General features: G+C 38.3%; 2 protein-coding genes across 2 annotated transcripts; one reads left to right on the top strand and one right to left on the bottom strand.

Moving 5' to 3' along the window:
- The first annotated feature begins 23,887 nt into the window (after positions 1 to 23,887).
- Positions 23,888 to 25,135, top strand: LOC145988400 (transcription factor SOX-14-like). The gene has a single exon (XM_083123283.1). It carries the CDS (start codon positions 24,145 to 24,147, stop codon positions 24,889 to 24,891), a length of 747 nt encoding a protein of 248 aa, XP_082979409.1. The 5' UTR covers positions 23,888 to 24,144; the 3' UTR covers positions 24,892 to 25,135.
- Positions 25,136 to 137,831: 112,696 nt separating this feature from the next.
- LOC145988399 (juvenile hormone esterase-like) lies at positions 137,832 to 283,275 on the bottom strand. The gene is made up of 11 exons (XM_083123282.1): positions 282,962 to 283,275; positions 270,572 to 270,736; positions 263,005 to 263,149; positions 253,357 to 253,542; positions 252,434 to 252,624; positions 239,263 to 239,428; positions 236,232 to 236,315; positions 162,020 to 162,123; positions 158,287 to 158,440; positions 156,316 to 156,442; positions 137,832 to 138,306 (listed from the first exon to the last, which is right to left on the bottom strand). Exons 1-11 carry the CDS (start codon positions 283,247 to 283,249, stop codon positions 138,063 to 138,065), a joined length of 1,854 nt encoding a protein of 617 aa, XP_082979408.1. The 5' UTR covers positions 283,250 to 283,275; the 3' UTR covers positions 137,832 to 138,062.
- Positions 283,276 to 288,358: the final 5,083 nt, after the last annotated feature.

Here is a 288,358-nt window from a genome sequence, read left to right as displayed (position 1 = left end):
GTTGTTCGCACAATTAGGAGAAACCACTTGCTAATAGACTAAAGGCACCATGTCGCTTGTCACTTAGTTGGGAACTCACCCTGTGGCGTGTCGCTTCGGTCTGAGCACCCTTCCTTTAAGGAGCTTTCCGACCGAAGTAACAAGTAGCACGCGAATACGACATATGAACGTGTCGTTTGCTGTTTGGACCCTCGTGTCCTCCCGTTTCGCCTTATCGCATTTTGCCTTATTTCGTTTTCACCTCCCCCAATACAATTTCAAATGATTTATGTGACACGAAACGGGACATCCGATTTCGCCTTACACACAAAAAATTTCTCACCTGGGAATATTATCGACTTGAAGGGTAATTCATAATGGGAGCGCAGAGCTTGGCTTCCCACCACGACCTCCTGGAGCACCGACCTCGGCCAATCTCCCTGCTTGTGGTTCGGTTAGGTTATGTTAGGTTAGGTTAGATTACGTTAGGGTTAGGTTAGGTTAGGAAGAAAACGAGAGTCATATGGTGATGCTGGAAGTAGGACATGCACCACCTCCACACAAGATGAAGTGGAAGCGTCTCAACCAGACTTCAGCGTTTGAAAGAATTGTTTACGAGAGGAGACATGCACCTAATGTCATATTTAGATGCTGCATCATACTGCATCCACCTAGAAAATTGAAATAAATTATCATTGTAGTATGAGTCCAAGAAACACGCGATAAATTCACGTTATATCTATGTAGCATGGTGTTTTATTATATTAATAATAATGAACCTTCATGTCGATAATATTCCATGGTGGGAAATTTTTTGCGTGCAACGCGAAATAGGATAAGGCGAAATAGGATGTCCCGTTTCGCCTTAGAAAGTTCGTGTCACATAAATCACGCGTATTAGGGGGGGGGGGGGTGAAAACGCAATAACGGGATAAGGCGAAACGGACCGTAATCTTGGACCCTCATGCGCAATGAATGCTATTTTACAGTTTGGAAGTGTCTGTGTCACTAGTCACATCAGTGTGAACATCCCGTGTCGCTTGTCCCATTGGTCTGAAAGTTTCCATACACTCAGGTCGATGGCTTAAAGGAAGTTTTGTGGGTTTCCCCTTGTCGTTTCATGCAATCATCATTATCATCATCGCCGCGATTAGTTTCAAGCGGAAGAAAAGAGACAGTAAATATAAAAAATACAAATGTTTCAGTGTGTATATCTTTAAAAAAATGGTGATTTTGATAATAATACAATAATGAACCTAATTCATACACAAAAATTTAGTTACCAAGAGCATTCCACGCGTATATTTTCTCTCGTATTATTAATGAAAGTCACGATAACAGGACGTGGTCGACTGTCTAGAATGTTCGTTAATATCTTCAAGACCACTGTACCAAATATCATAGCAATTATCACATTCATAGAAATGCTTGATGTAAAAGGATCAGACGTTGCAGTGAAAACTCAATTTACAGAATACTTCCATTATAAGCAGACGAATACCATGCAGCGGGACCGACACCAGCGCCTCTAGCGGTATCATATCTGAATAGAAGCCGCCAGAGAGCCCAGAACAGTGCCGTTTTCCACACTATGTATTCAAGGCGCTGTAGCCTAAGTTTCATAGCAAGTGAACGTTGTACAGAATATTATAATAAACTAGTCCCAAATATCAGTCGCTTTTGGTTTTTATTGAACATACCTAGGTATGTAAATGTTAAATGCTATCTCTTGCACATTACAACATACCGTGAAGGCATTTTGGGGGTATGTGGAGGGAAGGCCCCACACATTCACAATCTTAGCTATTTGTGGAGGTAATGTGATCAGCACCACGCTCCGACCCCAGAACGACTCCATGCAGGGGGAAAATTCCCACCTGAGAATCGAACCCGGTTTTAATCAACATAATAGCGATTTAATTACAGTAAAATCACCAGTCGGAGGCAATGTGGTAGAGGGCCTAAATATGGTGTTGGTGATGAAGATTCCTTTAATTTATCAAGGTTTTGTCTATTGAGCGGGGGGGCGGTCAAACGGGTCCGTTGAACACCCCTGGGCATTGGCATCGTTCATTTCAAGTTACAAAAATCAGAAAGCTTGTTATTTTTATTGTTAATAACAGATATAAAGTTCATTTGGTTAGTATTCGAAAAAAATAACCAAATTAAAATCTGCATTAGATAGAAAAAATTGAATTAAAAATACAGGAACCGAGTTGTATTTTCATATATTCTACCATTAATAAAATAACAAAACAAAAGAAAAACAGATGATTTCACAGTTTTAAATAATTATAGTTTTAGGTGACCGCTTATACTACGTAAACCTTAAGATTAAAATTTCCCCCTAACTTATACAGCCTTTCCTTGAATGAGGTATGCACAAGTTAAAAACAAAATACATTTACTGTGAATTCCAGTACACCAACTGTATGAAATGTAGAAAAAAATATATGAAATAAGAGTTTTGCTGGATATTCACTCATTCTTGAATCGAGTAGTAAAGTCTGCTTGTTTGTATAATAATAATAACATTAATACTTATTATTATTATTTGAAAAAATGGTTTATTTTATTAGTTTATAATACTTATTGCTGTTGTATAATAAGAATTACGTTATTATTAATTTTATCTACTTTTATTACTGTTTTTATTTCTACTATTGAAATAGGGCCTTCCCGATGGCGTAGTGGTAACGTAATCACCTTGTAATCAAGGGACCCGGGTTCGATACCCGGCGGAGGCTAATTGCACAGTAGTTCGGACCCCACTTTAAACTATAGGTCCAGTCCCGATTAGCCTATCTGTGCATAAAGTGGACTTAAAACAACAATTCAAACAAATTCTACTATTGAAATAGTAGACACCTATATGTTGAGGGAGAGGTCCATTCTGGTGTCGTCAATGCCATCGCATGAAAACGTAATAGTGCCCCCAAACGAGAATTTTCCTACCCCTGATTACGACTCGAGAACTCAATGTCATAATTAGACGGTGCGTATTTCTACAGCTTATAGAGGAACGCGTTGAGACAGTATTTGCTAATTTAGCTTGTAATAGAACGATTAAAATAGCATGGTTCAGTGCTAGAAATTCCGCGAGTCATGTCGTTCCATGGCCTCTTTGAATGAAGAAATCGTCGAATTCGACCAACAAATCCTCGAATGGCAGAGGATATAATTTCGAACAGTAAATAGAGTCGCACAATTCATCAAAAGTTCCGGCGCGGTGCGGTTTAATTTGAACTTGCAGCAGGCATTTCTGTGGAGTGACATCTGTCAACAGAACGTGAGAGAAACGAGACGTCAATGTAAACGTGGTCCCCCGCCGTTAGTAATGTCATTTTCGAAAGGAAAGCAACGAACTTATGAGAGGGAAGGGGGTAGGGGGTGCTGAAGTCAAGAAAGTCCACGTTTAGGGCTAGGGAGGAGGTAAAAAAACCAACTGAAAAGTCATAGCCGAGAAGGGAGAAAACCAATTTGTTGCGTCAAGGTGTACGGTTCTGAATAACTCGTTTAATTTTGTTTCTTCTTTTTCTTCTTCTTGGGATTGCATTACCGGAGTCAAATTGCCTATTAATTCCAGCATGTAATTGGAAAATCCGATTACATTAGCAAGTAGTTTTCCTTTTCAAATTGGGATATTGATATTTGGGCAACATAAGCTTTATCGTGAGTCGATTTCTCTATTCACAGCGCGTTCCTGTTTGCTCTGGGTGCGTTCACGGTGTATATAAAAAAACTACGCCATTGTCGCTGGTGACGACTAAAGTTCCGCGGTTATAACACCGCCGGGGAATATCTTGGCTCGCGAAGAATGCCCAGTCTGTTAAATTTCAACTTTGCACGACGGTTTCAAGCTATGACACAAAAGGTAAATGCTGTTTCCAATTTGGGTACTCTCTTTTCTATGCTATTTCGATTCCCTGTGGGGTGGAAAAAAACCGCACAGAAATGCGTCATAATTTTCAATTGCTCCCGGTGTTCCGCTGGGACTGGTAGGGGGCGTGAAAGTGCTTTTTCTTCGTTCTTAACTTCTTCTGTTCAGCTCCGAGAAAGTAACGATTACACCGAGATTAAATTCCAGGCTCTTCCATTCAGACGCCACCTCTCTTGTTGTGCTGAGGACTTCATCCACAAGCCACCCTCCTTCCCGATAGCAAATGGAAGAAAATTTATTCCATAATTAAAGAAATCCTACAAGTCTCAGTCGAGGACTTTTCCTCATCCAAATAGATTGAAGTCATTTACTCCCGGCTAAAAAACTACTGGTCCATTAACAGGGCTTCAGGGTTTTGCTACCAGCATTGTTCAAGAAAACGAGGTTTCATTCTTTCACGAACAACCCAAGGAAAAATCTACAAGGCTCTTGGGGGAATGCGGGATCAAACACTACGGTTTATATGTGTGTGTGTGTTTCTTAAACTCGACGCTAGGAGGAGCCACTGTCAACACGAACGATGTTGAAAAGTGAGTTAAAAACCATTAATATAACTTCTGTTACCTTAAACCTAGCATGGATGTTTTTTTCTCTGTATTTTTCAAGGCCTTCGTTGACTTGTTCGATATATATCGAATCAGCTTGACATTCCTACAAGACACAAAACAGTGTAAGCAACACCCTCCCCAAATAATATTCAAATCTACCCCTTTACTCTAAAAATAGATTTCTCAAGAACAGTGTAATTATTTTCAATATGAATGCAACAGCTTGTTGCATTGTCGATATTTATTTGTAAATATTTAAAACAAATAACCATAATTTGGAACAGAATAGCAAGTTGTTACAAAATAGATGAAATATCAGTAATAATGCAGATTCAATATATTATGCTCTTTTTAAGTGTTTGCCAAGACTTAGCTACATGCTTAAGTCTGGTACATTTTTGAGGAGAAGAACAAGAACATAAAATCGAAACGGGTAAATACTGCTTCTATCTTAAATACATATAAAATAAAGACAATTTGAATAATTTATCTTTCGATTCTTCTCTGTTTCATTGTTTATTTCATTACAATGAAGTTATACCAATGTGATAATAGGTATTCTTATAACCTTAGCTGAGATCATCTAATTCAAAGAAAAAGACTGGACTGAAAGTAAAGATTGGGTATGTTCTAATTATCATCATTTTTAGATTTTTCAAAGGCTTGAAAGAAATAACACTTTTATTGTAACTACTGATAGTAAAGCTAATTGAATATAAACTGAAATAGGCCTACTTCTTGCATGCAAATAAATAGAAAAAAGTGTTTTTTCCCCCTGCATGGACGCCATCAATTTGAAGTAGACTCTACGATCTGATGATCATCATTCATCCACGTAATTACGACTGACCTAGAAAGAAACAAGTACAATGAGAAAATTCCCTTCTTAAATTACCGATGAGCTGACCATGAAATATACTAGACAGTTTCAAGGGTCTCCCGATGGCATAGTGGTAACGATATCACCTTGTCACTTGAGCGGTTCTGGGTTATTTATTTATTTATTTATTTATTAACGCCTTGTTTTAAATGGCGGAGTTAAGGCCGTACAAAGCATTTTCTTTCACTCAACCATATACATTAAATTTTACATTATTATATTAAATACAAAGTACAATAAGTCATTTCATATATGTCCACACACACACACACACACATTATACTCATACACACAAGTCTTAACGCACTGAATATAGCACATATAATACAAAATATATATAATACACAAATGCGAAATATGGAATACAAAATTTAAAATTGTATTTAAGTAACTGCTAGGTATTTTAAGACTTCATTCACTTGCACATGCCCTTTAGTCTGCTTGACAGGGGAAAATCTAACGATTGCTCTGAAGAGAGTGGTGAACACGTCTGCTAAAGGTAGCGACGGAGCTTACTGCTCTAGTGCTTTCGGGCAACTGGTTCCACAGCCTTACAGCGGATGCGGAGAAAGAGTTGGAGAAGAAGTTTGATCTGTGGACGGGGATAGAGAGGGCTGAGGAGCTGCGTGATCTGGTGTCGCGATCGTGAAATTAGTCAAGAAATTGGAAGCGAGAGAGGAGATAGGAAGGTGACTTGAGGTTGAGAACTTTGTAAAGTAAAATCACAGACGGTGGACGCACATAGTGATTCAGATCCTACTTTAAACTGTAGGTCCAGTCCAAATTAGCCTGTCCGTAAAGTGGATATAAAACCAGAAGCTTTCTTGCTTTGGAGTTAGTGACTGCGTATGGTTTTAGAGATCAAGTAACTCTATTTCTTGTATAAGATTCATTAAGTTGCGAAATCATCTCTATCCTTCTCTGGAATGATTTATATGTTAATTAGATACAGTTACTATGTTTTGACTAACGAACTTCATACACAATTTCCACACATGAATATCATATTCAAACAAAGAGGTAGAAGTCGATTGTATAGAACCTCATAACGTTTGTTAAAAGAAATTAAGCGAAAAGAGAGGAACGACATTTAAATAATAAAGCACCGTTTATTAGATTTGTTAGGTCTGTCCTACGGCAATAAATGAACTTTATTCTCCCATTCAGCTTCTTTATTAGACCTTTCTGTACAAGAGCTGTATGAAAGCTTATTCAAATATCAATCAAAGGCTTCTTTTATAATGTCGGATCCACCGCAACATTCATATCTCTGTTCCACTATTATGTTAATGAGAGAGTAGCCTGTGCCCATAGAGATTCGTCTTTTGTTTCGCACAAAGGAAGCAAATGGCTGGTAGGTGTCGCTGGCAATCGTTGCCCATAGACTAAAATTTACAAGAGTCGCGCGGTTCCAGAAAGCCGTTTTTCTCACAGAATGGACCCCATTCGATTCTTCACAATGCAACAGCATGGTATCATGTCAGTGAGTGAAACGGGGCTTCAGATAATATTCACAAAACACACAGCGGAAAAAGTCTTTCTTCTATTTTTTTTTTGTCACTGTGGATTTCTCGATGTGTCCTCTTGCTTTGAATTCATCTCTTTGTTGGCGACCTCAGTGGGGCAAAGAAATGGTACCTGGGTTACTGTTCGCATGTAAATCATGAAAAATGTTGCCAACTGTATGGACATATCCCTAAACTATCCCATTAGGTGCGAAAGTTGTTGAACAATGTCGGTAACAAATCATTGGGTTTCAGCTTAGCTTTTGCGGCAAAGAAATATCCTTGCTTCTGAAAATAGACGACAGGTGACGGATGTGCCTGTACTGTTGGTAATTAATATTAAAAAAAGGGACCACATTACAGGCTCGACTTCCAATCTCGACATGAGTGTTCCTATGTGTGTGTTATTTCATCACTTCCTCTCAGGATTTTTAGGGGGGTTAGATCCAAAGTGTTGTTGGAGTATTAGATGTGATCACCAACGCTATGGTAGTATTGCAACTAGATATTAGATATACAATTGAGGACTAAAAGTGGTAAACATTGTAAGTGCCAAAAGCGAAAGTGTTGGAAAATCGCATCGTTCCCCACATCAGCCCGTAAGATTGATTGGATTGATTTGTTGTTTTAAGTCCACTTTATGCACAGTAAGGCTAATCGGGACTGGAACTATAATGTAAAGTGGGATCCGAACCACTATGTGCCTCCACAGGGAATTGAACCCGGGACCCCTTGATTACAAGGCGACGACGCTACCACTGCGCCATCGGGGAGGTCATCAGCCCGTAAGAACGTGCACACTAGTGACCTCTTTACACACGCTTTGAACTACTTAGAGGGCTACCAGCCACATTTCACGTTTACCACATTATAATGCATGGCACATTTCACAGTTTAACGTGGAAAACCGTGTTTGAATTATTGTTGCACTTACAGCGTTTACCAATTTTAGTCTTCAATTGTAGAGTTGCAATATTAGGGTTCAAAGAAACGGAAAAAAATTCAACTCACCCCTCGCCCCAACAATCAGCAAGACAATAGCTTAAAAAGCTGTCACACGACGTACTGCTTGGTTCGTATTGTTTACATTTCTTATGAGAAGTATTCGAATAGTACTCCACAAATTATCAATGATGTCAAATTTCCTTAAATATTCTTACACCAACACACGTATTAGTAATGATTCTCATAACGAACAACCTGTCTGAATTTCACTTAACCCCACAATAAAACGAAAAAACGTGACATTCTCGCATTACGACTGCACTTTGATAAAAGTCGGGATAGTGATTAAAAAGGAAGAATGGTAGAGTTGCATAAATGGTCATAAAACAAAAATGACCAAATATTGCAGACTGCAGACTTCCAGAGCCTACCTCTCTCCCCCAAACAACCCATCCATTTATGCAAGTGGAACTTCGAAATTGGGGTTTAAGGGGTGACACTTTCCAAAGACACCCTAATGTCAGCCTCCCTTCCACATAGTACACCCTGGACTGCATTTTGCAGGCTAGTGAGGCTCATGGTCAGTATAATTCTCCATGGGGCTCGTGTTGCTTGCTGCCCTTATGTGTTTATAATTGTCCCTTCATCCATCTCATCTTAGCACAATTCATACTTATCCTCCCGATTAGCCCAAAGTGGCAGAAAAGGGAAGAAAAATAAACTAAATCATCAAAATTGTTGCAAAATCGCAAGAATCGTCAATTTTATTTTCGTAGGTTCTATAGGTTCACATTAAAATATTTCATAGATTGAGGATGGGCTATAGCCCCCATGCCCCCCTCTTGGGTGCGGGCCCTGCTTACCTCATACCTCATATATACGGGTGGTGCAAAATTCCGTTTACAACGCTTGGGAGGTGATTCGACAAGTAAAAATAAGGAAAAAATGCCATGTGAAAAAATGTCGAAATCGGCACCGTTTTCGAGTGACAGGCGTGCGAAAATCGCCTCACACCATGTTTAAAGCACAATAACTCAAGAAGGAAGAAATATAGCAATGTCGGATTAAAATAATACAAAGAAAATCGTACCTGGCGAATACAATGGTGCAGCAATTGAGGCCCAGTGTAAATTGCGCAAGGGGACTCACAAAGAAAGTGGGGAATCCCCTGATGGAAAATACAGGAAATTTACTACTATTTTCTACATATTGGTGAGATCGGAATGTAGCCAGTAAAAAATGACGACGTATGTCCACATGTCCCACTACTGCTGGGACACCCACACTCGGGAAATAGGAAAATAACTGCAAATCTCCTGTTGCACATTGTTCACATTGCGGTACGAAGAAGAAAAGAAACCAATTTGTCGAATGTCCCACTACTGCTGGGACACCATCCCAAATGGAAAAATATGGGAAAACCAAGAAAAAAGTATTCAATTCCCTAATGTTGACACACTACTTTGCAGTACGAAAAACAAAAGTTAAACAATGACCACATGTCGTCAGGCTGTACATACTACAAGAGAGCTCCCCAAAGAAAGTGGGTAATCCTCGAAAGAATGAAGACGGAGAATGGCGAGAAAACGCACACAATTGCATGTAAAATTTCCAGGCACAGCACATCTTGAAGGGATTATCCTGAGAAGCGCACAACATCCGCACATGCAGATCGACGGTATGTACTACAGCGATCTCCAGCATCTTCACTCGCACCTTTCACTAAAGGACACTATGCGGTGCTGATAGGGGCTCACAAACACTGGCATACTCAGAGACGTTGTTGAAAATGTCCGCCATTGACTTTAAGACAAAGATGGCATCGGCGAAGCATTGATTGTCTGGTACGCGCAAATACCTCTGGCATGTCACCAAATGTCCCAGCAGCGGCACTAACACGAGCAACGAGGTCTTCGGCACTTTCCTCAGGGGTTTCATGCACAAGCCTTTTCATTTCTCCCCCCACACAGAAATCCAGTGGAATGAGGTCGGGGGAGCGAGGTGGCCACGGTAAAGGTCTACCCCTGCCAATCCAACGATAGCCGAAAAAGCGTTGAGTAAGGCCCTGGTTCCCCGGTCAAAGTGCGTTAGGGCGCCGTCGTGTTGAAACCAGATACCTTGTGTACCTGCCAGTGACACGTTTTCCAAAAGTTGAGGTAATACGTCATGTAGAAACACCCGATAATTCCCACCACACAAAGTAGAGGGCAAAATTTACGGGTATATCATGTGGTCACCTACTACGCCACACCACACATTCACTGCGAACCTATGTTGATGATGGAGCACAATGATTGCATGCGGATTGTCCATATTCCAGACGTGGCTGTTGTGGCTATTGAACATGTCGTCCATGGTGAACATTGCCTCATCGGTTAACAAAACTCTTGTTGGGAAATCTGGAATGGCAAGAGTTAGTTGCACGTACTATTGGCAGAAATTCATGCGTAGGGGAAAGTCCGTGGGCAGTATGTAGTGCACCTTATGCAATTTGTATGGGTGCAATCCCTTCTCCTGAAGATCGCAGAACACATTGCTATGGTGGGTTTGTCGCGTACGAGCAATGACACGTGTGCCGGTGCCAGGAAGGTCTCATCGCGTCCAAAACGTCCTCTTCAAATTGCAGAGTACGGGGTCTTCCACAATCCCACCTACGGGATAGTAGAGATACAGTTTCACGCAGTCGATCATCAGGTCTTTGAAAGAATGCATGTGCTGCCAACCGCCTATTGGCAAAACGTTCGTGAAACGAACGCCGTGCTTCACGGTTGTTTCGGTTTGCATCTCCATAAACGAGATGCATATCAGCAAGCTCGTGGGTAGAGTACTCCGCCATTGTCCTGTTCGAGAACCGACCAACAACGGGGGGCACTTTCCCTCCGAGTGACGGATCACAACTACCGTGATTAGCACCCACGTAATGTTACACATGTGTCCACGCAGTTGTTGCAAACCGAGAAAGAACACTGGAATACGTACTCTACGTACAATATTCCTTGGAGCAATACAACCACACACACACGCCAGACTAAACTCCACGCTGCGACACGCAGAACATGCAGGAAGAACAACGGTCGACTACACTCTCTACGTAGTATCCACCAATGCTAATACGTAACAGGTGACCTACACTCCCAGCGCCTCTAGTGGGGCTTTCTGTATCAACCTCAGCGTAATCTGACGACATAGCGTTATTTTCGGGTGAATTTCCTATTTCCCGAGTGTGGGACGGTGTCCCAGCAGTAGTGGGACATGTGGACATACGTCGTCATTTTTTACTGGCTACATTCCGATCTCACCATTATGTAGAAAATAGTAGTAAATTTCCTGCATTTTCCATCAGGGGATTCCCCACTTTCTTTGTGAGTCCCCTTGTGCAATTTACACTGGACCTCAATTGCTGCACCATTGTATTCGTCAGGTACGACTTTCTTTGTATTATTTTAATCCGACATTGCTATATTTCTTCCTTCTTGAGTTATTGTGCTTTAAACATTGTGTGAGGCGATTTTCGCACGCCTGTCACTCGAAAACGGTGCCGATTTCGACATTTTTTCACATGGCATTTTTTCCTTATTTTTACTTGTCGAATCACCTCCCAAGCGTTGTAAACGGAATTTTGCACCACCCTGTATATCTGTCCTATGATGAAAGATGAGGAGCCGTGGGGTTGTCTTCCAGTTTCCGCTAACTTCTCTTTGGAAGGTAGTGTTCGTCACTAGGAGCTTTTGCTTGTAGATACATTTGATTCCGTTGAACTGCAAAGACTGTAAAATGTGGTATAGGCAGCTCTCGGGAAAAAAGCCCCGCAACGGCGTCAACGTGGCCACCAATTAATTCATATGTTTTGTACAAGAACAATAAGCAGGGCATATTGAAGGTAAAAACCAAGAATTATGTGACTATAAAAGTTTCTAAATTAGTGTTTCACTTCACATGAAAGTGGTGAAACTATTATTTTATGTACCAATGTAGTAATTTTTAATCATATACAATAACATTCACTATCATAATTCTCTTTTGCTTACGTTTCATTGAATTTTGACGCTATAGTGAATTTTACATGTACATTGATTCATACGTATAAAATAACATTTTCCCTTAATAATTTCATTCCATAATTAAACAAATACTGCATACTACTTTCGATTGAAATATTTCAACACGATTTTTATATAGTATTTTGTTTAAAACATGATTCAGTAATTTTGGATATTTTTAAGTATGTTAAAACAATCCATGAAGTCAGGAAAAATCAGAAGCAGTACACAAACAATTAATATTATCTTGCGCGAATCCCCTGAATCGGGGGGGATAAAATTAATTGTGATATGATCTGCACCGCGTTCCAGTCTGATTTACCTCCAAGGTACCCATTCATTAGAGGCTAGATGGATCTCAGAGCCGTTCCAATTCCATGGAGAGACATTGCTGACGAAAATTCCCCATGTGATCTCACCCTGGCACCCACCCCGGGAATCAAACCCGGGTTTCCCATCTGGCAGTCAGACGCCCTATCGAGTGGAGCACCGCGGTTCCAAAAAGACAAGAAAACTACGTAAAATAAAAAAAACTACAAATACAGTTTTTACATTAATAGTTATGCTCTTACACGGAATTTTTTTCTTTATTGTTCCAAAACTGGTGAAGACCAACTATTAATTTGTCTTATTGTTCACTTAAAACATGCCATGAGTTCTGTTCACTCACAAAATATGAGCAATTTTTTACCGAATGGGAAAATTTTCTTGGTAATTTCAGTTGATATCAAATATTTAGGGAAAATTTTCGCAAATGGTTGGCAACCTTGTCGTAAAGAATACCTATAAAGGGTGCACTATACAGGTGCAACTTTTCTCTCCCTCTCTCCTATTTCAAAAGGTATATAAGTTTATGACTAGCACTGGCAAGGGACATTTCCCCCTTTGCCGAAGCTTTGATATTATAATCCGCCCTTGTACATCTAAAGAATATACTAAGGGGGGTTACGGTCGGCATTATTCGGGACCAGGAGCCCATCATTTTAATACGTCGCGATCTTACAGCTAACTGTGGTAAAGCCCTTTTACCTTCGTCATCATCTTGGGCCCCATTATACCCATGAACCAGCGGACATAAATGCCCGCATTTGAGCCAATTGCAGTGAAAGGAACGCTAGCAAAAGGGCTTTCTCGTTCACGGGGTTCTTTCTTCCTCTGTATTAGACATGAGAGTTGACACTGCCTCTTCTTTTCTTCGCAAAATAAGCCACCACTTCTGGTTTCCTGTAGTCTCCAACAAAAGTGGAAAGACGTTCTCAACAATGGGCGCAGAATGGCTGCTAGTGTTGGGTATAGTACACTAATGGAAAAGTGGAGGTTTTCCTGACTGCAAGAAGGTGGAAAAAGTACGTATAAAACTTTTCGTCCATTCACTGAAATCCAATGTGTTCAACCTTAACAACATAAAGAGATGTGCATGAATCGAATGCTCAAGAGTAGAACCTTTCTTAAGAAGCAGGATCTAGCTTTCCTTTCTTGCAAGGTTGATTCGTGAGTCCAGAGATTATGGCAAATTGTCCATGTTCATGAAGCGTATTCTCGCACTGGGCTGCAGCAAAATGTCCATTTGTGAACATAAAAGATGTATTTATTGTATGCAGGGGTGGTTTTGATTTCATTCTGGTAACGTTTAAGGTGTCGTTTGAACTTTAAACTGCGCCAACGTAAAAAAAAGTCATTCTGAACAATTACGTTTGTTTAGTTTGGTTTGGAAGTTAGCAAAGAGAAAACTAAATATATGCTTACAGGCCGAAACCAAGTGTTAGGTAATAATCAACATCTAATTATTTATAACAACTCGTTTGAACCAGTTTCAAAATTCAAGTACTTAGGAGTAATACTAACAAATGAAAATGATATTAATGAAGAAATAAAAAGCAAGCTTAATTCAGGAAATGCATGTTATTTTTATCTTCATAAACTTTTGTCTTCTCGTTTAATATCTAAGAAACTAAAAGTTAAAATATACAAAACAGTAATTTTGCCTGTAGTATTATATGGATGCAAAACTTGGTCCCTACATTGAAAGAGGAACATAAATTTAGAGTGTTTGAAAATAAGATTCTTAGGAATATATTTGGACCTAAAAGGGATGAGAAGACAGGTGAGTGGAGAAGGTTACATAACTTAGAAGTCCATAATTTGTATTCATGTCCAGATATTATTAGAATGGTCAAATCAAGAAGACTTAGGTGGGCAGACCATGTGACACGAATGGGGAAGGAAAGAAGAGTTTACAGGATTCTTGTTGGGAAACCTGATGGTGAGAGTCCTGTAGGAAGGCCAAGACGAAGATGGAGGGATAATGTTCAGATGGACCTAAAGGAAATCGGTAGGGATGGAAAAGAGTATATAGATCTTGCTCAGGATAAGGACAGATGGAAGGCCTGTGTTGCTGCAGCCATGAATTTTAGGGGTTTGAGATGGCTATAGAGTTAGTTAGTTAGTTAGTATTACTTCTGAGTGTATCCCAAAATAATTATCGGGGTTTCGAGGTAGTTGGTATATTGCAACAGACGAAGGTGAATGTTTATATCGTACATGTACGATAAGAATGCTGTAGAAGTTTGCTACCCTGAGCGCGTATCATTTCTTTCACATCAGTCACAGTGGCGTAGGTGTATTACAAAATGGCAACTCCCGTGCAGAAGTCCTTTTGTGTTATTAAATTTACTAGGTGTGGTGCTGATGTTTCAGTTTAGCGACCTTTTGGACGGCGATTTGGAAGTGATCTTCCGTCCAATAACAACATTCGTCGATGGTTTAATTAATAAGTTTCAAACAACTTTTTGAAGTTTCAATCTATAATCTATCGTAGCGTATCCGTTCGGTTTAAGAAATAATGACCCTGGCAGACCTTGCCAGAGCCTGCTTAGAAATGTGTAGCATAAGACTTTTACAGGAAATGGTAAGAACACTGACCTCAACTAGAGGTGACGAGGGGCCAAGCGGGGGGGATTAAAAGGTGCACATGAGAGCGACACGGGATCTTTTTGCCTGGAATCGTCGCAGAGGCAGGAGCTATTGGTCTGTTTTCTAAACCGATCAGGGTAAGCTATCCTTCGCCCTTATCTGCCATTCGTATTGCTCAGATCAGTACAAAACCTAATCATGAGTTTATATTAATGCTAATTTAGATATTTTTACCTGCCCTTTCAGGGCTGTCTTTAACATAAATAGTATTAATCGGGAGGGGCAAGTTACATTCCTATTTAAGATCCCCACGTTCATGTTGGAACGCTACGTGGTGAGATGCGTGGGCTTTTCATCCATTTTTACGAAAATGTGATGAAAATTAGAGCTACGTGGATTGAGATGCGGAATTTCCACATATTTCACCTCGAAATAAATTAAAATTAAAATTTGTTAGTGACATGTCAGAATTGTTTTCCCGCGATTTCTTTTTTATTTATGTTATTTGGCGGGCTTTATTACGCAAAGTGCGTCACTATTGCTAATGATGTTCCATGTCGATTTTCGGCTTTAATTCAGAGTCCCCACCCCACTAATAGGTTAATTGACCTCAAGTCAGGGTCGATCACCCGCATAATTAAAAAATGCGGAGGGGAGGAAAATAGTATGTTTTCTTGGTAGCCACGGGCGACCATGGAATGGCCCTGAGCCATAGCTCCGTCGCGGTTATCCGCAGCGGGTTGGCACTTTGGTGCAAGGAGCGTCCGTCCGTCTCTTCACGAGCCCCTGTTTTTCCGCTCCTGGTAGCGCCGTGGTTCGCTCGAACCCGGTACCCTGGTCAGGCTTCGATGGCTATGACAGAACTACCACCTGGAAAATTTTCAGCATTCCCAGGATTTTAAATAATTTAGAAAGTGGCATTTAATTCTGATGGCCTTTGTCCTTGAAATAAAATTTCACATTTTATTTAATTCATTAATTTCTAATCAAGGGCTCAAAGTGAATTTCAAGGTAATCGCGATGGAAGATAATAATTTAGTGTTAATTGATCAGACTCAGTCACACCATGGTGTACTTAGTGAGTCACAGCAATGAGTATGCTGTGTCCATTGTATTTTTTCTATTAATTAAAGTTATTTAAAGTTTCAATTTTATTTTCATTAAAAACAGACCATAACTTGTGAATGATTCGAAAAGTAACACCATTTTGTGTTGTGTTTTAAGCTGTAAACTGTGAAGATTATTGCAAGGAGGATATTTGATTTCATTACGTATAGTTTTGAAATGTACAAGGTTCAGTGGTCGACTCATTCGTAGTTCAAATGACTGAAATCTAATCGCCCCTGAAGATGGGAGTAGTGTTGCCCACGGGACGAGACGGGACAGGATTTTAAAAATTCGAGACGAGACAAGGTTGATCATGTCTCCCGGGAAAAACGAATATTTTCACAGCATTTTCACGAGACGAGACAGGCCAAAGTCTCGTCTCGTGGGAAACACTAGATGGGAGCCTTGAGACTAATAATTGTAGCGCAAATTGACAAGGAGATAGTCTAGAAAATACATGAGTCAGTCGCATTGCATTTTTTATTTTACCTTATTTAAGGAATATTTTTTTACTAATGTAAAGGTAGTATGTGAAAAAACGAGACGCTAATTATATTTCTAGGAATAGAGTAGCAATTATATGTCCGCTACTATACGCTGGCGTAAGTAGTCAGAGTGACGCTACCTTTCGGTTAGAGTATAACCCGCTCGATAATGAAATATTCTAGCTAAGAAATAATAATAGGTGTTTTTAGTTGTACGCACAGAAATACCGGTAGTGAAATATAAAAAAGTGCGCAAGTGTTTATATATATGTTTTAAGGAATATAGGAGCAATGATGTCCGCTACTAAAGATAGTAAGTGTGACGCTCCCTTCCATTAGTTTTAAGGTTAATTATATCTTCCCCTACGAATTAATTGTGTACACACAGGTACCCCTTAGCAAGAGGAATGGCACTGCCATTGTAGCGCAATGACATAAGAATGACTTAGTCTGCATTACTTTTAGTTTGTTAAAACACCATAGTTAGGCGTAAGCCAACTTTTAATGAAACGTAAGCGGTATTCAAGGCGTTTAGTATTTCACATATTAACAAGATTTTTTGTTAATATATATATATATATATATATATATATATATATATATTAATTGATAGCTTAATATTCCTCCTTTTACATTTTCTAGCTTCGAATTTTAAATACCTTAAACTTTATGTGTACTTTTATATAGCCTATATTCTCTAAATTTTAAAATATGAATATTATAATTTCGCTTCAAGTTACGGCATTCCTTAATATTAAAAAAACACTCTTTCGCGTTAATTAACAGATTTCGTGTGGTCACTTAATCGCATCGCAAATCAGTAAATCACTAAATAACGATAGAAGTTAAAAAGGTTGTTTAAATTAAGGTAAAACTGATTGTCATTTTTCATTAAATAAGGATGAAGTTTTGCGAATAGTATAATCAATCAAGCAGAATCTTGTTAGCCCTCCCCTTTAGGAAATAATCACGTTTCTTTCAGTCAGATTCCAATAAGTTTAAACGTGCAAGTTTTATCTCAGCATAGAAAGCACGATTGCAAAATTTAGTCTAGTTTTATTTATCGGTTTTCAAACTCAGGACATGAGCCGTCACACGATTCACGTCAACGTTTTTTTTCCTTTCTTTCTTTCTCCTTTTCCCGAGTAAGGGAACAAAAGAGGAAAGATAGTGTAGCCAGTTGCTCAGATTTGCACGAAGCGCTGGAATCTGTCCGTCTAAATTCAGCTGAGCTGAAAGTTCAACGTATCATATTACGCAGTCACGAGCGTCCGGTATTGAATTGTCACATTCCTACCTTTGGCTCCCTGCAAGAATTTGCTGACTTAGATTGAACCCTCTCAACCCCCCCCCCCCGCCTCTCTTGAAATACTCGGACTACACTTTTCTATCGGCGGGAATTCTGCTGGCTACATCTGAACTTCGATATCATGTCATGAACCTCATGTAGCCTCGACCCAGGTGTTACAATTAATCTCCCTCAAGGGTCCTAACTCACGTGACTCTGCGTCATCGTTCCATCAAAATCTTAAATCGCTTCAAGAATGAAAGTAGTTACTTCTTACAAGTTAATTTAGTGTTAACTTTATTAAAGTATGTAATGAAGAGTAATTGTAATTATATTTTAGCTTTCCCACACGTCATGAAATCTAATTGAAAGTCTCCCGTGAGCAAGGACACATTTAAAAGGTTCATTTAGGAAGCCACATTCCCGATAGCCTCACAGATTAAAACAGCAATCTCTTGGCTTTAATCCACAATATTACTAGCCTGCCTTTGGCGGTTCAAATTTTAATAATATTTTCTTATTTTATCCTTGTTTGACTTTTCCTTTCATTTATTTTATTTCAATTCTAAAATATTATATTAACGGTTTATTTATGTCACACGTCGAGATTTTGCTGTCGTAACACGTCAGAAAATTCAGAGTACTACTGTTTATATTTTATCACATGGTTATATGCCGTAACGTCGGAAGGACATTGTTATTTTATCTTGTATTATATTTTAATGCTACAGTGATATGCTGTTTTTTTCTTGAACAACACTAACAATAGCGACGTGCAATTTGGGTTAATTTATTTATTTATCTTTATTTTACTTACGACGTTCTGGCATGTCATATTAAATGGATTTGGTTAGTTACTTGATGTGACACAAAAGGCTACTTATTTTATGACATAGGACATATTTATCTATCAATATTTAATCACATATATTTTATTGCTTTCGTTATTTTTGTCCAATATAGTATACCTGGGAGATATCAGGGTATTGTGCAGTTTATATATTATATTTTAAAGGGTTAAGCTATTTAATTCTTACTTATTCAAGGTTGTATGCCAACAATGGAAAAACACCATTTTATATTATGTGCTATATCAGTTATTGGAAATTCTATTTACTCATTTTTGTTTCATGATTTTAACTTGTACAAATATCGATTATTTTATACCCTCTTTACGTAAGTATTTCTGACTGCCTAAGTAATGCATTTTAACGCTTCCCTACCTATGTTTCCTTCACCCTGTTCGGAAGTCTACGTCAGTTATGGCAGCATCGCACCAAGTGCTCCAGAAAGTTGGCTACACAAGGAACAGTCTCCTTTTATACTGGATCTGGAAGCACCCACCCTCAACATGGATGTCAGTTACGCTAGACGGTGGTTCTCTAGTCCAAGGAATCCGGAAACCCAGGATCTGTCCCTACATCGCTTTGAGGCTAGTCCAGAATCCACCTCACAAGGGCAACGAACGACCTAGCCCTGTGGTCGTCTCCGCCCCTGTTAGCAATTAGTTACCTCTCATCAATTGGGATAGCAGCTACAAACATCTTACCTCACGTGCCAACCCAGAAACGGAGCATACTAAACATCAGACGACAAGTAGATTTACAGAGCAACCCTCCCCCCCCATAACCTATAACCCCCTTAAGAAGAAACGTAAGCATCTTTCATGTACATCCTCCCTTTTTGCTCTGTCCTGCCAGGCAGTGTATCTTAACGACATATTGGAACTTTCCGGGTACAGTCAACAACCCAAATGTGTTGAGCCCCACCCTTGTGGATATGCAACCTGCCAGGCCACCTCTGCACAGTTTCACCCGAGCAGTGGCCATGTTAGTGTTCCCCCTTCTTGGAATGGCTGAGGCGTCGCAACCCCTGGACACCTTGCATACCGCATGCAACGGCAACGTACAGTTCCGCTCTCGTATGAAACCAGCAGCATTTTCTCTCTCCACAGTGTCGGCATAAGATGTGTGCCGTAAATATGGAATGGCGTGTGCTTTGAACTTTCGGGAGCCTGTCATAAACTCCCCCCACCCCAGTAACCGCCATTGGACATCGCATATTTTGGGGCCTGCTAACACTACTTGAACTGGCTCTTCCTGGATTGCCCTGTGTTCGCCAACGTGCTTTTCATCTACTGAACTGTATTCCTGAACTTTCACACCGGGATGCGAATTCCATCTATTGAAAAGTGGACTGTCGTCCCTGTGCTGTGGTGTGATAGTGAAGTGCCTTATGGAATAAAATGAGTGTGATTGTGAGGTGGGGTGAAGAACGTGTTGAAGACGCTGTTGTCCAACAAGAATTTTGCTGCCAAGAAGAAACGTGTGAATGTAGGTATACTGCAGAAGGTTTAACCTGGCATAGTTCGCGCCAAACCGTAGATTTCCTTCTGCTAGTCGACTTTCCCGGGCGTCACGTGAGTGTTTTCAACCATTGGCAGAAGTCTTGGAGACAGAACGTGCTTTGTCCTCTGCCTACCAGGGGTCGCCGCTTCCTTCGCGTGTCCTTTGTTGCCACGTTGTCAAGGACGTAAATGTTCTGGTGGTGGAGACATCTGTGCTTCCACCCGCAAATGACCGCTCGCAGTCCGGCCTGTCACCATGTTTGCTAGCTTGCGCCGAAATCAGTGGCAACAACGTCCTGCAGACGACAGAGAAGGTTTTGGCGGGAGCCGTGACAGGTTAAACCTTTTGCAGTATAGGCCCATCCCTTCCATCTCTAGCAGGCATGGTAACAGAAAAACGAAAAATAAAGTGAACCGATTTTGTGATTCATGGTACAAAGTTGATACTTGGTTATGCGGTTGTAAAAAGTATTCAGCACTTTTCTGTTTCCTTCTATTTTCGTTTCTTTATTATTATTATTATTATTATTATTATTAATCATTTTATCTAACTTTGCATATTTTTTATCGTTACGTTACTCATTGTGATAGGAATAAGACTGACTTAATTATCAGTTGAAATGTAGGAGATACACAGCCTAGCAAAGAAAACACCAATCCCAGGGATTTATCCAGAATTTTTAATTTGGTGAAAAATTCCAGAGAAGTGTTCTGAAAAAATGAGAGGGGGGTCGATGTGTGTGGATAAATTAAGACTAAAATTGGTAAACGCTGTAAGTACCACAATAATTCAAACACCGTTTTCCACGTTAAACTGTGAAATGTGCCATGCTTTATAAAGTGGTTAACGTGAAATGTAGCTGGTAGCCCTCTAAGTAGTTCAAAGGGCGTGTAAAGAGGTCACTAGTGTGCAAGTTCTTACGGGCTGATGTGCTGAACGATGCGATTTCCCAACACTTTCGCTTTTGGCACTTACAATGTTTACCACTTTTAGTCCTCAAATCACTAACCATGTCAGCCCAAAAATAAGCACAACGGGAAATAGCCTTCATCATGATAGGCTTACACTGTTGGACAGGTCACGCTCTGCCACTGGAATTGTTATAACCCAGAAGTGTCCGTGACTACCAACAGAGTACACAAAGTAACTCCACTGTGGGTCACTAGCGTACGCAAGAATTTTTTCGGAGGGGGCTGGAATTGTAATATTACATAGCTGCGTTTTATCTGGCGGGCAGGATACACAATTCCATTTTTAACTCTTTTTGAAAGCTGTTCAAAGACAAAATGGAAATCCGAGCTATTTAAGGACGTTGCATTTACATTTACCCCCCGCCCCGACTTCCTTACTCCTTTTATTTGAAAAGATTTTTTTAAATTCTTTTTATTATTTTTTATTCTTTTTAAGTTTCGGGAAAGGCTATAGCCCCATCAGCTCCCCGTGCATACGTCAGTGATGAAGCTAGTCGTCTGTTTGCGAAAAGACCACGGGTGGCGACACTGAGTTACTCCATGTGAAGATAAACATTTCTACCAATCTGTTTGAAGTGTTGAACGAATATTCTTTTAGTGCCATCGTATTTAGCGTTGTTTTCTACAATGGAATAGATACAGAAACTTGATTAAAGTTATGGCCGTTCTGGGAGATATTCAAGAATGAAAGCAACTCTTACCAAACAAAAACAAAAACATATTCAGGCCTATAGCGAGTGGTATAGAGCGACCGACCAAAAACAAAGGAACCTTTGGCTAAAATTCTACGCTCCACTCTCCCCCTCCCCTCCTCGCAGGAGTACGGTTCACTGTAGTCGTGGGTCTGCGCAGGTTTTTTGCTGTTGGTTCCGCTATACACAAGGGGGACGGGGGGGGGGGGGAAGGGGGGCGTCATGCTTGGAGTCAGAATATGCCGTCGTATCTCCCTCCTTTCTGGCAGTGACCCTCTGTTGCCGCGTTTACCTACGAAGGAACTTGCGGTCAAACAGCTAATTAGTACCCACTGCTGCCACCTCTCTTTGGGCAACAAGCGGCAACCTTTGGAAACTTCCTTCCCGAAGCAGCCAGCAGCGAAAAGAGGATTTTGATAGCGCGGCGGTACTGTAAGAACACTTTTTCGTTTGATGTCCTCTACACAGTGTGAAAGGTGTCGGTATTGTACGGCGACACACCATGTGTGTGCGTGTCGGTTGATATTATAGAAAAAAACCCTTATGTTTATGGTATTAATTAAATACATATTAACTGATTAGTGTTTTAGAAGAATATCTCCAGAAAATATTACTCAGTTGAAAAAACAATGTAAAATACACGGAAACCCGGTCAAAGTTTGATGTTTTCATATATCTTGTCACTTAACGAAATAAATGAATATTTTCAGAGGAGAGTACTTATACCAGATTATAAAAAAAATATTTTTAATGTCAAAGGTAACACAACATAAATTTTGTGGCTAAGTTTCCCTTTCAAAGATTTCCCTTAATTGAAAATTGAAGTGACTAAAAGTTCTAACAAAATACGAGTTTTACAGTTTTCCATTGATATAATAATAATAGTAATATTTATTTAAGCGATGACGGTTTGACAACCAGGTATATCACTATGTCAAAATTAGTCATACAAAATTACAGAATTGAATACATAATTATAAAATAATACAGTGAATCTTACTATCTTATACATCACCATAAATCATCATAAATTCAAATTGTAGGTTTCAACAAGATCAGCTACTAAACCACTGGCCTTATTTACACATGTAAGAATTGAGATATACCTATGGGAATATCTGGGAATTTCATAAGATATATTATTAAAAAAATATTCACTGTCAATTTTCATATTTCTTCTCTCTTCGACTGTGTTAACCATTCGAGTAATGTTAGTCATAGTAATTTTTTTAAAATTGTGCATAATAACCTGATAGATAGTTTTTGAAATGATTCAACTTTTTGAAGGTGACTGGTGGCTATCAAAAAACATAATTCATTAGCATATTCAAGAATAGGACGAACTATCGTTTTATACAGGTATATTCTTTTTGAAAAACTTTCCATGATAAAAATATATAACCAAGCATTTTTTTGCTCTATTCCAAATTTCTGAAATGTGCTAATCACATATGAGAAAGGAATCTATTAATATTCCTAAGTCTTTATGACTGTCGCGCACTTGAATTTTATTTTGATAAATATAGTAGTTGGAGACTATGTAATGAACTTTCTTAGTACGTACGTCTTAAAACTTTACACTTGTTCAAGTTAATTTCCATATTACAATTTAATAATAATAATACTGTTATTATTTATAAAAATTATTAGTGCGTAATCAATTTTGTTATCATCAACCTGATTTCTCTTACAAAAATTCCTTGCCATGTTCATGGCTCTCGAAACCGTATTCTTCCTCTGGTTTCAAAATTTTTGTCGTTGGGCACGATATTTTATATATAAAAACATTGATGCTTCGATAGAAATTACTACCCTCCCCTCCCCTCCGCTGTGAAATTTTTGAACACTGCACTACATTGGTGATGTGTAAATAACCCCTGTAGATGTAAAAAGTTTAACTGGCCGTGTGGCGGAAACGCCTTGGCGGTCCTGTTAGTTGTGAAAAACTCCCACAGATGTCAGCACCATTCAGCGTGATCGTAGGCAGCTTGCACGATTTTTGAGAACAGTCGGATGAAGGGCATTTCTCCCCCCTTTTGCCTCTTAGCGTGATTGGATGCAGGGTTGTGTGACATCATTAACGTTTCAATGCCAACAACAATGCCATTTCCATGTATTGCTGAAATATATTGTTCTCTCCCCTCGCGCTGGGTTTTAATACAGCTTTTATATAATTCTCATTCACTGCTGGTTTGGGCGTGTGGAAAAGGGCAAAAATTAATAGTCTCTCTGGTGGAAGAGTTTTCGCTCCAAACAAGAATTAATTTAGAATCGGCGTGAGTGTTAATGGGCGATTGATTGATTGTTGGTTTGTCAATTGTTGCGTTGGAGCGAACTGAAGAAAAGGAGAGGCGAGGAAGCAAGGATGGACGTCATCGGACTTCCGCTTGGATGTTATCGAATCGGCCTTGGATGTGTTTCCTAGGGTAACAGCCCATTGTTGGAAACTGTTACAGTTCTAACGCGGTCGTGTCAGTGGTTTGTTTGTTTACGTTGTTCGGCCATGGACGTTTCGTGCTTGCCCAAATCCCTCGACGACCATATCAAGAGGCCCATGAACGCCTTCATGGTCTGGTCCAGGATCCAGAGGCGGAAGATCGCGCTTCAGAACCCCAAGATGCACAACTCCGAGATCTCAAAGAGGCTAGGGGCGGAGTGGAAGCAGTTGTCGGAGATGGACAAGAGGCCTTTCATCGACGAGGCCAAGCGTCTCAGGGCCCAACACATGAAGGACTACCCTGATTACAAGTACAGACCACGACGGAAGCCGAAAACTGCGAAGAAGGAGTCGACGTACCCGTATACGTCCTTCCCATACTTTCCGCCTCCTCTAGACCCCCTGGCGGCCTTATCCAGGGGCTTATACGGCGCCGCAAGCCTCGCGGGGCCTCTACCGCCTACGACCACTTCGGGGCCGCTGTCAGGACCTTTGCTGGAAGCTGAAAAGCTAAGATCTCTCTTCCCGCAGACGACCATCACAGCTAACGGACCTTACTCTGCAAATTCCAAGAACCACCACTCCATCTCGTCCATTGTGGATGCACCGTTGAAGTCGGCAGTGACGTCGGTGTCCACCGTCTACGCGCCAGGCTTGTCGTCGCTGTACACATCGGCAGCAGGTGGAGCTCCCGGCGCGGTCTTCGGTTCGAATCATCTGCCGCGTCCTCCCTACCTCCCACCGTTTGCAGCAAGTTACCCAGAGGTGACGACACAGGACGTTCGAATGCCGCAGTCGGTCATTCTTTCGTGAGTGCTCAGTGAACCTGGACAATTGTTTGTGTACATATTTACAAATTCGCCTTTCAACAATTTGTGATTGTTCCTGTGTATAGTGTTGTGTGAGAACTAATATATCGCTCATGAGTGCCAGATGAATTTGCTCGTATGTTTTTGCCTATTCATTACATTAGATGTAAGAAACTATATTACCGACCCACAGAGCAGGAACGCCATTCGGGGGTGGGAGGGAACTGCCCCCCCGAATATCCCACTTAGCTCTTAATTATACACACACACACATAGAAAGTACAGCCGCGGTTATCTAAGACGGTAGAGTGTCTGACTGCCATAGGTAGATCCAGCCTCGATTCCCGTAGTGGGTGAACTAAAGTAGGAATTTTTCCGGCCTTGTCCCCACATAAAGTGGCTCTGGGGTTCACCCAGACTCAAATAAATGGGTACCTGGGGTCACACTTTCTACTTAAACTCACGTCACCTCCAAAAATGGTCGAGATCTAGAATGTGTGGTGTCCTACCTCGACATTTCTCCATGTGTCTTAATGGCACAGTACAATGTGCAGGAGAAACTTTACCTACCTACCTATATATTAATAAAACTTAATATGACACATAACAATTGCATCTACGTTGCGTAATGAATAGTATTAGCACAGAAAAGGTATTATAATACCCTGTCTGTGGTATTAGTAGCGTATTTCACCGCATAATCGTCGCACGCTGGTTTTTTAGTCCAAAAATTGGTTTACATTCTTTCTTTGCGTAATCGTCGCATCGACGCGGCAGATAAGGAAGCTAATGGGTAGCGGCGCAGAATCTTCAGACACAGAAGATTATATTCTATAAGTCCGTAGTTAACAACACTGTATTAAATTTTCTGAAATGTAACATTTCGACTATAATGCACAAATCAATAACAATTAATGCGCTTTTATTTCAGACAGGAAAAATGTTCGTTAAACTGTCTGGAAGAAAGGCGAGTCAATTTGGAATATTCAATTTTAACGTATGTTCAACACACACCCACACACACATATGTACTACATTTCTATTAAATTCCTTCCTTGCCTTATTTTTTTACTTTTACTTTAGTTAAGTAACATTTGGCCTGTAAAGTAACAGCCTCGTGAGCCGCCGACCTCCGTGGCAGAGTGGTTATCTCAGCGCGCTACGACGCCAGGGATTCCGAGTTCGAATCCCGGCCTGGGCATGAGTGTTCTTTCATCACTTTCATTATTTCATCTTCATCTTCGCGATTAGCCAAACGTGTCACAAAAACGAAGTAAAATAAACCAAATGAATTAATCAAAGCGTCGTGAGCAGGACGCTCATTACATGATCGTATTGCAAACGGTTCACTTAACAACGAGCCAGGGGCGTAGCCAAAATTCTTTTTCAGGTGGGGCCCATGCCCATCCTTAAATAAAATGCCTTGGGAAAATTTTTGGGAGTAACCGACACTGAAATGACAACTTACAATGTATCTGTCATGATTTCATTCTGATTACTGCATTCAAAAATAAAATCTTTGCCAGAATGTTTTCTAATACATTAAGCTCGTATCACAGAAATTTTTCGATTTTTGTGGTGTATTGCTCAGATTATGTGTAAAATGTGGTAAAACGTAAAAGATTCACGTAAAATGATAAGTTTGCATTATAAATTTTGTTTAGCACGTAATTTGATCCACTTAAATGCAATTTCGGACAACTACAAATGTTTTTCGGTATTGTAAAAATATAATTCATACATATTATACAGCATACGACACAACATGTAGGGGTGAGGAGATCGGTTGATTGGTTTACTTTACTTCGCCTTTCTCCCCTTTTGGTTAATCGCGAAGATGAGAATGAGTTGTGATACGATTTAAATGATGAAGTGGCATAAAGAATACCCATGCCCAAGCCTGGATTCGAACCCGTGACACCTGGCGTCATAAAGCTCTGTGCTAACCATCAGCCACGGATGTCGGCTGGAGGAGATCGGCTCGCGAGTGTAAAACAAGGGTCAGAAACCTATCCTTCGTTCGCTCTGCTCCACAGACAAAATCAACCTTCCTGGTGAACATTCGAAATTCCCCTGCAATCAAAATGTGCTACGGTCGCCATATTGAAAAATGGCCGCCAATTTTAGGATTTCAAAGAATATTTTATTAACTGTTATAGATAAGGGGAAAGCTTTTTTAAAAAATATTCTGTTTGATGTGATGTTTTTTTTTTGTTCCTTTATGTTTGTCATAGGGTACTACGAAGTATGTAATATCCCCTGTCTTGTGCCCCATTCCCAAATTGGCAACTAAAAAATTGAATATGAATAAAAATCTACGGGTAACCAGTGTAGGGTCAGTAGCACAGTTTGAATTTTAGGGAACTTTTGACATGTTATCAGTAATATAAGTACTACATTTACATTACATGTCTTGCTTGCCTTATTCTTCTACATTTACTTTATTTAGCTGAGTAACGTTTGGCGTAATTCCTACACTAAAGGGACCTGCATTTTTTTCGTTTTTTCATGTTTGTCAAAATCTCACTTTCCTCGTCGTCGTCGTCGCCTGATAATCAAAGGATTCCGCGTTCGATGTCGTGTGGAGGCACATATTCCTCAGAAGGTTTACTGCAGTGGAACCACGGGGAAAAGAGCTTCCGCAGAACCGCATCGCGCTCGCGGGTATGTGGGGGAGGGCGGGGGGACGAGCCTTCAGCGCGGTCCGAGCCAGTGTTGCCAGGCCTATTGATTTCTCGGAAGATCTCTTTAATAAACTGTTCCTTTGGAACCATCAAGAGCCTGCTTGAAAACACGTTTCCTGTTCATCTTACTTGGGCATGGAAGGGAGAGGTAGAGGAAGCACGTGGAGTTATGTCAAACGCTACTCAATTGTGCCATGACATTTTTACTATTACTATTATTATTATTATATTTTATTACTATTATTACATTACTATTTTCTCTATTTTTGTGGTTATTTTACGTCGCTTTTGTGCCTCTACGGGTAAGTAGGACAATAGGGATGAATGAGGAACTGATGAAATGGACGAGATGATAATAACACAATGGCACTTCCATGCCTTAATAGGTACGTACAACCTCTGACTTCGTACCGTGGGCAATATATTTTACATAAGCATTTTTTTCTAGCAGTTGGGGAAGGGAGGTGATACCCCAGCATAAGCGTTGTTACCTTCAATTATTGAGGAAGGTGTGCTGTATAATTCACCAATATGTTTTTTGAGGGGTCAACAGTATTACGGGGTAATATGCCTTGTTTACCCCCCTGAAGAAAATATCTTGCTTGCACCTCCCTGGAAATAGTCTGCAGACGTCCAAGCAATTGCCCACCAGTGTGCACGCTTATGCTTCCCGAGAACGTCGTTCATCTATTAGATAATCAGATTTTTTATCAGATCTTCTGGTTTCCCAAAGAACAATCTCGAGATTTTCTCAAGTGTGACCTGGCAATACTGCCCCAAGCAGCGAGAACGGTAGGGAAGATGCGCGAACGCTTTTGACCGAAGGTTCTTTTCCTTATGGTAGATCTATAGGTACCGCTCCCGCCACTCGGTGGTCTGTCGTCTGCTGGAAGCCATCACGTGAGCGCTTCCACCCACTAAGAGGAACGCTGGAGACACCACGTGGTTTGTTTCTCTGCCAGCCAGAGCTCGTCGTTTCACTTGGGAGGGAAATTTGAACTCTTGTTTGCCACATTCGGAGAAGAAGAGAAGGCAACCGACAAAGGGAGCATGTATTCCGGATGGGACTGGAAACGAAATTTCCCAATAACGGCTGAAATAGCTCGTTGATGTTATTTGCTTGCTCCTTCGAAGTACTCGGATGCACAGACATCATCTTTTTGCACGAAATGCAAGTTTGGCAACAACAGCCCGCAGGCGACAGACCACTCAGTGGCGGGAAGTGTACTAGATAAACCTCTGGCCTATAATGGTTCGATTAACTGATGTCCACTCTCGATTAGTGTATCTGAGAATAAAGCGGACTAAAAACCAAACTTTAACTCGGAAACTTTGCCTTAATGTATGACAAAAATTTGAGAACTGTCTCGAGAACCTGTCCACATAGATTTTACCTTATCACTGAGAAAGTGTGTGTCTAGAGAATCACTTTTTGAAATTTTATTTCATTGCAACATCGTCTCGAAAATTAATTATTTAATTTTACTCCTGATATATCGTATTAAGACGTGTTTGGTCAGCGAATCTGGACACCTCACTGCTGATCAGACCCGTACTCAGGATAGGGGCCATGGGGGGCATGGCTCCCCTTCGAAAAATGAAATATTTAAATGTAAACCTATAAAAAGCTACAAAAATAACATCGACGATTTTGTAAGGCTACCACTTATGTAAGGCTACCAAATGTCCGATTTACCGATTTAGTCGGGACAGTCCATTAGTTTTAATCCCTGTCCCGACTTTTTTTCTAACTGCAGTCGTGATACGGAAATGTATCTTTTTCTAAAACTCACATTTTTACATGTTCTTTACTATAATAATAATTGCTATTACGCAACATTTAATTTATAAATATATTATTTCTAAACATAGAATTATCATGACTCTTCAATGAAAAGAAAAAATATAAGAAAATTAAAAGAAATTTGAAAACATTGTTAATATGCTGAACACAGAACTATTCAAATAATTCGGAGAATTGAATGTAAACAAAGTGTGACACATTTGTCTGTAAGCGACTGTGTGGATAAATGTTGGGGTGAGAGGAGGGGAGGGGGCGTATCGGTGAATTGAATTTTTTCTGTTACTTTGAACCATAATGTTGCAACTCTACACTTATACGTTTCTTTCTAGCTGTAATATAGCCATAAAATTGGTGTTTACAACTGATACTCCGACAGCATTTCTACGACCCTGTGGCGGGGTGCTTAGCAAAGCCCGCTACGACTCAAGGGGTTCCTGGTTCGAATCTCAGACTGGGTATTGGTGTTCTTTGAGTGTGTTCCTTCATCAATTTCATCATATCACCGCTCATCCTCGTCGTCACGATTAGACAAACTTGGCATAAAAGCAACAGAAAATACCCTAGTTCAATTAACCTCACAGCATTTCAGATCTTCTCTTTGTTCCACATATTCAGATCTACCCCCTCTCCCTTAAAGAAATCCTGAGTATGGGCCTTAGCAACAGTGACGGCGCCAGCCTGAAATAAGCGGGGGTGGGGGCTAAAGATTTCGAAGTCAAATTCTCGGGGGGGCTAACTTATACCAGGTAAAAGGTATTTACGTAAAACTTTTCTACGGTATATTTTAATTTTAACCAGTGACATATTTTACAGTTAGATCCAAAGATAAGTCACTGCATTTTGTTCCATCACACACAAAAGTACTTTTAGGCACGGATCTTTCATGTCAAGTAAAATTCAATAATTCTATTGTTGTCTCTTCCAAAGCCATTTTCGAGAGGAATAATGCCACAGACTTACTAATTACTATTCATATAAACAGTACAAGATACGTCATAAAAGCTACGGATAAACGTATATAAACATCACACTATTTCTATGTAAAGAGTTTGAGTACTTTTTTTTCTTTCTAAAATGAGAAAATGAACCACATCAAGAAGTGCGATAAGATACGTATATTTTCATGAGCAGCTAAAACCTTGTTTAAATCCGAAGATTTTGCAAGCTCTTTCTCAAAGAGAGAATGGATGGAGCACTCAACCTCTCGTTGCCAATTCGATTACGAAGATAACACCTGATTTGCTGCAAACAGCCGTTGCTGCACATTTCAATAATACAAAGCTTGTAAAGTTCGTAAAATGCAGTTTTTAATGTTTCAACCATTGCAAGGAGGTGCTGAAGGGTCTTTATTTTTAGTTCCTTTCTACCTCACTATATACCTCACGCTATAGTGTGCCATAACTCTAAATTGTCCAAATCAGAACAAAAGGGAGCGGCAAAAGATTGTAGCTTTTCGCGCTTCAGAAAAGTGGCACTAACTTAATAAAGTAGGCATGAAATCAACAACACCACCCTTGACTAGAAAATGTGTTAATGATACCATTTTCTCTTCCATGATGAAATGTCTTACTTTTTCTTGTTCAACGACTGAAATTCAGAACTTAGGGCTAAAAATGGGGAGGATACGAGAAATACCGTCAACATAGGTGGTGCCACTCTCAAGGAACAAACATATTTTCACTACAAATTCACCTCCATTAGGAGACACATATAAAAGCAATTAATAGAGTTGCAACCCTTGGACTGAACATTTTGATTAGTGTAAATAACTGCTGAAGATTATAATTTTATTTCAGAATATATTATGCATAAATACTGATCCAAATTGGGTCAAAGATTGATTCTCCCGCACGGATACCACTATGACGGTACTGCAGAAATTGCTTTCTAACCTCACAAATGATAATTAATTAAGATGTAGGACTAAGACTGCGTGCAAGAAAATTGCCCAAGCATGATGATTTTCTCACCGTATTGCAATGATTAGTTGATTGGATTTGTATTAAGGTTCACAATATTCACAGAGAGCTACAGTATGGATGAGAGCTTCAGTATCTAGTGAAATCCGAACCACTTAATGAAATGTTACCTCCACTGGAGATGGAACCCGGGACACCTTGATATCAGGTTTATCGCTAGAACTTCGGGGCTGGGAGCCCAATTTTATTGTTAGCATTTAAGAATCAGGTAGTTTGTGTACTCTTTGATTCTTTATCATCATATTTGTCCCTCTCGAACATCTGCAGCGAAAAAATAGATATAATGACGAAACCAATGAGAGAACATCGCTAACACTCATGCAATTGTCGGTACTGCAATGAGGAACTAACAAACAGAAAAGAAACATAACGCTTCTTTAGATTTTGAACGTCGTCCTACTTATTCGTAAAATGCATTTGTCACACCTGCTAGACCTATTCAGAAACTGTATATGGAAACAAACAAAGAATAATCTCACAGTCACTGAATACGTTCACCTACCAGACAGGCACCAGATTTCGTAGCAAGTTTGGAGACTCGATTGGCCAATTACTTAGTATCAAATAAATGATCAGTGGCCACTGTTATTCAGGCATATCTGCAGCTGTTCTCTCCCTATTTAATTTTACAACATATCATAAATAAGGTAACTTTGCAATCTAACCGAACTAGAAAATGTATTTGAACATTGTACTTGTCCCAATGGAAGTTTTATAATGAAAAATGTAAACGTCTACTTTTTCACTTTTCGATCGAAATGCATTTACAGTATTACAAAAATGTAGGGGGGCTACGGGGGGGGGCTGAGACCAGTTTTGGGGGGCTTCAGCTCCCCCCCCCTAGTCCACCTATAGCGCCGTCTCTGCTTAGCAACACATAGAAAATAAAGATAAAACAGGAATGCAAGACTGACATAAGTATGAAATCTTATTGCTAATTATTAACAGAAAATAAGAATTAAATAAAATCTAACATTTAAAGAACATTTAAACGTGTCAACTATTTTGTAATATCTCCCGTTCTCTCCCCCTCTCTCTCATATATATAAAAATGTGTGTGTGTGCGGGGGGGACACATTTCCGGGTCTGACCCCTCCCTAAAAAAAACAAAAAAAACTGGGTATAGGCCTGCTGCTGATATCTGACTTTCTAAACCGAAATCTTCTACTATTCCATTCTGCAATGTTCGACTTTTCAACTGGCGCGTGGAAAGTAACCAATCAGCGATAGGTTCATTTTTGTTCGGCTCTTGTCGTGCACTTTCGTGTCGCAAGGTGCGATGCCGAACACTAGCGGCACCAACCAAATTAGAATCGGAGAAACTCCTTCTTGCCACACTTATTCTAAGGACGGTTGTAGATGCGTAGGTTGCTAAACATCCCTGTTATGAGCAGACCCTATTGGGCACGGAGGAAAAAGCCGCTCGAAGGATCTTGGCTCATTAAACTTCATTTTAAAGCGCAAACACGAAAACAAGCAACTTTTAGCATCGTTTCCTTCGAGCAGTCGATTTTGTTCCAAAATGTTCACGTCCCAACTGATATTGCCACCCGAAAAAAATACGCACATCCTCCAAGACAATTGGCAGATAAAAATAGCTCACAAGGTCAGCGGCCAATTGGGTTAGTGGCCAGTATACTACCTTACCAATTGCTCTCGTCTAGCACCGATCTCCTACATTCAATCTTTGTGGTTAACTTAGAAGAGAAAAACAATGTTAAATAAGCACAAAAGGTTCTCCGCCCTTCCGAATAAACAATAAAAGGTAAAAGAAAAAGTCTAATAAAACATTTGAAGAACCTTCCTTGAAGGTACTCACAGATGGCAGCAGGCGGACTTCTAATGATATTTCTTCACCGTCAGCAATAAGACACATATTAAAAGCATTTGCTTGAAAGTAAGAGAGAAGTACAAAATATTAAAAAAAGATGTATCAATAACTGTAAGATAAGTAGTAATAGAAGTGAAACTTTTGCGTGAAGAGAAGAAATTTATTTTTTTAGGAATAGAACAATATACTCGTGGAATAGAAATTAAGACAATGGATAAAATATGATCGTTCGCTAGAAATTTTTGAATCGTTTCACTGCAGTCTGTTGAAATCCATATCATAGCCTATTCATCTGGATAACTAATTCCAACAAAAATGAAATTGTAGTTACTACCTTGGTAGTTTAAATGCGAGCAATCCGATTCTGAAGAATATGTCAATTTCTGATCTGAAGGTTTCCCGCCATCTTAAAAAAAACAGTCAAAATAATATCTTGAAAACGGTAAAATGTACACTGAAAGTGAATATAACAAAGTGAAACAGAACAAAATTTATAAAAATATTTATTACAATAGATTTATCATAAATACTTATTGAATTACAAAACTTTGGCAATTTTTGTATATTTTAATTTTGTCGAGATAATGTAGAAATTTCTGAGACGAATAATTGCAAATATACTGTATACATTACGTCCTAAAGTTACTAAAACAAATTTATAGCTCACGATTTTCTCTACAGAACGTTTTCATTTCATGTATATAGTGTATGTGTAGATATGTAATTTGAAACCGAAATAGTGTTCCATTGTCATTAACGTATAGTTGGATCTGTTAGGGAGAAATTCTTTACACACCTGATAAAAGCACCAATCTTTACACGCTGAATCACATGTTCACCTGATGTACCGATGCCCGACATGACCAGCCGCCATCTTAAAATATGACGCCATTTTGCTTGTACTCAAAGCTAAAAATTCCGAGAGCCAGAAGGCCGATTTTAATAGATTTTCGTTTGGAGTGAAGATGATAAAAATAAAGATGTGAAATATTTCATAATATTATAAAAGAGGGTTTAAGTAAGTATATCAGTAGCGTATTCTGGATTGGAAACCTTAGCAATCTCAACAAAACAGAACGTTCGAATGAGCTCGGGGTCTTTCTTGTTCACTTTTTGTGATTTTGAAATGACGTGACAGAAATATTGCGAAATAATTATGTATGGCCGCATGCGATTATTAACTATAAAATAAACCTGTTACCTTGAATTCTCCATGTGAACAGAAACTCCGTTCTTCTCTCCTGCTGTGTAAATATCAGAATTACGTATTGATAAAACGTTTCCTTTGAACCACCCTTTTCATTTTCAGAAGAATGTTTTTCTCGATAGATAGAACAGCCGAATTGCTCAACCTTACTTGCCCTTGTGTGGCTCTGAGATATGATTTCATCCTCTTAGAAACTTCATTCAAACGTAGCAAGAAAAATCTAATTCACTCACTCATTACACCGCACACACACACACACACACACACACAAACACAACCTCCAATCACGCAACAAGGAAACGAATTCCCTTAGACCATCCTCCAATGCAATTTTGGTTCCAAGACCTGTTCTTTGTCACTTTTTTTATTTATAGCTGCAGTCAAAAATAATCATGTGTCTTCCATTTGTCCTTCAAATCATATATTTCTCCTCACCTACTGTGGTTGTTTGAAGGGGTAAACGGCCTCTTTCTTTAATATAGCTCTTGTCTAGTCTTACGGCGGGCGGCCCACATGCTTGCAAGGGAAGTGGGGAGCGGGGAAACGACAATCCAGCGCGATGAGAAACACAGCAACTTGTAGAACGAGATGCGCGCACCACCTCCTCCTGTGACGTCGTAACTCTCGGCGCCACTGCTGTTTTCTGGTTGCTCTGCGGCTTGTTCCGCTCTCCGCACTTCCCTTTCCAGCATGTAGGCAGCCCGCCGTAAGACCACACAAGGCCCATAGTCTACAAATGAAGACTAGAATTGGTAAACGCTTTAAGTGCCACAAGAATTCAAACACCGTTTTCCACGTTAATATGTGAAATGTGCCATGCTTGTTAATGTGGTAAAAGTGAAAAGTGGCTGGTAGCCCTCTATGTATTTCAAAGGGCGTGTAAACAGGCACTAGTGTGAATGTTCGTACCGGCTGAGGTGCTGAACGATGCGATTTACAAACACTTTCTCTTTTGGCACTTACAACGTTTACCACTTTTAGTCCTCAGATATTTATTGGAACAATGATGCTCTTGCCCAAGATGGGAATTTCTATGTCATATGCCACCCTTTTTCCCATTCATGTAATTTTGTATGAAAATTTCATGCTGGGGAACAATGTGTTCGCAACACTGATAAGGAATTTTGCGCGATGACTGACGGAGATCTACGCGTACGCAGCCTCTTCTGTGCCTCCCGTGAATTCATCAACGAAGGCAGGTAAGCTTGCTAACTCATAAGAATAATTGTTGCCAACTCCTGAAGCACCATAATCTTCTTATTGAAATGAACAATTTTATGCATATTTTCCAATCGTGTTTTCTTAGATTGGCCTATATTACCTGTAATATATATTTATTCGTGTTTTTTTTTTTTAATATCTGAAGGATGATATTATATCATAGTAGTTGCATTTATTCAAAATTGCATTGAAGCTAGGAGTCCCGGGTTGGAATGTCATGGCTGTTAATTGTGAATTTCCTTTCATCAATTTCATCATGTCATCACTCAATCTCATTTTCGCGATTAGACGAAAGTGGCAGAAAAGCGAAGTGAAATAAATCAATCCATCAATCGATCAAATCAATCAATCAAAATTGAATTGGAGTATCGAAAAAAACGTGTTTAGTCACACTGTAACATCATAAAGAGCAGATACGTGCAATGCATTTTTCTATATCGTATTAAGCATTGTGTAATCAGGGAAAGCCTTCATTCGGAAAAAAGTCCCTATTATACAGTAGGCTCGTTACTTCGTACACCGAATAGAAAAACTTCATATCAAAGTCTAATGACTTAAAAATTAATACTGACTGCTTCACTTTTTAACACTTTCTTCACATTAACCTTACAATTAATGTTTACGTCCTCACTTTATAAAACTTTCTTCACACTAACTTCACAATTATCACTGTATGCTGCTTCACAAAGAGACATTACTAGCATCTGGGGGGAGGAGGACAAAATCCCACAGGTTTTATTCATCCTAAGAAAATAACTTCGTGGTAAAATTTGTAATTAGTTTTGTTGATATGTTCTATATTTTCAAAAAAAATCCCGAGAAGAAAATAAGTTAGAAATATCGTATTTCTCCTGTGGGTTCTTTTATTCCAAGCCTTTGGAGTGTAAGTGGTATGTTTTCTGAGGTATACGACCATATAAAAAAGAACATTTAACCTTTAAGTGGGTATGTGGGGTAGCCACAACACCCCAGGTCTAAAAATTGTTATAAAATATAGTTTTATAAGTAGGCAACACTGTTCATCTTTCCGTTACCTTCATGTTGTTTACTCCTTGAGAGGTAGATCTTTTAGTCGCCTGATTGTTGTGCGCCGGTCCACAATAACAAGAGAGCTCCACGTTCTGGGGTGTTATCAGCACCCCACCAACCTACTTGCGTATTGTTTTCAACTTTATTTTGCTCGAGTGTTGCAATACTTGTGGCTTTTCTTTTCTTAAAAATGGAATTCAAGAAAGAACAGGAACGTGTCAAAAAGTAAAAAAATATAATAAAATAAGGAATTGTCCCTAAAAAATAGGAGGAAAAAGAAAAATTATAAAAATGTCCTTAAAAAGTTTCAATTTTTTTTCATTATTTGCAATCTTACAACCGTACAAATAATGTAAAAATACATATATTACAATTATAATTGTTAGAATATAACTATAAACTTACCTTGAAAAGTACGTATAGATGGCAGCCTGCAGAGTTTACATTTTATTTCCTCACTACACTAAATAAATGACCAGCAATAAGACTTTATATTAAACACATTTACTTTTAACTAAAGGAATCAAAAGTAAAAGGGCTTATCAATAATTCTCGGAGAACTGTTGGTGGAAAGAACATATTCTGGAAGTTCTTGCAGGAAGATAAGGAATTAAACTCTTTGAAAGAGACTCGATATGAAACTTTTGGTTTGAATTTCTGTATGATGATCTTTGCTATGCTCGTGTGTGATAACATACTTATAACAACATGTTAAGCGAACATGAAGTATTACAATGTAATATCACTCTTGCGTAGGGTGACCATAATGTTTTGACCCAAAAACGGGACATCCCAAGAAGATCAATTCCCTCTCCCCCGCCCTCACCTCCTGAAAATCTGTTGAGCCTATTTATAAAATTAATATTGTTATTGTTTAATAAAGAATGGATCGCATAAGTGATACAACATAAACAATAAATAAAATATGAGCTCCCGTTGTCAAAAGATATTAATTATTGTAATCTCGGTATTATTTACATAGCATTTCTCGTCCTTTCTAAGGGCATCCCCGATGGTGCAGTGGTAGGTAGCGTTGCCGCCTTGTAATCAAGGGGTCCCGGTGGAGGTACATAGTGGTTCAGATTACGCTTTAAACTGTAGGTCCAGTCCCGATTAGCCTTTCTGTGCATAAAGGGGACTTAAAACAACAATTCAATCGTTCTTTCTGATCAACATTTGATATGCTGAAGTTAAGTAATACCAGAAGTATTTAGCAGAAGAACCACTCTTGTTGAGAGCAGTCTTCATCAATCGATTATAAATCTCCCCGAAAACCTTACCCCACATATCGAACACACAACTCTAGATTTTTCTTTTGAGTTTGTGACAAGACGCAGGAACTTTAAATTCTTGATGCAATTCCGTAAAGAAACTGCATATTTATTCCTCAAATAACGGTTTTCAAGTTAACTCCTAGACTTTTATAAAACGGGACAAATAGCGGCTTTTTAACAATATGGACGGGACGACCGGGAACGCCTATAGAACGGGATTGTCCCTTTTAGAACAGGACGTATGGTCACCCTTTTGCATTACTTTCCATACCGATGTTTATAATCTGAGTTCCCATGGACATTCTTAAAAATTCACGAAAACACACTTTGCAACATAAATTAACATTAAGCTTGTACAATTAAAGCAAAATAAGTATGTAAGTCACAATACAATATCATAATAATTCGAAGAAAGGATCTACTATCGAAAATTTTCAAGCATTATAGACATATAAGTAAGGGGTACATCGAGTCCTCCCGCCCTTTGTTAAACTACGTTGTTGATAATAGCATGGAAATAGGGTCTCCACATTTGTGTAGTGGTAACATCGCTAGCGTACGATAGGGAGGAGATTGATGGGGCTACAGCCCCTCCAGAAAAATTGAAAAAATCTAAATTTTTCAACGAAAATCCGTTAAGAACGCATCTTCCACTTATATTGACCGCTCATTATCATTTTTGTCTACTAGTACAATTTAAATAGAGTGAAAAGCTCGATGTTTTGTTGTGTATTCCGCCACTCTAGAACGAAACTGATCTACTATCTACCTTCACAGTGGCAGCCCCTCCCAAAAAATAATCCTTCTAGCGCCAGTGAGTAAACTCGTCGTTTTGTAATCAAGGCGTCTCGGGTTCGATACTGGTGGAGGCACATAGTGGTTCGAATTCCACTTTAAACTGTAATCCCAGTCCTGATTAGCCTATCTGTGTATAAAGTGGACCTAAATTCAAACACATTCATTCAGTAGCACGGGAATTCTAGGGCCAATATAGCATACAAGTATCTAATTAATGTATTGTGAACTTGTGAGCTACGACAATATGATTTCTATAAATACGAGGCAGTATAACTCTTATCTTTTATTATTTTACGTCGCTTTTCTTCCACTTTTGTCAATGGCGATGATGATTAGATAAAACTGATAGAGGGACAAAGACCAGACCGGGATTCGAACCTGGGAACTTCGGTGGTGAGATCGAAAATCGACTTAACGTGCTCGGCTAAGAAGCAAGCTTGAGACAATATACGTAAGTCATATACCCACTCCCAGCTTTCTCTGGAGCAAGGCCGCACATACCGTCAGAGAAGGGTAGGAAATCGAGTGGCAGAGCGAAGCAGTACACACTGCTGCGAAGACTGGTAACTGCAGTCGCTTCCCCCTCCACACAATCCCGTTTCCTCTCAGTCTCAGAGACTTGTTTTCGTTCACCTGCTCCACAAATAGATGGGACAGGTAGCATGTAAAGAACTATTCTGTATCTGTTCTTGTGAACGGTTCCCTGTAGGGAACTAGTTCCGCTACTAATATATTTCCTATTTTGGTTATTTTCTTTCTTTTCCCATGGGGTTAGTCGCGACGATGAGCATGAAAGACCAACTTTTGAAACTGGTAATGTGGAAAAGCTTGCTTCATCCCGCAAAGGACGCCAGCTCGTTGTCACTAATGAACCAGTTCATGACGAACGAGTCTCCGTTGAACGGTTACTTTGAAACAGTTCCTCACGAAGATGTCGAAAATAAACCCAGCTTTATTCGTACCGCTTTTGAAGTCCCCTTTTAAGTGTGGGAAACAAATTCGCCTTCTCCAAGTCGAACGCGGTCCCACAACGTACACGTATTGTTTCTGGCGATTGAAACCGGGGGAAGGGGGGATGGCCAAGCGAGAGAGGTAGGGGTGTGTGGAGTGGACGTGAAGTGATTTGCTCTGTCCCTGATGGAACCTTCAACAAAAGCCAGGAACAAAGCTCTAAATTAGATGCAGGAAACATTGTGGAACACAGACAATGGCGGGCCCTGGTCTGCTTCCGGTTCACACACACCCATACTTCGCATTGTGAGCTGTATCACAGCGTGCCTGTGTGGACACAATGACTGCTGAAAATGTAGTCAATGGGCAGGCGACAGAATGGAAGAATTATATATCTGTCTACATCAGTTGTCCCCACCTCCTCCCCCCGCGGAAAGAGGAAAAAGTCACGTTGGCAGCGCCCCCTAGCTTCCCCCGAATCTCACGAGAACTAACTCATCACAACAACAATTGTTTGCCGAGAGATTGATTTTAATCAAATTGCCGGTTCATCGATTATTGGCGCCATTGTTGGAAGTTTGAAAGGTTGTGAAAGAAAGCCTACGGGTCCAGAAACGTTTTACATTATTAACGTATTTTTGGCACAGGTTGAAGGGGAGGGGGATCTTGTAACTAGATTTTTTAATTATAACGCATGTGAATGCTCAATTTCGCACCGTTTATTAGTTGCGTGCGCCCCCTTCCAGCAGTCATTATCCTTCCTTAATTAATTGTTGCAGTAGTCAATTGTTAATCTTGTTGCAATTGTTAATGTGAAAAAAAGTATAAACAAAAACATTAAAAATCATGTTTTGAGGGATGGTACAGAGCAGGTACAGGAGGATAGACCCAGAGCCATAGTTACGGGGTTGCTATGGACACTAAAAGGACGAAATAAAGTTCGGAAGTGTAATCGTTTCTACTAAACGAACGGCCATGAAATTAGGCGGTGGCGGAAGTTCGCGCTGTTGCCAAGTCTGAGCACACAACCCCGTGAGGTTTAAGAGATGAAAGATCTCGTTGTATAGTTGGTCTTCGTAATCCTTGTGGTAACAAACTGACAGTATTTGCTTGAAAGGTCAGAGATGACACAAGGATGCGAAATCATTGAAGACTGCTGGGGAGGAAGAAGATCTTAATCTACACCCCCATATACGTATATCTATATATGTATACACACATATACATACATAAATATTTATGATATGGATATTTATAATGTTATTAAATATAAAAGTCAATTAATTACTAAATATTTAATAAAAACATTATTATTAAATACACAAAGTAATTAACTAGTTACTTTCATATGTATCAGATATGTGTAAAATAGCAAATTAATTCCTTTACTAACTTGTTAAAGATGTCAATAAATTACGAAATATGGAGGCACATAGTGGTTCGGATTCCACTTTAAACTGTAGGTTCAGTCCCGATTACTCTTACTGTGCATAGTGTTGTCCACGGGACGAGACGGGACAGGCTTTTAAAAATTCGAGACGAGACGAGATTGACCATGTGTCATGAGACAAACGAATATTTTCGAGACGAGACAGCATTTCCACGAGACTTCCACGAGACGAGACAGGCCAAATTCTCGTCTCGTGGGCAACACTAACTGTGCATAAAGTGGACTCATGCACAGCAAAGTAGACTTATAAATTCAATTAAAAAAAAATTCGAAATAGTTTTGTTATGTACAAGCTTTTGTTTAGTTTTTGTATTAATAGAAATTTGTATTTCCATGAAATTTGGCATGTGTATAGAGAGGCCCTATGCCCCCTGTTTCTTCGTATGTCATATTTACGTGGTCAGATCCCCACTTCAATTTCTCCTCATCTTGACATTGAGTGGGGGGCCTCTATATACCTGCCAAGTTTCATGGAGGGGAGACTTAGACCTCCGTTGTAAGTGTATTAATTAATTACAAATCGCGCACGCGCGCGCACACACTATATATATATATATATGTGTGTGTGTGTGTATGTATGTATATATATATATATATATATATATATATATATATATATATATATATATGTATATTAGCAGGTAACCTGAGGAAATTGGATTTTGTAAAGATAAGGAGTGCGATAAACTGGTTTGTTTGGGCACACCGAATGCTGCGGGTGAGTCACGAGAATGTATGTCTACCAGTACTGTGCGGTGGACTTGGCCTAACGCACGTCGAGTTAAAGAGCCAAGCGCTCCGCGTACAAGCAGATATGTCAATGTTAGTAAACTTCCCAGACAGTCTAACGGGTGTAATACTTAAGCAGATTTTGGACACCATACCATTGCAGTAGTAGCTCTGGTGTCTAGTGTGTTTGTGTTTGTCTTGTGTAGTAGCTGTGGTGTGCTTGTATGTGGGTTTGTCTTGTGTAGTAGGTGTGCTGTCTAGTGTGGATGGGATTGTCTTGTGTAGTAGTTGTGCTGTCTAGTGTGTTTGAGTTTATCTTGTGTAGTAGTTATGCTGCCTAATGTGTTTCTGTTTGTCTTGTGTAGTATCGGTGGTGTGTATGTATATGTCTTGTGTTGTAGTTGTGCTGTCTAGTATGTTTGTGTAGTAGTTGTGCTGTCTAGTATGTTTGTGTAGTAGTTGTGCTGTCTAGTATGTTTGTTTTGTCTTGCGTAGTAGTTGTGCTGTCTAATTTGTTTGTGTTTGTCTTGTGTAGTAGTTGTGGTGTGTAGTTTGTTTATGTTTATATTGTGTAGTAGTTGTGGTGTGTTTGTGTTTATATTGTGTTACAGTTGCGATGTGTTTGTGTGTGTCTTGTGTAGTAGTTGTGCTGTCTAATGTGTTTGTGTTCGTCTTTTGTAGTAATTGTGCTGTCTAATGTGTTTGTGTTTATCTTGTGTCGTAGTTCCTCCATTCATATTGGGGGTTAGGCGTAGAGCTGACAACTCTGCACTGTAAAAAAATGTCAAGAAACAGCAATATAAGGCCATGGATGTTCCCAAGGTAAAATATTCCGGAGGTAAAATAGTCCCCCGTTCGGATCTCCGGGTGGGGACTACTTTGGGAGGTCCCTGGATTAAGGATAAGATCTACGTTAGGAATAAGGATATTAAATTATGCACCTGGAATTTTCTGAGCCTTTTACCGGCCTGGGGCATTTCAGTGTACAGTTAATGAGATAGTTAAGTATAAATTAGATGTAGTAGCTGTCCAGGAAGTTAGGTGGCCAGGAGAAGGGAATTGTAAAACTAAAAATTATACATTTTCCTATGGTGGTACTGAAAATCATAATTTTGGAACAGGCTTTTTCATAAATAATAGAATTATCTCGGCTCTTAAAACAGTAGAATTTATTAATGATAGGATATCATATGCAGTTTTACAGGGTAGGTGGTGTAAAATTATTTTAATAAACATACATGCACCAACGGAAGATAAAGATGATAATACTAAAGATGATTTTTATACAGAGTTAGAACAGGTCTTTGATAAATTTTCTCAGTATGATATGAAAATTCTGTTAGGTGACTGTAATGCACAGATTGGCAAAGAAGAGACATTTAAACCCACGATTGGTAAAGAAAGTCTTCATGAATAAAGTAATGATAATGGTATAAGATTGATTACTTTTGCAACCTCAAAGAATTTAATTGTGAAAAGTACCACTTTTAAACATAAAGATATCCATAAATATATCTGGTCTTCTCCAGATGGTAAAACTCATAATCAGATAGATCATATTCTCATTGATAAGAGAAGGCATACTAGCATAATTGACGTTCGTACACATAGAGGTGCTGACTGTGCCAGTGACCATTATTTAGTAATTGCTAAATTAAGAGAAAGACTCTCAGTGATAAATCATAAGCAACAAAATCTAAAAGTTCTAAAATTTGATACAGGACAGTTTACTGATGAAAGAATTAAGAAAGATTACCAAATTAAACTGTCAAATAGATTTGATGTTTTGCAGGATTTAAATGATGATGAAAATATAAATGAAACAGACGTAAATAAGAATTGGGAGCACATACGTAATGCAATAGAATCAGCAGCTAAAGAAAGTATAGGATACCATAAACTGAGAAAAAGTAAGCCATGGTTTGATAATGAATGTCATAATCTAATAGAAATAAGAAATCAGGCTAGACTTAGGTGGTTAAATAACTCTGATGATACAAAGCTAAACAATTATAATAGAATAAAGCGAGAAGTTAACCGCACGTTTAGAAGTAAAAAAAGAGATTACCTGAAAAGCAAAATTAACGAAATTGAAACAAACAGCAAAAATAAAAATATCAGAGATTTATACAAAGGTGTAAATGAGTTTAGAAAGGGATGGCAACCTAAAGTAAATTTGATAAAAGATAAGACGGTGATTTTCTAGCTGACCCAAGCGATATACTAAATAGATGGAAGAACTACTTTAATGACCTTTTAAATGCTCATGTAGGAGATAAATCAGAATTAAATGAAGTCCACACAGCAGAACCTTTAGTTCCAGAACCTAACTTGACTGAAGTTAAAGATGCTATTAAAAGGCTAAAGAATAACAAAGCACCTGGCATTGATTTAATACCAGCTGAGTTAATTAAATATGATGGAAATTCATTAATATGTCAAATTCATAAATTAATTTGTTTAATATGGTATAAAGAAGAAATCCCTCAACAGTGGAAAGAATCCATAATTGTTCCTGTGTTTAAAAAAGGTGATAAAATGAACTGCAATAATTACCGTGGAATTTCTCTACTCTCAACAACATATAAAATATTATCTAACATTCTTTTAACAAGACTAACCCCATATGCTAATGAAATTATAGGTGATTATCAATGTGGATTTAAACGTAACAGATCAACTACAGATCAAATTTTTCACATCAGACAGACACTTGAAAAAAAGTGGGAATATAATCAAAATGTCCATCAGCTATTCATTGATTTCAAAAAAGCATATGATTCGGTCAAAAGAGATAAATTATATAATATATTAGTAGAGTTTGGAATACCTAAGAAGCTTGTTAGTATGATAAAAATATGCACCAGTGAAACAGAAAGTAAAATTCGTGTGGGTATTAATATGTCTGACAAATTTACAATTCATGATGGGTTAAAACAAGGAGATGCATTATCTCCATTGCTCTTTAATTTTGCCTTAGAATGTGCTGTTAGAAAGGTAAAAGAAACTAAAGAAGGACTAAAATTAAATGGTGTGACTAAGTTGTTAGCATATGCAGATGATGTAGACTTACTGGGGGATGATGTGAATACAATTAAGAATAATGCTAAAATATTTTTCAAAACTGCTAAAGAGATAGGTTTGGAAGTTAACAAAGAGAAAACTAAATATATGCTTACAGGCCGAAACCAAGTGTTAGGTAATAATCAAAATCTAATTATTTATAACAACTCGTTTGAACCAGTTTCCAAATTCAAATACTTAGGAGTAATATTAACAAATGAAAATTATATTAAAGAGGAAATAAAAAGTAGGCTTAATTCAGGAAATGCATGTTACTTCTCTCTTCATAAACTTTTGTCTTCTCGTTTAATATCTAAGAAACTAAAAGTTAAAATATACAAAACAGTAATTTTGCCTGTAGTATTATATGGATGTGAAACTTGGTCCCTTACATTGAAAGAGGAACACAAATTGAGAGTATTTGAAAATAAGATCCTTAGGAAAATCTTTGGACCTAACTGGGATGAGGAGACAGGTGAGTGGAGAAGGTTACATAATTTAGAACTACATAATTTGTATTCATGTCCAGATATTATCAGAATAATTAAATCAAGAAGACTTAGGTGGACACGAATGGGAGAGGAAAGAGGAGTTTACAGGATTCTTGTTGGAAAACCTGATGGTAAGAGACCTGTAGGAAGGCCAAGACGAAGATGGAGGGACAACGTTGAGATGGACCTAAGGGAAATCGGTAGGGATGGAAAAGAGTATATAGAACTTGCTCAAGATAGGGAAAGATGGAAGGCCTGTGTTGCTGCAGCCATGAACCTTCGGGTTTAAGAAGGCTAGGGAGTTAGTTAGTTAGTTAGTTAGAAAACTATTATAATTTATAATTATGTTTGACTTGCATTCTTCTTTTATTGCACGCATATTGATATTTGTGTGGACAGAGTAATAATCTCTTGAAAAAGAGAGAAAGCATTCTGCACTAACTATTTTGTGTGTTTTCGATATTATCCTTAGTAAAGTACATAAGGAATAAATACTAATTGCTTATATTTTGTTGTTACAAGAAAAACTCTCCCCCCCACCGAGAAATTTTTGGGGTCAAGATTGTTGGTGGGGGAAATACCCCCTGTCCCCCCAGGATTTTGCACCCTGGATGACACAAAAGTGCGCCGGAGAGAGGTCTGTCTAACGCTCGAACTAGGCCCTTGACGTTGCCACACAGTTCGCGGGAACCAGTGACTTTTGTCCCGCTCTCGCTTTCCATTTCCCATATGTGGAACCAGCGCAATTCTGTTCAAGCCGCCTGTTTTCATGGCAGTGCGTTTACACCCTGTCCCATGTATCTCTGGAGTAGACGAACGAAAACAAGTGTATGCGGAAGTAGTGACGCGAGACGGCTCCAGCAATGAACACGTGAGAGAAACGGAATTGCGTGCAGGCGGGAAAGCGACTGCCTTCCCAGCAGGGTATACTGCTTCGCTCTGCCCACGTGATTCGCCCTTTTCTCTGCAATTATGCTCGACCTTGCTCCAGAGCTTTGACAGGGTATATGATAGTACGCTCATTCTAATCAAGGGCTCCTGGAAGGTGGGCAGTGCCTCCTACCCCCACCCACCCAAAAGAAAATGAACGTCAACCAAAAATTATATAATTATTTCACACATAAAAAATCCTTTTTTCTTTAGGCTTAAAATTTGATCAGAATTTCCATGGAAAATGGGAAATTAACCTTCTAATGGCCACACTGCCAGTATTATCACAATCTTAGAGCAAAATGTTCCTTTTCCAGGTGGGCCGCGGTTGTTCAGTCGGTAACGCGTCTGACTACCATGCTAAAGGTCCCCGGTTCGATCCCCGGCCGGTTCAAATCCGGGAACTTTTCTAACGATGGAAGCGGCCCCGGCGCCCACCCAGCGTCGAATAACATGGGTACCTGGGGGAAACCCTGGGGGGTAAAGGCGGTCAGGGGCGTGATGCTGATCACATCACCTCCACTCACGACCGGAGCAAGAAAGTGTGGGGCGTTAGTAGTAGAGGACCGCGCCAGTGGATGTTGCTATTTAATATTCGCAATTAATTTGTACGTACTTATAACTAATTTGCACGGTTTTAATTAATTTGCACGTACTTAGAATTCATTTGCAAGTACTTAGAATACTTTACATTTATGTATTTGCATGTTTATAACTTTTTATGAATATATATTTATTTATTTTATGAAAAATATGTATATAAAAGGTAATTAGAGGTACTAAACGCTATGCATATGGTTTTATATTCATTACTGCAAAGTATGCAATGTATAAAATGTTAATATTAATGTTTATAATATTGAAAATAAGAGTTTATGGTTTATGAACCGCTATGAAAGGTGGTAATGGGTGTAGGTACAGGTTCAATTACGAAAAGAAGACGGTCCCGGTATTTGAACCCGCGATATGTAATATTATTAATTAGTACTATGCAATAATTGCATTATATTATGAAACACGTTGGTTTCACACGCTAGACAGAATACTGTCTCCGAATCTCGATTCCGCTCTGATGCCAGACAGAGAGAATGAATTAATATTCCGCCCAGGTAGACGAGAAAGGAATTTGGGGAGTGTGCGTTCAAGGTCAAATGACGTCAGAACGCCAGGACAAAGAAGGAACCCGATTGACCAATCAGAGAACGCGTCGGTAGATTTTCAGAACCGGTTTTTCCAAGGTTAACTAGTACGCAAGAACAGGGGAAAGATACGCAATACTGTAGGGCAGGGGAGGGATTGAACCAGACAACAAAGGATGTCTGGAAATGTGCAGCAAGGGTCAAATTTTTTGAAACTGTGCGTCGCTTGCATGCTACGACATGTTTCTGTCAAAGTATGCCAAGGTTACCGAGAACACCAGAACAAAGGATGATGGGAAGGAGTTCAAGGTGAACTAGAACGCAAGAACAAAGAAAGCGTCGATTTTATTTCCACCAATCAGAAAACGCGTCGGTTTTATTTCAGCCAACCAGAAAACGCGTCGGTTTTATTTCAACCAATCAGAGAAGGCGTCAGTTTTGTTTATGAAGTATAAAAAAACGCGTAAAAGCGAGAAGATGTTAGTTTGAGAAGAATTTCTGAACCATTGTGTCAGAAAAGATATCAACTTGTGATTATTGTCTGAGATTTGAAGACAAAGAACTCAAAAGAAGCTATAATTAAGGTAAGTGATTTTTATTATGTATTGTGTTTTAAATAATATGTAATTCAAATAATGAACCGAAGCACGAAACAAATATGCGTAATGTGAACAAGTACTACAACTATTTTTTCTATTTTTTACAGGTGATTCTAATTTTGTACGTGTGACTGGAAGGAACTGTTACTGAAAGATGGCGTCTACAAGCTCCACAAACGAGGCTAACCACACTGCGGTGAGTACTTCGAACGAAATTATATGTAATTTTCATTCTGGAAAGTATACTTCCCCACTAGAACTCGTTAATGCATACTACGATATGTGTGACAGAGTTATTTTCCACGACGATATCCCTTCATGTGATCCGACTTTTTTCTGCGAGACAGTGCAAACAGCAATGTGTCAGTTAGGGGTGGGGGCAAGTCAGTTTTCAATTGTGGATGAAAGAGAAAGATATTTTAGACGATTTGGAATGCTAGGACGGGAGGTATCCATTGAAATACCTAATCAGGTTGTGGGGGACCCTGAATATTTGGTTGGGTCCATGTTTCAATTTCTAATGAAAAAGATTTTCTTTGATGTGGCACCGGACAGTCAGGTTGGTTTGATTATTTTCGGCAATGAAACCAATAAGGATATTTATATCCCTTGGCGCCGCCTTTCGGCATTAAATCCTAAAATTATTCAACACTATGTGACCAAAGTGCTGAACAGCAATGAATCCTTCTTTGTAGATAACTCTTTGAAATGCATGGCTCATATTGTCGAACCCAAGCGCGGTAGAGGAAGGAACAAGTACCCCCTTTACAGAAAATACGCCCCTTTACTATCAATAAACAATCCCAATCAGAGACAGACTGCTTTTACTATTATGACTAACGATGACAATTTGTGCTTGCCACGCGCTATTGTATTTGCCCAAGCTAAAGTCGACAAGAATACTAAGAAAGTCGACTCGTTCCGAAAGTATGACAATAAGCTGAAAGAAGCGGCTATGCGGTTATGCCATGAAGCACGCGTTGATCTAACCAATGGATGCACTGTAGAGGACATTGTTAAATTTCAGAACAATTTGGGACCAGAGTACCAAATTGTTGTGTTTTCAATGAAAGAGGGAGAAAGGGAGTATGAAGTTATTCGATCAACTCCGTTCGCCCCTAAACAGATTAATTTACTGTATCACGATCAACATTTTGATATAGTCAACTCTGTCCCTACACTTATTGTGAAGAAGTACTACTGCCCCAAATGCCAAGTTGGATTCTCTAAAAAACCTCAACATACTGAATGCACTAGGTATTGTTCATTATGTGAATACACTCATGATGGCAATGAAGCCACTAACACTATCCCCAGAAAATGCAATGCATGTAACAGGAAGTTTCTGTCCCCGAAATGCTATGAAAATCATTTGCGTACAGAAGGGCGGAAATCCAGTGTTTGCCAATCTATTCACCAATGTAACGTTTGTTACAAAGTAGTGAACAAGAGATTGCGCAAAACACCACACAAATGCGATGAATTCTTTTGTAAAAGCTGTAATGCTTTTGTAGAACCAGCACACAAATGCTATATTCAGCCTGTTAAGCCCGAACCAAGTGCAAAGTTTCTTTATATTTTCTATGATTTTGAGTGTATGCTGGTAGAAAGAGAAAATGACCAGAAACACGAAGTCAATCTGGCTGTTGCTAAGCAAGCCTGTCATGTCTGTAAAGACACTGATGCTGATTTCTGCGAGACGTGCGGTCCCCGTGTCCATATTTTCCCCAATATTCAACAATTTATGCAATATATACAAACTCCGAGGGAAGGGTTTGATAAAATTGTGTGTATTGCACATAATGCAGGACGATACGATTCACATTTTGTTTTAAATTACCTGATTACTAAAGAGAATATTACCCCATCTGTAATTATGCAGGGCAGGAAAATAATAGAGATGTCTATTACCAAGAAAATAGTGTTTAGGGACTCCTTGAATTTCATGCTTATGAAATTGAAAGATCTGCCTGCAAGTCTGGGACTAGCGGAAGATTTGCAGAAAGGCGATTTTCCGTATTTGTTTTCAACCCCTGCAAATCAGAATTATGTAGGTCCATTCCCTGATATTCAATATTATGATATAGATTCCAAGTCCCCCAAAGAAAGAGAAGAGATGCTAAAATGGCACGAGGAAACTGTCCAAGCAGGGAAAATTTTTGATTTTCAAAAAGAGTTGCGCGAATACTGTATTAAAGATGTGGAAATTCTTGCTGCTGCATGTATTAAATTTTCTAATCTGATCGAAGATCTGACTGGAATACAGTGCTTTGTTCGCTGCGCGACTCTTGCGTCGTTAGCGTCTTTGATATTTAGAAGTAAATATCTTAAAGAAAACACTCTTATTAAAGTCCCCCCATTTGGATTTCGGGAACAAGACCAACAGTCTCTAATTGCATTAAAGTGGTTAAAGTGGGTAGAAAATACTGAAAAGATCACTCTAAGACACGCAGGGAATCTCGGGGAGGCTAAAATAGGACGTTATAAGTTGGATGGACTCCATGAAGAAAGCAAAACTGTTTATAGTTTCCAAGGGTGCTACTACCATGCTTGCCCGATTTGTCTTCCTGACAACAGGGATAAGCCTCTTAACGAGACTGGCGAGACCCTAGACCATAGGTACGAACGTACTGTTACCCGTAAAGAAATATTAGAGAAAATGGGGTACAAGGTTGTAGAAAAATGGGAATGTGAATTCAATGAGGAAATTAAAAAAGATCCAGAATTACGCAAATTTATTGCTGAGAATTGTTATTCCCTGAATAACCCACTTATCCCAAAAGAAGCTTTTAATGGGGGACGCACTGAACTTTTCAGGGCAGTTTATGAAAAACAAGAGAATGAAAATACGAGCATGAAACTGCTAGATGTAGTTTCCCTTTACCCTGCAATGATGAAGCAAAGAAAAATGCCTACAGGGAAACCAGTGATTTACACGTCAGAGTTTCCTACCTTGGATAATGTGTTTGGGGTTGTAAAATGTGATATTCTCCCCCCTAAAGATTTATATTTACCAGTACTGGGCATGTCGTGCAATAACAAATTAATGTTTGCTTTATGCAGAACTTGTGCACAAAGCGAGAATCAAGAACAATGTACACACGCAGATAAAGAAAGATACTTACATGGCACCTGGGTATCAGAAGAACTGAAACTGGCTGTAAAAAAAGGGTACAAAATTCTCAAAATATATGAAATTTGGGATTTTCCTTCGGCTGATCAGAATGATAATGTGTTCAAAGACTATGTAGACACGTTTCTTAGACTGAAACAACAGTCTTCAGGATATCCTTCCGGCTGCAGTTCAGAAAATGACAAAGACAAGTATATTCAAGATTATTTCGATCATGAGGGAATTCAACTTGTAAAAGATGAAATTGCACCTAACCCTGGACTTCGTTTTATTTCCAAAATTCTGCTAAATTCAATCTTTGGGAAATTCGCGCAAAATCATTTAAAAACTAAGTCTATTTTTGTAAATACAGAACAGAAATTCCATGATATAGTGTTTAATCCACAGTACGAAATCAGTAATGTTGTCCCTATTTCTGAATCTTGTTTATTAGTGAATTATATTGATCTGGAAAGCAAAAATGAACCGTTAGTACTCTCAAATGTACTTGTCTCTGCGTTTATTACTGCTTATGGAAGAATGCACTTATATTCTTTTATGGACAAAGTCAAAGAAAGTATTCACTACGTGGATACGGACTCTGTGTTCTATGTAGAAAGAGAACATGAAAAACTTATTCCTACAGGCTCATTTCTTGGTGAAATGACGGATGAGATTAAAGAGCCCTACCAAATTACATGCTTTTTGGGTGGTGGTCCCAAAAACTATGCATATAAAATGGTGAACAAACATGATCCTCAGGATGAGAAACATGTTATTAAAGTAAGAGGCATTACCATGAATTACAGAACTCGACTCCAGATTAATTTTGATTATTTTAAGCAACTGGTCAAAGGGGAAATTGAAAAGCGAGTTGTTGAAAACCCACGTAAAATTAAACGAAAAGCCAATTTTGAAATTGTTTCTGAATCTGAGCAGAAAACACACCAAGCAGTCCACACGAAACGAAGAAAAATTGAAAATTTTGAGACGGTTCCATATGGAATCTAAATAAAAAACGAGTGTTTTGTTTTATTTTTTATTGTTTCTTAAAGCCCCAAGATTGTCTGCAAAATTTCAATTTGGGTCCTTATCCAGGGGCACTCCCCCTCGATTCTCCGTCTTCTGCAGACACTACATCTCCCCTCTCTTCTTCGCCTCTGGCGCGACGAGGGAGGGGACACCGGGCGCAGGCGGTGAGCGGTCCGGAGGTGGAATATGAGGGCCTTTTTGCCCCTAAATCCCACCTCCCAGCATATAGGGCATTCCCTCTTGATTTCATCCTGAAAAGAAAAGATAAAATTAATTTGTGGTATATAAATGGGCCATTGTGTGTCTGCGCTTCAAGCAGAGAACGTGTGTTGTTCAACATGGAATTGCGTTTTACACACCCGTTTGCAATGATGGTTTGTGGGCCCTCACAAAGTGGAAAAACCACTTTTGTGGATAAGCTTCTATTTTATAAACATAAAATGTTTACACAAGTTCCAAAAACAGTAATATGGGCGTATGGTGCGGTTCCTCCCAGATTAAAATTAAGCCAAAATACAAATATTCAGTTTATTGAAGGAATCCCTGATGTAGCAAATATGGATATTGAAACTCCTGGATTAATAGTCATTGATGATCTAATGAATGAAAGCAGCAAAGATTCCGCTGTTGCAGATATATTTACGAAATATTCTCATCACAAAAATATAAGTGTTATTTTTATAGTACAAAATTTATTTCACAAAGGTGCTAAAATGAGAGACATAAGCCTCAACTCACACTATCTTGTGATATTCAAAAATCCACGTGACAAACACCAAATATACCATTTAGCACGACAATTCAAACCTGACAATAGTAAAAGTGTTTTGGAAGCTTTTCAAGATGCAACTGAAACACCACACAGTTATTTAATGTTCGATTTAACACAAAATACACCTGAAATTTTACGTATGAGGGCGCATATTTTCCCCGATGAACAAATGGCTATTTATGCCACTGGAAAGCATGTAAATAAACCATTTCTTGTGCGAACGTCAGAATGACATCACAACTAAAAAAACATGCTCCGGCACTTAAATTATTGTGTAAATTAAAACCTATTCAACGGAAACGCCTTTTGCAACGAGCAACACCAGGACTAGTTCGTGTACTAGGACAATGTGCAGCCAATACAGTACGCGGTAATATTCCGCTTTCAGGGGTACAAAAAACCAAGCTTCAAAAGTATAAGGCCAGTTTGCGTAAACTAGCGGCGAAGGGCACTTCGCTCAAAAAGAAAAAGAAAATATTAATTCAAAAAGGCGCCGGCTTTTTGCCATTTTTAATCGGTCCGATTATATCAGCGTTAGGTAGTGCATTGTTTTCACAATGAGCGTGAGAAAAATGATTCTTGTTCCCGAGGACTTTGCCACTAATATGCATGCCTCCGTTGAGAAAGCTCAGAGACACGAATCAAGATTAGATTCTAATATTCGTACAATATTAGCACGTGAAGATATAGGGGAAAGTGAAAAATGGAAACTTTACCAACAGGCACTTCGACTATTTGTTAATTTTACTAAGCCTATTCCCACACACCTACCATTGATCGAAGAAGAAAATAAGCTGCCACAAATAAGTGAACCAGTGCAACAAGACGACCCCCCTCCTAGTGTTACTCTCAGGGAAGAAATTCTTGCTTCAGTACCGAAAACTGTTCAGAAGAAAACAGAACTTTTACTTAAAAGACTATTCTCTTCTCAATATGTAAATTGGGACGCATATGGAACAGTGTACATAAATGGAAAAAGAATTCAGGGTTCAAATATCATAGATCTGATTAATGATTCTGTTCGCCCCCGTAAGAAAAGTAGAGATCCTGTCGGGAGAGATCAGTTCCAATCTATCCTTCATTCTCTAAACATACCCAAAGAATATATAGTTACACGCACGCCCCCACCCCCTTCAAGAAATAGGAAAGCTGAGTTTATATGGGAAGATATATAAAGTATGGATCTTAAAACATTGTATTATACACATGAACTACCGACTTCATTTTCCAATACTGAAAAATTATCCAAACATTCTACGCAATCACGAAAGAATATTTCTGAGTGGCTATCAAAACAAGATGCATATACTTTACATGTTCCAGTTAGAAAAAAATTCCCACGTAAACGCTACGAAACCACTTTTCCCCTGGAACTTATGCAAATGGATTTGGCAGATATGCAGAATATCGCCAAGTACAATGACGGTATGCGCTATATACTTTGTGCAATTGACGTGTTTTCAAGGCAAGCGTTCTGTATACCAGTGAAAAGCAAAACGGGTGAAATTATGTCAAAAGCAATCACTAAGATTATAAACATGTTAGAATATCCTCCTGTTTACTGCCAGACAGATCAAGGAAAAGAGTTTTATAACGCCCAAGTGAAAAAAGTGTTTGACAAGTACAATATTACTCATTATAGCGTTTATTCAGAACTAAAGGCAGCAGTAGTAGAACGATTTATTCGTACTTTAAAATCAAAATTGTATAAACACTTCTCAGCCAATAATACATATCGTTATGTAGATATTCTCCCCCTTGTAGTAAAATCATATAATCACTCGTATCACCGTTCTATAAAAATGGCTCCTGTTGAAGTGAGCGAAAATAATGCGCTGCAGGTCTGGTCTCAGTCTAGAAACAATACAAGTCAAAAAACCAATAATGTCAAATTTAAATTTAATATCGGTAACTACGTAAGGATAAGTAAAGCCAAAATGAAATTCGAGAAAGGATATCTACCTAGTTGGACAGAGGAAATTTTTATAATTAGCGATCGTATGAGTACTGATCCCCCTACATATCGTATAAAAGACTGGAGTAACGATCCTGTCAAGGGCATTTTCTATGAACCAGAATTACAAAAAATTACACTTGATCCAGACAAGCCATTTACTATCGAGAAAATTCTAAAACGAAAGGGAGACTTTGTCCTAGTAAAATGGAAAAACTACCCCCTCGCATGTGCAAGTTACGTACATAAATCAGATATTAAGCGTGTTTAGGTTAGTTGCCATTATGCCGCTGGACGAATTCTACGTTACATTACCTTCCAATGTAAACTTGAACTTGTTTCCTGATAATAAAATAGCACATTATCGTACTAAGCTGAGCGAACCAATAGAATTAAATGAACAATGGGTGGTGGCGGCCACAGAGCTTCATTTAACTTGGAGTTTTTATAATATTGTTTCCGATACAAATAGCATTTCATATCAATTTAAACCGAAAAAGAAGGACCAGATTTTTTATAGTGAAAGTATAGTTCCTAAAGGTTACTACTCCAATATTCAATTATTATTAAACAATATTCCCCCTTCAAAAAGAAAACTGCTTGCTCAACATGTCCGATTTGGCTATACTTTGTCCACGCATAGTATGTATACACAAACAACACTAGAGGAAGATGAAATTATGAAATTGTATATATCTCCACAATTAGCTCCAGTGTTTGGTTTTTCGTTGGATACTCCTAAGTCAGAAATATCTATACATTCGGTTATTGGTCCAGGTACTGCAAGATCAAGTTCTATTTATCCTTGTAATTTAGATTATCATATCCCCCGTGAAATCAACATATGCACAGATATTGTCAAATATCAAGCAAATATAGGTCCCGTAATACGAACGGTTAGTGTGGTTGATTATGAATATGGAGCAATAAAAAGTTATATATTTGAGCCCAGGCAGTATCTAAAAGTAGAGAAGCGTTACTTTGAAACAATTGAAATTATATTAAAAACAGAGCATGGAACTTTGCTTCCATTTGAGTTTGGAGCGTCAAGCGTTACATTACATTTTAAAAAAGTGGAATAATGATTTCTGAAGGCAGTGATTATGATTACTATGTAACTTTGGTTTCAAATGCATCCAAAAATATTTTTCCGACTAATACACCTTCTCATTTTTTAACTAAACTTTCTAATGCTGTTAAGCTCGAGTCTGGAGGCTGGTTAGTGGGTCTGTCTGAAATTCATTTCACAAACAGTCTGTTTAATATTCAAAAAGGACAAAATGAAATTATGTGGACTTATTATAACCAAGACTCGGATCAGTCAAGTAAACAGAGCGGTAAAACAATCGTTCCCCCTGGATATTATTCAAGTGTGGAGTCTGTTTTACAAGTTTTAAATCAAGATCATATTGGAGAAGGGCTATTTCGATTCGGTTATAACTCGTCCAGCAATATTGTTGAGGGAAAATACAATGCACAATTATCTACACTGAACTTCTCTGATATTTTGGCTCTGCAGTTAGGATTCGAACCAAATAGAAATCTTGTTAAACAACAGCATAGTTCGAAACAAACCAACCTAAATATTGGTTATCCCCAGCAGGTTTTAGTATACACTAATGTACTCAGTTACCAGTTTGTAGGAGATACAAAGGCACCTCTTTTAAGAATGTTTACATTTTCTTCGGTACCTTATGGACGGTCACAATCTATAATATTTAACCCCGTTCATTATATGCCTGTATCGAAATATTTATTTGATACAATAGAAATAGTTTTAAGAGACAACACAGGTCGTAAACTCTCATTTGCCTTCGGAGATCTGAGTGTTAAACTACATTTCAAGCGACAATGAGATACGATAGACGTCAGTTGTATCGAGATTATTATCTCAACCAGGCGGGATCAGGTTTACCTTATTTTTCCGGTCATCCCTATCAAAAAGGCCACGGAGCCCTCGGTTCAATATTTAAAAGCTTGTTTCGTTTTGCGGCCCCTTTATTAAAACAGGGTGCTAAAGCAATTGGCCAGCAAGCATTACATTCGGGAATGGAATTTGTTGGGGATGTTCTACAAAATAGGCCTCTCAAACAATCTTTCAAAGATCGTGTAAATCAGGCGGGACAAGCTCTTCGTGAAAAAGGTGAGAGAAAAATTTCTCAGATTCTTTCAGGTAAAGGCAGACAGAAACGAAAGGCTAAAAGTATAAAATTCGAACCTCCTTTTATTACCTGCCAGTCACGCAAAAAGAGGCGAAGGGTACACAGAGATATATTCGCTAATTAACTACCATGTCGTTAGTAAACTGTAACTCATCGGAATGCACAAATACAGAATTGGATTTGTTTTCTCTGCCATTAACTCAAACTAGCATTGAAAATTCTTGTTTAGTGGAGTATCGTCCCATTTCATCTTTAACTAGTAACAGTCCAGTCGAGTTCGCCATTACTGGAGACAGTGGGGAATACATTGATCCAGCACACATTTATCTGTACCTAAAATGTAAAATAACTAAACCAGATGGTACGGCCTTAGCTGCCGATAACCTGGTTGCCCCCGGAAACAATTTTCTACATACAGCATTCAGTCAGGTCGACGTTTCGTTAAATGACAAATTGATTTCGTCCTCTGCAGGGTGTTACGCTTACAGGGCATACATTGAAACTTTACTCAACTATTCTAATGAGGCTAAAAAATCTCATCTCACTGCTGCTCTCTGGTATCGCGATACGCCTGGGAAATTAGAAAATCTAACTGAAAATAAAGGAATTGAAAAACGAATGAGTCTTGCTGCGCAAAGTCGGTCATTCGACATGTACGGGCGACTGTATTCTGATTTTATGTGCCAACCTCGTCTTCTCTTGAACAATGTGTCCATGAGAATTAAATTACATAGATCAAACGATGCATTTTCATTGATGGCCGCCGAAAATTCTTCTTATCGTGTAGAAATACAGGACATTTCTCTTTATGTAAAAAGAGTTACTGTATCTCCAGATATAGGTCTTGCTCATGCAAATGCTCTTGAAACTACTACAGCTAAATACCCAATTACACGCGTGGAAGTAAAATCAATAACTATCCCTCAAAATATTACTTCTTATAATCTAGATAATATATTTTTAGGCACTGTTCCTAAACGTGTAATATTAGGTTTTGTTGAAAATTCAGCTTTCAATGGTCAAATACATAAAAACCCCTTTAATTTCCATCATTTCGGATTGAATAAAATTCAACTCCAAGTTGGAACTAGAACTATTCCAAACCAACCTCTCTGCCCCAGCTTCACAGACAAAAATATTATCCAAGCATATTACAATTTATTCTCTGGAACGGGAATACATTACCAGGATACAGGAAATAGTCTCTCCCGAGAAGATTTTGATAATGGATTTGCTTTGTATCCCTTTATTCTTTCACCCACAATGGAAATTGACTCTACTTGGGACATATTACGCGATGGGAGTGTAAGTGCTAAACTGTCATTCTCTGCGCCGTTGCCTACGGCGGTCACATGCATTATTTATGGAGAGTTCGACTCTCTTCTCCAAATCGACAAACATAGAGCTATTTTCCCAGATAATACAAAATAATAATCAGTTGAGTACCAGCCAGGAAGGAGTACGGATCACAATATGAGGGCTGTCGTTGATTTTCAAGGATTCCGAGACAATTCTGGCAACTTTATTCCTAAAGAACTAGCTATAGTCGATGCAGACTCAGATAGTATGCAATCATGGATATTTCTACCACCTTACGAATGGGATACTTTAGATATTGGAGCAAAAAACGAAAATATGTGGCAAACACAAAACAAGCATTCTCTCGAATGGCCTAACGGCGAACTTTGCTATTCGAAATTGGTTTCTGTACTTTCCCAGTACACCGGAAACGCATCAGTTATTTATTCTTTTGGAGCTGACAAATGCAAGTTTCTGATTAAAGTACTTCACCGCACTGTGGTTAACCTCGAGGACCTAGGATGCCCTAAAGCGTCACTGTTAGCCTTCCCTGCACAAAATTGCTGTCGCAATTATCACAGATTAAGGACAATCAAATGTGCTCTTAGAGACGCACATTTATACGCATCTTATCTCCGTAGCTTCATGCTTCAACAACATATTATAGGAGAAGCCACAAGGACTGCACCTAAACAGAACACCTCAACATCGGACAGTAGATATTCTTCATTAGCTTCGTTTTACAACGACGCTTCAAGTGTGTATTACTTATCCGAGCAAAGTTGCTCTTCCAAAAATAGTGCATTTTCGGATAGTGAACAATGAATAACATTGAAATTGAAAAAAATGTTCAATCAGACAAATGTCTGTCTTTTATTTTTCGAGGTGTTTTTGCTAATAATACATTGCCAAAAAGTGTGCAATTGCCTGCTGCATTGATTATTAACACCGACAATGAATCTGGACCAGGGATACACTGGACAAGTTTGTTTATAAACAGTGATAAAGAGGCCATGTACTTTGATAGTTTTGGTCAGCCTCCTAGTGCAAATGTACTAAAATTTATAAAAAAGAACTGTATTTCATGGTGCATCAGTGAAACGGTGGTTCAAAACCCGAACTCATCCATGTGTGGAATTTATTGTATTATGTTTTTACATTATATGTGCCGTGAGTTACCCCTAACCTATTTTCTGTCATTGTTTGGAACAAACTTAAAAAGAAATGACAGAATTGTGTGGACAAAATTCTCAAGTGCCTTTAATTAATTTACAGTGTGCCTGCAGTGAATACTGCATCGAAGACCAGTGTCTTATTTTCTCTATTGCATAAGCAATAGTAGAAAATTATCCCAAACATACATGTTCTGAATGTGAACTTGGCGAACCAAAAGAAGAACTTCACAAATGTCTAAATCTTGAGTGCATAGAAAAAGAGAAAATGGAACAGTTGATCAAAACTTACAAGGGTGTTATTTGCTGCTACTTCCAGCAGGCTCATAAAAGAATATTTATACGTGACAGAAAGGCGTTCGATGCAAAAGTGGACAGTGTAGATATCGAACTAGTTATGAAACTGTATACTAAATTTCTGCATAGTACATTTTTCTACAATAATCATCATATTGCATATACATGCAATGATTTGTGGGCTCCAAACAAATCAAAAACAGACCAAAAAGGTGTAATGTATATAAATGAATATATTACCTGTAATAATAATAAAGTGTACTTTTCTGGGGCGCCAGTACAGACATTACGCAGAAGAGAATTGTACGGTAATCCCGTACGTCACTGTTTGTTTAAATATAATGAAAAGCCAACAAAAAAGTTTCACTTTTGTGGGCAGGGATATATCTTTATACCTGATTGTATATGTGCGTTGGATTCGCACCGGTTTCACTCATATGATTTTTCTTTGGAGAACGAGTTCTGGGAAGCTATTTGTTCCACAAAGTAACAACTTAAAAGCATTGTAATTTAGAGTAATTATAATGTATAAATATAGCAACGTAGTGTTAAAGCTGTATGAGTTATGTAAAACTCATTATATATAAATGTATATGTACAATTTTGCTTGAGAAAATTGAAAAAGCATTGTGTGAACGCTATGTATTACAACATGTGTACAAAATGACTTATAAAAAACTGTAAAGCGTTGTGTAAACGCTATGTATTCTGTATATGTATAACCTGACTTATAAAAAACTGTAAAGCGTTGTGTAAACGCTATGTATAAATAATTTGTAAAATTAATTTGACTCTGTATTTATTTTGTAGTAGATTAGTTTTAGAACAATAAACTTGTATGTAGTAGACTTGTGCGTTTTATTTCTTTTTAAAAAATAAAAGGTTTATAGTTATATGTAGAGTAAAAAAAAAAAAATGTTGGTGCAAACGGTCGTAGGTTCGATCCTTGTTAGGGATCTTGCACAAATCTCAAATACATTAATCGCGACTGTAACTACAATTCACTTTTATTCCGTCTCGCCACGCTAAACACTTTGCCGCTAAACAAAAAAAACACAACCGAGATAGAACTTGACAAGTTAGTTTGTATTTACAATAAAACACTAGTCAAATTCCATTCTCGTATAACACTTGTACTTAGATAAAAAATGCAATACTTACAATATGGATCATCATGGTGAAGAAAAGCTCAGAAAACAAACACACCAGCAAACTCAATAGAAAAAATAACAAAAATGTGCGGACAAATTCGGATTCCCAAGTTTAAATACCCCAAAGGATCACGGCCTTTTCCAACCACCCCTATTTTCCATACTGGAAACTAACATTCCCTTTAAATTCACGCTGCCTTGTTAACTCTAGACGTCCAAATTTAAAACCCACAGCCTCTCTTTCCATTAGATAAATTCCTTACATCCACCCGCCTTGAATTATATCACCTTCCACTCATGTCCTTTTAACTTAAAATCCTTTTTTCGTCCAAATTCTGTACCTGCCTTGGCGATTACTATTTTAAAGTCCGTATCGCCCCACCACACCCACACAGAGAGGGAGTTTCCGCTTACCGGGAGACTTTTAAAAAATTAGCATTTTACAATCTTTTGTCTTTTTCAAGGGACACAATCACCCCGTGATACATTTTCTTTTTCCACCTGAAATCGAAGCGGTTCGTATCTCTAACCAATTTATTTTCTCCAAAATGACTTGTCGTGTATTTGTCCCGTCACAACAACAACATCCCGTCTCGTCCACAACCCTTTTCGCCTTGACCTACGTTAACAGAGGCTTCATTCTTGATACCTGGGCGGAATATTAATTCATTCTCTCTGTCTGGCATCACCGCACTTCCCCAAATTCCTTTCTCGTCTACCTGGGCGGAATATTAATTCATTCTCTCTGTCTGGCATCAGAGCGGAATCGAGATTCGGAGACAGTATTCTGTCTAGCGTGTGAAACCAACGTGTTTCATAATATAATGCAATTATTGCATAGTACTAATTAATAATATTACATATCGCGGGTTCAAATACCGGGACCGTCTTCTTTTCGTAATTGAACCTGTACCTACACCCATTACCACCTTTCATAGCGGTTCATAAACCATAAACTCTTATTTTCAATATTATAAACATTAATATTAACATTTTATACATTGCATACTTTGCAGTAATGAATATAAAACCATATGCATAGCGTTTAGTACCTCTAATTACCTTTTATATACATATTTTTCATAAAATAAATAAATATATATTCATAAAAAGTTATAAACATGCAAATACATAAATGTAAAGTATTCTAAGTACTTGCAAATGAATTCTAAGTACGTGCAAATTAATTAAAACCGTGCAAATTAGTTATAAGTACGTACAAATTAATTGCGAATATTAAATAGCAACATCCACTGGCGCGGTCCTCTACTACTGGCGTTACCCCCACACCCCCTATACGCCTTCATGGCGTGGTGTTATGCACAGGGGAGCACTTTACTTTTAATTTTTTACTTTAAATTTTCCCTTTTCCGTCCAATTTCCCCTTCGTTTGAGAAAAATCGAAATCAGGAACGCTTAACTTACCATCCAATACTCCATTAAAAATAATACATCCATCCCAAAATGCTATACCTTGTCCCGTCTATTACTGGAGCAAGCGAGTGAAGAAAAGAATATCTGCGCAAGTAGTTACTGCAGTTACCAACCTTCGCAGTAGCGTGTACTGCTTCACTATGCCCACTCGATTCCCATCCCCTTTCTCTGCCGCTATGGGGACAGAGTATTCAATATGCAAATTTCATTTTTAAAGTTCAACATTTTAGTTTTAGAAGGATAAACCTCGGATGAACGACGAGGTAAAAAGCACACCCCATCGGTTCCTACCCTTAACGAAGGAAGCATTGGGAATGGAATGGAAGGAATATTACGGAATTTGCCTGAAGGACTGTCTCAAAACTTGTGACCGAAAAATGACCAAAACTGTATTAAAACATACTTCTTCCACTACACCTTTTTTACTTTTGTTAATATCCACATATTACCTGTGTAATTCCATTGCATTTATTCCCGATCGTCATTTATTTTAGCGTTAATGGATTTCGGGTTGTGCACTACCATCTCTTGTATCTTGTTACAACATTACTAGGGGGCAGGGCCTCTCCGATGGCGTTACGTCGTCACCTTGTAATCACAGAGTCCCTGGTTCGATACCCGGAGGAGGCACATTGCACAGTGGTTCGGATCCTACTCTAAGCCGTATCGCCGATTAGCCTATCTGTGCATAAAATGAACTTGAAACAACAATTCAAGCAATCAAATTCAGATTCAAACCATACTTAGAAATGGCAAATTTTCACAATATTGATAAATTTGAAATGTGATAATTTACAAAATATGAAATGTATGTACGTGTCTCCACGAAATAATAGGAAAATTATGTTTCTATGAGATATGTTCCTGTATTAAGAAGAAATATCTATGATGCACCAAAATTGATGTTTGCACTGTCAATGCATTTGAAGTTAGAAGGCCAGAAGCATGAAAGTTGCAATCAATCCTTGCAAAATTCTTTCCAAATATCAAGATCTCTCAGTGTATTTTAAATGGGAAAGTTTGTACATGTGGCATCACTGTGCAGCTGAAGTCTTTCCATAGGGGTGCGCAGCGAGAGTTTGAACATCAGATCTGCACTCACCCCCAAGGGTAGACAGAAGAAACACACTCCAAAAGTGAGAATTCCCAGTACTTTGACCTTCGGAGCCTCGGAAGAGCGAAGCTCACCCCAAACACACTTTTTTTTTCAGTGTACACGGACTCTTACAATTTCACTTAAGTTTTACATATTATTTTACTTATTTTCAAGGATTGAACCGAAAAAGCTAGAAAATCCACCAGTTGAAACATTATTATTTACGATCCAATTCTCCATTAAAAAAATTACTTTCATCCCAAAATGCTACGAACTGGTAAATTTCATTTTTCAAGTGCAACTATTTAATTTTAGAATGCAAAAATTGAAAAATCTCTAGCAATATCTTGCCAGACAATAATACCAAGTATATAATGCCTTAATATGGAATAGGAGTGTTTTAGCGTATTTTTCGGTGTATTTAATATGTGTTGCATAAAACTCGTATTACATATAATAGATACTGGTACTTCATAGAAACTGCAAATTGAACTCGTAGGTTTTTTTGGGTCGAGTGGGTGCATGGTTGGATCATAGGCAGCGAAAGTCATTCAAAAATAACACGTCAAATATAGAGAAACACATGACTTCATATCTTCTCAACACCTGACTCTAACGGCACGAAATCTAGAGGAAATCACGAGCTATGAATTTAGCCGGGTGTTTTTGCTGTTATTTATGTCAGAAACCAACTCTATCTAAAACTAGCTCTATCAAACAAAAAACATAATTTAGCAAATTTTTTGCTCTTTCATTTTGGTTATCTTCACTATTTATGTACAATGTGCCGTTTTCGAGCTATTATTATTATTATTTTTTTAATTTTCAAGGTGATTTTTTTTGCACCATTTTTTTAAGATGGATAGTGATAAACTTTTCAAAATCAGATTCGTGACATTCTCTTACTACAGAGGTACTTGTTCATTTCTGTTTAAATTAGTTCCTTAGATGGGCAAGAAATTGCATAACTTGATTGTTACAACCTAGAATTAAGTGTCCGTGACTTTACACCACTGAAAGAAATTACCCTTTTTGATCCTACAACAATGAAAAACAAACTCAGATTAGCTACAATGAGCTTTTTCATGTTATCGTAATAACAAAATACGAAAGGGCTTGTATACGGTCTTTTCTTTTGATTAAGTTATTTAAGAGATTATTTAAGTTATTATCTGAGAAGAGAAAGAAGTCCTCAGTTAGAGGGAGATCATTTCCGTAACATCCTTCGCTGTTATGCATTTGAAGCATCGGAACGAGTCACAACTCTCGAAGCAGCCAATTAACAAAGCGAGCCGCTGACGTCAACTCAACCCAGAACCTATCGCTAAGCCCCTTGATCAGGTTCTACACGCACACTAGGCTCGCTAGACAGACTCGCGCAGTCCGCTGGAGATGTTTCGAAAGTAATTCGACTATACCATCTGCGTTGCTCTTTCGTCATCTCCTTCTAGTCAATGTGTTCCTAGTTCGAATGGAGGCTCATATTGGTTAGGAATCGGATCCCACTTTATACTGTCCTGATTAGCCGCTATGTGTGCATAAAATGGATTTAAACCAAACTCAAGCGTCGATATTTATACATTTTTTTTCCAATGATGCCAGCTGACTCGTTGACCTGAAGACTGTCGGGACGTGTACAATAATTTCTAGTTGGCATGGCATTGCTAGATTGATATCTCCAGTTGGCCCATACACTTGCTCTATCGAGTTGTGTGACGTCACGGATGAGAAATTATGACGCAATTGAAAACTGAATCCGAAATGGTTTAAACCAGTGGTTCTAAAACTTTTGTCTCATTGTACCCTTTAGTCGTAACTTAACATCCAATGTACGTGCCCCCGCATAGGTTTTCTCCGAATGGTTTTGGGTAAATATTTTTGGCTGCCTGATTGGTGGGGCTTTCTTGATATGTTGGAGACGTAATATAATTAAGCCTTGTTTCCATATTAAAAAAAAACAACTAAGTTGCAGACCAAGGCAGTTTATTAAGATGATACAGGATTGAAACGTTACATGTTAAGTGTTTTACATCTTAATAAACTGCCTTGGTCAGCAACTTAGTGTTTTTTTAATGTTGGAGACGTGTATCTGCAATAGAGCAAAATGGCATTCGGGCTGTATGTGGAAATATAGTAAACAAATAAACATTATAATTCTATATTTATTAATTTATTGGGTGTTCCTACGTTTATAATCTTTATGATTAATTACAAGAATTAAAACGTGTAACGCATATATGCTAGGAACAATTTAAAAAACTTATTTTTCATATATTTTTACAGAGATGTTGAAAAAAAAAAGTAAAGATCAAAAATAAGTTTGTAAACAAACTGTCAAGCACAATTTTGGAGTTTTTATTGTAAATCCTCAGAGTTGTAGTGAGAAGGATGTGCCTGCATAGCATAGTATCTTGCTGTCTCGATGTGCACTTGAAACTATCAAGCGGAGATTCGGCTCCAAATTTAGTCTATTATAGATTTCGAACGAGTATTTTATTTCAAAACATATGAAACAAACATGAGAGTGTCAGTGACAAAATCAGCCTTATTTTCCTGTTCAGTGGTAAAGCTATGAAGCCTGAAACAATGAAGTCTGCTCTACACACCTGCAGCAAAAATGTTGTCGTGTGAGAATTCTCGACAGTTCTCTTCCGAGCTGATCTTGTACCCCCTTCAAGTCGTTCATGTACCCCTGGGGGTACGCGTACCACAGTTTGACAACCACTAGTTTACACATTTGCTCTTGCTTCTTAATAAGAATAACTATCATAAATTAACATTCGATGAAATAATAAACATCGAATCAAGTTAAACTATCAAGTATATGAAACTTTAAACTAATGCCCAAAGGTATTACAAGTTTACATAGGCTTCTTTTCTTGCCTTCCAAAGTTTGGTCAGATTTTCTTGTAGCACCCTGTTCCAATCTCCAAAATGTAATAAAGTTGTGTTTAGTAATGTGGCATTTCCATTCATAGTCTATATCTTCTGGAGATTCTGTGTTTCTGCTCTTGCTTTATTTTGTATGCTACTGCGAATCGATACTTTAAATCCAGTCAATTATATTTAGAATTGATAAACCTGTTCTTGCGAGCTACGTCCGTCGTGCACTTTACAAACAGCCATTGAAAACGTCATTTTTTATTCAGCCCCATCTGTGAGTCCCCATAGAGAAGATGCAAAGCGTATTTCCATGAATAGGCCCAGGCAGGTGTGTGATAATCGACTAAATTAAATTGCATTTGAGCGATTGCGAATATTCCCCTCTTTCCCATTATATTCCCCCCACCCTCTCTCTCTCTTCCCGTTTTCAAACCCCTCTCCCTTCCCTCTCCTCCCTTATTCCAAGTATTTTCTGCTTTCCTCAAATTCTATTCCTATTCCGGATTGGCGGATTAATTGTACGTCGACAATGAAGTTTTTCAAACTGCAATGAGAAGGAAAAAAAGAGGGATTGTTGGAGAATGAACGAGTGAAAATGTAGACGGGAGTCATATTGTAGCTACACGGAAAAAAGAAGATAGTGTGAAGGTGTAGGACAATGTTTCAGCAACTTCCTTCGTTTCGGAATCCCCATGCGCGCGGCGGCCATGTTTGTTTCGCGCGCGCGGGAGAACTAAAGTGGCGGGATTGTTCAGTTTGCTTGAAGTGTTATTTTGTCGTTCTCCCGAAAGAGGCGCTGCTATAGCTTCCGCTCAGAGACAATAGGAGGTGGATGCTTTTCATCCCTGTCAATGTTCATCTCCCAGCCCTGCGACACACTGAAGATTGCTTTTCGATATCAGACTCCCCGTTACATCTCCTGCTTGTACATGCAAAGAGAAGTTAACAATGGGACGCTACGCATTCTCGTCTCTCTCTCTCTCTCTCCCTTTCACTACTATTAACTCCCTCCCCCTTTCTCTCTCTATGCGATAGCTCTGCTCCTTTGATATTGGCTAGAGACAATGGGACAAGAGTATTCCATTTCTGACGCCTGTAGATCCTCTGAAACGACGGAGTCCATATTGTTGTCGCACAAAGCCTTGTTCCTGCGGCGCGAGTGGGAACTACCAGAGCTCACATTAATGCCTCATTGTAGCCAACCATGCGCATAAAGAGAGTCCACATTGCTGTGTTCTGACCATGGGAAGTGTAGTGTTCCGTTCACCTTCAGTACTCCCTCTAGATTTTCGTTCTTCAGTTTCCTCCATCTATTTTTGCTTTTCGGTGCCATAATTCGTAGTTTTAGAAACGATATAATCCCAAGCGTTATTAAAGTATACTTCAGTCGCGCAGCAGGTAACTTCTCCCTGCAAGAGACTTACTTTTCTGTAGGCGCTTCAAGTAAAAGAGAGCTGCATTTTTAAGAGCACCGTACTGTAAAAACTCACAGAGAATTAAGGGTATTAATTATCATAAGGACATTCTTGAATTCTGCTACAATGAAGTAAAGCAATGATTCCAAATTTACATTTCAATTACACTTAATCTTCATAGACGATGACATGGTTAATCGTGTATGGGCAACCGCTCATTTGCACACCCGAATAATCAATCAATAACTTTTAATGTCGCCATCGAACCACGTGTGCATTGCTTTTCTACATGAGAGATCAGAAAGCGAATTGGAACTTAGCAAATATTTGCTTCAATTTTTAATTTCAGATTTTCAATGTTAATTGTTTACTCCCTCTGTCCCATAAATATTGTCCGGTATGCCAAAATGGTAACTTTTTATTTAGGTTCTTTTGGATACTTGATCGGCCAATTTGTACTGATCCTTGAGTAATAACGTTGTATGACACATTCCCGTGTTTCATTTACTTCTTCTGTATACACCAATGTCACAGTTTGAATATCGTACAATTATTATGGGACAACAAACAAAAGTGTACCGGACAATAATTATGGGACAGAGGGAGTATTACGTTTCGGTGATATATTGAAAAAATCCCCTTTTTTTAACCTAGTAAAATTTTATGCAGAAGGAACAAATAAGTGATTGTTCCATATGTACTTAAAAACTTTCCTAATGGGACTTTAATTTTAATACAAACATTAGTAAGTTATGAAAACAGTGATACCCAAGAAAACTGTTACTTTTCATCAACCAGTAAACATTACTTCTATAATAATAATAATAATAATAATAATAATAAATATAATAATAATTGCTTTATTTTGGATTGCGAGCTATAAAGTCCTAATATAATAATATATCTAAGTGCATTCAATTGAATTACGAAAAAATAACTTAATTCTTTGTCATTGTCTGTTACCCATTACTTTCTATCAATGTGTTCAAAATAAAAGCCTTGTTGTTCTTGAAGGACAAAATGTGCTGGCTGCAACAGAAACTTAAACCCAATTCACATTTATTTCACTGTTTAATGCTGTGTCGGATCTACATACAACACGCAAAACCCCGCAATGGGGGAGGGGGGGCGGGAGCGGAGACACGTAAGCCTTTAGGGGGGCCCTCAGCCATTGACATAGTAGAGGGTTCGTATATGCCCATATAAGAAATAAACGTAGTTACTCAGAGGTACAGAAACGAATAAAATATCACAGGTAAAGTTAAAGTTCCCTGAGCATGTAGCCCCGTGCCATGAAGGCACATTTAGGATATGTGGGGGCAGGGCCCCCACATATTTTCGATGCCGGAAATGTTGGAGGTGATGTGATCAGCACCAAGCTCCGGTCGCATTTACCCCCCCCCCCCCCCCCCGCCCAACGGGTACCATTTGATTTGATGCTGGGTGGACCCTGGATCAGCTTTTCGCGGGGACAAAGCCGGAAAAATTCCGACCTTAGATCAAATCAGGCTACAATTTCATGAGAAACTATGTATATCACATCACCACCGGTGTCGAAAGAGGAGGGACAGAGGGGCCCGGGCCCATCCAGTTCTCGTTTGAACCCCTTATATGAGGCCCAATGCATATCTTCCAACATATTAGTACATAACTTTTGCACACAGAAACTTCACACACAACAGGTGGGAAATTACGCAGGATTCTGCTCTGAAATGGGCAGAATCATTAATGCGGGACTACCACTCACTTTGAGGGTGTTTCTTGTGCTTGTGCGTTTACTATTTCAGTATTTCCTTTTTCAAACTGACAATGAATTAAGGAAAACGCATGGTATATTATTAATGAATATGTGCGAGAATAGAGGAAGAAGCATGGGAATACTGCAGTCTTCATGCTCTTGAATGAGCCAGTCCATTGCAAAATAGGCTCCTTTGTTTCCCTTCGGAAATGTCAAAAATTTTCTCGCCCAGATGAAAATTTTATCTTGGGCCTTCATTTTTTATGTAAATATGTGTGAAGATATTAAACTCCTATAAAGGATTGTAAGAATAACTATTATAAACAGAATATGATAAAAAATTCTCAGTCAAATTTTACATGTAAAGTATTATGTTGTTTTATTACATAATCACAGTAGTGCAGTGAATTTTTTGTCCAGCTAATAAAGTTCGATGTACCCTAATATACGTATATGTTTCGTCATCAATTACAGTTATTGCAATTAAAATTTTCCAAGGGTTAATTCAAGTGTATTAGGTTCCACCTTAAGGGGAAAAAAATCCCCTATTCCCACAAACAGAAAGAAATCAGTATTTATGCTTTACCCCCCCCCCAAATCTCTTAACAAGTCGGCGCCTATGCACATCACCCGTTCCCATTAAAAAAAATTGAGTTGAATTCAATATGGCGGCCACTAATATGGTAGACATCCGCTTGTAACACACCAACGTAGTTCCCCCTAAGCATAACCTGTTTTTATCAATTGTACCCAGCGTAACTCCTTTACTTTTTATAGGCGGTGTTAACGGACTTTTGAATCACCCTGTAGGCCCTCGTATGTGAGTTTGTCAACATGAGATCAAGAATTACACACACAGATATTATGTATGTGTAATATACATACAGCGTGTCCGTAAAGTCATGGTGCACTTTTCACATGAGATCAAGAATTACACACACAGATATTATGTATATGTATTATGTATATTATTGTGTGTGAGTGTGTGAAGGTACGTAGGTAGAAGGGACCTTTGGTAATATTTTGCGGGGTGGGGCAAGATTTGTAGATCCGGCACTGGTTGAATGCATGGAAGAGCGTGATTAGACTGCATCGTCGCAAATCCATATGGCTACACTGCAAATAATGTCCATCGGAAACAAAGCGAAAGGAAGTGAAACATAGATGCGATATAGATTAGGGAAGAAAAAATGATAGAGTAATAAAGATAAATGAAGACTAAAATTGGTAAACGCTGTAAGTGCCACAAGAATTCAAACACCGTTTTCCACCTTAAACTGTGAAATGTGCCATGCTTTATAATGTGATAAACGTGAAATGTGGCCGGTAGCCCTCTAAGTAGTTCAAAGAGCGTGTAAAGAGGTCACTAGTGTTCACGTTCTTACGGGCTGATGTTCGGAACGATGCGATTTCCCAACACTTTCGCTTTTGACACTTACAACGTTTACCACTTTTAGTCCTCAAATATGGATGAGAAAAGATTTCAAGAATAAGTCGAGACAGACAGAGGCAGATAGAGAAAAAGCGCTAGAGAGGGAGAGGGAGAGAGAGAGAGAGAGAGAGAGAGAGAGAGAGAGAGCTAACACAAGCCTAGGAAGAGAGATGGATACAAATAGGAAAACATAAAACAGTAAAAAGGGCAAAGATGGGAAAGGCGAAAGATGTGACATGAAAATCAAGAGTGAAAGAAAGAGAGGAAGAGGTAGGAAATAATACCTGCTGCATATGTAAAACTCATGTAATACGAGGGTATGTCAAAAATTATCCGCACTGCCACCATAACTTTTTTTAGGTTGGTCACACTACCTTCAGCGCTCGCGGTGTGAAAGATGATACTAATGTTGTTACGTGTCCGAGGTTTCATATCAATCGCTCCATTTTTCTTTCTTTTGTTATGGAGTAAGTATGGCCGCTCTGCTGGCAGTGTGCACCAAAGGAAGAACAGAGATCAGTGATCCGTTCTGTGCTCTGAAGGTCTGTAGTTTTGAAATTGTTAACCAGTCACGGATAATAGTCAGAGAGAATAATGTTTTTGAGTACCTTCTTACTGTCCCTCTTAAAAGATTTCTGCTTGATTTTTATATAATTTTTTTATTTCGTTAGAATAAAAATTAGATATAAAAGTCCCTCAAACTCTTTTCTGTTGAACTAGTGTTATCTGCCAAATACACCTGGAACCTTCAGTGAATGCTCTTAACACCCGAACCCTGAGAGTAACAGATTCTCGTGCCGCCGCTGAAGTGAAAGTTATGATTATGGGTAAAACTTGCAACAAGAGTTATCTGTGGTTGATATTCATTGTAATATAATTAACGTATTGGTTTTGATATTCATGTTTGCCCAACATGTTGCATAATTTAAATGGCGTCCTAAGTGCGGCACTTTTAGGCAGAAGGTCAGTAACCAGCTCTAAGTTCTCTACGAAAACGTTGCAAGTTATTTGGCGCCCAACGTGGGGCCCGATAGAGCTATATAATGGCACGTAAATTGTGGTGCTCGACCGTTCCAGAGTTATAGCCTGACAAGTTAAGTCCCGATATGCGCAGATCGCTGCGGAGCACTTCGTATTACGTCATCCTCCCCACCACTCTTCTACTCACTGGTCTGGCGTTGAGAGTACCAGTGGTGCCAACTCAGCAAAATTAAGCTAAAACAAATATAACAAACAATTTTCACTGTTTAGCGTGACGGTGCATGCAGGCTCCAATTATATCAGTGGTTCATTTTATTTAATCCGGCCTTTGAAAATGCGTGCGGTGCGCCGATCGTAAACTGTAGTATTACGCACGTGCGTTAAGGTTTATAACGAAGAGAAACTACAGGGCGAATGACTTCATTTTCTGAATGCGACATCGAGCAGCGTCCAGTTTTTTTTAAAATTTTATTTTAGTTGTTTTTTTTAAACCGAGTGGGGTGGTGGTTCTTTTGTTTATCGTACAACAATCACCACGAGAAGGCAATCTGATAACACGCTTGCCTGTGTTCTTTTCTAAAGCATTGAAATGTTCATGCTCTTTACTCTTGGCTGCAAGATTCTTACTTTGGAAGAGATGGACTTATGGACGAGCGTGTAGATGAACTGATAATTAGACTTGGTGAAGCCGATTCAGACACGGACACAGATTCATCGGTAGACACAGACTCGCATGAGTGGGAGAGTGAAACTGATGAAGGAGAACTGGAAAACATTTAGAAGGTGAGCTCAGTTCGATCGTTTATATATTTTTCATTTTTCTATCGTTTTATTTCATACATTTCTTATGCTGGTAAGAAATATCCCTAATATAACTTAATTCATTTAAGGTTTAAAGGGAAAATATCAAAATGTATTTAGAATTTAGCGCAATCAATAGGTAGCGTAGGTGACGGGATACTAATTCATGCCTTTCACATTCAAATGTCGTTGAAAATTCTCAGAGGATTCAGCTCCCTCCAGTTTGCAACACTTCGAATGAACGTCGCCGCAGACAATGGAGTGGGGAAATGTGATGTGAGGTGCGCAAACAATGGATTGCAGCGTCTTGTTTTTAAACTTGTCAAGTTATAGTTGTAGGAGTACGAGAATGCAAGCAACAAGATTTAGAGAGAGAAATATGAAATAATGAAATTTTCATGAACACTAAGGGTAAGAAATAAATGTAACCGAGTAGAAAACAAGTGGTGTGTAGTGAAACTTACTTGTCGCTACTGGGTTAATCCATATGAAGTGGTACGTACAACATGGATTTTGACCATTTTTAAAAAAGTATATTTTTTGTGAGGTGTTAGCCTCATATGTTAACAGTTCAGAACCACTGTTTTTTTTAATTTTCGCTATCACAGATTTGAAGATGGCGGGCATTTGTTTCATCATGGCGCGCATCATTTTCTCCATTCGTAAGCATCAGCGGCACACAGCTCTGGTATGTCCTACGAAAATGAGACAAAATCTATGATGTTAAGCATATTATGGGCTACAATTATATTTGCGTATAATATCCTCAATATTATTCCTTCATAATTCATTTTAAGGTCAAAGTTGTGTATCCTAATTGCTCAAAATGTCATTTTGTTTTACATTTTTTTTAGGGGGAAAGCAGTTTGTTTAACACTTGACTTTTTTGTGCAAGTACCTGTGTACCAATAGTGTGTGTCAAAATTATTTGAAGCTTGAGAGTTTAATCCTTCTTTTTCAACAGGGTCATAAACATGTACTTTTTTGTTTAAAAAAATCCAAGTTCAGGGTTAAATATCTCTGGTGGGCAGTTGTTTAAAAATCTGAAATTTGTACACAATACAGTACTCCATGATAAGTAACTTCAGTAAAAATTTTGAGTTTGAGACTCAATTAGTTTAAGGGATACAAAACTCGTGAAAAATTCAATATTTTGCATTAAACATGGTATGCCTAATTTAATTTCTTATTAACATTTTGTGCTAAAATTCTGCAAACTGTAATTTGGAATGTCAATCAACAACATTACAATCCTGAAATAGATCTGCAATAAAGTATATATACGAGGGCGTTCTGAAAAGTAAAACTTTCTATGTTTTTATTTTTCTTGTTACCTTGTAAACGCATTTTGGATTTTGAGCAACCATACATTGCACTTATAAGACTTTCCTGCTTCTCCATTGAAGGTTTCAAACTTCTATCACGAGGGGTGCTGAACTATAGCGAGTAAAATGCAACATGTAACCATGCAATGTCGTGGAGAGAATGAAGTAGCGTGCCGTGATCGAGTTTCTAGGCGCAGAAAATGTGCTGCAAATTGACATTCATCTGAGACTGAAGGCATTTTATGGGGATGAATGCGTAGACATGAATACTGTGCGATCTTTGACTTTTCATGCTCGTAAAGAAAACCCCAGCTAAAGAAGTCTCAGCGTATGTGAGAGAATGCAGTGGAAGGCCGCATACTGCAACTGGTGAAAGTCATCAGAATCGTGTTCAGCTCAAACTCAAAATTTTTACTGAAGTTACTTATCACGGAGTACTGTATTGTGTACAAATTTCAGATTTTTAAACAACTGCCCACCAGAGTTATTTAACCCTGAACTTGGATTTTTTAAACAAAAAAGTACATGTTTATGACCCTGTAGAAAAAGAAGGATTAAAGTCTCAAGCTTCAAATAATTTTGACACACACTATTGGTACACAGGTACTTGCACAAGAAAAGTCAAGTGTTAAACAAACTGCTTTCCTTAAAAAAATGTCAAAAAATGACATTTTGAGCTGTAACGAGTGCACTCACGGTCCCCGAAATGACGTGTCAATCATACCCCGGCACGGGGCCAAACGTCGTTATGTGTACGGGAAACCGGTCGTGACTCACGGTCTAGTTATCAAGTTCGGTACTGAGACGGTCGTTTATTGTCATACTATTGCGAGGCGGAGATTAATACCTTGAAATGTTACACTGTTTTGTTTACCTTTGATATGTAGATTCGAACAATCATAAAAACACTAATAGCATAATGTCTGGTACCTGAAAAACGTCAAATAACAACACTGACGAACGGTAAAAAAGTGAATATATATTGTAACATCGAAAAAATATTGCAATCAACAACTGTTTACAAAGCCTCCTCACTCTCACAACATTCACTCTATCTCTCTTTCACACACGTGAGGTATTTTTACATGTGAAGTATGGATACAAATCATGGATCTCATTAACATACCATTCCTTTTAATTTTTAAACCTTTATGTGAATTTAGGGCATTTGTCTGCCAGCTCCTGTGCTCTTTTAAATTAACTTAAGTGCCAGCCCTCGGAAAGCGGTTGACTAAGACAATTGGGTCGGCGTGGTTAAATCTTTCGTTCGAATGAACGTATGCATCGAGTCGTAAGCTCGACATTACACAAGTTTCTCGGACGGGGGTTTTACACACAAGCCTCTCTCGTCCAATGAGAACAACTGCTCAATTACATAGTGATGCAAAAACTTAATTGGCTCCAGCTGCCGGAATACACTAATCAATCGTCGGCGCGAGCAAAAATTACCTTAAAAACCACTATGCAACAAATAATACTATTTCACGCACACGACCTTGCAATAAAAACAACTACGCTTTCCACAATTAAAAAGGACTCATCCGTCAACTATTGACAAATTAAATGGCGCGACGGGGCGGTCGGTTACACAAGAAATGGAGCACACTTTGACAATTTATACTAAATATTAAAGAAATGAAATGGAGCTTCTAACCCTGAATGCAGACAATTAAATTAGAACATCTGAACATGAAATAACCCTTTTTTACTACAATACCAAAAATTGTCAAACGCGGGGGTTAGGTTTGGGGTTTCCTGAGTGACTTTGCTAATAAGGGAGACTTCGGCGTTAACTGTACGGTGTTGATACTGACGACGCACGTTTACATGGACATGAGACCCTCTGAAGTATACTGTACCAGACTCTGCTACATGGCGTGGTCATTCATCTCTCCTGGACGCGGGACTTGCACACGGTTCCTTTGTGGCGAAATTGTCCTCCAAGGTCGATCGCGACGAAGAATAATTGCGACGATCTGTTGTACTTGCACCTCCTTAGTACTTCGGGCTTTCCTCTTGTCACTAGCGTCGGGTGTACGTGGTCACGCGCCGGTCGGGATATCTCTAGTGTCGGGCATCAATTGGACGTCGATCTGCAATCATCTCTCTCTGGTAGCGGGCTTCAGTTGGAACGTCGAGCTGGAAAACGTCCTTCTCTCTCTCTCTCTGGTAACGGGCTTTGGGCAGTGTTTGGTTTTGGCGTCGTCTGGCTGGCTTCTGCGTCGTTGCAGGCGTCAGGGGGAGCGACGGCCCCCTTCTCTATCTTCTTTAGCCCTCCATCATTATGTAGTCCACGCTTGGCAAAAACAAATCACCGCGTAATCTTCACCAAAATAAGGCGCACACTGGTAACTCTATCTGCAATTCGCTCACGGTACGTAAGGGAACAAAGTTCACGGACACAAAGCAATGATCACGCGAGAGTGTAGCGCGGAGATGCTCTCTCTGTGAAATCCGGATAAAAACTGTGTCTGGAATCATAGTACTGCCTATATATAAGAGATTCGAATTCTTCCGTTGAAAAGGACGCTCTAGTGGCTTGGCTTCTGTTTCAGAGGGATGGAAATGACCTCTCTCCATTGTCTTGAAACGCGGTCAAGTGCGCGTCGTCGATCCTTGCAAGCTTGAGCTCCAGCTGGTTTTCCTGGTCATCCGTGAACATGGGTTCGAACGCCTGCTGCGACTCAAGCCCGGTAGCGGCGAAAATAATCCTTCCTTATCTTCGCGTTGGTGCAAATATGTCATGTTCCAAGCGGCGGCTGTCACTCAAGAAAAACCCCATCTCTCAACTCCCGACGTCTGGGTCGGATACAAGTTTATTCACAAAAATAAACAACCTCACACTTTCAAGTTGGTGCCTATAATGAATCAATAAACAAAAAATAATTTTTATCGAACTGCGTTTTACATGTCACTAGGTACCGTGACAGAGCAATTAGGATACACAACTTTGACCTTAAAATGAATTATGAAGGAATAATAGTAGACCCAGTGCACCGGTTCTGCAACAGAAAATGAGGCTCGGTGAGGCTCGCCTTAATGGATTTCTCTCGTAAGGCATGAGCCTCATTTTCTTGCAGTGTTGCCAACTCCTCACTCGAAAAAATCACCAAGGTTTTTTCTTGGTCTAACCTAACCTAAAGCAAAGAGTTGGCAACACTGCAAAGCAAGCCTCAAACGTTGCCAACTTGTTCTTGACCTATTTTTTTATTTTACGACGTTTTATGCACTAAACTAACCTACAATGAGAGTAGAGCAGTGTCCCCGGTTCTAAGCCCGAAAATGGCGCTCGGTGGCGCTCGCAGTGTTACCAACTCCTTACTTGAAAAAATCACCAAGGTTTTTGTTTTTGGGTATAACCTAACCTCAAGCAAGGAGCTGGCAACACTGCTTGAGGCTTTTCTCGCAGTGTGGCCAACTCCTCACTTGAAAAAATTACCAAGGTTTGTTTTTGGGTCTAACCTAACCTCAAGCAAGGAGCTGGCAATACTGCTTGAGGCTTGTCTTGGAGTATTGCCAACATCTTACTTGAAAAGTCACTATGGTTTTTATTTGGTCTAACCTAACCTAAAGCAAGGAGCTGGCAATACTGCTTGAGGCTTGTCTTGGAGTATTGCCAACATCTTACTTGAAAAGTCACCAAGGTTTTTTGTTTTTGGGTCTAACCTAACCTAAAGCAAGGAGCTGGCAATACTGCTTGTGGCTTTACAGTGCATAAAGCAATTTGCCAACCTACTGGTACTTTTGCCATAGCTTTTTACAAAAAAAAAAAGAGAGAAGAGAGAGAGGGAAGAGTTAAACAACCGATAGTGTTGCTAATATTTACCTACAGCTTTTTTTTACTTGGCAAGGGCTTAGCCAAATTTATATACTGGCGTAACATACACTGGGCAAGAGAGCCGGCAACAAATATATACTGCCGTAAAAGAGAGAGAGGGATGGATGGATGGTAGCACAGTATGTGTGTGCGTGTATAATATGTAGCATTATTAACTAGAGTGTGTTGGCAACTTGCTTATAACTAAAAAAATAGAGATGCCAATGTTGCTGTAAGATAAAGAGAGAGACTAAGCTGGCAACAGTGGTGATCGAATACGTATTATTTCCAAGTCCCGAGCGTTAATGTATATCGTGATTTTTGCAAACCTCTCTCGCGGCAACGATGCGCCACACATACACGTACGTACTTTTTTTATTTCAGTATTGTGGCGCAAACAAACAAATAATAATTGTTGTTTTTAGGATGCCTGGCCCCTAACCCCGCCAGGGTGCGTGGTGCCCAACCCAAAAAGGTTCTAATGGCTGCGGCTCTAGATAACCACACCTCTGTAGAGTTTCACGTGTTTTTTTTTTTTCCCCCAAACTTCCATGAAACCCTACAGAGGACCTCCGTAATGCATGCAACGTGTACTAACGACTCTAGTGTTATTATGATGTTGTAATATTTTTGGATATAGAGTTTTGTGAGATATAGATAATAATAATTATGTTTATTATAATATTTTTTGATGAAGATGGAGAATGTATGTGTGTGTTACAAATAAAGTTGCATGTTTTTTTTTTCTAGTGTGTGTGTATGTGTATGTGTTTTTTGATGTTCGACAGCATCTGAAACGATAAAAAAGAATTTTATTGTTAATTTTCTCATGTAAAAACAACAACAACAAAATTTTTGTGCAAAAATTCTGATTGTCTTGTGCTATAGTGCAAAAACTGATGATATTGTAATTCATAACTGATGAAATTAATATTGTAACTGATTTTGAACTAGTGAAATTTTCGTATTGTGCTATTGAATCTGATTGTGCTAGTACAGAAATTTCTTATTGTGCGAGAAAAGAGGTTAAAAACTTGTTAAAACTGCTCTGTGACCCTCTCGTTCTTCACGTCGTGGACGAAGGACTTCTCAGCGACCAGGATAACACTGCATACGGTATCCTCGGGCAACGGACTGTTGAACTCGCAGACGATCTTGATGTTGGTTCGATCGTTGACCACCACCTGCTTTCTCTTAGATGTGTTGATGACGAACATGGGTCTGCGGGTTTTGAATTCGCTGGGCGTGTAGTACATGTCCATGCTTCCCTCGGTCACGCGCTTGTAAGCCGTGTAAGCTTCGTAAAGTTTGAGGTAATCGTCTTTGGTCATGTCGAGGTTGTAATTCTCGCGCGGGAAAACTTCGTTGCGTCCATTTTTCAGATAAACATTCTTGATCTTGCAGTTGTCGAACTTGCTGGAATCTTTTTCCTGGTTGTTATCGCGCCCGGTCTGAAAAAGCACTACGACGAAATCTGGCATGTCGAACTGTATGTTGTTGAACTGTGTCGTCACGTCGAATTCCATGTGACTTCCCGACGCTATCTTCTGCACACACTGGTAACCGTGAAAGTGAATCGACACCTGCGGACTTTTCAAGATCTCTGCTTTGTACTTGAGGGCGTAGTTTGTTTCGTATTCCACGATCGGCATTCTCAACTCCATGCTCCGGATGACGCACTTGGCTGCTTCGGGTAATGTGTTGGCTATCGGCGTGCCGTCGGCGTTCAAGTTGGTGTATCGCATCAGTGCGTTGTTGTCGTTGGCTGCTCTTCGAAAAGTAACGCGCAATCCTCCCTTCCACATGATCTCCTTGTAGTCCGAGAAGAATCCCGGCAGCAGACGCATGGGAAAGAGCGCCGTGTGACTTGTCGTCGATATTTTGGTCCCTGCTTCGAATCCCCCCGCCTGGTAGTATGCTGCGTCTGTTTTGGATAATTTCAATGTTCCCACTGCCGTCGACGTGATGCCTGGATAGTCTATTCTGTCTATGACGGTGTTGTGTTTCCTCACCTCCACCTGCGAGAACAGGTGAGGCACGAAGTTGTCAACGAGTATCAAATTTGCATTTGGCGGAAACGCGTCTCCGCTTTCCTTCTTCACCACGTCGAATTGAAGGTAGAGGTCCGCTCTGTGAGGATGAACGAACCCATCCCCTACGTCCACGTCGTATTCGATCTCCCTGTTCGCTTCGTTCAAATTGGCGAACGTGCGACGGTTGGGAGGAAAAGATTGCAATTCGTAACTTTCGATTTGCTCCATTTTCACTATGCGTGTTATTTATTATACGTTGATCTCCACGATGGCAGTGGTTGTTGCACCTGCGAAATCCACCACGTCTCCTTTCTCGTTCGTCACCACCAACTCTATGTCGTCTATGCGGTTGCGGCATACTGGAAAATAGATCGGCGAAGAGGGTGTGTAGATGATCGGTTCCATGAATTCGGAACTGGGTTTGAACGTGGCTATGATTCCCGTCTGCTTGTGACTTCCTAACAATCCATTCGAGGATTTCGTGATCATGCCTTCCGCCACGTTGCAGTGAACGTTTAGAGTTTCTATGGCTAGAAATTTAGGAATGTTGGTTGCCGTGTGTTTGATGCCAGCTTCGAGTTTGGTGTTGTTCTCGAAACCTAAAAGTTCTCCCATGGTACCCAGGTTTATGGTTTCCGTCGCCGATAGGATTTCCACTCTGTGCGTGACCGAATTTTGAGAAAGGTACGTGCCTTTGGGTAATTGAGCTTGCAAAGTGGAAAGATTGTATTGGCCTGGCGTGACGACGATGTGCTCGCTTCCGACGCTAATTTTGTTGTTGTGCTGCGTGACGTTAGGTATGAGGTACATGCTGTAGAATGCACGCAGAGCTACGGATTTAGGATAGACGATGTCGTCGTGCAGCGTGAGTTTCAGGATCGAAGATTCGCTCGTGAGATGGAACACGCCCATCGTGTTTTAGGTTCCACAATGCTTTCTGGAAATCTTCCACCGACGGGTTATTTATTTTAGACATGTATGCGAGAACGGAAAGGCATAGGTGGCCGCAGTTAACATCGGTGAAACCCTGGATGCGTTTGTCATTGTAGTAGAGGTTGGCAACACTGAGATACTTCACCAACCTGGCAGGTGGTGTGCCACCGAACGAATCGAAAACAAATGCATTGTTATCGTCAATTTTGAGGTAGCATATCCAATGTGTACCAGGATTTTTGTAACTGTCCAGGTTGACCACGCCATACTCTTTTTTCTTCACAGCAGAGGGTAGAGAATCGGACATGAAAACACCCCTGAAGTTTTTTATTCCCAACAGTTCGATCAGAGATTCAATATCGAAGTTGGACAGGGCTTCTTCTTTTTTTTATATTTTTTCAAAGCATCGAGGTTGCTTTTTTGTTTTTTGGTTATACCTTTCCCCTTCTTCTCCATAGCCAGGTTGTGACGTTTCTGTTCTTCCAATTCTGCCTTGTTCTTCTTCGAGTCGATGACGGTTTTTGCGATGGCGGCGCTACCGCCGGCCAAACTTCCAACGGCCCCCAATGCTGCCAGGATGGCTGGGATGCTGAATATGAAACCTCCAATCTTTTGCTGTTTCCGCGAACGCTGCAAGCGTTTCAATTGAGGTGTGCTGAGAAGTAATTTCATTCCGTGTCCTTTCGTCAAGCAAGAACGTTTCTTCTCGCGTTGTTTCTTGGTGAGTAAACCATCGAGGGCACCTAGATTTTTCAGATTGGAGTATGGTATCTGGTACACGACACCCTTGGGCTTCATGTTGATGCTCTATATGTTATCTTCACGGTATGTTATTTATATATATGTTCTGAGATTTTTTTTTGTTTTGTGTAATTTTTTTGGTATGTTATTTATATATAAATGTTCTGAAATTTTTTTTGTTCCGTGTAATTTTTTTTTTCAAGAATATACTCCGCGCAGAGCCGTTACACAAATTCTATTACATGCTTTGTTTTCTTACCAAGAAGTTCCTTTGTACCCTTGTACACGATTTGAGTTTTGTTCTCGATTAAAATAGCTAGCTTCTCGTCGGATAACATGTTAGCGTATCGATCTGGTAAAAATAGACTGTATTGTGCGTTGAGCAACAGACGCGCCTTGGGGCCATACTGGGTAGAAACAATTGAACCGGAAGTTATCGTGTAAGGTTTGTCCACTTCTAATTCCTGAATTTTTACATATTCGACTGATGAATTTAGCATTTGTTTTAATGCTTGGGCGTCTAGTGATTGTTTACTCATTTTATAAATGGCAAACACAACTGGAGTTTTTTTTTTTTTTTACGTAGTGTTATTTATATACCGAAGAAATTTTTTTACGGTTCGAGAATTCTTTTATTTCTACACACCCCATCCAAGTTTTTGTTTCGTGTTCATGGCGATGGTGGTGCCCAGTGCTGCAACTCTTTCTCCCAGCGAAGCGTCTCTGCTAACGAATCTTTCGAAAGCTGCGTGCTCTAACTTTCTGTCTGCTTCGTGACGTGCATCCAGATCGGAGCGAGTGGTGTTGTAAGCGATGTCGTGATCTTTGCATGCGGCGTCCAACAGATTCACACCCTTGTCTCCTCTCTCCAATCTTTTCTCGAGTTTGGTACCTGGTCCGCAGTACTGGTAGCGAGGTAAATGCATCTCGAAAGGTAACTTGTTGATGATGTCGTTCACGAGTCCTTTTCCTTCGGCAACGTTCCAGAATCTCGGAGGCAGCGTGTTGATAATTTTGATGAGGTAACCTATGCCCTTGTCGTCGTTCACGATGAAGTTGGAAAGTTTCGTGCTGATCATGTCCACGATGCCAACCTTCTCGTTGTAGAAATTACGATTGCCTGCATTCTCCTCTCCTGCAATAACCAACAACCTGTCTATGAGCTTGCGCACGTCGTCCACCCACACAAACTCTTTGGGCAGGGTGTTGTAGAGTTTGACGCCGCTGCCTGTTTTCACCTGGTTCCATATCGGCTTGATGAGATTCCTGTACTTCTCGCCGCTGCTTGATTTCACCCTATTCTGCGTAGCGTCGTTGTTTTGGTATAAGGCATCCGTCATGATCAAAATTTCCTTGTAACTCTGGTAATCTTCGTCGGTGTAATCCTTCGGCTGCTTTTTGGCAACGAGTTCCCACAGTCCCACCGTACCCGGATACCTGTTCCAACTATTCTTGTCGCCTAAATTGACTTTAATGTCGTTACCTTCGAAGGTAACTTTCGATTTTCCAATCTTCCAAACCACACCACCACCTTCGTTACTCTCCATGCTCGGATACAATCCGAACACTTCATCCTTGTCGAACTTGCCCGTGCTCAGGTAGTCTCGTGCCAAAGGTCCCAACTCGATTTTATCCAAAGACGACGGCGTGCTGCTTATGGCTCGACGTCGTGCCGGTACGTCCTTCAGTTCGAACGGCGTTGAAGGAATGCTCGAAATGGGCGTGGGTACGGTGTAACTTTTAGCTGCAAGTGGTACAAGTTCGTTGATCAAATTTTTATTTTGTTCTGTGACGCCTTTAATTTCTTTACCTAGATCGCTGATGGCATCGATCACAGGTTGATCTTGACGTTTCTTCTCTTCGTAGAATCCGCGATTCTCGGATTTCCAACCTTTGAAGCGTTTCGCGAGGTAGTTTCGCAACTTGAGATTTTCGTCTTCGATTTTTCGTTTCGCCATAACGTTATTTATACATGTCGTTTCTCACAACGTTGCAACGTTTAGAAAGTCGTTGATTTTGTTTCTGTATTTTCCGTCGTTGGGTTTTCTCGTCATGTCGATCGTCGCGAATCCGAAATCGTCACTGTTCCAACAGTGGGAGCAGCAGCGTTCCGAAAATTGATTGTAGTTCGTGTCTCCGCCTACGTAGTCATCGTACGCGTGCTTGAGGTTGGTGTGATCTTGACGAAACAAACATATGAAATTAGCGTTGTCGCGTACTAACTGTTTTGGAATTTTGGAAAACGTTTGAGCTAGGAAGAAGCAATCCATTCCTTTGTGACGACCTTGCGTGAAAAAGTTGCGAATTTCATTTTGATTTTCCAAGATGACATCGTCGAACACAACGACTGAATTTTCACGACAATCGTCGAGTGGTTTTATTTCAGATGCGAAAGTTGCAATGTCCAGACCATCGTACAGTTTTATCAGTTGCTGGTATTTCGCTTGTTCGAGACTTTTCGAAAATACGTAGAGGTGCCGGTTCTTCCAATCTAACCAATTCGGTGCGAGGAGAAAATTGTCCACGAGCAGTGTCGTTTTCCCACACCCTGAAGGGCCTACGATTAGACAACGGATGCTGTCGGGAAGCAACTCGCCGTTTCTTTTCTTCGTTTGATTTTCCGAATCAGGTAGACGTTTCACGACATTCCACGCACTCATAGAATCACTTCGTTCGCGTCGATCCAACTCTTTTCCGGAAGCCCCAGCCATTTCACCAATAGTTTGTCACCTTTTCTACGCAATACTTTCTCGATGAGGTACGTGTTGGGATGTTTTGTTTTAGAGAGTTCCTCTTCGTAAAATCTTCCTTTCAAAATCTCGCCGCTACTATCTTTTATTATATATGTGTGTCGGTTTCCGGGTAAAACTCGAACCACCGTAAAAAGTTCCGTACTCCAATTTTTTGTGAACCCCTTCTCGAAGGTGCGTTTGAATTTGCTGATCCTCACCTGGTCTCCAATTTTGAATTTTGACTTCTTGGTAGTCGCGGGAGTGTACTTTGGACAGTAAACTGTAGAAATTAAACGCTGCTCGTCGGATTTCGTAACGTCAGCTGGCTTCATGCCTATGGTTCTGTGTACTGTATTATTATAAGTGTCGACGAGTTTCGGCAGTATGTCGACCCATTTGTAATTTCCCCGAAGCGTGAATCGTTTCCACATGTGTGTTTTCAAGGTTCGATTAAATCTTTCCACGATGCTGGCTTTGATGTGACTGAAGGTTGAATAATGCCGAATGTCATGTTTTTGAATAAACTTTTGGAATACGGCGTTGTAAAATTCTTTACCGTTGTCTGTTTGCAAAAACCGTGGCCGTCTGCCGCTTTCGCGAAAAATTGTCTTGAATGCTTCCGTTACGCACGTTCCTGTTTTGGCTTTCAAAGGTAGAGCCCATGCGAATTTCGAAAACGTGTCTATGACGGTGAGGAGATACTTGTTGCCTTTGTTCAATTTATGAACGTTTTTTAGATTACCGCTGCTCATCTCCACGAGGTCACTTTGCCAGAGGTCATCGATTCCCTTGGTTACCACCGCCAAACGTTCGTAGTTGCGGCGTGCAGGTTTATGCAATTCTTCGACGATGGCTTGCCTAGACATTTTTTAGAGATTACGTTTGAAGAGAAGCACCAGCGTGATGGGATTCAAAGAGGGTGGCACTTCGCTCGTGTTTTGAATGATCAGCTTATCGCCGGCACTTACGTCAAAAACGGTGAGATCTTCGTCTTCGTGTATTTCATATATGTTGCGCGTTTCGTTCCAACGTGCCAGAGGAATGTTTCCTGCTTTCTGGACACCACGATTCGATATCAAGGTCATGGTGGGAACGCTAGCTTTTCTACCGTGAGACCAGTACGAAAATTCATTTATCTGAATCGTGCCATCGAGGAGAAACTTGTAGTACGGATGATAAGGATGTAACATGTACAGTTTGTTACCTTCGACGAACGTGGAGATTCTCTGTTGATTGGGTACGCTGTTGATTTCGATGGCTTGCAGAGAATGCAGTTTAGCGAATTTAGTATCGACGCTAACGAGGTTGCTGTGAAGCTGTCCCAGTGTATTTTGTACGGGCAACAAATGTTCGACGATGGTATCCGTTACTGTAGAAAATGACGGTTTGATTTTCACTTCCACGTTCAACTGCTTGAAGTTTTCGTTGAGTTCTTGTAATTTGGCACCGAAAGAGGCCAGCGTCGATTCCTGCGTGGATTCCAGCACCCCAACTTGATCTCTGATGTTGACGACGATGTTCTGAAGGTTCTCGACTTGATTCAATTTCGAGCTCTTCTCGGTAAGATCGTTCACGATGCTTCGCATTTCGGTAAACTGGGTGTGAAGGTCAGCGACGCTCTGCGAAGTGGGCAGCGTCGACACCAGCGAAGCAAGTTCGTCTCGAATCTGTTCCACGTTCGCTGTTTCCGTTTCCAGTCGTTTCAGCATACGTGATATGTTTCTTTTCAAAGCGTGCAATTCTTTGGAGGTGGGGAGATTGGCCACCCTACTCTCGAGATCGCTCAACGAACTTTTGATGTCGCTCGATTCGGATAGTGCCGTCACGGCTGTTTTCAATTTTTCCAAATCTTCGCTCGAAGGTACGCTCGTCCGTAACGATTCGAAGTCAGCCTGTATGTTGTCCAGTACGTGATGAAAATGAGCAAGATTCGTTTCGACGTTCAAATTTTCTAAATATTCGATCTTTTGCTGAACCGTGCTCAACGTGTCCTGAATGCTCGTCAACGCACTGGCTTCAGCGTGAATATTTTTAATTTCTTCGTTGATCAACTCCAGAGACGCCTGAAGCGTAGCGATGGTGGTTTGAATGTGTTCGAAATCTTGATAAGCCTCCAATTGAATTTTTATGTTCGCGACGCTTTTGCTGATGACCTGCAGTTCGTCTGACGATGGTAGGTTCGTCATGGTATCTTCCAAAGTCTGTAACTTGGATTTAATTTCTTCCAACGTGCCGGCGAATTCTTCTTGTAATTTGGAAACAACAACATGCAAGCGTTCTACATCAATATCCTTCACGACGATTTGAAGTTCAGAGAAATTCTTTTCTATTGCTGAAGTTCGTTCTTCGATTTCGAGTTTCAATTTTTCCAAATCTTCATTTTTCGATTGAAATTGCTGTAATTTGAGCAAATCATTTTGAAGCTTATCCACGCTCAACTGTATATTTTGAACGTTGTCGTAAGAAGGTACGTCGACATAATTTTTTATGAGCGTTTTCAGTTCGGAATCGATTTTCAGAATGGGGTCGAGACATTGCGTTTGGAGCGTAGCGATCTCCGACTCTAAACTTTTGTTTAAGGTCTCCTGCAAAGCGATCAAATCGCTCCTCAACTTTTTAATTCGGACGTCCAACATGAGAATCTCTTCTGCATGGTCTACACGCTTAGTGTTGCCGAAAATGTCGTTAGGCATTTTGGTCAACGGTTATTTATAATAGGATAGACGATTCGTAATTCTACGAAGAGAGGAATGAGTTTGTCGTAATCTCCTAGGAGTTCGACGTACAGGTAATCTCCTGCGGAAACATTGTACGTAATGTTAGAAAGCATCTTGTCGTGCTTGATTCGAAAAATGTTCTTGCCGGTAGATATTTTGATTTCGCCTACGTTTTCCGGATTCACGGTGATTTGAAGTTTTCCATCGATCGGAATTTTGTAAAAATGTAACTTGTTGTTGAAGACGTAAAACATTTTGCCCACATCGTCATCCAATTTCGTCCAAATGCTGTTAAGGTGAACAATCAGTAGACCGTTGAGTTTAGTTAACATGGAAGGTAGAAATTCATGATCTGTCGTCGTGTGGTGTACAGCCTCCATGTTGGCTTGTTTTCGGAAACCAAAAAGATTCATATTATGCTGGTTATTTAAAATACGGTCAAAGTTTTTGTAATGACTGTCAGTGTTTTTTTTTTGTTTTTTTTTTGTTTTGTTTTTTTTTTGTTTGTTTTTTTGTTTTTATGAATCTTCTGTTGAAGATGGGCATATGTTGCAGGTTTTGCTTTCTGCTAAGCGATAGTGTCCCCACGGCAGTGTGTGGATTCCACATTGGAGGACGCACCTCTTGTCGTCGTTGGGATTCAGGGCAATCTTCCTCACCTTGTTGGTGGTTAACACATGGTCGACGCTCTGGATGCGCTGTTCCGCTCTTAGAACCGACGACCTGGTCTTGAGGCAATCGACGAAGTCCTCAAATGTGAGATGCTCCCGAACCACCTGTCTGCCGACACCCTTGGCCTTCTTGGTAACACTGTTTTCGGCTTTGATGGTATAGGCCTTGGGGCGAAGACCTGCAAACTCGAGAATCACGTCTCCCTCCTTCTCATCTTTGAGTTTGCCGGGCTCTTTTTTGTTGCGAGCCGGGATTTTGTATCGGTTTGGCTGGGGATAGCCCGAGGTGTCGAAGAGGTTGACCAAAGATAGATCTGTGGCTATATCCCCGTATGCGTTGGCTGTGCGAACGTGGTACACCAAGCTGTCCGTGTCCGTGTAGAGAAGTGAGATGTTGTGCTTGTAGTGTGGGCGTAATGTGTCGTAGTACGTCTCGAACATGTGGAGCTTGCTCAGATCCAGAACAGCAGCTCCAACGTAGATGGGTTTGTTGAGCTTCACCTCACGTTGCTTCATGTGAATCAGAGCCAGCTGCTCGTTGTAGATTGTTCGAGACTTGAATAATGGACTTGCAACAAGCTGACGACATCTCTCTTTCCTCGTCACCAATTTTATGTCCACGTAATTCCGTACATTCTCCATGGTCTTGCCAAACACCGCATTATTCATGAGCTTGAAAAAATCCTTATCAAACTCGGACGTGGCTGTGGTGCGGCGTTCAGTGTTGACTTCGATATATGGACGCAACCATGGAGAATGTTCGAACTTGAGGATGCGGTGAACTGTGTGGACTGTGACCCCTTGCCGCATCAACCACCGGAGATTCTGGTAGTGAAGAACGTATTTCTTCTTGGGTTCGAAATCCATGACAAGCTTCTTCTGGTAGGAATCGGGTGGACACTTGAACTCGGGTGCAGGGGGGAGATCGCAGAACAAATCCTGCAGCTCCTCGGAGAACTCAAGGTCCACCTCGGCGAAGAACCCATGTTCCGAATCGTCGAAGTTTTTGATGTCGAATTCGGAAGGATCAGCCCACTTGAACCCTCTAAAGGGGAGTGGCTGCATCATGGAGTGCCCGTACAAGTTATTCACGTCCGTGTACATGATGTAGCTCGACGGTTGGGTGGAGTCGTAGCCAGTAGCCATGTGATGGTTGTTGGCGCGCGCGTGCCGTTGCGACACCTGGACCATTCCACCCCGCACGGCACGTTCTACAAACAGCATCATGTCCACGTCCGAAAGAAGCTCAAGCTCGATCTTCGTCACCAGAAACATGGCTGACCACGCCAGTCCGGGGAGGCTATAGAAGTAGGCGGGGTCCAGTTTGTAGATGCTCTTCGCAGTTGCACGAAACGCCTGGAACACGTCGGCGAGGAGCGTCACATCAAGTTTGAGGTACGCGTCGTGGTAGTCCCCGAGAGTTCGACAACCCAGCTCGCGCCACATGGACTGGGCGTGGTGGTATTCTTCGTCGGTGATGTTCGAGCCTCGTAGCTGACTGTAGAACTTCGCCTGGGGAGGTAGTGACGTCTCTGCGAACTTGGTAGAGTCGGTGACGTATTCGTAGGGGTAGACCCCTTTACGCCTGAAGAGACTGGCGTCCAAGTTTGAAAAATTCGCAGTGGTAATGAGCATTTGCCCGTCGCTGAGCTTTTTCGCCAGGGCATCGAGGCTAGCCGAGAGGAACCTCAGGGAGTCGAGGAAGCGAAGCTCGACGGTAGAGCGTAATTCTGGGATTTGAACCCATTTGCTCACACTGATGTAACGCTCCTCGTTCTCGGCGAGAACGTTGATTCGCATGTCGTCGTACCCAAGATGCTTGATCAGGTGGTGAAAGTCGTACCCCGAGCCATTGTGGAAGAAGATCGGAATAAAGCGCGGGTCCTGGGCCATGCGGTTACAGTCGTTGCACCAAGGACCAACGTACCTACCGTTAAAGTGATCGTGGTGTCGGACTTTATGGTTTTTGGCAGTGTACTCCTCAACGCAGACAGGGCAAGCGATGGCCTCGTCGTGTCTACGTTGATCGTTGGGGGACAGTGGGAGCATAGACTTGGGGGTCGACAATACCTTCCCTATCTCGTTGGCTTCCACAACCATCCTTTTGAGGAAGTGTTTGGCTGCGTCGGGACCACGGTACACGTAGGGCTTGGGGGCGATGTGCTGGTCTCGTCGCACCACAACGTAGGCGTAACTCGAGGCCTCGTGGAGTTGGTAAGGGGTGGTGGAGGAAACTTCGGGATCGGGATCGCAAGTGGACAGGGGTTTGAGGAAGGCCTCAAAATCCGCGATGATGATGGCGGGGTGCTCTACCATGGCACCGTGCATTTTGAAACGCATCATGGTGCCAGGTTCGGGCAAGACTGTCGTCCCAGGCTTGTTGGCATTGCAGGAGAGCTTGTGGTTAGCGAGCTTCTCGGCAGCGATGTTGCGACCTCTGATGCGCTGGTAATCCTGCTGTTCCTGATTACGAAATATAGACAAGCACCTGCAACAAACTTCTATGTGGTGACTGTCTTCGCTCCGTTGGCTCGAAACAAGTCGAGAGAGGGAACGGATGAGGGTGTAATGGTGGTGGGTCTCGTCCTTGATGAGCAGAAGGTGAATTTCCTGCACACCATCGTCGTCTACGTCGCTCACCCGGATAGGGTACACCACATTTTTGTCGGTGAGGCCATAAACATTGATAGCCAACCGAGGGTTGTGTGTACGGGCTTCGAACTTTCGAATGTCTGAGACCTTCACCGGGTAGTCGATCCCAGCCATCGCATCTTCCAGCTCTGGCTCTTAGGGTAGGTAGTGGTTAACTCGGTGTGGTTGGTTTTTCCGGTGGACAGGGTGCAACGCTGCAAGCACCGACCAGAGAAAGCACTTGGCGTCACTGTTCTGAATGTTCACGACAGCCTTTTTATCCACAATCGTAGGTGGTAAGGGGACGTAGCTGGAGGCGGAGAGAGGCACAAACTTGCAAAGTTTGACGCACAGTTCGTGAGGCTCGCCACACAGCGAACCCCCCGAGCCCTTAGCTTCATGTTCTTCTTGTTTAACCAGCAGCTCCTCGACAAACTTGTTGTAAATAACCTCTAGGTTGTCGACATCCGCCAGATGCAGCGTCTTCGCCTTGGTGTTGTGGCAGAAGCTGTAAATTTCACCAGACGGCTTCTTGTACTGGCAACGTAGCGAAGCATAGAATTTGGTGGAGTGCGTTGCAAGCGCATCGCCGAGGATAGAAATAATTTGCGCTTGCACGTTCTCCAAAAAGCTACGCACGTCGCATGAGCCCTCCGAAGTAAGGGGAAAGTCCTCTAACAACCGCTCGAAAGCAGACTGGTCTGCTTTCGCCACAGTCTTGATGCGTTTGGCAGATAGTGGCGAGTCGGCTTCCGCTTTCCTCTTGGTGGAGGTCGACGGTTGAGCCCCAGATGTACTTTTGCTTAAACAAGTAAGCTTATGCTTCTTGGCATACGCAATTGTAATGTGTTTATTGCATCCAGAACATAGTTCGGTGGCAGCCAAATGCTTGCCTGGCACGCAGGTGCGACAATGTCTTGCAAAATTTTTGCTTGATATAGTTTTTTCGCACACAGGGCAACTTTTCATGGAGCGCATTTTTCGGGGGTATGTTTATTTATATGTGATCTGTTGGTGGTAGAGTGTTTACAAAACAAAAATGCCTTATGAGAAAAATTTTGTAAGGTAATTCTAATTAGTGTTAATTCGAGGGGTTTATTTATATATGGGTGGCGTTGTCCTCCTCAAATATGTGCTTTAATCAACCCTATAAAAAAATAAAAAAAATATATAAGAAAAATATGATTGTAGATAGAAAAAAAAACACAATAAATATTGTATGCAATACGAAAATAATAAAGGCGCCAGCGCGCGCGCGTGTGGCACATCGTTCCCCCGAGAGAGGTTTACAAAGGTCACGATAGGTCTCTCTCTTTTACAGCAACGTTGGCATCTCTATTTTTTTAGTTGTAAGTGGGTTGCCAACACTAGTTAATAATGCTACACACACACGCACACACATACTATGCTGCCATCCATCTCTTTTACAACAGTATATATTTGTTGCCGGCTCTCCTTGCCCAGTGTGTGTAGGTTGGCAAAAAATTGTTTTATGTACTGTGGCAAGCCTCAAGTAAACTTGCCAGTTGCTTTAGAGGTTACACCAAACAAAAAAAAAGCTGTAGGTAGGTGTTGGCAGCTGCCAGTTGTTTTAACTCTTCCCCCTCTCTCCTCTCTCTCGTAAAAAGCTATGACAATACCAGTAGGTTGACAAATTGCTTTATACACTATAAGCCAAGCCTCAAGCGTTGCCAGCTCCTTGCTTTAGGTTAGGTTAGACCCAAAAATCTTGGTAACTTTTCGAGTAAGTTGGCAACACTACAAGGCAAGCCTCAGCAAAATTGCCAGCTGTTTTAGGTTAGATTAGACCCAAAAACCTTGGTGATTTTTTCGAGTGAGGAGTTGGTAACACTGTTTGTGAGGTTAACATACATCCAAAAGGTTGCGTCAAGTTGGTAACACTGCGAGGTTAACATACACCCAAAAGGCTACGCCAAGTTGGCAACACTGCGAGGTTAACATACACCCAAAAGGCTACGCCGAGTTGGCAACACATATACACTCACACACAAAAAAGCTAAAAAATTATACAGCATAAAAGGCTACGCCGAGTTGGCAACACTGTGAGGTTAACATACACCCAAAAGGCTACGCCTTGCCCGAGTTGGCAATACTGCAGAACAAGCCTCAAGCAGTATTGCCAGCTCCTTGTTTGAGGTTAGGTTAGACCCAAAATCAAACCTTGGTAATTTTTTCAAGTGAGGAGTTGGCCACACTGCGAGAAAAGCCTCAAGCAGTGTTGCCAGCTCCTTGCTTGAGGTTAGGTTAGACCCAAAAACAAAAACCTTGGTGATTTTTTCAAGTGAGGAGTTGGTAACACTGCGAGCGCCACCGAGCGCCATTTTCGGTTGGTGAACCCGGGACACTGCTCTACTCTCATTGTAGGTTAGTTTAGTGCATAAAACGTCGTAAAATAAAAAAATAGGTCAAGAACAAGTTGGCAACGTTTGAGGCTTGCTTTGCAGTGTTGCCAACTCTTTGATTTAGGTTAGGTTAGACCAAGAAAAAAACCTTGGTGATTTTTTCGAGTGAGGAGTTGGCAACACTGCAAGAAAATGAGGCTCATGCCTTACGAGAGAAATCCATTAAGGCGAGCCTCACCGAGCCTCATTTTCTGTTGCAGAACCGGTGCACTGGGTCTACTAATAATATTGAGGATAATATACGCAAATATAATTGTAGCCTATAATGTGCTTAACATCACAGATTTTGTCTCATTGTCGTAGGACTTACCAGACCAGAGCTGAGATAAGAAGTTGCCGCTGATGCTTACGAATGAAGAAAATGATGCGCTCCATGATAAAAAAAAATGCCCGCCATCTTCAAATCTGTGACAGTAAAAGTAAAATAACAGTGGTTCTGAACTGTCAACATATGAGGCTAACACCACACAAAAAATATAATTTGTTAAAAATTGTCAAGCAACCTTGTTGTACCACTTGATATGGATTGACCCTATTACAAACTTACTTCAGCAATAACGAGCACTGCTGTTGGAGTGTATTTTGATCAACTCCACTTTTCTTTCTTCTAGGCTAATCGCAACGGTATGTACGGATAGATGAAGTAATGAACGCAATGCAGCACTCGCATGCCATGGCTAGAATTCGAAACCAGATGAACAAATTGCAGTAGTTTGAATACAATTTCCTTGTAAGTTTGCTTCAGGTACACTTTATAGCTCAGATATGCTTATAGGGGCTGGATGTGCAGTTTAGAGTGGGATGTTAACCACCGCATAATGTGCCTCCACCGTTGATCAAACCCGGAATTAATTGATTACAGAGCAATGGCGTTGGCCACTAAGGGGAGGTCCTTACTTGTAGACGTAGTAGATCAATTTGTATTTTTATTTTTCTTAATTAGCGTTGCCGTTCTGAAATTTTGGCTATTTGCGACGATGGCGATAAGTGATGACTGTATCAAATTTAGGAAATACAATTTAGGCCGGAACTCGAACCCGGAAACTTCGGTGCCGAGTACAACGTTCCCGGTACGCGAAGCGTCCATGGTATTTGAACCAAATGGAATGAGCACGGATCTTAGTGGTTACACGGGATGAAAACAATTCACCATATTCTCAGCGCCTCTGATAATAGCAAGAACGAAATAACGGTGCCAGTCACAAAAGTTCTCTTGCGATCCACTTGGAAACAGAATCGCCCATACACAGGGCCGTATCAATGTTGGTGGAGACCCCTGGCCAAAATGTTTGGTGCCCCCCCCCCATTTTCTTTTCTTTTTTTACTAGGAGCTTTATTAGATCAATATGTTAACCACCAATTTTCAGCAGTTCAAATGGTAGACCTGATTTTAGAATCAGTATTCATTCACAATCGAACATATCGCAGATAGGTTTGCAGGGAGAATAGCGCGGTAAAATGAAGTTACAGGACGAAAATTGTAGCGCTATAGCAGCAGTAAAATTCTGCGTCTATGTGGCTGTTTGTCGTTCGTGTGCTTCAAGCGAACTCTTCCATTCGAGCCCTTGTACTCATATCTACTGAGCGATAGGTACATGCAAAATTGTAATACTGATCTCTTTCCTAGAACTTCCCCATAAAACACTTTAAAATAGTCTCAAAATCTCTTACTGAACTACTAGAGCAAGAGGTATCAACATTTACACAAATTTTTTCATGCAACATTTCAACATATACCCTGAAGCTAAGTGAATTTCAAGTAAAACGTTCACACGTCGCCATTGACAATCCACGACAATTCAACAGCAAGGGAACTAAAATGCAATAACCAAAATATTTAATTGATAGAGTAACAGTATGTTTCATTATTGTTAGGAACTGGAACAGCATTGCCAACTTTTTACGATTATTTGTTATTTCCGTTATTCAACGTCACTGTTCTAAATATTGAAGTTAATCGCGATGATGAGAATGAAGAGATGATAAAGCGCTGCTTAAAGCTAGGTGTCCCGTAGTTCACTGATGCACCGAGAGAGACCTCTAGAATCTCCACATTTTTTCCCCTAGAAAAAATCATAGTTCTAATATACGATGTTATTAACGGAAGATAGTTATGTACTTCGTACGATTATTTATTATCTTAATCGTATCTGAAAATTGATTGTTTGAATAAGTTTGCCTTATTTCCACATCACAGCCAAATCAATCCATGGTATAAAGTATGCTGAGCTTCAGATATCTACAAACAGATCAACTGACAGCTGTGTTACAATTGGATCCAGAAGAGTTTAGATATACTCGTACGACAATATTGAAGTTTTTTCTTTTATTTTTAAAATACAACTTCTTATGTAATTTTTCAAAAGCATAGCCAGTTGGTTAAAAGATTTTTTGGTGGAGGCCATTCACAGCTTTCTTTTAGTGGGGGCCCCGGGGCAATTGCCCCAGTTGCCCATAGGTTAATCCGGCCCTGCCCATACACACAGATGGCAGCAGCGGAGAGAACGTTAATTGAGCCGTCTTACTTTCGTAATCTCTTTGGTCTAATACGACCTCGGTTTGTCGTAAACAACGTATATTCATAGAACGTTCAAAACGAGGATGCGAATACAGACAACAGACTAATTTCCCGTTGTAGATCGAACTGTTTACTCCCAGTGTTAACATCAGAGAGGCATTAAACAATACAAATTGTGTCATTTCCTGTCTGTCAGAAATAACACATTTTCCGAAAACGCTTAACGGCGCCAAGAAACCAAAGGAAGCAGCCCACAAAATGGGCGGAGTGGGAACTAGGTTGTTGAAGAAGCATAGGATGTCCGCTGCTTTTGTCCCAGAGCGTACTTTTTTTCACCGAATGCCAAGCTTTATGCGATGTTAGGTGGACAATGCTGGGCTTCAAGCGTCGTTAATCTGATGTCCATTTATTCAATGCCACAGAATGATCGACAATGAAACGTTTTTTTGTCCTTTTTTTCCCACTGAAAGGATCATGTGCTGCCGCCTATGCTCAAGGAGGAGACGCAAAAACAGAAAAGAGCGAATCGCACAACAGCCACGGTGGTGGAAGCAGTCACAATAAATAAACACCACACAAAAAGTGGACAGTTGTGAATGGCAGGCAAGGTAACAAACGTCAGTCAAGCCACAATGGATAATTTTTGTCTGTTTCATTAGTGGAAAAAGGACGACTTTTCCCTCCCATTTTTCCTGTTCTGTTGTGAAATGCAAAGAGTAATGGGGACGGCATTTTCCTGAATGGGGAAAATGTTCAGCAGTGGGCATTGTTGTGTGGTTTACATGCAGGCGTCTAGAATTTTAAACTACTTCAGAAGCGATAATGTTTTATTCTTTTTCTCCCTAGATGTCACGACCTTGTCAGCAAATAATCTAATTTAATTCTTGAGGACGACAAGGTTACTGTAATCGTTTTCAATTTGATAATTTTTACTTTCCGCCAAACCTGGAGTTCCAAAGGTTTCCCACACAGTTCAGTGTGTATGGAAGTATACTTGCCTATCCATGGGCGCAATTCCCGCAATATTAATGTAAATTTTGTCATTTATCATAAGATAGTAATAGATGTTTGTGTACAGTGAGTAATAACTAGACCTCGGATTTTAGGTTTTGAACCTATTTTTCCTTTGCAGGTAAATAAGAAATAACAAGTTATATCGGCGTTTCATAAAAAACGAAACAACTGACAAAGTTTTATAGTGCCTAAAATAACCTATTTTGCTTGTTAGAACCTATTTTAGGTTTATGTGCCTAAATTATTTACGTTTTTATATTTGTTTTACGTTTTACAGAATTTTTATATCTCACAGAGGTATTTACTAGGTTTGTTGGCGAAATAATTCAATGACTGGCGTGTTTGAAACATGTTTTCTGTCGATTTCCCTCCCTCCAAGTATATGATGTTTATCAAAGCTTTAAACAATACAAAAATGTCTGACGTCACTGTTACCTGCACACAGTTCCCCCCTACTTTTTACCCCTGCACTATAGACTCTTAATGCTAAGCCTTGTCTACTAACATAAAGTAAACTGTCCTTGCCCCCCCCCCTTTCCTCCTCATTCTCAGTTTTGGCACCCAATCGTCTCTGCTGTCTGTACAGTCCCAAGTGCAAACTTCTGATATGTGTGGCCTTGCTCACTTTCGCGTCAGTTTCGTCCTTTTTGGCAATCACGCCTTGCGAAGTAATATTTCAGCATTCAAATTAGCACTACTGACTATGTTTCTGTTGAAAGATAATTTTCAGGACATGAAATGATCCTCACAGACAAAAGGTGGAGTTTGAGTGTGGATAACGCAAGAAGATTTATGGTGGTCACTAGGACCATGATAAAATTCAAGTATAATTCCTGGTTTTCAAGGTGAACTTTCCAAAAATTCAAGGTACAGTGCGAACACATTCCTTTTGGGTACTGTGGTTTTAATCGTGAATGGTGAATGCATGCCAATAAATCTGCCACTCATTACTTGCACCATCGTAACCTTGACCTATGAATTTTTCCATTTCAAGACCAAGTTTGTGACACTCTTCAAGAATAACTGAAGTCAGATTTTCAATTGACACTACCCAAGCATGCTCGTAGCCAGAATTTTAATAAGGAGAGGCTCATTCCGTATCAGGAGCCGCCATCTAAAGTCGAAAAATAGAGGGGGGTATAAATGCCCTGAAGACGAATTTCTCAGTATTACAACTTATTATGCAATATGTTTAATCCTGCTGAGAACGTAACATTAATTAGTAATTATACACTGTTTAAATTAGATATTTGCAGGATTTTGAGGGACTTCAGCTCCCCCCCCCCCGAGTCCCCCTTGACTACTTTCCTGCTACAAAGCGTGTACCTTTAGTGGATGTTATTGTCACTGTGCGAATTACGCCTTTTGGAGGGGTTGCCTAGTAAGTGGTGTATTTGTGATTTCATTTTGGGAGGTAGGATTTTTTAGGTATGCAAATTTGTATATGTTCAGTAAACTAAACTATTGGCTTGCGATTCTAAGTACCTTAGAACATTGGTTCTAACCTAGGTCTCTAAATTTTATAACATTTATACTTAATTTAGAAACAGTATATTTACATTCTAAGACAATCCAAAAAGAGCTATCGAAGTAGTAATACCGAAAACATGATCAAATTTCTATTGCCAAGTTCAAACTTAACGTCCATCTAAGCTACCTACAAGTTGCTTATGAATACTATACTGCATCAAAAATATCAGCACTATGCCATAAAAACTTAAGTGGATTGATTGATTGATTGGTTTTGTGTATTAAGTCCACTTCTGCACAGTAAGGCTAATTGAGACTGGACTTACAGTTTAATGTGGGATCCGAACCACTATGAGCCTCCACCGGGTATCGAACCCGGGACCCCTTGATTACAAGGCGACGACGAAAATAAGTGGGAAACAGCCTGCTGTTGTCTCAGCTCGGTGAGGTTGGTCACTTGCACAATGCTGTCCTTCTTTAATCCACAAGGCTGCTTACTTTCCGAAAGGGAAATCTTTGATGGCTGGAACATTGATGCACACGAATGATTCTTCAACTGTGCTTGTTACATGCAGTTAAGAAATGGTATACTACATGCTCTGAATTTTCTTTTCTTTGAGGGCGATAAAGAACGTCCCTGGCAGGGATATGAACTATTTAGTTTTGCCGGGGATAAAACTTTTTGAGGGCGGGAAATCCCTCGCACCCCCCTTCCCCCAGTTAATTCGGACACTTGTTATTGTCAGAATCCACAAACCACACAGAGAGAATTGTTATATACCTGCTACATCAAGTGTCTCATCGGGAAGTATATGCTTAATGTACCACAATATTTTCAAAAAGATGAAAGAAATTTGAGGGGGGTGGGGCGGACGCCCCGGCTACGCCCTTATATACGACTTAGAATGTGTCTAGGCATTATCCGTTATATTGCAAGTTAACCACGTTTCTGTTATCACAAGAATGCAATCTGTTTCTCTGTAATTTCGATGCATATTTCCTGAAGTTTGGGGAATAATGACCTGACATTTACATTTGCTATTTTGAGACCCAGGGAGCAGCCGGTTCTTTTGTCGTCGGCGAGAGGGTGGCGGAGGACATGCCCTAGAGCAGTGGTAGGTTCTGTTAGAGCAGAGAGAGGTTGCAAACTCACTACATTTAGCCGCAGATGCATAATGGTTACAAATATAAATAAAAAATTTCTGCTTTTTTTACAGTACTTTTGATCATTAGAAATTTATGAATATGTTTTTTTTATTTACTAAGAATTAAACTTTGCTTATGTACAAGAACGTATCTCATATTTACGAAACTAAACTGTTATTCAGTTGAGATTAAAATATTGAAAGTAGTAAACTATAATAAAAGAAGCAAAACACGTATATATCTAAGAAAAGAGGAACTTAAACATTTAAAAGCTACAACTTAAGACTAAATGTGTTCCCGATAAATGAAAATTATGAGAGTAATGTGAAATTTAAATTTTATGTTATGAAAGGTAAAAGAGATTTTAAAAAATGATAAAGTTTACAGATCACTCATATCTTCCCGGTAAGCGTTCAAAGTTCATCTAATTGCTTTCTGCAAGTGATGAAATGCTTCACGTTTCCAATGTTTATTACGATATTCCCATCTTGGGTCCAACAGTTCTTGTAATTGTACAGGCTCGTCGCCAGTTTCAGAAGCTCGAGACGTGCGCGGCAAAGATCTTCTGTGATGGTGATATTAGAAACTTCAGTTTCCGTTTATTTCGAAACACATTTGCTCTCGCACCGTAATTGTTAAATTTAACAAGAATGGCTCTTGGCTTACCTCCGTTCTTCTGTCCTCCTACCCTGGCTTCTGCATATATCACCATGTTGGATTTTGATGCCCGGTTCCCCTTCAAATAAGGTGGTTGCTATGTTGTCGGTATTCTCGTTGGAAGTTTCTGGAATACCGACACTACAGACAATCTTTGCCTACTGGTTACGTTAACCATTTTGCAAAATATTGTGTTGTTCAAATACATGTGTTTGACACCCGACAAACAAATAGGAATCCCTTGATTGGTCAATGACTTCTTGGATTACAGTGTCATCATTAATATTTCATATACATTATGAAAAATACCTTCCTTAATGACTATGGTACGAAAACGAACGATATAAGAGGCCCCCTTCCTATTACCCCATTTCTGCGGCACGAGGCCTCTGGGCCGCTTATCGCCACCACTTTTTGAGCAAAAGCGTCCAAACCGCAAATATGAGGTTTTTTTTAATGCTGATACTGATTTCTGCCAGTTCACAGAATGGCTTAAGATATATGAATACAATTAGGAGAATCCACTCCATAGCAGAAGAGTTGACATAATTATTTGTCAAAAAATTAAGTTGGGCCTGAGGTACTTTAACAGACAATGTCTGCTACAGACACAATGTAATATTATAAATAAGATTTTCAATCGTATTTATTTCACTGCAGCTTTTTTTCAACTTGTCATTTTCTTGAACCTATATTCGTTCATAGGGTGCCGCCTGATAACACAGACAACTTTCACAGTGTGTACAGGACATCAAGGCAAGCAACTCTTCTCAGTCACTATTTGCTCGTCTAATTCTTCTCTCGATGTTACAAGCAATCGAAATATGGCATATTCTGTCCTGAATGCATGCAATCCCATTGTAAGCTTCGTAGTTGCAAATGTCATTATTTTTACTGCCGTTTAAAATTCTGAGAGCAATATATAACATGCAATTGAAACGATATCATGCAAACAGTCAGGGTTAAAACTTAACTTTTCCTTTATAAAATGGATATCATAACACACACCTATGTTGCTTATCATATGTGATGCGTTTGCATAGAGAAATGATTCATAAAATTTGAAATTGATATTTACACTCCATAAGATGCTTAGTGTAACCCGTATCAAACTACACATTTTATCGCTTTCTAACCGAAATAATAAATGTGAAACACTATCATATTTTCATCGTGTTTGATAATAATTTGATCCACTAAGCTGTCTTACATCTTTCACCAGCCGACCTTTATGGTGGAATGGTTACACAACACACTACGAAGCCAGGGATCCCAGTTTCGAGCCTGGGCATGAGTATTCTTTGTGAGCAGAGGTGAAGTACCAGGAAAAACGTGCCAATAATAATAGTAATATAGTGGTGGTAGTGGTAGTAATAATAGTAGTGTTAAATGACGTTATTATCGTCGTAAATCATGCAAAAGGGGGTAGAAGTTTGTGCTTAAGCATTTGTGTTTAAACAATTTATTTGAAATATTTTTCCAACACGTTCAATTTCATATTAGCTAGTAATGGAAAACAAGCACACGAACTGTATTTTTGAAAGACAGAATATGCACGACGAACAACATATATTTCACACATATGAAACATGTAGCAACGTAAAATAAGAAAATACATATGCAACATGTTAATACTAAATTGTGTACGTATTCAAAGTTTCTTTAATATATATATATATATATATATATATATATATATATATATATATATAATATTTAAACACATTACATGATGATTTCCTCCACCAAATTGTCTCTTAAATGTGCGCACTCCATTTTTCTCAAAATAATTGTTCATGCATTTAAGCAGCAACAATCTGAAGTATCTTGCCTTACTTCTCTCTCTGGTAATTTAGAATGCATTACAGAAAAGAATCATATTGGGATCGAAGCGAGCAGGAAAATCTTTACATCCAAATATTTGCAAACTGAAAATAATATTTATTTAATAAGGCGCAAATAATTTCACGGGGCGTCACGGCATTCTCTTTAACTTTTTTTTTCATTTAGATCGTTTTGGCTCCCAGGGCTGACTTCCGCCTCCCCCTAGATATAGCTCTGAACTTGGACTATAAGAATAGCAGACATTGCGGTTGCGAGCGAAGCGAGCAAGAAAATTTTACGATATGTACTTTCATTTGTATAAAATTTGAAATCAAGGCTGCAATTGCCCCCTGCAAGTGCCCTTAGCCGTCTGGAAGGAAAGTGCAACAAACACTTGAAAATTAAAAACACTAAGATTGCTGACCAACTAGTTTAGTTCTTCGTCTGAGGAAGACCCTGATACAGGGTTGAAACGTTACATGTTAAGTGTTTATATATATTAATAAACTGCCTTGATCAGCAGCCTTAGTGTTTTTAAATGGAAACAAGGCTTACTTATATTACAATTGAAAATTAATTCCATATTGAGTATCCATTTGTCCTGCTATCTTAGATTCTGCTAGTCATGTTTCTTTACTTCCGTCCAAGATTGGGGGGACAATGACCCTGCCCCCCCCCTGTGGTTGCAGCACTGTTTGTGAGTGTCTCTTCATCAATTTCACGTCATCACTCATTTTCACGATTAGCTAGATGTGGCAGAAAAGCAACGCTAAGTAACAAAAGTCAAATATCCACTCCCTCTCTCTATCACATGAATCGCTATTACCAAAAGGTAGACTTGGGAAACAAAAACATATGCAGTTCAAAATTCATAGCAACACATCCAAGAAAAACATTCAAATACATTAGGCACCTTTAATACAAGACTACTCATAATGTCACAACTGTTCTAGATACTGAAAATTGCGAAATCATTTCCCGAGGTCTGAATCTGGAAGGGAATTTATCAGGGACGGCGCTAGGGGTGGGCACGGGTGGGCAAGCGCCCACCCAAAAACTCCTGTGCCCACCCGATTGCCCACCCAATCAAATTCAATAAGTACATATACTTGGAGATAGCTATATGAATGATTCGATAAATAAGTGTATTCTGATGTTCATAACATGTATATTTTACTTGTGGATATTATCTATGCTAGAAATATTCACATATTATCAACCCATAAAAAGCCAATTTTATCATTAGAAAGTGAAAGTAAATACTAGACCTATTGAAACAAAAATTGTGATCAAATGAATACTTCCATGATTAAAAGCAGCTAGTAGGCTTAGGAGGCTCAAAATTATGCAGGCTATGATCAAGATTAGATCAGAATTTAGGGTGAATTTGAGGACTGTAGCTCCGAGCCTCCACATACGTATATAAATCCCGGCCTGGGTATGGTTAAAATAATGTCCAAATAAACAAATAAAATCATCATCTTATCGTTACTTCCTCCGGCAACACAATACATTATTTTGACTTTCTAATTATTATTATTAGAATAATTTAATCAAGAAGACTTAGATGGGCAGACCATGTGACCCAAATGGCAGAGTAAAAATTGTTTACAGGATTCTTGTTGGGAAACCTGAGGGTAAGAGACCAGTAGGAAGGCCAAGGCGGGGATGGAGGGGTAACGTTGAGATGGACCTAAAATAAATCCGCAAGGATCGAAAAGATTGGATTGATCTTGCCCCGAATAGGGACAGATGGAAGTCTTCTGTTGCTGAAGCCATAAACCTTCGGGTTTAAGTATGCTAGAGAGTATAATATAGTTTGTATTTAGCTCGGCATTAAAATTCCAGAAGTGTCCCTTTTTTATTTCATTACAATTTTTATATACTTGTTATCTTCAAATATCAATATGGTATGCGAAATATCAACTTTATATTCATTCTACTAATAAGAAGGAATCACAATAATCACTACAATACTGCAGTGAATAAATTTTAATAAACCAGTTATGTATGGAAAAAGCTACATAATTATTCAATTGCTAATGAGTGGCTTATCCTATTTATAAATCCTCTTTCCACACATAAATTTTGCCACATGAATCAGCCGAAAATGTCAACAGAATCTGTAGATGCAGCTGAACTAAAGAAAAAAGTTATGTCACGAAGAATCCAGAAGACGATTTTATTAGTTTGTTTTTAAATCCACTTTTATACTCAGATAGGCTAATCGGGACTAAACCTACAGTTTAACGTGGAACCAGTGTGCATTGTGCTTCCATCAGAGGAGGAGGAAATCGAACACAGGACCTCTTCATTATAATGCGACAGCGTTATGCCTTTGTGGAAAAATATACAGAAAGAACTCGCACCAAACGTGTCATTTTATCACTACAGAAGATGCGTCCATTTTAGGAGGGCGATTGCCTGAGACAAATATTTGAGACTTTCGGAAAACAACATTACTGTTCACGGAATTAGCTGTCTTGATCCACTAATGAAACGCTGTGCAATTGAAACTACCATCTCAACTTTCTAAGAGGTATGAACTAATGCAACTCCATTTTTGGAAGAGTAAGTTGTGGTTGTTTTTTTATATTTAACCTTTAAACAGCCGAGCCGGTTTTTGAAAGTAACCCCTCTCTCACCGCGGCCTTTGCGCGCGAATTTTAAATTTTTACACTTATTTCAGAAAAACGTTATATCTCTGAGACTATTTGAGCAATCTACTTCGGATAACTTTTGTTTAAAAACAAAAACATCGAAGCACGCGAACCTGTACAATTCAGAAAGCCCAAGTGAGAAAAACGGAGTTGGGAGAAGCGAAGTCTCCAAATTTAAATGAAAAAATCTGACGTTTGCCCCCTCTTCTTCCGTTATTTTGGAAAAAGGGCGCAAACTTTTGCATTGTTTTCAAATAATAGATTTTTTGCAACAAAGGGAATTTAACTTCTTTCAAGTCTCTAGTCCTCATACAGGCTGAAATATGACGCAATATGTCATATTAGAGAATAAATTAGTATATCTCGGAGACTATTTGAGCAATCTACTTCGGATAACTTTTGTTTGAAAGCAAAAACATCGGAGCACGCGACCGTGTACAAATCAGAAAGCTCAAGTGAGAGAAACGGGGTTAGCCTTTCGTTAGCCTAGGAATACTTCATGGACAATGAACAAAGAATTTGATTTCCGTGTGTGTTTTAAATCATTCATAATAAGATGTTCATTTTAATCCAAACATTCAGTGGCGGCGATAGGAAAACCGGGAAGTGGGGGATGCAGTTCCTTCGCCAAATTTTGCCACTTTTTGCCACCGCACTATGGCCTCTTTATGCTAAGCCTTTTCTACCAAGGAAAAGTATATTGTCTTTGCCCCTTAAATGTTGGCACCCAATCACCGCTACTACAAACATTGAGATAGATTTCTCAGTTGTACAAACCTTGTAAGCTAAGAAAAGTGACCCCTAAGTAGTAAAAAAACTCTTTCAGTTAAAAACTCATACGATGAAAATACTATGCTCAGGAACATGCATTTAAATTACGAGAAACTTCACGATTATCTACCGTTGCACTTTCTATCATTGTCAAGTATGCGCCTTGTATTTGCAACACAAGCTTAAACTTAAATCACATTTATTTCACTGTATTAACATGCATGAAAGAAGGTGATTAGAATGTATGGCTGCGCATGAGTAAACATTTCCTTGAAATAATTGTGTCCATCAGAGACAAAGGGAAAGGAAATGGAACAAGATGCGAGAATAGATTAGAAAATAATAAAAAGAAAACAAGAAAAGGGAAGGGAAAAGAAGTAAGAAGAAAATAGGGAGTGTAAGAGAGAGGAGGATACATACGTCTTACATACACATATAAACTATATATGGTCAAACATTTATACTGCCCACCCTACTCTATCAATAAGGAGATTCTGCCCACCCGGTCGAAAATTTCTGGCGCCGCCCCTGGAATTTATCCCCCCAATCCTGATACATCATTATACGGAATCCCACACACATTCAAAAATCACAAAATCAATAAATGTCTTTCTTATGTTGCTAGAGTAACATATGATATAATAGGAAAGATTAGTGAATGTGTTCTGTATTTTTCACAGGGGGGCAAAGCAGGCTGTCAGTTGCCCCCCTGCCCCCTCTAGCTACGGGCCTGGTTAAGACACAACGACAGGGGTTCTGGGTTCGAATCCTAGGCTGGGCATATGGGGCATATGTGTTCTTTGTGAGTGTATCCCTTCATCAATTTCACCATAGCTTCGCTCATCCTCATACATACAGAATATAATTGTAAAGATTAGTGAGAATTCCAGGTAGGAATGTGTTCTGTATTTTTCACAGGGCGGGGCACTGCCCCCTCTAGCTACGGGCCTGGTTCTTCCTCTGATACTGCTCTATGTCGTCCAATTTGTCCCTGAGCCCTCGGAGTTCCTCATTCTTCTTCTTCAGTTCAATCTTCATGTTGTGCATTTCTTCCACGTTAAAGTTTAGCGTTTCCTCCAGAATTTGAAGCACTAATTTTGTCACTGCCTTGACTATCGAATCCACCATCATTTTCACAATTTCAGGTGCCTGCACAGCAATCTTCACTTCCACACAACACATTCCTTAATCACATTTTACAAATTCTACGTTGTTCCAATTGGAAACACTGCTTACGCTGTTCGGTGATCCCTGGTTCTTTCCAGAATTTTTCGGTGCCATACTGAACGGTGAATTAGTAAACAGTACAATACAAGGCACAAAGTAATAAACCGAAGGCGTGTTATCTGCAAATGGACTTCTCAGATATTAATCTCACCTTACAATAATAGTTTGACCATTAGAATGTTAATTTACTGCAGTTGTTTACGTTATTTCGGGAGCACAAACGTTACGCACTAGCGACCGTCCGCCATCTTTCCCAGACAAATGACAAATGTACTTGGAAGAAAAGAAAGTTTGCACACCTCAGAGATCATATGATGAACAAGATCCATCTATTCGTTCTTTTATTTTGAAATGCATATCATCAGACATTTTCACGTATGCATAGGTACGAGGAGATTGTCGTGATGCTATTTCTCTCTGATATGGAGGTTAAAAAATGAAACACTCTCCTGATTACAAATGAAGGGGCCCAATCCCCCATGTCTTCTTAATATACTGATTGTTTGGATTGTATCTACCGTCATATTGATGACGTCATAGCTCAATATCCTGAAGATTACCGAAGTGGAACCCTGCATATTTGGACTCAGCATGCTTTTTTCACATAAGATCAGTAATAAAATATCATTGTTACAGAATGCTTTGCACGAGCATCGGACTATTGCTGCAACTTTCGTTTTCTTCCTCTGATCTTTTTGTGATGGGAAATAATGCAAAAGGAAGCTACATTGATGCACCAATAGCCTACTCGTGTAGCTCTCTTTCGTAACAATGACAAAGGAAACAGAACAGGCTACGTGACACAACAATGTAAAAAATTGTACAATCTATTTTACAAATCCGTATGGGAAAAAGGATGCTAAAAGGCTTATAGATAAAAAGGAAGTAAATCGAGATAAAAGAAAAAAACATGTGGCCTTGCGGTGTCCTACTGTTGTCGCCATTGATGAAGATAACAATGAAGGTAGAAGTATTCAACAATGCTATGCAACGTCCTTCGGGAGACACATAGAGCTTTTTGTGTTTCTAACTTATTTTCAGATGCCACTGTCACAAACTCTTCTTTATTTACGACACCTACAATTACGTAACCGCATTGTTGAAATGTGTAACACACAGGACATGGATTGTATTAGGTAACTCTCACGCAAAGGACTTCCGAGGAGCAACAATGGTTTCCAACCATGGAAGACCGAAAGAATGTTGAGCAGAAATGGCAACAATGGTACTGGTACAGAGCATGACGACAATGAATGATAACAAGCCCTTGAATATCACGTGTTTGGGATGCCAGTATCTTAATTAAGGTAGCTATGGCCGGCAGTTACGTGTAGGGATATTGTCGAGAGTCTCGTAAATGTCTGTCTCGTTCTCGGTTCCGTCTCAACTTGAACCTCTAGCATTCAAATACAAGGTGATTCAAAGGTTTGGAACCACCCATATAATTTCTGCAGATATTCTTGTACATGATAGTAACCATATGCAATATCTAGGAGACAAAGTGCTGCGCCTCTCATGCAGGCTACGCACCCCGTCCGCCATCTTGAATCCACCATATTAGATTCAACTTAATTTTTTTCAAATGGGAATAGGGGCATGTGATATATCAAAATAATGTGAAATTTTCTGCCAAATCGAATGGTGGAATCCATTTTAAAGATATATTTAATTGTTTTGAAGTTATTCCGTTACAATGCACCACCTCACAAACGTTACTACATACAATTGCTACTAATGGTTTGTCGAAAATGAATGACTTACATGTAATTGATCAGAAAGATATCTGTTTAAAGTATTTTTTTTTTCATTTTTTTTCATACCGATGTCTCGAACGACGTCGACACTCTCGGACAATGAGTCCCGGTCTCGGCTCGATTTTACAGAGGTCTCGTTATCGGTCCCGTCTCGACAATTCTCGAAGGGTCTGCTTTCGTTCTCGTCTCGGTTTTCAAGAGCTGATTCACGGTCTCGTTTCGGTACTATCCCAAGCTACGAGAACAGAACTCTTGTCTTTTTAACGTAATTTACTGGAGGAACATGTAACGAATGACTTTTCTCTTTTCATGAGCATTTATCATTGGGACACCCTGTATATATCCCCCTCAAAAAACCTATTTTCGCTGAACGCATAGACGTTATTGGATTACTGTGCTCAAACTATTTTGCACAACGTAACACGAGCCAGGTTGGTAAACGAACCAGCCTATTAGATCACATCCACAGGTGCATACATCCGGCTTATGTTTATTACAGGGATTAATTTCTGTTCTCTCCGCCAGGGAGATTAAGTACGGGCCGATTGAATACAACGGTTGACGGATCAATGGCGAACGTTTCTCAAGTTTAATGTGGATTATTAATCTGAGCTTCACGTTGATTGGGTGGCTCGTAGTATTCCGCCATTAGTAGAATAGTTGTCCTTATTGAAGGCTATAGTTTCCGGTCACTGGGCACCTGATTCCCGGATCCGATTTGCGGTGGATTTCACACTGATTACACCGACTAATTAGTAGTGATCTGTACGTCTCTTGTTTCACGGGTGTACGCTTCGATGTCCCCGCTTTTCAGAGGAAAAACGCGACCACAATGCGGGGAACAAGGGTTGGGCTGCGCGCGTGTGTGCAAATGCACTCGGGAACACAATCGCCATTGTGATGGTCCATGGCGTAGATCAAGCTATCATGGCTAGCGAGGTGACACTGTTCGAACAGAAGGGTTCTTTTTTTTCGGGGGAAAATTTCCGGATCGAAAATTGGCTTTCCGTCACTTCCAAGCCGAAATTGTGTACCGGGAGAGGGGGCGGGTATTTTGAAAACAAAAATGGATTAGGAAAGACGGGGTGATGTAATGAGTTTTGGCTTTTTTTTTCACTTTTGTTTTCTAGTTCTCTCTCTCTCATACTCAATAATTCAAGGTTTTCCCGCGTTAATCCATTGTTGTAAAGCCGGAGCTATTTGACGGCTTGCACATTTTGCAGTGACGAGCGTAAATTTTTCGTCCGTTTTTCAATTCCCACGTTTTCAAAATTCGGAAATGTGTACAGTTGGCCGTTTGCTATACTTATAGATTTCAATAGCTAAAGTGAGACTGTCTCGTGGGACGTCCCACATCCTAACCAGGGGCACGGGCTCCATAGAACGGTGCGCCGTGGCGTATACATCCACGAATTATACAACTGCACGCCACAAATGTACACAGGATTTTTTTCGGAGGGGATAAAGGTGAATATTATATAGCTAGCTGCGTTCTAGGATAGAGCGGGATACACAATGATATATTTCGTTATTATCATTTTTGAACTTTGTTTTAAAAGTTGTTCAAAGGCAGAAATTGTAATCGGAGATCATTTTAAGAGGAGTTTGCATTTATTATTTTGCCTTTTCCCGAGTTCTTTACTCCTTTCATTTGAAGATTTTATTTTCTCTAAATTTCGGGAGAGGCTGTCGCTCCATCAGCTTCCCCCTTGCGTACTTATGTAAAAGAGTTAGTGTGGTTACCACACAACTCTGTTAGTGTGGTTAGGTTGCTTGCCTCACGTTAAAAAATTAACACATATTTCAAATTCAGAAACATTTTATGTGTAAAAAGTACTAAAACCACGTGTAGACTAATAAGTAAGTGTCATTTCAGTGAAAATATTGGAACATTTCGCAGCGCCCCTGCAAGCCAGCCCCAGTTACGCCTGTGAGTTACTCAGTTCTTTTAGAAAGTAACTTTGTACTGAATGCCCATTTATTTAGTTACAAAATAATTTGGCAAAATTACCAAATTTAGTCGTTTTTTTGTATATCAATAAAGGTGAACTTTATTAATTGAAGCATTTTTTTCGTGCATTGTTGTCAGCTAATTACTGTTTTTGTACTGAATATTTTGTGTGACAATACTGTAATCGTAATCCATTGTATTATTCTGGAAAGCGGGGAGGGTATAATGTGATCAGAATCTTCCATAACGAACATCTGTGGAGTTGGCAGCTCCTCAATTTTGCAACTTCCACAAGTTACAAATCCACAACGGCGCAGGTTGAAACTCTGGTTGATGTATGGTGGCTCCACTCAGCGGCTTTCACTGTAAATTACAACAATGCGTTAGCGCATTGTTTGAAGAAATAATGGGACCACTTTTGCGTAGGAAGCGCCGAAGCTCTTGGAGCTAATCAGCCGCCTTGTTACGTCGAGGAGCTATGACTCAACAATGAAGGGGAGAAATCCTCCAACAAAGCCTCCATTGTAACACCTGCATGGATTGGCTGCAATCCGGGGAGTTTCTCATTCTGTCCCATTCGCAGGTAGAAAATTACCAGACAATGCACAACAATGTCGCGTTTCAATACAACGGAAGTCGCTGTTGTCTTTATGTAACCTCCAAGTCTTTGTCCTTGCAACAGTCTCATTTGATTCTCAGCAGTTAGCGCTGATGATGTCATCTTACTTACTCGAAATAAAAGTTTAGCTATTGTAGGCTGTTCGAAAAGAAATTTCGTATGTAGCAGAAGTTACCAAACTGTTTATTGTGGGAGCGTTCCGAAAGTCGCACCAGTTTAGCATAGTGGTTCTCAACATTTGTGAGCCAGCAGCAAGGGCGCCGACTTTCCAAAATTTCTGTGGGTGCATATCAATGGCGGTTAGATCTGTAATTATTAAGTATTGTATACTTTAAACAACTTACTTGGACAATGATTGCAAGAGGCAATGATATTATCAACATGTTACTAAAAGAAAATACCATATTCATACACAGGGGCGCCGACTTGCCAAAATTATTGGGGGGGGGGCTCTGATCACTGAAATAAATTAATAAATAACTCACTCTCCCTTTTTTAAGTTTTGGCTTCAGTGTTCTGAATCTCATAAAAGACCATGAATTCCTAAAAAATATCAAAATTTTTATTCACAGTTCGAATGCAGAATATTAATTGTCCACGGATGGATATGTCACAAGTTTCGTCAACCATAATAGCAAAATATTCCCTACTTTTAATATCTGCTACCACGGAGCACAAAACTGATCTTCCTAATATCTCAATGATCTCGTTCTGAATGTCATGTGAGAGCCATTTTTAGCCCGAATTACCCTAGTTCATGCACATCGTCTTTTGAAACTCTTTTTAGTAAAACATTTTAACAATACTCATAATTATATACTTAGTATATAGTAATAAGTTATGTGTTTTGCTGTCTCTGGTCATAGCCCTCCCAAAGTTGATGGTTTAGCGGTCTCAGCCCCCCAAAGTTGCTGGTCTAGAACATTTCAAATGTGTGTTTAAAGTTAAGTTCATGTGGCACAATTCAGAGTAAACTTTACAAGTGAATAATAATACATTAGATCCTCTTAAGCAAAATTATTTGGGGGGCTCTGCCCCCACATCGTTAACATTGGGGGGGGGGGGCTCGAGCCCCCCTTAGCCCCATGGAGTCGGCGCCTCTGTTCATACAAATTAAAATATCTTCATAAATGCAAATCATTTTAATTGTATTGCAGAAAGAAATGACTAACTTTATGTACCAAATAATAATAATGATAATCATGACATGTTAACTTTCAATATAAAACACATTCCTTCTTACGTCATTTCCACTTATGAATTTATTTGCAATTTTGGTAATGTCAATATACTTCCATTGTTATTGTGGGGACTGCCTTTGACTTGGCCAGAGACAGGCAAGGAAGGGAGGGATGTGTTGCTTGGCTGCCTTTGCACAAACCCATTTGAAACAATTATGTTTTAGAGGTTAGAAATTTTAACTTCCATCTCAATGTTTTAATTGCTTATTATTTTTTGATAATGGCAAGTGAGAAATATTTACTTTATTTTGTTTTTATCAAACTAAAAATCTTGTGGGTGCGGTGCACCCACAAGATTATTTATGTGGGTGCTCGAGCCCCGGAGCACCCACGTAGTCGGCGCGCATGGCCAGCAGCCCGGTAAATATGTTTTTAACATTCGATGTCCCGATCCCAAAAACTGTACTTCTAAACACCTTTCTAATTCTTTTAACTTCATGCGTTAATTTATATGTACCCTTGAAATATCAGATTCATAAATAAATTAGGGAATAATTAGTATTAGTTCGACAGTGGCTGCGATTAGGTGGGCATTTGCCCCACACCCACTTCTTGCCACTTATGACCCCGCACTATGTTAAACCATATCTACCAAGGGAAAGTAATATGTCCTTGCCCCCAGTTTCGACACGTTGCCCTCCTTCGATTTATGGCTACGCTTGTTGAAAGATTCAACATTTTGTTTAAATTAGTTTACAACGACAGAATCTAATGATATACTTTAGCTTCCTCTGGCCAATATAATTGAATTAATTTGATACCTGCTGATTTTTATTAGCACGTTCTCTTTCGGACACCAAAAAAATCCAATCAATATGAACATTTCGACTTCAATAAATGTGTTAATGAAAATTGCTTCGCAACTACATTGGCAGTTGTGCCAGTCCGTAAACGGAGGCGGGAAGCAACGCGTCCCAAGGTTAGATCGTTTGATCTATCACCGCCAATGTCACGAAAGCATTTCCTGTGATCGCAGTCGAACTCGAAACCCGAACTAAACGCCATTTTTTTTTTCAAGTTTACGGTCTGCTATTCACAAACTTCAGAAGAAACTTTCCCTCCCCGGTATAATTGACGCCAGGGCCCGGTGGTTGAGGAACACAGGTTTAGAACGTTAAGGTGACCTTTGAGAAATTTTGGGCATTTTCGACAAGTTTATGTAAACTTATGTAACTGGTCACGACTATCTCGAGGAAAAAAAAAATTATGTCAGCATAGAGAAGTGACTTTTCTGGTGCATCACTGTTTGATATTTTCACTTATGCAGTGTTTTTATGGTCGAGTCGTCCGTGAAGCGTAGGCTAGCGTGCCGGGCAGTGACAGCACATCTGCGGGCATTTAGACCCACAGTTTTACGCTGACCTGGGCACTGGATGCGTCAGTTCTTCAGTATCCAGATAGCTGGTGTCCAGTTTGCACGTCTTTGTGAAGTGTTAAGATGTTTAAAAGTGTTTATCATTGTTATGTTTTACTTTATGTATTAGATATTGGTGCTTTTCTGCAGTCTAATAATGCCACTATATACGTACTCCCTCTGTCCCATAATTATAGCCCGGTATGCCAAAATGGTGACTTTTTATTTATGTTCTTTTGGATATTTGATCGGCCAATTTGTACTGATCCTTCATTGACGTTGTATGATTCATTCCAGTGTTATTTAATGACTTCCCCTCGTACATTTTTCAATTTGCTTACCTGATCTTAAAAGTGATAAGTTTGAGGTATTTTCATGTTATTTGTAGTCCAAAAATCATAAAATAGACTAATATGAAGACTTCAACATCAACCACTCAGCTTATAGTTATGGTTTTAACATGGAGGTCAACAAATTTAGCAAATTTCGCACACATTACAATATAAAAATAATAATTTCCATAGGAACCCATTGCCGTCCAATTATGAAATTTTGCACACAGATAGTCAATTGATGTCTTCAAAACATATATTTTTTCAAAAAAACTTAAAAATGGTGTTTTTGAGATTTTCAATTTTTTTTTCAAGTGTATTAAAAATTACAAAATTCAAATACCGCAGTTATGTTGCATTTCAAATTAAAGCTCATTAAAAGCAGAAGAGAATGACATTAATTTGAGCTCTCTAGGTCAAATTTTTTGATCTACAGCTGTTTAAAAATTTCAAAATGTCTTCAAATTTTGGGATTTTTGCTTTTTCGAAAGTCAATAACTCAAAAACTAAGAGACGAAAAAATCTGAAATTTGGCAGTGTTTATCCTCTTGATAGATACAATGTATAAACAAAAAGCCTAAAAGATCTGAATCCTAAAGATTCAAAAGTAATCTTTATCGGTTGATTTGACATTGAATGACCCGAGACGCAAATATGGACTGACGCACATAAAATATCAGGACTTGGTAGTGCGTTGGAAGGAGATGTGATCCGGGAGGCGCCAAAATTAGCTATTGGACTGCCATTTAGTAATGAAGTGTAATAATGGTTTGCATGAGAACATTTCAGGGGAGCCGAAGCCCTTATATACCACTGTTGCTGGAATTAACCATTGGTTTCTGTTTAGTAATCGTCTAACCAGTCATGCCTCCATTGGTTAGAATTGGTTAAACTGTTTTTGTTCGGTAATGTGCTTAATTGTAATCTCGTTGTATCTGGGGCTATTCAACTTCACGTTGTTGTTGTACAATGGCATAAAGCACAATTCCTTCTCGCATTAACGTCAAGCGGATTTACTTTTTTCTTGTAGAATGTCCACAATATAACTATGCTTACTGCATTATTATTATTGTTGTTTCCAAAGCATTGTTGCTATTTATATTGGAGGAATTTTCAAACAAAAGGGTTTCCTGTCAGACTGACATTATGTTAGATTTCTCTGTTGTTATCATTTGTTTCCCGGATGTGACAAAAAATATATATTTCTGCAAGAGCTTTTGTGATTTTGTCGAAGAGATACGGCAGAAAAAATTTAGAAACGCACATAAAAAATCACCATTCCGATATTACACGCAATGTCGCTGCGAATACTTACTGATCTGTAGATTTATATGTTCTAAATTATTACTTTTCATGCATTCAAAATTTGTAACTGTCTTCCGAAATATACTTAAATTAACCGGGAAAAGTAACTCTCTTTCATCTCCAGTTAGATTATTTCCGTAACATTTCTAGCTGAGTGCACAAATCCATCTAGCGAGCCTACCAAGAGTGTAGAGCGTGAACAAGAAGGTTAGCGATAGGTGTGCTGAGTTGAGATGACGTCATCGGCTCGCTTGCTGATTGGAGGCTTCGGGTGCTACGTCTCGCTTCCAGAATGCAAATACATAACAGCCAGAGACGTTACGGAAATAATCTCACTCTACCATTACTTTTACTATATTCTAGTTCATTTGAAGAGTTCTCAGCAAAAATTAGTAACTTGAAAGTTCAAGATTAGTATTTCCTTACAATTTTTTCTACCTATGTTTCTTTTAACGTACCTAATATACCTCGATATGAACACCTTTACTGGTGCAACAGATGTCTACTCCACATTCAATTTTTGGTCTTGTGTTCGATAGCATTGTAGGCGTGTATTCTCGAAAGCAGCACAAATGCGTCATCCTAGATCAGGAAGATCACATGCAGTGGCGCAACCACAGGAGGAGGCAGGGGGGCATTGCCCCCCAACCTTGGACGGAAATGAGTTCTAGGGGAGGCAAACATTGACGGCCAAGTGTAATTGCAGAGGCAATTACCGCCTACAACTTCAAATTTTATGCAAATAGAAATACTTTTCGTAAAATGTTCTTCCTTCCTTTTCTTAGTCTTATCAAGTTCACAACCGTAGCTAGGGGCTGCGGGAGTCGACCCTGGGTTCCGAACGATCTAAATGAAAATAAGTTTTAAAATTGATTGATTGATTTGTGGTTTAAAGCCCACTTTAAGCACAGAAAGGCTAATCGGGACTGGTCCTACAGTTTAAAGTGGGATCCGAACCTCTGTGCCATGTGCCTTCACCGGGTATCGAACCCGGAACTCCTTGATCACCAGGCGACGATGTTACCATTACACCATCGGGGAGGCACAAAAGTTTTAAAAGAGAGAATGCGTTGGCATACCGTGAAATTATTTGCGCCCTGTTAAATCAATATTGATTTCAGCCTGCAAAAAAAAAATGGATCCAAAAATTTTCTTGTTCGCTTCGTTCGCAATGTATTATTCTTCTGTGTAATGCATTGTAAATTACCAGACAGAGAAATAAGACTTGTCTTAATTGATTTTGTTTTAAATGCATGAACATGTTTTGAGGAAAGGGAGCATAGCCCTACACATTTGAGAGACAATTTATATAATTTTTGCTGTTGGTTTATTGGAGAAAGATGAATTTGGTTGTGTAATGTATTTAAATAATATATGTTTTATATAATATGTATTATAATATAAATGTTGAATACCCTCTACGTTGCATAGTTGTGAAACATATATCGTGCAGTTATACATGTTAATGTAAAAAAGATTTATATTTAGAATACATTTATCAAGCATTTTCTGTCTTTCAAAAAATAGTTTGTGTGCTTGTTTTCCATTATTACTGTCAAATTGAAAGTGTTGAAAAATAATTCAAATCTTTTGTTCAAACACAAATGCTTAAGCACCAACTTCTACCCCCTTTTTGTATAATTTACGAGGGTAACAACATCTTTGATACTACCACTACCACTACTAATACTACTACTACTACTTCTACTACTAGTAGTAGTAGTAATAATAATAATAATAATAATAATAATAATAATAATAATGTTGGTCCCGGGTTCGAATTTCGGCTTGGGCATGGATGTTTGTGAGTGTCCATTCCTCAATTTCATCATCCACATCTTCGCAAATTAGCCAAACGTGGCACAAGAAGCGAAGTAAAATAGAAAATCAATAATAATAATGTTATAATAATATTATTATTATTAACATTATTATTATTATTATTATTATTATTAATATTATTGGTACCAGCATTGCCAACTTATCGATAAGAAAAATGCTGTTTAAACTCTGAAATTACGCTAAATACAGCTAAATTGTCCCCCTCAAACTATGAAATATTTAATGTGAACCTCGTATATGTGTGTGTGTGAAATGTGTATCTGTGAGTTGATTTTCTTCCGTTAATTTGAACCATAATGTTGCAACTACACTTGTACTATTAGATCTAAGTGTAGTATAATCGTACCACTGGTGGTCACATCTAATGCTCCAACAGCATTTCGCCGACCACAGTTGCAAAGTGGTTAGCACAGCGCGTTAAGACCAGGCCCGTAGCCAGGAATTCTTTGTAGATGAGACGAAGTCAATCCTAGAGGAGGCAAATTTTTAATATATTGTGTCGCATTGGCAGATATAGCAGGGTAGACAGAGGCACTTGCCCCCTCCCCCAAAAGAGATAAGTAACAGAAAAGGGATGATATCTTGAAACTCCAATGAACAAAAAAAACAACTTTGAGCAACATCAAATAGCAATATATCGATAATGACCTTTCCAGATTGCCAAAGAATATAAAGTTTAACCTAAATATGCTAATAGGGATTGTATCTAGTTGATATTTACAGGTCAGTAATGTTAATAGACGATTAATATGTACCAACAGCTTTCGGCTTCTCTGCAGTACTGATTAAGGAAGTTATTTATAAATCGTGCTTCGTAACGTTTCCCTTTAGATTCCAGCATGCAAGATTTTTACGCACAAAGGAATCTAACGAGAATCCAAAAACACCATTGTGTTGTGTTATGCAAGAAAAATCGAATTAATTAAATAATAATGGTTACATATTATCTACACCTTGATGAATTGTGTAAAAATTTGTAATACATTTTTTGTAGGCCTACTTGCTAAAACATTAAAACATGAGTCCCTTACTCCACCACGGATTCTATTTCCTTCAAATGAAAGACTCTTGCATCACTACAGACAATGTTTGCCTACTGGTTACGTTAACCATTTTGGAAAATATTGTGTGAATGATAGGTGAAATACATGTGTTTGACACGTGACAAACAAATAGGAATCCCTTGATTGATCAATGACTTTTTGGTTTACAGTGTCATCATTAACATTTCATATTAAGTTTCATAGAAAGAAATTGTTTTAGTAGGGCGCAAATAATTTTAGGGGGCGTCATGGCGTTCTCTTGAACTATTTTTTCATTGTAGATTGTTTGGCTCCCAAGGCAAACTCTCGCTGCCCCATAGCTATGGCTGTGAACTTGGACTATAAGAAAAGCCGACATTGCGAGTGGGGCGAGCAAGAAAATTTTATGAAATGTATTTTTATTTGTACAGAATTTGAAATCGAGCGGTGGGGGGCAATTGCCCTTATGGGCCCCTTGCAAGTACCCTTAGCCGTCTGGAAGAAAAATGCAAGGAACACGTGAAAACTAATTCCATCATGAGTATCCCATTGTCCTGCTATTCTTAGATTCTCCTAGTCTTGTTTTTTTCACTTCAATGTTTGCTTCCCCTAGAATGGACTTCCGTCCAAGGTCAGCCCGCTGTAGTTGCACCACTGTTTGTGAGTGTCTCTTCATCAATTTCACGTCATCACTCATTGTTGCGATTGCCTAAAAGTGACAGGAAAGCAACGCTAAGTAACAAGAATCAAATATCCACTCCCTCTCTCTACCACATGAATCACTATTACCAAAAGGTAGACTTGGGAAAAAAATAATTTAAGCAGTTTCAAGTTCATAGCAACACATCCAAGAAAAACTACTCAAAATGTCAAAACTGTTACAGATACTGAAAATTGCGAAATCATTTCCCGAAGTCTGAATCTGTAAGGGAATTTTCCCCCTCAATCCTGATACAACATTATACGGAATCCCATACACCCTAATAAATTACAAAATCAATAAGTGTCTTCGTTATATTTCTAGAGTAACACATGATATAATTGGAAAGATTAGTGAATGTTTTCTGTATTTTTCACAGGGGGGCAAAGTAGGCTCTCAGGGGGGTGTTAAGACACGACGCCAGGGGTTCTGGGTTCGAATCCCAGCCTGGGCATATGTGTTCTTTGTGAGTGTATCCCTTCATCAATTTCATCATAGCTTTACTCATCCTCATCATGGCGATTAAATTTGACAGAAAAGCAACTCAAAATAACCTAATTTAATAAACCTCACAGCATTTCTGATCTTCTCTTTGTTCCACATTTTTGGATGTACCCGTGCCCTTTAAAAGGAACCTTCTCGAAACACATACAAAATAAAGATAAAACACGAATGGAAAAAGCATGAAATATTATTGATCATTATTAATAAAAGCAAGAATTAAAGAATATCTAACACTTAATAAAAACATTGCAACTGTTTTGTTTTACATCTTTACATCTCTTTATGCTTGTGTGTTCACATACAGGTATACATATACATTTCCGGATCAGGACCCTCCCTCAAAAAAATCCTGGATAATGGCCTGCTTGTTGGTAGACTGTAGTCAGGTTGCAAACTTATAAACATTCAGATTGCCAACTCCTAAGAATTAAGGTTGCCAACTCCTAAGAATTCAGGTTTCCAAATCCTAAGAATTCAGGTTGCCAACTTCTAAGAATTCAGGTTTCCAAATCCTAAGAATTCAGGTTGCCAACTCCTAAGAATTCAGGTTGCCAACTTCGGAATCGCCATTATCTTATATTTCAAATCAGCTTAATTCACACAGTTTCTTCAGTATTTTACTTTGTAGGCCTCAGGCTTCGCAGATAGCCTAGCTAGCTTGGAATATAGGCTCCTGCCACATAGGAACCATTTTCCTTGCTTCACATGATCGAACATCCACTGCTTGGCTGTTAAAATAGCATCTATAGCATAGAAGCCAGTTGCAATTAGAACACGGTCTACTCACCGAAACCAGTCACGCAGCCAGCCTGGCACCAATCATTTCCCATCAGGTAGTCAGTCCAACGTCAGCTTAGGCATTCATACTGGAGATCCAGTTCCGTGTGAACTGTCCTTGGCTCCAGTGCCGGATCTATAAACCGCAAAACCCCGCAGTCCGACCCCCCTCCCTCCCCCGGGGATGAGCAATCTCTTAGGGGCCCTTTGCCATGGTCTTCAAATATTGAAATATGTGTATGGAAAACACACTTACTAGAGAAGTCCAACGCGGTGGAGCAACGAACGTAAAACCCGTGGATAGAACGAAATTACTATTTACTTTAATTTGCTGATTGCTTACCTGATTTTTATAACCAACCAACCCAAAGCATGACGATCTGTTAGCAAATGCACAGCAATTGCAGAAATATTATGAAACAGGCATTGGTCCATTATTCCTGGTTGAATTGTTATCTCTTCAAACAGCTCTCAAAAGTGACTTATCAAAAGTTTCATTTGTACATGGTTTTACTAAACTAGGATACCTAGTTCTCCAAATGTATACCTACCTCCGGGGCGGAGTGTTTAGCACAGCGTGCTACGTTCCCTGGAGTATCGGGTTCGAATCCCGGCCAAGGCATAGGTGTTCATTGTGAGTGTTCCTTGATGAATTTCTTCATCGTCGCGATTAGCTAAAAGTGGATGAAAATCCGCGCTACATAACAAGAAACAAATCAAATCTTTCCAAAGGCACTGAAGACACTAAATAAAAGCAAAATCTTATCTTTCACAAGTACACCTGTACTACCTGTATATTACATAGAGAGGGAGGGGCCTTTAGTAATATGTTGCGTGAGGGTGGGTGGGGGGGGGTAAAATTTGTAGATCCAGCACTGCTTGCCCCTCCTAGTTTTGAAACAAAATCACCGCCACTGGTCAAAATAAATTCCTTTGAATTCAGTTTCTCTCTGAAAAGTGGACTTAGGCAAACTTTGATTTCAACTCATCACCCTCGTATTGCGGTAAATAGGATGACTGAGCAATGTGAATAACAGTTTCCGTACTGTTGCTTTTGCTGATTGTGAACATAATGGGAATTTTTAGGTCAGCAATTTGTTCGGTTAGTGGACAATTCCGAGGTGAGGGGGATCGAGCCCCCGTTCAATGTGCAATTGTAGTAACGTTTTTCTAGGTGCTTTTTGCTAGTCCAATGAGTGAATTAGCGGTTCTTCTTAATAATATAGGGACGAAAAAAGAAGACGAGGCAAATAAGCGAGAAAGTGTGCAGACGCAGTGTGAAAAGGTTATAATTGGCTCTGCAGGCAACGTGGAGGACTCTTTCTTACATTTAATTCCTCAAAAATCATCACATTTCTCCCCCTCTCATTCTTTTTTTTCAATCATTGTGCAAAACGGAGTCAGCTTGAGTTCTCTCTCGCTCGTTCGAGAATGTTTTGCCAACAATCCGGCAGCTTTCATGCGAAGAATAGGGGAGAGGGGTGCGTGGGGGTTAAGGGGGGAGGGGGTACTTCACCATCCGGTGTCGCGTTGGGGTAGAATGTTCACAAGTTCATAACAAAGGTGCAAAAGGTTAAATAATTATGCGACTTCGGAACTCATTTTTCACGCTTCCCCGAGCGCTTACGAGAAATGGTAGAGTTACGCTTCGAATCCCTTCCAGCTTGCACGCTCTGCTGTGCATTAACAAGCAATACAGGGGGAAAGGGGTGGAGTATTGACAGGCAGCAGTGTTGCCAATTCGTACGAGAAATAGTTACGCTGCTGGGAACCTATACCCTGTCTCAAGTATCTCTGGAGGAAGCGGCAGAGAAGGTGTGGGACAGAGCCAAACAGTGCACGCTGCTGGGAAGGCTGGTAATTGCAGTCGCTTCCCCCTCCACGCAATCCCGATCCTCTCACGTGTTCAATGGTGGAGCCGTCTCGCGTCACTACTTGCGCAGAGACTTGTCTTCGTTCGCCTTCTACAGAGATAAAACTGGGACAGAGTGTACACCGGGCGCCTTCTGAACCGACGTGTGGAAATTAACCGATCAGCGGCCGGTTCAATTGTGTTCGGCTGTCATCGTCTAATTTCGTGTCCCAATGTGCCGAACGCCGCTCGCGGTACCAAACAAACGAGAATCGCTGACACTGCATGTTAGTAAACCTACTATAAGTGCATAGTTTCCTTCCTAGTGCGGTTGTAAACGCGGGATTACTGCCCTAAACTCGAAAGGTTCTTTCCACTGGAAAACACAGCAACCCTTTGCAACGCTGTAGTTCCCAGAACGTTCACGTCGAAAGTGAGATTGCCACCCGATCCATCACACGCATCTGAAAGGCGATTGGTGGATAGAAATAGCTCACAAGGCAGAGGACTGTATATTTGGCACTTAGAATGAATGCGAGTACTTTCCTACTGGCCATTGAGACAAAGGACATTTGAACCCAGGGGCCTCAGATAGAGTATTTGGCTCATTGAAGTTGGTATCGGTAAAAATGCAGTTATTGTAGTAATAACACTAACTTCGTGGCGCATAAGTAACGCGTGGTCTGCGCATCGCGTCCCATCGCCGCTGTTTTCTGGTTTTCGAAGCTCTCTACTTCTTTTCACATACGTCACCGAAATCTTTGTGTCTTTTATCGGGAATCGAAACTGGAACCATTCGCACAAAACACTATTTGCCAGAAACATTTGACTCTTACTGTGTACAGCGTACAGATTTCGATTAGGACATTATATTCAATCCTCGGACATGTCTGCTTACACATTTTAGGACCTTCTGGAATAAAATTTGAAACCCCAGTATACATTTTAAAACAGGCACTCGTGGAGGCCAGCGAGCTCTCCGTGCGCTAAGAGCTTACCACCTGCACGATGTACCTGAAGACCAGTAAGCAAAAAAAGCCACTTGCGTTGAGAGGTAAAAAAAATACTACTCAGGGAACAGCTTCCTGTTTCTTCTGCCATTGCAATGCCACACTGCACGGTTACTCGCGAATCAAATGATAATTAATTTCCCTCTGCAAGCTTCCTGTCTCGTTCACCCCCTCGTTTCCGCCCCTCCTCTCACAACGCTACAGTGTCGCTGTTCGCTCTGCAGTCCACGCGTTCATGGGACTGAAGTTTCGTACAAAAATAAATATTTTCAGATTATTACTATTTTTTGGCTATTTTTTCATGTTACTATGTTAACTAAAACCACATGCAGATGTTGAATCCGTGCCCTGTAAACAACAATGTTGTTTTTCACAATTACGATAACATCGAAAAATATTAATCATTGCCCGAGGTTGCTTAGAAGCTGAAGTGGTACGCTAAATACTTATTTATGCATACAAAGTTGCTAAATAATGCAAGTGTAGTATTTTAGAGATATTTTCAATGTTTCCTGTAGATATAAACTCATTTGGCACATTTCCGTAAAGCTTTCCACAAAATCGTACATGTTCTGCCTCATTTTGGTTAAATGTAGCATTTTGTAATTGTAGCAATTACATTTCATGTACACTCACCGACAATAAAAATGGGATATCTAGATCCTGAAATGCTCGCTTCCATGGAAGGCGTTGCGTGTGTTGTCCAACTCTAAGGCGATAAGTGGATTTAAGTAGCAAATTTTCAATGGCAAATACTATTAACGCCGTAGAGTTAGGCAACACACATAACGCCTTGCAAAGAAACGAGCATATCAGGATCTATAGTGCAGGAGGCCTTAGAAAGAGCGCTTCGCGGGCTAACAGCAGACGAACAAACAGGCCGAGGTAGCAAGAAGCAGAGGTCACTCACCCTTCCAGAAGGGTGTAGCGAGCTAGCTGTGGCAACCGGGCTCGCTCATTCGCGGACCTGATTGGTTCTCGCAGACACACCCCCATATTGTCGTCTGCTGCAAGCCCGAGAAGCGATCTTTCTAAGGCCTCATGGAGTATAGGTCTCATTTCTATTGCCGGTGACTGTATCTACATAAAAACTAATGCAAGTTGTTATTTCAATCTACAGTAAAACCTCGTTGATCCGGGCTAATAGGGGGATAAGTTGACCGGTTTAACGAAAGTCCGGATTAACTGAAACAACGTAAAAGAACAGTAGAAAGTCTATTAAAACTCAGTTTAGAGCAACAAAACACGTTTATTATGGCGTATTTATGGGGCATAGGCCTAAATACACTATACAATACAGTACAAAGTTTGCGGGAAACAGAATTTCATCAGTGGTTGACTGCCTTTTCTTTGGGAAGTTCTCTTATTGGCTTCTAGCCACATTGAAAACCCTGCATTCTGCTTTTTATTTCTTTTTTTGTCTTTTGCCTGTCCGGATTAAGCGAAGTCCGGCTTATCAGGGGTTCGGATTATCGAGGTTTTACTGTATTTTCTACTAACAGTTTTCCAACATATTGTTTATTTTCTTTCATTAAGGGGTAGGCCTCACCTGAAAACAATCCTGCAGCTGCACATAAAACTACGTTTACAGTGGACACAGAGACTGCAACATCTGTCTGTCGACAAATGGATACTTATGTGATGATGATGACACGAGTCTGGCTTTTTATATTTGATTCTTGTGTTTTGCTTTAAGCCCACTTTATGTACAGAAAGGAAAATCGGGACTGGACGTACAGTTTAAAGAGGGATATGAACCACTGTGCGCCTCCACTAGGTATTGAACAAAGGATCCCTTGATTACAAGGCGACGACGTCACCATTACGTCATCGGGGAGACCCTGAGTCTCATTTCTGTTCGTAAACGAATGATGTTACTCTGCAGATACACCTTAAACCGCAGTGACAGAAAAACGAAACAGAATTTTAAAAAAATCAGTGCAAGGAGGACTCCATGCAAGGTTTTGATCAAGGTGCAGTCTGTTTTATTCAGGAAATGTTTCAATTACCTGTAAATAGTTTCTCTTAGGTCAAAACGTAGCCACTGGACAATGTAACAAGATTGCAAGCAGATAGTGTGGTATGGCTCATGCAATGACGTCAAGTAAACCTGTATTATCATGTGACTAAAGCAAGCTCTGCCATTGGCTAGACCTCGGAGATGTATGAGTGAAGAGTTTGGCGTGGCAAAAACCTTGCCGACTTGAGACTGGACGATTACCCACCCCATGTACAAGCTGAGTATATTTTAACTCCATGTAGGGGAGAGCGGGGTCAATTGTAACAATTTTGACAAATGATGCATTTTCTATGAAACTATTTATCTTTGCAGCGTGAAAATCGGCATGGAAACCGTACAATATGTTGTTATTGATATTATGCAGTCACGATCCCGCCATATATAATATGCTAATCATAATTAATGTTTTAAAAATGTGTGGCAAATGTTACAATTGACCCTTGCTCGGGGGCAAATGTAACACACTACAGGGGCAAATGTAACATACTAACATTTACCAGAAATACAATTAATTTTTTTTTGCTGGAAATAACATGTAGCCTTACACAATGATTAAGAATTAGCTAACTGTGCTTTTGTTAATAAGTAGGCTAATCGAACCATACCAGGTCCCAAACACTGTTTCTAACAAAGATATATCTGATTATTCTGACTGACAGTTATGACAAATGTAAAAGCTGTCTCCTTTGGTGCACTTCTCATGTGACCAGTTGTCACAAGTTAAACACTGCACCCATTGATCACCAGATGCACTATTGGACCACTTCTTAAGGCAAACTAAACAAAAACATTCGTCGCCTTCAGAGCTGCTTTCCTGATACCTTCCTGCGCTTCTGCTTGCAGTTCTCTTCTTTTTTGATTGACGACTATCACTTCTGTCCAACAGCCTCTTTTTCCCTTTGCTGTTTTCTTGTCTCGATCTTTGCTGTGCCATAAGTAGTTCTTTTTCAGGTGTATCTGTCCATATAGCACTTTTCTTTCTTTTCCTTCAAGGTGCTGATTCTTTAGGTTCTGCATCAGGCAGAGGTCGAATGCCAGCCGGAGAAAGAACTGTAGAGGTGGACGGAAGAGGTTCATTGCAAGGGTTGCATTGCTCTTTGTTCTGGGTACAACTAGTTTCTTCCAAGTTACTTGATTGTTCTGTTTCATTAACTTCATTCTCATCATTAGTAGGTGTGGTTTATAACACATTACAGGATTCCCTTTTTCTTGTCTCTTCTTAACAAAACGGGTCAATGTCACATGACAAATATTGTGCGTATTTGCTGCGTGTCGGATGGAAACATTGCTTTCCAAAACTAACTTTGCAGCTTCTTCCATCTTATGTTGTGAAGGGCTTCGTTCGGTAGTTCTTTTTCTGTCTCTCACCATTCTGAAACATACAGAATGTAATAATTCAGGATGGTTGAACAATGGTTTTTATTACAATGCAAGTGAATATTTTACATAAGAAACGCATAAGGGGCAATTGTAACAGTGTTACAACTGCCCCGGTTACATTTGTTACATTTGCTCCATCCTGACGCCATATTGTTTGCTGGCTTGCAGCTACTAACCCCGACACCAGAAATTGATCACGACTATCTTAACAAATGCATCAAATATTGTGTATTGCGATGATATATACAAACCTTGATCAGACGACATCGCGAAATCACTATTAAACAATAAAAAAGAACCTTATGTTTTTACTTACGTGTTGAAAATTTGAAAAACTCCCAATAATAGCCGGAACAATCGCTACGTTAGCACCACCGCCACATGAGTCACTCCCAACTGACGTCTCCTTTCTACAGGTTTGAATAGTTTTAAAAAATACCTCACGAGAGCAGCACAGTAGCGATTGTTAGATTTGCCCCGTGTTACAATTGACCCCGCTCTCCCCTACTTAGTATTTATCGGCCTTTTTTCTGCTTATGGTGTGGTTGGTTTGAAGAGCATTCTAGACGCATCGTTAATGATCCGCAAAGTCATCAGATTTAAACCCGATTCAAAATCGTTATGTGCTCTACGAATGACTAGTAGAACGCCTGCGACGCCATCTGCAAAATCTGGCGACGGGCAGGATTGGTCGATTGACGAGTTCATATTTCGCGACAAATTTCACATCGTGTATAATACAAGTTGAACATTTTTTGATAATATAACATTTTACTGAGTGAGATATTGTTTCGACACTACAAAACCTAGAATTAGGTTGTCACTCAGTGTGTACGCAACCACGCAGCACACCTTGTTTCAACTGTATATTTTATCTTCCTGGAAACATTAAAAAACTATTCTACGCAATGTCATTAGAGGCTCAGAAAACGTTCTTCACAAATCGTACATGCTTCAACATATTCAATTTCTACTTTTCCAAACTTTTGTCCAAGTATATTCACATTTGAGAGGGCAACCCCTGATCATGATTGACACCACAGTCTATTCGTAGCGCATTGAAGCCCAATTTCATTGTCCGGCACAAAAAGTTAAAAGACAGTTGCCACCCTGAATCTATGACAGGTGGTTGCATACATGTAGGTGGATACAACTTTAAAGTGTAGGTCCAGTCCCAATTAGCCTTACTGTGCATGGAGTGGACTTAAAACACCAAATCAATCAATCAATCAAGCATACATGTAGGATAAAAATTGCCTGTTTCTGAGGCCTCATAGCGCAAAATTGTTCACCTTGATGGACTCTGTACACGCTATGAAAGTTTCTCTGTCTTATACAAGAACGCCCTGTACATTATTAAGACTGACCGAATGTACAAAATCTTTGTGTATTCCATGGTTTTAAAAACAACATTTCTGGCAATTTGCCTACAAAAATGAACCAGAATTAGTGACTTTCACACTGAGATGGATACTCCAGATCAAGAAAACAAGGAGGAAGCAGAAGTGGGGGATGGGGTACGGTTGTCTATCCGTGGAAGAGAGGGAGGGAGGGAGGAAAATTGAGGAGAAATGTGAACACCTCTCTTTTTTTATCCGTTGAAATGCCGCGTAATTTTAATGAGCTTGTAACTGTGCTCGCAGACTTCACCTATTCACGCTCTCCAACGATAGGTTTCCTTAGTAACGATCCTTATAAACCCTCCAATAAGGGAGGAGTGAGAAAGGGGGAATGGGGGGGGGGATTTAACACCCAGACGAAAAATAATTAAGGCTTTATGGAATATTATTTACATCCCAAGAGGCTCGTATTAAGGGTGTTGGGTGGAAAAGCGTATTGATCACTAATCTGGCGTTTTAATACTGGCACAGTGCTCCGTCCATTGTGGAGGTTATGAGTGGGGGGAGTGACGTAGGCTGCACGAGGAATGAATGTTTTGTGCGCGCGGGGAAGCACGAAACTCGCTTTCCAGAAAGGGAAATGTTCACCTTTCTTCCTTCGATGCATTCATTTGTGGATGACGGAATGTCTCTGTAAGACACGTGCGAAATTTTGCCCATGCGCTCTAATTTTCTTCCGTATGGCTACACTTACTCAGATACGAAATTTCATTGCAATCGGATGATCCCTTCATTTACCTATACGATTGATTGAGTTGGTGTTTTAAGTCCACTTTATGCACAGCAAGGCTAATCGGGACTGGACCTACAGTTTAAAGTGGGATCCGAACCACTATGTGCCTTCACCGGGAATCGAACCCGGGACCCCTTGATTACAAGGCGACGACGCTACCACTGCGCCATCGGATGGATGGATTTGGTGTTTTAAGTCCACTTTATGCACAGTAAGGCTAATCGGGACTGGACCTACAGTTTAAAGTGGGATACGAACCACTATGTGCCTCCACCGGGTATCGAACCCGGGACCCCTTGATTACAAGGCGAGGACGGCACTGCGCCATCAGGGAGGCAACATTTACCTATCTGAGGTTTTGACTCACAGCCATATTTCTCTGGAGGTACCCCTTTCTCCGCTGACGAGGTTAATATAATACTTCCATTATTTAACGTCGCTTCTCTTGCTCTTGGAGCAACATCCGTGGCGCATTGGTTATCACAGCATGCTACGACGCCGGGGATCCTGGGTTCCAATCCTGGCTTGGGTGTTCTCAGTAGGTGTACCTCCATATCCGCGATATGCCAAAGGTGGTAAGAAAGCGAAATAAAATAAACCAAATGAATTGATCTCTTGGGATAATCGCAAAGATGAGGATGTATAGTGTGCAGATGAAATTGAAGGTGGGACACACACAATGTGAACATTACTTGACCATGGTTAGAACCTGCGAACTCTTGGTTACCAAGAATTTCCCCTGCTTCCCCAACGGCGTTGTGGTAACGTCGTCGTCTTGTAATGAAGGAGTCCCGGGTTCGATATCAGGTAGAGACACGTAGTGGTTCTGATCCCACTTTAAACTGTAGGTCCAGTCCCGATTAGCCTTGCTGTGCATAAACTCGACTCAAAACAAGACTCTAAATCAAGAAGTCCCGGATTCAATTTTCCGATGCGATATTCCCATATATTCTCTGTGTCCAGCTTACAGCAAGAACGGCAGAACCGGCAAATTAATTTTAAAAAAATATTTACAAATTTACTGACTTTGCATAGCTTACGAAACAAAAATTATATATGGATAGATATTCAAAATATAATATTAACCCGTGGGGCAACATCCGGTTGAGGGCCCGAGCCTACCAGGAACTGTCGACCTCACTCCCACGTGCCTCGGCAGAGGTGGGGGATCATCCAACCAGTTAGAGGGTGACGTGTGATCACCTCATGAGCATGCAAAACAGAAGATAAAATATACACATTTACTTACCAAATCTTTCTGCTCGGTGCTTCCACAATTAATGAAGGAGCGAATTTACAATACAGGACCCCTCCCCGATTTTTGTAATATTTCGGATACTCACTAATTGAGGCCTCCTAATCACGAATTTGAAGTTAAAATTTGGGGGTCACGTGTAGAAATTGCAAAATAAGCGAAATTGAGTGGTCCGCGATCGGCACGATTGCTCATTATTTACTGAAAGATTTTGTGTTTCCAATACTTAAGAAACGAAATATACATTTTAACTGTGTTTGCCTATCCTAACCTAACCTAACCTAACCTTACCGTGAATGGTTCGTGGGGCTATCCGTCAATGGTTTGTGGGGTTACCCGTGCATGGTTTTTCGACCCCAAATTTTAATTATGTTTGCCTTGCCTAACCTAACTTAACTTAACCTTACCGAGAATGGTCAGTGTAGCTATCCGTGAATGGTTTTGCGCTAATTGTGATTACGAACCGATAAAAGAAAAGAAAAAAATCCTAGCAATTTAACGGCAAACGTTCATCATCGAAGACGCCATTTTCGTATCCTGCAATTTTACGATCGATGCACTGTTGCCAAACTTACCTGTAATCAAATCAATCCACATTACACATGTTCTTCTACATCGTGATTTTCACTGTCACTGTCGGGCAATATACCGAAATCCATAAGTTTATTAATTATCCCACGGCCATCCTCCTGCACACTCCACCTAAAAATCTGTACAACATTAACAACGTTTTTTACTGCGCTCTTCCGCCATTCTTACACGATCCATGCTCTCCAAGTATGAAATCAATAGTGTGGCAATGCTGTAGACAGCGTAAATAATTGCGAACGTCAATTGTTCATATCAACAAATATGGCTACCATACTTGTATACGGAGAATCATTGCGAGAATTGAAATGCTTATTTTACAACTTCTACACGTTAATGAACAATCTTTTCACCTCACCCCAACATGTTAACTTGAGATAAATCATCACGACTAATTATTTCGTGAGTATAAGACGTAGCATAGAAATTACAGAAGAGTCCGGTATTGTAAATTCTTGCCTTAATGAATAGTAGGGGTGTGCGAGACAGAATTTTTTGTGTCGGGACGGGATAGGGACGGAAATTTTTTTAAATCCCGACATTCGGGACGAAAAATTTGCAATTTACGCACATTTTCGGGACGGGAAATGTTCGAAATTTCACTTTAAGTGATTGTTTTTGCATTTCTAGAATAAAAACTTGCAATTTCCGATAAGTTCCAGAAACTTACAATGCAAAAAACGTCGAGAATTTTTAAAGTGACCATTCGGTATTTCCCGACTGCTCGGGATCCCAAAAAGTCGGAAAGTCATTTCCCGAGGTCGGGGTCGGGACGGGAAATATTTTTCCTGATCCCGGTCCCAACTTTTCGGGATCCCGCACACCCCTAATGAATAACGTTGAGTCATTTACTGTTGATTATGTTATTTGAAGTCATACATGCTGCTGCTGTGAACAGATAGATGTTGGTTGGTGATGCTGAATTTCCTGCAGCCTTGAACAATTCTGGTCCCCTACGGTTGGCATCACTGACGACAGGTGTCGCATTCGCGCCCTCTCGCGGCTGAGAACTCCCCCGATAAGCCGACGACGCTCTCGCGACAACTGAGGATAAAGTAGCGGTCTAATCTAAGATTAGATGTAAGAAATAAGGTGCCAGAAATATTTGTATTTGGGAGGACACCTTTTCCAGCATCCTTGCGACAAGGTACGTGCTTATTTCAATTGTAATTGTAACTGTAATTGTGAAAATTGGAAACATTACAAAACAAGCTGTTTCTGTTACGGACTTCCTGAAACGCAATTTGCCGGGACCTTGCATGAAGGCACCGCTAAGCGGCCGACACGCTCGCGGTAAACGTTGAAATAACCTCCCTGTATTATCCAAAAGGTTTATCATCCTAGTTTTTCTTCGGCGTGTTGATTTCGGAAGAAAGAAGTGTTCTTATTATGTAATTATAGATAATTTAAATAGCTAAAAAGGGCGATAAGTAGAAGGGAAGAGCCTGTTCCCTCTGTGCCATGGAGGGACCGCCACTTCCTGTATTACAGATCAACCTTGCAGGGAGAACTACCGTACCGTAAATGGGCGAATCAGCTTATGCTTGGGCTAGTTTCTTATAAACCTGCTGCTTATGCTCTGGGTTCTTGCGATACCATCAAACCGTGAATTATCTTGGAAAGGTAGGGTTGCCCGCTGGTACAAATTTGTACGCAGATGTGCATCTGCCAACTCGATCGAGGATTGCCAGTGGATAAGTTTCATTGTAATTGTGCATAAAGGCAAATAAATAAGACATATATTGGAAAAAAGTTCCATAAACATTTCATTTCACAAAGGAAAGTATAAATCAGACACCAGTGACCAGTCAGGGCCTGGTCATCTCTTTACCCTATTAACCTGCCTGAGAAGCCCGATTTGTGGGATAAATGAAAGTACTCACAGGGTCATTCCACGTCAAATCATCCAGGCCATGTCACCCACCATCTCCGATTTTGATGAAATTCGGTATACTTATAGAACTTTTGATGCTGATTACAAAAATGACAATTTTTTTTAGATTGGTCAAGGGGTTCAGAAATTACGCGATTTTAAAAATCTCCCTGTACGCCACATGCGGCTCCACTTTGACTGACACGCATTAGGTTATAAATTATAGTATCTTCTCTCAGGTTTGCCGTAGAAACTTCAAGTTTGATTTATTTTGCTCAGGATAGTATAAGCTTTCATTTAAATAAGGTTTCTGATCAGTGTATCAATAATCATGTATTTTATGTATAGTTTCATGTATTTTTTTAGAAAAATAAATGACTAACTTCAAGAGCGAATTTCGTGCAATGCCCCCCCTTCAATTTCACCCAAATTTTATATACAGGTAGCTGAGAGTGGGTACTAATGCTTGATGGAAAAATTGGGATGGGCGGTTCAGAGACAGGGTGATAAAAAAATCATTTGCATTAAAAGTTAATCTTATTAAAAATACTTATGTATTTAGCACAAAGTCTGAAGTACAATATGTTTTGAGGTATAATATTCAAAATTTCTGTTCACTATGTGTGAAGGTAAGCATAGTCGTAACCTGGTGGGGGCAAAGGGAATCATTTTCCCTATCCAAAATTTATAGATTAATTAAAACCTACAAGTTAAATATATTTTGTGAACCTCCTGGCACTTGAAGAACAAAAAAAAATAGATTAATTATTGTGATTTTTCAAATGTATTTAGCAAATAATCTTTGACACTATTTTTATGAGACTGAAAACTTTGATTATCTCAACCAAAGATAGTTCCCAAGTTACGCCCATGAAGATAGTACCGAAAAATACTTACTCGATTGTATTCTATGCATTGCCAAAATTTCATGCACTATAAATTGTGCCGTTCACATTTTCTTTTCCCAACTGTAAAAAAATATATACCTGTACCTTCTCTGGATGCTACGTAAAAGGATTTTCTTGGAATTGCTGGCCTGTCAAGGAAGCTATGCTTTGTTGCATGCTAACTTCATCCTCGCTTTACTTCAATTTATATCTACTTGTATGTGAAAACTTCAGTGTTTTAGGTGGTCTGTCGAGCAAGGAAACAGTCATCGTTGAAGGAGTAGATCTTTGGATCTTGTTGAACTTGGAATGGAGGAGAAAGAAATAGGTGGAAGTGGAATCAATGACACCATATTCAAAATACCGTGGTCAGCATACAAATGATTTCTTAATTAAAATCGTTCAAGCAAAGTTGATTGTGTTTCATCATTTATTTTTATTTGCAGTAGTAATGTAAGCATACGAAGACATATTATGTACTAGAAACGCAATTTGTAATTTTTACACAAATCAAGGATCATTAACTGTAAGTTTCTTTTACAGTAACTGTAAAGTAACTCACAGTTACTTTCAAAGTACCAGTAACTGTAACTGAGTTACTTTTTAAATAAGTAACTGAAACTCGGATACTTATAAAAAGTAACTTACCGAACACTGTAAATAGCCTGTAGCCTAAGTTCAAAATAGTGCATATTTAATCTTCCTGGTGCTGTTGTATAGTACTTTGCAATCGCTGACACATTGTACTGCGGGTTGTTGTCATTTCACTTTACGTTATTAATAAGAAATGTATGCCTCTAATACTATTTCTATGGAATTTGTACTTCATTGCTGAACTTGTGACTTGATACTGTTGATGTCTATACAAGTCTTCTAAGTGTTCCAACCACCCCATTACAAGGAGATTTTCTGTGGTATGTGGCAAGAAAAGCTCCATTTGGAAAAACTTCAATCAGCACAGATGTGTATTATTAATTCTTACTTCATATTACGTATCTCCGTGAAGAGTATCAAAAAAAATCCATATTGAGATAAAATGCACAAAAGGAAGAATGTTCTCGAAGAAAATTTGTTAAACTTGGGAATGCTAATGATGAGGATTATATTTTTTTAAAAAATTGAAGACAGTTGAAACTAACTTAGATACAGTGGAACCTCGATTTTACGTTGTTCAGGGGACCAAGCTGAAAAAATCTTGAATGCGAGAAAATGTAAAACCGAGGAAAATTTCTAAGCAATTTGCTATATTGGGACCACCAAGATTGAATGTAAAATGCAGGAAAATGTAAAATCGAGGAACTTGAAATCTGGGTTCCACTGCAATTATTATTTGTAGGTTTTAATTAATCTATAAATTTTGGATAGGGAAAATGATTCCCTTTGTCCCCGCCAGGTTACGACTATGCTTACCTTCACACATAGTGAACAGAAATTTTGAATATTATACCTCAAAACATATTGTACTTCAGACTTTGTGCTAAATACATAAGTATTTTTATTAAGATTAACTTTTAATGCAAATGATTTTTTTATCACCCTGTCTCTGAACCGCCCATCCCAATTTTTCCATCAAGCATTAGTACCCACTCTCAGCTACCTGTATATAAAATTTGGGTGAAATTGAAGGGGGGGCATTGCACGAAATTCGCTCTTGAAGTTAGTCATTTATTTTTCTAAAAAAATACATGAAACTATACATAAAATACATGATTATTGATACACTGATCAGAAACCTTATTTAAATGAAAGCTTATACTATCCTGAGCAAAATAAATCAAACTTGAAGTTTCTACGGCAAACCTGAGAGAAGATACTATAATTTATAGCCTAATGCGTGTCATTCAAAGTAGAGCCGCATGTGGCGTACAGGGAGATTTTTAAAATCGCGTAATTTCTGAACCCCTTGACCAATCTCAAAAAAATTGTCATTTTTGTAATCAGCATGAAAAGTTCTATAAGTATACTGAATTTCATCAAAATCGGAGATGGTGGGTGACATTTTCACAAAATTCTGGATGATTTGACATGGAATGACCCCACAGTCTTTTTGTTTCAAATAAGCTTGAACTAATTTGCTAATTCAAACTATATGAGAACTTACATTAGTCAGTAGAACACACAGCTATTTTTAAATGGGAAGTACACTTCGTCATCCAGTCTGTTATTCTTTAATACCTGTGTCTCCAATGTCCCAATTACTGAGCTCCTGTAAAAGGATACTTCAAACTTTAATTTTTTGAAAACTCAAAATCCGAAATTATGTTGAGATAATCCAATTTCGGCAAAACTCTTAAATAGCAACAGTGGGCGCACATGATGAAAATGACCACCACTCGTAATCAAGAAATAATAATATAAGTAAAACCAAACTTATTTTGAACTACCAACAGATCAGGGTAACAAAACACAACAAATTTAGAATTTGGAAAATTGTTGAACAACCATTGCTGGATCAGTCCACATATCCATAAACATTCAGAATCATCATAGTCAAACGCCTCAGACCAACTCTCAATTTTCCTTCTTGTAACACCAAAATTTACCTATAAACCACCTGCCACTGGTGTTATATTTCCCTTTATATTGGATTTTTTTTTCTCTGCTACACTCTACACAGACCAAAGAATCACCACAAGAACCTTAAGGCATTTTAATGCAATTTGCACTCGTCTTAGGTCTTTTGGTAGATAAATACCAAAGGGTCACCCCTAATCTCAAAACGAACTGCCAAAAGGAATTCCTTGATTGATTGATTGATTTGGTTTATTTTACTTCACTTTTCTGCCACTTTTAGGTAATCGCGAAGATGAGGACGATTGATGATTTGATGAAATTGATGAAGGGACACTCACAGAGAACACCCATGCCCAGACCGGGAATCGAACCCGGAACCTCTTGCGTCGTATCGCGCTGTGATAACCACTCTGCCACGGAAGTCGGCAAAAGGAATTCCTGGAACGACGTTTGATGAGATTTGTTGTTAAGGGAAGTGTCATAGAAGGAAGGGTCTTCCCGATTAGCCAAAAGTGTCAAAAGAGGGATGTAAAATAAACTAACCGAATCAAAAGTTACGGGGAGGGGGAAACGGTTCGGTGGTCCGAAAGAGAGCCTAGCAACAAACCGGCATGGGCGTTCTTTGTAAGTGTCCTTCCATCGATTTCACCTAATCATCATTCATCATTCGCCGCGACAAGCCAAAAGAAGCAGAAAAGCTATGCTCAATGACAAAAATACAAACCTACATGCTTACTCTTTCACATAGTTTATAACCCTCTCTACAGATGGCAGCAGCGACGCGTTCTCAGGCGCTCTCTAGCGATTTCTGAGTGAAGCTTCTTGCCGCAACATCTTTTACGCAACTTTTCCAGTTTTTTATGCAGGTATTTTCTGCAGGAGACGGCTAACACTACGGCTAATTATGTAGATGTTAAATGCAAGTTCATGCACGATTTCACAGTTTATACTTGCTATTTGCAATTAACTTTTAGTAGAATATATGAAACTTTCATGTAGAATATATAGCAGTTACTTGATCGTCATTTAGCAATGCCTTGGCAAATAAAAATGAAATAGAATTACAGTAGAGCGTCGATTATCCGAACATCGGTCAACCGAACGACCGCTTAACCGAACTGTGTACTCGCTCGCACCTGTTACTCTCCCACCCTACCGTCCATCATCCCCTCACTCCCAAACCAAGTTTCCCACAGTAGTCGCCGCACTGAGCCACCGCTGGCGGAACATTGCTTCTAATGCTTCTAATAATTTTGTGTACTGTGTGTATTGTTCATGCAAAATGCGTATGTAATATGTACATATTTACTGTACAGTACTTCTTTTTGGCAAATAAACATGTACAGTTCGATTATCCGAACAAACCAGTTTTCCGAACACCCATGTCCCCCAATTACTTCGGATAATCGACGCTCTACTGTAGTTATTTCATAAACATTAAACCATTGAATAAAACTGTACTTGAATGCCGTACAGAAAAAACATACTAGTTTAGCTCAAACTAGTATGTGTTTGCATAATTAATAACGTATTATTTATGCAAAAAATAATACATTATAACCTATAATTGTAATCAGTACGGCGAGCCATTTTTAACCTCCAAGGTTGCCCCAAGTTCGACCTACCTCTGGGTGAACCCCAGAGGACATTACTGGGAAAGGTCTCCCCAAGGCCTCTCGCATAGCAGTCAGACGACTATCGACTGGACAACCCGAGCTTTCATTTATATCCTGACGTTTCCATTGTAGGAAAATAACATTTAATCCGATTCGCTTAGTAGATAGCCACAGTGTGGTTATATTTCAAGAGTTATAGAAGGTTGATAATACAGGTTAGTCATAATGTCTGGAACCCAATGGGGGAACTGATAAACAGCACAATTCCTTCATGCAAAACATGCCTCACACTCCTTCGACCAGTCTCAACACATTTCCTCAAACGTTGCAACATGTTTCCTTGAATTTCTCTTCAAAGGATTCAGAGCTGTTGCAGCGGTGATCCTTTCCCGGAGATGATCCAGATTTCACAAAGTTTACCGGCTTGAGGCCAGGTGACCATGGTGTCATGGCCAAGCAAACCTTCATAGATTCAAGACCTTATGGCTACCCTGTATAATACTGCGATGGACAGATTATTTCATCTGAAGTAATAAGTGAACAAAGCTGGCGTTCCTTATTTTATTGTTGTACTTACTTTTTAAGCCGCTGAATACACAGGGTGATCCGTTTGAGATGTCAGTAGAGTAAACTGTTCTATACAAGAGATTAACATGCGTATCTCTGAGCAGTTTGTTGTAATATAAGCAGAAGGGTTGCTTGGTTGATTTGGTGTTTTAAGTCCACTTTACGCACAGTAAGGCTAACCGGGACTGGACCTACAGTTTTAAGTGGGATCCATAAGCAGAAGGGGTGTAAGTTTCGAGTGAGTGGAGGTATACAGACTTCAGTCGCGTGGCGACGCTATCGTGCATGTAATACTGCAAAATTTTACATACCATACGACACACTGTGCACGCTGTTGCGGCGCAAGACCATATTTGTCAACCATGCACGCGACTGAAGTCTGTAAATCTCCACTCACTCGAAACTCACATCCCTTCTACTCATATTACAACAAACTGCTCTAGGGGTCCCGGGTTCGAATCCCGCTCGGGCTTCGATGTTTGTGAATGTCCATTCATCAATTTCATCATTTCATTACTCATCCCCATCTTCGCAAATTAGCCAAGAGGCACAAAACGCGAAGTAAAATAAATCAAAATCAAATCAAACAAACTGCTCAGACATACGTACATTAATCTCTTTCATTTACTTTTTTGACATGTCAAACGGACCATCCTGTATATTTTTTAAATTAACAATATTGCTTTCAGTAAATTCTTTCTTGCTTGTGTGTGTGAATCAATCGTGCTCCCTCCTGAAATTATTTGTTTCGACCCACAGCCAGAGATGCTTGGGTTCTATTGGGCGCGGGATATCTTTCCATCCTCCTGTTCATTCTTCTGCTAAGTGAAAATTATGCTCATGTCAAACGTCATGAGTTTTAAAAAACATGCAAGGAAATTCCTAGAAGAAGTAAGAAAGCACAGACTTCTTTCCTTCCACTTGAGTTTCCTTGCTTACCATCATCTCCTGTGCTTTGTTCGTTCTTTTCAATCGTGTAATCCTTGACGAAGTGACTGTCCACTCTTAGGGTCTTGTCTATCACCAAATACTTCTCGTACACCATGTCGTGAGGTGGCCATTTTGGAAAATCCTTTGTAACCTGATCATCAGGGGTAGGGTTTCTGGAAAGGAAGATTAGAACCGAATTAAACATAGATGCAACAACGATTCTTCGCCAATAGATATATTAAAAAAAAATCGTTCAATGAAAATGCTTGTACGTGGTATGTAGAGACACTGGAGGTAGAATAAAATTACATGTCAATTTCTCTAAAGTTGGTTAATTAAAAGTTACCGCCTGCACATTGCGACATATCCTGAAAGCATATGTGGAGTGGGGAGACAAGAACGTATTTAGAAGTGAGTCATGGGGTCGGAACCTCCTCCGAAAGATTTAACAACTACAAAATTTAAGTAGTAAAATACTTACTGCTGTATAATATAAATTTTGATTCATCTCCGCACCTACATAAAGGTAAAGTTTAGATTGTAAATATACAACTTTGCGTTGAGAGTAAGTGAGAATACTTGTATCTGCTTCTGCTAAAAATAATACCTACACATAAAAAATAATGATTAGAAACTTTCATGAGCTGGGCATAACAACAATTTTGGTATTGAAGGAAGAAAAATTTAGGAACTTGACATTGACGTATTTCGTAGAACAACTGTTAGGCAAACATTAAATAGACATAAGGTTGATAATAAATACGTGCTATCGAGTATGTGCTGTAACACGCTGCATATCTTGACCTGTATAGCATTTCGAGAGAGGACAAAGACTCATGGGCAGCTCAGGATAAAATTTTCACCCCGGCGAGGTGGATTTTGGCGCCCCCGTCGTCCACTTTTTACACTGCCACCCCTAACTTTCCACCCTTGTGGGGGACCAGGTGATACTTTCCATTTCATAGTGATATGAACAAAGGATAAAATTTCGAAACGAAAGGGTAGATCACCACTAAAATATATTTGTGGTCAGACAACATCTTCTGTTGGCGCAAACCGGAAATATCAACAATAATGACGAATAACAGGGTAACGGTTCACGCAGACTTCGCCTTCGGTGTCCTAGGTTCGCCGTATAGAGTAAGTTGTGTCTCTCAATGAATAAGAAAATACATCTGGTACCATTCATCAAAAGGAAGGAGGCAGTGGAGTGGACCAAAACCAGCAGAAAAAAATAGAAATGTAATGATTCGTGTGTTACGGATTGCCAGTGGCGTGGGGTGACATTTAAACTAGGGTACACAACATGGGCCAACCGAAATGAATTATGGGGGCCAGAACCCCGCCCCCCCCCCTCCCTGGCCATCATGTTATTCAGAAAATAACTTTTTTCTACAATTTTATAATGGGAAATTTCTCATCCTTGTATCAATATCCAAATGTAACGAGGTAAAATATATGTATGACATTTTATATTCGCAAATATATTCTGATAGTAGCTACGTAGAGTCCAACAATTCAGCTTTGATTATTTCCTTCATGCAGTGCGATGAACATTGAACGGGAAGGAAATGGCACAATCATTTTCCGTCCTTTCAAATTTCATGTAATAAATTTGAAAAATCTCAGTATCGTCTACTATTTCACAACATCTTTCGCAGAGGAAACCAACAAATAAGGCCAACAATAAAGTTTCACTGTTTTTCTACTCAGTCAATCACTCTGTAGAGATATTTTTTCTTCTTCTCAAAAATCAAAATGCCTAATATACTGCTTACCATCCTTCACAACTCCTGCCTGAAACAATTTTTCCAAATCAGGAACAGACCTTCCATTTCGGATTGTTTACACTTTTTTCGTAAATTCCGAAAATCCCTTCTCCAGTATGTCATCAATAACTCCCGGTCCCCCTATTTTATCACTTTACTGCACCGACAAACAATAGAGATCCTGTAATGTAAATAATATGAACGATCGCTGCAAATTTCACACGACAGAAGAAAGCAAAAGTCGACCTCCCACGGTACGTTGTGTCCGGTCCGCTATGCCCGAGAACCACGCGTTCTTGTGGAAGAATGAATCGGAGTTGCCAGTCGACAAAGTATTTTGTAGAAGGGAGATAATTAAGGACAAGTAGAAAATACGTCAGCATACGTCCCAGAACACTTCAAAAGCTAAACTACCGTACGTCACTTTGTCACTTTGCAATGTCTGGCGGGAGGGAGGGGGGCTCATTCGAATCCCATTGTAAGCATTGTGTTCTATTATGTTTTTCTTTTATCATTCATTCATATCGTCGGGTCAACAATCAACACCCATGCTATGGAACTCAAAGGAAATGTTGATCCCGAAAGGAGATAAACAGATACTCTCATACTCTGAGAATTGTGCGAAACTTGCAAATTGTTCACATATTTTCCCCTCGACACAGTGACAGTCCATTCTGGTCCTCACCTCCCTATACGAAAAAAAACAACAAAAAACTTGCTAGTGTAACTTTAACCTCACATAAATATTTTATATGTGATAGTTTACGCGTATATTAAATATGATCTTCCACCACTACATATTCTTGCCCTCCTCTCTGATTCCTGTATCACTTTTTATAAAGTATTTTTATTGCAACCCAACAGTGATCTATCTACGCGTGGCTGCTAAATGCTAGTAAGCTAAGCATTCCAGAAAGAAATATGTTGACTACTGTCAACACTGCATACGCTGTCAAAATCTTGGGTACCCTCGATGCTTAGAACCGGGAAAGAAGTGTGAGAGAGGGTAAGCGCGGGCAGACCCAAACACGTGGTCGGGGCTGATATGAGCCAATGGGGTTACCTTCCGAATTTCTAGGGTACCAAGCAGAAGAAACAGCGTCTTTCTGCGGAAATCGGAAGGAACGCGGATCGGGTGAGAGCCGAAGTCACAATCGGGATCATTCGGTACTGCCTTCAGGAAAGCAGCACCGTGTTCGTGCGGAAATCGGAATTTCTTGCAGTGGAACTGCTTTCGGAGCGATAATTGTTGAATTTTCATGTTCGGGGAAGACGAAAAAATGTTTATTTTTTCTTACTGTGTTGTGGGTACGCAGTGCGTACCTTGCGTATCCTGAATGCACGCCGCTGCGGATTGCTATCTTCCGTCATCACGCTGCTTCTACTCCAGACGCTTCTGGCACACAGCCGAAGAGCCAGTGGTACAGTCATGTTCAAAAAATCTGTCGCATGGATTTTTTCTAAGTCCAACGTCTTACGAAATTATGTTGGTAGCTCTGATACAAGGAAGTGTTGTGAAATATACGATCCTCCAATCAGAGTGAAGTTCGATTCGGATGAGCAGGAGACGTGACTCACGGTCTTGTCCACAGGAAGTTCAACCAATGCAGCATTTCCAAATATGAGATAACGTCCCCATTGGTTAAATATTGTTTCAATAATGCGAATCGGCAGAAAGATTGCGCAAAAGTTTACTTTGTCGTTTTAATTGCCTTTAATCGTTTCAAATTAGTATTAAATTGTCCCAATTATCGTTCACGAGCTTAATATAATGTATTCATGTATGTGTTTGACAATCATATATCACTCATTAGAACAATTTTCACATTGTTTTCACTACGTGAGATGACATTTCATTTACATTCACGATAAAATAGTGGTTTGGGTGTAATAACAGTTTTCATTAATTAATTTAGAGATGCATTCTTATTTGTTGAGTTAATGATTAGGTTAATTCGTTATTTCTCGCGAAAAGATGGAACCACAGCTGAAAGAAAATACACAACTTGTATTACTGAGGTCAAGAGTTCGTTTTAACATCACTTTTTGCACACATAGGCTAATCACGACTTGGGATACATTTAAATTGGAATCTGAAACATTATGCGACCTGACTGGAACTCGGAAAAGGACACACTGATTACAAGACGTCGATACATTACCACTTGGTCTGGCGAACGCCAATAATAATGAGGGGTTGTGGGAGTGGGAGATGGGTGACGGAAAGTAGAAAATAAATAGTATTTTTGGGGGTATTTAATGTTATATTTATACACATACAAACCTAAGAAAATATTTATTTTGATACATGTGTGCGGGGGGTGGGGAAGGGGGAAAAGAGAGGGACAGAAAGATATTGGGAGAGATGGGACGAAGAGGTGATTGTGGAAAATGTTTTATTTGACGTTCAGTAATAAAAACAATCAAATCAATGATGATTATCTTATAAATACCATATTTAATGTAAATTTGTTTTAAAAATGGGGGCGGGGAGCTGTTTGTTTTACGTTCAGTGCAGGATAACAAGTGGAGACACATAGTGGTTCGTATCTCACTTTAAACTGTAATTCCAGGCCCCATTAGCCTATCTGTGTATAACGTGGATTTAGAATTCAGTAGAATTTTGGATTTTAGATGCGTTGAGACCACTAAAATTTCCAATTCTTATAATAAGAAAACTGTCCTCATATTACCATTTTGAGAGAGAGTTAATTGTATAATCTTTCGTTGTTAGTTTCAAAGAAGACTAATTCAAATAGTACCAATGGGAACGAATAAAGTTTACGAAAAGTTTTTGCCACCGTGGGGATTTGAACCTACGACCATTAGAGTGACAACCCAGTGCGATAACCACTTCTCCACGAGTTCGTTCTTTCTTACGGCATGATTATGAGTTAAGACCAATTCGTTCAATATGCATTAGAAATATAATCCCCACCCGCCTCTTTATAAACAACATACCCAAACGCTCCTTTGTAGCAAATGAAATAAAGGTGGTATGAATGTCACAAAACATTTAAGCAAAATCTACTATATTTACGACGCAATCGTTTTACATGGAGAGGCTACAGCTTCGAGAATTGAGGTTGTGGTTTGACTGTAATTGTAGGATACCCCATAGGTATCGATAAGCCAAGGCTCTAGTGTGCACTAGATTGGTTCATTTGTAGTGACGTGCTCAGGAATTTGTAAAGAGGTATGTGAATATAAAAATGTATTAATGCTTATTTTTTAAACAGTGAACTCATAATTTAATGTCTCTCTGTCCATCTCATTATCTCACTTAGGAACTAATTAGTATTGCAGGAGTCATACTGAAAAGAAATCTCACGTGACAATGACGAGAAATTAGATTTACGGAAGGAATAGTTTTCATATTTTAAAACCTCGAAGGGCCTTGGGCTATCTCCCGACTGTCAGTCTCCCTTCCACAATCCTACCTAGAGTTATCTTCAACTGGCAACGAGGTGACGTTGGTCAGCACGTCGAACCCTCAGCCGTTATAGAAAATATCTGAAACCAGGTTACACCAGTCACTCGTAGCTCCCCAATTTCCTCACGATGGTGGGTTGCCACCGGTCCTATACAGATAACAGGCCGAGAACCCAGGACGACTCGAATCCATGCCGTCCCGCTGCAGTCGGAGTCCAAAGCACAGAGTCTTAGACCTCACCGTTACGGAGGAGGAGAGTTTTCATATTTCGTTTTTTATAAATGTCGACAATACATTAAATATATTACGCACCAAAAATTAGTGTCAATAAATAGCCGGTTCTATAAGAGATTCGAAACTTCGATCTTCACTCAACTAGGCCGCTATTTTTAACAATTTCCCATTTTCTCACTCAATAACCTTCGTTGAACGTTTGTCTTAAGAGTCGTTAGCAATCTTGTAAACCTTATTAACCTATCTGCTGTCTATCACAAATGTAATTTATAACCTGGAGTAGATTTTGATGTCTGCAATTTAGAACTTGACTTTCGTGGTAAGTAATTCTCTACCGTGTACTATAATAAATAAATCAAAGTCTACATATCTCATATTTTGTAAATGCGAAATCTCATTGTTAAATGTTACAAACTATTTCTTATTCCACCGTTAGTTTCAGATTTAGCCACAGCAGTCTGGAAACCAGCGTGAAACGTGTTTCCCACACTTCCAAGGTCAGGTGAACCCTTATCAGTTGTATTGGATGCCTGTGAACATGTTATTTCATACGTCATGGTACTGTGGTGGATTTCTTCCCCTTCCCCTTTTACCTTGAACGCTAGTAATCCCCGACTGGGCACGACGAATCAATCACAGAAAAGCAGACTGTCTAGTAAATCGCATGCCATGGATTATTTCGAGCTCCTATGTTTTGGAAAGTGAAATAAAAAAAAAGTATGTAACATTAATTCATAATGGTTGACTTCTTTGGGTATTATTTCATGACTCTTTTCTACTTACTCCAATGAAACTTTTGTCTACTGTTTTCAGTAGATCAATAGGTGTTTTGAAACATCTACTGTGTTCAGATTTTCAAAAAGATATAAATACAAGAAGATAATAAGGGGGTATGAAATTAATATTTACAGCCAAACTATTAAACTTAACATATTATACACTATACTGAATAAATTATTTTCACTTGCAGTTTCTCTACTGTACTGGTTTCAGTAGATCAATAGGTGTTTTTAAACACCTATGTTAAGATTTTTAAAATTTGAATTACAATTTGTGTGCCTGAAAACTTAGGGTATTTTACACCCGTCACGCTATACGGGGTCCAGCCCCTTATCATGACAAAAATAAAAGCGTGTCTGAAAACTAAAATATCCTTACCTGGGTTAAAAGCTGAGCCTGTAAAGCGACAGACAGTCAGCACAAACAAGGACAATACACACACAGTCATACAAAGATTATACTAACAGTAGGTCCAGTCACCAGAGCCTAGTTAGTCTGCAAAATGCAGTTCAGGGTGTACTACATGGAAGTGAGGTTGGTTTAAATTTTAAATAGATATAAAAACAAATTGTTAGTGAGGAGGAATAAAAAGTTATATTTACAGCTAACATGCTGAGCTAAACACACTACAAGGGTGTAAGGGATGACCTTCCACGAAGTATGTACACCCAATTGTTGCTTCCACGTAGTACACCCTGGACTTCAGTTTGCAGACGAACGAGGTTCTGGCGACTGGCCCCATGGCCAGTATAATTTTCTGTGTTGTCCTGTGTTTGGTCCTTGTGGGTGCTGAGTGCCTCTTTACAGCCTCAGCTTTTAACCGAATTCAGAATATTTTAATATTTTATTTACAACACGACGTTACAGTTATGTTATTTTAGTTCTGGTAAGGGGCTGGACCCCATATAAAGTGACAGGTGCAAAATAGCCTAAGTGCTGACGCACCCAAAATTTTGACTTCAAATTCAAATTCAAACACACTACATGCAATATTACATGTAGTACTGAAGAGAATATTTCACTTGTAGTTCCTCAACTGTAATTACACATTAGGCCTACTGAAAGTGTTCAGTAGGAAATCATTGATTTTGAGTAGATTTCCGAGAGACACAGTAGAGTACTACAATTGATAACAGTAGATACTGTCTACTGTAAACAGTAGAAATTACGTAGGTTTATAACGACGATGAGAATGAAACAGAGGTAAAAACAATGATAATGAAATGCAGAAGCGACCTGGAGCAAACAGGAACGTAGAATGTCTGGCAGCGAGACGCAAGAGTTGATCAAGCGATTGTAGCGTCAAATTTAGCTTAGAGCTCATAATTGATATTTCTACATGCAATGAGAGAATTGAATTGAGTTTACATCTCACGTGATATGAGTCGAAACTATTGTTGCACATTTAACTGTGAAGTGAATCAATATTCAATTCGATTAACTAGTGAATGGTGATATGCTGAGATTTTGTAACGAGATGTGCCAAATGGCTGACAGTATAATAACTTATGGACACACTGATTTAATATATTTGAGCAATCTTATAACGTGCGATTTTGCATGAAATTTTATTACTTGAATCTACATCACTTCATTGCAAAGGCTACAAGGCATTTTATGGGTTGTAAAATTCTGTGTTCGATTCACATTTCGGTTAACTCTGCGATTTTTCTTTCTTATTAAACCGAAAAATTATTTATTGCATTTTACTTATTACGAAAATTCGTATATTATTTGCTTTGCGAAATGTAGAGAATATATTGTTTTTCATGCTTTTTACAAGAATACAACTATGCATGGTGAACAAAAAATAATGTAAAATAAACACTATTCACAAAATGATTTCAATAGTATTTATTTGTTTTGTTTCTTGATAATTTTCCCTAAAATAAAAATGTATGACTTTCGCTGTACATGACATTTCGTCGAATATGACACATGGATCATTTTTATGCAAATCCTAGTAAAATGATGAGAAATTCAAAAACATATTCTGAAAAATTATTTTCAAAAATAACATTGAAAAATCATTAGAAAGGAGTGTTATTTTTTAAAAAAATATGTAACATTTTTATTTCTTTAAATTATTAATTAAATACAATACTTAGTTGCTACATATAATAATAATAGGGGTAATCGAACAGAAGTCAAACCTATAACACTGGGGAACAAAAAAAAGATTTTATTTTGCGGCATAAAGTTTAATAACAGTTTCAGCACATAAAACAGCTGTGATTGCCAATTGTATGATTGGTTCAATTGAATTGACTCCAGTTATAAAAATAAACACACCATGGAAAATGTAGGAGGTAAAATTACTCTACGCTTTTCTCGGTAATATCAAAATTTGATAATGGTCTGAAATTCCCATTAAGAAACTTATTTATTTATTTGTAGATTGTTGCTAGGCAACTTATGAAGCATTGCTAGGCAATATATCGGAAACTCAACAAAGCTTAAGGAAGAATACCAAAACATAAAAGTGGTTTTAGAAAAAAATTGAATATGCTGAACATAAGTGGCTGGTGTGTGTGGATTTGAAGATGGTGATTTTTTTACTAGGACAGCAAAGTGGGTACACAAAGTATACCTGTATCCTATGTTTGTGGGATAGTCGTGCTAGAGAAAAGCATTGGACGATAAAAGTTTGGCCCCCCAGGGAAAATATTAGTGGGAAAAGCTAATATCATTCATGAACCGCTGATAGATAGGGACAAAATCATCCTTCCGCCACTGCATATTAAACTTGGATTGATAAAACAGTTTGTCAAGGCCTTAGATACAAGTGGTGATTGTTTCAAATATATATGCCACACTTTTCCAGGACTAAGTATTGAAAAATTGAAGGCAGGAATCTTTGACGGACCACCACAAATTCGTACACTTATAAATGATGCCAATTTTACAACTTACATGTCTTACATCGAATCTGAGGCCTGGCTGAGATTTGTGTCCATCGTCAAAAACTTTTTGGGGAATCACAGAGCAGAAAAGTACCCCGATATAGTTGGAAATATGTTGAAAAATTTTGAGAAATTGGGAGCTAATATGAGTGTGAAGATATATTTTCTACATAGCCACATTGACAGATTCCCTGAGAACCTGGGTGATTTCAGTGAAGAACGGGGAGAAAGGTTCCATCAGGATATAAGGATAATGGAAGAAAGGTACCAGGGACGGTGGGATCGCCACGTGATGGCCGACTACTGTTGGAGCTTACAGAGGGATTGTCCTCAAAAGCAATACAGCAGGAAATCGTATAGAAAACATTTCACCTAGTTTGTTACTTCATTGTGTACATATTTTCTTAATTATTATGATCATAGGCCTATATAAATTTATTTTTATAATAACGATTGTAATCACAAAAAGAAATATTAAATTGTTGTTGGAAGTTCATTTATATGTATGTCTTATGTTTCCGCCATTTTGGTTTAGTTGCATTTATTTCATAAATTAGAGCCAATTCAGGAAATATATTATTATATCATTATTCAGCAGCATGAAATTACCCTAAATTAGCTCTCAAACACTGTGCCGCAATTTCATTGTTCCCCAGTGTAATCTTCGGCGTGTAACACTGATAGCCTATCACCGAACCACTTTACCATCATAAAAAAAATTGAAGTTTTTTTCTCGGAAATTACTGGCTAGTGCACGCTGGAACCTTGCCATACGAATATCTACCCTACCACTACAAGAAGCCACGTCACAACCTCAATTTTCGAAGCTGTAGCCTCTCCATGTAAAACGATTGCGTCGTAAATATAGTAGATTTTGCTTAAATGTTTTGTGACATTCATACCACCTTTATTTCATTTGCTACAAAGGAGCGTTTGGGTATGTTGTTTATAAAGAGGCGGGTGGGGATTATATTTCTAATGCATATTGAACGAATTGGTCTTAACTCATAATCATGCCGTAAGAAAGAACGAACTCGTGGGGTAGTGGTTATCGCACTGGGTTGTCACTCTAATGGTCGTAGGTTCAAATCCCCACGGTGGCAAAAACTTTTCGTAAACTTTATTCGTTCCCATTGGTACTATTTGAATTAGTCTTCTTTGAAACTAACAACGAAAGATTAAACAATTAACTCTCTCTCAAAATGGTAATATGAGGACAGTTTTCTTATTATAAGAATTGGAAATTTTAGTGGTCTCAACGCATCTAAAATCCAAAATTCTACTGAATTCTAAATCCACGTTATACACAGATAGGCTAATGGGGCCTGGAACTACAGTTTAAAGTGAGATACGAACCACTATGTGTCTCCACTTGTTATCCTGCACTGAACGTAAAACAAACAGCTCCCCGCCCCCATTTTTAAAACAAATTTACATTAAATATGGTATTTATAAGATAATCATCATTGATTTGATTGTTTTTATTACTGAACGTCAAATAAAACATTTTCCACAATCACCTCTTCGTCCCATCTCTCCCAATATCTTTCTGTCCCTCTCTTTTCCCCCTTCCCCACCCCCCGCACACATGTATCAAAATAAATATTTTCTTAGGTTTGTATGTGTATAAATATAACATTAAATACCCCCAAAAATACTATTTATTTTCTACTTTCCGTCACCCATCTCCCACTCCCACAACCCCTCATTATTATTGGCGTTCGCCAGACCAAGTGGTAATGTATCGACGTCTTGTAATCAGTGTGTCCTTTTCCGAGTTCCAGTCAGGTCGCATAATGTTTCAGATTCCAATTTAAATGTATCCCAAGTCGTGATTAGCCTATGTGTGCAAAAAGTGATGTTAAAACGAACTCTTGACCTCAGTAATACAAGTTGTGTATTTTCTTTCAGCTGTGGTTCCATCTTTTCGCGAGAAATAACGAATTAACCTAATCATTAACTCAACAAATAAGAATGAATCTCTAAATTAATTAATGAAAACTGTTATTACACCCAAACCACTATTTTATCGTGAATGTAAATGAAATGTCATCTCACGTAGTGAAAACAATGTGAAAATTGTTCTAATGAGTGATATATGATTGTCAAACACATACATGAATACATTATATTAAGCTCGTGAACGATAATTGGGACAATTTAATACTAATTTGAAACGATTAAAGGCAATTAAAACGACAAAGTAAACTTTTGCGCAATCTTTCTGCCGATTCGCATTATTGAAACAATATTTAACCAATGGGGACGTTATCTCATATTTGGAAATGCTGCATTGGTTGAACTTCCTGTGGACAAGACCGTGAGTCACGCCTCCTGCTCATCCGAATCGAACTTCACTCTGATTGGAGGATCGTATATTTCACAACACTTCCTTGTCTCAGAGCTACCAACATAATTTCGTAAGACGTTGGACTTAGAAAAAATCCATGCGACAGATTTTTTGAACATGACTGTACGCATGGACGGCGTCGATATCCATATCTAAATTTTAGTCTCATTTTTGGAGAAAATACTCTGAACAACTGCGGACGTTAACCTCTGCTGGTTACGCTATCTTTCCTTGTCCCAACACCTTGCTTCTCTGAATTATCTATGACTGTAGAAGTAAGTTTTACCCCATGCTGTTACCAGCCCTAAAAAGAGAGAGAGAGAGAGAGAGAGAGAGAGAGAGAGAGAGAGAGAGAGAGAGAGAGTGAAAAGAAGGGGGAGAGAGAACAAAAGATGTATGCAACATTCACACACAGGCTGAAATCATTCTTTGTTATTCCTTCTGTGCTTATGATGTTTATGATGTTGTTCTTAGTAAAGTATGTATGTTTGAAGTCCAAACAAATTGCTTACTTTTGTTGTTATAACAACAACAATGGTGAAAAAAATTTAATAGAACAATATCGTTGTGGGGAAGGTGGGAGACCCCCCTTCCGGCATGGGAATTCGTACCCTGACCACCAACTCTATGGAATTATTCTTATAATGAAGAACATGTCTGTATGTGAATTAACAACAAAAAGAGGACATTTCCTCATCAAGACTGCAGTTCGAAAAAAGTCAAAACAGGGAGTAAATATGGTGCATTTTCCTGACCAAACTGTAACATTTAGTAGCTTCGCATAAATGGTTATGAAACTAAAATTACTAAATATAGTAGACTGCAGACTTCTGGAGTCTGCCTCTCTCTAGAGCAACCCATTCATTTATGCAAGAAGGAAATCTAAATTCTTGCAAAATCTTAAAAATTATCCATGTTATTTTTGTAGATTTGCAACAAAATATTTCATGGCTCAAGGGGAGGGGGGATGACCCCTTTGTCCCACCCCTGGGTACGGGCCTGATTGTGTGATAGATTTACATGTTGATTATTGTTTTTAGCTGAAACAAGTTGGAGCTGTGTTTTGTACCTAACCACGATATGCTCCTCGGGTACTTATCAGCACAACTGAATAACTCTTTATTGGTTGAAGATTTCTTAACGAATGTCTGAAGAGGATAATTTATATCATAATTAATCATAATTTGATTCCCAAGTTACTATTTCTACTATTCGCAATTTTATGTTCAAATCGACATAACTGATGCTTTCTTAAAATTATTACCGTGCCTGTAATTTACCCACAAAATATATTCCTACTTCTATTGGTTGCGGTCGCTTTAATGATTATTGTTGTCACTTTCTGACTCCCATTGAGAGAAAGGCGGATAGATCGATCGAGGTCATAAAAATGCCATTATACCATCACCTGTTGTTTCCTTCGGTCAAGGAAACTGTAACTTTGTGTCTGTTGTAGTTTCCGAACCATTGACAGATAACGAATGGTTCAATTGTTGATAATTGTTGACAAGAACATACAAATGGACGAAACAAATCAGGAACATTTTCTACAATTGATACGATATTTTATATATCTTTGACAATAATCGAAAATATACATGTTTGTAACTTTATTTGATTCTGAGATATCTAAGGTTAGTCATATTTCGATTGTTAACTTTCAAATACTTGACTACCATAGAACGACAGAAAATCATATAGAGAACGTTTCTGTCAAGGTTTGTTAGTATTAGGTATTTGCTTCTGTCCATCGAATTTAATGTTTTCATCTTTAGTAGTTAGTGAAAAATCGATATGTATCAATTGGTTTCGATTGTTCACTAGGTCAAAGAAATGAGAGGCTAATCGAGAAGATGGATATCGCAGAAACTATATAATTCACAGTTATTTTAACCCACGAAATTTCGTATTTATATAGCATTAAAAATGTGTCCATTGTTGACATCCATATACAAACGGACCAATCAGAATAATTTGTACCGCGTTAAACTAGCATTTAACTTGGACTTCATTTGTAAAAAAAAAACAAAAAAAAAAACACTTCATATTTGCTGGTTTACGAGATATCCACAGTCAACTTTGATCTATTGTATTTTTCTCACGACCATGCTGATCAGCTTATCGAGTAGGTCTATCAGAAATTCTCCGAATGCATAGGCGTTGTCTGGTGATTCACGGAGCACACGAACCCCAAACTAAAAACAGAAAAACTACAATTTATTTTCTTTTCTGCTTTATAAAACACTACATTTCAAGATACTTATTTTACAAAGCAGCTTTTTCGGTCGTAAAGTCTTCACAATGTTTCAAATTTCCTCCGACTGTTGACAAGAAAAGCTCACCAGATAAGGCAGCGAGAACCCGGCGGACATCTGGCGTGCGAACTCCCTCTGCTGTATTCTTTGTGTTCTAGCTCCACGGAGGAAGCCGAGATAAACCAAGGGGAAATCGATGCACGTGAACCTTCCGAATGAACTGTCAACAGTTGGCAGCAACTCTTAAATGTCGGGTGAACGTGCGGATAGTGGCGTACAGAGAGCAGTTGCAGCGGAGGTACTATTTTTTTTTATTCCCAAGTATTTTGCTTGTCTTTTCGTAAGATCTTCGATGTTTTAGCCTAATATCTTTCTTTTCCAAAGAAATTCGCCTAAAATTAAGGCCGCGAACTTCCTCAGCAACTCCACTGCAAATATTTGACGCGCACCCAAATCCTTGCATGCAGTAGGTTTTATGTTTTCAAACACTATATCACCAAAATGAGCAGATTTACACTAACATCGAAATTTAAAATTTGTTGCTTAAGCCTATAGATAATGTAGACGAGTCAAAAGGAAAACTAAGACACTGTTAGTAGATAATAATATTTATCTTGGTACACATGTATACGAGTATGGATGGATCATTTACCCATTTATTTCTATTGAATAGAAATTATAATTGTTATAAACTCCTACAAGTAAACTTTAAAACACTAATTTTAAGTTTGGCGAGTTGCAATTTGCATCATGAAGTTTGAGCATTGCCAGAGACTTACCAATGAAATATAAGATAGCTGCTGTGAAATTACAAATAGCTACTGAAATTGTATATATATTATAATAAGGGCTACCATATTTTGAAATGCTAAAAAGAGGACATTTTCTTCGAAAGCCACAGACACATGTGTAGCGGGTTTACAAACCATACACTCGCCTTCAGAATCGTCTCTACCACGTCTAAGACATGAATACTTTTCTTGTAACTCATAAGTAAACTTGCACTTTCTTTTAGGCATATTAGTAGCTTACACTGTGTTCGCAAACTCTAACTTCACTTCGAAACAAACACGAACAAACGAATGACGCGGAAATCACATCGACCGGAACTTGAAACTGTAACAACAAACGACTAACGCTTAGCGCATCGTCCAGTACTGCCAACATCAGACGTTTAACCTTTTGCCGCCCAAGCGTCTCGAACGAGATACCCAAAAGTAACCCTCACGGAACCAAGCGTCTCGATCGAGACGCTGTGTCAAGGTCGTAGTTTTTACGTTATAACTTTCTATTTTTGGCTAGAATTTCGATTTTATTTTTTTATATTGTTCCTAACACATGTATTTAACAGAAATGTTTTTTTGCATTTTTTTGTCTTCATGAAAATGGAGGGGGAAAGGCAGGAAAAGGGACTTCTCTTTTGCGTCTCTTTTCAAGGTCAATTTTTTGCCGACAAAGGAAGACCGGCTTTGTTGTTCTAAAGCAATGCTTTTCACTCCCTCCTGCTAAGTGCACTCGAAGGAAGCTTGTTTATCAGTATCCGATGTCAAAATGAAAGTTTTCCGGGAGGGCGCAAGCAGGGGGGGAGGGGGAAGACTGGTTGTTGAATGTGCGTTGTGAGAATGGAATTTCGAAGCGCGCTGAAGGAAACCTTTGTTTTTTTTTAGCACAAGTGTCCACAAGTGGCAACAGGGGTTACCCAGCATTGTCTAAAAATAGAATTTCAAGCAGCTGCAAGAATTGGCGCTCATTTTTTACTACGTTCTAGCTTTTCGTCCGTGAATGTTGTGCGTAGGTGTCGTTTTGTGCCCAAGTGCGAGGACATTTTTTGGGTGAAGTGACAATTTTTTAAAATAATTTTTGGGGGTTTTCTCCCTTCCTCCTCCATATATACACCAAATTTGCATAAATTTTGCATTTTGTGCATTTTGACATTTTTTCGGGTCGGGGGGGGGGGGAACACCATTTTTTAAAGAAAAGTATTTTTGAGGGGATTTCCCCCCTTCCCCCTCCATATGTACGCCGAATGTGCATAAATTATATATCGTCTAAATCTGTGATTCATTCTGCGTACAACGGTATATCTTTCATATCTCCAGGGCATTTAGTTTCTGAGCTATAGTCATTTCAAGGTACCGCTGCATTTTGAAGCTTGAATCAGTGGCGTGCCGACCATTCGTTTTGGAGGTACAACTCAAGTTACATTGGTCATATGATAATAATGCAAATATTTTTGTGTTCCTTCCATGTCAGCGATCATTTCCATGTGCATGTCGACAATGTCATGTACTTTTTTCTTGGGGGGAGGGTGGGGGAACCAATTTTTTTTTCCGAAATTTTGGAATTTTGAGAGTTAGCCCCTCCCCCCGCCACATATAAGCCGAATTTGCAAAAATTTCATATAGTTTGAATCTCTGGTTCATTCCCCGTACAACGGTATATCACTCATCTCTCTAGGGCAATTAGCCTCCGATCTACACTCATTTAATTGAAACTCTGCATTTTGCTCAAAATCGGCTCGGGCAATAGAGGCTTACATGTGAAAAAGGCCTTGGGCGGCAAAAGGTTAATGATTCGAAAATTTGGAACTTCGTGATCTCTGACCTATGATGATTGGATAAAAGTAAAAACCCGGACATTTTAACAGAAAGTAAAAACTTGCCCGGACGCAAATTTCAGAGTCCGAAAAGAGGACATGTCCGGGAAAACCAGGACGTATGGTAGCCCTAATATATATATATATATATATATATATATATATTCGTCGGTATCATGGTTAGTGGGAATTGTGGCGGGGTTAGGAACAGGGAAATTAATTTCCAGCACTAAATTAAATGAGAGAAGTAAGTCATTTCAATAAGTGGCTAGGACAATACAAAGTCCGAGGTTCGTATTCTTCATAAAACATTGTAGCCACTACCGTCAACTTGTAGTAACTTCGTACAGATTTTGGCATATTCTAATTTGCCCTGCAAAATCCGTGGCGAGTGACAACACGAAAATTATACGCGAGGAACACTTTGTCCTTTACAAATGTACTGAAGGAATACCAAAGAAATTCCAAAATATTAGGGGGGCAAATACGTCAGCATTTTCGTGACGAAGTTACCCCAGAAATTGGGGTAACTTCGTCATGTCTGCTTACGTTCCTAACAGGTCAAAATTACCCCCATGAAGAGGTAAGATCGTCACACAAAATGGTATGAATTGCAAAATATATCCTCTTGTTAAAGTAGTGACGTTTGTGTGTCTCATATTCTTATTTCATTTTAATTTTTTATTGGTTTTTAAACATTGAAATCTTACAAAGTGCAATGCACTTGCACACAACACACTTCCTCCCTTGATGTCCGCTCCACAACTGCACGTGTGTGGCTTCACACTCCCTTTGTTTCACCAGCATGTGACTCCTACAGACATCTCATGACGAAGTTCCCCCGTTTGACGGTATACAATTTGTCAACCTTTTTGCATTCTCAATTGATCAGTGTCACTCACATTTACCGTTTTCTTCTCTGTGATTGTGATCAACAATTGATTTTCTATGTGCTTGTAGCTCACCTCGGTCTGGGCTGGCTCTGAACACCGAACGATTTACTCCACGCGACGCCACTGTGACCGAATGTTAGTGACAATGGTTCTACATTAGCATGTAATGTTAATTGAACATTATTCACCATCTAGTGTTTTTTTTTAACTATACTTATTCTAACACCACATTTCGAGAGAGCAACTCTCTTCTCGACTTCAGGTGAACAAATTTATTTTTGTCGGTGATGGGGATTGAATCTACGACAGACGTGGATTTTACCACAAATCCGGTGCGCTAACCAATTTTATGTGATTCTTTCCATGCATGTTCGGCTATTTTCGATCTATCAGTTTCTCTTTTGCGTGTGTGCTGCTTGTGTTCATCTATTCTTTTCTCTACAGGATGCTCACCTGAAGACGAGAGAGGTTCTCTCCAGAAGCATAGTGTTAGAGTATATGAAGTTAAAAAGCACTAGACAATGGATAATATACGATTAACATTGCACATCAACTTGCTATGGCTATCAGTCCACCATAGTTTGTTTTTATAGCACTTGTAGTTTTTGCGATAACGCTAATTGACACGGACAGACATAGAGACTTTATCACCTTTCCTCTTCCAGATCGGAACTTTCTTCAGTGCATTTCACCATTCCATGAAGTCAACAAGGGAGTGTGCAGACTTTCTCGATCTCAACGATACTGGAGATGATGCTCAGCACAACGTCTTAATATCCCGGCATTGTCTCTAGGAGAGAGACTGTGTGTTCTCTACAACCAAACACTTAAGATTCGAATCTGGATCTCCAACGTGGCAGTCAAACACCCTATCGGATGAACTCTGATATTTTTGAATACGCGTAACTACCTTATCTGCTCTCATCGTTGTAACATAGGCCTACTCCTTCGACTAAGAGTGTTTCTTACCCATATTTGGCAAAATTCGTCCACAGTGTGATCATATTCTCCGACACCTTGGCTGCTTCTGGATCATTTTGGAAGTTCGTTCTGTTGTCGGCGAACAAGTAGAGATTTTCATCAGAGTGGGCGACACCTGGAAACAGTTTGGAATTCATAAAATATTCACTAAGTGAAACATAACAGCGAAATATTTTTTATCCCCATTAAGGTTATTTTATGTCGCTTTCTTAGTCACTGCGTTAATCCTGACAATAAGGATGCATGATGAACTAATTGATTGATTTGGATTACTTTACTTCGATTTTCTGCCACTGTTGGCTAATCGCGAAGATGAGGATGAGTGATGATACAATGAAATTGATGAAGGGACACTCACAAACACCCATGCCCAGGCCGGGATTCGAACCCGAGACCCCTGGCGTCGTAGCGCGCTATGATAACCACGGAGGTCGACGAATGATGAACTATAGTGGAACCACAAGCAAGAAAACCTGCCCAGACTCGCGACTCCTGTGCACCGTACTCCCGCGTGGAGGGGAGGAGCAGAGTGGAGCATGCTTCCTTATGGCCCGAGCTGAACGGGAAAAGGGAAAGCTGGGTGGAGACATTTCGCTCTATAATGAAATGCACGATGAGACAAGCACAGTGACACATCCACGCTTTATAGGCCAGAAAGTTTATTCTGGTAAGTTCCCGCCACCAATTGGTTTGTCTTCTGCTGGCTGTTGTCAGCAAACGTGCTTCGTGCATGCATGACGACTGACCGTGCGGGTTTTATATGAGCCACTACCTTCTTACACTCTACTCCGATACATAGTTTCTTTCTTAAAACTTTGCTATATATGTCACAAGCATATAAATGCATTACTGTGCACGTACGGATCATTTTGACAAAGTTTGATTCTGCATCCAAAATGCATATGTGAAATGTTAGAGTTGACGAGCTGTATACTTGCGGGTGACCTTGTCTAGTCCGCACAGAGAGAAAGGGAGAGAAGACGAGATAGATAGATGATAGACGGATATATATATATATATATATATATGTAGAGAGAGAGAGAGAGAGAGAGAGAGAGAGAGAGAGAGAGAGAGAGAGAGAGAGAGAGAGAGAGAGAGAGATATGCATTTCCGTAGTTGCCACTTACTCGTCGTTTGAGTGGTTGGGCTCTTACAACGTACCGTAGAGGATCTGTAAGATCACATATGAAAACTTGCAATCTGGTAGATGATGACTCAGTCATTTGCTAGGTAAAGGTCCGATGGCTTCCGTGACTGAGACGTATGAAGATAGAGGGGAATAAAACGAAGGGGTGTAAGAGAGACGGAGGAATTGGAGAGAGAAGGAGATCGATAGATGGTTACGGGAGACTCTGCATCTTCGTACCGGGACTAGGTAAGCTCTACCTTACTCTCATGAAGTCTGCCATTCTCAATCAGAAGGTATTGACAAAATGTAATCTCTCGTGTCATTTCTCTAAGTCAGGTTTAGTATCCCTATGCACCTCTCAGTGGAGTTAATGCTAAGCGAGTGGCGTACCTGTGGGTTACGTTACGGTACGAACATAATGACGAACATTGGATACGGCAGTCTGTAGCTCCTTCCCTTGATACTGAGCAGCAGGTGTTTGTAGCGGTTCACCCGCAAAGATACAGCTCCTAAACTCTACACTTTGTCCCGGGAATCTCTGGAGCAATCGAACGAAAACAAGTCCTCTGTGGAAGTATAGGACTCTAGAAGGCTCCACCAATGAACGCGTAAGAGGGGAAGTGCTTGAATGGAGGGGAAAACGGCTGCGGACACCAGCTCTTTGTGGCAACACAGATGGCATTGCTCCGGCCACTCGCTTTCTCCCCGTCTCTACCGCTATGCGCGGCCCTGCTCTACAGATTTCCGAGGGAGAGCATTCCGAGGCGAGTGAGAGTTAGGCGGCGTCAAAGAAAGAAGCAACGGAAAGGTAAAACTTGATATAAACTTACCTCCACTGAAGGGATACCGGCTGGTGGGTGCCCCGTACCCAAACTCCGTGTATTTTCCTTCGTAATAGAACGCGTACCAGTAACTCTCCTCATATAAGCTGTTCGCCCGTAACACCGTATATGTTGGGGCCTTCAGCATTGTCGCACCCATGAGCTGTAGAAAGAGAAGAGATATCAGCTGGAGAAGGGCCGCTGACCTTTACAAACAAGTAAGAATTAGTAGGTGTTGTACGACAGCAGATTTATCTTCAAAGAGTTCCTGCAACTCAGCAGCATGTTACCTGCGGACTGTTTTTGCCAAACGCAGACATGTTGTCTGACCGTTTTGTTGCACGCAAATAATATTAATTAGTTATTCAAGCTCTTACAGGGTAATTCTTTTCGGTTCGCCGTCTAACTGCCCTCTGCGTTTAGGTCCTTTCCCTCGCGAAGGAAAAGCAGAGTTTTGGTTGGTACCATATTTAGTGTGACGCCACTAAGAAAGATTGAATCCAAACAAACCATCACGAGGCTTTCCCTATGCGATAGCATTGGAAAATCCATCTCATAGGGCAACTTTTAAAATTGTGGCAGCAGTCATGAAACAAAATTGTGATTCGTATCGAACATCCAAAGCGAATGCTTCTAGCCGATCCGGATCCGCAGCCAATAGGGGGAGCCGCTGCGTGAGACTGCAGGACTCCCATCAAACACCACGGCAGAGTCGCCGCAGATGAACTTGGGAATCAGAATGAGACGATTTTCTTTTAAAATGCGTGTAAGGTATGTGTAATATATTGACGTATTCTCTGAAATCTCACCTTTACGTGTATGACACACATCACAAATATGTTTCACGACTGCTGTCACCATTTTAAAAGTTGCCTTTGCAATGGATTTTTCAATGTTATCGCATAGGGAGAAACCACGTGACGGGTTTGTTTGGACTCAATCTTGCTCAGTTGTCTGCAGCTGACGTCACCACTAATGTGGTCCATACTGACTCCAGTGCTCCTGTCACCGGGTGGAAGCACTCACGTGATCGATCGCTGGCAAGGTCTTCCAGCAGACGACAGAACATTGAGTGGCGGGAACTGAATAAAGATAAATCTTCTGAGTATGACTTATAATTATCTCCTTTAATCCATTATGAATTCGCTTTCCAGAATGTTACTTTGAACACAGAACATAAAATGCACTATATTTAAATTATGACCTTCAAATGTATCAATTGATACAACTTTGTCGTGCAGGCCTCCCCGATGGTGAAGTTGTAACGCCGTCACCTTGAAATCAAGATATCCTTGGATCGACTTCCGGTGGAGGCACATTGCGGTTCGATCCCACATTAAACTGCAGGTCCAGCCCCGATTAGCCTATCTGTGCAAAAATTGAATTTAGAACAAACTTTTTGTGCAAGTAATTGTTGTTTTCTTGGTTGACGTTGATTGAAACATCTTACACGATCCATTTTTAATACATCAAGAGAGAAATGAAGCGTTAAGATGAATGAAGACGGACATTGAAATGACAGATGAGGGGGGGGGGGATTTTGCTCAAGTTCTTCCAAATTCAAGTTCTTCCAAATTGAGGAATCCTTCCCTCATTTCGAGCACTGCCAATATATATTGAATTCTTCTGATCATTTTTTGGTTATAGATTCTGGGCAATTCGGCCCAGTGAATCTGTAAATAGAATCAATTACCTAACTCTATATTTATTTATTTCTTTAACTGAAACACAAGAGGCGCATGCCCAATTACAGTATTCAATATTGGATGCCTCCATTACATTACCAAGATCATAATAAAGATAGTTCACAAGAAATATGAATGACGTAATATACAATTTGCATTAAATAAGAATTGTGCAAAGAATTGAATTATTAGATTATAGATACAAAGAAGTCAGAGGCAATACAATAATAATGGAACTAAATTGTGGGATATAACCTTACAAGCTAATTGAAAACTGAAATTCTATGAACAGAACAAAATATATAAAAATTCAAAGATTAGATCTAAAGTTACAATTACATTTACATAGGTAAAGCTAATAAGTCTATGCTTGGGTTATTCTTAGAAAATGAGTTAAATAAATTGCACATTCTCCTCATGGGTTCAGCTTCGGCCATTTTGGTTCTTCCGAGGTGGATTTGAAAGAGTTATTCTGGGCCTTAACATACAGTAACATACAGTACGTAAAAATTTTAATTCGACAGCAGGTTAGAAGAATATATTTTACCATTAATAAGTTTGAAGGGGAAAATTATGAAAACTTAACATTTCAATGGATACATTAATCCTTCCGTACACGATTCAATTGTCATTGAAACAGAACGTTCATGAACCAAAGGAATCCTCAATTGAATTCCGTTGAAAAGCGATCTTATTGGAAATCGAGAGGTCTGGAATTTTATTAGTACACGATAAAAAAAATCGACAATGGTTTACATTTTACAGAATGGTGGTAGTGTGCAGTTGCACGCCAAGAGAAAGTGTAAATAGATTAGGTGTAACAAAGATAATAATTTTTTTTCCAAAGGAGGATGGATACGTATCAAAAAACTCGAAAGAAGTGTAAGGAATTTTCTCTGTCTAAATGTAATGGGAGATACCAGAGAAATGGTGTGATGATAATGACCTAAAATAATTTAATTAAATATCATTCCGGAATGTATATATATAGTAGTTGGTTGTAGTTCCAGTGATGAATTCAGGGAGTGGCCTGGGGGAAAATCCCCTCCGGAAATGGAAAAGTTCCTCCTAAAATTTCAATAACTTGGTAGAGCGTTCGTACAATAGCTAAGAAATGTGGCAACCATGTTCACTTTGAAATTCTTCCATTCACTTTAATTTAACATAAAACGTACTTTTTCTGACGTTTGCGTAATAAATAGCACTGATTCAGCCTTCTTTATAATTAAAAGTCAAAATTATGAACGAATTTAAATTATCATTGAATTTAAATATCTCATTGAAACTCTACATTGGACACGGAGAGGCAGGGCTGGTAAAATGTAAGCTTCTATTGTAACGAATTCCAAATTCTTGCAGCTATTTTAACTGTTAGTCAGACAACAATTTGCTGTAGAATGGTGGTGACGTGCTTCTGCAGACTTATCGAAATTTGCACTTATTTTAATTACATATCAGAGGTAAGGGTTAATTTAATAATATTATTTTATTCGTATTATAATTTGGTGTCCAAGGCTTCCCCCCGGGAAGTTTAATATCTCACCCGGAACCAGATTCAACACTGGTTCATTCTGTTTATGACCTAAACTACAATTTAAAATCAACGCGGAGACATTGTAGTTTACGGTTGTTATAATTGATTCACATAACTCACTGCAGTAGAAATGTGCATTATTCTTTATGTTCCACCGCTCCACATTTTACACTTTCCCATTGCTTTCTCTTCACCACAGAATACATATAAATTGTATTCTGTTGCTCGATGCTTCGATCGGTTTCAGTAGCATACGCCGGATTGGTCGACAGTTCGTCTTGAGAGTGTCTCTTTAGAGCCATTTCTAAATAGAAATTCTTAGACTTTAACCATAAATTCAAGAAGAAAAATGGCTTGTGTTTTGACGTCACTGCCTTTAACCGTGGAATCCAATGTGTTGATCATGTTTCTTTGATTCTGTACTTTCTACAGTGCAAAACAAGTCACACTGAAGCATAAGAAGGAAAAAAGAAGTTATCAGAAACGAATGCACGAACACTTAGCATGATATGGGATTACTCACATCTATCAATCCAGGTACCATCTTCTGGAAGTCTCCCACATCTTCAGGGTTGAAGAATGTCTTGAGGAACACGTCACCAATGAGTCCCGTTCTGTCGTCAATACCTGAAATGGCATAAGAACTCTCTGCATTGTTCTTGCACCAGAGAAACACTTTGAAATAATAATAATAAAAAAATGCTGTACTTTATTCACCTTGAGTTGGTTGATGCACCCACCATTGATTGATTGATTTGCTTTATTTTATTTCGCCTTTTGTGCCAATTTTGGCTAACTTGAGAAGATGAGGATGAGTGATGGCATGATGAAATTGATGAATTGATACTCACAAACATCCATGCCCAGCCGGGATTCGAACCCGGGAGCTTATTATTGAAAGTCAACACCTATCTCACGAGTGAGTTTTCTCGTTCGGTAGCCAAGTCGGTCGCCAGCCGAAAAGCGAATTATTGAAACTAAACGAGTTGAGCAGCTAACGGATTCGGGGTCTCGAGTTGCATGCGAGTGAAATGTTGGCTGGCAAGAGAGGCTACTGTACCATCAGCCAATGGCGTTGCGACTTTTTCCATCTCGGTCATGCACAGCTGATCGCGGACAATTTTGTTTCGTCTGCAATGAAATACAGAATGAGATGTATCGATACTCTTTTTCACGTATGATCTTAATGCACGGATGTGTTAAGTGTAAAATGCGGGTGACATCGCATACAATTAATGACCGTGCTGTGCCATCTGGAAATAGCAGTAAAACTCTTCCACGGTTGACAAAGATATGAAGAATAAGTGAAGTTCTGTTGCTGCGTAAAGGCAAGTATCCATTCTATTTTTAATATAAAAATAATTATTGTATTTGTTGAATGGAAATCACAGTTATGAGTTTATTAAAACCGTATGCACCATTCATAAGCAAGGATGTCTTCGATCTAATCTAATTTAAATTGTTGCGAACATGAAAAATTGTGCGAAGACGCACAATCTAATAAAACGGTGCCTAGTGGTGAAAAAGTTTAGTTTGGTACACAAAAGTTAATCAGATCTGGATGTTGTGTTACTCACAGACCTCATTTCTATTTTTGCTCGACACCAAAATACTCCAAGCAGAAAGTAACCACAAAAAAATACAACTTGTGCTTATGTGTGTCTGCATTTTGCTTCTTTTCTATTTTAAGCCACTTTTCTTCATTTTTAGCATAATTTTGTTATTCTACTGTGAAAGCTTGTATTACGTACTTTGAATCTCCACCTCTATTTAAGAATGATTTTCATTATTGTTACTGTGTTTTTCCAATTTTCCAATTCCATTGTTATAATGATGCACATTATTTTCTACTTGAATCGAATTCCGTACATCACTATAAGCACATGTTGAACATGTTTCATTATTATTTAACTCGTTTTTATGTGCAGATCGATTTTTCAACATGTTTCTGTAGGCTTACATCAGTAGGTTAGGGTTGGTGCCCTTAGCGTTATAATTATACTCCTATGTGCATACACATACAGTATTACTAATTTTACATTTTAAGTGGGTTTGGATACTTTAACATTTCCACATGTTCCTTGATGTGCTACACAAATATAGAACATTTTTCATACATCAGTGATTTGTGGCAGAGTAGCCTGCACAAGCTACTTTTCACAACAATTCCTCATGAATTAATGCATTCTTCATATTTAAAATGTACAAATTAGTTTGTCGGTAAGAGTTTAGTATATCGGAGACACATTTAAATCGAATATTTTGTTTTGGAATGGTTCGTACTTACCAATTGTGTATTGCGGAACATAGTTCAAGGTGCCATTATGCTTTTTACACGAAAATAAAAAAAAATATTTTCACATACAGAGTACTTCTTTTGATTCATTTCTTCGCTTTCGTAACACACAATATGGCGGGCTGAGGTTGACTATCGTAGTGGGTATACAGTGTTTCCAACCTTCTTCACCAAAAATACCTACTGTCATGTTTGTCACTTGTGCAAATTGTACATTATGCACGGGTAGCTGACGGATAGCCCCACGAACCATTTCCTATAAGGTTAGGTTTGGTTAGGTTAGGCAAGCATATTTTAAAAAAAGGGATTGGAAACACTGACAGGGGCTTACGTTATCAAACGTATGCAGCATCCGGTTGTCGTAGGGCAAGCAAATGAAAGCAATGGCAATTGTGCATCGGTGATATATTTCTCTTAAAAAATACATGATTTCTTGCTCAAATATATTCCACGATGAAAGAAAATACCTTGACGAACATTGTAAACCTTGGAAAAACTCATTTCCGTAAGTAGTTTCTTCTGTAAAATTGAAGAAATGTGTCTCCGATATACTAAACTGTTACCAGTTTCTCTAAATTTACTTTCAGTATTCTAAATGTATTTCTTATCTTTCTGTACAACTTGCAAATTTCATTACACAATCTGATTCATTACTATGTTGGCTAGTGTATTACTTCAGATAGTTATGTATATATTTTTCATTCTAATTCGTTTCATTTTTCTTTCAGCGTTTCAGATTAAGCATTCCCAGAACTCCAACTGAAAGAGGATGGGGAAGTAACATATGGCTTGTGTTTGTGTATGGCTGGTATTGGAGAGGTCTCATCTTGCTGCAATCATCTTCATGCTTGAACCTGGTGTACAAAAAAGGGATAATTTATCATGCATTGAAAAAGAAAATGCATGGCTGCTTCCTCATATATAAACACTACTAACCATTTCAATAAGTATCATGGACTTCGTTGCTTCCGTGCAGAAGAAAAGAAGGTTGGACATGATAAGTGATACCGAAATCACCGATGAAATATCAGTCTCTTGTAAACATTCCGAAACCTACAAAAGACCAGTGAGATGTATTTCTTCAAAATTATGTTATTCAATTTAGGCACCTGGCCAAAATTTAGTGATCAAAATTGCTTTAATATGCCAGGTTGCACTCAAACTACCTGTATTTGTGCTCAGAGTTGGAAAATAAATGTAGTTATATTTTGTGGTCAAGCAGGAAGTTCAAAGTGATTTCAGTACAAATCAGGGATGAACACTGTATCAAACAACTGGTAGTTTCACCATCTGTTTCGCTATTTTTTTAAGCTACTGAGACCAAGTTCTTCCTTTCTCCTGAAGTTTGTAACTATGGTATAACCCATGAGAGAGTATGAACACAGTCAAAGGTCTTACTACTAATGTCTACATGTCTGTTATTCCTAAACAAAAATTGTCCTTGCATGGGCGCAATACTAGATGGAATGGTTAATAGTATTTGCTGATGCTGTGGGAAGGGAGTATATGGAATAAAGTGCCCATAGTTTGAGAAACTTTACTGTGAATGAGATTTGCTCTGTGAAATCATCTTGCTGAACTAAAGACAATGATCTCATGAAGTTGAAACTAGACTATCCCTATTACTTTCAGGTACAAACACAAATTTACAGAGAAGAAAATGTTCATATGTAGGATTCTGGGGGATGTTGAAATGTGTACTGTACTAAAAGACCAGGCATTCCAAATCAAACATGCATAGATATTGTCTTGTCAGCAAGGGTGCTGTGACACTACCATTAATAAGTATAGTGCTCGTTTTCGTTATATATGTGATTGATTGGTTTGGTTTATATTACTTCGCTTTTCTGTCACTTTTGGCTAATTGCAAAGGTGAGGATGAATGGTAATGAGATTAAATTGATGAAGGGACTTTCAAAAAAGAGCACCAATGCCTTGACTGGGATTCAAACCCGACAACCCTAGCATTGTAGCTTGCTGTGCTAACCACTCCGCCACTGAGACTGGCTGTTATACATGTGAGTTTACATAGTTTTCGGTAGTGTAGAAAATTAGAGCATCTACTTAATGCAGCATGTGCTCCAGTTTTGTTCTGGGATTTCAAGTGGAATGATGTGAATTTATTCAGTTGCTTTGTTTATCACAAGAATGTTCTTGAGCTGTTAACATGTTCACTTTAGCTGATGATGTTTTAAAAATGAAAACTGGTTTTAAAATTAAGTTTGTTGCTGCAACCATTCAATCAATTTTTCAACAGTGCTATTAATACATAAGATTTTTTATGTGACCATCACATTCATTGAAACAAAATAAAATAAATACAATTGATACCTGTCTACCCACAAAAATAAACTAAAGTGCAGAAACGTGCATAACTAAAACAGCAAATTTTTTAAAAAAAATTCTTTTCTACTTAGTTTATTACGTACAATAAAAGTGTTTGCTAAATTAGAAATTTTGCTTGGGTATTTTCATCCTTCATTTGAAGTATGTTTGGTACCATTAACCCTCTGTACCTGTGAAATGTTTTGCTGTGAACATTTTCAGTTGTTTTTAGCTCTCTGAAACATGTTTTTGTGAAGTAAAGTACATTTGATACCTTAACGTGTTACTTTACTGTGAAGGAGCACAGCCCAAATACTTCCCGGCAGTGAATATAGCACCCAACAAGACATTCCACAACTATGTTGGGGGCCTTAGGTTTGGAGCTTATAGAAAGTTCCATGTTTTTCATTACTTTAGTGTGCATACAAGCATTTTTTACTAATAAAAAGCAGCAAAAGTATTCAGAGATGGCAGGTTTCTACTTGTGCTGGCCATAATTTGGGTTCAAATATCTGTTATTTGTGTTTTCTGCATGCAATAATCAATTATATATTTCGTAAAGCTTCAAAATTGGTTGATTAAAAAGGATAACTCTCGAAGGGGTACAGTGGTTAAAAGTACATTTCTTCTTATTTTCTGGTGACAGTGGTTTCTGTAACAAAGCTACCTTCATTCATTTGTTGGAACTTGAAAGGACAAATTATGTGGACTGTTCCTTTGAATTATAAGAAATGTTTCTATTTGTGCTTGAAAGTGTTCTCAATTTCTTTCCAAACATACAATAATTCACAAGCAAAATATATTTCAAAGCTTCCTGCAACCCTTTGGCTGACATCCTATGGGTGCGGATGAAAATCTGCTTTGATGTCTTTGTGCTGCTGGCATGAGAAGCGAGACATTCGTGAATGGCTTTTCTGAAAGATCTCTGGTGGTGATTGTTATGTGCATCAAAAGGAAGGAAATGTACTTTACAATTAAGGTGCTGACATTTATCACAGATGAGGTTGACATACATGGTGAACCTTTCTTTCGGTAGCTCTGATAGAGTCCTGGTCGTGCCTGTATTTTTTGCTTAAAATTTTACTTGGTGAACCATCGTCTATGTGAAATGAAATTTCATCCTAACTTGGCTAGCAAAAGTTAATTCTGTCACCATTTCCCTCCCCCTGATACTTTATCAGTTAGCCTTGTTTACACAGCCACCCTTCAGTCTTAATGGTTGTGGAAAGCACCATAGAAGCTGAAGGGCTCTTATTTGGTTGTAAACAACTAAACGTAACATATTCATGTGGTCTACTGAGAATAAATGAAGGTTCTTGAGTGTATGTACTTGAAATTTAATTTGCATGAGGTGAATTGGTCACACACTGAATGCTGTATTCAGCAAAAACCCAATGCCACAGAAACAGCACAACAATCACCCATGTTGATATCCCAAGAAAACCAATTATCACCCATGTTGTTTTATGTTATACATTTTACCTCAAACAGGAAGTTCCATGGTTCCGAAAACTTTTCCATCTGTTCATAAAATGTGCCACTACTATATTCTGGAATATAATTTTTCTTGTATGTACACATTGCTTGCATTGTAGAATTATTTCTCTTGTAGTCTACAGTCATTACAAGCATAAAAACACAGTTTTCATTGTGACGTTTCAGCAGATCATATGCTCCCTTAATCAGACTGTTATTTTTAGTTTTATTTACATTTATAGTAGTTGTATTGATGATATTATTGGCTCACTTATAGCGTACAAATGAAGAGGTTATTTGATTGAACAGCCCGATTTGCCTACACTTACAACAATGCCAAGAGGGGCTTATACCCCAATTCTTCAAGTGTGATATGCTTTCAATCCCAAGAATTTTGAATACTAGTGTAGAAATGAAGAACCCCCCTCAGACAGATTTGCCTATACTCAAAACAATATCAAGAGGGGCATATACCCCAATTCTTCAAGTGTGATATGCTTTTAATCCCCAAGAATTCTGAATTCTAGTGTAGAAATGAAGAACCCCCCTCAGATTGATTCCGCCATGTGTACAAAGGCTGAATCTCTCAGTTTGTTGTTTATAAGCTTGTCAAAAATATGCCCCTCTTGATATTGTTTTGGCTACAGTTGAAATTAAGCCAAAAATGCTCATAAGAGCTTTTGCTCTACAACTTACAGATCTAATTCAATATAGGATTATTTGGACAAAGGCATGCGTGCAAATTGAAGTTTTATGTTCTTTCTAATTTTTAATCAGTTTCATGCCCAGGGCAGTAATTACTTTGCTCAGCAATGTATTAATCTGTCTGGTCAGGAAAATTGATGCATTGCTGAGCAAAGTAATTATTTACCCCAGGCATTAAATTATGCATGCTTGGAGGCTTTTATATGCTGGCATGCAAGAGATATAATCTATACAGCATTATTGAAGTTTCATGCTCTTCCAAGGAAAATTCTTTTTGCATGATAGCTGATGCATGATACCCCTGTCATGCAAGCATGGGTACAATTATAAAAAGCTCTATTCTGTTAATATAAACACTAGTGCAACTTACAGAATATTCATTGCACAGTTCAAAATCCAATTTTGACTGTATTTAGTTGATATAGAGCTCATAGCTCCTGGGTTCTGATACTCAATAAAATGTTGACATAGTCCCATGGCTTATTGTCTTATAAACAAGAGCTCTGGATTTGAATTTTGATAAAATGTGAAGCCTCCCCTGATGGCAAAGTGTTAATATTGCTGCCTTGTAAACAAGAGCTCTGGGTTTGAATCCTGGTAAAATGTGAGGCCTCCCCTGATTGCAAAGTGTTAATATTGTTGCCTTGTAAACAAGAGGCTCGGGTTTGAGCCCTGATAAAATATGTAAGATTGAAATACATGTGGCAAAATAATATCTCCACACGTGAGATTTTGAGAATATTCACTGCTAGTTGATATATAACTGATAGCTCCCAGATCTGAATCCTGGTAAAGTGTGTTATACAACAGCATAATAGAGCAAAATTATTTTATATTGGGGATCACCCGAGCCTAGTTATTGCTGTTGGGTATAAAAGCACCAGCTCAGCCACTAACTGCTGTTATAATTGATTTGGCATATTATCCATAGTTCTGTTTTTTTGGAGCAAGAAATTTTATATAAACAAACAACAAAAATGCCAAATCAAAAATATTGCAATCAGTGTAATAAAAATATATCTAGTTCTAATTGGGCTAGGCACCGGTTTAATTGTGACCGTAAGAAATGCAGAAAGGCCACAAAAATGTGTCCAAGATGCAATAAAATATTAAGCAAGGCATATTACAAAAGGCATAAGTGTAATTCTTATGTACAGTCATCAACATTGCCCCCACAACCATCTACATCTGGCCTGAAAAGGAAGCATGAAGCACCTGTTAATGCTAGAGCAGCAAAGCAGCACGCTATGCACCACCTATTCATAGCAGTTTTAATGGCCAATTAAGGGATCACTGTTTTAAATCAGAGCCAAGATGGGGTATTAAGAATTTTTTGAACAGTATAAATCCTGATGTGCAGGCAATTCTAAATGCACAACATGGCTCTTATAAGCTGTATCTCAAATTGTTTACACAATATAAGAAACCAGATGGCACAAAATTTACACAGCCCCACATAACAGAAACTGTACCTGTATATTCAAATGCAAATTCAGACAAAATAATAAGCAGTTTGATAGATCAATTGAATATTAAACACTCTTAATTTTGCAGCAAAAGAGTCTGGATGGAGCCTATGCGGATCTCCACACAAGTTATATATTAATATTTCTGAATTCAGCCCATTACAAGGTTCTACATATCTGCCATTACCTGCCAATATTAAAAACAAAAAAACCGTGGTTAACATAAAAAATAATGATGAGAAATTCTTTTTGTGGTGTATTTTAGCTGCTTTGTTTCCAGTTTTAGATAATCCTGAGAGAATAAGTTATTATAAACAGCATGAACATATTTTTAATAAAGCAATGAAGGGCTTAGAATATCCAATGTCTGTTCAGAATATTGATAAATTTGAAAAAAAGGCCAGGGATATCAATGGTAAACAATTATCTATTAATGTTTTTATTTGTTCCACTGGTCGTGGCAATTGCTTGATAGCACCTCTCAGAATCAGTACACTTGATGATGATTCTGCTGTTCCGATTGATCTGCTCTTAATTGAAGGGGATGGCACATATCATTACACTCTGATACACAGTCTCGAAGCTTTAGTCAGAAAACAACAAGGCAAATCCAATAGAATATTCAAGTTGTGCCGAAGATGTTTAACTGTATTTGATGGTCAAAAAATGGTGAATGGGGTTCGGGAAGTGAATGCAGAAATTGCTAAAAACAAGTTAATTGAACATTTAAAATATTGTGGCAACCATAAACCTGTTCATATGCTTATGCCTAACCCAAGTGAAAATGCCAAATTCAAAAAGTTTGAAGCCTCGTTGGAACACCCAGCATATATAGTCTGTGATTTTGAATCAAATCTCAAACCTCTTGCATTCTGTAGCCCAGACCCTGAGGAATCTTCAATTACATCATATCAATTACATGAACATTCCAGTTTTTATTATGTTGTTGTACAGGATGGTGTTGTTACTAAAAAAGATTTATACTTGGGACCAGACGCCATCAAAGAATTTGCACATAGAATAGAAAATGAGTGCCATGACATAGCATCTAATGTCTTATTAAAATCAAAACCCATGTTGCCTTTAACAGAGAAACAGATTGAAGATTTCAACAATGCAGAAAAATGCCGGGTATGTAATTCTGAATTTTCAGATACAAATATCAAGGTGAAACACCATTCTCATACAGATGGTAAATTCTTAATGGCCCTGTGTAATAGCTGTAATATTAAGATCCAGAGACCAAAATTTGTCCCCATATTTTGCCATGGAGCATCCAATTATGATTTCCATCATTTGATCAGGTACGAGGGGTTTGACAAGCAGAATTTAAATATTTTAGCTGAAAATGATGAGAAATATATAGCTATTAGCAAGAAAATTGAAGTTAATGGTGTTTCTATTCGCTTAAGATTTCTTGATTCCTACAGAATTCTGTCTGCTAGCCTGGCTACACTGGCCACTCAATTATCTGATGATCAATTCAAAATCACATGTGCCTTGTTTCCAAATCAGGACCTGAAATTAATTAGGCGGAAGGGTGTATATCCATATGATTATGTTACAGATTTTTCTAAATTTGATGAGTGTTCTCTGCCACCACAACAAGAGTTTTACAGCAAAATCAGAGGATCTGGAATCACTGATGATGATTATCACCATGCCCAATTGATGTGGAACAATTTAAAATGCCAGACATTTGGTGATTATCACATGGCATATTTGAAACTTGATGTCACTCTCTTAGCTGATATACTTCAGGCATTTAGAAAATCATCAATGCAAAATTATAAGCTGGACCCAGTGTATTTTTACAGTGCTCCAGGCATAGCATGGTCTGCAATGTTTTTTAACACTAAAATGCAATTGGATCTGATCCAAGATCAGGACATGTATCTGTTTATGGAGCAATGTATAAGAGGAGGCATGGTGCAATGCTCTCAGAGATATGCCAGAGCAAATAACAAATATATTCCTGATTATGATCCAGCACTGCCATCAAATTATATACTGTATGTAGATGCCAATAGCCTCTATGGTTATGCTATGATGGATAAACTGCCAAATGCAGGGCTTGAGTGGGTTGAAGATTTCAACATTAAAGATCTTAAGGATTTTGATGACAGTGACTATGGCCTCTTCTTAGAGGTTGATCTGACAATTCCAGATAATTTACACAACAAATTTTCAGATCTGCCCCAATTCCTGAGGTTGAGTGCTCACCTGGCTCTAAACAGAAGAAATTGATGATGACTCTGGAGCCAAAACAGGGCTATGTCATATATTACAAAAACCTCCAGTTCCTGATGCATCATGGTGTTCAAGTGACCAAAATTGGCAAAGTTTTGAGGTTCAGGCACTCAAGATGGTTGAAGCCATATATTGATACAAACACAGAGCTTCGAACATCTGCAATGAGCCAATTTGATAAGGCCTTGTTTAAATTGATGGTCAATTCTGTGTATGGCAAAACCATTGAAAATGTCAGAAAACATACTGATGTTAAAATAATTACTGACCCCATCCTGAGCAAAAAATTGATTGCAAAGCCTAATTTCAATTATAGAAGAATTTATGATGAAAATTTGGCACTCTTCAACATGGAAAAAACAAAGATTAAGTTTGATAAGCCTATTTATGTAGGGGCTGTGATATTGGAATTGGCCAAATTACATATGTTAAAATTGTATTATAATGTGTTGAAGCCTTTTTATAAGGATCGTGTAAAACTGATGTACATGGACACAGATAGTTTTATTCTTGATATTCAGACAGAAGATGTTTATCAAGATATGTCACAGCCTGAATTGCTTGAATATTTTGATAGCAGTGAACATACAAGGATTCAACCCCACAACAAAAAGATGCCTGGCAAGTTAAAAGATGAGACACTTGGTGATGTTATTGTGGCATTTGCTGGGTTAAGGGCCAAGATGTACAGCTTTGAAACATGTAGTGGTGCTGTTGCCAAAAAGGCCAAGGGCATTGGCAGAGTAACTGTAGACCAAGAGCTTGAATTTAAAGATTATGTAGATTGTCTCAAATCATGTAGCACAATCAGAACATCAGAATCCAGAATTCAGAGTGTGGATCACTTATTGACTACAAATATTGTAAGAAAAGTGGCTCTGGACCCACATGATGATAAGAGATGTATTTTGTCATGTGGCATACATACTCTACCATGGGGTCATTGTGATTTGAAAAATGGGAATCAATGCCCAATTACAGAGCATGATTTGAAATAAATAAACATGCCTATGAACTTATTTGGGTTCAAAAAACAGGCTGTTATGGAAATGCCAACACCACAACCCTCTTCTGATATAATATCTAAACTAAGTGGTTTGTTAATTATTCATCTGAACAGCATACTTACAGATGTTGATGATGAAACAGGTAAAACATTGTACATATTTAACAATAATTTAAATCATTACCAATTACCTGTAGGTGGTCAATTACAATTTATTACAACCCCTGAGGGTAATGTCAAGATTTTAATAGGGAGAAATATTTATTGATTAAGCACTCAAACATGATTTCTGGCACTGTATATACTGTTTCTGCTGGTGATTGTTTATATATTGAGGTCCCTGGATCCTATGACAAGCTTATACTTTTTTTTATAGAATTAAGAATTAGATATTCAATAATAAATAACCACTAAATCAAAATGAATAATAATATATTTGGCCATACAAGACATGAAGATCACAGTGATGAGATTCTTATGCTTGATGTCAGAGTCAAGAAATTAAGAAGTGATTTACAAGCTTTACAAACCACACTGAATGCCAGTCTTCAACTAGAAATTACAAATTTACAATCACAATGCATGGACCCTCTTCTTAAAATTGACTCAGAACTCAAATTGCTGCTTCAGAAATATACTGACTTGGCCACATTGGATAATTTTCAAAGTTTAGAAGAAGCTGTAGCAGCTCTTCAAGCCAAATTTAAGACCCAGGCTAACAACTCTGAGCAATTGAAACAACAATTAGAAGAACAGATTAATAATGTCCAGGCACAGCTCCAAACAATTGTCAAAAGCATAAAATCACAAGAAGATTTTGATCTAGTGATTTCCACTCTAAAAGAACAGATTCAATCACTCCAGATACCTAATCTGGACCCTCTGAACAATGCCATAGCCGAGGTTAAAGAAAAATTGAGACACTTGAAAATTTTATGAACAACTTGCCATCTTCTGATGCTTTGAGTGCAATAACTCGCAGTGTTGCCAACATTAAGCTGCAACTTGAAACATATGAAGATTTTGGAAAAATTCAAAGTACCATAACCCATCTTGAGGGTACAATAGCAGCAGTGCAAAATGATTTGACAAATGTACAAGAAACTCTAGAATCCCGCCTGCCCGGTATTGTAGATACCCTTCTTAGTGTCCAGCAACAGATCACAAAACTAACAAACCTCAACACTGAATCTGAGCTATCTCATTTTCATCATTTGATTGATGATATCCAAACAAAACTTGAAATTTTACAACGATCAACACCTACTCAGGCAGATATAGCCCTGCTCCAAGATGCTATGCAAAATGTGGCTGATGCTTCTGAATTAAACAATGTAAAATTGGCACTTGAATCTTTGCAAAATACTGTATCAAATCTGCCTACATCACAGGAACTTAAAAATATTAAAAGAGCTGTGAATCGCATCTTGAAATCAGAAGATATCAAGAATATCCAGGCAGAGATCAAACAACTTACTCAGACAGTGGCCACTCTACCAACCAATCAACATATTAATGAACTGCATGCCTTGTTTGAGGATATCAGGAGACAAGTCCATGATCTTACTGCTCAAAATTCAAAATTGGCAGTTGTTGAAAATTTACAGCAAATTGTAGCTAATATCAAGCAACAGCTAGGGACCATGGAATCCAATCAAGCAAATGCTTTGTCTGTTTTTGCCACCCAGCTACAAGAAATTGTGCAACAATACAAGAAACTTGTTGTGGACATAAAGATCAAGCCAGGCCATGATGATGTTGTTAGGACTATCAATGAGCACCTTGAATCTGTAACAAGTAGATTGCTTACAGCAGAAAAAGAAATAACAGGCATAATCGAGAATCCTAAACATACAGTAATTCTTGAATTGTACAGTATCCTCAACAAAGAATATGATTCACCATTTACACCAGGAGGCAAAATATATATGCTGTCCCCTGCACAATTTTATTACCAGTTTTTTGTTGGGGGCACACTTAGACCAATCAAGATCAAATATTGGCTTCAACCACAGGCACACCACTACCCTACCTTATCAATAACAAATGCTGACAACAAACCAAAAATCACCAGTGTAGAGTTAGAGGATTTTACAGACCCAAATACATTAGAAACAGCCTATGTTGAAGATGATGGCTCTCTGGAATTTAAAATACATATATGAGACAAATTATATTTAGAAAATCCTGTAGTATCAGCTGCTGAACACCCTATAGTTGCAATATTCTTGTTTACATATTATGTCTAGACAAATTATTGTTGATGAATTACACAGACAAGCCAGACATAATTTTAAGAGACTAACAGTAGTCACAAAGGCATAGATGATTTATGGCAGTGCGACTTGGTTGAGTTGGCAAGTGGACAGCTGAAAAACTTAGACAAAATCAACAAGGGCTACAAGTATCTACTCACTGTCATAGATACATTTTTAAAATTTGCCTGGGCTGTGCCACTCAAATCCAAGACTGGAAAATGTGTTACAGAAGCCTTCAGGACAATCATCAATCAGAGTGGAAGATCACCGCGCTATTTGCAAACAGATAATGGCAAAGAATTTTATAATTCTGTGTTCCAACAATTTATTAAAAGCCAGTCAATACAACATTACTCGAGTTACAGTGATCTCCAGGCCTCAATTGTAGAGAGATTCAACAAAACCCTAAAAAATCATATGTATAAACAATTTACACTTCAAGGTAATTATAAATGGCTTAATATTCTTCCAGAACTTCTACATAAATATAACAACTCGGTCCATTCCACAATCAACATGAAACCCTCTGAGGTAAGTTCATCTGATGAGCAAAAATTGATCAGTACTGTTTATTATCCTAAATATCAGCCAACAACAAGAAAAGCCAAATACAAGGTGGGTGATCAAGTAAGAATCAGCAAATATAAGCACTTATTCAAAAGAGGCTTTACAAGAAACTGGAGCACTGAATTATTTACAGTGGTTCAAGTTAAACCTGGGACCCTTAACACATATATAATAAAATACCACCGAGGAGAAATTCTCAAAGGCAGGTTCTATGAAGAAGAACTCACCAAAACTAAACAGCCTGACACATATCTCATAGAAAAAATCATCCGCAAAAAAGGCAACAAGTTATTTGTCAAATGGCTAGGTCTCCCAGAATACAGCTGGATCGAGGCAAACAAAGTGATAATATGAACACCTGGGATGTTATAAAGAGGCTGCCAGAACCTGAACAGCAGATTAAGAGAAATGGCAAGTTGCTGCCTGATAATATTAGGTGTCTTATTGTTGGGCCATCGGCTTGTGGTAAAACTACACTAATGATTGATAATTTTTCATTGGCACCCAACTGGATAGACTGGAAAAACAGGCACTTGTATGTCTTTTCTAAGAGCTTGGAACAATTAAAATATCAACAGCTGATGAAGCTATATGATGGATTGGATATAGCCACTTTTGAACCAGATGTTAAGCCACTCCATGAATGTCTCGATAATTCTGTTGTTGTGTTTGATGACATTATACTGGATAATCAAAACAAGGTTAGAAATTTCTTTACACAGGGCCGACACAAAAACATTGATTGCTTCTACCTGGCACAGACTTTTTCTAAAATACCGAAGCAGCTGATCCGAGACAACAGCAATTTTATATGTGTGTTTCATCAAGATCATACCAACCTCAAACACATACATGATGAATATGTAGGTGGGGACTTGAGCTACAATGATTTTTCTAAGATTTGCAGCGGGTGTTGGAACCAGGACAGTTATGGCTTTGTTACAATTGATATGACAAGAAAACCCAATAGTGGCAAATATAGAAATAAAATCAACAATTTTCTAGACATTGAAACATAAATAAATAACCATGAAAAGGCCAATCATTGATGATCTTAAATTAAGAGATTATCTTGTAAAAAGATTTAAGGGATGGAAATCAGAGAACTGAGGTTTTTATGAGCAACACAAGCGCACAGAACAGCCTATTATTGATGCTATTGGTGAATTAGGTAAAAATATCAAAACTGTTACAGAGCAAAATCAAAATTTGATCACAGAGCTTGTACCTGTAGCTGCAAGAAACATATTAGATTATCCATTCACCCCACTTTCCAGTATTCATACACCTAGTCCTGTTGCTCCTGGAAGAATTGAAGCTACTCAGGATCCTATTGAATTGGGTCTTCTTGCTCAAAAATATTTAAGCACACCTAAAGACAACAAAGATGAGGTGTTTGGCTTATGTGCTGACACAGAGCGTGATGGTAGCATCATACATAGAATTGGCAATTTCAGAGTAACATTTATGGGAGATGATCTGATTGTATATTCAGAATCTCATCTTGGAGAAAGAGGTGCTTTTGTTAAGTACCCGGCACACCTGGATTGTGGGAATTGATGACTAGGAAGAGACCTGGCAACTATACAGATCAAGATTATGAGCATTACAAAGAAATATTAATAAAATCAGATGCTCTATACCAGAACAATGATCCCACACAAAAAAGAGTCAAGTCTAGCAGTGGAGCAAAATACAACAATTTAATCAAGCCCATATGGTCACAGATCAAGACAGGTAGTGGAATCAAACAATGCAACACCCTGCCTAAAGAATTTGTGTGGGTTGATGATGTCAGGAAACTTGTAGATAGGTTATTGGTGATAGCTGGGGAGGAAAATGCTGGCAACCACAATTTTTACAATGAAAAGGTTGGAATTATGGACATGATAAGCACCAAATTGTCTAATTTTATAGTGAATGACACTAAGGGGATTGGATATCTCATAAAAATTATTAATACTCTACCACCTAAATTTTGGAATATTTCTGAGGGTCGGTGGTTGGTTAATGACATTATAAACAAGCTGCCATTTGAACTACACATTCCAGGCTATCAGTATTGTGGTCCAGGCACAAAACTAGATCATAGATTAAACAGAGGTGATCCTGGTGTTAATCCCCTAGATGCTGCTTGTAGAGACCATGACATAGCATACAACACACATTCTGATCTTGACAAGAGACATGTTGCAGACAAGAAATTAGAAGAGGCTGCATTTGGTAGATTTGTAAGCAAAGATGCTTCTTTAAGTGAAAAAATAGCAGCATTGGGGACCACCATAGCTATGAATACCAAACAAAAATTGGGGTGGGGGTTGTGAATATGTATATAATAAACCTACAATGAAGGCCAAGGGTGTTATGTATCAAATACCTTATGCAGGTCTCAAATCTCTTGGGCCTATTAATAATCTTCTAACCAAAAAGCAGCGCAAGAAAAAAAAATCTTGTCTTGCCAAGGGCCGTGGTATGAAATTGTTACTTAGTACCGCCCAATTAAAAAAAATTACAGCAATCAAGAAAAAAATCACATGTAGGGGGATTTATATTTACTATCCCTGCCATCTTAGCTGCTCTCGGGGCTGTGGGGAGCTTGGCTGGGGATCAGCTGCTATAGCAAAAACAGTAATAGATGCCAAAAAGAATAAGGCAGAATTAGATGAGCAGAGGCGCCATAACCTGGCCATTGAGAAACAAGGCAAAGGTGTTAAGAGAGCCATGAATAAGTTTAAAAGAAACAAGAGCCGCTTACAAACCAAGATATTGAAGCTTTAATCAAGCCACTGGGCATCAAAAATTTTAGAGGTGTGTACATGTCTGATTCTTTACCAGAACAACCACTCAACAAAGAGTGTGGCATTGTTAATTTGGATAAATCAAAAATCAGGGCACTCATTGGATCTGTTATCTTAAATATTTAAAAGATGAGGCATTTGTGTTTGATTCATTTGGAGGTGTTCCACCTGAAAATTTAGTAAAATATCTAAAATCAGCTAATCTTTATTACAATAATGCCCGTGTTCAAAATTTCAAAGATGTTAATTGTGGACATTTGTGTTTATCTGTTCTTAGATATATGTCTCAAATAAATAAACCATCAATTGAAAATTTTCAAAAAGGCCTGTGGTATTTAAAACATCATGGGGGTATTCCATCTCACCAGCCAAAATTCAATATTGAAACTCAAATTACATGATGATATAGTGTATCCCAAAACAATAGCTCTCGGAGCATTTTATGGCATGTACTTGATCCCTAATATTACACACCACAACAACACAATTGCAGTAGGGGATCAAAAAATTGTCATCACTCCAGGGCAATATAATCTATCTACTCTAAATGCTCAATTACCCAGAGGTATAGTATTAACTCAAAATTCTCTCACTCACAGAGTAGAGATTGCATCTGCTGCAGAAAGAGTGGATCTGGGTACTATAGGAGGGCTGTTAGGATTTGAGAACAACACAAAACTTGAACCAGCTATTAAACACACTGCTATTAATATACCTAAATTCTTAGCCATAGAAACTCTGAATATTCACTGTAATGTGGCCGAGGGTATGATCACCAAATCAAATAGCATAGGCACTCACAAACAAACTGGCATCATTGCAACATTTAAACCTAACTCTGAATTCATGGAGCCCATCATCTACAATCCATCCCCAACATTATATTTTCCTGTGTGTCATAACAGAATAGACTGCATTGAATTGATGGTCACTAATGAAAAAGAAGAATTAGTTGATTTTGCTGGAGCCACAACAACTGCAATCATAGAAATTAATATTTAAATAAAAATACATATAAAAAAATGGAAAATATTGAGAGTTATGAGCTACAATCATTTCCCCCAAACAGGAGGACATTTGCAAATTTAAATCAACCCAACACAGAGATTGAGGTTGATCTTGATGTAGGGGATGGCTTTATACACCCCCACAGAGCAGATCTATACATCAAATTTGATGTTGTAAAGCTCGATGGTACAGATTATCCAGCAAATTCAAATATAAGATTGGTAGATAATTTTGTGCCACATCTGTTCTCTGAAATTGAGATCAGAAAACATGGTGTTGTTATAAACAGAGTGGATTACCCGGGATTACCTCCACAACTTTGGCCACACTAAAATTATCCAAAACCGAGGCTTCTTACTACAAAATAGGTGGATTTGAGGCTGGTGATAAAATTATATCTAAAAGCCACACAGTGCTGTTCCCCATGCGCCTGTTGCCTGGATTCTTCTCGGATTACAAAGATATTATGTGGAAGGGTGGTTTAAGAATTACATTTAGAAGAGCTGCCAACGATAATAATGCTTTGATGAGGTACAGTACATTAAACTCTACCGGGGAAGCTATGCCTAATACCCTACCTGATGAAGGCAAGTGCATTATTCAGACTATGGAGCTAAGAATCCCTGTTGTTGAATATGAGGCCAGTTATGCTCTTAAATACAATCAGATATAATAAAAAATCCACAGATTCCTTTACAATTTTATACATATCAATGTGTACAGAAGCCTGCATCTGGTACCTATTATGAGTTTGATGCTACAAATTCATTCTCCAGTATACAATATGACATGCCAGATTTTGTGGTGGTACTGTTTCAGACTGGAAGACACAATAATCAGGAAAAAAAATTCAAGTAAAATTGATAACTGCAACATCAAGAACATATATCTTAAAAATGGCAGAAATGAGGTATTTCCTAGAGAAAATTATAATTTAGATATGTCCAAGGATGATTTTCTGAAATTATATGAGGCATTTACAGCATACAAAAGGGTCACTACTGGCAATACTGACATGTATTACACACCAGATGAATTCAAAGCTTATATGTTTGTCATCAACACTTCAAAAAGAAAACAAGTTGTGGTTAATGACAGGACAAACATTAAAATTATCTGTGAATTCCACGATACACTCCCCGATGACACCATATGTAGTGTTATTCTCATAGGTGAAAAATCATATGTTTATGATGTAAGAAATGAGAGAGTCACAGAACAATTCTAGAAGTCCGACTCAAACCCAGAAGCCTCTTGATTACAAGACAATAATACCAACACTTTGCCGTCAGGGAGGCCCACACACACTACCAGGTTTCAAACCTGGGGGCCTCTTGATTATAAAACATATAAGCCATGGAACTATGTCCACATTCTATTGAGCATCAGAACCCAGGAGTTATAAGTTCTATATCAGCTAAATACAATTCAAAGTTGGACTTTGAAATGTGCAGTGAATATTTTGTAAGTCCCACTCGGGTATATATTATCAGAAGAAGGCAAAACCTGAATTGGGCTCGGGCATGCAAGAGTGAAGTTTTATGCTCTTCCAGTAAATTGGAGTTAATAGCATGATGGCATGGCAATTTTCCCTGAAAGAGCACAGTGTAGATTATATCTCATGCATGCCAGCAGATATAATCTCCCAGGCGTGCATAATTTATTGCTGGCCGGGACATGGAACTGATCAAAGATTAGAAAGAACATGAAACAGCCTGCCCTTGTCCTATTGTATTGATCTGTAAGTTGTAGAGCATGAGAATATAAGCATTTTTCGCTTAATTTCAAGTGTAGCCAAAACAATATCAAGAGGGGCATATTTTTGACAAGCTTATGAACAACAAACTGAGAGATTCAGCCTTTGCACACATGCCGGAATCAATCTGAGGGGGGTTCTTCATTTCTACACTAGAATTCAGAATTCTTGGGGATTAAAAACATATCACACTTGAAGAATTGGGGTATATGCCCCTCTTGACATTGTTTTGAGTGTAGGCAAATCTGTCTGAGGGGGGTTCTTCATTTCTACACTAGGATTCAAAATTCTTGGGATTGAAAGCATATCACACTTGAAGAATTGGGGTATAAGCCCCTCTTGGCATTGTTTTAAGTGTAGGCAAATCGGGCTGTTCAATCAAATAACCTCTTCATTTGTACGCTATAAGTGAGCCAATAATATCATCAATACAACTACTATTTATTCAAAAATAAATGTCTGATGAAGGGAGCATTCGTGTAACCGGTTCAGTTATTGCAGGATTCACCAAATCAAAACTGACAAGCAATTAAGCTAAACCTGCTGTACCTTTTTTTCATTGTAGGCAGCAGCACTTTGGTCAATATTTTAACAAGCACTACAGCAGAGCCGCTCTTGGTCACACACAACTAAACCTTGACATTGACTGCCATGCTGGGGGCATATTAAAATATAATTTACAGAAAAAAATAACTTACATTAGTGTGCAGAAGATACCAATCACACTGCCAACCTCAACTTTCATTAGAGCAGTTATACTCTCAAGTAAAATTAGATATTTTTACCAATCCAATATTTCTCTAAATAGTCTGTAATCTACTGCAATTATATTAATTTTGTGAACGTTTATAAATTAAGTCCTCCTCTGTGCCCGTGCCTTCTAAGGCACCTTGCTTTGGATTGCAGCTGCGGGACGGTATGGGTTCGATCCCAAGTTCAGTCTCCAGGAATTTTCGGCCGGTGGCAATCCACCATCATGAGGAATTTGGGGAGCTCCGAATGAGTAAGCGTAATCCGGTCACGAAGACCTACTACAACGGTTGGGGATACGTCACGCTGACCCCCCGACTATTCCAATCCTGGTTGAAGATCTCCACACTTAGTGGTGATGAAGGAAAGCATAGGAGGGAGGCCGGTAGGTAAGCCAAGGCCCTTCATGGGCTGTTACGCACAGGATTATTATTTTTATATAAATTAATAAATCCTACTTTTCTATAATAGTACTTTATTTGTATCCAAAAATATTTCATATGGAGAGACATACACACTTTCCAGAGAAAAAAAATTACAATTATTAGAAATATTTATGCTATGGGTTGATCTGTGAATAACCAAACTGCACCATACACAATAGTATATTTAGAGAATAGATTAGTTTGAATTCATTGCATGGATTTAGCAATTCCACTGTTGTCAAAACAACATTCGTAGCTATTCATTGACAAACAAAAAATTGTTAAAGCACAACACACTTGAAAAAAATTGTTTGTGTTACATCACCTGGTTTAGCACTGACAAATTGGGCAGGTATTGTTGATATCAGGATACTATATTTTCTGTAATCAAACAAACATCCGATCACCTGCTCGACTTGTTTTCTGAAATTTGCCAGTTTCCTAGTGTATTGCAGATAGAAAGTCGTATATACACGACATTTGACCACTTGTCTACTATTCAGGATGCTGAACAACTCCCATGTACACTCAACACAGGGAAACCGCCATTAAAATGGTTAACTTGCTGGGACCACTATAAAACTACACTCTCATTGAAAGTCTTCAGTAAAATTTGCTTTTTGACACTTGAAATACTTCGCAAGTTCCTGTAATCTAACATCACAGTGTCAATATGTTCCAGGGTCATGTCTGTCTGCCATGCAGTATATTCAAATCCTAAAAAATAAAAGAGTATAAATAGTACATGTATCACAAAGAGAAAAGTGGAAAAAAAATATATATGGTTGGGGTGGACCAATGTGATATGCTCACGTTGGCTGCTACTAATGCTTAACCGTTAGGGCTGTCCCATTCGTAACAAACTGTGATTATAAAAATATATATCCTACACATAAATGGAAAAAAGTTTAATCTGCAGTGTCATGCATTTGGCTCTGACTATGGGATATGCATAGGTTTGGGTCTCCTGGGGGAAGCATAACAAATTTTCCCAAGATTTCAGCCTGTGTATGGAACCCATGGCCACCAGCCATCCTGAGGAAATTGGGGAGCTAAGAAAGAGTAGCGTAAGCTGGTCATGGAAACCCACGACAATGATCAGGGGTTCGTCACGACCCGTCATGCCATGGGAAAAAGAAACTTTCCCACTTCTCTCTGGATTTTTCATTTTTGTTTACACAGGATTATTAAAAAAAAAGAAACACGCACACCAGCTTGATAACAGCAGCATGTGAAATGCTAGCATGGTTTTACAGCAATAATGTCCTATGAATAGTATTCTGGTTTCGTTAGCAAAAAAATCATTTCACTCAATACATTACAGAGGTAAGGCAATTCTAAATCTAATGAATTACATTTCAATATGATGAAAATAACAACTTAGTTTGTTACATTTATTGTTACTTTTCCCTACAAAATTCATACATGCTTTTCGTAGTTTGGATTTCATACATTTATAACGGATATTAGAAACTATTACTAGTATATGTAGAAATACTGTGTGTCTGAAAACACTCCCGTTAATGGTTGCATGGATCCCTATTGTGCTCCACTGAAATGTGAGCTTTATGACAAGTCAACAATGGATATATTTCACATAATGGATGAACAGACTTTCTGCACTCTTCCACGAAGGCACAGTTTGATCCATGAGTATTACCGTGCAAATTGTCCATCGCCATGTTCGTTCACTTTCTTTGACCCAATGAGAGCTTCAAGAATTAAAAGAAAAGTCAAAACAAGCTGTTGACAACTTCTGCACCAGCATACATGAAAATCCATCGCTTAAAAACACTTAGGATGTAAGAGAAAAATTAATTAAAATAGTCATGGACAATTTTCACGGTAATACTCATGGATCCCACTGTACACTGGGAGTCAAAGTGATTAGTGTTGCCAAACTACAGAAGCATGTGAAAATAAACGAGTGGATCACTACCGTAATCCCCACAACCGTGTTAAAAAATTGATTTTTTTCAAACATTTACTGGAATCATTTATGGCATAAGTGTGTCATTATGTACTAGAACAAGAATTGTGGCCTTCTAAATCCATGAAACTTGACATTATAAAATATATATTAACTGTGGTTACATGCGCAGTAAATACAAATTGTTAAGGCAAGGGGAATTTATGTGTGCATCAAGTTCATATGAACATAAAATCTTAAGATTGAATATAACTTAAGGACCTCAAAAGGGAAGTTACTTCCACAGAGCCATTTTCTAAATACTTTCTAAAATAATGTCATGCATTTCATCTCCGATATTGTAAATCAGCAAGAAATTTGTTATTTAGAAGCAGATTTTTTTTAGCAGCAAAGTATTGTGAGTATTGTCAGTTATAAACACAGCAAATCTCAATCAGTGGTTATTCACTAACTTGTTATGTAGCTACATTAACCATCCAACTTTCATGTTAGTTCTAGTGTTGCCCACGAGACGAGACTTTGGCCTGTCTCGTCTCAAAAATATTCATTTGTCTCGGGACAAATGATCAATCTCGTCTCGTCTCGAATTTTTAAAAGCCTGTCCCGTGGGCAACACTAGTTAGTTCAGTCTCATAGTCATAGAAGAGAGGATTCTCAGTATCTTCCAGTCAACCATGTTCTTAACTGCTTAGAATAAGTTCAGACATTGACGTTACCTTATCTCTTGTTTATTTTGTTTCATGTTTTAAAGTCTAGTGAATACTGGTGTCATGATTTATGTAATCCATTCAATTGTAACTGCTAGAGGTCTTTAGTTTGAGATTGAGTTTTGTTTTAAGTCCACTTTTATGCACAGATAGACTAATTGGGACTGGACCTACAGTTTAAAGTGGAATCTGGAACACTATATGCCTCCAACCAGGTATTGAGCCTGGGATGCTTTCATTACAAGGTGACTACATTACCGCTATGACATCGGGGAGGCTGCTATGGCTTTTAGTGATGATGATATGGAAGGTTTTGTTAATACAAGGTATATGTGTCAGACACAGAGGAATAAGTTGACGTTCCAATGTTTTGTTTGCTACATATTTTTAAAAATGCAGATTATATTAGTACTTACATTACTGATGTGTATATATTAATTTTTAATTTTGTTGGCCTCTGAAATTGTCAGTATTGGACCAATGGTTATAAATTAGTGGAACACCTCTAAATGTAAATTTTACCACATATCAATGAAAAATAGAATGCCTACATTCGCTTCCATGTGTGGTGAATAAGTTTTTTCTACATTTCTTTTGCAAAAATAACATTTCTTAAATTTTGAAAATCATGAATAAATGTGTTAAAAAAGACACTCACCCTCTCCACTGTATTCTGCCCTTCTTGGGAGAAAGTCTTGCTTGATGCAATTCCTGACTCTGGCCTGGGAAATGGAAATTCTGCAATCTCTTGCCACTGCCAACTAGTAGCTGCCTGTTGCAAAAAAGCAAATATAAACATCACTAAACATGCTAAAAATGTTCGAATTTAGTTCTACATTATCAGTACTCAGTAGTAAGTGTGTATACATTTGCATTTTATATCCATTCCATTATTTCAAAATTTCTCTATACATTTTGTAACTTTGATCAACACAAAACGTGTTCTTGTAGTTAAACATAATTCAGGTTAGCTGCTAGTGTTCTATTTCTCAATTATGACCTTTAAAGTGCTTCTGTATTTTCAATTTAATTTTTGTTGCGCCGCTTTTCTATCATATGGATCAATCACGACAATAACTGCGAACTTATGACATATATATATGATGAGACAATCATATATTAACGCCTTACCCCATGAGCATTAAAGTGCTTTTATATTATTTTTTACACAAGAAAAGGGCAAAGGTAATATTTTCCGTGGATATAGCACCGTGTCATGAAGGAAACTTAGAAGAACATTGGAAAAACCTATTGTATTTTTTTAAATATATTTTTATTTACACCTTGTACTACTGCAATACAATACACATTGACAAATATGTCTTCAACAAAGTCAAGCATGCGTACGCGGAAACCAATATTTCCTTAAGAAATCGAAAAAATGCATTGACTAACAACGGCATATTTACATCGCTGATTACTGTTATTTTAATGTGCAAGTTTATAATAATAATAATAAAAATCGTAACATACTCACCCTAAGATGGCCCGGAATGTAAGTATTCTCTTGCATCTCACATTATCCTTGTCTCAAGTACCAAAAGCAAACATAAATATACATCCATCTTCGACAGTTATGGCAAACGACTCGACCGAACGACTGATCTCGGTTGGGTATGAGCTACCGAGTGCTAGCGAACGGAACGACTCGAGAGCCAGCGAACGAGTGAGTTTCAATAATACGGTATATTCCATGTCGTTTGTCTTGCAACCGACTTCAGACACCAAATCGTCAGCTAGCTACCGTAACGAGTTTCAATAATAAGCTCCCGGGACCCCTGGCTTCGTAGCGCGATGAGCTAACCACTCCGCCACGGGGACCGGCTTCAACCACATTGAAAGCGTCTGGAAGGAGCAGGAAGGAGATTCCTGCAGACATTATGTACTTCCAGAATTTTACACCCCTTCCCTTCTACATACACATACACACAGATATATATAGGGAGATTTATTTTTTTCAAATACGAGTTAAGAAAGCCCTGAACTCAACTAAGGCAAAGTTATACATTTTGAAATATATTAAAACACTTAATTAAAATAATATTGGATTAAAAGCCGAAATGGCTTTCCTCAAGAAGGCTCAACTGGTAACAGTATGAACAACTATACAATATATTCGTATGTGTGGCCGACTGAACAATCTCACCGCAGATTTTAAAATTCGGCCAACAACTGAAAAACATTATAATAGAATGTTTATTTTTCTGATTTAATGATACACGAGTCACAGGAAACATACAAACCTTAAAAAACACACACTGCGATTTAAGTCCACTTCATGAACAGTAATGCTAATCGGGACAGTTTAAAGTTGTATCCGAACCACTTGTGCCTCCACCGGGTATCGAACCCGGAATCCCTTGATTATAAGGCGGCGACGCTACCACTGCGCCATCGTTCCCCAGTCTGACTGGACACCTTCAGAGTAAGATAGACCCGATTAGGCTACTTAGCTCTTTTCTGTCAATTGAATATGGCAACACTGGTATGTTTCCGGTAAGGGTCACCAGTAGTGCATATTTATTGTTTCTACGCCATACTTGGTACGAGCCCTTTTTTTTAATGGATTTAACCTCAGTGGTAGCATATTTTGACGATTTTTTTGTTGATTTTATAGCGTTTGTCGACTTTTCAGTGCAATTTTCACCACATCTAATTTTTTTCCCACTCATACTTGGTACGAATGCCACGATCTTACGTGATATAACTTAACCTATTCATTTTTTTTGTGCTAAACTACACGAGAGCCTCTACGTGCTTTGACCTACTTTAGAGTAGTAGGTGAAATGGTACGTTCTGGCGACGCCCTTTGACCTACTTTTTATTTTACGACGTTTTACGGACTAAACTAACCTACAAGTAGGTGGAATGGTACGTTCTGGCGACGCCCTTTGACCTACTTTTTATTTTACGACGTTTTACGGACTAAACTAACCTACAATGAGAGAAAAGTGGACAGAAAAAGCTCTGGCATCACTTTTTAAGCTATTTTTTACCTCCTGCAAATTTTGCTCTTATGCTACCTCGCCCTTTGACCTACTTTTGAAATGACTTACCTATAAGTCTGTCTCCTCTTACTGTAAGGTCCCTCAGTGTAATCTACTACGACCTGCTAATATAGGCTTCTGCTCTCAGCGTAATCTGCCACGACCTAATACGATGTTTTTCAAAACTCATGTGTGATCGTCTACATTGTGGCCCCCCTGCTACGACCTAACGGGACCTCTCCTACGATGTTTTGGGCCCCTGCTACGATGTTTTGCTCCTCATGATGCAAAAATTGTATTGTAGCGGTATTTGAAATCGACTGTGCTGTGTGAAGGGGAAAAAATTCTTCGTGTTCAGTGACCTACTTTTGAAATGACTTACGACATTTTCCTATAAGGCTGTCTCCCCTTACGATGTTTTCCTGTAAGGCAGCGAGAAGACAAATATCTTAAGACGTTTTCCAAGACATTGATTTTCTCGGCTCCTAATTGAGCTAGGATGATGATTGTGGTTTTGTTGGATAGGTTTTGATGATAACTACTCAACTAGCAAGCTCCCCCTTAATTTTTTTGAGAAATTTAGTTTTGATCCTAAAACTCTGCAACCTATTGGAGTGCTTGGCGTTTTAGATTAAAATTTCAATGGGTTGTAGAAAAACCATTCTTGCTCGACGAAGGCGATATTTTAAAACTGTTCCGTGATCCTCTCGTTCTTGACGTCTTGGACGAAAGATTTCTCTGCCGCCAGGATGACGCTGCACGACGTGTCGTCGGGTAGGGCATCGTGAAATTCGCACACGACCTTGATGTTAGTGCGATCGTTGACCACGACCTGCTTCCTCTTCGACGTGTTGATGACGAACATGGGTCTCCGTGCTTTGAATTCGCTTGACATGTATGGGAAAAAATAGAACCTATCAATAAAAAGCATATTCTTAGTTAATTAACATGGATGAATTGAAGTGTGATAACTAAAGTTTCTTTTAGTGTGATTGGAGGGGAGAAAAGTTGATTTCGTCATCTGAAAAAAGAAAATTAGTGCGTTCGCTCAACCACATTGGAATTGACCATCATTAATTATATTCGTCGTTGCGATGTAAAGAGGAGAACATTTTTCCATGAGAGTTTTCGTATTGTGAATTAAAGAAAAAAATACTTGTCACAGTTTTTTGATGTTATCCGTAAAAGAGCGTGGGCTATGACAATAGTGTCGGAAATAAAGCTTCTTCTCCTCTCTTTATTCTATCCGCTAGCTTTTGAACATGTTGTTTTTTATTACATATCTTTCTCTTGCAAGAGAATCTCAGTTTGGGCAATATAGACAGTGGAAAAACTCGTCCCTTTTTGATCCAAAGGTTTGTGAGGTAATAGGATTCGGACAATGTATATCCATTAGTTGGTTATATTATTGTATCACCATTTAGATCTGTTAGGTTATATTATTGTCTCATCATTTAGATCTGTTAGGTTATATTATTGTCTCATCATTTAGATCTGTTAGGTTATATTATTGTCTCATCATTTAGATCTGTTAGGAGACACAACTTTTTTTAATCTGTCTTCCAACTTCTTAGGATTTTATGTATTTATAAAATAAGAATTTTAGTTTCTAAGATATTATACATATATTCTTTTATTCATTCTCCCCTTTTACATTAACTAACTATCTCTCTCTCTTTTTCATCTTGTTAACAATTCTACAAGCAACAATGTTGTTCTTATTTTTTCAACAAGATTTTATTCTTTTAAACAAACTTAATGTATGCACCTCTTTTTAATGAAAGAGACAAAGTTTCTTGCATCCATGGACAAAATTATTGCTTTGTATATATTTTAACTTTCAGAAGACAGAGAAAAGTAACACATTTTCCGAATTAATACTGCTTATTATCATTTTTTTTTCATTTGTTAGTACTTTAATTTGTAAACTGACACACACTGGCATTTTACGATTGTTTTTTGTGAGTACGTGTTAAACCATCACGCCTCTCCTTGAGCAATATTATTCCCTTGCTGCGACTGTTGTATATTTCAAAAGAGGTAGAGAACATGTTTCTAAGAGGTATGGAGATAATTGATCAAGATAGATTTCGTGAGAAAAGAGAAAATGTTAAGCGGAGGATAATGAAAATTTTACATTTTGAGTTCCCTATCGTGATAGAAACAAGGAGAAAAACGCATCAACTTTTGCAACATTTTATTCTTTGCTATCGTGTCACCCATTTGCATTATTACCCTGTCAATCGGTTGGAGTACAAATAATGTGAAGTTCAAAAATTTTAGATTGACGAGAAAGGAAATTCAGTTTTGTATCGAGTACCACACTTGTAGAATACACTTATAAGCCAAAACAAAAAGTATTTGATTCTAATGTATTTTTGTAATGTAGAATCTTCGAAACTGGTGAAGGTGCACGTCACTATAAAAAACTGCATGTTCAGAATAAATCTATCAATTCATCAAGTTCAACGATGCTAAACTTTGTGCAGGGATAGTAGATTTTACTCTCAGTCTCCCTTTTTTAGACGGTATGTGTGTGCTCCATGCTAACAATCTACTTCCGTGACACATCACGCCAAGAGTATAATTCGATAACACACTTTTGCTAACTGCCATAAATATTAAGAAAAATCACTGGAAACTACGGGGTGTACAAATATATTTTTTATCTTTTTTCCCATAAAACTACAACATACCATCATAAAATATCATCATCGAAAAAATGATCTGTGAAATTAATAAATTCCATATGCTACATGAAAAATTGTAAAAAAATTTTAAAGATGAAAATCCATTTTATATATAATAAAAAAATAATCACGAACGAAACTATATATTTTTTTAAATAACGATTATTGACATTTCTAACACGGGACACAAAATTTGAAAATCATACAACGGAATATTTTTTCTGCTTTTTACACCAACAAACGGAAAAGAAAATTTACTTACCACATACTCTCCCCTTCCACCTTGCCAATGGGCGAAATTTGCAGACACGCAAATTTCTAAAATTCAATATTTTTTTCTGTTGAGTTTTGCTGCTTTTTATGAATTGGGCGCTTTTTACAAATCAGTGGAAATCAAAAGAAAGACGGATCTCGAACATGGACACGCTTTAAATGCTGCTTTACATTAATTGGTTCTAGCGCTGCTTTAAATAAAATTCAAATAAATAGGTTATCAATTAATATTAATGATGTGAGGGTCCCACAGTGCACAACTGTTAAGAACTTAATTGTGATATTTAATCAGAAACTTGTCTGGCAAAACCACGTAACGTCTCAGAGGTCAAAAGCTTATGGTATACTTAGATCACTCTATAAGTCATCGCACTTACTGTCGACTGATGTTAAATTGCGTCTTATGCAAGCTCTCGTTCTTCCCATTTTCGATTACTTTGACGTTGTTTACGGTGTTAGTTTAACAAAAAAGAATGCTAAAATTGCACAAAAAGTACAGAATTCTTGTATACGTTTTGCATTTAGCTTGAAACGAAGGGATCACATACTGCCTTACTTAAATGACGTTAATTGGTTGAATATGACACGATGCAGAAAACTACATCTGGCCTGCACAATATACAAAATTCTGCAAACAAAAACACCGACATACTTATACGACAGACTCCAATTTAGACACGACACACACAACTACACGACTCGACACTCTAAGAAACTTAATCTGGACAGATTCTCAAAATCCATATTCCTGTCATCCTTCAAAGCTGCTTTTGCATATTGTTGGAATGCGCTGCCTGCCACCAGATGCTACCTCGTGTGCGACATACAACAGCTTCAAAAGGGCAGTAACAAAAGTACTTCTATATCAACAAGGACAGAGCTTCAGTACACATGACTAGATTCACCATGTACGTTGAAATGAAAACAAAAAATGAGCGGATTTGAACCCAAGATGAACATTTTGATGTGTGTGAATGAGAAAAACTGTTTTTTTTAAAAAAAATAATTTTAGTGTGTTAATTACTGAAATATTTAGAAGTGAAAATGTAATTGGATTCTTACGTTATAGTAGTAATTGTATTTTGTTTGTTTTATTGTACTAGATTTTGCGGGTTAAGTGGTAGAGCAGCCACAGACTGAACTTCCAAATTAATAAAGAATTTCTAATTTATAATATGACACCCTACTCCCTCATCAAAGTTAATTGGCGACCAAATCTCATTGCATAACTTGAAACATTGATAAAGGATATTTACTACATTGCGATTTCTACTCAAAATATAATTGTAAACTATATTATTTATAAACATGTTATGCGTGATATTCTCGAAAAACTCAACGTTTCAACGTTAAGGAAAACGTTTACCTTAACGTTGAAACGTTTTTATAGGTACGATGGAACGTACTGTTATCCTCATCTTCACGATTAGTCAAACTTGTCACGAAAATTGATTAAACAAGAGAGAACAAAAAGAAAAAATAGAACCTTCGGATCGCGTTTTTCAACCTATCTGCTTCTGGAATGCTACATACAAAAATTGTATCGGATGAGGATGACAACATCCATTGAATAATCGACATTTTGCTGAAATTTCTCCGGCGTTCGCTGGATGATCATGAAAAAACTACATTTATAAAATTGCAGGGGGAAGAATTGATAATCTATAAGTCTCGATTGTGATAACGGGAGAGATGGACGCGATTCTGGACGAATACGACAAGACGAAGAAGAAGAAGAACATAAGGTAGATTAATCGATGCGAACAAGATAAACGATGATCTAATCAATAATATTACAGCATTAAGTGCCATGCATTCTTTCTTCGTTCATAATAAAATTAACAAGTTATAAAGAGATTAGCAATCCAATTACAGAACTTGTCATTTGACCTCCTTAACGAAGCATATTCTAAAAAAGAAAAAAATTATTAGAAGTTTCCGGTTCGTCTCATTTTCGCGATTCATCCTCATATCGACGATGAATTTAGGAGGCGCAGGCTTGTATATATTCCATCTTTCATTCGTAGGGACTGCGTAAACCGAGCACCTAATTAACCACTCAATGATGATAATAATAATTACAACAGCGTTTATGAACTTGTTTCGGATTTCAGAAAGCAAAAAAAATATCATGGAAGAGCTTTACTGTGTTCCACCTCCTTTTGAATATCCCCTCTCCTCTGAAGCATGCATTCGCTGTTCATATTTTCCGGCCTTGATTTCTAATATGTTTCCCGCTCGTCAGTCAAAAGCGTGTTCTTTTTAGGTTTTTGGAGCACAGCTCTTTAATTAACATTTCTATTTTTCTTTCAACGCATAAATTCATGTTATCAAGTCAAGGAAATTCTTCTCTTCTTTGCATCGAATAATTGAAGATTTGAAGTAAAACAGGATGTAAGTGCTATTGGTAAACTTACGAGGAAAAAATAAGTTTTGTAGGAATTCTCTTGTCAATATGAATACCATGTTGCTGCCTTTTGGTTTCTGAAATATGTGAAATTATATTACATACCAATTAACTAACTAACTCTCTAGCCTTCTTGAATCCGAAAGTTCATGGCTGCAGCAATATAGGTTTTCCATTTGTCCTTATCCTGAGCTAGATTTATATATATATATATATATATATATATATATATATATATATATATATATATATATATATATACACTACCGACAAAAAGTTTAAGGCCACCGTGAAAAATGTCCAAAAAATCAGTATGGAGTGTTGTATGGAACCAACAGTTCCTGTCCAAGAAAGACGTGACGATGATACACATGGAAAATGCAATGTAGTCTAGTTTGAACCCCGTAAGACGCGAAACCAATTTTTTTCCGAATGTGTAGCATGTGGTTGGAAAAATGGAAAGTGACAAAAATGTTGCTGAAGCTGGCAACATTGCAGCTGTGTGCGTGAAACCGGTCAGTACAGTAGCCAGACTCATGCACATCCTTATCAGTGGCTCAGGGTCAGTTGCTGTTCATGCAGGCGACATTGCGAGCCCATTATTGTGTGGGAGGCGTGCAAGGTAAGTGGAGCTGTGTGAAATGGCCCGTCATCGTGGGGAACAGGCGATTTCGGTTGAAAAGCATGCTGTGATATGTGCACTGAAAGATGAAGGTTATTCGGAATGCGAGATATCAAGAAAACTGAATATTTCTAAGACTGTTGTTCATTGTGCATTGGACAGTTACCGTAAAACCAACAGTCATGCTGACCGTGCACGTAGTGGAAGAGCTCGTGTAACGTCTGCAGCTGACGATAGATATATTACAGTAACTAGCAAATGGAACTGGCGCCTAACAGCACCAGTCATCGCTGCTTCCCTGAATAACAGCCGAGTGACGCAGGCGTGTCAACGGTAAAGAATAGGTTGCGTAAAGAAGGGCTGCATGGCAGAGTAGCTGCTAGAAAGCCATTGTTACGACGTGTGAACAAGACGAAACGATTGGCCTGGGCTAAAATGCACCAAGGTTGGACTGTGGATAACTGGAAACGGGTACTTTGGACCGACGAATCCAAATATGACTTATTTGGCAGCAATAGGCAAACCTTTGTGCATCGAAAGGTCGGCGAGAGAATGAAAGAAGAGTGTCTTGTTCCCACAGTGAAACATGGGGGTGGAAGTGTAATGGTGTGGGGATGTTTTGCCGAAAACCAGATGGGCGACCTTCATAAAATTCAGGGAACATTGGTAAAAGAAGGGTATCATCAGATATTGGTGCACTATGCCATCCCCTCTGGTCGTCGTCTTGTTGGTAATGGGTTTATTTTTCAGCAAGATAATGATCCCAAACATACATCCCAATTGTGCACGCGGTATTTGGAACGCAAGGCAACAGCAGGGGCATTAGTTCTCATGACGTGGCCACCACAGTCTGCTGATCTTTCACCAATTGAACTGCTATGGGACCAAATCGATAGGGACATCAGGAAGAAGTTACCCAGCAACACTCAACAGCTATGGGAATTCATCAACGATGCCTGGCGTAACATTCAACCATCCTATCTGGAAAAACTATTGGAGCGCATGCACGTGTTTGCGCTGCTGTCATTAAGGCCCATGGCGGGCATATTGATGAAAGCAAAATTTGAGGTGACATTAGTATGTATAGTGGCTGTACCTATGTTTGTACATTGCCAAGCAGATTCTTACATCTGTTTCTTGTACATTAATTACGAAATACATTCATTTCTACTGATTTTTGGCACTTTTTCCTGGTGGTCTTAAACTTATTGTCGGTAGTGTATATATATTCTATTCCATCTTTGCCGATTTCTTTTAGGTCCATCTCCGTCTTCGTTTTGGTCTCTTACCATCAGGTTTCCCAATAAGAATCCTGTAAACTCTTATTTATTCTTTTCTCATTCGTGTCCACCTAAGTCTTCATGATTTAATCATCAATCTAATAATATATTTGAAACGAATATAAATTATGTAACCTTCGCCATTCACTTGTTTCTTTATCTCTTTTTAGGCTGAAATATTTTCCTAAGGATCTTATTTTCAAATACTCTCAATTTCAATGCAAGGGATCAAGTTTTCGCATCCACAGGCAAAATTACTGTTTTGTATATTTTATCTTTTAGTTTCTTAGATATTAAACGAGAAGACAGAGAAAAATAACATGCATTAAGCCTTCTTTTCATTTTTTCTTTAATATCATTTTCATTTGTTAGTATCACTCCTAAGTACTTGAATTTGGAAATTGGTTCAAACGAGTAATTATCACTTGGTTTCAGCCTGTAATTTTCTCTTTGGTAATTTCCTTAGCTGCTTTGAAAAATATTTTAGCATTATTCTTGATTGTATTTACATCATCCGCAGTAAGTCTGCATATGCTAACAGTTGAGTCACTTCGTTTAATTTTAGTACTTCGTTAGTTTCTTTTACCTTCCTAACTGCATATTTTAAGGTAAAATTTAACAGCAATGGATATGATGCATCTTTTTTATATATAACCTATCATGAATTATACATTTGTCAGACATATTAACAAGATTCTTAGCTATTCCAAATTCGAATAATTTATCTCTGTAGCGCCTGTTACTTCAATCAAGTTAGGTTCTGGAAGCAAATGTTCTGCTGTGTGTACTTCATTTATTTCTGAAATATCTCCTACATGAACATTTAAAAGGTTATTATAGTAGTTCTTCCATCTATTTAAAATAGTCAGCCATTTTTTTTATCAAGTTTACTTTAGGTTACTACCCCCTTTCTAAATTCATTTGCACCTCTGATATTTTTATTTCAGTTGCGTTAATTTTATTTTTCAAGTAATCTTCTAAACGTGCTGTTCTTTAACCACCCAAGTCTAGCCTGATTTCTTATTTCTATTAGGTTATGACATTCATTATCGAACCATGGCTTGCTTTTTCTTAATTTATGGTATCCTATTTCAACTGCTGACTCTATTGCATTACGTATGTGCCCCCAAATTCTTATTTACGTCTGTTTCCTGCAAAATATCGAATCTGTTTTATTCATATTTTTGGAGGTACGCAGAATGAAAAAAAAATTACAATTCTATAGGTTGACGTTCATTATGTGGAAATACGTTTCATTATTTTTTTTAAAGTTAATTTTATGTCAGGGATTGTATTTTTTATAGTTTTTATAGTGTCATGTGCTTTCATTAGATAATGAATTTAGGATTTTTCAATTAAACGAAATAGGTTTGTTAGTTCATATGATAATATTTCTTGTGATGCATACGCATAGTATCTTGATTGTTGTCCGTGTTGAAGTTTTTTTTATGTTTTTTTTATTATCATTTAACAGGATTCGAATTCTTGAGGGGGCGGAGGGGGTTGAGTTATTCGAGAATATCACGCATAACATGTTTATAAATAATATAGTTTACAATTATATTTTGAGTAGAAATCGCAATGTAGTAAATATCCTTTATCAATGTTTCAAGTTATGCAATGAGATTTGGTCGCCAATTAACTTTGATGAGGGAGTAGGGTGTCATATTATAAATTAGAAATTCTTTATTAATTTGGAAGTTCAGTCTGTGGCTGCTCTACCACTTAACCCGCAAAATCTAGTACAATAAAACAAACAAAATACAATTACTACTATAACGTAAGAATCCAATTACATTTTCACTTCTAAATATTTCAGTAATTAACACACTAAAATTATTTTTTTAAAAAAAAAAACAGTTTTTCTCATTCACACACATCAAAATGTTCATCTTGGGTTCAAATCCGCTCATTTTTTGTTTTCATTTCAACGTACATGGTGAATCTAGTCATGTGTACTGAAGCTCTGTCCTTGTTGATATAGAAGTACTTTTGTTACTGCCCTTTTGAAGCTGTTGTATGTCGCACACGAGGTAGCATCTGGTGGCAGGCAGCGCATTCCAACAATATGCAAAAGCAGCTTTGAAGGATGACAGGAATATGGATTTTGAGAATCTGTCCAGATTAAGTTTCTTAGAGTGTCGAGTCGTGTAGTTGTGTGTGTCGTGTCTAAATTGGAGTCTGTCGTATAAGTATGTCGGTGTTTTTGTTTGCAGAATTTTGTATATTGTGCAGGCCAGATGTAGTTTTCTGCATCGTGTCATATTCAACCAATTAACGTCATTTAAGTAAGGCAGTATGTGATCCCTTCGTTTCAAGCTAAATGCAAAACGTATACAAGAATTCTGTACTTTTTGTGCAATTTTAGCATTCTTTTTTGTTAAACTAACACCGTAAACAACGTCAAAGTAATCGAAAATGGGAAGAACGAGAGCTTGCATAAGACGCAATTTAACATCAGTCGACAGTAAGTGCGATGACTTATAGAGTGATCTAAGTATACCATAAGCTTTTGACCTCTGAGACGTTACGTGGTTTTGCCAGACAAGTTTCTGATTAAATATCACAATTAAGTTCTTAACAGTTGTGCACTGTGGGACCCTCACATCATTAATATTAATTGATAACCTATTTATTTGAATTTTATTTAAAGCAGCGCTAGAACCAATTAATGTAAAGCAGCATTTAAAGCGTGTCCATGTTCGAGATCCGTCTTTCTTTTGATTTCCACCGATTTGTAAAAAGCGCCCAATTCATAAAAAGCAGCAAAACTCAACAGTAGTGGGGTTTGTGGTATTACTAGGACGAGAAATGATGAGTCCCTCTCAGGCAGTTTTGGTTACACTTAAAACTAGCTCAAGATGTGCATATGAGCTTATTGCTCAAGTGTGCCACTCTGTCTAACCCAAGATTTTTGTAAAAAAGCCCTCGGGAATTTCCCGTGAAATGATGAGCCCCCTCAGATTGATTTGCCTACACTTACAAAAGTTGCATCTGCCAAATTGTTATCCATAAGCTTGTTAAAAATATGCCTCTTTTGATATTGTTATGGCTACACTTAAAACTAAGTCAAAAATGCTCATAAAACCCACACCCACACCCACCCACACCCACACATATTTACTTCCGGTCCACTTCCGGTTTACTTCCGGTCCACTTCCGGTCCACTTCTGGTTCACTTCCGGTCCAGTTCCGGTCCACTTCCGGTTTACTTCCGGTTTAAGTTCAGAGAATTAATATGTTAACCTGAATATTTTATTTGGGCACCAGGCTCAACTTGTATATTTAGTATTAAAACAATGTAATATGCAGAGGTTTTCTAGAATTGCTCTGTGACTCTCTCATTTCTTATATCATAAACATATGATTTTTCACCTATAAGAATAACACTACATATGGTGTCATCAGGGAGTGTATCATGGAATTCACAGATAATTTTAATATTTGTCCTCTCATTAACCACAACTTGTTTCCTTTTTGAGGCGTTGATGACAAACATGGGTCTCTGTGCTTTGAATTCATCTGGTGAGTAATACATGTCAGTATTCCCGGTTGTAACCCTTTTGTATGCTGTAAATGCCTCATATAATTTGAGGAAATCATCCTTGGACATGTTTAAATTATAATTTTCTCTGGGGAACACCTCATTTCTGCCATTTTTAAGATATATGTTTTTGATGTTGCAGTTATCAAATTTACTTGAATTTTTTTCCTGATTATTGTGTCTTCCAGTTTGAAATGGTACCACCACAAAATCTGGCATGTCATATTGTATACTAGAGAATGAGTTTGTAGCATCAAATTCATAATAGCTTCCAGTGGCAGGCTTTTGTACACATTGATATGTATAAAATTGTAAAGGAACCTGTGGATTTTTTAGTATATCTGCTTTGTATTTAAGAGCATAGCTGGCCTCATATTCAACAACCGGGATTCTTAGCTCCATAGTCTGAATAAGGCATTTGCCTTCATCAGGTAGAGTATTAGGCAGAGCTTCCCCAGTAGAATTTAATGTACTGTACCTCATCAAAGCATTATTATCATTGGCAGCTCTTCTAAATGTAATTCTTAAACCACCCTTCCACATAATATCTTTGTAATCTGAAAAAAATCCAGGTAACAGGCGTATAGGAAACAGCACATTGTGGCTCTTAGATATTATTTTATCACCAGCCTCAAATCCACCTATTTTGTAGTATGATGCCTCGGTTTTGGATAATTTTATTGTGGCTAAAGCTGTAGAGGTAATACCAGGGTAATCTACTCTGTTTATAACAACACCATGTTTTCTGATCTCAATTTCAGAGAACAGATGTGGCACAAAATTGTCTACCAATCTTATATTTGAGTTTGCCGGATAATCTGTACCATCGAGCTTTACAACATCAAATTTGATGTATAGGTCTGCTCTGTGAGGGTGTATAAAGCCATCTCCTACATCAAGATCAACCTCAATCTCTGTGTTGGCTTGATTTAAATTTGCAAAGGTCCTCCGGTTTGGAGGGAATGATTGTAGCTCATAACTCTCAATATTTTCCATTTTTTTATATGTATTTTTATTTAAATATTAATTTCTATGATAGCAGTTGTTGTGGCTCCAGCAAAATCAACTAATTCTTCTTTTTCATTAGTGACCATCAACTCAATATAATCTATTCTATTATGGCATACAGGAAAATATAATGTTGGTGATGGAGTATAGATGATTGGCTCCATAAATTCAGAGTTAGGTTTGAATGTTGCAATGATGCCAGTTTGTTTGTGAGTGCCTATGCCATTTGATTTGGTGATCATACCCTCGGCCACATTACAGTGAATATTTAGAGTTTCTATAGCTAAGAATTTAGGTATATTAATAGCAGTGTGTTTAATAGCTGGTTCAAGTTTTGTGTTGTTCTGGAAGCCTAACAGCTCTCCTATAGTACCCAGATCTACTGTCTCTGTAGCAGATACAATTTCCACTCTGTGAGTGACAGAATTTTGAGTTAATACTATACCTCTGGGTAACTGAGCATTTAAAGTAGACAGATTATACTGCCCTGGAGTGATGACAATGTTTTGGTCACCAACTGCAATCTTGTTGTTGTGGTGTGTAATATTAGGGATCAAGTACATGCCATAAAATGCTCCGAGAGCTATTGTTTTGGGATATACTATATCATCATGTAATCTAAGTTTCAATATTGAATTTTGGCTGGTGAGATGGAATACTCCCATGATGTTTCAGATACCACAGGGCCTTTTGAAAATCTTCAATTGATGGTTTATTTATTTGAGACAGATATCTAAGAACAGATAAACACAGATGTCCACAATTAACATCTTTGAAATTTTGAACACGGGCATTATTGTAATAAAGATTAGTTGATTTAAGATATTTTACTAAATTCTCAGGTGGAATACCTCCAAATGAATCAAACACAAATGCCTCATCTTTTAAATATTTAAGATAACAGATTCAGTGTGTGCCCTGATTTTTGTACTTATCCAAATTAACTATGCCACACTCTTTGTTGAGTGGTTGTTCTGGTAAAGAATCAGACATGTACACACCTCTAAAATTTTTGATGCCCAGTGGTTTGATTAAATCTTGGTTTGTAAGTGGATCTTGTTTTTTTTAAACTTATTCATGGCTCTCTTAACACCTTTGCCTTGTTTCTCCATGGCCAGATTATTGCGCTTCAATTCATCTAATTCTGTCTTATTCTTTTTGGCATCTATTACTCTTTTTGCTATAGCAGCTGATCCCCCAGCCAAGCTCCCAACTGCACCAAGTGCTGCTAAGATAGCAGGGATACTAAATATAAAGCCCCCTGTATGCAATTTTTTTCTAGATTCCTGTAATTTTTTTTAATTTAGGGGTACTAAGTAATAATTTCATACCATGACCCTTGGCAAGACAAGAGCTTATTTTCTTGCGCTGCTTTTTGGTTAGAAGACTATCAATAGTTTTAAGAGATTTAAGACCTGCATAAGGTATCTGATACATAACACCCTTGGCCTTCATCCTAGGTTTATTATATACATATTCTGGGTTTACATAGCTTAATTAAGTGGCTTAAATTTATTTAATTTATCACAACCCCCACCCCAGTTTTTGTTTGGTGTTCATAGCTATGGTGGTCCCCAATGCTGCTATTCTCTCACCCAAAGAAGCATATTTGCTTACAAATCTACCAAATGCAGCCTCTTCTAATTTCTTGTCTGCAACATGTCGCCTATCAAGATCAGAATGTGTGTTGTATGCTATGTCATGGACTCTACAAGCAGCATCTAGAGGATTAACACCAGGATCACCTCTGTTTAGTCTATGGTCTAGTTTGGTGCCTGGACCACAATACTGATAGCCTGGTATGTGTAGTTAAAATGGCAGCTTGTTTATGATGTCATTAACCAGCCCCCGACCCTCAGAGATATTCCAAACTTTAGGTGGTAGAGTATTAATAATTTTTATAAGATATCCAATCCCCTTAGTGTCATTCACTATAAAATTAGACAATTTGGTGCTTATCATGTCCATAATTCCAACCTTTTCATTGTAAAAATTGTGGTTGCCAGCATTTTCCTCCCCAGCTATCACCAGCAATCTATCTGCAAGTTTCCTGACATCATCAACCCACACAAATTCTTTAGGCAAAGTGTTGTATTGTTTGATTCCACTACCTGTGACCATATGGGCTTGATTAAGTTGTTGTATTTTGCTCCACTGCTAGACTTGACTCTTTTTTGTGTGGGATCATTGTTCTGGTATAGAGCATCTGATTTTATTAATATTTCTTTGTAATGCTCATAGTCTTGATCTGTATAGCTGCCAGGTCTCTTCCTAGTCATCAGTTCCCACAATCCAGGTGTGCCAGGGTACTTAACAAAACCACCTCTTTCTCCAAGATGAGATTCTGAATATACAATTAGATCATCTCCCATAAATGTTACTCTGAAATTGCCAATTCTATGTATGATGCTACCATCACGCTCTGTGTCAGCATATAAACCAAAGACCTCATCTTTGTTGTCTTTAGGTGTGCTTAAATATTTTTGAGCAAGAAGACCCAATTCAATAGGATCCTGACTAGCCTCAATTCTTCGAGGAGGAACAGGACTAGGTGTATGAATACTAGAAAGTGGGGTGATTGGATAATCTAATATGTTCCTAGCAGCTACAGGTACAAGCTCTGTGATCAAATTTTGATTTTGCTCTGTAACAGTTTTGATATTCTTACCTAATTCACTAATAGCATCAATAATAGGCTGTTCTGTTTGCTTGTGTTGTTCATAGATTCCTCGGTTCTCTGATTTTCATCCCTTAAATCTTTTTACAAGATAATCTCTTAATTTAAGATCATCAATGATTGGCCTTTTCATGGTTATTTATGTATGTTTCAATGTCTAGAAAATTGTTGATTTTATTTCTGTATTTGCCACTATTGGGTTTCCTTGTCATATCAATTGTGACAAACCCATAGCTGTCCTGGTTCCAGCACCTACTGGAAAACTTAGAAAAATCATTGTAGCTCAAGTCCCCACCTACATATTCATCATGTATATGTTTGAGGTTGGTATGATCTTGATGAAACACACATATAAAATTGCTGTTGTCTCGGATCAGCTGCTTCGGTATTTTAGAAAAAGTCTGTACCAGGTAGAAGCAATCTATGTTTTTGTGTCGGCCCTGTGTAAAGAAATTTCTAACCTTGTTTTGATTATCCAGTATAATGTCATCAAACACAACAACAGAGTTATCAAGACATTCATGAAGTGGCTTAACATCTGATTCAAAAGTGGCTATATCCAGTCCATCATATAGCTTCATCAGCTGCTGATATTTTAATTGTTCCAAGCTCTTAGAGAAAACATACAAGTGCCTGTTTCTCCGGTCTAGCCAGTTGGGTGCCAATAAAAAATTATCAATCATTAGTGTAGTTTTACCACAAGCCGATGGTCAAACAATAAGACATCTAATATTATCAGGCAGCAGCTTGCCATTTCTCTTAATCTGCTGTTCAGGATCTGGTAGTCTCTTTATAACATCCCAGGTGTTCATAGTATCACTTTGTCTGCCTCGCTCCAGCTGTGTTCTGGGAGACCTAGCCATTTCACCAGTATCTTGTTGCCTTTTCTGCGGAGGATTTTTTCTATGAGATATGTGTCAGGCTGTTTAGTTTTGTTGAGTTCTTCTTCATAGAACCTGCCTTTGAGAATTTCTCCTTGGTGATCTTTTATTATATATGTGTTACGGGTCCCAGGTTTAACTTGAACCGCTGTAAATAATTCAGTGCTCCAGTTTCTGGTAAAGCCTCTTTTGAATATGTGCTTATATTTGCTGATTCTTACTTGATCACCAACTTTGTATTTGGCTTTTCTTGTTGTTGGCTGGTATCTAGGATAATAAACAGTACTGATCAATTTTTGCTCATCAGATGAAGTTACCTCAGAGGGTTTCATGTTGATTGTGGTGGGAACTGAGTTGTTATATCTATCTAAAAGTTCTGGTAGGATACTGAGCCATTTATAATTACCTTGAAGGGTAAATTGGTTATACATATGATTTTTTAGGGTTTCGTTGAATCTTTCTACAATAGAGGCCTTGAGATCACTGTAACTCGAGTAATGTTGTATTGACTGGCTTTTAATAAATTGTTGGAACACCAAATTATAGAATTCTTTCCCATTATCTGTTTGCAAATAGCGCGGTGATCTTCCACTCTGATTGATGATTGTCCTGAAGGCTTCTGTAACACATTTTCCAGTCTTGGATTTGAGTGGCACAGCCCAGGCATATTTTGAAAATGTATCTATGACAGTGAGTAGATACTTGTAGCCCTTGTTGATCTTGTCTAAATTTTTCAGCTGTCCACTTGCCATCTCAACCAAGTCACACTGCCATAAATCATCTATGCCTTTTGTAACCACTGGCAGTCTCTTATAATTATGTGTGGCTGGTTTGTGTAATTCATCAACAATAATTTGTCTAGCCATAGTATGTAAACAAGCATATGGCAACTATAGGGTGTTCAGCAGCTGATACTACAGGATTTTCTAAATATAATTTGTCTCCTATTTGTATATTAAATTCAAGAGAACCATCATCTTCAGCATAAGATGTTTCTAAAGTATTGGGGTCTGTAAAATCCTCTAACTCTACACTGGTGACCTTTGGTTTGTTGTCAGCATTAGTTATTGATAAGGTAGGGTAGTGGTGTGCCTGTGGTTGTAGCCAATATTTGATCTTGATTGGTCTAAGTGTGTCCCAACAAAAAACTGGTAATAAAATTGTGCAGGGGACAGCATATATATTTTGCCACCTGGTGTAAATGGTGAATCATATTCTTTGTTGGGGATACTGTACAATTCAAGAATTACTATATGTTTAGGATTCTCGATTAGGCCAGTTATTTCTTTTTCTGCTGTAAGCAATCTACTTGTTACAGATTCAAGGTGCTCATTGATAGTCCTAACAATCTCATCGTGCCCTGGTTTAATTCGTATGTCTACAGCAAGTTTCTTGTATTGTTGTACAATCTCTTGAAGCTGGGTGGCAAAAACAGACAGAACATTTGCTTGTTTGGATTCCATGGTCCCTAGCTGTTGCTTGATGTTGGCTACAATTTGCTGTAGATTTTCAACAACTGCCAATTTTGAACTTTGAGCAGTAAGATCATGGACTTGTCTTCTGATATCCTCAAACAAAGCATAAAGTTCATTAATATGTTGATTAGTTGGTAGAGTAGCCACTGTCTGAGTAAGCTGTTTGATCTCTGTCTGGATATTCTTGATATCTTCTGATTTCAATATGCGATTCACAGCTCTCTTAATATTTTTAAGTTCCTGTGATGTAGGCAGATTTGCTACAGTATTCTGCAAAGATTCAAGTGCCAATTTCACATCATTTAATTCAGAAGCATCAACCACACTACGCATAGCATCTTGAAGCAGGGTTATTTCTGCCTGAGTAGGTGTGGATTGTTGTAAAATTTCAAGCTTTGTTTGGATATCATCGATCAAGTGATGAAAATGAGATAGCTCAGATTCAGTGTTGAGGTTTTCAAGTTTGGTGATTTGTTGCTGGACACTGACAAGGATATCTACAATACCAGGCAAGCGAGATTCTAGAGTTTCTTGTAAATTTGTCAGATCACTTTGCACTGCTGCTATGGTTCCTTCAAGGTGGGTTATGGTACTCTGAATTTTTCCAAAATCTTCATATGTCTCAAGTTGCAGCTTGATGTTGGCAACACTACGAGTGATAGCACTCAGAGCATCAGAAGATGGTAGGTTGTTCATAAAATTTTCAAGTGTCTCAATTTTTTCTTTAACCTCAGCTATGGCATTCTTCAAGGTGTCCAGATTAGGTATCTGTAGTGATTGAATATGTTCCTTAAGAGTGGAAATTACTAGATCAAATTCTTCTTGTGACTTTATGCTTTTGACAATTGTTTGGAGCTGTGTCTGTACATTATTAATCTGTTCTTCTAATTGTTGTTTCAATTGCTCAGAGTTGGTAGCCTGAATCTTTAATTTGGCTACAGCTTATTCTAAACTTTGAAAATTATCCAATGTAGCCAAGTCAGTATATTTTTGAAGCAGCAATTTGAGTTCTGAATCAATTTTAAGAAGAGGGTCCATGCATTGTGACTGTAAATTTGTAATTTCTAGTTGAAGACTGGCATTGAGTGTGGTTTCTAAAGCTTGTAAATCACTTCTTAATTTTTTGACTCTGACATCAAGCATCAGAATCTCATCACTGTGATCTTCATGCCTTGTATGGCCAAATATATCATTAGGCATTTTTTTTATTTTAGTGGTTATTTATTATAAAATATCTAATTCTTAATTCTATAAAAAAGGTATAAGCTTGTCATAGTATCCCGGGACCTCAATATATAAACAATCACCAGCAGAAACAGTATATACAGTGCCAGAAATCATGTTTGAGTGCTTAATTCTATAAATATTTCTCCCTATTGAAACCTTGACATTACCCTTGGGAGTTGTAATAAATTGTAATTGACCACCTACAGGTAATTGGTAATGATTTAAATTATTATTAAATATGTATAATATTTTACCTGTTTCATCATCAACATCTGTAAGTATGCTGTTCAGATGAATAATTAACAAACCACTTACTTTAGATATCATAGATTGTATATCAGAAGAGGGTGCTGGTGTTGGCAGGTCCATGACAGCCTGTTTATTGAACCCAAATAAGTTCATTGGCATGTTTATTTATTTCAAATCATGCTCTGTAATTGGGCATTGATTACCACTTTTCAAATCACAATGCCCCCATGGTAGAGTATGTATGCCACATGACAAAATACATCTCTTATCATCATGTGGGTCCAGAGCCACTTTTCTTACAATATTGGTAGTCAACAAATGATCCATACTCTGGATTCTGCATTCTGATGCTCTCATTAAACTATGTGATTTGAGACAATCTTCATAATCTTTAAATTGGAGCTCTTTGTCCACAGTTACTCTACCAATGCCCTTGGCTTTTTTGGCAACAGCACCTCTACATGTTTCAAAACTATACATCTTGGCCCTTAACCCAGCAAATGCCACAATAACGTCACCAAATGTCTCATCTTTTAACTTGCCAGGCACCTTTTTGTTGTGGGGTTGAATTTTTGTATGTTCACTATGCAATGTGAATGCAGGCTGTGACATATCTTGATAAACATCTTCTGTCTGAATATCAAGAATAAAGCTATCTGTGTCCATGTACAGTGTCTCTCAAAAGTTTAGGACAACGACATTTTAAACTAGGCAACCCAATTTACACAAGCCGTTGGTGGGTTGCGTGCAGAGTTAGGCTCAATTTCAGGGTTGCCACGTGCACAAAAGATATTTATAAAATACGCGAAAGAAATATAAACAATTATTATTGTATAAAATTATTAAAAATATCACTATTATATCGCAAATGACAAAATTCTTTCTGAAAGAAAAAAATAGGTTTCTAGTATTTTATCGCTGATGAGTCTACAGTAAGGAAAAGAGGTGAGAGGAAACGAAAGGTTACAAAGGAGAGGAGAAAGAGAAAGCGAAAGGAGAACAGGAAAGGTAGAGGAGAGAAGAAAGATAGGATAGACGAGGAGAGGAGATGTAGTGAGGAGAATGGAAAAAGATTCGAGGAGAGATGAGGAAAAAGAACAAAGAAGAGAAAAGAGGAGGAAAACGAGAGGAGAGGAGGAGACGAGAAGAGGGAAGTGGAGAGTAGAGTAAAGGAGAGAAAAAGAAAAGAACGAAAAAAAGAGTGCAGTGGAGTCGGAAATCTAAGACAGGAAAGGAGATAAGAGGAGTGGAGAAGAGTGGGATGGAGATAAGATGCGAGAAAAGTAGGGAAGGCGATATGAGATAAAAGCAGAACAGAAAGAGGGGAGAGAAGAAGGAGAAGGAACTGGAGAGAAGAGGTAGTTGCAGAAAATATCGTCTCAGCGTCAAGAATAGATGCATTCGTCAAATTATCGACATGAAACATTCAATAACATTTTGAAATGTATTGGAGAATATATTAGATCGGTGCGAAATGCCTTTTGGCTGAGTTCAGAGCAAATTAAAATCTTCCATGTAAGATCTTTGATTTTACCTGCGATTACACCACTAAAAAAATGAACGTAATTTTTAATATTTATAAGAATTATTCATTTTTTCTCTACTTCTCGGTTCGTTGAAATTGAGATTTTGCAATTCAATATTTCCCCTCCCCCCATCGTTAATTCCAAACTGAATCATTCCATTTCACACGGCGTGGACAATGAACACAATGGGATATGTCTAAAACTTACGAAAATTTTCTGCCACCGCAAGGGTTTGAACCTACGACCATCAGATTGACAATCCTGAACGGTAGCCACTACGCTACAAGCTTTCGTTCCTTAAACAAGGTAGAAGAACAGCTACACCACGCCTTTACCTTCGAATGAAACAACAATTTTTTCTAAGTATTCTGTCCCTTTAATATTTTAAATGTCGTTTGGTATACGTGTAGTTGAACTTTTACTTTAATTTTGATTTGCTTTCTTGTAGTATAACCGATATCTTCGAGAAATAATTTTCGAAGTAATTAAAAACAAGAATATTGGTAGTTGTGAAAATGCGAGTTATTTCTTCTAACTTATTATTGTGATTAGACATATCTAATGGAAAATATCTAGAGGCTTGAACATTACAGGACGATGTTCTTTTCCTGTGATACTGTAACAGACAAAATGCTTGTTTACTGATGCAAGTATTGTGTCCAGAACAGTCTTATGAAATGTATTTGCTGTTGCGTAAGGTAACACGAAATAATTACACCGTGTGCGAACTACCAAATCTGTGCAATGTTATACGTAAACAGGCGGAAAATTTTATTCATAAAATCATGTCACATTTGACAGTATTAGTCAAGAGAGACTCGTGGGACACTGTGTTAAGGTGCTGGACTAAATCCTTCTAATTTTTCTTACTAGAAGAACAACAATTTCTAAGGAAGAGCAACAGTGATGATCTTTCAAATTTCTTTTAAATGCTTACACTTTCCTTTAATTGGGTTAAAAATAAATAAGAATATTGCTTGAATTTCTGTCATTGACGTAGACCAGAGAGAGAGACAGACAGACAGACAGATGTTACAAAATAGTTCAAATAGTGCGAGCGCCATTAAAAAGTCATGATAATTCTATGTTGCGTACTTAGAATTATTCATACAATAAAGAACATATCTAATTGTGAGTTAAGAAACCAATAATAAAGAGACATTTTCGCATCACGATTGCAGTTCGAAAAAGTCGGGACAGGGATTGAAAGTAACGCACTGTCCTGTCTAAATCGGTAAATCGGACGTCTGCTAGCCTTGCATCAATGATTATAAAACTAAAACCACCCAATATTGCAGCTTGAAGACTTTTGCGCAAGAAACAGATTCATTTATGCAAGAGCAAAATTGAAATTTTTACACATTTCAAAAATCGACGATGTTATTTTCGTATTTATTTATTTATAGGTTCACATTTAAATATTTTAGGGTTCGAGGGGGGAGCATGGCCCACATGGACCCTCCCCTGGGTACTGACCTTACGTAGACAGTGGAAGAGAAATTTTGGAGAACCTTTCTATTAAATTTAGTATTTACATTCACCTTATGCTCAGATAGATTAAACCGTTTATTGACAAATCGTGAACTTTTCGTTTAATAGATAATATTTGGTTTTAAACGACGGGAGAATATTGGTCAAATTTCCTTTCGTGCTCTTTTGAGAGAATATATACTTCTACAATAGCAATCGCGTTCGGAAACCGTGAAAAAAAAATGACTTGGTTTTCAAAGGCAGACAAGCTTGGTAGTCTAGCTTGCTCGCGATCAAAGTGACTCACTCACGCTATTCAAGGCCGCTTCTTATCGCAAAACACTGTGGTTCGATGCACAGTGTCTGCACCCAGCACGTTACAAGTGACCAGAGTCGAATTTTAAAGAGAATCTGAAGAATGGTAGATTTCATCAGAGGCGGCTAGGTAGGCACCAGCTCAACATGCAATAGTTTAAGTGATAATTCCTGACAAACAAAAAACCGTATTGAATAATTATTGGGATAGTAATACGTGTATCCGCTCCTTTTTAACAATGTAAGCTCGAAGACAATCTGTATTCCATTTATTTATATTAGCAACTTGGTCAACCGGAGGTTATTTTATCACCTTCGATGATCGAATTGTCTGATCGATTATTTTTTGTTTACCCAGGAACATGCCCCATAGGAGATTTCCGAGACCGGGTTACGCTACTCACTCGTAGCTCCCCAATTTCTTCACGATGGTGGGTTTCTACCGGTCCCATACACCGGCCGAGAACCTAGAGAGTGAGCATAGGCGGACTCGAATCCATGCCGTCCTGCAGTCGGAGTCCAAAGCACAGCTCCTTTGACCGCACGGTCACGGAGGAGGACTTTTCTTATCTTACCTTTGGCTAATCGCGACGATGAGGATGAATTATGAATAGAAAAATAAAGAAGGTCACGCACAAAGTAGAGGACGATCTTCAACCTCTTGGGATGACGAGTTCAAGCCCTTAATATGAGGATTTCAACCTTAGATTACCTCAATTTCAAAATTATAAACAAAATGCCTACTTACACTAAACTTCTCATCAAGGCCAAAATAGTTTGTAACTGTGAAACTACCCCTGAATACAAATTGACATTTTTTTTTCCATGTGAGTAAGAATTCAATGTGTGGCATATAGACATAGATGATACCTTTTGAGAAACAATTAACTGTACCCTGTCCCAGGATCTCTGGAGCAAAGCCGCGCATAGCGGAAGAGAAGTGGGGAGAGGGGATCGAGTGGACAGAGCGAATCAGTGCACGCTGCTGGGAAGGCTGGTAACTGCAGTGGTTTTCCTCCCTCCACGCAATCCCATTCCTCTCTCACGTATTCATCGCTGCTCAGATACTTTTTTCGTTCACCTGCTCCAGAGATAAGTGGGACAGAGTGTAGTTCGCATACATGTAGCAAGTAACGTATCCCAGAATGAAAATTCCACGTAGTTTTAAAACGTTTGTTTAAGCAATGAATGACTGGAAACGGATCACACATAATTCCCTTGCCAAAATCTAGTGGGCGAAAATTAATTTCAAGACATTTCATATCTATTCACCATATTCCAAGTTATAAGGAACTATTTCGTAGATGTTCATGAAACCGTTATAAAATTACAAATAAAATATATTCACAAGCTTAGATATACCAATACGAAGAAAGAAATTCAGAGTTAAATTTCAAATGCATGTATATAAAGTAATTCTAGAAGTACAGAGCTATATCTGAGTATTTAACTTCTTTTTTGCAGATAACGTTTACAATATTGAGGCGACAGAATAATTAGGAACTGTAGCTCCAAGAAAACAAAGGGCGTAGTGTATTGGTTAGAGTTCTTGAAAGCATTGCGGTCCCACGTTCGATCCTCCATACTAGATGTTCATTAAAAAAGAATCCCTTCCATTAAACAAGAGCATGGTAACATTATTTGTAATAGCAGTATATAGTGGCTGCATTGTTCTGCATATGAAATTTATAAAAAAAATAATAAACAAATAAATGAATTGACACACGTTCAACGGGATATTTTTATATCTAAGATCGTGATAATTGTGTACTGCTTCAAAGACATTGACAAATATTAATGAAATAACTATTTATATGTGTGGCAATTCAGGACATGCTAATTTTACCCCTTTTCCCACTCGAGTTCAATGCAAGGATACCTCCGCAAATATCGAATGAAAAGTTCTCACCATGTGCAATTCTCCATTAAATGTTTTCGCCGAGTCTTACTACTTTCGTTTTCTTTGTTACAAACAATACTTGTTTGCACGTTACATGCAGGAGAGTTGCATCTACATTTCACATTGGTCAGCTCCTTCTACCTGGCTTAAGGAGCGAAAGCTTGTAGGGTAGTGGATACCGTTCAGGATTGTCAAACTGATGGTCGTAGGTTCAAACCCTTCCGGTGGCAGAAAATTTTCGTAAGTTTTAGACATATCCCATTGTGTTCATTGTCCACGCCGTGTGAAACGGAATGATTCAGTTTGGAATTAACGATGGGGGGAGGGGAAATATTGAATTGCAAAATCTCAATTTCAACGAACCGAGAAGTGGAGAAAAATTGAATAATTCTTATAAATATTAAAAATTACGTTCATTTTTTAGTGGTGTAATCGCAGGTAAAATCAAAGATCTTACATGGAAGATTTTAATTTGCTCTGAACTCAGCCAAAAGGCATTTCGCACCGATCTAATATATTCTCCAATACATTTCAAAATGTTATTGAATGTTTCATGTCGATAATTTGACGAATGCATCTATTCTTGACGCTGAGACGATATTTTCTGCAACTACCTCTTCTCTCCAGTTCCTTCTCCTTCTTCTCTCCCCTCTTTCTGTTCTGCTTTTATCTCATATCGCCTTCCCTACTTTTCTCGCATCTTATCTCCATCCCACTCTTCTCCACTCCTCTTATCTCCTTTCCTGTCTTAGATTTCCGACTCCACTGCACTCTCTTTTTTCGTTCTTTTCTTTTTCTCTCCTTTACTCTACTCTCCACTTCCCTCTTCTCGTCTCCTCCTCGCCTCTCGTTTTCCTCCTCTTTTCTCTTCTTTGTTCTTTTTCCTCATCTCTCCTCGAATCTTTTTCCATTCTCCTCACTACATCTCCTCTCCTCGTCTATCCTATCTTTCTTCTCTCCTCTACCTTTCCTGTTCTCCTTTCGCTTTCTCTTTCTCCTCTCCTTTGTAACCTTTCGTTTCCTCTCACCTCTTTTCCTTACTGTAGACTCATCAGCGATGAAATACTAGAAACCTATTTTTTTCTTTCAGAAAGAATTTTGTCATTTGCGATATAATAGTGATACTTTTAATAATTTTATATAATAATTGTTTATATTTCTCTCGCGTATTTTATAAATATCTATTGTGCACGTGGCAACCCTGAAATTGAGCCTAACTCTGCACGCAACCCACCAACGGCTTGTGTAAATTGGGTTGCCTAGTTTAAAATGTCGTTGTCCTAAAACTTTTGAGAGACACTGTACATCAGTTTTACACAATCACCATAAAAAGGCTTGAGCACATCATAATAGAGCTCTAGCATGTGTAATTTGGCCAATTCTAATATCACAGCCCCTACGTAAATAGGCTTATCAAACTTAATCTTTGTTTTTTTCATGTTGAAGAGTGCCATATTGTCATCATAAATTCTTCTGTAGTTGAAATTAGGCTTTGCTATTAATTTTTTGCTCCGGCTGGGGTCAGTAATTAATTTAACATCAGTATGTTTTCTGACATTTTCTATGGTTTTGCCATACACTGAATTGACCATCAATTTGAACAAGGTCTTATCAAATTGGGTTACAGCATGTGTTCGAAGCTCAATGTTTGTATCGATATATTGCTTCAACCATCTTGAGTGCCTGAACCTTAAGACTTTGCCAACCTTAGTTACTTGAACACCATGATGCATCAGGAACTGGAGGTTTTTGTAATATATGACATAATCCTGTTTTGGCTCTAGTCATCATTAGCTTCTTCTGTTTAGAGCCAGGTGAGCACTCAACCTCAGGAATTGGGGGCAGATCAGAAAATTTGTTGTGTAAATCATCAGGAATTGTCAGATCAACTTCTAAGAACAGGCCATAGTTACTGTCATCAAAATCCTGAAGATCTTCAATATTGAAATCTTCAACCCACTCAAGCCATGCATATGGCAATTTATCCATCATAGCATAACCATACAAGCTGTTGGCATCCACATAAAGTATAAAATTTGATAGCAGGGCTGGATCATAATCAGGAATATATTTGTTATTTGCTCTGGCATATCTTTGAGAGCATTGCACCATGCCTCCTCTTATACATTGTTTCATAAACAGATACATGTCCTGATCCTGAATGAGATCCAACTGCATTTTAGTATTCAAAAACATTGCAGACCATGCTAGGCCTGGAGCACTGTAGAAATAAATTGGATCCAGCTTATAATTTTCCATCGATGATTTTCTAAATGCCTGAAGTATATCGGCTAAGAGAGTCACATCAAGTTTCAAGTATGCCTTATGATAATCACCAAATGTCTGGCATTTTAAATTGTTCCATATCAACTGAGCATGGTGATAATCATCATCAGTGATTCCAGATGCTCTGAGTTTGCTGTAGAACTCTTGTTGTGGTGGCAGAGCACACTTACCAAATTTAGAAAAATCTGTAACATAGTCATAAAGGTATACACCCTTCCGCCTAATTAATTTCAGGTCCTGATTTGGAAACAAAGCACGTGTGATTTTGAATTGGTCATCAGATAATTGATTGGCCAGTGTAGCCAAGCTAGCCGACAGAATTCTGTAGGAATCAAGAAATCTTAAGTGAATAGGAACACCATTAACTTTAATTATCTTGCTAATAGCAATATATTTCTCATTATTTTCTGCTAAAATATTTAAATTCTGCTTGTCAAACCCCTCGTACCTGATCAAATTATGAAAATCATAATTGGATGCACTATGGCAAAATATAGGGACAAATTTTGGTCTCTGGATCTTAATATTACAACTATTACACAGAGCCATTAAGAATTTACCATCTGTATGAGAATGGTGTTTCATCTTGATATTTGTATCTGAAAATTCAGAATCACATACCGGGCATTTTTCTGCATTGTTGAAATCTTCAATCTGATCCTTTGTTAAAGGCAACATAGGTTTTGATTTTAATAAGACATTAGATGCTATGTCATGGCACTCATTTTTTATTCTATGTGCAAATTCTTTGATGGCATCTGGTCCCATGTATAAATATTCTTCACTAACAACACCATCCTGTACAACCACATAATAAAAACTGGAAGGTTCATGTAGCTGGTATGATGTACTTGAAGATTCATCAGGATCTGGACTGCAAAATGCAAGGGGTTTGAGGTTTCATTCAAAATCACAAAATATATATGCTGGGTGTTCCAACAAAGCTTCAAATTTTTTGAATTTGGCATTTTCATTTGGCTTAGGCATAACCATATGAACAGGTTTATGGTTGCCACAGTATTTCAGGTGCTCAACTAACTTATTTTTAGCAATTTCTGCATTCTCTTCACAAACACCATTCACCATTTTTCTACCATTAAATACAGTTAAACATCTTCTACACAACTTGAATATTGTCTTAGATTTGTCTAGTTGTTTTCTGACTAAAGCTTCAAGACTGTATCAGAGTGTAATGATATGTGCCATCCTCTTCAATTAAGAGCAGATCAATCGGAACAGCAGAATCATCATCAAGTGTACTGATCATGACAGGTTCTATCAAGCAATTGCCACGGCCAGTAGAACAAATAAATACATTAATAGATAATTGTTTACCATTGATATCCCTGGCCTTTTTTTCAAATTTATCAATATTCTGAACAGACATTGGATATTCTAAGCCCTTCATTGCTTGATTAAAAATATGTTCATGCTGTTTATAATAACTTATTCTCTCAGGATTATCTAAAACTGGAAACAAAGCAGCTAAAATACACCACAAAAAGCATTTCTCATCATTATTTTTTATGTTAACCACGGTTTTTTTGTTTTTAATATTGGCAGGTAATGGCAGATATGTAGAACCTTGTAATGGGCTGAATTCAGAAATATTAATATATAACTTGTGTGGAGATCCGCATAGGCTCCATCCAGACTCTTTTGCTGCAAATTCAGAGTGTTTAATATTCAATTGATCTATCAAACTGCTTATTATTTTGTCTAAATTTGTATTTGAATATATAGCTACAGTTTCTGTTATGTGGGGCTGTGTAAATTTTGTGCCATTTGGTTTCTTATATTGTGTAAACAATTTGAGGGACAGCTTATAAGAGCCATTTTCTGCATTTAGAATATCCTGCACATCAGGATTTATACTGTTCAAAAAATTCTTAATATCACATCTTGGCTCTGATACAAAACAGTAATCACTAAGTTGGCCAGCAAAACTGCTATGAATAGGTGCATTGCTCGGCTGCTTTGCTGGCCTAGCATTAACAGGTGTTTCAAGCTTCCTTTTCAGACCAGATGAAGATGTAGATGGTTGTGGGGGCAATGTTGATGACTGTGCAGAACAAGTACCCATATGTTTATATGTGAAGTATTCCATGTTATATTTTCTATGGCATTTTGGGCATATTTTTGTGGGTGTTGTGCATTTTTCTGGATCACAATTCTTTTGGTGCCTAGCCCAATTAGAACTAGATATATATTTTTTTACACTGATTGCAATATTTCAAGTTTGAAATTTTTATTGTTTATTTATATAAAATTTATTGGGGTTCAAGTCAAAACTCTATACTTAATAAAAAATATCAGTTGGGTTCAGCAGTGTGTTTTGTATACTTAGTGTGTGTGTGTGTGTGTGTGTGTGTGTGTGTGTGTGTTAATATGTTTGGCTTTGGCATTTTTTGTTGTTGACTTATTATATAAAATTTCTTGGGGTCCAAATCAAAACTCTATACTTAATAAAACTAAAAAAACACAGGTGTCTGTCAAGTAAACCGGAAGTGGACCGGAAGTGAACCGGAAGTTGACCGGAAGTGGACCGGAAGTGAACCGGAAGTGGACCGGAAGTAAATATGTGTGGTGTGGGTCTGGGTTTTATGAGTATTTTTGGCTTAGTTTTAAGTGTAGCCATAACAATATCAAAAGAGGCATATTTTTAACAAGCTTATGGACAACAATTTGGCAGATGCAACTTTTGTAAGTGTAGGCAAATCAATCTGAGGGGGCTCATCATTTCACGGGAAATTCCCGAGGGCATTTTTACAAAAGTCTTGGGTTAGACAGAGTAACACACTTGAGCAATAAGCTCATATGGACATCTTGAGCTAGTTTTAAGTGTAACCAAATCTGCCTGAGAGGGGCTCATCATTTCTCGTCCTAGTAATACCACAAACCCCACTACTCTCAACAGAAGAAAAATGTTGAATTTTAGAAATTTGTGTGAGTGCAAATTTCGCCCATTGGCAAGGTGGAAGGGGAGAGTATGTGGTAAGTAAATTTTCTTTTCCGTTTGTTGGTGTAAAAAGCAGAAAAAATATTCCGTTGTATGATTTTCAAATTTTGTGTCCCGTGTTAGAAATGTCAATAATCGTTATTTAAAAAAATATAGTTTCGTTCGTGATTATTTTTTTATTATATATAAAATGGATTTTCATCTTTAAAATTCTTTTACAATTTTTCATGTAGCATATGGAATTTATTAATTTCACAGATCATTTTTTCGATGATGATATTTTATGATGGTATGTTGTAGTTTTATGGGAAAAAAGATAAAAAATATATTTGTACACCCCGTAGTTTCCAGTGATTTTTCTTAATGTTTATGGCAGTTAGCAAAAGTGTGTTATCGAATTATACTCTTGGCGTGATGTGTCAAGGAAGTAGATTGTTAGCATGGAGCACACACATACCGTCTAAAAAAGGGAGACTGAGAGTGAAATCTACTATCCCTGCACAAAGTTTAGCATCGTTGAACTTGATGGATTGATAGATTTATTCTGAACATGCAGTTTTTTATAGTGACGTGCACCTTCACCAGGTTTCGAAGATTCTACATTACAAAAATACATTAGAATCAAATACTTTTGTTTTTGTTATAAGTGTATTCTACAAGTGTGGTATTCGATACAAAACTGAATGTCCTTTCTCGTCAAACTAAAATTTTTGAACTTCACATTATTTGTACTCAAACCGATTGACAGGGGGATAATGCAAATGGGTGACACGATAGCAAAGAATAAAATGTTGCAAAAGTTGATGCGTTTATCTCCTTGTTTCTATCACGATAGGGAACTCAAAATGTAAAATTTTCATTATCCTCCGCTTAACATTTTCTCTTTTCTCACGAAATCTATCTTGATCAATTATCTCCATACCTCTTAGAAACATGTTCTCTACCTCTTTTGAAATATACAACAGTCGCAGCAAGGGAATAATATTGCTCAAGGAGAGGCGTGATGGTTTAACACGTATTCACAAAAAACAATCGTAAAATGCCAGTGAGTAGTTGTATTGACTGTATTATAAACCCGAGAAATGATGAGCCCCCCTCAGGCAGATTTGCCTATACTTAAAACTAGCTCAACATGCCCATATGAGCTTTTTGCTCAAGTGTGGAACCCTGTCTAATCCAAGATTTTTGTAAAAATGCCCTCTGGAATTTCCTGTGAAATGATGAGCCCCCTCAGATTGATTTGCTCACACTTACAAAAATTGCATCAGCCAGATTTTTGTCCATAAACTTGTCAAAAATTGATATTGTTTTGGATATACCTGAAATTAAGCCAAAAACCCATACCCACACATATTTACTTCAGGTTTAAGTTCAATTGGATACCAGGTTCAATTTGTTTATCTAATATTAAAACAACGCAATATGCAGAGACCCTCTAGAATTGCTCCGTGACTCTCTCATTTCTTACATCATAAACATATGATTTTTCACCTATGAGAATAACACTACATATGGTGTCATCAGGTAATGCCTCATGGAATTCACAGATAATTTTAATATTTGTCCTGTCATTAACCACAACTTGTTTTCTTTTTGAAGTGTTGATTACAAACATGGGTCTCTGTGCTTTGAATTCATCTGGTGTGTAATACATGTCAGTATTGCCAGTAGTGACCCTTTTGAAGGAAGAAAATGCCTCATATAATTTAAGGAAATCATCCTTGGACATGTCTAAATTGTAATTTTCTCTAGGAAATACCTCATTTCTGCCATTTTTAAGATATATGTTCTTGATGTTGCAGGTATCAAATTTACTTGAATTTTTTTCCTGATTGTTGTGTCTTCCAGTCTGAAACAATACCACTACAAATCCGGCATGTCATATTGTATGCTGGAGAATGAATTTGTAGCATCAAACTCATAATAGGTACCAGATGCGGGCTTCTGTACACATTGATATGTATAAAATTGTAAAGGAACCTGTGGATTTTTTATTATATAAGCTTTGTATTTAAGAGCATAACTGGCCTCATATTCAACAACAGGGATTCTTAGCTCCATAGTCTGAATAATGCATTTGCCCTCATCAGGTAGGGTATTAGGCAGAGCTTCCCCTGTAGAGTTTATTGCACTGTACCTCATCAAAGCATTATTATCATTTGCAGCTCTTCTAAATGTGATTCTTAAACCACCCTTCCACATAATATCTTTGTAATCTGAGAAGAATCCTGGCAACAGGCGCATGGGGAACAGCACTGTGTGGCTCTTGGATATAATTTTTTCACCAGCCTCAAATCCACCTATTTTGTAGTAAGAAGCCTCGGTTTTGGATAATTTTAGTGTGGCCAAAGCTGTGGAGGTAATGCCGGGATAATCCACTCTGTTTATAACAACACCATGTTTTCTGACCTCAATTTCAGAGAATAGATGTGGCACAAAATTGTCCACCAATCTTATATTTGAATTTGCCGGATAATGTGTACCATCGAGCTTTACAACATCAAATTTGATGTATAGATCTGCTCTGTGGGGGTGTATAAATCCATCCCCCACATCAAGATCAACCTCAATCTCTGTGTTGGGTTGATTTAAATTTGCAAATGTCCTCCTGTTTGGAGGGAATGATTGTAGCTCATAACTCTCAATATTTTCCATTTTCTTCTTGTATGTATTTTTATTTAAATATTAATTTCTATGATTGCAGTTGTTGTGGCTCCAGCAAAATCAACTAATTCTTCTTTTTCATTAGTGACCATCAATTCAATATAATCTATTCTATTATGGCACACAGGAAAATATAATGTTGGGGATGGATTGTAGATTATTGGCTCCATAAATTCAGAATTAGGTTTGAATGTTGCAATGATCCCAGTTTGTTTGTGAGTGCCTATGCCAGGTGTGAGTGCCTAAATTCTCAGGTGGAATACCTCCAAATGAATCAAACACAAATGCCTCATTTTTTAAATATTTAAGATAGCAGATCCAGTGAGTGCCCTGATTTTTGTACTTATCCAAATTAACAATGCCACACTCTTTGTTGAGTGGTTGTTCTGGCAAAGAATCAGACATGTACACACCTCTAAAATGTTTGATGCCCAGTGGCTTGATTAAAGCTTCAATATCTTGGTTTGTAAGCGGCTCTTGTTTTTTTAAAACTTATTTATGGCTCTCTTAACACCTTTGCCTTGTTTCTCCATGGCCAGGTTATGGCGCCTCTGCTCATCTAATTCTGCCTTATTTTTCTTGGCATCTATTACTGTTTTTGCTATGGCGGCCGATCCCCCAGCCAAGCTCCCCACAGCCCCGAGAGCAGCTAAGATGGCAGGGATGGTAAATATGAATCCACCCACATGTGATTTTTTTCTTGATTGCTGTAATTTTTTTAATTGGGGGGGTGCTAAGCAACAATTTCATACCATGACCCTTGGCAATACAAGAGCTTTTTTTCTTGCGCTGCTTTTTAGTTAAAAGGCTGTCAATAGGCCCAAGAGATTTGAGACCTGCATAAGGTATTTGATACATAACACCCTTGGCCTTCATTGTAGGTTTATTATATATATATTCACAACCCCCACCCCAATTTTTGTTTGGTGCTCATAGCTATGGTGGTTCCCAATGCTGCTATTTTTTCACTCAAAGAAGCATCTTTGCTTACAAACCTACCAAATGCAGCCTCTTCTAATTTCTTGTCTGCAACATGTCTCTTGTCAAGATCAGAATGTGTGTTGTATGCTATGTCATGGTCTCTACAAGCAGCATCTAGGGGATTAACACCAGGATCACCTCTGTTTAATCTATGGTCCAATTTTGTGCCTGGACCACAATACTGATAGCCTGGAATGTGTAGTTCAAATGGCAGCTTGTTTATAATGTCATTAACCAAGACCCGACCCTCAGAAATATTCCAAAATTTAGGTGGTAGAGTATTAATAATTTTTATAAGATATCCAATCCCCTTAGTGTCATTCACTATAAAATTAGACAATTTGGTGCTTATCATGTCCATAATTCCAACCTTTTCATTGTAAAAATTGTGGTTGCCAGCATTTTCCTCCCCAGCTATCACCAATAACCTATCTACAAGTTTCCTGACATCATCAACCCACACAAATTCTTTGGGCAGGGTGTTGTATTGTTTGATTCCACTGCCAGTCTTGATCTGTGACCATATGGGCTTGATTAAATTATTGTATTTTGCCCCACTGCTAGACTTGACTCTTTATTGTGTGGGATCATTGTTCTGGTATAGAGCATCTGATTTTATTAATATTTCTTTGTAATATTCATAATCTTGATCTGTATAGCTGCCAGGCCTTTTCCTAGTCATCAGTTCCCACAATCCAGGTGTGCCGGGGTACTTAACAAAAGCACCTTTTTCTCCGAGACGAGATTCTGAATAAACAATCAGATCATCCCCCATAAATGTTACTCTGAAATTGCCAATTCTATGTATGATGCTACCATCAAGCTCTGTGTCGGCATATAAGCCAAACACCTCATCTTTATTGTCTTCAGGTGTGGTTAAATATTTTTGAGCAAGAAGACCCAATTCAATAGGATCCTGAGTAGCTTCAATTCTTCTAGGAGCAATAGGACTAGGTGTATGAATACTGGAAAGTGGGGTGAATGGATAATCTAATATGTTCCTTGCAGCTACAGGTACAAGCTCTGTGATCAAATTTTGATTTTGCTCTGTAACAGTTTTGATATTTTTACCTAATTCACTAATAGCATCAATTACAGGTTGTTCTGTTTGTTTGTATTTTTCATAAATTCCTTGGTTCTCTGATTTCCATCCCTTAAATCTTTTTACAAGATAATCTCTTAATTTAAGATCATCAATGATTGGCCTTTTCATGTTTATTTATATATGTTTCAATGTCTAGAAAATTGTTGATTTTATTTCTGTATTTGCCACTATTGGGTGTTCTTGTCATATCAATTGTGACAAACCCATAACTGTCCTGGTTCCAGCACCTGCTGCAAAACTTGGAAAAATCATTGTAGCTCAAGTCCCCACCTACATATTCATCATGTATGTGTTTGAGGTTGGTATGATCCTGATGAAACACACATATAAAATTGCTGTTGTCTCGGATCAGTTGCTTCGGAATTTTTGAAAAAGTCTGTGCCAGGTAGAAGCAACCAATGTTTTTGTGCCGGCCCTGTGTAAAGAAATTTCTAACCTTGTTTTGATTATCCAGTATAATGTCATCAAACACAACAACAGAATTATCGAGACATTCATGAAGTGGCTTAACATCTGGTTCAAAAGTGGCAATATCCAATCCATCATATAGCTTCATCAGCTGCTGATATTTTAATTGTTCCAAGCTCTTAGAAAAAATATACAAGTGCCTGTTTTTCCAGTCTATCCAGTTGGGTGCCAATAAAAAATTATCAACTATTAGTGTAGTTTTACCACAAGCAGATGGCCCAACAATAAGACATCTAATATTATCAGGCAGCAAGTTGCCATTTCTCTTATTCTGCTGTTCAGGTTCTGGCAGCCTTTTTATAACATCCCAGGTGCTCATATTATTATTTTGTTTGCATCGATCCAGCTGTGTTGTGGGAGTCCTAGCCATTTGACAATTAACTTGTTGCCTTTTCTGCGGATGATTTTTTCTATGAGATATGTGTCAGGCTGTTTAGTTTTGCTGAGCTCTTCTTCATAGAATCGGCCTTTGAGAATTTCTCCTCGGTGGTCTTTTATTATATATGTGTTAAGGGTCCCAGGTTTAATTTGAACCACTGTAAATAATTCAGTGCTCCAGTTTCTTGTAAAGCCTCTTTTGAATAAGTGCTTATACTTGCTGATTCTTACTTGATCACCAATCTTGTATTTGGCCTTTCTTGTTGTTGGCTGGTATCTAGGATAATAAACAGTGCTGATCAATTTTTGCTCATCAGATGAAGTTACTTCAGAGGGTTTCATGTTGATTGTGGAATGGACCGAGTTGTTATATTTATGTAGAAGTTCTGGAAGAATATTAATCCATTTATAATTACCCTGCAGTGTAAATTGTTTATACATAAGATTTTTTAGGGTTTTGTTGAATCTCTCTACAATTGAGGCCTTGAGATCACTGTAACTCGAGTAATGTTTTATTGCCTGGCTTTTAATAAATTGTTGAAACACTGAATTATAAAATTCTTTGCCATTATCTGTTTGCAAATAGCGCGGAGATCTTCCACTCTGATTGATGATTGTTCTGATGGCTTCTGTAACACATTTTCCAGTCTTGGATTTGAGTGGCACAGCCCAGGCAAATTTTGAAAATGTGTCTATTACAGTGAGTAGATACTTGTAGCCCTTGTTGATTTTGTCTAAGTTTTCCAACTGTCCACTTGACATTTCAATCAAGTCGCTCTGCCATAAATCATCTATGCTTTTTGTGACTACTGGGAGTCTCTTAAAATTATGTCTGGCCTGTCTGTGTAATTCATCAACAATAATTTATCTAGACATAATATATAAACAAAAATATTGCAACTATGGGGTGTTCAGCAGCTGATACTGCAGGATTTTCTAAATATAATTTGTCCCCTACATGTATTTTAAATTCCAGAGAGCCATCATCTTCAACATATGCTGTTTCTAATGTATTGGGGTCTGTAAAATCCTCTAATTCTACACGGGTGATTTTTACTTTGTTATCAGCATTAGTTATTGATAAGGTAGGGTAGTGGTGTGCCTATGGTTGTAGCCAATATTTGATCTTGATTGGTCTCAATGTGCCCACAACAAAAAATTAATAATAAAATTGTGCAGGGGACAACATATATATTTTGCCACCTGGTGTAAATGGAGAATCATATTCTTTGTTGGGGATGCTATACAATTCAAAAATTACTATATGTTTTGGATTCTCGATTATGCCTGTTATTTCCTTTTCTGCTGTGAGCAATCTGCTTGTTACAAATTCAAGGTGCTCATTGATGGTCCTAACAACATCATCATGGCCTGGCTTTATTTTTATGTCCACAACAAGTTTTTTGTATTGCTGCACAATTTCTTGTAGCTGGGTGGCAAAAACAGACAGAGCATTTGCTTCATTGGATTCCATGGTCCCTAGCTGTTGCTTGATATTAGCTACAATTTGTTGCAAATTTTCAACAACTGCCAATTTTGAATTTTGAGCTGAAAGATCATGGACCTGTCTTCTGATATCCTCAAACAGGGCATGCAGTTCATTAATATGTTGATTGGTTGGTAGAGTGGCCACTGTCTGAGTGAGATGTTTGATCTCTGCTTGGATATTTTTGATATCTTCTGATTTCAATATGCGATTCACTGCTCTCTTAATATTTTTTTAAGTTCCTGTGATGTAGGCAAATTTGATACTGTATTTTGCCAAAATTCAAGTGCCAATTTCACATTGTTTAATTCAGAAGCATCAGCCACATTTTGCATAGCATTTTGGAGCAGGGCTATATCTGCCTGAGTGGGTGTGGATTGTTGTAAAATTTCAAGTTTTGTTTGGATATCATCTATCAAGTGATGAAAATGAGACAGTTCAGATTCAGTATTGAGGTTTTCAAGCTTTGTGATTTGTTGCTGGACACTAACAAGTGTAACTACAATACCGGGCAGGCGAGATTCTAGTACATTTGCCAAATCACTTTGCACTGCTGCTATTGTACCTTCAAGATGGGTTATGGAACTTTGAATTTTTCCAAAATCTTCATATGTTTCAAGTTGCAGCTTAATATTTGCAACACTCCGAGTTATTGCATTCAAAGCATCAGAAGATGGCAAATTGTTCATAAAATTTTCAAGTGTCTCAATTTTTTCTTTAACCTCGGCTATGGCATTGTTCAGAGGGTCCAGATTAGGTATTTGGAGTGACTGAATCTGTTCTTTTAGAGTGGAAATCACTAGATCAAAATCTTCTTGAGATTTTATGCTTTTGACAATTGTTTGGAGCTGTGCCTGGACATTATTTATCTGCTCTTCTAATTGTTGTTTCAATTGCTCAGAGTTGTTAGCCTGGGTCTTAAATTTGGCTTGAAGAGCTGCTACAGCTTCTTCTAAACTTTGAAAATTATCCAATGTGGCCAGGTCAGTATATTTCTGAAGCAGCAATTTGAGTTCAGAATCAATTTTAAGAAGAGGGTCCATGCATTGTGATTGCAAATTTGTAATTTCTAATTGAAGACTGGCATTGAGTGTGGTTTGTAAAGCTTGTAAATCACTTCTTAATTTCTTGACTCTGACATCAAGCATCAGAATCTCATCACTGTGATCTTCATGTCTTGTATGGCCAAAAATATCATTAGGCATTTTTGATTTAGTGGTTATTTATTATTAAATACCTGATTCTTAATTCTATAAAAAGGGTATAAGCTTATCATAGGATCCAGGGACCTCAATATATAAGCAGTCACCAGCAGAAACAGTATAAACAGTGCCGGAAACCATGTTTGAGTGCTTAATTCTATAAATATTTCTCCCTACTGAAATTTTAACATCACCCTCAGGAGTTGTAATAAATTGTAATTGCCCACCTACAGGTAATTGGTAATGATTTAAATTATTGTTAAATATGTACAATATTTTGCCTGTTTTATCATCAACATCTGTAAGTATGCTGTTCAGATGAATAATTAACAAAGCACTTAGTTTAGATATCATATCAGAAGAGGGTTGTGGTGTTGGCAGCTCCATAATAGCCCGTTTTTTAAACCCAAATAAGTTCATAGGCATGTTTATTTATTTCAAATCATGCTCTGTAATTGGGCATTGATTCCCACTTTTCAAATCACAATGACCCCATGGTAGAGTATATATGCCACATGATAAAATACATCTCTTATCAGCATGTGGGTCCAGAGCCACTTTTCTTACAATATTTGTAGTCAATAAGTGATCCACACTCTGAATTCTATTTTCTGATGTTTTGATTGTTCTACATGATTTGAGGCAATTTTTGTAATCCTCAAATTCAAGCTCTTGGTCTACAGTTACTTTGCCAATGCCCTTGGCTTTTTTGGCAACAACACCACTACATGTCTCAAAACTGTACATCTTGGCCCTTAACCCAGCAAATGCCCCAATAACATCACCAAGTGTCTCATCTTTTAACTTGCCAGGCACCTTTTTGTTGTGGGGTTGAATTTTTGTATGTTCACTGGTATCAAAGTATTTAAACAATTCAGGCTGGGACATATCTTGATAAACATCTTCTGTTTGAATATCAAGAACAAAACTATCCGTATCCATGTACATCAATTTTACACAATCACCATAAAAAGGTTTCAACACATCATAATACAATTTTAACATGTGTAATTTGGCCAATTCCAATATCACAGCCCCTACATAAATAGGTTTATCAAAATTAATCTTTGTTTTTTTCATGTTGAAAAGTGCCATATTTTCATCATAAATTCTTCTATAATTGAAATTAGGCTTTGCAATCAATTTTTTGCTCAGGCTGGGGTCAGTAATTATTTTAACATGGGTATGTTTTCTGACATTTTCAATAGTTTTGCCATACACAGAATTAACCATCAATTTAAACAAAGATTTATCAAATTGGCTCTTTGCAGATGTTCGAAGCTCCGTGTTTGTATCAATATATGATTTCAACCATCTTGAGTGACTGAACCTCAAAACTTTGCCAATTTTGGTCACTTGGACACCATGATGCATCAGGAACTGGAGGTTTTTATAATATATGACATAACCCTGTTTTGGCTCCAGTGTCATCATCAATTTCTTCTGTTTAGAGCCAGGTGAGCACTGAACCTCAGGAATTGGGGGCAGATCAGAAAATTTGTTATGTAAATCATCAGAAATTGTCAGATCAACCTCTAAGAATAGGCCATAATTACTGTCATCAAAATCCTGAAGATCCTCAATATTGAAATCTTCAACCCATTCAAGCCCTGCATGTGGCAGTTTATCCATCATAGCATAACCATAGAGGCTGTTGACATCTACATACAATATATAATTTGATGGCCGTGCTGGATCATAATCAGGCATATATTTGTTATTTGCTCTGGCATATCTCTGAGAGCATTGCACCATGCCTCCTCTTATACATTGCTCCATAAACAGATACATATCTTGATCTTGGATCAGATCCAATTGCTTTTTGGTGTTTAAAAACATTGCAGACCATGCTAGGCCCGGGGCACTGTAAAAATACACTGGGTCCAGCCTATAATTTTGCATAGAAGATTTTCTGAATGCCTGCAATATATCAGCTAAGAGGGTCACATCAAGTTTCAAATATGCCATGTGATAATCACCAAATGTCTGGCATTTTAAATTGTTCCACATCAATTGGGCATGGTGATAATCTTCATCAGTGATTCCAGATCCTCTGATTTTGCTGTAAAACTGTTGTTTTGGTGGCAGAGAACACCCATCAAATTTAGAAAAATCTGTAACATAGTCATATGGATATACACCCTTCCGCCTAATTAATTTCAGGTCCTGATTTGGAAACAAAGCACATGTGATTTTGAATTGATCATCAGATAATTGAGTGGCCAGTGTAGCCAGGCTAGCAGATAAAATTCTGTAGGAATCAATAAATCTTAAGTGGATAGGAACACCATTAACTTTAATTATTTTGCTAATGGCAATATATTTCTCATCATTTTCTGCTAAAATATTTAAATTCTGCTTGTCAAACCCCTCATATCTGATCAGATGATGGAAATGATAATTGGATGCTCCATGGCAAAATATGGGGATAAATTTTGGTCTCTTGATCTTAATATTACAGCTATTACACAGGGCCATTTTGAATTTACCATCTGTATGAGAATGGTGTTTCATCTTGATTTTTGTATCTGAAAATTCAGAATCACATACCGGGCATTTTTCTGCTTTGTTGAAATCTTCAATCTGTTTCTCTGTTAAAGGCAACATGGGTTTTGATTTTAATAAGATATTAGATGCTATGTCATGGCACTCATTTTCTATTTTATGTGCAAATTTTTTGATGGCATCTGGTCCCATGTGTGAATATTCTTTACTAACAACACCATCCTGTACAACAACATAATAAAAACTGGAAGGTTCATGTAGCTGGTATGGTGTAATTGAAGATTCTTCAGGATCTGGATTGCAGAATGCAAGAGGTTTGAGATGTGATTCAAAATCACAAACTATATATGCTGGGTATTCCAACCAGGCTTCAAATTTTTTGAATTTGCAATTTTCACTTGGCATTGGCATCACCATATGAACAGGTTTATAGTTGCCACAGTATTTTAAATGCTCAATTAACTTATTTTTTGCAATTTCTGCACTCTCTTCACGAACCCCATTCACCATTTTTTGACCATAAAATACAGTTAAGCTTCTTCTGCACAACTTGAATATTGTATTGGATTTGTCTATTTGCCTTCTTACTAAAGCTTGAAGATTATGTATCAGAGTGTAATGATATGTGCCATCCCCTTCAATTAAGAGCAGATCAATCGGAACAGCAGAATCATCATCAATTGTACTGATTCTGAGAGGTTCTATCAAGCAATTGCCACGGCCAGTGGAACAAATAAATACATTAATAGATAATTGTTTGCCATTGATATGCCTGGCCTTTTTTTTCAAATTTATCAATATTCTGAACAGATATTGGATATTCTAAGCCCTTCATTGCATCGTCAAAAAAGTGTTCATGGTGTTTGTAATAACTTATTCTTTCAGGATGCCTTAAAACTGGAAACAAAGCAGCTAAAATACACCACAAAAAGCATTTCTCATCATTATTTTCAATATTAACCACAGCTCTTTTGTTTTTAATATTGGCCGGTAATGGCAGATATGTAGATCCTTGTAATGGGCTGAATTCAGAAATATTAACATATAACTTGTGTGGAGAACCGCATAGGCTCCATCCAGACTCTTTTGCTGCAAATTCAGAGTGTTTAATATTCAATTGATCCATCAAACTGCTTATTATTCTGTCTGAATTTGCATTTGAATATACAGGTACAGTTTCTGTTATGTGGGGCTGTGTAAATTTTGTGCCATTTGATTTCTTATATTGTGTAAACAATTTGAGGGACAGCTTATAAGAGCCATTTTGTGCATTTAGAATTGCCTGCACATCAGGATTTACACTGTTCAAAAAATTCTTAATATCACATCTTGGCTCTGATACAAGCCGATAATCTCTTAATTGGCCATTAAAACTGCTATGGATAGGTGGTTCATAGCGTGGCTGCTTTGCAGGTCCAGCATTAACAGGTGCTTCGTGCTTCCTTTTCAGACCAGATGTAGATGGTTGTGAGGACAATGTTGATGACTGTACAGAGCAAGTACCTTTATGTTTATATGTGAAATATTCCATGCTATATTTTCTATTGCATTTAGGACATATTTTAATGGGAGTTCTGCATTTGTCTGGGTTACAATTCCTTTGGTGTCTGGCCCAATTGGGGCTGGATATATTTTTATTACACTGATTGCAATATTTTTGATTTGGCATTTTTGTTATTGGTTTATTATATAAAATTTCCTGGGGTCCAATTCAAGATTCTATGCTTAATAAAAAATATCAGTTGGGTTCAGCTGTATGGTTTGTATATTTCTTGTGTATATACTTAATATTAATATTAATAATATTAATATTATTATTAATTTTTATCATCGGTTTATTATATAAAATTTCTTGGGGTTCAAATCAAAACTCTATGCTTATCTTATGACAGGTTGTAAAGCTAATAGCCTACAAGTTTGAAAAGAGAACAAATATTGATCCACACTGACCTAGCGCAAATACCTGCACAGACATGCATGTCTAGAATAGCAATGACCTAGCACTGTGTTATGTATTGATTTTTGTATAACAAGCTGGGACAGATATAAGCCTGACCCTAAATAAGAGTGGATTACAACAAACAAGCTAGATGTAACAAATATCAGATTTTTTATACAAAATATTGTTCAATATACCAGAAATATATTTAATATGAATAATTATATATTAAATCAAACAGGCCTGTAAGTATGAGAAGCACTGTAACAACACATCTGTTCTCCTCAGCCACTCTCACAATACTGGCTGATGCAATTTTGTTTGCACGCAAAGCTTCAATACTCGGGAATTTCTGTAAGCACTGACGCAGAGGAGAATTACTTGAAACATGCAAAGCAAAAATCAATACTACCGTGTCGGGAATTGTGCACATTAATCACTGATCTAAACAAACACTAACACAGAGAAGAATTACTTGAAACATGCAAACATATGATGTAAGAAATAAGAGGGTTACAGAGCAATTCTAGAAGAATTGCATTGTTTTAATATTAGATAAACCAATTGAACCTGGTATCCAATTGAACTTAAACCGGAAGTAAATATGTGTGAGGGGTGGGTTTTTGGCTTAATTTCAGGTGTATCAAAAACAATATCAAAAAACTTATTTTTAACAAATTTATGGACAACAATCTCACAGAAGTGCCTTTTATAAGTGTAGCCAAATCAATCTGAGGGGGCTCATCATTTCACAGGAAATTCCAGAGGGCATTTTTACAAAAATCTTGGATTAGACAGGGTTCCACACTTGAGCAAAAAGCTCATATGGGCATGTTGAGCTAGTTTTAAGTATAGGCAAATCTGCCTGAGGGGGGCTCATCATTTCTCGGGTTTATAATACAGTCAATACAACTACTCCAGTGTGTGTCAGTTTACAAATTAAAGTACTAACAAATGAAAAAAAATGATAATAAGCAGTATTAATTCGGAAAATGTGTTACTTTTCTCTGTCTTCTGAAAGTTAAAATATATACAAAGCAATAATTTTGTCCATGGATGCAAGAAACTTTGTCTCTTTCATTAAAAAGAGGTGCATACATTAAGTTTGTTTAAAAGAATAAAATCTTGTTGAAAAAATAAGAACAACATTGTTGCTTGTAGAATTGTTAACAAGATGAAAAAGAGAGAGAGATAGTTAGTTAATGTAAAAGGGGAGAATGAATAAAAGAATATATGTATAATATCTTAGAAACTAAAATTCTTATTTTATAAATACATAAAATCCTAAGAAGTTGGAAGACAGATTAAAAAAAGTTGTGTCTCCTAACAGATCTAAATGATGAGACAATAATATAACCTAACAGATCTAAATGATGAGACAATAATATAACCTAACAGATCTAAATGATGAGACAATAATATAACCTAACAGATCTAAATGGTGATACAATAATATAACCAACTAATGGATATACATTGTCCGAATCCTATTACCTCACAAACCTTTGGATCAAAAAGGGACGAGTTTTTCCACTGTCTATATTGCCCAAACTGAGATTCTCTTGCAAGAGAAAGATATGTAATAAAAAACAACATGTTCAAAAGCTAGCGGATAGAATAAAGAGAGGAGAAGAAGCTTTATTTCCGACACTATTGTCATAGCCCACGCTCTTTTACGGATAACATCAAAAAACTGTGACAAGTATTTTTTTCTTTAATTCACAATACGAAAACTCTCATGGAAAAATGTTCTCCTCTTTACATCGCAACGACGAATATAATTAATGATGGTCAATTCCAATGTGGTTGAGCGAACGCACTAATTTTCTTTTTTCAGATGACGAAATCAACTTTTCTCCCCTCCAATCACACTAAAAGAAACTTTAGTTATCACACTTCAATTCATCCATGTTAATTAACTAAGAATATGCTTTTTATTGATAGGTTCTATTTTTTCCCATACATGTCAAGCGAATTCAAAGCACGGAGACCCATGTTCGTCATCAACACGTCGAAGAGGAAGCAGGTCGTGGTCAACGATCGCACTAACATCAAGGTCGTGTGCGAATTTCACGATGCCCTACCCGACGACACGTCGTGCAGCGTCATCCTGGCGGCAGAGAAATCTTTCGTCCAAGACGTCAAGAACGAGAGGATCACGGAACAGTTTTAAAATATCGCCTTCGTCGAGCAAGAATGGTTTTTCTACAACCCATTGAAATTTTAATCTAAAACGCCAAGCACTCCAATAGGTTGCAGAGTTTTAGGATCAAAACTAAATTTCTCAAAAAAATTAAGGGGGAGCTTGCTAGTTGAGTAGTTATCATCAAAACCTATCCAACAAAACCACAATCATCATCCTAGCTCAATTAGGAGCCGAGAAAATCAATGTCTTGGAAAACGTCTTAAGATATTTGTCTTCTCGCTGCCTTACAGGAAAACATCGTAAGGGGAGACAGCCTTATAGGAAAATGTCGTAAGTCATTTCAAAAGTAGGTCACTGAACACGAAGAATTTTTTCCCCTTCACACAGCACAGTCGATTTCAAATACCGCTACAATACAATTTTTGCATCATGAGGAGCAAAACATCGTAGCAGGGGCCCAAAACATCGTAGGAGAGGTCCCGTTAGGTCGTAGCAGGGGGGCCACATTGTAGACGATCACACATGAGTTTTGAAAAACATCGTATTAGGTCGTGGCAGATTACGCTGAGAGCAGAAGCCTATATTAGCAGGACGTAGTAGATTACACTGAGGGACCTTACAGTAAGAGGAGACAGACTTATAGGTAAGTCATTTCAAAAGTAGGTCAAAGGGCGAGGTAGCATAAGAGCAAAATTTGCAGGAGGTAAAAAATAGCTTAAAAAGTGATGCCAGAGCTTTTTCTGTCCACTTTTCTCTCATTGTAGGTTAGTTTAGTCCGTAAAACGTCGTAAAATAAAAAGTAGGTCAATGGGCGTCGCCAGAACGTACCATTCCACCTACTTGTAGGTTAGTTTAGTCCGTAAAACGTCGTAAAATAAATAGTAGGTCAAAGGGCGTCGCCAGAACGTGCCATTTCACCTACTACTCTAAAGTAGGTCAAAGCACGTAGAGGCTCTCGTGTAGTTTAGCACAAAAAAAATGAATAGGTTAAGTTATATCACGTAAGATCGTGGCATTCGTACCAAGTATGAGTGGGAAAAAAATTAGATGCGGTGAAAATTGCACTGAAAAGTCGTCAAACGCTATAAAATCAACAAAAAAATCGTCAAAATATGCTACCACTGAGGTTAAATCCATAAAAAAAAGGGCTCCTACCAAGTATGGCGTAGAAACAATAAATATGCACTACTGTCACCGGCAACTGCGCCGGCTAAACAGGCATACCATAAACCCTCCTCCTCCCCCAGCGGTCAGTCTTTGCCGCAACGCGAAGTCTTCCTTGCGTGGGCTCAGGGCCCTTTCCTCATGTTGCCTGTGGAGGGTACTGGATCAGTCCTCCTCTTCGCTTTTGCCGGTGTCAGAAAAAATGTCAGTCTGCAATGTTTACTTTATGACAATATTACCAGTTTATGTACGTAATAATATTTTAAGACGGGTTCTTCAATTCTTTATATTTTGGTGTTACCTGCGGTAACAGCGGCTACATGCACGCCACGCCTCTGATATATATGTATGTATGTACGCTGACCTTGGCACTGAAGGCGTCAGTGCTTCATTATCCAGATAATGTGAAGTGTTTCTGAAGTGTTAGGGTGTTAACAAGTGCTTTCGATAGTTTTGTTTAGTTTACGTATTACTGGTGCTTTTCTGCAGTATAATAATGGCACGCTATACGTACAATTTAAAACAACGACTTTTTATGTACGACTCTTACGTCATTACGAATTCTTGTAGGTAAGTCAGAAGGCGTTTGGCAGCAGAATTCCCAGATGTTCCTGTTCCACACAGAGACAGTGTTCGATAACTTGTGAACAAATTTGGGGAAACAGGGTCTGTTCTTGAGAAGAAGCGAAGGGCAAAACGGCGTGTGCTTACTGAGGAGAAGCTAGACGACGTTGGAAAACGTACTCCTCAAAAATCCTTCCGGTACCTTGCACAAGAAACAGACATTTGCATGACGTCTACTTGGCGAGCTACCAAGCTTTCAAACCTAAAGCCATACATTAGAAAAAATTAAAGAAAATATCAGAAGAGAAATTGAAGCAAGGAAGAGGAACTGATATGTGATAGTGAAAATATCCTTACAAAATGCCGTAAATGTGTGGATGCAGGAGGACAATATTTCCAACGCCTCTTGTAACAAGGTACGTGCTCGTTTTAATCGTAGCTGTTAATATAATTGCACGAGCTTATTTCATTACATAGCTAGCGATTCCAGTTACGCTCATGTTGCATTCAGTTTGCCGTCAGACGTGCTCTTACTGTCCGGCGCGCTAGTTACTGCCTTACGGACGACTCGATCGTGAAAATCACTGTATTTTTAGAGCTGAATTTGAATATTCAGGCCCCATGACGACTGGCCTCTCTGTATTTTCCTACCACTGTATGGATCTATATAAAGTAGATGTGACCAGTCTCTCAATTAAACTTTTTGCTTTCGAGGGTTTTAGGAAATCGGCTCTCTTTTTATATATTACTAGCTGATTGCCCGGCGTTGCCCGGGTATTTATTTATACCAATCTTCTTTTAGACAGGAAAATAATGAATTCTAACTGTACTGTACAATGAACTTGGAGTTGAACGGCATTGGGAGTGTCACTATTCATCGTAGCGACCCAGAAAACTATGGATTCCACACTAATATCGGTCGTTTTACACGTCACACCCTTCCCATTCCCATTCCTAGGGGTGCCAGAGGTATCTTGGAGTTGAACGGCATTGGGATTGTCACTATTCGTCTTAGCGACCCAGAAAAGTATGGATTCTACACTAATATCGTTATTTTTCGATTATTTTTACGTCACCCCCTTCCCACCCCTAGGGGTGCCATGGGTGTATTGACGTTGAACGGCATTGGGAGTGTCACTATTCATCTTAGCGACCCTGAAAACTATGGATTCCACACTAATATCGGTCGATTTGGATTATTTTTATATGACACCCCCTTCCCACCTTCACCTCTAGGGGTGCCAGGAGTGTCGTGGAGTTGAACGGCATTGGGAGTGTCACTATTCATCTTAGCGACCGCGAAAACTATGGATTCCACAGGGGTGTCACCCCCACAGGAATTTCTCTTGAGATTGCAAGTGATACGCATTCCAAGTTAGGTAGAAATCGCCCCAGGCGTTCGAGAGTTATCCCGGAACACACACACACACACACACACACACACATATAAATCCATTTTTATATATTAGATTATTATTAGTAACGACGACTAGAAGAAAACGTGTGGGAAAACGGGAAGGAACGAGAAAAGCGTCTGCGTTGATAGGTAAAAAAAAAGTACTGCAGGGAAAGGCGTCCTCCTTCTCACGGAACCACTTCCTGTTTCTTGTGGCACGATTACGATACTCAAGAATCAGACGATGAGAGGTTTCCCACTGCATGAACGCCAACGACGAAGCCTCCTGCTTGCACACAGCATCCTTTTCGGCCATCTTACAACGTTGCTCCATCTGCAGTCAACACGTCCATATGAGACCACTCTTATTATCCATAGCAGTTAACCAGGCCTGGCGTTAAACTATTTAATTTCATTGGAAGAACAGTGGGAATTTTCTTGATTGATTGATTTGCTTTATTTTATTTCGCTTTTTGTGCCACTTTTGGTTGCAAAGATGGGGATGAGTGCTGATATGATGAAATTGATAAATGGACACTCACAAACAGGGATTCGAACCCGGGACCCCTGGTGTCGTAGCGCGATGTGCTAACCACTTCGCCACGGGGGCTGCCGTGGGAATTTTCTTCTAAATTACGAGGATAAGATTGGAGCACCCTAGTGGACTATAAGCTTCATTTAACTTATTCATCATCATCACCCATCACCATTAACTTAAAGACTATGTATCTAAAAGTTTTCCCGGCTACCAACAATTACTAACGCTTTAGCGACCCGTAAGTTTATGAAGAAAGGCATTGTCTAAGGAGCACCCAGATGCCCTCGAGATTCTGAGTAAACAGCACAATTTTGTGGTTTCCATCGGTAAATATTGAGACTCTATACACTGTCTCGGGAATCTGTGGAGCAAGGCCGCGGATAATGATAGAGAGGAGGAGAAAGCGAGTGAGCGGAGCAAAGCAGTACGCGCTGCGGCAAATAGTTGATAGCTGTAACCGCGTTTTCCCCTCCATGCACTCACATCCTTTACCATTCGTTCGTTGGTCGAGCCCTCTCGGGTCACTACCAATGCAGAGACTTGTTTTCGCTCCCTTCCTCCAGAGATTTTCGGGACAGTGTGTAGCAGATGGAAGTCCTCATCGTGAACCATATGAACCCGCTAAGAATATATTATGTAGATATAATGCTAGTGTTTACACATATTATGTAGATGTTACATCTGCTTGCTTGTTACATACCTGCACTAGACAGGAGTCGGCCTGTTAAGTAGTAAGTCAAGAAGTCTGAGTCATTCAGCACACTACCAGCACTGTCGTACAAAGCTGTAATGATAACAAAAGATAATTTTAAACAAGAGAATAAAAACTCATGCATTAATTAATTGAAGTATAGTCAAATCATGCATGTCTTTTTAAAATGTAGCAAATACAGATCTTCGAGTAATCAAGGTTCTGATCATACCGTGGTATAAGCCTTTGTAGACCGTCATCAAAGAATTCAATGAAATCTCCAACTAAGTTCGGAGCAACCTCTGTATTTCATTTGTCAGTTAATAATAATGGTCTGCCGCATGTCGCGCCATTTGGATAGGAAGAAATGGAGCATTCCCCTTACATACCAGACTTGGGACTGAGGGTCTACAAAATCCTGTTTGCTACAGTCCTGACAAGTAGTTTAACAATGGTGTTATACTTGCAAATGAGAACCAGAAGAACGTAACTCCAAATATTTTTTTTCTGAGGTTCTCTGAAGAGATCTATTTGGAGTAGGATCGATATATTTCCACTAGCAATAATGTGACGTCACGTATTTCCAATTTACTAACTCTTTTTAAGAGCCAGACATACGAGAGCATGCTGAAAAGTAATGCCTCCTATTTTTTTGTGACGGTGTAAAGACATTTTGGATTTTGAGCAACCATGAATTGTACTCTTCAAACTTTCCCTTTTCTCCATTCCAAGTTTCAAACTTCTATCACCAGGGGTTGCTGAACTGTGTGACAAAGAACTTCTTGAGAGTTAAGCCTTCCTCGGCAGGGGTTTTCATTGTGAACATGTACAGTCCAACATCATACAGTATTGACGTTACACATTCATTGCCATAAAAAAACCTTTCATTCTCTGATGAATGTTAATTGGGGGACACATTTTCTGCAGTTATAAACTGGGTCACCACACACAGTTTCAGGTGGACCGACATAGTATGGTTACATGCTGCCATTTTCCTCGCTCTAGTTCAGCAACCCCTGGTGATAGAAGTTTGAAACTTGGAATGGAGAAAAGGGAAAGTTTGAAGAGTACAATTCATGGTTGCTCAAAATCCAAAATGTCTTTACACCGTCACAAAAAAAAAATAGGAGACATTACTTTTCAGCACGCTCTCGTACATTCTCAAGAACAGTACATTATTTCCTCCCTGCTGTAAATTTGTTAAATTGGAGTTACGTCCCTCTGGTCCTCACACGTCCATATATCGGAGGAACCAGGATGAACATCAGGTGTAAAAGGGTTAAGGAGGAATGAAGGATGAACAATAGCAATACTCTGTTCTTGTCTGGAAAATGAAATTACACTCACCAGAATGTGGAGTAAGATTGAACATAAATATCACACAACTTGGTATATACTATGATGTGTTTGGAATATAATAACGCAAATGAACAAAAATAATACGATAATTGATTGATGGATTTTTTTACATCGCTTTTCTGCCACTTTTGGCTAATCACGATGATGAGGGTAAGTGATGATACAATGAATTTGATGAAGGGACACTCACAAACACCTATGTTCAGGCCGGGATTCGAACCCGGGACCCTTGGCGTCGTAGTAATACGATAATTATATTACCTACTGTTTATGATGGTGGAATGAATGTGAGACATGTGCCGGAAAATGTCACGGAAGTGGAAAAATCTGTGGACAATTCTTCCCACATATTACACACACCTATAAACGTGGTAGGCCCTTTTATAATAACCGTGACTGCTCACCACTCGCATTTTGCTGACGACAGTGTTTCAAGTATGCGGAGTGACGATCATGGCTGGTTGACAAGTTGATCCATGTATGCCGAAACAGCAATAAAAAAAGGCGAATCATCTCCAAAATTATGAACTTGCACGTTCCCTTCACGAAGTTGTTTCTATTTATATATTTGGAGTGGAGCAATTATCGAATATGGTGACAGGCCTTGATTTAGAGGCCAAAAGTAACATCTCCTGAGGCCTCCTATATTTGTGTACAATTTCAGTTGTAACTTTCAGGTCAGAGTCGTAGGAGGATATAGATTTTTTTCTGCGAGGAGCACAGATTATGCTGGAAGCACTGATGCACATCGTAGTACTGGGAATATGTGCAAATATTTCTACATATTAGCACAGATCCTATGTGTGTGTGTATGAAATTCACATCAAAGCAATTGTAAGAGCTCGTTTTAGGTCCAATTTGTGGTCACATAAACTAATTGGGACTGCACCTTCAAAGCGAAACTCGAACTTCCACCAGGAATCAAACCCAGGACCCTTGATTATAAAGTGGCGATAACATTAGCAGATTTTTGCGAAATTCAAGTAGTTGTAAGTTATTTTTATTTACAATAATTACAGAAAGGGATAATCTTGAGAAATTCATTTCCTCAGGGGAAACTGCCACAAACTCTCCCTTTGTTTGGTTTGGTTTGATTTGGTGTTTTAAGTCCACTTTGTGCACAGTAAGGCTAATCGGGACTGGACCTACAGTTTAAAGTGAGCTCCGAACCACTATGTGCCTCCACCGGGTATCGAATCCGGGACCCCTAGATTAGACTCTCCCTTTGTGCCCATCATTAAATGTTATTTCCTTGTAATCAACAAATCCAGAATTTCATTTCCGGTCTCGACCTATTTAATTTAAATGTGTCTAGTAAATCTAATCCCGATCAATGTATTTGCGCTATACTTTATTATTTTAGTGTCTGGCAAAGGATCGTTGTAATACAATGCTATCAATGCTTTCTAAAATACTTAATCTTCCATTTTGAGGTCACGTGCCACCGTGCTCTTCCCGCTAAATCCGCCAATGGACAGAGTTATGTCAGATGGTTAGTTATATATTTACCACCTTTCAAACATGTAATTTTTTACCATACTGTGTGTCTGAAAAGTCATTTTCCTCCAGGTTCCTTTGCAGATAGAGGCCAAGGGATGTAGCCCCCAAAAGATCCTTCCCCTAAAGCTGAGTCTGAAAAGGAACAAAAAAATCTTCACCTTATGGGGCTGGAGATACTTACAGGCAAGGAGGAAGGAGCCATCATCTTTGGTGACCCCCGCCATCATTGGAACTTTCGTGTAGTTTCCCATCCTAAACAATTCCACTGGATCTGACTCGAACATCCTTACTTTCCCTGCCTTCTGGATCACTGGTGCTGTGCCGCCTATGGGATTGGAGCTCACGTTCTGTTGAAGAAACGGACAAAATTAAATGTGGCACAGTTGCTGATTGAACAGCATTTCAATTATCAATGTATTTCGAAACAACAAATCAGTTCTGTGTACTAAGATAGCTTTCCCCTTGAAGACACAAGATCTCTTTTGAAATTCCTGCAACTTTGTAAATTCTAACTTCATCAGCTTCTTTCACACCTCAAGATGTAACGTATCCTTAGGTTGACATATCAGTCAGTCTTTATTTGATTTTCCGGACGTGATAGTTTCTTGCAGCAATGATATAAAGTGGCATGCAACACAGAAGTGTTCAGTGGCGGAGGAAGGGGTATTTACACTAGTATTTTAGAAAAATAAAATATTACACCAGTATTTTTTAAAACAATATATCAATATTATACACCAGTATTTTTTTTAAAAAAAATAGCAGTTTTCAAAATGTGCGTAGTGTTTGCTAGGGGAAGCAGATTTCGCAAATTTGTTAAAAATTTGAAAAAGGAGCGTGATTAGGGCCAATCGTGTGCTGATTCTCCATTTTTCATCTCTTTCACACAAACACACATACAAAGTTCACTTCACAAAATCTCGTTAGCCTATATATATATTGACGTGTACCTTGCAACTTCTCAAATAATAATAAAAAACTATCCTACACCACAGGGAACCTTTGCTGTGTGGCATTCTCACAGACAAAATTTATTGAAGTACACTAGTAAACTAAATGCAACATCCAATATGAAAATAATAATTCCAGAAATTTCAAAAAGCGTGATGAGCTACGCATTTAGAGGTCCTGGATTCGATTCCTCGCTAAGCACGGGATTGTGCAACGATCCCGTGGTTCTTGCATTTTTCGCTCAAGTAAAAAAGCCGTTGGTACCATTGGGTTTGTCAGCCTGAAATTGATAACAACAAATTGTCATAGGTAATTGTTGAAGAACTGCTCTGAGCACCTTCATTTCCACTGTGGTTTGCCTTATCTTATCTGCTCTGTGCTTCTCAGTTCACATTGTTATTTGCTTGAAAATTGGTAAATGCTTTCTATCATTGACATGTGCATTGACATTTGGTGTTTTCTTGGTTCAAGAAATCTCAACTGTAAGAAAAAGGGTAAAGGGTACTCATGGCAATATGTAAATATTGGAGGTTTGCTACGCGTAAAACTAAGACATAGCAAGATGTTTCCTAACTTGACCACTATGAAACAGCGCCACCTCATTTTCCTATATAAGGAGCGTACCAGGGCCGCGGAACACAGTTGACTGCCAGATGCCAGCAGAGAAGGACTCCCTGGACGACTCTCCACTAATCAGCCTCCTAAAATGAACGAACCCCCTCAAGAGTCCCCTCACCTGGTTCTCAGGTGCAAACCAAGGCCGATCCTCCCTGTAACGGGTGCTCCAACTGACCTTCCCCTCTTTTTCTTGTCTGTTCCTGGTAAAGCGGGCGTTCCTCACAGTCCCTTCCCGGTAACACGTTTATTGTTTTATTGATTTAGTTTATTTTACTTCGCGTTTTTTGCCTCTTGGCTAATTTGCGAAGATGGGGATGAGTGATGAAATGATGAAATTGATGAATGGACATTCACAAACAACGAAGCCCGACCGGGATTCGAACCCGGGACCCTTGGCGTCGCAGCGCGATGTGCTAACCACTCGGCCACAGGGTCGGGCCCGGTAACACGTGCTCACCGGGTAATCACGCTCTCTTACTTCCCTTTCTCCACAATAGGAGGGCCTGCGGATAAATGCATGACACAGCAGAAAATCTGATACAACAGGTGTCATTTTACATCCGCATACCAGTGTGTCTAGACAACATCTGGTGTAATTGAACTCCTTTGACCTGGACGACATCCGGTGATGGGCGGAAGTATCAATGGAAAATTTTCCTTTGCCTGTTGACCTTGACGACATCTGGTGATGAGCGGAAGTATCAATGCAAAATTTTGACCTATAGTGGAACTACAAGGAAAGAAACCTGCGCAGAACCTCATCGTGGTGGGTGGGGAAAAGGACAGGGGTAAGGAGCCTTCAGAGCGGCCAACATCAGTGTTGCCAGACCTATTGATTTCTCGGAAGAATTCCATAAAAATTATTGCTATGACACCTCCAACGGCCTGCTCATCTTACTTGAACATGGAGGGGAGAGATAGAGTGGAACTCCACTCAGCCATGAAAAGTGCTGTTTGAACTGTGAAATTATGCCAAACGATACCCAATTGTGCTAGGACATTATTATTATTTTACTACTATTACTACATTACTATTTTTAGATGGTTATATTTTATCCCACCCGAAAATCTATTTCTATTTTAGGTATTTGACGTCGCTTTTGTGTCTCTATGGGTAAGTACGACAATATGGATGAATGAAAAACTAATGAAATGGATGAAGTGACACAAACGCAGTGAAACGTCCTTGCCTTACTAGGTAGAAACACTGACTTCGTAGCGTGGGCAAATTATTTTATACATGTATGTGTATGTGTGCGTGTGTGTATGTATGTATGTATGTATATATATATATATATATATATATATATATATATATATATATGTATTGAATGCAGCAACATAACTGACAAGAAATTTGCTAGAGAAACTTTCATCGGCTTGAAAATAATTAATTTTCTATCCTTAATATATTATTCTTAAATACTTAATTTTCTACAAAATTATATAGCGGCATGGACGTCCAGAAGGATGTGCAAGGATGGTCGCCCCCCTCCCCTTCTGGAAAATGAATGTTGACATAAAAGTACCTATTATTTCAGATGTATGAGTTGATTTCAGTCACAGTAATTTACATCCATTATTATAATAAGGATGTAGGAACGTGATAATTTCAAACTCAAGTGGCGTTTTCTGAGAGGGCAACATTATTACACGGTAATATGCCTCGTTTACCCGCCTGATAAAAATACATTGTTTCCCCCCTCGCTGGAAAAAATCTGCGGACGTCCGCATGCCCCTCAGTGCGCACGCCTATGCCACACATCCCCCGCCCCCGAGAACGTCGTTCATCCGCTACTATTAGATCTGGTTTCCCAAGGAACAATCTCCCGATTTTTTTCAAGTCTGACCTAGCTACACTGCGCCCAGCACCGATAACGGCAGGGAAGATGCGCGAACGCTTTTGACGGAAGGTTTTTTTCCTTGCAGACATCCGGCGAAGAGTTTTGTGGCGAAATGGAAGGGGGAGGGGGTAATTGAACTGTGAAGTTGTTTCTTGGTGTAAGCTAACCTAACACGTGCGTATGCTTGTGTGTGTGGAGGATATGCGCGCGCATATCCTCCACATATTCTGTGTAAGATGCAAAGACAGCGTTTTGTGTGCGCCGGAGCGGACGCGCGCGCTGATAATTTTATTACCCGCGAAATATATAATGTTTTAAAAATAAATTGGGTAAAGCTTAACTTTAAAGTGTTCTCCTCCCGCGACATAGATAATAGTTTAAAAATAACATGGTTAAAGCTGATATTTCAATCAAGTGGTTCCGGGTTCGATTCCAAATCTTGGCAAAATTAGATATATAATTCTATTCGTTTAAAAGTCCAGATTAGCTTTTGTGCACAAGGAGGAAATGAACTAAATTGAAAATAGGTTGTAAAAGTTAATGCTCTAATCAAGTTCCCGGGTTTTATAATAAAAAAGAAGTGCGTTATCAGTCCCGATTAGTATTTATGCACATGTTGCTGCCTTGTAATGAAGAGGTCTCGGGTTCGATTCCCTACGCAATCAAAAGGTGTAATTGTTATTGTTCCAATTGTAGGTGTAGTTTGAGTCCCGATTAGTCCCGTTTTTGCATAAATTGTATTGTAATGAGCAACAATAGCTTAGTGGTTAACGCTGGAGATTGGAAATTAAGAGGTCTCCGGTTCGATTCCTCTTTAAGACAAATTGCACAACGCTTCCGATCACAATGTAAACTGTGCATCCAGCCCCGATTAGCTTATCTGAACATAAAATGGAGTTGAAACAAAAAACGATGGTAATAACTTTTCCGTATCTGCTTGTTTGGGATTAAGAAACATAAAAATAAAAAAAAAAACTTTTGTTGCGTAGAAACACACAACAGATTCCTTCGCTTTGAAAAACGTTTCCATATTCGAAATAATTTGCATGCTTTGATAGAAACTTGTTTTCACTTTCAGAAACATTTGAAATTAACATTCATTTTCACCTTTAGTTTCATAAGAGTTACACGAAAATTTCGACTACGAAAACATTTTCCTTGCGGTATATATTGGTTTTACAATTACATAACCAAAATGTTTGAATATTTTACTTCTGTTGGGAGAGAAAAATAAAACTCTAACTTTGAAAATCACAACTTCGATATTGAAAAACATTTTCTGACTCTGAAAAGTTTCTACTCTGACAAAAATAATACCGTCAAAACTTTTCACTTTCAACAAATGGACGGGTTAAAGTTACAGTGGCGTAAGTCACTTTTCCTTTTTAAAAAAAGAGTCTGACTCACAGCACTTTGCTGACCAACACAAGAGCTATTTCCTTTATCACTAGACGTTAAACTGTCATCTGTTGCCAGTTGAATGAATCTCTGATTTACTTCACGTTTTCTGTTAACAGATTGACTTATATAGATCTGGTTTCTGTGTCTTTTTTTTACAAAGTGACTTACACCACTGTAACTTTAACCCGTCCAAATATAGGACACATATTTTTCCATCGAAATTTTCTTATTAAGCTAGAACGTTCTACCACTCTCCGATACCATTCAGAAAGTTTTTAACTTTTAAAAATAATTTTACATCTTTTTCTCCGAACTAACAAACATCAGAGAACAAGTTGCAACTCTGAAAAAGTAACTTCGACTTTGAAAAATTGTCTTGAGATAGAAATCTACTTTGACAACTTTCACAATTTTTCACTTTGAAACAACAATTTTATTCCTCTTTTTTTCTGTGTTTCAGAAATGTTTAAATTTTATAAATAACTTTCCACGATCTTTTTGTTACTAACAAACATCAGAGAACAAGTTGCAGCTCTGAAAAAATAACTTGGACTTAAAAAAAATGTCTTAAGATAGAAATCTACTTTGACAAACATTGTTTCGACATTCACAACTTTTCACTTTGAAACAACATGAATAAATTCATTGTAACAAAACTCTAAATTCGGTTCTATATTTCATTTTATCAAATCATAGCCAACGTAAGCAAAATATAATATTATCGACATGCACGCAATAAAAACAAACTTTCTCCATAATCGATAAAAAAAAACATTTCGTTCGAAATTTTTGAACTAAGATAAAACACAAGCTAGAACTTTCTTTCACTATCTTTCCAATGTCTTTGCGAATTTTTAAAAACTTTTTTTTGGTAACTTTTCTTGCGAACAAGAAACATCAGAGAACAACTTTTGTTGTACGGGAACAAACAACAGATATTTCTTCCGTTTGAGAAGAGTTTCATTTTTCTAAATGATTTGCATGCTTTCATTTTTTACTTTGTTTCATAAAAGTTACATGAGAAAATTTCGACTCGACCAATATTTTCCTTTCGGTAAATATTAATTTTAAAAATGCTTAACACAGAACTTGCTTTATTTTGGACTTCAGCCATTTCAAAACACATGTCCCCGAATTCCCCCTCTCAAGATACACCACTAAACATGCTGGACGCTATCTTGCTTCTTTCAACTTCATTTTATGTTCATATTGACTAATCATAAAAAAAATCTCCAATTAAAATTGGGGCTGTCTAATTTGCAGTTTACCTCCACCGGGAATCCAACACCCGGCCTCTTTAACGCATTAAATTTCTATGCACAAACACCTTTACACATCTCTCAGGTTATCTATTTTTCATTTCTTTGCGTCGATTTTATTATGCTCAGATAGTCTCATCGGAATCAGACCTACAAGTTAAATTTGAATTCGAACCACTTTGAAATTTTTCATCCATCAGCAATTTCTTGATTATGAGATCACTAAATTAATCAATAAGCTAACAGGAGACCCCAAAACCACCTTAAAGCGATAAATAGAATCGAACCCATTTTCGCTGTTACCATTTTAATTTACTTATTTCGATGCACATATCCTCTAATTTCCCTCTGTGAGTATGCTACTGGACACATTGGCCGCCATTTTGATTGATTCAACTCCATTGTATGCTCAGATAGGATAATCGGGACAGTTTAGAATACAATCAGAAGTATTGTGCAATTTGCTAAAACAAGAACCGAAGCTTTGGTGATAAATTAACTTGCATTAAAGTAGGGTGTTCGGGAGGGTTCTGGGTCATACTTTGTACGAGGCCTATTATTTTTATTAATTTAAGCACAATGGAAAACCTATTTTGATGATGTTTTTGTCAATTTTATACTATTGCAAATCTGTGTTTTTTCACCTCATACTTGGTACGAGTGGTACGAGGCCTATTATTTTTATTAATTTAACCACAATGGAAAACCTATTTTGATGATGTTTTTGTTGATTTTATACTATTGTAAATCTGTGTTCTTTCATCTCGTACTTCGTACGAATGTCATAATTTCTTACGAGTTAAAGTACACCCACACCCATCTACACCCACCCACACCCACACCCACACCTATTTACTTCCGGTCCACTTGACAGATACTGTGAGTTTTTCCAGTCTTTTTTTAAGTATACACCAACGCACACCCAAGCCCACCCACACAAATTTACTTTCGGTCTACTTCTGGTCTACTTGGTTGGTTATGACGTAATTCGATGACGTGTTGTTTTCTGATTGGCTTACTGTTTCTGATGTTTTCAACGCGGTCCGCGCTTAGGTTATTTAAATTCGAAAGCATTACAGGTCAGTCAGTATCGTGAGAGTGTTTGAAGAGTGCGGACGTGTTGTTGCAGTGCTGCTCATAATTTTTTTTGTTAAAAATTAAGTATTCAAATTATTTTAAAAGCTACATAGCTCATAGTAATTTCAATCAGATTGAGTTTTGGTGTGATCAGATGTTACTTGTTGTCTCTGGAAATTCTGTATAAATAACATAGCTGAAAATTTTATCGTAATAGCTACAATTATTTTATTTTGAAAGTGGTTCAAGTTGTTTTTCACACAGATTCAATTTTGACTTGATTGTGTGTTTTGTGTTTTTCCCCTGAGAAAATTAGTAGTTAGAGAGGGGGTACGAGCAAACACCCCCCCCCCAAATCTAACAATTTCATAGTGAGCTCTCTTAGTGTAATTTAACTGAAAATCATGATTTTAGCTGATTTTTCCAAGAGTAAAAGACTGAAAATTTGTTTTACGCAAGAGCTTAAATTCCAATTTTATTGTATAAATTTCTTTTATAGTTGCAGAAGTTCAAAAAACACAGTTCTACTACACTTGCCTGGCGCTGGGATGCACCATATGTCTAAAAGTGTAGCGAACAAGACGGGGCTAATAATTTCTTAATTGCAATGATTTTTCCAAAGAAACTTCTGCAACAAAGAACTGTTGGCAAGAATTCTTATGTAAGCTAGTTGTTTTACTTGGCTAAGAGGAATTTCCTGAGAATTCTTTCCATTCTAAATATTCCTGTGTGTATGTGTGTGTGTGAGTGTATTCAACAAATTCATTTGATTACAATGCAACAACATTTTATTATTACATCATATGTTTCAATATTTTCATAGTCATCCAAACGTTTGACAAAACAATTTTGTTAGTTACGAAAATAGGAAGAGAAAAAAAGTAGTTGAATAATTTCGAGAAGTATTTCTTAATAGGGGACAGTGTTTTTATTTTTTTATTTCTTTCTTTCGTGTAACCACTATGTTATCGATGGGAACAAGGCAAGACCAACATTACTACTATGTTATTGTGTTGGATGGGATTTTTCCATTATCAATTGTGTCCACACACAAAACTTAGTACCTGTCTGCATCCATACCTAGATCAAAAAATTCGAACCATGTCTCAGCCCCTTGTAACTTATTTAATTATTTACGCGTGTGCTTGTATTTGCTCTCTTCGGGTTTAAGAAGTCTAGAGAGTTAGTTAGTTAGTTGTTTCCCACTGCACTATTTGAATTTTGAATAAGCACATGTTACTTATAAACGCATCGTTGACATCCCGTCTGATCATATATGTGTTTATGTTGAAACTTCGTATCTGCGTGCAACATTTATTTTCTTCTTTTTCTTGTTATCTGCTTTCTATATAGAATATTAGAAACAACACATTTCCATTAACAGTATTTCATGTTATGCAAAACAATTAAGTTTATACACCATCAGAAGTGTGATTGCAACAACGTTACCACTACGTCATCCGACAAAAGGCCAGAATCGGTATTGTTATATTTTATTGCTCAGGTCATTTATTTTCTTAATATGTACAGCTATAGGTGAACATAGTAACTTAAGCCCTCAGAGTCGTAAACCAACAAAAGTACACCTCTGTTAACTACCTTGTGTCGGGGGAAGGGGGACAATTGTAGCTGTTGGTGCAATACACTTTGAAGTTTTGTTTTCTAAGTGCCACACATCAATTTCATCATAATTATCATTATTCATCCTCATCGTTGCCATTAACCAAAATTGCCTCTTCTTTTTTACAAATTTTCGTACTGATATCCGTACACCCTAGGCCTTAGCAGATTAACAGAAATCGTCTGAAGTTTGAACTCGTAACCCCTCCCAATACCGTTGCAAGCTTATTTGTGATTGTTCTCCTCAATTATTAAAAGTATCTCACTTTCATATTCAAATACACACAAGTGAAGGGAGTTCATATTACATTAGTGATTTTAAATTGTATTCTTTTGGCCATGCACACACTTTCTAACATTGTTGCCTGATATTAAAATAAGCGAAAACACACTGCTATGCTTAATAAAAAGAAACATCCATTCATTGCCAGATTGTACAACTGTATAGGTCGAGGTTCATAAGCCTCATCCATCTCATTCTAGGGACTGTATATTTTGTATACAGTTTATAGTGACATCGCAACACAGGTTATAACTCATTATTAAGTCTGTTAAAAAAATCGTCAGTCCATATGAGAATTCTTGCTGTGAAAGTTTTATGATGTTTAACCTAACAGGATTCGAATCCCTGAGGGAGTCAAGAACTGAGCTTTTGCATTCCAAATTAGCAAAATATTTATATTCATAACCTCAATTTACTAATCGGGAAATTCCCTTCGTCAACCAATCAGCACATTCACATAACCTCCTATAGAGGAAGAGGGTGAGGGTCATGACATTCCTGAGCTAGTATTATTGATGTGACATTCTTTACAGGTTAATGCCCACACATAGCTGTAAAGAGAAGGGCATAACATTCCCAAGACAGTATTATAGATGTAACATTCTTAACAGGTCAATGCCTTAATGTTTACACACATACATAAGCGCATCAATCTCTACACACATACATTCACACACACACATACACACAGGAATATTTAGAATGGAAAGAATTCTCAGGAAATTCCTCTTAGCCAAGTAACTTACATGCCCCTCTCTCTCTTCTTTTATAGAGAAAGGAGAAGGTCATGACATTCCCAAACTAGTATTATTGACGTGACATTCTTAACAGGTCAACGTCACATCTACACACACGCACGCACACTCGAGGAATGTTTGGAATGCAGGACTATTGATTTGTCTGAGTAAAACAACTAGCTTACATAAGAACTCTTGCCAACAGTTCTTTGTTGCAGAAGTTTCTTTGGAAAAATCATTGCAATTAAGAAATTATTAGCCCCGTCTTGTTCGCTACACTTTTAGACATATGGTGGAGTGCAGGTGCATCCCAGCGCCAGGCAAGTGTAGTAGAACTGTGTTTTTTGAACTTCTGCAACTATAAAAGAATTTTTATACAATAAAATTGGAATTTAAGCTCTTGCGTAAAACAAATTTTCAGTCTTTTACACTTGGAAAAATCAGCTAAAATCATGATTTTCAGTTAAATTAGACTAAGAGAGCTCACTATGAAATTGTTAGATTTGGGGGGGGGGTGTTTGCTCGTACCCCCTCTCTAACTACGTATGAGCTATGTAGCTTTTAAAATAAATTGAATACTTAACTTTTAACAAAAAAAAATATGAGCAGCACTGCAACAACACGTCCGCAATCTTCAAACACTCTCACGATACTGACTGACCTGTAATGCTTTCGCATTTAAATAACCTAAGCGCGGACCGCGTTGAAAACATCAGAAACAGTAAGCCAATCAGAAAACACCACGTCATCGCATTACGTCATTATCCAACCAATCAGAAAACAACACGTCATCGCATTACGTCATAACCAACCAAGTAGACCAGAAGTAGACCGAAAGTAAATTTGTGTGGGTGGGCTTGGGTGTGCGTTGGTGTATACTTAAAAAAAAAGACTGGAAAAACTCACAGTATCTGTCAAGTGGACCGGAAGTAAATAGGTGTGGGTGTGGGTGTGGGTGGGTGTAGATGGGTGTGGGTGTACTTTAACTCGTAAGAAATTATGACATTCGTACGAAGTACGAGATGAAAGAACACAGATTTACAATAGTATAAAATCAACAAAAACATCATCAAAATAGGTTTTCCATTGTGGTTAAATTAATAAAAATAATAGGCCTCGTACCACTCGTACCAAGTATGAGGTGAAAAAACACAGATTTGCAATAGTATAAAATTGACAAAAACATCATCAAAATAGGTTTTCCATTGTGCTTAAATTAATAAAAATAATAGGCCTCGTACAAAGTTTGACCCAGAACCCCACAGAACACCCTACTCATTAACAACTAGAGTGAAATATATTTTTTTATTTATTCTTTGAACTTCAACCATTTCGAAATACACATCCCCTAAATTCTCCGTAGTGTACGCCACTCAACATTAATTGTCTCAATATCGTTTTATGCTGATACTAGCCAATCATAACTGAATCTACAGATAAAATTGGCACCCACTCTATTCTGCAATTTTCCTTTGTGAAATCAAAGACACAATCATTAAAAATTAGCTTTATGTGAAAAAAACGCTATCTTTCCTCGAGAAATAGAATAGGACATATTTCCGTTAGTATTTTTTAGTTTAGCCCTTTCAAAATCATTTTACACCCTTATTTCCCTCCTTGAGAGTATGCCACTGGACATTCTTGCCGCCATCTTTTTTGTTTCAACTCCATTTTATGTTCAGATATGCTAATCGTTACTGGATCTACAGTTTACATTGTGTTCGGAAGCATTGTGCAATTTGTCTTCAAGAGGAATCGAACCCGAGACCTCTTAATTTCCAATCTCCAGCGTTAACCACTAAGCTATTGTTGCTCATTACAACACAATTTATGCAAAAATGGGACTAATCGGGACTCAAACTACACCTACAATTGGAACAATAACAATTACACCATTTGATTGCATAGGGAATCGAACCCGAGACCTGTTCATTACAAGGCAGTAACACGTGCATAAATACTAATCGGGACTGTTAACGCACTTCTTTTTTACTTAAAAAGAAAATCATTAGTAGGCAATTTGACAACATTGGGAATTACAGTATTAACTTTTACAACCTATTTCCAATTTAGTTTATTTCCTCTTTGTGCACAAAAGCTAATCTGGACTTTTAAACAAATATAATAATGTATCTAAATTTGCCAACATTTGGAATCGAACCCGGAACCACTTGATTGAAATATCAGCTTTAACAATTTTAATTTTAAACTATGTCGCTGGCGGAGAAGAACACTTTAAAGTTTAGCTTTACCCAATTTATTTTTAAAACTTTAAATATTTCGCGGGGAACAAAATTATCCGCGCGCGCGTCCGCGCCGCCACCGCCGCACACAAAACGCTGTCTTTGCATCTTACACAGAATATGTGGAGGATATGCGCGCGCATATCCTCCACTAGCATACACCAAGAAACAACTTCACAGTTCAATTACCCCGTCCCCCTTCCACTTCGCCACAAAACTCTTCGCCGGATGTCTGCAAGGTGAACAGGTAAGTGAAAATTTTCCATTGATACTTCCGCTCATCACCGTATGTCGTCAAGGTCAACAGGTAAGTGAAAATTTTCCATTGATACTTCCGCCCATCACCGGATGTCGTCAAGGTCACAGGAGTTCAATTACACCGGATGTTGTCTAAACAGACTGGTATGCGGATGTAACATGACACCTGTTGTAACAGATTTTCTGCTGTGTCATGGATTAATCCGCAGGCCCTCCTACTCCCCACCCCTGTTTTTGTTAATAAACGTGTTCTTTTCTTTGGGGCGGTAGGGAAATAGGTAATTGAGATAAAATATGTACGATAGGAGAGGTTGACACAGGTAATGTCTTAAGGTGTTCACTGTAAGAATCCTGTATTTGAATACACTGCCAAAGCCTTGTATTTCAGTATACCGTAAAGGTTCTGTATTTGAAAGTTTGTACACTGTAAAAACCTGTATCTAAATTTGTGCATACCTGGCACTGTAACCTGTAATTAGTAACTTGTTGCTTTTGCTTTTAATAATCATGTTGAATCGATCTGCAGTCTATGTGAATCACCGATTTTACTGTTCTCAAGGCTTTCGCAGTTTTCCGCTGTTTTCACCCAGCAAGCGCTGAGGTAAATATTAGAGTCTTTCTTGCCTCCAACTGTTATATGCTAGCATTTAAGGTTAAACTTCTTTTGTGTCGACTCCGTTTGTTAGATTTTGAGAGGGCCCGCTGCTACACGCTCCTGAGCTAGAGGTCAGACGGACGAACATGGCGGATGTGATGACGTATGCGAGAGACGTTGCAATTGTGTATCGCAGTTTTGGAGATACTAAGTTTGTCCGGAAAGGATTTTCACAAATTGACCTTAAACATATGACACAAACCCGTGACAAGATATGGGCCACAAGAAATGTCGACCGCAGTTTTCATCAATTGAGATGTTATGCACTTTTGTAAAACACCGCTCTTATGTCGCGAATATCCAACGAAATTACTAGAACCGTGGTATGTAGTGCTTGGACTGAAGATGAAAAACTATGGCCCACGATATGAAAGTATAAATACGGAACTGGTAATACTAAACCCACCTTATACTCCCAAAACATTTTTATCAAGGTCAGAGGTTTCACTTTCTTCAAACATTCTCCTACTTGGGTCATATCCTGTTGGTTGCAACCTGAACGTCCAGCAATTCCAAGAGCCGCGTCCAGGGGATTTCTGTCCAGAGCCCAGGAAGCCATCACTGAGCCACTCTGGGATATGGCACGCTGGTACATTCCTATGAATAGACAGATGATTAAAATATTTCAACTTTTTGATAAACCCTCGTATATGCATTTTTATGGTGTATATATTTAGGGAGAAAATTAAGTCTAAATTACTACACTCGCTCTATAATGCTATATAAATACATATATTTAGTGTCTAAATTGATATATTCAATACCTCCACCTGGAAATATGCAAATAACCAAGATTGAATTGATTTATGTAATTCAATATAAGCCATGAGTAAATTGGTTCAGTGTCTTCCACTACCCATGGGCGTCCGCAGTATTTCTCTCCAGGTACGACAAGCAAAGACATTTTTCCGGCGAACAGAAAGAAGGAATTCTTACTTAAAACACTGCTTCAATTTGAAATCAAGAACTTCCTGCAACAATTTTTACCCGTAATTGTTTACTGGTAATTATTAGCTCTTACAATAATGACAGTATAAGTGTGAAATGTATAATTTTGGACTGACACTAATTTTCCAGGGAGGGCCACTGCCCCCTCCGGACGGCCGTGCCACTGGTGGATAAGCTATGAATAAACTGATTTATCAATACCTTCTCTCGGTGGATAAGCTATGAATAAACTGATTTATTCAATACCATCTTCTGGTGAATAAGCTATGAATAGATTGATTTATTCAATACCTTCTGCTGGTGGATAAGCTATGAATAAACTGATTTATTCAATACCTTCTGCTGGTGGATAAGCTATGAATAAACTGATATTTTCAATACCTTCCGCTGGTGGATAAGCCATTATGTAGTGGACTGAGGCAGCTCCAGCGCTCTGTCCGAAGATGGTGATCGAGTCAGGGTTGCCTCCAAAATATCGGATGTGGTTCTTCGTCCATTTCAGTGCCTCGACCATATCCAGGAGACCAACGTTGCCAGGCACGGCGTCTGTGTGTAGGCAGAGGAAACCTGAGGAAAGACAAAGGATGATAAACCGAGAAATGACAGCCACATCTAAAGCTCTTTTTTTGGACTAATCAACAATTAACTAGGTACAGTACCGAGACAAGTATCGAATCCGATTGATTGAGTTGTTTTTTAAGTCCACTTTATGCACAGTAAGGCTAATCGGGACTGGACCTAAAATTTAGAGTGGAATCCGAACCACTATGTGCCTCCATCGGGAATCGAACCCGGGACCCCTTATAAGGCCACGACGCTACCACTGCGCCATCGGGGAGGCTCCGAGAGACGGGGCCGTGATTGGCATTTGAACAACTCGAGACCAGACCGAGAACGAGACAGACGTCACTAAAATCCTGGCGAGGCTAAGACTTCTGTTACAGCGCCTTGAATAACGTAGTGTGGAAAATGACCCAAGAAACTAGTTCCTCAGACGGATGAAAACATAGATGGCAGTGCGATCAGTACGAGTGCTAATTTTCTTATCAAAGTAATGTGACTGTTAGTTTTTGGAATATACTGTGTAGATTTGTTTATCTTGAAATGCGGTACGTGAATTGATGGAAACAGTTATATTTGTGGAGTGATTTGCAGTCACGAAACGGCATTAATTTGGAAAGAAAAGTAAAATAAAATGAATAAATAAATAGCATGCGTAACACAAGAAGAAACATCGCAAAGTGATTCCGGACGTCAGGTGTTGGATTGTGTACTAGAGTTTTATTTTTCTATGTTATTAGTAGAGCCCGGAAGTTCAGGCATTTATTTTCGTTAAAACAGGCAGGCAAAAAGGCATTTATAATGTGGCAAATAGGCACTAAAAATGAAAAAAAGGCAAAATAAACCGAAAAAAGGCACATTTAGAAGTCGCTTACTTTTATCTATAATTTCTGGCAAAATGTTAAAATCTAAATTTGGAAGAGCATTTCAATTTTCTCCGTCTTCATTGCACATAACTACAAGGTGCTTTTTAAGTTCTCAACATTCATTGATAGTCGTCTGTCAGAGAGAATGTTTTTCATAATAGAAAATGATCTTTCTACTTCGACAGAAGTTATTGGAGCATACATAAAACAAGCTAATGTAGCTGGACTCATTTTGGTAACCACATTTTCACCTTTTAGAATATCACAAATTGTTTTCAATTGTTTCAAGTCCTCATTTGCACTCACTACCCGTTAGCACTTTTCCGCAACAGCTCACCCCTTTTCTCCTGGCACTTCCATCATCTGCTGCATAGATTCCTCGAAGATTTTCATGGATGCTATAATTGTAATTGTCTCTGGCAATGCACCATACTGTGCAAAACTAAACTTGAATAGCACAGGAGTTTTTTCACTTCACGAATTGAAGCCGCTTCATTTTCTGGAAGAGCATCGATCACCTCACTGATTTTTTGAAGGTTGTTACCATAATATATAGCTGCTGATATCCAGGTTCCCTATCTCGTCAAGACTGGTTGCTGAGGTAAACTAAGCTCAATCGCAACTTCCTGAAATTTTCGGGTTCGAGAGGGAGATTTCAGAAATATTTTATTTGTATTCGAAATCAACCTGTCCACTTCAGCAGTCAATCATGCACAAGAAATGTTAACCGAAACGCAATATCCTGACTCAGCATGAAATACTTTTTTCTCACACTTTTCTCCTTCAGCAATGTTGAAACATACGTGAGTTCAATACTACTTTAATAAGGCGAATATTATTCACATAATAAACGGAAGAAAAATAAATGCCAACAACGTATTTTGGGGAGAAAAATAATTTATATACACATTTTTTTAAAAAAATGTCAAATTTCATTGAAAAAGGCAAAAAAAAAGGCATTATAATTAAAAATAGGCAGTGGGGTCCCAAATAGGCAAAATAGGCAAAATGAAAAGGCTTCCAAAACATTCGAAACAACATAAGAAACGTATATCCGGAAAAATTTTATCAATATATGCAGTAGATAAAAAGAGGCATTTTTCCAAACTTCCGGGCTCTAGTTATTAGAATATAAATAATATCCTGAGATACTATTCATACCACAAGTGTCGCTTGGAAGCGAGCAGTCCGTAATCAATGCAGCCTTTCGAACCGTAGGGACACAAGCTCTGACTGCATCGTTTCCTCAAGGAGATTTTACACCAAAGCGCCACGCGACAAACGATACGAGGATTTGACACCAAAGCGACACGGGTCCTTCGGTCCAAGGCAACTTTAATACCGAAGCGACACATGTTGCTTGGAAACGATCTCCCTAAAGCAAGATACTCATTGCATCGAGCATGCGCTAACAACAAACCACGGCAACATGTTGCAAGCTATTGAGGAAATGGCCCAGTTTGAGCGACGCACAAGCGACAAAGCGACACGTGTGGCTTATCATGTCACCTATTGTAGATATGTTGTTGTAATGTTAATGTGCGGTTTATCGTGCCACCTATCTGTTGTTCGCACAGTTAGCAGCGAATGCTTGCTAATAGATTGAAGGCACCATGTCGCTTGTCACTTAGTTGGGAACTCCCCCCTGCAGCGCGTCGCTTCGGTCTGAGTACCCTTCCTTTAAGGAGCTTTCCGACCGAAGTAACAAGTAGCACGCGAATACGCCATATGAACGTATCGTTTGCTGTTTGGACCCTCATGTGCAATGAATGCTATTTTACAGTCTGGAAGTGTGTGTCACTAGTGTGACATTGTGAACATCCCGTGTCGCTTGTCCCATTGGTTTGAAAGTGTCCCTACACTCATGTCGATGGCACTAAGAAAGTTTTGTGGGGTTCCCCTTGTCGTTTCATGCAATCATCATTATCATCATCGACGCGATTAGTTTAAAGCGGAAGAAAAGAGACAGTAAATATCAAAAATACAAATGCTTCAGTGTGTATATCTTTAAAAGAAATGATGATTTTGTTAATAATAATAATGAACCTAATTCATACACAAAAATTTAGTTGCCAAGAGCATTCCACGCGAATTTTTACCCCGTATTATTAACGAAAGTATGATGATAACAGGACGTGGTCGACTGTCTAGAATGTTCGTTAATATCTTCGCAACCACTGTACCAAATATCATAGCAATTATCACATTCATAGAAATGCTTCTTGTAAAAGAATCAGACGTTGTAGCGAAAACTCCATTTACTTCCATTATAAGCAGACGAATGCCATGCACTTGTACCGACACCAGCGCCTCTAGCGGTATCCTTTCTGAGTGGAACCTGCCAGAGAGGCCAAAACCGTCCGTTTTCGACACTACATTATTCAAGGTACTGTACTTCTGTTATTGAGAATGTAAAGTATATGGAAATTTCGTCTGAATTAATATTATTTTACTATTCGACTAATTCAAATTAACCAGGAGGGGAGAGAGGTGACCGAGTGACTATTTCCAGTACGTTATAACTAGCATTAACTGTACGAAGATGTAAGTTTTATAACTATTGATTGATTTCGTCCATGAATCACATTGTTTGCATTTACATGCAGTGATATCGAACATGTCAATTTGTCTTTACAGTATCTTAAACCTTGCAATATACATTGAAATACAGAATATGTACACATGAAATATAGTAAAATAGAGTGACATATAAGCTGTTATGAAATACTGCAATGGAAATGTTACCAGTTTCCGTTTACAATACCATGAGCATTTCAACAATAATATACTGTCAATACAGTGCACGATTACAGTGGAATCTAATAAAATATCATGGAGTATAACAATGAAGTACAGTATATATATACAGTGAAAAGTATAAAAATGAGAAAAACATTAAAGAATATAAGAGAATAAAAAGATAGAAGGAAATTTTATTATTGCATGTTTAGGTATTCATCAATTTAGTAAAAGCAATGTTCCAGTAAATATTTGTATAATTCTCTCTTAAAAGCTTTGCAGGTTTCGGTTGTTTTTGGGGTTTGATTGTGTCGTCCCAGTCAACAGCAGCTTTTTCAAGCACAAACTGTTCAAACTGTGTTGTAATAATCTGTGTTGTACAAATTAGTGTTGAATTTTTTTCCTTAAAAATGTTAGATTTCTTTTTATAAAAATGTGTTAATATTAATATCTCAATAGGTAAAGGATTGTTTAACTTAATTCTTGCAGAGATGCTGAAACTATGAATGTATAAACAACTATGGAGTTACCTTGGTAAAATGTAAACTAATTTTTTGTATAAAAGGGCAATATCTTTGTAAGCCCGTGGGATATTCTCCTGGTTGCTGAAAGGCTGATGATTCAGGGGACTTTGGGGAAATATCTTGCCTCGTTCTTCGGTTCGGCTGGTGTACTTGTACTCCATCGGCGGATAATTCACTACCCAACTCTGAATAAGGTGTTCTCCTGCATCATCAAAAGACCAGGGTTATAAACTTCGGTACAACTAATAGGTCTAGGCCTACGAGTTGTATCGGGTGAACTGTCTGTTTAAAAGTGTATCATCGGAAGTTCAAATAAATCTTCTAGTAAAAGATCTTAATGATATTTTATTCATTTATGTATAACACGAACAGTACTGGTCCCAGTATAGATCCCTGGGGAACTCCACATGTTATTCTACATTGTTCTGAGACACATGTTGTTGTGCACCTGCTTTTTTCATCTACCTGCCTGATCTCTACGATTTGGGTGCGGTTTTGTAAGTACGATGGAAACCAATCATTTGTTTTGCCTCTTATTCCATACTTATTTAGCTTCTTTAGTAGCTGACTATGAGGCACTAAGTCAAAAGCTTTTGTCAAATCAAGAATAAGCCCTATACATTGGCCCCTATTGTCAAACAGATCCAGTGGCGGCTCGTGGTGATCCAAAGTGGAAGGGCGACAGCTCACAAATTTGCTGTACTTGTAATGTGAGTTTAATCGATTAATTTCGTATATAACAGCCAACATGATAAGAAATTGATATATTCGTCTTTACCGAATATCATGTTTTGCACGTTTGCACATATTATGATAAATTAATAATTATTTAACAGTAATGCGAAGATTACGAAAGATGGAAGAAGAAATAGAATTCTGACAGATTTAGTTGTAGCATTTTTTAACTTAACAGAGGGGAAATTCAGAAGAAGGGATATTAGTTTTTACACAGTCTAATGAGCACAATGACGAATATTTACGTGCATTGAACGTGAAAATTACTAGTAAAAATGTTACGCACAAAAAGTTTCCTGTCCAACATGACTAATTGATATGTCAAATAGGGCAGCAAAGTAAATATCTCACTGGAAAGGTGATATTTGCCTTACCAGAAGCTCAAGCTCTACAGTAAAAACTTCAAATTTCCGCATCGTCCTTATGAGCGGCCGCCCCTGAACAGATCCCTCACGTATTCTTGGTATTCAAATACAGCTGATACCGTTGATTTCCCTCTACAAAATTCGTGTTGAGAAGAGTTGATGATATTTTGATTTGATTATACATTGCAGTTTCAATAATTTTTGAGAATTGTGAGAGTAATGAAACTGGTCTGTAATTTTCCATGCTTTGTTTATCACCCTTCTTATGGGCTTTATCTTGGCTTCTTTCATTTTATTTGGAAATAACTCTGTTGAGAGTCACAGATTTGCTATGTGACACAGTGATTGGGCAATGTAAGAGTCGCTCTGTCTCATAATTGTGGAAGGTATTTCATCTACACCGCAGTCCGCAGGACCATTTACTTTTCATTTTATTGATGATAACTTTTATTTCATTGGTAGTGACTGGATGCACGAACATTGTTTTGTAACAAGAATTTATAGATTCATATATTCTGCTCCTATTGTCTTGGGAAGTTGTCAATTTTTGTGCAATTCCCACACAGTATTTACAGATTCTTTACAGTTTCACTGTTTTGATTTAGGGTGATGTTTTCCATTCTTTTATTATTACCGTTTGTTACCCTCTTTACTATGTCCCACATGGTTTTTGTTTTATTGTCAGAGTTTCTAATAAGGTTCTCGTTGTGCATTTGTTTAGTTGATTTTAGCATAGTTGTATTCAGACTTATACTTAGCATAGTATTTCTCAAATTGATTTGTTATCTCTCCCTCCCTTTTAAGTTTGTTTAAGAACCTCATTTTTCACTTGCTTCTACAATTTCAGTTGTAACACAAGTTTTTTCTCTACGCGGTTCATCATTTGTTAGTTTGTTTTGGAAATGCTATGTTAAAGTAGCACGAGGTGAACACTTTAAGAAATGTGTCGTATGCTTCATTTACGGTATTAAGGTTGTATACATCACTCCAGTTTTCCATTTCTAACAGATACATGAAATAGTTCAAATTATTCTTGCTGAATGATCTTTTGGTTTGAAAGTTTGTTTTTTACCAACGTTACATCTATTCTCCTTTGTGGTTGTATTGTAGTGTAAAAATTTGAGCAAGGTGGTCTGAGAACCCACTATCAAAAACCTCGACTGAACATGTGGAAACATATTTATTAACATGGATTTGATCAAGAGCACTTTTGGAACTTTTTGTTATTCTTGAACGTTCTTCTACCATAGCTTCTAGATTGTACGTATTGAGTAATATGTTTAGGTCGCTATTTATATTCCTGTTTAGGAAGTCTACATTTAGGTACCCTACTACCACTACCACATGATTGTTCTTTTGATAGTGATTAAGGATAATATCTATATTGTTTATGAAAATATTCAGGTCACTATCTGGAGTTCTATAAACACATATCATTACAGTTTTGAATTTAGGTAATTCAATAATACATGATTCGAAGTAATTTTCTACATTTAGATTGGAAAATTTTAAGCATTCTTTAACTGTTGTGTCTTTTTTACAATAAATGCATGAGCCTCCCTTCCCCATGTTGAGTCTAGAGAAGCTTGAGGTTAGATAATAATTTGGGAAATTAATGTAATTTAATTCATCAGAGCTTAACCAATGTTCTGTGAGGCGCATAATATCTGTATTTTTCAACCTTTCCAGTAAGTGGAATTCTAATATTATTTTTTCTTCTGTATTCAAAGCAGAAAATTATATATACGTATATTGAATAATGAGTACTAACCTGTGTTATAAGAGTTGTTCAATGTGATGGCCAACTGCATTCACACATTCCCAGCATCTTTTGATGAAAATTCGATTGACACGAAAAAGTTTCCCTTCAGTAATTCTCGTAAGTTCTGTTCGTATATTGCCTTTCAGTACATCTATAGTGTGGGGGTTGTTTCTATCTATATTTTTTAGGGTTATTAAACACACACTCGAATTTTACAGAAAAAATAACACACAAACGTGTGCGCACATACACGCACTGAAATTAGAGAGAAATTACACTGCACGCTGAAACGAACAGAACAGAACTGTACTGATAAGCAAGAACATTTACGCCTGCAACGTGAGTGTGTGAACCCTTCCGAGTGTCGGGACCTTGAATCGACTCTCAGTTAGTAGGGTCGTAGAAACACTGCCTGGGTAAATTTCACCCAACGCGCGGTCATACGTTTCAGTTTGGTATTCAAAAATGTTATTTCTTTCTCGCTTTTATCAATTGTGTCATTTAATTCAAACGTTCAAAATTAGAATTATATTAATCAATGAAAGATATAACGAATTACATGCTTTAAAACAATTAATATTCATACTTAAGTCATTTTAATTCTGGCCTTTTTTTACCCAGCGTGTGTCTTTACGTTATGGCAGAAAATTTGCTTCTACAGTCCTTTCTTTCTAATTTTTCTCAACTTTATCTTTGCGTAATGGAAAAAAAAATGTTCAAATTTAATAAAATTAGGTTATTCATTGAATACATTATTATTTACATGCTTTGAAACAATTTAAATTTGGACTTACGAAACAATTTTCTTCTGGGTATTTTTTACCTAGCACGCGTCCTGCCGGTGCAAAAAAAAACAACTTGCAAACAGAACAAATATGTCAATATAAAATTCATCAAAAGATGCCGGAATGTGTGAATGCACTGTTGACCACCACTTTAAACAATTCTTATAACACAGGTTAGTACTCGTTATGCAATTTAAATATATTTGTCTGCATGCTAAAGATATGTGCGTAAAAATAAGCGGTACGTCACGGGTCGAAAATGCCGGCATCCGCGTCGTGCCGCGCCGTCTGCAGGCACGCGCTATCTCGGCAAAGAGCCAAAACGAACGCACTGTACTAAGCCCCTTCTTGTATCGGTAAAATCCTCACTTGTCATTGCATATTCGAGGAAACCATACAAGGAAAAGATGTTCTGATTTAAGAAATATATATATGTTTTTTTTTGGGGAGGGAGGCGCAGAAGCCTAACCTCTTTCACGTTACGAATAACGGTTTAACACTCAATCGAGTACCTTACTAACCCCTGAAAAACTGCACGAAATATACGATGAAAGGGATCTTGATACACACAACTTTTTTTTCGCAACGTTTATTTCCCACTTTATTCTGTCCATTAGAATGGCAAGCATTTGAAATATCTCGCCGTAAAATAAACCCGCATGAGATAATAATGTTACAAGTTTTCCAAAATGACATTTTAATTCATGTTCATTCGATGTTCCAAGGCACTGAAGTTGGTAAGTTGTGTGTGCCTTCTGTTTGGCTACATTGTAATTATGATTCTTTACGAAACATGGGGTCTAAATCGTGCTGGGAGGCGAAAGCGGTCTAATTGGCTGAAGCCGAGTTGGCTGTTACTTTCTTATTGGGCAGAAGGTTTATCCTGGTACAGCTCCCGCCAAGAAATTATCTGTCATTCACGAGCTGCTGTTGCCGAACTTATGTTACGTGTAAACATGGCGACTGACAGAGCTCCTGCAGGAGTTCCTTGGCGCAAAGAAATAATGTCAATGAATTATTGAAGTCCTTAAAGTGTAAATTGTTATCCTCTCTTCATCTGAAATATCTGCTCCCCATGTGTGATTCCCTTCCCCTCCCCTCCGCTGTAATTTTTATTTGATATTTGTTATTCAGCGTTTTCTGACACGTTTTAGTAATATTGACGATGAGGATGATACGATGAAATTTATAGAGGAACACTCACAAAGACCACCCATGCAAAGGGCGGGATTCGAACCCTGGATCGCTGGCGTCATAGCGCGCTGCACTAACCACTCCACTGTGAATATGGAATATGGTGCATTGTGGTGTCCAGAATAGGATAGCACATATTGTGTCTATTATATGCATTACCTCCAAAATAATGCAATTACACCAAGCATTCGGGAAATATATTTTGTCTGGAATGTCTAAAATATGTCAATTTTATGCTCTTTCTATGGAAATATGTGTTTTATGTGTTGAAGTTAAAATTATGCATTTTCATGTGAAATAAGACTTCGGAGATGCTTTGGAGGCACATGGTCAGCATTCCTACCGAGTATGGCAGACTTCCGAAGCAAAGAATAAAATATGTTTTTACATAAAAATCCGCTCCCTAATGATGACCCTTATTCTCGCACCCTGAGCGAGGGAAAGGCAACCGCCTACCTTTCTCCTTTAGATAAGAGAACCTTAAAGTGTCCTTCTTACCCAGGGGTCCAAGCCTGTATTGTGGAACGACCAGGACGATGTTCTTCTTCATGAAGTACAGAGGGCTGAAGTCTTGCGCAGAGCGGAGATAGAAGGAGCCTCCGTGGTACCACACCATGACTGACATGTTGGCGTTGGCCGCTGCCTGCGAATGAACAAATAGTAATTATGTATGGCTGGAGAATGTCTAGCCTACACGGAAAGTCATGTTCTTGGCGAAAGTTGAATGGAAGGCCACGAAGTGGCTAACCAGTGTTGGACCTTCTCTTCGACTGGGTAATAAATAACCCACAAGCCAGTTAACAGAAATGCATTATTAATGTAAATAGGATCATATTCATTTAGTCCTTGCAGAACCCTTAAGAGGAAGAATGATTTTTATTACATAATTGGAAGTATGTGTCTGACAGACACGGAACGCCGAAACTTTGGTTTCCTTGGCAAAGTATTACATAGATTTATTCTTATAATCTAATATTATAAAATTTATTTCAAAATACATACACAACGCAAGTGCTACGTAAGAAAAAATAACTATTATTGAGAAAAACTTTTCTTTTTGTATGAAAATGAAATTTTCACACACTTGAAATGAAATACACTTTTTTTGTGAACAAAAGTTTTCTTGAAAGTGCTGAGCAAGTTTCAAATTTACGTGCTTCTGTCAACCAAACACATCACGCACACTTTCCTGGAACATTCGAGACATACTGGTTTGTTCCATTTGACGCACTTATATGCTGAGTTCCTATTCTTCTGATAAGGACAAAGGCTACATTTCCTTTTGCGTTCCATTTTGTCACTTCTTGCTAAATGTTGCTCGTCTTCATTGTACGGTGTTTTCTTCCCCAGAACATCCTCGATTGTTTTTTCAGCTCACTCCTCAAATTATGAACCTTCAACCTCCTTTCAAGATGAGGTCTCATGAGGTTCATGGCTAGTTCATTCACAAATCTGTATCTGGAAATACTTGCGCTGTTTTTAAAACGTAAGTACAGAATGCAGCTATTTACTGTACTTATATTTACTAACGTGAAAAATATTGCTAAAGGCCACCGCCGACATCTTCTATTAGAAGAATAATTGGCACACTTTTGATCCAGCGTATCCACACCCCCTTTAGTGCTATTATAAAACGCAATAATTTCTGGTTTCCCTGTCTCTTCATCCAATTCTTTCGAGTGATGCATACTGGATACTAAAATTACAGCTTTCTTTTTTTGGGGGGAACAAATGACAATAGCGTGACGTTTTCTTTAAAGCCATAAAGACAACACTCAACTTCTCTGTTACCAGAAGGCAAGAATTCCTGGGGGATTTCTGGTTTATTTTTCCTAACAGTTCCCACATATGTTAGTCCTCGGTTTTCAAGTTCTTTCACTAGTTCTAAAGAGGAAAACCAGTTGTCAGCAGTTACGTTTCGGTTACTGTTCACTATCGGTTGCACTAAGAGAAAAACTGATTGTGTTGGAATACTAAGCTTCTTCTCCTCATTGCTTAGTCCTACTCCATCAGATCCTTTACCACAATAAATGTAGGCATTGTAGAAATACGACATGCGGGCGCTAGACAAATAATTTCAATACCATATTTAGCTGGTTTCTTGGGCATGTAAACTTTGAAGCTGCATTTACCACGAAATGGTACAAGCATTTCATCGATGCAAACATATTCTCCTAAAGAAAATAATTTTTGGCAATTATGCGTGAATTTGGAGAAGATGTCTGAAATGGCTGCAACTTTATTTGTCTCCTTCCGTGTTTCTCTCGTTTCAAGGTCGTCAAATCGGAGGCACAGTAACAAAATTTGGAAACGCTTCACTGACATAGCTGATCTAAATATGGGTCTACCCATAGAATCAGTAGAAAAGAGGGAAACCCCTCATGTCCAGACTTACAAATTGATGTAAGCATAAAAAGAGCTAAAAGTGCCTTTATTTCACACTTATCAGTTGGTCTGTAATTGCTCTTTTGATGCTCTTGGACTTTAATTCCTGTTTTCTCTAATTTTACATTTGTCCACAACACAATATGATCCATAATGTCGTCATCAAAAATTAGAGACCAAATATCTTCCATTTGAGGATTTTCACCTAAATTTCTAACAAGCTTTGTCAAGCCTGGAATTATATTTTGAAGAGGAACACGTCTTGTCTTTGTTGGTTCTTTAGATTCCCAAGAATATCCTTCCTTACCTTGAAAAAAAGCCGGAACATCTTTCTCTTTATTTGTCCTGCAACTTACAGACGAAATACTAGCTTCGAAATTACGACAATCTTCATCATCAGTGGAAGAACCATATGTCTTAGGGATGAACGTGGGGTCCACATCGGAATCATCATCAGAAAATAGATCTTCCATCTCCTCTTCTAGCCCGTCTTCTTCTTCCACTTCTTCCCACATTTTTAAAACCTTGGCGCAAAAATTGGGTTCAGCCACTTTTGCTACATCGCTTAGTTTCCTTTTCCTAGATGTAGAAGGTCCTTCCTCCATTATAACTAAGTTCTAATCATCAACATCAATAATACTTGTGTGCAAGAAAACTACACTACTGGAAGTATGGGTCCACGAGACACGCAAAAAAACTTACGTTATTGGAAGTATGTGCCTCTCAGACACGGTAGGTTACAAAAAAGCTCTTATCAGCTAACACACAAGCGCGACCGACAACAATGAATCACGCCACCAAACTAAGAAAAAAAAATATGAAGGTATTGAGGAGCTCGCTTCACAGAAACATACAGGGTTGCCAGCACAACGAAAAAAAAAAACCATGCGTGTCTGTCAGACACATACTTCCAGTAAATTGTTAAGTAAGCCTCAACTTCAGATTTATCTGCATCGTTTGAGGGCTTGTTCTAGGTTCGTGTTGATTTTGTTGTTGACTGTACGAAACTTGCGCTACAACTTGAAGATTTTCTTCTGTAGTAACAGATATAGACCTACCTGAACGATTAAGACCACTTCATGTCTGTAATGCTGTCTTATTTTATTTTGTATTGGTTGGTTGCGAATTATACTGATTAATGGAGGAAGGACATAGTTGACATATTCTCTGATTGGTGCAGAGAAAAGAAGAGGCGTAACCACGAATTTTTGTCTGGGGGGCAGAACCAGGATAAACGTGCCAAAAATAATACTAGTAATAATAATAATATTCATAAAAATGAGAGTAGTAGTAGTAGTAGTAGTAGTAGTAGTAGTAGTAGTAGTAGTAGTAGTAGTAGTAGTAGTAGTAGTAGTAGTAGTAGTATTAGCAGCAGCAGCAGCAGCAGCAGTAGCAGCAGCAGCAGCACATGTCATTATCCTCGCAAATCACGCAAAAAGGGGGGTAGATGCTAGTGTTCAAACATTTGTGTTGGAAAAAGTATTTGAAATATTTTTCAACACGTTCAATTTCACATTAGCTAATAATGGATGATGATTCTTTTTGTACATATGACATGCATAACGATATATGTTTTACACATATGCAACATGGTGCAACGTAAAATAAGGAAATACATATGCAACATTTAACACTAAATTGTGTACGTAATCGAAGTTTATTTAATACACACACACACACACACACACACACACACACACACACACACACACACACACACACACATATATATATATATATATATATATATATATATATATGTTGTGTGTAACATATATTATTGAAATACATTACATAATCAATTCATCCATCTCAATCTCATAACAAACCAACATTAAAGCTGATATAAATTGTCTCTCGCATCTGTGCGCTCCTATTACTCAAAACAATTATTAATGCATTTAAGACAAAATTGTCTGAAGTACATATTTGGTCTTACTTCTCTCTCTGGTACAGAAAGTAATAACATTGTGAGCGAACTAACAAAAAAAATATTAGGTCAATTATTTTGCACATTTGAAATAGTATCGATTTAGTAGGGCCATGGAATTAGGCTACCTCTTTTACGACTTGTTTTATTTAGATCGTTCGGCGCGCAGGGCCGACTCAAGCCGCTCACTAGCTATTGCTCTCAACTTGATGCGACTGAAACAAAAGCATACATTGCGAGCGAAGCGAGTAAGAAAATATTCCGAAATATATATTTTTACTTGCATAAAATTTGAAACCTAGGGGGGCAATTGCCCCTTTGTGTCCCCCCGTGCAGGTACCCTTGGCCGTATGGAAGAAAAATGCCATATATATAACATATATATATATGAAAACTAATATCATTTTGACTATCCTTTTGACCCGCTACTCTTATATTCTGCTAGCCTTGTTTTTCTTTCTTCAATGTTTGCCGTCCCCTTGCCCCCTACAATTGAATTCCGTCCAAGATTGGGGTGTGGGGCAATGTCCCACCTTGTGGTTACGCCACTGAAGAAAAGAAACTTGAGTGTATAGAGCTCTCAACCACTCGGATTCTGGGTAGCTCGTCGGACACATCACCAGAGCACACGCACATAGCAGGTATTTCAATATGGGTGGTTTATTGGAAAATAAGGGCAAATGCAGGAATGTTAAGGTTCAGGAACCATAAATTCTTTTGAATTCTATTGAGTTCCGTAACAGGACCGGAACCCTTTCTTCTCGAACAGTTTAAATTCTGTCCAAGTTGCATACTGTTTGATTTCAATACCGAACTTGGACCGTATGTAAATTGATCCGGAAAAAGATTCCGGTCCACTGTAATTGAGGTTCTATATGGGTTTGGAATTGATTTCTCTGCTCTACCTGGAGCGATTTAAAGTTGCGTTCTAAAAGGGTCCGCGAGTACGTTTTATATTGGAATGGCACACAGAGCGGTTGTAGAAAACGTAGCACAGGGAAACAATAACAACGGTGTAATTCCTTGAAGGGCCACGTTCATAAACCTCTCTTGGTGAAGTACGTGCGCAATGAGTACATCTGATGGATGATGAAATGTAGAAAATTGGTGTTATTCTCCATAAAGCAGGAGCAAAGGCTAGTGCAAATGCAAACAAACCGACAGTATATTGGTTTTATTTGCAAGGAAATTCCCATCCCACGGCAACAACGCAGGCATTGACTCGCTGTGACAGCCTGCAGTTTCCGCCGTTCAACGGACATCGCTGTGTGCGGTGTTGCCACGTTCCACTTACATCTTTACCCCGTTGATTAAAAATCTGTATACAATCGGTTTCACAATGTGAATTGACAATGATAATGGATTTTAAAATAGTTGCAAAGACCTTCAAAGCAAGATCAATGTTGTATTTGAAGGACTACTCAATACTAAGAAAACTTGTTTTGCAATATTAATAAGAACGTTTTTTTTTGACAAATCTGAAATTTTAGAATTGTGTTTAAAACCTTTCTGCTTGCACCGTACTAAAATTTCATCATCACGATCACCCATTTTTTTATTTAATAGAATAACAAAGAGAGTGATCGTTTGCAATACTAAAACACCCGGCGATTTTTTTGTTCTCACGTCGAAAAAAATAGATGGCATACTCGAAATAAAATTGGTTTGCATAGATTAACGCATAATAGATGAAGCAAAATTATGATGTAACTTGTTTTTAGGTAGGTATACTGATTATTTTTTAATTGGAGTCTAAACTCGAGTATCTATAATTTTATAATCCAACAGTAGGTTGCTTCCACTGTCTCTATTAATTGCCAGAGTTTTGTCCTTATGAATCGGGGGTAGTGATATGCTACCGACCAAGTCTGTTCAAATCTTTTGATTTGCTTTATTTTACTTCGCTTTTGTGCCACTTTTGACTAATTGCGAAGATGAGGATGAGTGATGATATCAGGAAATTGATGAATGGACACTCACAAACATCCATATCCAGGCCGGGATTCGAACCTGGGACTCCTGTCTGCTCAAATATTTTATTCAACTTTCATGTACCTGGTTAAAATGGATGGACGGTGTTCGTTAAGAGACCCACACACAAGTCAACAACACCATCGTAATTTTGGCTACATTTCTACAAATTCGGAAGTAAGAAAAAATCGCTAATCCAACTTAAATAATGCTAAATGCTCCCTCCCTACCAGCAGAGTTGTCACAACCTAACAGCAGAATTTCCCTTTTAAAGATGCGAAAGTCTCATTTTTCGTTCAAGTTTTCCCTTCATAAAAATGAAATCAATAACACAAAAACTAACCCACTAACTAAAAGTGGGTCTGGTGTAATGTGCATCGTCGTCCCGCGTGGACGGGAGGGGCAGAGTGGTGAGAGTTGAACCAATGGAGGGGAAGGTGCGCGCAGACTTTTCGCCGAAGGATATTTTCCTTGTGGTCGCTCTATAGTAGTAGAATTATAACTATTCCCATTGCCCCATAGGCCTCCCCCATGGCGCAGTGGTAGCGTCATTGCCTTGTAATCGATGGGTCCCGGGTTCGATACCCGGTGGAGGCACAAGTGGTTCGGATCTCACTTTAAACTGTAGGTCCAGTCCCTATTAGCCTTACTGTGCATAAAGTGGACTTAAAACAGCAAATAAACCAAAAAACCATTGCCCCATAGAAAACATAAATTTACAGAAATATTAGGTGTGATCGAATGGATGAAAAAAAGGGAACAATAGCAGATAATGAAGACTATTGACGACAATACTTTCGAAAAATATATGGAAATACATGAACATTAAGTTTATTCTAACTGTGTTAATACAATACTTTTAAAAGTTATGTGGCAATGGGGAGATATTTTCAAATATGATCAGTATATTGGCACATTCTGCCGGAGGCTGTGAACAAAATTCTGGACTGCAGGTGTTGCTGACCAAAATTATGTCACTCTTTTTTTTCTCTTTACTTCGCCCACAAAAAAATCATATACTTCATTACTGAAAATGATCTCGATTGATTGCAAAAGCACAGATTAGCATCTACTTAGTCACAAAACAGCAAATTATGATCGTATGATAATGCCTTAATCCTTGCCCAAAATTGCCATACCGAAAAAATTACTCTCACTCGAATCATTAATAAATTTCTAGAATTTTCTGTACGGATCAAAGTGTCAACGAAAAGAATTTTAGAATCTAGATCAAGCTCTAAAACCAGTTTTTATATTGTAGGTGCTCAAATTTTTGTTGGGCGACTTTTGAAACACACTGTATTAAGTTATACAATAATATCGAAAAAAAGTTTTTCTTTACAGTTTCAACAGTTCTATAATATCAGATGAAATACTACTACTACTACTAATTATAATAATATTGTGGCCCGACCCTGTGGCCGAGTGGTTAGCACATCGCGCTGTGACACCAAGGGTCCCGGGTTCGAATCCCGGTCGGGCTTGGTTGTTTGTGAATGTCCATTCATCAATTTCATCATTTCATCACTCATCCTCATCTTCGCAAATTAGCCAAGAGGCACAAAACGCGAAGTAAAATAAACTAAATCAAATCAAATCAAATAATATTGTGATTGTATTCATGTACTATCGTGAATATTATGCAGACTAGACCCGAGTTCGATTCTTGGTGGTGGAACCTAGTATTAATGATGGATCTAAGGTGAAGGAATTTATCTATTATTAATCCTGCATTTCTCGGGAGAGTATTTAGAATGTTCCAGTTAACACGATACTTACATTCGTAGTGTAAACGTTGAGTGTTAAGCAGTCCTCAAGGTCCCCATCGTCTGTCAACTCGCCTGCTTCATCCAGTAGCACCAACTCAGGCTGCGGACATTTTCTTCCGAACTCTGTAGCGTCGAGGAAAGGACCGAGCCATGGTTCCTCAATTGGCACTGGTGGCTGTAGTAGAATAATAAGAAAAACACGTATAAATTAGTTTAAAAGGGTCTACATGAAGTGCATCGCTGAGAGTGTGTCTTCTGGATTTCTAAAAATGTCCCTCGGTTCCTCACGTGACTCTTGAGACGTATGCCACATCAACAAATGAAAGCTAATTCGGAATTGTGGATGGCGTTGCTTAATTATCAATAACAAAGCACAAAACATTTTTTTTAAATCGAATGTTCAGTTACTTTCACGGTATATTACATATTATCCTCCTTCACTAAATTAATCAAATCGCTACTCATCGCCATCCTAGCAATTAGAGTAGAAAAATGAAGTAAAACAAGAAAAAAATAATATAAAAATCTTCGTATGTCAACTTGGTTGGGTTGTTAGACTCACAGTTGAAAGTCGAATTCGATTCACCGTGAAATGTGCCTCCACTAAGAATGAAACCCAAAATACTTTGGTTGCAAGGCAACACCGAAAGTCAGTACACTATCAGGAAGTCCACGTTTTGTAGGTTTAACTGTGTTGAAAGTATTACTCTCTCTCTCTCTCTTCTCTCTCTCTCTCTCTCTCTCTCTATTTTGCCTTCAATACTCGTCATCAGTTATTAATAAATGCTCCCTTTAAAGGCAAAGCATATTACATCAAGCCATTTTCTTTGTCATTGAGGCTCGTGCCAGTGTACGTTGAAAATAAATTCAAATATAAGCCTATTAGAAATCCATATTCCAACAACTTTCCCTTTTTCCATTTTTCGCTATCTATACTTATAACTGAGTTGTCCTTTGGTGCCGGACTTGTGAATCACCCTGTTTGTATGTGTGTTTTACATATAACACACACAGCACTCTCTTTCTGCCTAAAAGGATTCCATTAATTTCAACTTTTGTTATTGTGTGGTTAAGCCATGGTTTGATAACGAATGTCATAATCTAATAGAAATAAGAAATCAGGCTAAACTTAGGTTGCTAAATAACTCCGATGATACAAATCTAAGCAATTATAATAGAATAAAGCGAGAAGTTAACCACACGTTTAGAAGTAAAAAAAAAGAGATTACCTGCAAAGGAAAATTAACGAAATTGAAACAAACAGCAAAAACAAAAATATCAGAGATTTATATAAAGGTGTAAATGAATTTAGAAAGGGGTGGCAACTTAAAGTAAACCTGATAAAAGATAAAAACGGTGATTTTTTGGCCGATCCAAGCGATATTTTAAATAGATGGAAGAACTACTTTAATGACCTCTTAAATGTTCATGTAGGAGATAAATCAGAAGTAAATGAAGTACACACAGCAGAACCTTTAGTTCCAGAACCTAACTTGACTGAAGTTAAAAATGCTATTAAAAGGCTAAAGAATAACAAAGCTCCTGGCATTGATTTAATACCAGCCGAGTTATATAAATATGTGGAAATTCGTTAATATGTCAAATTCATAAATTAATTTGTTTAATATGGAATAAAGAAGAAATACCTCAACAGTGGAAAAAATCCATAATTGTTCCTATGTTTAAAAAAAGGTGATAAAATGAACTGCAATAATTACCGTGGAATTTCTATACTCTCAACAACATATAAAATATTATCTAACATTCTTTTAACAAGACTAACCCCATATGCTAATGAAATTATAGGTGATTATCAATGTGGATTTAAACGTAACATATCAACTACAGATCAAATATTTCTCATCAGACAGACACTTGAGAAAAGTGGGAATATAATCAAAGTGTCCATCAGCTATTCATTGATTTCAAAAAAGCATAAGATTCAGTCAAAAGAGATAAATTATATAATATATTAGTAGAGTTTGGAATACGTAAGAAGCTTGTTGTAACATACTCGTTACGAGGTAATATAATGAAAGGATCTGGTACTATCGTGTAATAGATTGTCTTTTGTTTGATCACGTGACGTTCTCTGCTCGGCGAGAAAAGGCTCCGCCTGTTACGGAGTTCTTCCTTCCTGAGCAGCCGCAGAGTGCACACATATATTCTAGGTTGGTTATATGGGTTGTATTTTTTTGTCTGTAGGTAAATGAATATGTTGAGTTGTGTTAAATTATGATGATACATAAGGAATGTAAATCAAATTGTGGCTCAATTATTTAATCATATTTGTAATAAACAAGCAGATAATTCAAAATTAAATACATGTTTTAATTAATGAAACAACAAGACATCTGGTAAAATATTCATGGGTCCACTGCCATACTTTGCTATCTAGTGTAGTTACCATTTGTATCTATCTTTCTTTTGTTTTAAGGTGGTTACAAATAAAGAGAGCATGGTTCTCTCACGTAGATTGTTTCTGATTAAATGCATGTAATAATTTGGTCTGTAACATTGCTAATATGGAACGTTTTAGTAGTACATTGCAGTCCAGGTTTGCTACTCTCGATCAAACTGGTTATTTCGGATTGCCTCTGCCAGTATCAAGGGAACAACCTCTTGTTTCCTCGACCGTGTGCAATTAGTCCAGGCAAATTAGAAAAAGAATGGAAAAAATTCCAACAGAGATAAAAATTGGTAGATATCACCACTATGGTATTTCAAACAACATACTAAAAGTCCCCAACAATCCGAGTTGTGCTCTGGCCGCCATATTGGAAAATGGCGGATGAACGGTGACGTTTGATCATAATTGCTTTATTAACTAAAAATGGTGAAAGCTGAGCCGAAAATGTGTTCAGACATAAATTAAAGAAAAGAAAATTTCCAATAACTGTAATAACATAAATTTTTGTGATTTAACAAACCATTTCACTGTTAATAATATATGTAATTTCTTTACAGGTGCTGCCTGTTGTGGAACTTGGATGTAATGTATGTGATCATCGGAAAACAAACTGAATACCTTTTTGGCAAGGCAACAATGGATATAACCCAATATTGTATTATTTGTGAACAAACGTTGACTGAAGGTGACACTGTGATTGTGATAAAAGGCTTAAATGCTATAAAGAGCAGCAGTTTACGTCGAAAAGATGGAATATTTTAGAAATTGGAAAATGAGACGAATGTGAGGTTACATATTAAGTGCCGTAAAGATTATACTCGTGAGAGTAGTATTACTGCTGCAAGTAATCGTTCGCCACAAAATTCAATACTCCTTCGATCAGTAGTACATATATTTGACTTCAAAAGTGATTGCTTGCTTTGCAGTGAAGTTTGTGATTTTCAAGCAGAAACGAAAAAGAATGTGAACAGACGAGTTAAAATATTTGAAGTTCGATCCTTAACATTCAAGGATCAAATCATTGAAGCTGCCATCAAGAGAAATGATGATTGGGGAAGGACAGTGCTTGATCAAATTCGTACCGTTATTGATCTAGTTGCAGTTGAGGCTAGGTATCACCATCCTTTTTTCACTAAATTTTACACATCCTCACCTACATCGTAAAAACGTGGTAGGCCTGAAGATGAGTGTATTTCTATAGCATTTCTGCAGTTATGCTGCTACCTTGATAATGATAACGACGAGTGTCAGTACTCGATGAATCAACTTATGACGAAGATGAAGGAATATCTTCCACAAGATACTGATGTCTCAGAAAAAAACTCTTAGGAAACGCCTATGTGATCACTATGCAGAAGACATGATAATAACAACACGTAAAGGGCAAACCGCTACAGTATGTTTCCGTGATACAGGATATAAAATATTATCCAAAAGTTGGTACACACAGAACGAAGAAGATCCAAAGAATGAAAGACTTACAGGGGATGGACAAAAATATGGAAACACCTGCCGAAATGCACTTTACCTTTATTAATATCGAGTAGGACCACCTTTGGCACGCAGAACGGCCTGCAGTCGACGTGGAATGGACAAATACAGGTCGCGTATGGTGGTCAAAGGGATGTTGTACCATTCTTCCTCCAAAGCAGCTGCAAGATGTTGTAGAGACGATGGTGGTGGGTAGCGGGCTCGCACCTTGGTCTCCAAAACCGACCACAGGGGCTCAATAATATTGATGTCTGGCGATTGTGGAGGCCATGGCAGATGTGACACTTCATCTTCGTGCTCATCAAACCAGTTGTGGACGATGTGAGCTGTATGAACAGGGGCTCTGTCATCTTGAAACACGTCATCACCATCTGGGAACAAATTTTGCACCATGGGATGCAGCTGGTCACTCAAAATGGTTACGTAGTCTCTGGCAGTGACATGTCCATGCAGGGTGATGATCGGTCCTGCAGAATACCAGGAGATGGCTGCCCAAATCATCACTTGTTTCACTCTCGGTAACAGACAGTCTGCATCGTACGCTTGTGCTGGCGTTCTCCACACGTACACTCGGCCAGCAGTTGGAAACAATGTAAAGGATGACTGATCTGACCAGATTACAGTCTTCCACTGCTCCATTGTCCAGTATTTATGGGAGTTGCACCACTGTCTCCGTCTAGCAGCATGGTCAACAGTCACGAGTGGTTTGGGAATTGCAGATCTGCCATGGATACCCTGCTTGTGGAGTTCTCTTCTGACTGTTTTGAAGCTAACAGGGTTTTAAGCACTGTATTCAGCTCAGCAGTGACTTTTGGAGCCGTGGTGATCTTCTGCTTGGTCACAATCCTACCCAATGTGCGTCTGTCTCTGTCACGCAACACACACTTGCATCCACGCTATTGTTTCGCTGATGCGGTTTTTCCGGAAGTCCCGTAGGCAGTCATGATCTTCGAGACTGTGCCTCTTGATACACCAAACATTTCCGCTACTTTCGTCACGGAAGCTCCCACCATACGCGCACCCACAATTTGCCCTCTTTGAAACTCTGTCAACTCAGATATGATTCACGATAACCTGCACGGACCGGTCGCTGAACTGTAACTTGCCCATCTGTCAGGTTGGCCAGGGTGTGTGTATACCTCGCAAGAAGTGCCAGTGACCACAGCTCCACCTACCATTCAGATGCAAATCGTGTTTGAAATGGCTACCTGTTTTATACCAGGTGTTTCCATATTTTTGTCCATCCCCTGTAGAATTGTTAGAACTGTTGCCGCAATAATTCGGGAAGATATACGATCTGAAACATATGCCATTACTTTTGCTGTTAATTGTACTAGCTGATAAGAATGTAAATATATACTTTGTGAAACCTGGACGAGGTAATATTCCAAAGAAGTTGTATAGCTCGCAACAACTCCAGCAAAAACTCGTGAGTAGAAATGTGTAATTGTATATTGTTCTTCCATGTGGCGACAGGTTGCGACACAACCTCTGCTTTATTTCGACAAGGAAAGAAGAAGGCATTTACAATGTTAAATAATAGTGAATTGTTAGTGAAGTTAGTTCAGATATTCAATGAGCAAGATCAAACAGTTAGTGCAGTAACAGCAGCAGGAGAACAGTTTCTGCTGTCTGTGTATGGCTCACCAACCAGCATCAAGTCTTTGGATTTATTACGACATTATAAATTCACTAGAACTGTAGTTAGTTGTAAAATACAGAAGCCAATACATTTGGCTGCTTTACCCCCAACTAGTGCAGCAGCGAAACAGCACTCAATGAGAGTTTATCACCAAGTTCAGTTATGGTATGGAAGAGAACTGAATCCAACTGACTGGGGTTGGAAGATGCAAAACGGTTTCTTGATGCCCGTGACAACTGATTTGGCTCCAGCTCCCACATCTTTACTGAAACTGGTTTCGTGCAATTGCAAGAAGGAATGTGGAAAGGCATGTGGTTGTCGGCAGGCTCGACTAAAATGTTCCCAACTTTGTGGTGTAAGTTGTGGTGACGAGTGTTCTAACTATAAAATACACAATGACATAGAAAGTGAAGACACAGATGAAGAGGAGGCAGATGCACATTTCCATACTGCAAACAGTAATACTGCTAAAAAAAATCGTCTCACACATGACAACGAATGTTATTGACAAGAACTTGATTCAGAAGAATATTAAAACTATTCTCAAAAAGATATGACCATATGTCAGTATTATCTCAATTGTGATATATGTTTATTTATCTCAATTGTCATAATATATCGATTTTTAAAAAGTATATACCATTTTCTTCCTGTGTGTACATGTGTTTTCGATTATTCGTTACAAGTCACGAAATAAAAGTGTAAAACTTCAATCAACACCAGGGAAATTTGATTACAAAATAATGGGAGAAGTTTCCACAGAGTTAAATTTATTTTTTACATTATTAGATAGGTTAGTTAAATCACAAAAATTTATCTTATTGCAGTTATTGGAAATTTTCTTTTCTTTAATTTATGTCTGAACACATTTTCGGCTCAGCCTTCACCATTTTTAGTTAATAAAGCAGTTATGATCAAACGTCACCGTTCATCAGCCATTTTCCAATATGGCGGCCAGAGCACAACTCGGATCGTCGGGGACTTTTAGTATGTTGTTTGAAATATCATTCTGGTGATATCTACCAATTTTTATCTCTGTTGGAATTTTTTCCATTCTTTTATGACATTTTGCCTATTTTTACTGTACTAAATGCTGAAGGTCGCCAAACTGCTGCTCAGGAATCGACTGATAACAGTCAAGGTGAGAACGAACCAGTTTTTAAACAGTCACGTACACGATTTCCTTGTAAGCCACAATGGGTAGATAAGAAACCAGTAAGAAATCTGATTGATTTTTCTAGTGAATCTAGTGACGACGAAAACCTTGTTCGATCAAATTTGCCAATTTTTAGTGGCCACTGTTTGGATAAATTAAGTAATGTAGTTGCTCAACAAACATTGTCATCATTAATTTCACAAGTCCCTATTGTAAAAGAAGATGATAGTGTATCCATTTTCAATTTTTTGTATGAAGTGGAAAGAATACGAGAAAAGCAACTTTTTCCAATTAAGGAAATTCTATTGTCTGTTTTGCATAAATTGCCTGGTAAGATTTGTACATGTATATTATATCAAATTACCCGTAACCTTGCTTGGTTAACTATTGTTGAAAATGTCATTAATAACTTTGTTACTACTATTGGCAAGGAAGTTATTGCAAGTAATTGTGTGTTTAAATTGCAATCAGATAAAGAAGATCATGTATCTTGTTTTTGAAGGTCAAAGATAATGTAACTGTATGTATGATTACAGTTGATATTGCAATGAATCAGCCACTTCTGTAGTCCACATGGCTTAATCTGGCTTCATGGACAGTGTCGAGTCATCCTCTAAGATAGTGAGGAAAATTACATGTTCTTAATCATATGTTTGTTGTTGAGGGTATGTGTATATCCGGATAGGGTTCATTAGAAGATTAAGAAAGGTCAATATCTGTACCCAAAATTATCTGAACATTACAGCTTTGCAGTTATGTGAAAATTATCGTCTGTCAATCAAGGTTCCTCTCTTTATCTAGCTTAATCAGCGGACAGACACAACAGTTTGCTAAAAGGCGTGCTTAACCTATCTTATATAATCTGTCTCAGAAACTTTTTTTTCGATCTGTTTTGTATTCCAATTTCTGAAGAAATAGGTTTACTCAAAGTGAACTCTACAATGTAGCGAAAGCGCAATCAATCAAAGATTTCTTGTAACTATTGCCATTTGGAAAGATCGTCCGATGTATTTCTTCCTTTGGTTGGTTGATTTGTTGTTTTAAGTCCACTTTATGCACAGTAAAGCTAATCGGGACTGGACATACAGTTTAAAGTGGAATCCGAACCATTATGTGCCTCCACCGGGTATCGATCCGGGACTCCTTGATTACAAGGCGACGACGCTACTTCTACACCACCGAGGAGGCCTATTTCTTCCTTTGGGTTTTTGTGAAAGATTAAGTATGCTTGCCTCTGCCTTCTACCTTATGGGAATCTAGTGACCACAAAAGTCGATGGGGAGATGATGTAGAACTTCATACTTCTATTCATTTAAATAACTATGAACTTCTATGACAATAAAAGTCTAGAATTCTCGACATCAATGCGAATACCTACGTTGGCTACGTTCAGAGTTCCCGGTAGATTCTGAAGAATCTTCGTTGCGTATATTGTTCTAATTATTTTGGTGCTGTAGGCTCGTAGGTACTAGACAACAACGAACACGCTTAATTACTGTAGGAGTAAATGTATAAAAAAATCTTCAAAATTCAGAATGCTAGCGGTGTTTATATAATATTTTTATTGTATGCAGGGTGGTCCATAAGTGTAAAAATACGAATAGAAAATGGTAAATTCTCGCATCGGACAAACGGATTTCTTCAAATTTACAGGAGAAATTACTTACCGAATGCAGTTTCTTTATACTTGTGGAAGTTCGGGGAAGTGATTTCTCTCATCGTTCATTGAATTCTGCCGGTAAATCATCTATTTTTCGATATAAATGTGTGACCGATGCACGAAAGCTCTTGCATCCATTTACTTCCAGGTGGATGTAGCCTGTGTGTGTGATGAGTAATCCCGGTCAATCCCGGTCAGTGTTTCCAAACATGTGCTTTTGTAACTGAAGAAGGTACGTTTCCGCAAATGGTTTGTGAGGCTATGTGTCAATGATTCGTGGGGTATGTGTCAATGGTTCGTGGAGCTATGCGAGAATGGTGTGTGGGGCTACGCAATTTTTTTCGAAGTCAATTTTTAAATATTGTAACCTATACGTGACCCTACCTAACCTAACCTTACCGGAATTGGTTCGTGGGGCTATGTATGAATGGTTCGTGGACCTATGCGTCAATGGTTTGTGGGGCTACGTAGGTATTTTTGGGTGCAGTGGGGTGGAAACACTGCATGCCGAGTACGGAAGTGAAACTGTGACCACCATTTTGCGTGTTACCGAAGGGAAAAAGAAATTAAGAAAACTTACTCGATATGTCGCAAATATAGCTTTTTTCCGTGAAGTAAGCGAAATGCCACCCTCAGTAATGTTTCTCAATGCAGAATACGTAAGTACGAATATTCAAATTAAATGAACTAGCAAATTTCCACCGTTTGTCCGATACGAGAAATTTACCAGGGAAATGCACATCTAATGTACCGATACTATAGAGGACAAGGGGAAACTGAATTAGGTCGTCGCCTTGTAATCCAGGGGTTTCTGGTTCGATACCCGGTGGAGGTACAAAGGGATTCGAATTGCACTTTAAACTGCAAGTCCAGTCCCCGATTAGCCTTTCTGTGATATAATAAACAAACAAAATCAAATAATCTACAGGGAGGTTATTTCAGTAGTTCACCGCCAGCGTGACGGCCGTTCCGCGGACTCTTCATGCAACAGGTCCCGGCAAATTGCGTTCAGGAAGTCCGTAACAGAAACCGCTTGTTTTGTAATGTTTCCACTTTTCACAATTACAGTTACAATTACAATTGAAATAAGCACGTACCTTGTCGCACGGATGCAGGAAAAGGTGTCCTCCCAAATACAAATATTTCCGGCACCTTATTTCTGACATCTAATCTTAGATTAGACATCGCTACTTTATCCTCAGTTGACAGAAAGGGAAGACAGCATCCCGGCGCATAAAGCAAACCGAAAGCGTAAAATGATATTTAAAAGTAATAATAATGATGATCACTAACCTCCTGTGTTATAAGAGATGTTGAAAATGACTTCCTTCAACAGCAATACAACACGTTTCTTAGGTTCAAGAGATCCTGTCTATCGTAATCCCTGACCACTTTTCTGCAAGAATTCGTTTTCACGTAATTATCGTACATAAAAACTCTATGTTCAAGACTATATTTGTTTAACGACATAAGTAATGAATGAATAACAATTAACACACAATAAAGCACTGGCCACGAGTAAGCACATTACAATAACACAGTATAAGCAACACGCGTACTGATAAATGAACAGAAGTGAACATGAACGTACACTGACGTCTGGTAGCCGACAGTGTTGCTAACCATTTTTCGGCAATGTCCCTACAGACGTAGTCAAAATGTCCCTACAACTGACCAAATGTCCCTACGCCAAGTAAAGTGACTAAAAAAAAAACACCTCATGAGCATGCAAACAGAAGATAAAATATACACATTTACTTACCAAATCTTTCTGCTCGGTGCTTCCACAATTAATGAAGGAGCGAATTTACAATACAGGACCTCTCCCCGATTTTTTGTAATATTTCGCATACTCACTAATTGAGGCCTCCTAATCACGAATTTGAAGTTAAAATTTGGGGGGTCACGTGTAGAAATTGCAAAATAAGTGACATTGAGTGGTCCGCGATCGGCACGATTGCTTATTATTTACCGGAAGATTTTGTGTTTCCAATACTTAAAAAACGAAATATACATTCCTGATATTACTACGACCCCAAATTTTAACTATGTTTGCCTATCCTAACCTAACCTAACCGTACCTGAATGGTTCGTGGGGCTATCCGTCAATGGTTTGTTGGGCTACCCGTGCATGTTTTTTTCGAGCCCAAATTTTAACTATGTTTGCCTAACCTAACTTAACCTAAACTTACCGAGAATGGTCAGTGGGGCTATTCCTGAATGGTTTTGCGGTAATTGTGATTACGAACCGATAAAAAATATTATTTTCGTAGCACTTTAACGGCAAACGTTCATCATCGAAGACGCCATTTTCGTATCCTGCAATTTTATGATTGATGTACTGTTGCCAAATTTACCTGTAATCAAATCAGTTCTTCTACATCGTGATTGTCGCTGTCACATGTAAGCACGTTCTTTGGGCAATATACTGAAATCCATAAGTTTATTAATTAGCCCACAGCCATCCTCCTGCACACTCCACCTAACAATCTGTACAACATTAACAACTTTTTTACTGTTCTCTTCCGCCATTCTTACACGATCCATGCTCTCCAAGTATGAAATCAACAGTGTGGCAACGCTGTAGACAGCGTAACTAATTTTAATTTGTTCATATCAACAAATATGGCTACCATACTTGTATACGGAGAATCATTGCGAGAATTGAAAAGCTTATTTTACAACTTCTACACGTTAATGAACATTTTTTCCCCCTCACCCCAACATGTTAACTTGAGATAAATAATCACGAATAATTATTTCGCGAGTATAAGACGTAGCATAGAAATTACAGACTGGTCCGGTATTGTAAATTCTTGCCTTAATGAATAATAGGGGTGTGCTGGACAGAATTTTTTGGGTCGGGACGGGATCGGGACGGTAATTTTTTTAAATCCTGACATTCGGGACTGAAAAATTTGCAATTTCCCGACCAAGTCGGAAAATTTTCTGGACGGGAAATGTTCGAAATTTCCCGAAGCACTGGAAATCTCGAATTTTACAAGTCATTTTCACTTTAAGTGATTGTTTTTGCATTTCTAGAATAAAAACTTACAACTTTCGATAAGTTCCAGAAACTTACAAGGCAGAAAACGTCGAGAATTAACGACTTTTTAAAGTAAAGAATCCAGCACACCCCTAATGAATAACGTTGAGTCGTTTACTGTTGATTATGTTATTTGAAGTCATACATGCTGCTGCTGTGAAGAGATAGATGTTGGTTGGTGATGCTGTATTTCCTGCATTCTTTAACAATTTTGGTCCCATTTTATTTCCCTTTTTTGTTTTTGTATCACTTAACATTGAAAATATTCTTTCCGTTTCCGCGTTAGAATGCGGCAATGTTAGCACTATTTTCGCGAGAGTGGAAATGTTTTCAAAAAGGAACTTGCCTTGAAAGTTTTTGGTAACCGATAACATGTTCCAAAATTCTGATGGAGATCTGTTAGTTAGTTCTTTTTTCTCCTCCTCGCTAAAGTATCCAGATAAACTAATTCATAAAATGTAATTTACCAAGATTGAAAAAAGTACCTACGTTTTCCCTCATTTGGCAAAATCTGTCCCTACGTTCCTACGCGGGCGAAATTTAGTGAAAAGTCCCTATGCGTAGGGACATGTCCCTACGGTTGGCACCACTGCCGACACGTGCAGTATGAAGCGCCCTCTCGCGGCTGACAACTCACCCAACCCCCGATAAGCTGCAGGCGCTGTCGCGACAACTGAGAATAAAGTAGTGATGACTAATCTAAGATTAGATGTCAGAAATAAGGTGCCAGAAATATTTGTATTTGGGAGGACACCTTTTCCTGCATCCGTGCGACAAGGTACGTGCTTATTTCAATTGTAATTGTAACTGTAATTGTGAAAAGTGGAAACATTACAAAACAAGCGGTTTCTGTTACGGACTTCCTGAACGCAATTTGCCGGGACCTGTTGCATGAAGAGTCCGCGGAACGGCCGTCACTCTGGCGGTGAACGACTGAAATAACCTCCCTGTACTATTCTTAATTATTCACACGTACATCGCATTATTCTACTCACCTGGAAACGGAGGTTCCCTGAAGGTGGCTGAGCGAAAGGAATCCCCCTGAACTGATGAAAGCCAACACCGGACTCATTGTACGATCCTTGAACCCACCCTGCACCAGGAATTTCTATGCACGGCTGATGTTCGCAAGGAACATCGTCCGCCAAGGCAAGTGGCGCTGCAGTCGCGAGGTAAAACAGAAGCAAGTAAACCAGTCCCATCCCGACACAGATGAATTCCGCAATGTGAGATCTCTTAGCCTTGTCATGTAGCGTGTGCTGTACTTGCATTCCCGTACGCATGCCCTAAGAACTTTACATGCAGTATATTACGAAAAGTGATAATACACTTCAGTGTGTTTGGTAATTAAGAGATAACATGGCAGTCGTGTTTATTTTTCTGTTTACTACATTATTATGTAATGTTTACTCTATGAAGACACTAATAGGACTATAAATAGTTATCTGACTGTACGAAAGAGCAAGGTCGAACCATTAGGATAAGAAAGTGGAAATGTTTGGGTTAGTATTAGTGACGTCACGTTGGCACTAGTCCAGCCCATAGGTTACGAAATATGGACAAGTTTTCCTATTTCCTCCCGAGTGTTTGCATAGAGTAGCGATAGAATAAAATAGATTTTGATAGAGTGCTGCCAGAGCATTTTGCGAATGCGACCTGTGGTCTGCTGCTACAGGCTATCGAGGAAATGTGAAATATCCGACATTGGGTTCGGTGTCTCCGATCAGGTGAAGGTGTGATTAAACAAAATTTCTTGATCCATTCTCGGTCTCTTGTTAACATTTGGATGGCTCATTTTGATCGGTTTATATACAGGGTTACCTGACATTCGACGTATTCCTTTGAAAGCGTTATAGTACAGCGAATGTGCAAAAAATGTAACCGTAAAGTGCCTTATACCAAGGGGGTCCATTTTCGAGATATTCCACATTTATTGATTTTGTTGAAAAACTTCCGATTTCCAGGTTCAAAGTAAAAATAAGAAAAAAGTGGTGATCGAATTCAACTTTTTTAATCTGTATGTCATGCCAACACGTTGACAATGCTTTATGAACAGTAAAACAATCAAAAGCGCCGAACATTTTCAAAGAGCAGGTCAAAACTTACTCGATGTTTAAATTTTCAATGAAGTTGCTTACCAATAAACAGCGTATATATACATACGTATATATACGCTGACATATATGTCAAAAAATCAATAAGACACTAAGTGTATACAAACTACTAACTATTTTTTTCCTTGTTTAACAGCTGTCCGACGACGTATTAATGTTTACAAAAAAAAAATCCTGGAAAAAAGTAACCAAGTTCAACAACACCAAATTTCATGTTTGTAAACTAAAACAAATGCCTGACAATGAAATTAATGTCAAATAGATAAAGAATTGAATATTTATTGAAATATGCAATTGGAGAAAAGTAAAGTTTCTGCTTAATATTGTATGCATATTATTATAAGTAGTGGTGTGCATTAATCTTATTTGATAATGTCATTCAAAGCCATATGATCCGAATATAATCCTTGCCTTCCAATAAGTTCAGAGGAAAATAATAATCATAGATTATGCAACAAATGCTAAACAAGTATAATTTCATTATTACATTTTCGTATTTACTAAGTCTTTCGGAGGGACCCAGCCCCCCCACCCGGACCCCCCTAAATACATCCTTGGTCAAGGGTGAATAGAAATTCAACTTTGTTGCGATTATTGATATTTTAGAGCTGACACAACTACTCCATGATCACTCCCTTACACAGAATTTATACGAAAACTTGGGGCGGAGAATCAAGGGGGGGTTACATGACCTTACGTCCTTCAACTTTTGAAGCAATTTTGGAAACTTTAGATTGAAATGATTAGGAGCAGTGCTCGAAGTGGAAAATTTTAACGAAACGGAACAATTTACTTTCGTTAATAGTATTGCGTTTCTTTTTTGTCTGATTATTACAGCGACGAGATTACCAACTAGTGAAATGATTCGCGGTATTACAATTAGTTACAATTAATATTAAAATATATACAAAATACAATGGTCATCAATCTTTTTGGAATTTTCTTCCGTTTTTAAACTTTAAACAGCTCGTCCAACTGAGAAAAAATGTTTGCCCACTTTATGCAGTTAGGGTAATGCAGAAAAATATAAAAGATGAAATTATGAAAGAAAAATAGAACCCGAATTTGTGTAAATATCCTGTGCAAGAGGATACTTTTGTCATAACAATCGAATCTTCAATACACGACAAATAATAACATTTAAGAAATAAAGTAAAAACTGGAACAACAAGGCACAAAAAAATGCTAAGCTCCCTCGCTGCATCAACGCATCTCCATGTAGTTCATGAGAATGTAGTAATATGTACTCTTAAAGAGTACCAAGTAACAATTTAGTTCACACTTTAAAGGAAAATGTAGTGCAATACCGGGTGTTTAAGAAATAACTGAGAGGTTACAAAAAATTATTGCAAGTAAAGTATTGAACTTACATTAATGAAACCAGTCGAGAACGATCGAGGAACGCAACGTATTTATTTCAATTTATGATAATCAGTTTGCGGAAAACGAAATTGATTGTGTACAACACGCCTATTTCTCTTTGCATATCTACGTAAATGCAAATGTGTTTTTTTTCTTGTTTACATTATCTACATTAAAGGAAAAAGCGATGGTTGTTAATGAAAGTAAGAGCAAAGTAATGAAGATGAGCAGAACAGAAGATCAAGTAGGAAATCTAAATATAAACTGTAATGGATATCAGCTCGAGCAGGTCCCAAGTTATGAATACCTTGGAACAATACTTCATCAAAGTGAGAGAAAAGATGTATTTTCATGGAATTTGATATGGGCGATACATAATAGGCCTAAGGGGGACACCTTGTGGAGTATGTCACGCGGACGGCCGCTATCTTGAATTCAACTTTTTTATTTAAAATAATAGGTGGGTTATGTGAAACATGATCATAGGCTAGAATTTCCTCAGGATGTCATATCTGAAATCAGATTTCATGAAACTTTATTTGGTTAAAAGTTTTATTGGCAACTGAAAGTGATGTTTACCTGTTTGTTGCAGGTGCTGAACCATGCCGTTAACAACTGAGGAACGCATCCAGATCGTCAAACTGTAGGATGGGAGAAGTGCTCGTGCAGTGGCTGCCGATTTCAACCTGCGTCATTCAGAACGTCACCCAGTGTCACATGTTGCAGTGGCACAGTTATTATCCAAATTCGAGGAGACGGGCACGGTGTTGGACAGACCGCGTAGTGGACGACCGCGGACAATCACGGATGAAGCAACAGCTACGGCAGTATTGGCCTCCTTCTCGACGCCACTGCAGCGAAGGACATGTCGTATAGCAATGCAATGTGCTACGAGTCACAGTTCAGTGTACCGGGTGCTACAGAGGCACAAGTGGCATGCAGCAACACCTCTCCGAGGATGAACCAGATCGCCGCGTGCAGTTTTGAGAGTGGGCTATCGCGCAAGTACGGCTAAATCCAAAAGCCGCTATGCAGATACTCCATTCCGATGAAGCGAACTTCTACGTAAATGGGGAGGTGAATAGGTGAAATTTAAATGCGGAACGATACCTGGGGATGCTACAGGAACAGCTACTGCCAGCTCTGATGTCGGAAGCAGGGTGCGAAATCATTGAAAACTGGTGGGGAGAGAAAGTTCTTCATCTTCAAACCCCCTCCCCCATAAACATATGTGTATATTATACGATATATATTTGTAATGTTAATAAAAGTAAAAATAAATTACTCAATTAAAAATTTATTATTATTATTATTAATTACATAAATGAAAATAATTTGTTACTTTTATACATATCAGATATTGCAAAGAAACTAATTTCTTTACCAACTGGTGAAAGATGTAAATAAATTATGAAATAGTTCAAGTGTTTTTATTATGTGTAAGTTTTTGTTTAGTTTGTGCTTTATGTTAACATAAATCAATTAGATTTAATAGTTATAATTGTTTTGCCTTCTCGTTTTACTTTTATTGTGCGTATTGATGTAGATTTGTTCATGATCTCGTGAGAGAGAATGCATTCAATACTCACAACTACACTAATTTGTGTGTGTTTTCGATATTATTCTTAGTAAGTACATTTGAAATTAAAAGTAATTCTCTTGTTTGTTATAACAAAAACTCTCCCTCTCCGGACATTTTTGGTGGGGGAGATTTTTGAGACCAAGATTGTTGGTGGGGGGAAATGACCCCCGTCCCCCCAGGATTTCGCACCCGGTCTGAAGATGGTACATTTCCCAGGTTTTTTTTTTTCAACAAGATGGTGCACCTCCCCATTATGGCGTCCAGGTGCGTCAGTACCTGGATGAACAATTTCCTGGGGCATGGATTGGTCGACGTGGGCCCGTTGAATGGCCTGCCCGCCCGATTACCAGACCTAACGCCAATGGACTTTGGAATCACGTTAAGGCTATAGTGTATGGTGTGAAAATTCGTGATCTTCGTCATCTGGAACAACGTATCATGGCTGCCTTTGAGCAAATTTCACCAGATACCTTGCTCGGTGTCTACAGACATTGGGAGAAGCGTCTGCACACATGCATTGCCCAACACGGACAACATGTGGAGCACATTCTGTAACAGGCAAACATCACTTTCAGTTGCCAATAACTTTTCACCAAATGAAGTTACATAAAATCTGATTTCAGATTTGACATCCTGACGAAATTATAGCCTATGGTCATGTATCACATGACCCACCTATCATTTTAAATAAATAAAAGTTGAATTCAAGATGGCGGAACCAATATGGCGGCCGTCCGCGTGACATACTCCACAAGGTATGAAAAATTCCATGAAAATACATCACTGTGGATTTTACAAAGGGTGGTACTGGACTTCTGATACACCCTGTACATCACTGACGTAAAGTTTTACCCCGGGTCTCTCGCATAGTAGTCAGACGCCATAACTACTTTTTTTATTCACCTTTTAATAACATACATTCATGTTTACAATTGTATTTACAATAATAATCATTTTCTGAAGGAACCAAGGTCATTACATTTGTACTTATTGATCTTGTATTCATGCATTTCATGTAATTATTTGTTGTGTCCTATTCTGTACTTGATCTTATCCATATTTATTACTACCGGGACCCTTCGTATTTTCCGCTCGAAGTTTGGCAGCACCTTCTACCCCTTTTTGCGTTATATCCAGGAATCCGATCCAGAAGCAATTATTGGTCTAATTAGTTCTGTGTATATTCTATACCTATTTTGTTGTTTTTGAGACATTGTTTGATCTTAGTAGAGGTATGATGGCGTTACTCCCGCACCCCCTATACGCCTTCATGGCATGGTGCTAAGCACAGGGGAACACTTTACCTTTTAGTCTTTGTCTTATCTCCAGTGTTT

The sequence above is a fragment of the Lepisma saccharinum genome, chromosome 5 (assembly GCF_977018435.1).
Source record: "Lepisma saccharinum chromosome 5, izLepSacc3.1, whole genome shotgun sequence".
NCBI classification, from domain to species: domain Eukaryota; kingdom Metazoa; phylum Arthropoda; class Insecta; order Zygentoma; family Lepismatidae; genus Lepisma; species Lepisma saccharinum.
Note: the sequence above shows the minus strand (reverse complement) of the source record. Positions and strands in the feature narration are given on the sequence as shown.

Excerpts from the sequence above, each read along its gene's own strand:
- LOC145988399 (XM_083123282.1), bottom strand. The coding sequence starts at position 283,249 with ATGCGTACGGGAATGCAAGTACAGCACACGCTACATGACAAGGCTAAG. Across the intron at positions 263,150-270,571 it reads TCAACGTTTACACTACGAAT|GCAGCGGCCAACGCCAACAT; the intron begins GTAAGTATCGTG and ends GTTCATTCGCAG. Across the intron at positions 253,543-263,004 it reads ATACAGGCTTGGACCCCTGG|GTTTCCTCTGCCTACACACA; the intron begins GTAAGAAGGACA and ends GTCTTTCCTCAG.
- LOC145988400 (XM_083123283.1), top strand. The coding sequence starts at position 24,145 with ATGGACGTTTCGTGCTTGCCCAAATCCCTCGACGACCATATCAAGAGG.